The 284,350-nt window shown below is 36.9% G+C and overlaps 5 protein-coding genes across 5 annotated transcripts; 2 read left to right on the top strand and 3 right to left on the bottom strand.

The window, feature by feature from the left end:
* Positions 1-21,922: 21,922 nt before the first annotated feature.
* On the bottom strand, positions 21,923-25,118 carry sst1.2 (somatostatin 1, tandem duplicate 2). Its single transcript, XM_056474008.1, has 2 exons — positions 24,896-25,118; positions 21,923-22,263 (listed from the first exon to the last, which is right to left on the bottom strand). The coding sequence occupies exons 1-2, from the start codon at positions 25,043-25,045 to the stop codon at positions 22,054-22,056; spliced, it is 360 nt and encodes a 119-aa protein (XP_056329983.1). The 5' UTR covers positions 25,046-25,118; the 3' UTR covers positions 21,923-22,053.
* Positions 25,119-34,640: 9,522 nt separating this feature from the next.
* Positions 34,641-83,836, bottom strand: col4a3 (collagen, type IV, alpha 3). The gene is made up of 52 exons (XM_056474099.1): positions 83,795-83,836; positions 68,562-68,618; positions 59,536-59,625; positions 57,487-57,531; positions 57,349-57,393; positions 57,185-57,247; positions 57,025-57,078; positions 54,368-54,394; positions 54,198-54,272; positions 54,052-54,114; positions 53,933-53,968; positions 53,816-53,863; positions 53,665-53,739; positions 53,482-53,526; positions 53,335-53,397; positions 52,529-52,573; positions 52,349-52,402; positions 51,961-52,002; positions 51,771-51,852; positions 51,652-51,687; positions 51,398-51,562; positions 51,193-51,282; positions 50,720-50,815; positions 50,088-50,158; positions 49,725-49,913; positions 49,424-49,592; positions 49,079-49,171; positions 48,892-48,996; positions 48,623-48,717; positions 48,324-48,474; positions 47,759-47,872; positions 47,431-47,598; positions 46,210-46,299; positions 45,974-46,108; positions 45,737-45,835; positions 45,579-45,668; positions 45,325-45,464; positions 45,075-45,201; positions 44,580-44,660; positions 44,347-44,448; positions 42,139-42,186; positions 41,860-42,045; positions 41,520-41,650; positions 41,147-41,219; positions 40,022-40,093; positions 39,791-39,916; positions 39,607-39,705; positions 38,205-38,411; positions 37,938-38,115; positions 37,676-37,790; positions 34,959-35,131; positions 34,641-34,837 (listed from the first exon to the last, which is right to left on the bottom strand). The coding sequence occupies exons 1-52, from the start codon at positions 83,834-83,836 to the stop codon at positions 34,747-34,749; spliced, it is 4,956 nt and encodes a 1,651-aa protein (XP_056330074.1). The 3' UTR covers positions 34,641-34,746.
* Positions 83,837-90,157: 6,321 nt separating this feature from the next.
* On the top strand, positions 90,158-176,056 carry col4a4 (collagen, type IV, alpha 4). Its single transcript, XM_056474100.1, has 46 exons — positions 90,158-90,163; positions 111,682-111,753; positions 133,042-133,176; positions 133,261-133,305; positions 135,248-135,364; positions 135,494-135,562; positions 135,766-135,801; positions 135,942-136,004; positions 136,749-136,784; positions 137,556-137,597; positions 137,678-137,758; positions 138,204-138,248; positions 140,312-140,374; positions 141,352-141,396; positions 141,802-141,855; positions 141,942-142,002; positions 143,803-143,907; positions 144,127-144,219; positions 145,993-146,055; positions 146,330-146,419; positions 149,526-149,686; positions 149,785-149,857; positions 150,688-150,794; positions 151,915-152,098; positions 154,054-154,122; positions 155,360-155,467; positions 156,285-156,503; positions 156,704-156,865; positions 156,933-157,100; positions 160,941-161,084; positions 161,383-161,490; positions 161,582-161,763; positions 161,986-162,049; positions 163,978-164,052; positions 164,160-164,267; positions 166,060-166,167; positions 166,267-166,338; positions 166,438-166,566; positions 167,088-167,195; positions 167,736-167,891; positions 169,520-169,627; positions 169,708-169,845; positions 170,833-170,949; positions 172,105-172,293; positions 174,751-175,034; positions 175,682-176,056. Exons 1-46 carry the CDS (start codon positions 90,158-90,160, stop codon positions 175,946-175,948), a joined length of 4,929 nt encoding a protein of 1,642 aa, XP_056330075.1. The 3' UTR covers positions 175,949-176,056.
* Positions 176,057-180,946: 4,890 nt separating this feature from the next.
* rhbdd1 (rhomboid domain containing 1) lies at positions 180,947-196,697 on the bottom strand. The gene is made up of 8 exons (XM_056473627.1): positions 196,526-196,697; positions 194,376-194,528; positions 191,658-191,937; positions 189,206-189,338; positions 189,010-189,098; positions 187,128-187,181; positions 184,619-184,813; positions 180,947-181,439 (listed from the first exon to the last, which is right to left on the bottom strand). The coding sequence occupies exons 2-8, from the start codon at positions 194,526-194,528 to the stop codon at positions 181,339-181,341; spliced, it is 1,005 nt and encodes a 334-aa protein (XP_056329602.1). The 5' UTR covers positions 196,526-196,697; the 3' UTR covers positions 180,947-181,338.
* Positions 196,698-199,631: 2,934 nt separating this feature from the next.
* On the top strand, positions 199,632-242,280 carry irs1 (insulin receptor substrate 1). Its single transcript, XM_056473047.1, has 2 exons — positions 199,632-203,541; positions 237,958-242,280. Exons 1-2 carry the CDS (start codon positions 200,250-200,252, stop codon positions 237,960-237,962), a joined length of 3,297 nt encoding a protein of 1,098 aa, XP_056329022.1. The 5' UTR covers positions 199,632-200,249; the 3' UTR covers positions 237,963-242,280.
* Positions 242,281-284,350: the final 42,070 nt, after the last annotated feature.

Genomic DNA, 284,350 nt, shown 5'->3' on the forward strand with positions numbered 1-284,350 from the left:
TGGAGTTGACCACAGCAATGGGGTTTGAGTCTGGCGAAAAACAGTTCCAGAAAGCGAGTAAAAGAAAAGGCAAATAATAAAATAAGCAAGTAAATAACAGAGTGAGAATGTGGTAAGATCTGAAAAGGTGGAAAAATCAGGCGGCTTTTCTTTTTCTGGATTGCTTTTGAAAACACTATTGGTTGGGTTTAGGGAAGCAGTGGGGCGATTGGTCAGTCAGTCAAACAGTCGACAGTGGCCTCAGGTGGATTTACATGAGAAGAGCAGGTGCGAATGACACTCTCGAGAGAAATTTGAGATCTGAAAATGCGTACACAGTGGCCTCTTGTAGATTTACGTGAGAACAACAGGTGTGATCGGCACTCGTGAGAGAAATTTGAAAACTGAAAAATCCATCGGCCTCTGGTGAATTCGCGAAAACAAAAACTGTAAAAAAAAAAAAATTGCGCTTTCTTGAAAAATGTATACAGGGGTACGCATCCATAATAAGCCTGGGTTGAAAAATTTATGAAAATTTCCTAATTTTCAGTCATCATTTACACTCATTACCCTCTACCCTTTACTCTTTACCCTTATGTCATTACAAACTAATAATAAATGTGTTAATTTTCAGATGAAATTCAAATCACATCACACACATAATTTCTTTCCCTCTAATGAAAGTTACTCAACTTTAAGATGTTAAAAAAGACGTAAAATTAAAGACATCAAAAATGTAGTCCTTATAAATCAATCCAAGTCTTCTGGAAACACTTGGATTGAGCTGATATTTCACACAAACACAAAAATGCGTCGATATTCTGTCCTGGATTAACTCTAAATTGAAAATCTCAGAATCATTGCAGGAAAGATTTTTCAAATGATTTTTAAGCAAAGGTTTAAGTTACAAAATTGTTTACTCACACTAGGCTATTCAAACCATGGCATAATTGACCCCCATATCCTGGTTCATTTGACAAATGTAAATACAAGTGTGAATTCAATCAGCCAACCCTGGCCCGGTTAAAAGGGGTGGGCCAGAGCGTGGTTTGGTTGGGCTCGGCATGTAGTGTAAGTGCAAAGCGTGTCAGAGTGCAAAACTGAAGATGCAACATCATGCAACAGTCTTTAAGGGACTGATTTTTATATGGATTTATTTTTACTCATTCCTACTTTTTTCAATGAACACACACTGTCATAGTTTTAGGAGTTCACACTTAGCTGCTGATTGATTATAAGTGTGTTTGGCCTGAGCTCATAAGATCCTCGAGTCGGGGGCTCCCTCACTTGAGAATTCCCCTGCTGTTTGAAGCTAGTGTGCAATTAGGGATTGTTATTAAACTATAACTACTTACTAGGAACATATCTATAGTGAAGGTTTGGATTAGTCAATTAGCTTAAGTTGTATGTTTTTGGATGGTGGGAGGAAACTGGGGAACCCGGGGGAAAACAACATGAGCACAGGGAGAACATGTGAACTCCACACAGAAATGTCTATTAATTCTATTGGATTCTTCAAAATGAAGATGACTATGGTATGGAAGTTAGGTTATTTATAGTAACTTAGGAATCGTCTGATTGGTGAATCATAAATTTAATTATGCGGAACCAGCCATGAGAAATCAGAAGCACGTGATCCTCTCAAAATTAGTTTAAAAATAAACTTCAAACCCCTCGCTGCAATTTTGCTGCCAACTACAGCAAACCTAATACCTGCAGCACTATGATCTTTATGAAAATTTACAAGTTGTACTCACTGAGAGCCACATGGGCAGAGCTGAGCTCCATCAAGGGGGAGTGTGAGACAAGTGATGTCACTTGGGGTTAGGGGTGGGGTAGATGTACGCATTAAAACAGCTTATAGGAGGAGGAGCTGGAGCTCAAGCTCCCCCTTATTAGAGGTGAGCTCCACCCAAGTGGCTCTGCAGGAAGCACCTTCTCAAAATGTAGGGCCGGTGTGTTCAGCAAAATAATTGGCCATGTGTCGCTGCATTCCAAATTGACTCAAAATAATACAAAACAATAAAACTAATGCAATCACCATTGTATTGAGCGAGAGCAATTCTTTTAAACTGAACAGTCACATTATCGATGACGTAAGCGTGCTCAGGGCTTGAAAGGTAAAAAAGTGATGTTTGATAAACAAATTTCGGGAGGAGCACGCGCAGAAGTTTCAGTATCAAATACGTCATTGACAATTATTCTATTATCCAATCAGTTCTTGACCAAACCCCTATATATACCAAAGCTGTCTTACCTGCAGCATCTTACGACTTTAGCATCCAAACTTCGACGCAGAATGTCTGAGATTAATCTCTTCGCAGAGGACGACGCCTTCCTTGCCGAGGCTCCTCTGAGATCTCCCGCCGGTACCCAAAGCTCCGTAGCCCCGCAGAGCGCATCAGCTCAGCCCGCGGCTCCACCTCGAGGCCGCCGTTCAGCCAGAATCACGGCTGTCCGATCAAGACGGGGCTCACCATCTCCATCTCCCAGAAGGCAATCCTCTCCAGCCTCATCATTTGCCTCAGCCATGTCCTCCGTCCCAGCCACAGGGATAAACACCGTCTCCGACCTCCGCCAAGCATTGGCCAGCGCAGGCGTCACCGTTCCGCGCCGAACCACCAAGGCGGACCTCCTGGCTATGTATAACGCCTTGCAATCCGGAGCACCACTTCCTTCCATCACTCCACCTTCCAAAGCCACGAAAAAATCCGGCCAGGTCCAAAAGTCTCCATACCAGCGTCCGGATCGAAACCAGTCTTCCAGACCCGGACGCAGCAGCAGGCCGTCAGCGAGTCTGGGGAGAGCCCAAGGTCCAGAGGACGTAGGATCTCAATCCCCGGAAGTGGGACTCCACGCCGGCTCTGGACTCGTTCCTTCGAGCCGCCAGTATAGCGTGAGCTTGCCTCCGCTAGCGGCACCAGAAGCTCATCCTCAAATATATCCTTGGCCCGCAGCCCCCCCTTCAAACTCAAGCGCAGGGTCGCTACAGGAAGCACAGGCCCAAATTCACATCCTGCCTCCCCATTCCTCCCAAGCTCCCGCGAGCAGTGCGAGCGCGAGGCCGCCTCAGCTCCCAGCTCAAAACCCAGCTCCTCTAATTCCTCCTCTTCTTCCCCAGGTTTTCTCAGGCCCCGACGCAAGTTCCAGCGCGAGGCCACCTCCGCTGATGTCACTAACGTCGGCAGCCCCTCCTCTCTTCTCTTTTCCTCCCACTGGTGATCCTAGGGCCAGCAGCAGCGCGAGCATGCCTCCGCAAGCGGCCCTAGCTTACAACTTTCCTTCAGGCCCCGACGCAAGTTCCAGCGTGAGGCCGCCTCCGCTGATGTCACTAACGTCGGCAGCCCCTCCTCTCTTCTCTTTTCCTCCCACCGGTGATCCTAGGGTCAGCAGCGCGAGCATGCCTCCGCAAGCGGCCCTAGCTTACAACTTTCCTCCAGGCCCCGACGCAAGTTCCAGCGTGAGGCCGCCTCCGCTGACGTCACTAACGTCGGAAGCCCCTCCCCTTTTCTCTTTCCCTCCCACCGGTGATCCTAGGGCCAGCAGTAGCGCGAGCATGCCTCCGCAAGCGGCTCTAGCCTCCAACATCCCACAGCCACTTCTTCACACTAAGTCTTTTTCTCTGTCCACAGCCACGCCTCTACCTGTTCCACCCAACGCCCTCGCCCTGGATCCTCCACCCGTCTCCAACACCATCAGGAGCCAAATCCTGTCAGGTTCGGATGTTGATCTTTTTTCTCTCCTCTCACCCATTTCACCCACATCGGCAGACCGCCAGATAGATTGCGGCCAATTTTCAGTAACCTTAAAAAACACAGCTAACATTCAGTCACGCATCTTATCATTCGCAGAATTCACAATAGCATTTTCAAGATATACAGACGTCATTTGTTCTGTCTATCCCCACAGGAGGCGTGAGCTCAATGATTATCTCGCGATAGTCGCTGAGCTCGCGCTCTCATACGGAGGCTCTCATTTCTATACATACCACCGCCTTTTCTCCGCTAAATGCGCCATTCGCATTTCACAATGGAACCAGACCCCATTCTGGGGAGCCATAGACACAGATCTCCATAATAAAGTCTTTCTCGGTTGCCGCAGTATATCTTGCGCGGTCTGTCGATCCACCACCCACCACACAGAATCATGCCCATTCATAAACCCCATCCCTCCTCCCCTCCCCGACCCAGCCCAGCCCAGATCTACCAGTTACGTCCCTTCAAACCCAAATATTCCGCCCCTTTTTTCTGATCACAGCTCTTCTGTCCCAGCCTCCGCCAGCCCGTGCACCGGCTTCAATAGCGGCAGGTGCTGGAGACAGAAATGTCGTTTTTTGCATGTTTGCAATTTCTGCGGCGGCGCTCACGCCCGCACAGTATGTCCAGTGAGAAAATCTGTAAATAAAAATACCAGAAAGTACCTATCGACTCCTGTGACTGTTTCTCGCCTAAAATCGGAACTGCTCAAACATCCCGATCCCAAATTCACCGAATTTCTATTAACGGGTCTGTCTTCAGGTTTTCATCCAGGTGTCATTAGCCTACCCACCCGTAGTTTTATTTGTCCAAATCTTCAGTCCGCTCTCGCCGAACCCGACGTCGTCGACCGTCTAATCAAAAAAGAAGTAGACGAAAATTTCATGATGGGTCCTTTCTCCGCACCTCCTTTCAGAGTTTATCGCGTCAGTCCTATTGGCATCGCCACTAGGAAATTCTCCGATAAAAAACGCTTAATAATCGACCTCTCCTCCCCGCATAACTCTCCGTTTCCTAGTATCAACAGTCTCATCCCTCTGGAAGAGTACTCAATGATTTATCATGACATCGACCAAGCTATTTCATTAATTAAAATCGCGGGTCGCGGCGCATGGATGGCTAAAGTCGACATAACGTCCGCCTTTAAAGTCATGCCCATCCACCCTGACTTTTGGCACCTTTTCGGCATTCTTTGGCGAAAAAATTATTATTTTTCCGTCCGCCTAACCTTTGGTTGCAGAAGTAGTCCAAAGATTTTCGATACGCTGTCGGAAGCAATCTGCTGGATCCTTTCCAATAACTACGAAATCCCGCATCTAATACATCTACTAGATGATTTCCTAATCATCTCACCACCAGACGCTATACCAGCCGCGCACCTTTTGACAGTTCAGAAGGTTTTCGCTGAACTCGGGATTCCCCTCGCCGAGGAAAAAACCGCCGGTCCAAGCACTTCAATCGAATTCTTGGGCATCAAATTAGACTCCAATAAATTCCAAGCGTCCCTACCAAAGGAAAAAATTGATCGAACGATCCTGGTAGCTTCCTCCCTATTAGACAGTCCCCTCTGTTCTAAGCGTGAGCTATTATCAATTCTCGGCCATTTGAATTTCGCAATGCGCATAATTCCCCAAGGCCGCTCGTTTATTTCTCATCTCTTATTTCTCGCGTCCTCAGCTCACGGTCTAGAGGATATTATATCCATCGATGACAATAGCCTAAACGAACTCCGTCTATGGATTTTATTCCTCAAACAATGGAACGGTCTCTCCTTCTTTTACAGCGACCTAATATCCTCCCCAGCAGACATTAATTTATTCACCGACGCCGCCCCGTCAATCGGATTCGGAGGCTACTATCAAGGACGCTGGTTCGCGTCCACTTGGCCGCCCCAGCTATTAGACCTGCCGCAACCACTAAAATCATCGGCGCTATTCGAGCTCTACCCACTAGTCGTCGCTGCATCCCTATGGGGTAAAGAATGGTCCTCTTCCCGCATCATAATTCACTGTGACAATGAAGCAACCGTTCACTGTATAAATAAAGGCCGTTCAAATTCGCTAGCACTAATTCCCCTACTAAGACGCCTAACTTGGATCTCAGCATGTGACCAGTTTATTTTAACTGCAAATCACATTTCTGGGTCCAAAAATCAAATTGCTGACTCTCTCTCTCGTTTTGCCTTTCAGAAATTCAGACATTTGGCACCAGAGGCGGATCAGTTTCCAATCCAAGTCCCTCCTTATTCAGAGCTGATATTCCCATAGATCATCCTTTAAAAAACCTGCTTGGAGCCTCTCTCGACTTTATCCTTCAGGCAGTGGCTCCTAGAACCCTGCAGTCATATTTAACAGCATGGAAAAGCTTTAAAACATTCCATGCATGTTATAACATACTGTTTCCTGATTTTTCTCTACTTTCCATTTCATCTTACATATCCTACCTCACAATTATCAAAAAACTCCAGATCAATTCCATTAAAGGCTATTTGAGTGGAATTCAATTTTTCCACAAACTAATTTACGGCTCCCCTGCACCTCACATAGCTAATTCGCAAACAACTCTTCTCTTGAAAGGCATACAGAGAACCCACCCCACACGTCATGACACCCGACAACCCATAACACTGAAAACACTCACTAAATGCATATCCACTCTTCGCAAAGGATACGAATCAATCCACACAGCACGTACTCTCGACGCCATGTTTATTTTAGCCTTCTTCGGATTTTTAAGGTGTTCAGAACTCACCATTACATCAGGGTTCAACCCAAACATTCATCCCACCATATCCGATCTAGTAACGCTGGATAACGAAACCATTTCTTTCCTCATTAAACAAAGCAAAACTGATCAAGCAAAAAGAGGCCATTACATTTACATTTTCAACCTTCAATCACCTATCCATCCATACCAAACACTGCTAGCATTTTCACATATCAGGAGATCACAAGCCACTTCCCTTTCAGACCCCCTTTTTACAGACGATAGCAATCGCCCAGTCACTCGTTTCTGGTTCCAGAAGCATCTTAAATGCGTCCTAATTAAGTCGGGCTTTCCAGCTGACAATTTCTCCAGCCATTCCTTCAGAATAGGCGCAGCCACCACTGCAGCACAAAGTGGTCTATCAGAGCAGCAGATCCAAACACTCGGACGCTGGTCCTCACAGGCCTTTAAGTGCTACATTCGAGCCGACCGCTCTCACATTAGAAAAGCCCATCAAACCCTTATTCAAAACACATTCCTTCATTGACACGACACTTTCTTCGAAATACACTTTGCATAATATATTTTAATAACGCTAATACAGCATCTGCATAACCGTTCCAACAGGAGATGCACACCTCATTATTATGCACCACTGCAAGCGCGGTGACCGCTCCTACGGGAGACGTACACCTTTTTATGCACCACCGCAAGTGCGGTGACAGCTCCCACGGGAGACGTACATCTTATGCACCACTGCAAGTGCAGTGACCGCTCCCTCGGGAGACACACACCTCATTATTATGCACCACTGCTAGTACAGTGACCGCTCCTACGGGAGACGTACACCTTTATATATTATGCACCACTGTATGTGCAGTGACCGCTCCCATGGGAGACGTACACCTCATTATGCACCACTGCAAGCGCAGTGACCGCTCCTACGGGAGACGTACACCTTTATAAATTATGCACCACTGCAAGTGCAGTGACCGCTCCCATGGGAGACGTACACCTCATTATGCACCACTGCAAGCGCAGTGACCGCTCCTACGGGAGACGTACACTTTATAATTACGCACCACTGCAAGTGCAGTGACAGCTCCCACGGGAGACGTACACCTCATTATCATGCACCACTGCTAGTGCAGTGACCGCTCCTACGGGAGACGTACACCTTTACAAAATTTTGCACCACTGCAAGTGCAGTGACCGCTCCCATGGGAGACGTACACCTCATTATGCACCACTGCAAGCGCCGTGACCGCTCCTACGGGAGACGTACACCTTATAATTATGCACCACTGCAAGCGCAGTGACAGCTCCCATGGGAGACGTACACCTTATCATGCACCACTGCAAGCGCAGTGACAGCTCCTTCGGGAGACGTACACCTTAATTATGCACCACTGCAAGTGCAGTGACAGCTCCCATGGAAGAAGTACACCTTACCACCACTGCCAGCGCAGTGACCGCTCCTATGGGAGACGCCCGTCTCTCGTGGGAGCGACGACTCCTGCTGGAGACACTTAACGCATCACCATCAATACAGTTACTGCCTCCTCCCGAGACACACACCTTGCAAAGCACAACCATCAGCTTAACAGCACCCCTCCAAATTTTAAAGATCAGCTAATTTTGGGGGGCTCACCCACTTGTCTGGCTGCTGTCCTGTAACAAAATAAGCAATTTTTGGGGAGCGTTCTGGGGCCGGGCTAGATACTTCGCTCGAATCCCTATTCCTCTTTGTTTCCTGATAAGAGGAATGACTCGAGTTTAGGTGTCTTCCCCGAGCTCAGAGCCCTCTCCCCGGACAGCACGCCAAATACGCTTTATTCTGAAACTGTTGCAAGTGTGAACTCGTGAAGTGATGTTTGATAAACAAATTTCGGGAGGAGCACGCGCAGAAGTTTCAGTATCAAATACGTCATTGACAATTATTCTATTATCCAATCAGTTCTTGACCAAACCCCTATATATACCAAAGCTGTCTTACCTGCAGCATCTTACGACTTTAGCATCCCTCCACCACCCCGTCACCTCACCTCTTAAGCATTACTATCCCGGGGGGAGCGTTCTGGGGCCGGGCTAGATACTTCGCTCGAATCCCTATTCCTCTTTGTTTCCTGATAAGAGGAATGACTCGAGTTTAGGTGTCTTCCCCGAGCTCAGAGCCCTCTCCCCGGACAGCACGCCAAATACGCTTTATTCTGAAACTGTTGCAAGTGTGAACTCGTGAAATGCAGTGTGAGTGGAGCCATTGTAGGGGGCGGGACAATTGCCTAGTGTGAGTACACCTGAAAAATATAGACAAATCCAGGGATTCCTCTCTCAAACACTCAAAGACTAAATATCAAGACCACAACAGATACAGCGAGTCAGATTCACGTCTTGATACCTTCACATCTTGGCCTCAATGCAACCACCTGCTGACCTAACAGACTGTGTGTTAATGTGTCCGTCAGACACAACTGACCTTTATGGAAATGAGAGATGTGGTACACTTCAAACTGTCAGGTGCTCTCCCACGCACACTCACGGGACAGCATGATGAGATTCGCCACAGAATATTTTAATATGAATATACTGCAGTCATCAAGTCTGCTTCAAGTATCTGTGATTTAATCAGCTTGATCTGTTGGTGTGAAGATGATGATAAAAAAAACAGACATTATTATATTAACCAAGGTCCTGACACTCTGTGGTCATTAAATATCCTAGGATGTCCTTCACAAAAAGAGTGGGGGTTTAACCCTGGCATCCTGGGTTTTTTTCTTGGATGTTGAATGCATGTAGACTTGTATGCAACTCTTTATATATAATAATGGGGCCAAATGAAATGCTCTCCTCTTTAGAAGAAAGAAATGTAGAACTTTTGAAATGAAATGCTCTCCTCTGAGTAATAACACATAAAATATTATGCACAGCAGCATTAAATATAAAAATTGTATCTACAATGTGTACCTCTTTTCCAATTAGTATGCAGTATAGTGTATACTCTATGTACTCCCCTAGGATGATTGTGTTTATTAAAAAATTATCATATAATTATGAAGATCAATGTGTGAAAAAAACAGCAGTTGTCATAATTTGACATCATGAACTCATTACTAGACAACAAGCAGTGGAAAAGTATCAGAAAAAGACATCTGTCAAATAAAAATCTGTGCAAACACACTAATTAGCACTTGGAGAAAATAAATTACATTAGATTAACTTCTCTCTCTCTCATAACAGATAGATAGATAGATAGATAGATAGATAGATAGATAGATAGATAGATAGATAGATAGATAGATAGATAGATAGATAGATAGATAGATAGATAGATAGATAGATAGATAGATAGATAGATAGATAGATAGATAGATAGATAGATAGATGGATGGATTTTAGAAGTTATCATATGGTGATAGCAGCACTTATAAGGCCAAATAATCCTACTGACCCTCAGCGACCCATTTTTTTCTACAAACATTAACATCACAACACAATAAAGTAATCCTCCGCTGTGTTTTAATGATAGAGGAAAACAAATTAGAGCTGAAGCGGCCGACTGTACGGTCTGGCTCCAGTTTATCCTACAGTAATTTTCTATATGAGTCACAGAAGAGGTAGAACTAGCCCTGTGATCACTTTGAGCGAGTTTAAATGGGGATTTGGAGGCAGAAGTGGACAGATTTGTGCTGGCTCATTTCTCTAATGTTCTTTCCCTGCTGATGGTGCAGGGTGCTGGTAATGAAGTTAATTTAACGTTGGCGTAAAATGACTGGGAGGCTGTGTTTTCCACTGCCTTACACTTAGAGAAGATACAGCGTCTCATTAGAACTTTGCTGTGGCAGAAAACTTTCACATAGGACCCAGCACCGAAGGTTTCTTCTGGAATGAAGATACAACATATACAAAGCATGCATACCTGTCAACCCTCGCATTTTTCGCCAGGATTTTCTCATATTTTACCATTCTATCCCGCTATCATCCCGTTTCCAGCATAGGATCATTCTGAAAATGTAGCCCTACAGTATATACATTTCTGGAGATCGCGAATTATGCAGCCAAAGATATATATTGCTGCATTTCGTCTTTTAAATGAATGCTACGGGGCGATATGAGTTTCTTTTCGTGCTAGCAGCTGACTGCTTACCTCCATATGGATGGCTTTTCCACTGTTACCAGTTTGTCCAGTAGCTCGCCATGTACGTTGGCGGATTTGAGACACGGAGAGGAGTTGACCACGACAACGAGGTTCAAGTCCAGCGAAGAATGGTTCCAGAAAGCAGGTAATACAAAAACCAAAGCCAAAAAATAAAATAAATGCATGAATAACAGGGTGAGAATGTGGTAAAAGTCAGACAAGGGCTTTTCTTTTTTTCAAACTGTCGGTTGGGTTTAGGGGGTGGGCGGATCAAGTGGGTGGGCGGGTCAAACGGTGCTTTTGAAAACACTATTGGTTGAGTTTAGGGAAGGCGGTGGGTGGGTTAGTTGATCGGTCAGTCAGTCAGTCAGTCAGTCAGTCAGTTAGTCAGTCGACAGCGGCCTCTGGTGGATCCGGTGGCACTCGCGAGAGAAATTTGAGATCTCCAAAAGCATACACAGTGGGCTCTGGTGGATTCGTGAAAAAAAAAAAAAAAACGTAGCACCTGGTACATATTTGCCGCTCTCCAGAAATGTGCATATTGGAGCATTTACAAAATGAGCCTGGGTTGCCAGTTTAAGTATTTTCTGTATTTCTCCCATATTTTTGATCTTTCTATGAAAAGTGAAATTAGCATCAAGAGCAGAGCGAATTAATCAAGGGAATTACCCTCTATTTTTATATCCCAATGTTGACAGGTATGAACATGTCCCACTGTTTCCTGCTCTGCTATTAGCTGTCTCACTTTCATGAATCTTTGCCGTCAAGAGTGAGAATGTGAGATTGAAGCTTGTTTTTGGATGTGATGACCTAAAAGCACCACGTCTCTAGAAATAACGACAAGTAATATCTTTGAGTTTTTAACCCTTGTGTTATCCTAGAATTCTGTAAACACCATTCCCCCTTTGGGTCAAAAATGACCTGCCTTCACTAAACCTCTAAAATAAAAAAGATTAATTATATTTCAATCCTCAAATTTGTTTTGCATGAAAAAACATCCTCATCTTCATTACAAACTCTGAAAATGTCTAGGTTTGATGAGCAGTGTGGAGTTTCAATAGACTCAGTAGACTCTTAAACACTCTTTTTGACTAAAATAAAGGGTATATTTTCTAATGCTAAAAGTATCTGAAAAAAAGAACTGGAAACAATTTGTGGAAAAAAAATTAATAAAATGATTTTGTCCAAATAATTGATGATTTAAGGTAAAAAGAAAATGTCGCTGACTTAAGCTATATTTCTAATTGGCAAAGTTCATTTGGTCATTCATTTTCCTTTGGCTTAGTTCCTTTATTCATCAGGGGTCGCCACAGTGGAATGAACCACCAACTTATCCAGCATATGTTTTACACAGTGGATGCCCTTCCAGCTGCAACACACTGTAACATCCATACACACTGATTCACACACTCATACACTATGGCCAATTTAGTTTATTCTATCACCTATACTGCATGTCTTTGGACTGGAGCACCCAGAGGAAACCCACGCGAACACGGGAAGAACATGCAAACTCCACACAGAAATGCCAGCTGACCCAGCCGGGACCTGAACCAGCAACCTTTTGCTGTGCTTACCACTGAGCCACTGTTCTGCCTCCTACATTTCCAATTTGCAAAATATAATTTGGAATATCACAGTAAGAAGGTTGCTGGTTCGAGCCCCGGCTGGGTCAGTTGGCATTTCTGTGTGGATTTTACATGTTCTCTTCGTGTTCGCATGGGTTTCCTACGGGTGCTCCGGTTTCCTCAAAAGTCCAAAGACATGTGATACAGATGAATTGGGTAAGCTAAAATTGACCGTAGTGTATGAGTGTGTGTGTAAATGAGTGTGTATGGATGTTTCCCAGTGATGGGTTGCAGCTGGAAGGGCATCCGCTGCGTAAAACATGTGCTGAATAGGTTGGCGATTCATTCCGCTGTGGCGACCCCAGATTAATAAAGGGACTAAACCGAAGGGGAAATGAATGAATGAATGAATTTGGAATATTTTTACAGCATAATGGCTACTTTTTTTACTCATACTTTCAGAAGTATTGGGAAAAGATACTTTTACTCTACTTGAACTACATTTTTTTACCATGTAATGTTACCATTTCTATGATTTTCAGTACTATGTCCCCCACTATAGTGTTTCTCAGTCTCATTATTACCTCTGATAAAAGATCTCTGATAAAGCCACTGTCTGTCATCAGTTCAGCATCAGAGTCTATGAAAACATACACAGCTCGCGCACACATGCAAGAAAGATCTTTATAGGTGGCCTAGCAGTAGGGAGAATGTAAAATGGAGTTTAATGGGATGAATGGTAGGGAGTGTTTAAGGCCTTAAAGGCTAATGGACCAGCTCAGTGTGCGTAGACGACATGCTGGTCCTGTCAAAGCACACATAAACAGTCGAGCGCGCACACACCACTGCATTTCAGAAGCCACACTGTGTCTCTCTGAAATGGATGAGTGATTGTGATTTGTGTTGTTTGAATAATTCTTTGAAGATTGCTTGCGTCTTTCACCAACTAATGATTCAGCGAAGAAGACCGTGTCTACATGTATATTCACACTCACTTGCATGCACACACACTTGTACACTTGCTATTTTTATGGGGAATTCTCATAAATATGATGATTTTTATGCTGTTCAGACATGATATTCTATGTCCCAACTCTACCCCTAAACCCAACTCAAACCTCACAGGAAATAATATGTATTTTTACTTTTTTTGTGACTTATGAGCTGTTTTCGTCATGGGGACCAAAAATGTTCCCAAAAAATTGGTCCTTACAACATAAAGTATACAAGATACACACAAATGCACACACACATTTATTAATTTTCCTTCAACTTAGTCCCTTATTTATCAGGGGTCGCCACAGCGGAATGAGCCACCAACTATTTCGGCATATGTTTTACGCAGCGGATGATCTTTCAGCCACAACCAAGCACTGGAAAACATCCATACACTCTCACATTCGCACATACACTACGGTCAATTTAGTTCATCCAATTCTCCTATAGCACGTCTTTGGACTCTGGGGGAATCCGGAGCACCCAGAGGAAACCCACGTCAACACGGGCAGAACATGCGAACTCCATACAGAAAGCCAATTGATCCAGCCAGGACTCGAACCAATGACCTTCGTGTTGTGAGGCGACAGTGCTAACCACTGAGCCACCATGCTGCCACACACACATTTAACCTCATTAAACTCATTTTTATCTATGCAAGGGCAAATAATAAACATATATTTTGAAAAACTATTGTTGTTTTTAAGAATAAAAATAATATTTCTTTAATAAAAAATAAAAAATGTTAGTAACAATTAAAATTAATAATTTAATTATTATGTTGATATTAATTGATAATTATTTATATAAAGTTACAATTACTAAAGATTAACACTTATTTATAATAAATGGCAGAAAATATGCCTGCATTCTGTTTTTATATCATGTTATATGGCAGCAGTGGTTTAAAGAAATGTTACAGAAACTATATTATAAATTGCTTTATTGTAATTCATAATATTACTACTGCTGCAGCTACACTAGTTATTATTAATAGGTATTCACATTCATTATTAGAAATTGTTATTATTATTATTAATCATTTACGTGTTACTTATATTATTATGTTGGTTTTATTATTAACATTATTATTGTTGATGTTTATTGATTTACTTTGTCTACAATAAAAAAATGACTACAGACAATAACAGTTGATTTATCTAACTCTAGGTGTAATGAGTCGGAGTATAAAAGAGGTGCGTATCCAAATGCAGTTTAATAGGAGAAATGTCAAGCAGGCAACGGTCTAAACACAGACAGTCAGAAGCATGCAGAAAATCAATACTGAGCACAGGAATGGTCAAGATAGGGATGGCTGACTTGAAACCGACATTTCGAAAGAATGTCGAGATTCCAAGGCACAAGTGTTTCGAAACACTGCACCGAAGAATGATCTGAAACAGGTCACGTGACAAAGGTGATTTGAAACACCAGGTCACGTGACTAAAGCGATTCAAAGCAATGATCATTTCAGAAGTGTTTCAAGACCTGGCAAATCTGCGTTTGACTGACAGGGTCGGAATTAAAAAAAAAACTGTGCAGTGTGCAGACCAATGTTTAAACAAAACACTTTACAAGAACAGAGCATTTAAAAACTAACATCTATAGCTGCATCACCCTGGATTCGAACCCATTACCTCTGCATGTCAGGAACACTTACCTACCTACTAAATTACTTGAAACTTCAACTCTACAATGTGGGGTATGATACCTCAGTTTGCCTAACTGCTTCTTTGCTGAAGCTGTTCCAGAGCAATACATAAAAAAACGACAACTAGGTGTCACTGTAGAGACGGGTTTCGAAGTTTCGACACATTTGCTTCGACTGTTTCAGTGTTTCATGAAGCTTTGTTTTGCCCACCACTGGGTCAAGACAGGCAGCAAAACAACAATATAGTAAAACAAATAAGGGTCCAAAAAAAAAACATGAAAGGCAAGACAAGGAAAAACACTAGGAAATGCTCACTTACAGTTACCAAGACTCAGCAACAATGTGTGTCTACTGTGTTTATAGTCCATTTGATTAGTTCTGAACAACTTCAGCTGTGTGCAGGGGTGTAGTGTGCATTTTAAAAGTAGGGGGATATGAAATAAAAAAAATGTATGTTCATATAATTATTAATCACCTGTTTCTTAATGGTCTGTCTCTAAAAGTAAGGGGGAAGTATCCCCCCACAACCCCCCACCCCTATCGCTACACCCCTGGCTGTGTGTGTTTGTAATCAGGGGGAATCTGCAGCAGGTGTGTGAGTAAAGCGCATGATGGGATCTGTAGTTCATTAAAGTGGCAGATTTGTAGTTCTCCAGCGATCAGAAGCCAGTATTCTCTCAAAGCCAATAATATTTCATTTTTATTTTTTACTAATAGTACCCTCAGTAGCAGTTTTGGCAGCATCACAATATTTGCAAATATTTGTGGCAAGCATAAACCGAATAGAATATGTTTTTATATGAAATAGCAGTTGGTTAGAGGCGTTGGTTGTAAGAAGCAATAATCAGCTGACATGATGATGACTCACCTTATTGAATGCAGCGCGACTGATTGTTTTGATTGACAGCTGCAGAAACAGTATCCGGTGTATCTCCATCTGACCAGACTGAAAATACAGAATAGTTAAGTAGCATAATACCATATATAAGCTGCACTGTTGTGATTTGGAATGACTTTGGCAGTGAGCCTGTTTCTGTTCACTTTATTTTTACATGCTGAAGGGTCGTGATTGACAGCACTGAGTCTTTTGTTTGGAGAGCACGACACGTCACTGGCTTTGCTAGAGCTGTGTGGACAGTGGAGATACACTTAATTCATGCTTCAGGCCTATTGTTTTCATTATAAGACAGGAATTGTGGTATTTTTCTGTTTTGTTTCAGCTGGATGAGGGAATTATGAGGGAATAACATGGAAATCTTTGTTAGGGTGTATGTGTGCGTGAGAGATACTATTGCTAATCTTTCCTTCCTGTCCAGTAGAAAATACTATCACTCTTTTACAGCTCTGAAGAAAATTTCTAAGTATATATATATACATATATACATATATATATATATATATATATATATATATATATATATATATATATATATATATATATATATATATATATATATATAATGTTGTTTTGTTTTCTGCAATATACAATTGAAGTCAAAAAAAGGCTTTAATTATTTTTTATTAAGTGTTTCTTAACTGATTTTTTTTATTACATTTTAAAGCATAATAGTTATAATAATTAGTTTCTGATAACTAATTTATTTTGTCTTCACCATGATGACAGTATGTTATACTTTTCTGTTTACTTTTCAAAATACTAATATTCAACTTAAAGTACAAAATTGGATATGTAAAGAATAGTCAATAGGCTATCAAAATAGTAAACACAAACTCAAGTCCACTAGATTTCAAATAATTAAGTATGCTCAAGTAGCTTTCATCTTGATCAGTTTATTACAAGCCACATATACTTAAGCCCAATCCCTACCCCTTCCCCTTGGCCCTTGAAACCGAGTGTGAAGGGGAAAAGCTTCAAAATTTACCCCTAAGAAATGGGACACAACTACAACACCTGCACACACCATTATATGCTCATTAAGAGCTCTTGCTTCATATGAGATCAGACGATCGCGACTGCTGTAGTTATTCCAGTTGAGTTATTTTTGGTATTTATCTTCAGAAAATCACTGAAGGCAACAATATCATGTTATCATTACGATATAATGTGGCAATAAGATCGTAACTATACTGTGCATTACAGTTGCCATATTAATCTATGTAAACACAAGAAAACAACATTAACATTATAGCAGACTGTAAAAAGGCCTTTCCCAGCCTCTAGACTTTTCTGACAGGGTATTCGAGTGTCAGAGAATCAGAATATTGTGAGACTGCTAAACAGGAGTTAGATAGATAAGGACTATAGATAGAGAAATTTAGCGGGTTTTATTTAAGTGTTTTTTTTTTAAAGCATGAGGGTTAAACACTAACACCATTATGAATGTATTAAACATATGCTTGTTTGTTGTAAAAATTGGTAATAATGACAAAAAAATTGTAATTTGTGAATATCCTTACTTCCGTTGTGACTGGTGTATTCTAGGAAATTTTCTTGCCCCTTGGTTTCGAGAGTGGTCCTGAAAAATCTTCATTCAAATGAGTGTCTAGCCCTTCCCCTTAGCCCTACGCCTTCACGCTAAAGAGAATTGGGAAACCTCTACCCCTTCACGTGAATGTGCAAAACAAGGGGTAGGGGTAAAGGGGAAGGACTTAGGGGTAGAATTGGGATTGGGCCTTAGACTTTCTGTTCTAATTTTAAGTAGACTATATTTCTGATAAGCATAGATATTTACATTAGACGTTACTTACCCTGTTATTGACTATTAGAAAGAATGCGTCAATAGAGCCGCCATTTTAGTACAGGGTAGCGCTCCTTTGAAATTAATGTGGGACCAAGGTGCAGTGGGGGACTTAGCCAGAGATATATACACATATATCTATGATCGGGAGTTTTCCCGGTGGTCAGTAATATTTTTTTAAATTACGAAAATTATAATTTTACATCACTTTTCTACATTGATGGATAGTTGATTGCACGGGCATTGCTGACAGAGCATGTGTTGTAAGTTGTGAGTGTATGTAAATGTATGATCCTCCCTCCCTGTTTGATTTGATCTAATCCATGTCATGAAACACACCCCCTCCCTATCCTGCTTTCACTTCTAATTCTAACGGAGGGAGCGATTCGTTTGTGAAATGAATCCCTGTTATGAACGACTCATTCACTTAGTCGATAATAATACACATTTCTAGCACCATAGCATCTTGTTGTCATATTTCTTTTTCATTGTTGAGGGGAGAGATTTCATTGTTTTCAATTTTGGTAATATCGTGACTTACCAACAGACAACATTACCACAACGTTGTGTGCTGGTAATTCCATTATCATCCCAATACCAAACGTAACAAAATAACTAAGAACGTCCCAGACAGGTACTCTATTAGTATTAACTTGCTAATTCCATGATTTACTGTCAACGTATCTACATCATCTTTAGCCTGTAATTTACTGTAAAGTCTCAATCAGATACGCGGCCGGATGGAAATGCGATGTGCACATCAATATAGCAGCATTTTTTTATGACACTGTATAACAATAATTAATATTTTTACAGTACTTTGACGGTTAGGGTGGGGGTAGGCTTTAAAAAACAATTTATTGGGTAATTTAATAGATAGCATAAATAATACTCAGTACAACTATTATTTTGACATTACTGTGACGGTTGGGTTTAGGATTGGGGTGGGGGTAGACATTAATAAAATACAATAAATAGGAAATGTAATAATTATTATAAATAAATATCGTTAACTTCCGGCCGCAACCATATCCGATCTAAAAAAAAAACAGTAATTTAGTTACCAGTACATGCAGCCAGTGTGGTGTGTTTTAATGAAAAACCTGCGTTTAGTAGTACCCTGGTCTCCACATGCCCTAACAGATATAACATTGCATTTATTTTTTATGAAGATTTTTAGTGTCATTTGATGTTTAATGTATTTATTAAACAATGAATTGGCTGCATGAAAAGATTTAGTTTAGTTTAAAGAATGTGTAGTAGCAATGCACTTCTATAAATGTCTTAGTGAATGTAAATATAGAAAATTATACACATACTCGTCGCCATGTTTGTCATAAACTCTTGTACTTTTAGTTGAACACTAAACGCTAAACACACACACGCACACACGCTTGACCAAAATGTGTGCTCGGTAAACACAGCAGCAGAGAGCTGTTCATAATGCCTGACGAAGTCTGTTCTCGGGCTTGCTAATCAAACTAGTCCAGATGTGTCGAAATATTTGCGGTGCTTTCAGGACCATAATTAAATAACAATTACAACTGACTAACAGCTTTTTCCGCGCTGTCTGCGCGTTCGTGCGCGAGCCTCGAGGGACGAAGCTCGAGTCATGGAGCAGTGTCTGTTTTCACAGCCAATAACACGTTAATGAAGAACACATCAAACCTGGAGCCTGGAGAGGAAAATGAAGCGTGAGTTATTCGTTCTCTTCATAGATGTTCCGTCAGTCATGCGTGCTGGTCTGAAGATCTAAAGAAGGACACGTGGCTTTTAATGGCGGGAAGGTGAATGAGGGAGAGAGAATGGTGTGTCTCTTCTCATTTTTCTCTCTCATTCTTAATCATACTGGGGTGTCGTGACTCTCAGCATGTTAAACAGAACGGAATGGTCCTTAATGGCTGTTAATTAATACTAATCACCATTGTGACATCACATAAACAAACAAAGACACACACACACACACGCGCACCCACACACACACCCACACACACAAATCCTTAAAGGTTAAGGGATACACTATTTCAGTATACATGTTTTATTATTATTATTATATTTTTGTATAAATGGTTCTTTTTCGTAAAATCTAATTTTTTCATTAAGGTTCAGTGAAAAACAAACCCAAATTAATTAATTATTTAAAGGAAATCCTGACCTTTTAAGTCTATTAGCACTGTTCACAGCAAAATTATGAACAGAAACGTGCCATAAAATACAATTTTCTCTTCTCTGAGGTAAATATACCTCGTGTTTACTAAGGTATTGTGTTAGTTTGTCAAATGTCAATTTTGATTCTGACTAGGCCTACTGGTCTAGAGAGAATGGAATCAATGGAAAAACTGATTATTTTGAGAGTTTTCTGAGCATTTTTTAAACTTATTTTTCGTTAGTGTTAATTTATCAAACAGCAAGTGTTTTTTCTTGGTGAGTTGTGGTGAATTGTAATGCTGAAAGCAATGTTAATTTCATCAATAAAAATAAGGGCTAACAATGTTTGTTGACAATAATTTTTTTCCAAAACCCAAACAAAACAAAGACGGGATGACATGGATATGATTGGATACTAACGGTTACTACATCAGCATGCTATATCACTGACGAAAAAGATGAGACTATAATGTAGTCAAAAAGATAAAACATTAATTTGTGTAGCATATAAACTGTTGTATTTTGCTGTTTATTCATTAAATGAGCATATCAGAGCATGTGCATTCTTAATTTTCAGTCACAATAATTGTGCCGCAAACCTGTCAAGTTTGTGTTTGTTTTAAATAGGAATGGGCGACATTGCAAAAAAATATATATATCACAATATCATGTTTCATATCATTCGGTATTGATAATTATTGATTATTTTTTAACAATGCATTTAGGAATATTCAGATTTTTTGTTTATTTAACAACTTTATTTTAATTTACCAACCTTACTAAGGCAAATAGTTTTAATGTGTCAAAACAAAAATATTTAAACAAAATATCTCATCTCCTTATAATAAAATAAAATAAACGTAAGTGTTAAAGAAACTCTTAAACTTGATAAAAAATGTTACAAAGTATGTGCAATAGTAAAGGTAGATCGAATACAGTAAAAATGATACAGTAAACCTCAAACTCTGTAAACAAAACAAATTATGATAATCAAATCTGAGCTTTCAAGTAAAAGAACTAACCGTCATTATTCCAGGCATCCCAACCTGGGAAAAGTAATTTCCGGGTGGGACATCGATGATTTGCAGGAGTTGGACTGGGGCGCAACATATTCAAAGAGTGTGGGGGGGGGGGTGCGAGATGTATTTGAAGAGGGATGGGGGGGGGGGTGATGGGATTGCTCACTTCATATCTGAAGAGCAGAGAGGGATGCATTGGGGAGGGGTGCACAACGTACTTGAGGACCCGGGTGGGGGGGCACGCGATTTCCGGGAGATTATCATTCATTTGAAGGCATCCGGGAGTCCCTATGCATATGCAGGAGACTCCCGGAAGAGACTCACAGAGTCATGTGATGTCTGTTATTCAAATGCATACTGCAACATTACAAATTATGAAGTTGGATGACTACATTACCCCCTATGCTAAAAAATTTCAGATGGGGTGCTAGTGGCTGGGATGCACAAGAAAAGAAACCAAAAAGCCACTATGGCGACATCCTTACATCCTTATTTATTTACAATGTCCTCACTTCTACTATACGGCATTTTCACGTGTGTTGTTATTCAGACCTTAAGTGGCAAGAGCGCACATTTGGTTTCCTTCACAGTTTTTAATGTGCTTTGCACTCACGCTCCCATGCTGTCTCTCGTAACTAGTTGACCATCAACCATTTTTTCAGAGGATGACAAACGGACAAATCACAGCTGCAGCTCTGATGCAAGTTTATGGAGAAAAGTAGAAAGCATTGCAGTGTTTGGATGTGCTGTGTTTGTCTGAGATAATAATCTATCATTATTAATGAAATGTGTATATTTCATACAAAGTGAGAAGCAGATTGGTTAGTTCTACTTACATGAATCGTGGTGCACTCACGGCATTCGGAAAAGGTCAGATGTTTTTCAAGTAGGTGTAGCTGGAAAATGCAAGCGCGTCATGTGTGCATGTTGTGCAAGTCGCACTTCTTCATTGGACATAGCAAACTTACACCCTAAGCTTATTGTCATTCCTTCCAAGGCGCACACTCAGCAGCCACATTTTAATAAAACTATAGCCTTCATATCTTTTTTTTATCGTTATTGACAATGGAGTTTGTTCAATAAATAAAGATACCGATTTTAATCGCCCAGCCCTAGTTTAAACATTTTTTGTCCTTATTTTTTGTTGACAAAAATGTATTTGACGTTGAACTATCCTTTTAAGACTAATATTCGCTGCACATTTGCAGTACAAAGAAACAATATCATACTAAATACATAATTCAAATCATCCACCACAAAAAGCTCTTTTATTTTTATTCTTTATTTGTGTTTTATTAACTTACAATCAATCGGTTGACTGATAGAACCAATAAGCTTGTGATTTGATCACAGTGATTATGATAGCAACAGATTTGAGATGATGTTAACTGGCAACTTTAGCAGGAGGTGAAGCCTTTCCAGTAGAAGTTTTTGCATCCTGCTTTACGTTCCCGGGCGGGAATGTGGTTTGAACTCTCTGCGGAACGCTCTAGTTCCACGCGCAGATCCTCGTTTTCATCTGTTGTTGACAGGTCACTCTCACGCATCTGCATTTCGGGCATGGAAAGCAGGGAAAGGAGCTCTTCGACGTCTTTCTTTGTCCATTCCTGAGAGAACAAACAACATTTCAGTTCAGTTTCCACCTCACCTTCCTTTTTATTTGTAGAACAAACACCATCTAGTAAAGCTAATGGTGTGCATTCATTAAGATTAACGTATACATGAGGTATAACCGAGGCTAAAAGAGTAAAAGCTATTTTGCATTTATTGGGGGACGTGTTTTGATTAGAACTAAATGTGTCCCATTAACTCAGAGGTTCTGTATAGTAAAAGATAATGGATTTACTTGTCGTAAGTCGTAAATGAGAAAAACAGGTTCATTTAGCATTGTGTTTTTGTGAGTGAGGGGAAAGGAGAAGGACTGGAATTAATGATGTTTTCCTATAGAATTAGATAGGAATTGTAGTAATTTCTAATTTAAGCATCTATTAAAAGTAGATTGATCTGGAGTAATGAGTACAACAACATTAAACTGAAATATTAACTTTAGCCCTGCACTAGTTCTGCTGTTTTTTTAACCCAAAATTGGGGGTGGGGGGGTGGGGGGGGTTGAACATATCCAAACCATTTGGAATTTTTTTCAAATTAGGTTGAGATTGTGGGTTATAACACATGCAATCTGATTTAAATGTGTAGATTTCTAACAATTTTTGAGGCAAATAGCCATATAGTAACTTAAATTACATTCATTAAAACATATTTATATTTTAAGTCATAAGTTCAAAAGTCTTGTAATAACTCCCAGTAACACTCCAGAGTTTATTAAGGATTGCCATATAAAGGGCTTTAAAAAATGGTTTGCTACATCACGAAAGAATTGTTTTTTCCATCCAATGCAAGTCAATGTGGTCAAGTGTTGTTTTGGACACTACTGTCTTTCATCATTTGGACAAAGACAGTTAAAATCTATAGTCTATAAAATAGATCAAATCTGCAGCTAAAAATTCAGTACAAGTTTAGAACATGAGGACGAGTGAACAATAATAATGTATGTAATTAATGTAAGCTATGCAGAACAAACCAAAAAAATTTGGCTAAATAGATTTTTGAATAGTAGTTTCAGATAATGAAATTCAATTATTGGTAAGTTGAATGTAACTGCTAAGGGAAGTTCTGGAGCTCTCAACCACTAAATAAGGTGCATGGACAAAATGCAAATATAGTAGAAAATTGTAATTTCCACCAAAACTTACCAACATTTAATGAAATAAAATAAATTCCAACACATTTCCACAAAAGCACATCCATCGTAAGTTGAATATATAAAGATTGTGATAGCAGATAAATGAAAACTGCTACTGATTTGAATAAATACTCTCTTAATGCGTCCACAAGAGGCTTTTCAGAGCAGTTTCATAAAAGACTCAGGTTAAGATTCATAAAGAACATGCTTTAGTGTTTTTGCAATTTTGTACATTTTAAATTAAAAATCCTAAAATTCTAAAGAGTCTGACGGTTCAGTGAAAAAAAAACATCTCTTAAAAATAAATGTACTATTGGTTCTGTTTCCACTATAAAATAGAACAAATAGAACAGTAAATAATACTTAAAATAAACATGCCTTAGTGTTTTTTGTAGAAAAAATAAAGATCCTAAAATTCTAAATAATCTGATGGTTCATTGAAGAAACAAACATTACTTCCTAAACATAAATGATCTATTGGTTCTATTTCCATTGTAAAACCTTTTGCGGAAAGGAAATTTTCCATGAAATTTGAGCAAATAGAACAAATGAACAGTGAATAATGCTTAAAATAAACATGATTTAGTGTTTTAAGATAGACATCCTAAACTTCTAAAGATTCTAACAGTTTAGTGAAGAAACAAACATTACCTCTTAAAAATAAATGTTCAATTGGTTCTATTTTCACTATAAAACCTTTTGTGCAAAGGAAATCTTCCATGAAAGTTGAGTAAATAGAACAAATAGAACAGTGAAAAATGCTTAAAATAAACATACTTTAGTGTTTTTTGTAGAAAAAATAATAAAGATCCAAAATTTTTTAAAGATTTTAACGGTTCAGTGAAAAAAACAAACATTACCTCTTAAAAATAAATGATCTATTGGTTGTTTCCATTATCAAACCTTTTGGAAAGTTAAGGAAATAAAACAATAGAACGGTGAATAATGCTTAAAATAAACTTGCTTTAGTGTTTTTTTTTTAATAGAAATAATAATAAAGATCCTAAAATTTTTAAGATTTTAATGGTTCAGTGAATAAAAACAACATTACCTCTTAAAAATAAATGTTCTGTTGGTTCTTTTCCATTGTAAAACCTTTTTTGGAAAGGAAATCTTCCATGAAAGTTAAGGAAATAGAACAAATGAACAGTAAATAATGGTTTAAATAAACATGCTTCAGTGTTTTTTTTTTTTTTTTTTAGAAAAAAATAAAATAAAATCCTAAAATTCAAATAAATTCTAACGGTTCAATCAAAAAAAAAAAAACATTACCTCTTCAAAATAAATGTTCTATTGGTTCTATTGCCATTGTAAACCTTTTGTGGAACGGAAGTCTTCCATGAAAGTTAAGGAAATAGAACAACAGAACATTTTCCAATAGAATCTGAATTCAAATTTTTCCTTGGGATGCCAAAACATGACTTCTATTTTACTTTAACAAACCCCTCCCTTTTTATAGGCCCCAGATTTGGTGTTAATCTGTGTTTGAGACTCACCTGTGCCTGTCCAATAGCTCTCGCTCTCTGCAAAAGTCTGTGATGGCGGAAGTCCATCTCCGGTTCTAGCTGGGAGTTCGCACTGCGACCACATAGCACAAGAGACAGACCCAACAGGGCCAAATAACACTGCAGTTCACACAGCCTCATCTCAAAGCTCTGTTGTCCACTTAAGGAGTGTCTCTTTCGAAGCTGTGGTTCTGGTTCTGGACCCTCGACAAGTCCCAGGGGCTCTTTTTAAACTCTCCCTCCACTCGTATGGTTGACTGACAGCTGCCCAGGTTGCTGGGTGATGCTGGATTGTGATGTCATAAAGCATAGATACTTCTGCTCCCACACTAATGGGAGACGCTCTCATTAAGATAAGGCAAATGAACGAATTGCGAGTCGACAATGGGAGCTACAATAAAAGCATTAGAGTGAATGGCTTCGGGTTTGTTCAGCTAATCTAAAACAAATACAACAGAGAAATGCATGCGCGCCTCTCTCTCTCCGTCTCTCGCTCTGAAGAACACATGCCACGGCAGAAGTGAAGGATGAAAGCTTTTATAAACTTAATTGATTCTGAATGAAGAGTTTAATGTGTCTTTTCTAGAAGTGTTGACACAAGAAGGATGTACGTTTGTGCTGCTGGAGACGTTTCTATTGAAAAGATAAAGGAATTAATTGAACAATTAGTGAATTCTGAATTAAGTTTCAAAGCATTGATGAAAGATACAGCCACAGGTGTTTTGGACTACATGAAACAAGGCCCAAATGTAATAGAACTTTATTGTAGAAAATATTTTATTGTACTAAGATAAACATCAGTTTTTGTTCACACAGCTCTACCTAGCCAGGATAAAATTCCAGTTATATATATATATATATATATATATATATATATATATATATATATATATATATATATATATATATATATATATATACACATATATATTAGGGTTGGGACGATAGAGGATGCCATCGTCCATGGCTGATAGACAACACGATGCTGAGCCGGCATCGCCGATCCTCCGCCCCGCCCAAATCGCAAACCCGCTCACGAAAAATATACACTCAGGCCCCATTTACACTAATAGGTCTTAGTTTTAAAATGGCATTTTAGAACGAAAATGATCCGCATCAACGCTGTGTTTTATCTAGCATTTCTGAAAAGCCCTCCGTCGGCTGAAATTGCACATCACGTGACCACACACACACAGCCACACATGCTGTTATGCACTCCTCTGAGCTCCAGAGAGCAGTGCACGTCGGACAGGTCATCAAGAATGTACTGGATCGCGTCTCACTATAGTTGTTATACATGATATTTAAAGAGCCCATATTATGGGTTTTTGAAAATGCTCTTCCATGTAGTGTGTCACACAGCTCTTAGTGAAGTGAAATATCCAGCTAAGGCTTAAATCTGTAAGTGTACAGTGTTTAAAACTATTGATTCATCCATAAAAGAGTCGACTCATAGTGCTTCAAACGAGTCGTCTTGATAACGAGTCATTAGGTGTTTCGTGATGACGCGGCTACGAAACACAAGTAGTTGTGCGCGCAAACCCGGGAGATTTGAAACCTGCGGCCCCGCCCACTTACAGAAAAAAAGTCACACACACACACACAGACAGACACCGGTCGAATGAAGTCACGCTGTGCAGATGGATATTATTGACAGTTCACCCAAAGATGAAACCATAGCAGTGAGTGTCTCCTCATAGAATGTTAATGTGTGTGTGTGTGTGTGTGTGTCTTCTCTGAAGAGGAGAAAACGAAAGGGACCTGTTTGTAAAGTGAGGACCGGGGGGGGGGCGTCGCGGAATCGAAGACAGGGGGGGGGGGGGGTAATTGCGGATATAACCGAGGACGCGGGTGGTGAGGGAGGTGTCGCCGCCGCGCCTTCTCTATTCTGGACGCGCTGGCCCTGTGTGTGTGCGTGTGTGTGTGTGTGTGTGAAGAGCAGACTGTGACGGGCTAGGAGATCTCCTCGCCAGTTCTTGGACTTTTTGCTCAATAAAATAGTTAGTCGTCAGTATTGTCTAGTCCATCGTCTGTATTTACATTCACCCACTGGCAGCCGAAATGCACTACGAAGCGTGTGTGCACTGTGACTACTTTTATAATAGTGATTAGCAGCTGGGCATTTCACTCTGTCTCGCGCTGAAGCCTTGCAGTGTCATCGACCAATAAGCAGCAGGCTGTCATCGGTCCAATCAGCGCAGATTAGCTTCGCGCTGAGGAGGGGTTTGGGAACAAATGAATCGCTGAACGATTCATATGGGAGTCGCTGGAATAATTAGGTAAAAATAAATTAGAATATAAGACCATGAAAGTGTTTTTTGACCTTGCATGCATATTAGACTGTTGTTGGAGACCCTTACAACCTAAATATGACCCTATTTCATGTATAATATGGGCTCTTTAATTAATCTTGTCTCTATCTAATGACTCTTCGGTCTTTTGAATCTATCAGGTAACGTGCCACAGCGTCTGTACACTGCTTCAGTCTTTCACTTTCATACTTGTTCTTAGTAATTTTAGTGAACAAATAATTAATTTGTTGTGAATGAATTAATTATTCATAAAAAATTAACTCACCGCTGCCTACGATATTATTGCCATAGCCCATCGCAATGTTTCAATTTAGACATCGTTCCATGTTGGTCAACATCGCCCAACCCTAATATATATATATATATATACACACACACACACATTAACTGATGTCACCTATTCAAGTTTTAGGAATAACAAATAATAACTTGACTTCTAGTTGGTCATTTGGTATTTTTTACATTTGGTCATTAAAAGTGGCTTATATGCGAGGCAAAGGCCTCTACAATACGCTTATTACACCAAAATAAAATATGATCATGCCTTCATTACTAATTATTTAATTAGGACAGTAAGGTCTGACTTTGCTTAGACAAAAGTCTTGTCACTTAACAGAAATAATGTACAGTGTAGAATATAAAGTCATGGTGCAGTGGAATAAGAATTGATGTTGTGTTTGACTCCCATGAGCTTGGAGGACTGCATCCATACATCTCTGCAATGACTCAAATCACTTATTAATAAAGTCATCTGGAATGGCAAAGAAAGCGTTCTTGCAGGACTCCCAGAGTTCATCAAGATTCTTTGTATTAATCTTCAATGCCTCCTCCTTCATCTTTCCCCAGACATGCTCAATAATTTCCATGTCTGGTGACTGGGCTGGCCAATCCTGGAGCACATTGACCTTCGTTGCTTTCAGGAACTTTGATGTGGAGGCTGAATTATTAGAAGGAGCGCTATCCTGCTGAAGAATTTGCCCTCTCCTGTGGTTTGTAATATAATGGGCAGCACAAAATGTCTTGATACCTCAGGCTGTTGATGTTGCCATCCACTCTGCAGATCTCTCGCAGGCCCCTATACTGAATGTAACCCCAGACCATGATTTTTCCTTCACCAAACGTGACTGATTTCGTGAGAATCTTTGGTCCATGTGGGTTCCAGGAGGTCTTCTGCAGTATTTGTGATGATTAGGATGCAGTTTAACAGATGATACATCTACCTTCTGCAACTTTTTCAAATGATCAACTAGAAGTCAAGTTATTATTTGTTGCTCTTACAACTAGGATTGACAACAAGACTTTTGTCAGGTAGTATATATATATATATATATATATATATATATATATATATATATATATATATATATATATGTATGGGTCAGCAAAGAAAATTTGTTATAATATTTATAAGTTCCTTTTTCTTTTGAACACTAAAAACTATGTATTTAAAAAAAAATGCTGGCTGATGGTACCAACTGACCTCCATAGTAATGGAAAAGAAAATAACTATTGAAGTCAGTGGGTAAACCAGCATTCTTCTAAATAACTTCCTTCATGTTCAACAGAAGAAAGAAACTCAAAAAGGTTTTGATTCAAACCACTTATTGTTCAAACTACTTATTTATAATGAGCTGAATCAAAACAATTCAAGGATGTTTTGGGGGTAACTTAATTGTTTTATGTTCAATCAACTTAAATGTGTAAAAACAATTACGTTAACTTAATTTGTGTTGGGACACCATGAAGAAATTGCATGGAACCTTGCATTTTTTACAGTGAGAGAAGGATGAATAAATGATGATAGATTTCCCTTTAAATGTAGCTTTTTCTATTAGTTTGATGAATGTTAGGTTATATTTCAGTTTGAGTTTAAAATCATTTCATTAAAAGATCATCGTACTACAAATAATGGGTCTATTTTAATATTTATAGACACCTTTCTAAGCCAAACTCAAAACTGCAAAGTGAAAAGTGACAAAATACATTTGCATTATGGTTTTAAAAGAGACTCTGTCCTGACATCTTGTGGTCAGAGTAGTTTTGACTTAGAAATAGCTAAGAAATCTGAAGTAATAGGCTAGAGGCCGAGCTAGTGTGTTTCCCATACTAATAAACTTCCGGTGACCTGTTATGATGAGTTTTTTCCATTTTATACGGTTCCTTTTACAGCATCGATGTTGCAATGTAATTCAAATACAATCAGTTGAATAGACTTTGGCATTCATTTAGTTGCTCAAGTGTAAAACGAGACAAAAAGCCGTTTGCTCGCATGCGCCCGTCAGAATATGCAGCCTATAGCGCAGAAGCTTCATTGAATATACTGGGGTAAAATAAATGCTTATATTATAAAGACATGGCGGGAAAAATGTAATTTAATGCAGTGCCCACTTTATATCGGATATCACTCAGCCAGTGGAGATCGCTGATTTTTAAAGAAAACAGATCTTAAACGCGCCTTTTTTGCATTGGCATACACTTCACCTGAAACGATTAACACAGGTTACTGGCAAATTAAAAGTCCTATTAGCGTGCTTCAGTATATACCCTATTACATACACAAAATGTACATATCTATAGGTAAAAGATGAGACGTCCCATTTCGGCGTCCACACAGGGGTGGATTTTGGGGCCCTAAGCAATTCCAGCCATAGGGCCCAAGTCCTGAAATGCCACCTTTCTACTTTTATTAAATGTTTATTCATATTGCTGTTTTTTTTTACCACTCAATCCTCTTTTCAACATTTTAAATTAACGCAATCTCTACATTTTAAATAGGTTTTCTTAAAATGAATTTACAATGTGTGTATGGATGTTTCCCAGAGATGGGTTGACCCCGAAATTAATAAAGGGACTAAGCCGAAAAGAAAATAAATGAATGAATGAATGAATTGACAACTAAAAATAAAAAAAAATATATATATATGTATATTTTTTAGAAATTTGACTGCTGGACTGCTCCATGTTGGATATTTTATTTTGTAATATTACTAGCACATAACATTACATTATTATAATAATATTATATTTGATTGTATAGTAAATAATATTTAATTGCATTAAAATTGTATTTGTTTAACTCTCATCATACAAAACATTGTAGAAAACGATGTTATAAATAGTTTTTAGGTATAATTTATACTTCTAGATATTTATTGTTGTTATTTATTTATCTTACTATACAGATTTCCTGGGGCCCTAAGCGGCCGCTTACCTCGCTTATTGGTTAAATCTGCCCCTGCGTCCACATCAAACCACATTTAAAGGAGTTATTTTACAGTATATACACTGAAGTCACATTAAATGCAAGTAAAGTGAATGCTTAAAATAATATTTGCAACAATTCAATATCAAATATTGGTGACATATCGTTCTATCTTCCTTCTAACAGATGTATGTTGCACTTATTACAATATATAATATATTAATGGAGCATACTAAGTATTCTTACAAAGTAAATGATCAAAAATCATAAAAAACCCAGTGCTTTGAAAGACATTGGCAAAGTAATTAGTATTTTAAGTTATGCTTAAACCACACTGAACTGAACTAAACTGAAGTTCAACTCTGAAAACTGCACTGACGCAGTTTTAATTTACTATAATCTTCTATGTTAAGCTGCCTTGACGCAATCTACATTGTAAAAGTGTTATATAAATAAACATGAATTGAAGTGTATTATTGCAGCTGGAACAGCATCATCCGCATTAAACATATGCCAGAGTAATTGGAGGTTCAATGCGCTGTGGTGACCCCTGATAAATCAGGAACTAAGCCAAAGGATAGTTAAGCTTATGAGACAGAATATTTAGTAATTCACATACAATACATTTAATTTAAAAGATTATTTATTCAATTAGTGCAATATTACTACACATCCAAACACAATATTCATTTTTTAAAGACTAGTGGATTGTTTAATGTGGCAATTAAAATCAGTATGAAGAGAAATTGAGATGTTATTGTGATCTTAAAATATACTTGCGTTTCTATATTCAATATATACACATTTGTTCTATTTTTTTGACACAAGAGCATTGCAGCATTTTCCGTTATACAGTTTTCAAGTTATTGAACACTGCACTCAAAAGAGACCAGTGACTTCTAAACCAATCATGTTTGCAATCATGTTTAAGTTTCCCAAAACACATTATTTGAGATTCACATTACCACATGAATCACACTTCCAGCCAATTCTGCTTTCGATCATTAGGTATAATAAAAAACAGACGAAATATACACCTGACTGAGTGCAACAGATCTGCAACAAAGCAGATTATACAATGAAAACTTTTCTGAGGAAGCGTTGTCAAGACTGCACTCATACTTTCTCAATGGATTCAAGCTTTTAAGTGTAATAATTCATTACAGTTCCTCCTTTAATTGAATATGAGTCATCTGGAAATCTCCTTAATGAAAAACTATGATAAGTGTCTCGTGAATTCACAGAATGACTACATATATACACACACTTTGTCCCTCTCAGTGTTTCTTTTGCTTTTCATTCATCTATTAAATAGCACCATTAACTCTGAGTCATTCGGAGTTAAATATGAACATCTTTAAAGGGATAGTTCACTCAAAACATTTGATTTGGGGTTCATTTACTCACACTCAAGCCATTCAGTTTTGCCCCATCACAGCTGCCTGTTTAGAGCCTTTCCCTTTCATAGCTCCAGTTCCAGGGTTTTGCCCTATCACAGCTGCCCTTTTCAGAGTCTTTAACCCATCATTGCTGCTGTTACACGGTTTTGCCCCATCACAGCTGGCCTTTTCAGAGTCTTGTCCATCATTGCTGCTGTTACAGGGTTTTGCCCCATCACAGCTGCCCTTTTCAGAGTCTTGCTCCATCATTGCTGCTATAACAGGGTTTTGCCCCATCATTGCTGCTGCTTCAGGCTTTTACCCCATCACAGCTGCCTGTTCAGAGCCTTGCCTCATCATAGCTCTTGTTCCAGGCTTTGCCCCATCACAGTTGCCTGTTCAGAGCCTTGACCCATCATTTCTGCTGTTTGGGGGGTTTTCCACGTCACAACTGCCTGTTCAGAGCCTTGCCCCATCATAACTCCTGTTCCAGGGTTTTGCCCATCACAGCTGCCTGTTCAAAGCCTTGCCCCATCATTGCAGTTTTTCCCCATCATGGCTGCGGTTCCAGAATTTTGCCCCATCACACCTGACTTTTTAGAGACTTGCCCCATCACTGCTGCTGTTTTGTTTTTTTTCTCTTTACAGCTGCCTGTTCAGAGCCTTGCCACATCATAGCTCCTGTTCCAGGGTTTTGCCACATTAAAGCTACCTGTTCAGAGCCTTGCCCCATCATTGCTGCTGTTCCAGGGCTTTGCCTCATCACAGCTGCCTGTTTAGAACCTTGCCCCATCATTGCGTTTTTTTCTCCATCATGGCTGCAGTTCCAGAATTTTGCCCCATCGCACCTGACTTTTTAGAGCCTTGTCCAATCATTGCTGCTGTTCCAAGGTTTTGCCATCACCGCTGCCTGTCCAGAGCCTTGCCCTATCATTGCTGCTGTTCCAGGGTTTTGCCTTGTAACAGCTCCCCATTTAAAGCCATGCCCTATCATTGCTGCTCTTCTAAGGTTTTGCCCCATCGCAACCCCCCGTTCAGATCCTTGCCCCATCATTGCTGCTGTTCCATGGTTTTGCCCCATCACAGCTGTATGTTCAGAGTCCTGCCCCATCATTGCTGCTGTTCCAGAGATTTGCTCATCACAGCTGCTGTTCCAGGGTTTTCTCCATCACAGCTCCCTGTTCAGGGCCTTGCCCCACCATTGCTGCTGTTCCAGGGTTTTCAAAATCACAGCTGCCTGTTCAGAGCTCTGTCCAATCATTGCTACGGTTCCAGGGTTTTGCCCCATCACAGCTGCCTGTTCAGAGCCTCACCCAGCCATGACTGCCTGATCAAAGTCTCATCTTCTCACGGCTTCTTATTTAAAGGCTTTCCCAATCACAACTGCTTTTTCAGAGACGTGGCCAGTCATGGTTGTTTGTTTAGAGCCTCGTCCCATCAGAGCCACTATCCTAGGGTTTTGCCCATTACACCTGCTGTTCCAGAATCTTGCCCTGTCATGTCTACTCCACTCAGAACAAAAGACTCACATCACCACACAGGTTTCCGAGATTGGCAGCCAGTGCGAGGTCTCTAGACCTGTGGCCCCTACACATGCTTGCCAAGGAATTACCAAATTGCTTTGTGTTTGGCCTGTACAATGCTCCAAGCATTCTCAGTCCATAACTCCAATTCAGAACCCGCTCAGACTTTGCTGCAGTGCCTGCTCCACGACTTTACTCCAGAGCCTACGTCACACTCTGCTGTGGAGCTTGCTATGTTTCAGAATTCTGCTCCACTATCAATTTGGAGTTTTCAAGGAGTTTCAATTCATGCAGTCTGCATAAAAACCAGCCTCAAAGTCTTCAAAGTTCCAGTAGATGTTGACTTAAAAATCTTCTAGGATGTTTTACTGAAGGAAGAAAGTCACCTATATCTTGGATGGCCTGAGGGTGGGTAAATTAACAACAAATGTAATTTTTGGGGATACACCATTCCTTTAAATCTAAGCACCACAAACTATTTCAAATAAGCTTTGTACAAAAAGTGTGTATAGTGAAAATATACATACTGATTCTTTCATTGAATAAAGTTCCAGTTGCAAAGTGTATCCAAGTCAATGTACAGTATTTGTATAATAGAGCAAAATGTAAATCATAGTCCAAATTCTAAGCATGCCTTGCTTACAATGAAAACCATCTAAAAAAATCCACAATACTTATAAAATACCTTTGGGAATTTCTCAAAGGATGTTTGTAAAATAATTTGGGAACATCGAACACCTGCAATTAAGGTATGCTATTTTGTATTTTATTAAATTAGTAACACATTAAACTTATATGTGTTTGTAAAGTGTTAGTCAGCAAGACAATAATGTGTTGTTAACAATAATGACCAATGAACCATAATAACTAAACTAAAAGTTAACTATATTGTGTCTATCCATTTTAAATACTGAATTATATATACACAGTTCATGCTCAATATGAGCAATCTGAGTTCAATTAACATTCACTGAGCCTGTTTCTCAATGCAGGTTTGAATTGTGAATTTTTGCAATGGTTTAAAATTGCAATTTCCTCACAAGCAAAAGTCTTTCATAATCGAATACAAATTAAAAGGTTACACTGAAAAGCATGGAAAATATTTAAAAAGGCTAAACTGAAGTCACCCCAAATCCTGATTTGACCTTTCAGTTTTAAGGTTAAGAGAAATACACATTTATAAGTGCTGGACAGGATGCGGAAGATCAAGACACGGCTGAAAAATCCTTACTGGAGATTAATAAACACTGAACTGGTACTTTGGATTCAGGATAAAGTCAATCCAAAACCAAAAAAAAAGAAACGTTGATTGACAGTAATCCATCTTTTTGTGTCTGGGTCAGAAACTCCTTTGTTGATGCGTTGACCTCAAGGATCTGACTTTAGTCATGGAAAACTGACAAATAGAAGTTCATAGTTCAAGTCTTTAAGCAAGGTCACCTTGAGGCTGTTGCTTCATACAGACCTGGCAGCGGCTGATGATTTCTTTCTGTTTTGCTGTCTGGCGGTTTGGCATACTGAGGAATTACAATAAAAAAGTTCAGGAGGTTGTTTACTTAAAATATGCTCAGTATTAATAAAATCTAAAAGAATTATCCAGATCTACTATTTTAACACAAACTGTCAAAAGTCTTGTACCTGAACATATTGCTGTGGTCGAGTGAAGCAAGCCAGTAGCTGTAGGAATCAGGATAGAAGTTGCAGGTGCCGCGACCATGACACTCTATGAATGGAATTTTCCGGAATTGTTCTAGACAGGATCCAGGAGAGACCAACGGTTGCCCGGAACCTTCTGCGCCAACTCCTGTTTGCTAAGGATATCAATCAGATCAAGTAAAGTTTTATTATCTTAATTTACGAGAAAAATGTAAAGCTGCATTACACTTTTATTGTTTTAATGCGTGAGAATATATACACACAACTGCTAAATCAATTCAAAAATGGTAGTAATGTGCAATATTATTGTCATTTAATATATCTTTTCTATTTTAACATTGTTATAATGTACTTTATACACACTCATACCAATTTGCAGTTTTTAGGATTCTTTGTAAATGGAACATTTATTATAAATAGATTTTTGGGGGATAATGTAAAATATTTAATTCTATTATAATTCTAAATTCTAAATTGCTAATTTCCCTAAAAATTGACTTGACTCCAGGGGCAATGCTAGACGCAATTTACTCAGGCACTTGCCCCAGTAAAATTCGCCAGTGCCCCAGTAAGTGCTTTGAGATATGATTTACTTCATATGCAAAGTGTGTTTATTAAGAGTGGTTCTCCTGGAATAAAGACGTTATAACGCTGGTGAAAGCAATGTAGTAAATTAAAAAACAAACTGATGCATCTCTGCATGTGTGCAGAAAACAATACCCGCGTGCCTCACACACCGCTCCAGCTGGACCCTGACGCGCTGCTTTTCTCCCGGTGCGAGTCCCGGTTGTTAACATGGACGGCAAAAAATGTACTTGCTGCTTAATCATTGAGCTTTGCAAGTCGACAAAACTAAAGTCTTAATAATGTGATGGTGATCTTTCTAAGCATGCCTCCTGATAGATTTTTTTGTATAAAGTAAAAAGGAGGAATGACGAGTCAGGGAGGGAAGACCTAATAAACCTAATTCTCTGCCATGTGTCAAGTCTAAGACAACAGATAATCCTAAAAAAACATCTTTTTTTGTATTCTATTAAATTGTCTATAGAATTTCATTCAAATGAAATTATTATTCATGCAAAAGATTTCATAAATGATCTTAGCATATCACTCCAGTTGTGTCTTTACGTTGTTTTCCAGTTACATTTAGGATTAATTTCTGTTATTTATTTAGAATAATTGTCTAATAACAATAATACTTTTAATTATAATAAATAATATATAAAAATATATCTTTTTTGTATATATATATATATATATATATATATATATATATATATATATATATATATATATATATATATATATATATACATATATATATATATGTGTGTGTGTGTGTGTGTGTATATATATATCTATATATATATATATATAGAGAGAGAGAGAGGGGGGGGGGGGGATGGGGGATATGGCATGCCCCAGTAGAGCTTTATGTCTAGCAACACTACTGCTTGACCCAAACATATTTTAGTGTAATATAGCAAAATAAAATGCAAACATGTATTCACAAATAGCAGACTTAAACATTTTACATTCATTTATTGTTCAATGTAGTGGAATGTCAGCCGATTTATGTATTGTTTGAGCAATGTGAGTTTTGGGTTGTTTAAATTCACTTCCACAATGTATTATATATTTTTGATATTTTAACATGACAATTTCTTCCAATCAGCCTAGTGCCAAAAATTGACATAAACAAAGTGATTGAAAATGAACAAAGATTAACATTTCTTGGATTTTAATACTGAAAAATATTTAAGCTAAATCAAATTAACTGTCAAATTAACAAAGTTATTTCAGCTTACAATTGAAACTGAAACTGATTTAAAAGGGACATTTTAAACAAAATAAGAAACATGGTAACCCTTTTCCTGTAAATAAAAGTATTGAACATGTCATGTTTTTTTCCTGGGAATAATATTTCTAAAGCAGCTGTTGACATAATTGAACCAGATTTAGGTAAAAATCCAAACAATACAAACATAAAAAATATATAATAAAATTAAAGTGAAAGGAGAAAGTACTGAAATACTGAATGTATTTAATACTTTATATAAAAGGCATTTCTGGTGATGGCAGCTTAAAGACGCCTCTCATATGGAGAATGAAGACACATGCATTGCTCAGGTGTGAGTTTTTCAAAGACTTCAACAAAGTGTAAAAATCTTGATAGTTCTGTGGGTCTCGTCTATCAAATCTGATCTTTCATTTGTATTTTATATTGGATTTAAGTTAGGTGATTGGCTGGGCCATTCTACAGCTTGATTTTCTTTCTCTGAGAGCATTAAAGAGTTTCCTTGGCTGTGTTTTGGATCATTGTCATGCTGAAATGTCCACACTGGTTTCATCTCCATCATACTTTTTTCCCTGTGTCGTTTCATTTTATTAAATGTAACTTAATTTGTAAACTAATAAAATGTTAGTTTTCTGTGCATATATGGATTTCTTTGGTTGGTACCAACATCCGGTGAAACTTTCAAGTCAACAGCATCTTCAGAAATATATTTTCTGAGAAAAATGATGACATGTTCAATGCTTATTCCCCCCACTGTATTTGTATACACATATTTCTAAATACTAAGTGTTTGCCAGGTTTAAACATACAATAGAATAAAGATGACCTCCAAGCTAACAACCATGTTGATCTCACACAATGTCTGTCCTGTCATACTTAGTAAATAATGTGTTCCTCTTACCATTACAAAGGAGTAACCTTCCCATAGTGAAAGCCATCCAACAGGGCATTGTGGGATGTTAATGGTCTGACTGTGAATTGCTATAACATTAGCTGTTGCCTCACATACTGAACACCTTTGAGGAAAAGAAAGAGAAAGAGTTAGAGTTTTTTTTCATGTTATTATTATCTCATCTATTTCATGTCATACAATTTTATATAAAACTAAAATCAAACCAAAGAACAGGCCAAGAGGAAAGAGGAAATATATGATCTGTGTTTACCTGCTGATGTACCATTTCAATATTTCACCAGACATCATTTGCTGGTCAGGTAACATTGGTGTGTCTGTTGACAGCCAATAGGAGTAGTCATTTCGAGAGGCGTAGCGACAAGTTTCATCACGGTTACACACCATAAAAGGCATGGTGTTGAACATCGGCAAACAGCTTCCCAGAGTTCCTACAACCACACAAGGAAACACTTATAATTGTTGCTTCTGTGTCTATATGCATGAAATGTTATATAAATGTTGTGTGTGCATTTCGTGCCTAGGTCTTGTCCATGTCCGCGGTTATTGCCGTTGATGAAGAGAAGCGAATATCCAGTGTATAAACGTTTTGACCCCGCAGGACATTCTGGTATAACTGTTGTCTGACTATGTCTGGTGAAAAGGAATCCGTCTCTTTTTCTCAGTTGTGGACCTTTTGCACCTGGTGCGCCCTTGGCACCCACTTCACCTGTCAAACCGCGAGCACCTTAGGAGGCAAAACAACATTAGTACATGAAAATGACAAACAATTCATTGGGAATTTTGGACAAATGTCAAAATGTTGAACTAAGCAGACATTAATGTGCGGGAGAATATTATCTGAAGGTTGGTGTTGGTAAGATTGTAAATGCATATTTTTATTCAGTTAAAATGTATTGGTTACACTTTATTTTGATGGTCCGTTTGTTGATTTTAAGTTACAATGCATCTACATGCTAACTAATTCTCATTAGATTATAAGTAGACTGTTAGGCTGGGGTAAGGCTTGGGGTTAGTGTAAGTTGACATGTACTTATGTACTATGTTCTCATAGTCAGTTAAATGTCTGTTGAAGGAGCAGTATCAACAGATAGTAAGCAAACAGTCTACTAATACTCAAAATGACCATCAAGATAAAGTGTGTACCAATGTATTAAACTGATTTAAAGTGACAGTAAGAACATCTTTTAAATGTTCTATTTATCAAAGGATTACATTTAATGATGATAATAATAATGTCAAATGATCATGTTAGATTGATTTCTGTGATGCTGCTAACAATTAAACTTCATTATCACAGAATAAACTGCAATTCAGAATTTATTAAAACAGAAATGGGTTATTTTAAAATTATAACCCACATATAAAATGGGTTATTTTAAAATTATAATCAGGTTTCAAAATATATAGTTTTTATTCAACTTTTTTATTGAATAAATGCAGCTTTTGTGATTGTAAAAGAAATAATAAAGAATCTTATTAATCCACATTTCTGTGGTAATATACAATTAGTAATTATTAAAATAGAAAGCTCTTTTAAAGCATTCACACTGGCATTTTAGCTCTCTGTAGTTTTGGTCTGAATCAAAAAAAAAAACATGTAGTCCTTTGCCTAGGATTACTGCTGTGATAGAGATAAAACAAAACATCTTTTATAACCTGACAGAACATCTAAAACAATGCTGTGCCAGGCTGAATGCGTGTATGTTTGATTGTCATACCTGCCAATACCTGCTCCTGTTTTTCCTGGGAGTCTCCCATGTTTCAGACCCATCTCCCGCCACCCTCCCGTTTTGTTATTTCTACTGGTAAATTACCCATAATTTCACCGCTCCGCCCCTCCCCCGGCACCAGGAATTCCTTTGTCATGCACACAAATGAAAATCTGCTGCGAGGAGACATATTTACAAACAAAATCCTACCTTTACGTCCTTTTTCTCCACTGTCTCCCTGCAGCCCGAGCACCCCCTTAGATCCATCAGGTCCGTTTGCACCTATATCTCCTTTTTGACCTTTTGTTCCTAAAAGATCAAAATTATGCAAATGCACAATAATTTCATAAAACATTAAATTCAAACATTGAGAGGTGTGCTTGTGATGCTGTACCTTTTGGACCTCGCAACCCTTTATCTCCATTATCCCCTGGTTCTCCTTTCTGTCCGGTATTTCCATGAATTCCACGATCTCCAGGTGTAGAAAAGATCTCAACTGTGGAATCACAGCCTTTCAGCCCTAAATAATCACAAAGATTAAAAATGTTCATATTTTGACAGCACAAATTGGCAAGGTTTTTTTTTTAAATGTATGATTGTATGATGCCAGTATATGAACAATCACCTTTAGTTCCAGGAGGTCCTTTACAACCTTTTAATCCAGCAGGTCCAACTGGACCACAGTGTCCTTTTTGTCCTATAAAACAATTATAGAAAAACTAACGATAAATGAATATATATCTATCAGTCTAAACATTTAATAATTCAAGATTCCATTTAGGGTTGGGTCGATAGACGATGCCATCGTCCATTGCAGATGGCCGGTAGACATCACGATGCTGAGGCAGCATCGCAATACTCCACCCCGCCCTCGTCGCAGCAGCAACCCGCTCTCGAAAAGTACAGACGGCCCCATTTACACTAATACATCTTAGTTTTAAAATGCCATTTTAGAACAAAAACGATCAACATCTACACTGGCGTTTCATCTAGCATGTCTGAAAAGCTCTCCTTCCACACTATATCGCTGAAAACGCACATCACGTGACCACACACACAGAAACACACACACTCTGTCATGTGCTGCAGCAACAGTGTATGTGCGAGTTCGAGCTCCAGCAGTCAGCGGGTGCTTTGAGCACAAAACCCCAGAGAGCAGTGCACGTTGAACAGTTTATCAAGGCTGGATGGCGTCTCACTATAGTCGTTAAACGTGATATTTAATTAATCTTGTCTCTATCTAACGACTCTTTGGTCTTTTAAATCTTTCAGGTAACGTGTCACAATGTCTGTACACTGCTTCAGTCTTTCGCTTTCACACTTGTACTTAGATACTGATACTGTTGGTTGTGCACTTTTTTACCAACCACGTTTGTCGACGCCATTATAACAAAACAGATCACTCTGCCTATTCATGCCTACTCAGAGTCCCGCAGAAAAAGTGACTGACAGGTGGTAATTTGTGTGTAACTTATTTTTATTGATTTATTATTTGGTTATGAGAAAAACAAAGACCATGCGGTCAGGTAGTTGAAATGGTATAGCTACAAATAATGAATTAATTATGAATTAATTAATTATTCATACACAATTAATTAATTATTCATAAGTAAGTAATTCACCGCCACCTACGATGACGATTCCATCGTCCATAGCGATGTTTCACATTAGACAGCGTACAATGCCAAATTAGTCAACATCGCCCAACCCTAATTCCATTATATTTTTAATAAATGCATAGATTTCTTACCATCTGGCCCAACTCTACCCAAAGGCCCTATATTTCCTTTTGGACCCCTTAAACCACAGTCTCCATCTTTACCCTGAAAACATTACAGCTCATCACGACTGGATCAATCAAGCAAACTAAATATTTCAATTAAACTCAGAAAACAATGATGAAGTAGAATCAAATTGAAATATTAAAGGAGAATGCCTCATTTTTTATGACTAAAACTAAAATTGAAACGATAACAAAATTAAAAAAAAAAGATTTTTTAAATACTGTAATAGTACAATAATAAAATAACACTGATTCACATTTTCAGAACTTAATCAAAACTATAAGTAATTTTGGAGTTTAAAATTTCACCTTAGTTCTGTAAACTTTTGTGTCCACTTACTGGTTCACCTGGAGTTCCCCGGTCACCAGCACAACCAGGTGGTCCCACACGTCCTTGGGGCCCGACACAGCCTTTATCTCCCTTAAGGCCTGGACCTGGGTCACCAGGAGGCCCACATGGTCCTTGGAGGCCTGTATTTACAAATAAACACATAAAATATATCTGTTACTAAGTAGAACAGATTACCAAGCACACTATTTAGCAAAATTCTACATAAACTAATAGTAAACCACTTTTTTGGGACTACACAATTGATAGCAAGTTTAATACGGTAAGGGATTTTTAGGTATTAGCAATAGTTACTATCAAGCATCACTGACAATCAAAGATAATTAATCACCTGGTGGACCAGGAAACCCATTAGGTCCTCGTTCTCCTTTTGGACCACTAATACAGACACCAGGTGGTCCAGAACACCCACGTTGCCCTTTTTCTCCAGGTTTGCCTGGAGAACCAATATCTCCAGATGGGCCACAGGGTCCTGGTGCTCCACATGGCCCTGGTGGTCCACAGGTGCCTTTAATGCCTGAAATTAGGCAAATAAGGATTCTATAAGCATGGGTACATGTTTAGGATCATTATGTGTTAAAATTTGTGGGCTTTCTAAGCATGGACATACCTTTCTCACCCTTGATGCCAGGTAGGCCAGAATCCCCAGTCATAATACCTAAAACAACAAAATCAATATTGTTCAATTATAATACTGCTACGTGTTAAAGGGTCACGAAACACCAAAAACACATTTGTTTGAGCTGTTGACAGTCATATATGTGTCCCATGCTGCTAAAAACACTATTAGGACACATATATTTCACAAAAAAAGTAAAAATTTGTTGTTTTTGCGTTACTTCGAGCAAATTCATTCTTCCGGCTGTAAAAATTTTTTTGAAGCTACGTCACAACGATTAGATACTTGTGTGTATTCCAGCGTGGAGAGTGGACATCTGTACCTGCGAGTGCATCGTGACGTCTCTGAGCGTGCAGCATTAATTCATGAGAAAGACTTGGTTCAAACCAATTAGCGCGCTCTATTGTGTATGCGGTGAAACTTCATTAATATGCATGATAGCTTCGAAGACAGTTTTTACCTTTTACAGTGTTCAGACGGAAGAGAGACACCCCGTTGTGTTGCCAAAATAAGTGGAAGAAGAATTGTTTGGAGACACAGGTCATCAGTTTTGCGTTTTTAAATGTGCTGCAACGAAGGTTTTGTTTTCATTTTCAATTCAATTCAATTCACCTTTATTTGTATAGCGCTTTTACAATCTAGATTGTGTCAAAGTAGCTTCACATAAAAGATCATAGTAAATAGAAACAGTGTCAGTTCAATTTTCAGAGTTTAAGTTCAGTTCAGTTTAGCTCAGTTCATTATGGTTTAATAGTCACTACTGAGAGTCCAAACACTGAAGAGCAATCCATCGCAGCCAATGCGCAGCTCTACAGATCCCGAACCATGCCAGCTAGTGGCGACAGCGGCAAGAAAAAAAAAACTTCATCAATTGGAGAATGTGATGAAAAAAAAAACCTAGAGAAAAACCAGACTCAGTTGGGCACGATCATTTCCCCGCTATGAGAGCACAGCTGGACTCACGTGTGGATTACAGTGCTCGTGACACGCCACAGAAATACATTTGTAAGGATAATTTTTTACCTGAGAGCTTTTCGCATCTGAAAATGGTGAAATCCCGATTTGCCGCTCGTCTGCTTTTAAAATTGACACAGCTCCAGTCTGTCTCTACAGATTTTGTAAGTAAGCGATCAGTGGGCTTTGCTTGTTTTTCTTTGTTTTATCGTCAGCAGTACTCTTTCAGTTTTTAAAGACATACTTTAGTCAAAATGATTTAGTTACTAAGTTTACAGTACGTTAAAATCACTACAATATTATGGACAGTGCCGGAGCAAGCTGAACTGCCGCTCTAGGAAAAGGACGATCACGCCACCCTCAACCGAAAGTGAAAACGAAAGTGACCCGTTAAGGAAGTGAGGACTGGGCTGGGGGGGGCGGCAATGGTGAGAGGTCGCGGATGAAATTGAAGAACTGGAGGGGGGGTCGCGGATGAAATTGAAGAACCGAGGGGATGGTAGGGGGGTGTCGCGGAGGGGGGGGGGGGGGATATAACTGGGGACGCGGGTAGTGAGGGAGGTGTCGCGGACGTCGCCCTTTCTATTCTGACTCCCTAGGCGCAGATATAATTGCTGAGGACGCGGGTGGTGAGGGAGGTGTCGCCGATGTACGCGCCAGCCCTGATTATGGACTGAAAGATCCACTGTAAATGCTGCTCTCCAAGTGTAAACATGTAAACACTGCAATCAAACTATTACTGTCGTGTAGATTTTTCACCGCATTTTGTGACACGATACTCTTTACACACATGGCTTTCTGATGCTACCTACCGAGTGCATCTAAGTTACCGAGAAATTCTGAGGTTTTTTTCTCTTATATGACGTGCGGTATCAAACATTCCATTAAATGTCACGGGGGCAAGCATAAAATGTTCCTGCATGAAAGTAAAAGTGCCAAACTGCAGTTAAATGAATTATTTGGCTATACTAATTCGATTACTGATGTCCATGTAAACACAGTCACTGTTTTTCTCCTCTGCCTCTGTGTGTTTGTTTTGCCTCTGTGAAAATCAGCACGTGCCCTAACGGAAACTCCCATTTTTATCCAAAACCTTCCCTCTTTCCCTCCCCGACACTACCCCCTAAACAGAGCTAGACACACCCACTTTCCTGAATTTTTCCAAACTAGAGGTATGAAAACATCCTGCTGAAACAGGGATTTCGTGGCTCTTTAAAATTTTTGTGTTTGTGTGCAGTGTCTTACACCCTCTGTCTCCTTTTTCTCCAGCTGACCCTGGAATGCCATCTCTGCCCTGTTCTCCCCGAGGTCCTGGAGGTCCAGGGTCTCCCGGCGAGCCAGGAACACCTTAAAGAACACAGACAACTACTGAACCAAACAATTTGTGTGAATTCTTAATGTTTTACAAAATACACATATATGGTGTTTGTTTGTATGTATAGGTTCCATTTTACATTTAAAAAATCATGGGATCATACCTGGTGGACCACAGGGCCCTTCACATCCAGGTGGACCTGGAAACCCATCAAAACCCTCATCACCAGGTTCTCCTGGGGGTCCTGATAAAATACATACCAATATCCATAACAAAATACATAACAGAATGTTGTTATTTAAGAGAGTTTTAATAGTGTACTATACAAAAAGTTACTTAGAGCATTACTGAGAGGATTGTGCTCTTATGAAGAAAAAAGTTCAAAACAGACTCGAGGGAGAACGACATATGTATGCTGACTGAGATGCTGCTGATGTTAACCCAGATTGGTATGACTTGAACCTGAACATGTTATTGGATAGACATTGAGATGACGCCACTGCAAGTATGTCTGATTTGACAGAGTAGTTTTTGTTTCATCAGCTTGAGATCAGTTCAATGAAATCCACAAATTGAAAGATCTCCAGATGAGTATTTAAGAAGCAACTGGAGAACCTTCAAGTTCACTTAAAAGTTTTATGTTTTATAAATGTAATACCTGGATCTCCTGTTACTCCAGTTTCTCCTCTTTCCCCAGGAACTCCAGAGAAACCTGGGAGCCCATTTATTCCACATATACCTTTGTCACCTTTCTTCCCTATACCTCCAGGACACCCTTGTTCACCCTTACGGAATAAAGAAATAAATCAAGATAGTGCGCAGTGGGTTAGTGTGTTACCGTTGAAGGTAAATAAGACATTCGGTTTTAGACAGGAACTAGAATTTTGCCAAAAGTTTGAAAATGATACCTTCTCACCAAGTAGTCCTGGAATCTCAGGCCCAGGGGGGCTAGGATCACCTTTGATCCCCTTTGGTCCATTTGGTCCTGGAACACCAGGAATTCCAGGCTCCCCATGAAAACCAGGTGAACCTTTAATGCCTTTCACTCCTGCAAGATAAAATGATTAACACATTTTAACAAGTGAAATGATTTGTGGAAATGACTTATGAAGCATCAAGGTGTTGAATCAACTTTTACAATAATGGATGTGCATGAACTTGCCCGGAAAGCCCATAACTCCTTGATCACCAAAGTTTCCATTAATACCCTGATTTCCAGGGAACCCCTTTAGGCCAGGGTCACCAGGAGGGCCTGAAAAAGAGAATGTTTATACTATGTTCTAATGCGGATAGCAAGGTTTTGAAATTCAGCCTCTATACCTGGTGGACCAGAACTTCCTGGAACTCCATTCTTCCCACATTCCCCACAAATGCCCGGAAGTCCTATTTCCCCTTTATTGCCAGGCAGACCAAGGAGACCTAAAACACAGAGGTTGTCATAAAGCTTGAAAGTCTCCCAAGTTCCATCAAAAGAACTGATATTGCAGACAAACTGAATGCAGCCACATAAAAGCATATTGAACTGGTATGTTTAAATTTAACTGTTGAATGAGTCACCTGGTAAGCCAGGGGGACCAAGTTCTCCTGGAGACGTAACATTTGATGATTGTCCCTTTGGGCCACGGGGCCCAGGGTCTCCTGGCTCCCCAGGCTTCCCTTCATCACCTGGCACGCCATTCTTACCCATTAAACCTGATAAGAGATTGAGACATCAATTAATATTTTCATAAAAAAGAAAAAAAAGTACCTTAAATGAAAATCACTGCTGTGTTTGTATATGTGTATATTTGAACCTTTAGGTCCCCGGAGCCCTGGTGGTCCAGGATTTCCATCTACTCCAGGTGGGCCAGTCATTCCAGGACTGCCCTGATCTCCCCGTATACCTGAACAAAACAAAGCAGATAGACCAAAGGGCATACTAAGCCTCTTAGGAAAAACAGCTTAAATGGTTATTAAAACTCTAAACTATGTTGTTTGAGATTCCACAGAAGCGTTTGTATAGTATTGTATTGTTTTTGTGCATCCCTGTTTCCTTCCTTTCTTGGCTTCATATCCTCATGTCTTAGCTCCATCCCTTCAGGACTCCAGGGAAGAACGCAAGGAAAAGTTATGAGGACAGAGGAATTTAATCAAGTGAAATTATATATCCTGGCATCCTTTGGCGTTACTTCACAGCATCATTGGTAAATAAATACTGTATGTTCTGTCGATTTGTCCTACCTTGTCAGATTGACCTACCACCCGTTCAAAAAGTAGGTAGAAACATGCTACCCATCAGATTGAGCAACCAGTGTAAATTTTGGTGTGGAGTGGTGTGGTATGAGGCTTATATCATCCTCAACCCACTCAAATCCTGAACACAAATCTCAGAACCATTCGAATTGTCGGTAGCATAATCTGATGGGTAGTATAAAATGTCAGAACATGTACACCACTGATTTCTCTTGCAGGTCAGGATTGAATAATAGAGATAACTGTTTATAATGTAATGGTTTTACCATTTTTAATAAACACCATTTTTCTGTATTTGTTTTTATTACAATTGTATTATAATGTATTATTCCATTAACTGCTTTTTATTTGTGCTGAAAATGATCTTACATGAAAATTAAGATAACTGTGCAAACATAAACCGCATTTACAATAACTTTATGCTTAATAGTCACATTAATGTGTGTTTGAATGTTCTGCTATAGTTAGCCATTATTAGTGCTAATGTAAATTTACATTGTGCATCACGTTTAGTCAATAAAACACCTCCACAAAGAATCCACCTGTTTACTCAAACAAAACTCCTCAAGAAGCCTCCACTTTCCTTAATCCTCACCTCCTCATGGTGCAATTAGATGTAATTGTAATAAGTCATCAATTACTGGTGTCTTTAGCCATGTCAAAAACAACTTACACAAAAGGTTTCATGACCCATTAAAATGTTTCTACACAATGGAAAATATCATCTTGGCATTAATTATTTGATAAGCGTAAAAGTTCCAAAAATGATAGATGTTGAGTACCTGGAAATCCTGGGGAACCATCCCGACCCTGGAAACCTTTTGGTCCCCGAAAACCAACTGCACCAACTGGTCCAAAGATCCCTGGTATTCCAACCACACCCGTTACACCAGGTATGCCCAATCCAGGTAGTCCAGTTTCACCTTGTGGCCCTTTCAAACCTGGCAAACCTAAAGACAATATCCAGTGTATGCCACAGTGGCCTTTATTGAGGGGATTCGTCCTACTATGCATGATGTCCTGCTGCTATGGTATCTTCATTACATTTTACCATCAATTTATTTCATTTAAAATTTTTACCAAGTATCTAAAAATGTCAAATTTACATACCAGGGGGTCCATCTGCTCCTCTGATCCCCGAGAGACCTTCATCCCCTTTGGCCCCTGATATACAGCATCCTGGAACACCAGCCACTCCAGGAAAACCATCAAAACCCTGCAGACCTGGATGGACAGATTTTATGTAAAAGATGGACAGATATTTAGGTATAAAATCATCTTTATTTAAAGGTATAAAATCATCTTTATTTCTATAACACATTTTTAAAAAGTAGATTGTGTCAAAAATGTTTAACATTGATAAAGTTCTAGTACATTAAAACTGCTTCATTTCAGTTTAATTCAGTTTAGTCCAGTGGACTGCAAATGTCACTGCTGAAATCCAAAACGCTGAAGAACAACTCCACCAATGCACAGCTCTACAAGACCCAGCTAAGCAAGCTAGAGACTTACAGTGGTGAGGAACAAACTTAGTAAATTGACTGAAGAAGGGGGAAAAAACTTGCAATGACTGTATGCATACTTTGGTGTGTATGTATAGTTGTGTATATTTGCATATTCCTGAGGGAAGGATTATGCTTGAGTAATAAAGTGCATTAACAAAGATTCCACCAACCAAATTGTCCAGGTGGTCCATCCTGTCCTTTTTGACCTCGACATCCAGAAAATCCAGGGGGACCAGAGATTCCTGGTGGACCAAGGCACCCTTCATCTCCTGGCAGACCTTCTCTACCCTTGGGCCCTGGGCAGCCAAATGCTATTTCACCCTGAGGGATGGGTTTTAATAAATTCAATTTCATTAAACTGGGTTCATTGTATAATTTGAATGCTGAAAGATGGAAACTTTGATACACATATTGCTACAAAGCTCTGCCATTATTTAATGTAACCAACGATGGGTGTCACCACACTGACCTTTGGGCCAGGCATTCCTGGTGGCCCTGGAGGTCCAGGACGGCCTATACTTCCATAACCAGGTGAACCTTGCCTCCCTTTCACACCCTTATCACCTACAACAATTAAAAGAAATTGAAATCAGACTGAGGTGTCATCATATGACATCATTTAATAAGAATTATTTACAAATTTAAATAAAGTGTAAAACCAAATAATTAAATTAGTAGAATTAGTTGTTTCATTTGTTGGTTATTTACTTATTGCACTTGCATGCGTTTCTTAACCACCTTTTGGACCAGTAAGTCCAGTATCTCCTGGTGTTGAGAGTCCTTTCTGTCCTTTAAACCCACACAATCCTGGGAATCCTTGAACCCCAGCACAACCTTCATTACCTAATACACACATTAAAACCATTATACATTTTCCTCCTAGTCTGCTTGTACATCTTAAAAGTCTTTTATCCTCACTGTTTACCTGGAGGTCCTGGTAGACCAGGTGAACCAGGCAGTCCAGGCTCGCCTGGGTCTCCAAGTATTGTTTGTACTGGTCCTGGAGATCCTTTTTCACCTGCAGGATGCAAATGTAATATTTGAGTCTATTTCTGATTCATGTCACTAGTAGTTACATGTTAGCGTTTTGCTGAATTTGCAAGGCTTTTGTCATATTTGGCACAAACACCATTTTATTAGCATTTCCATTCATCATATGTAGGATTTAACAATTTATCGCCTAGCTATAGTATTAGGCTACACTGTTTCTATGTATAGTAAACTACAGAAAAACATCCTATATTTTAACATACACTGCATTAATTCATACCTGGATCTCCAAGATTTCCTTGCCGGCCCACCACACCCGAATTTCCTTTTTCTCCAGGTGCCCCTGGTGACCCAATCCCCATTGACCCTTGACTGCCCATTGGACCTGTGCTACCTTGTTCCCCACCAACACCTGGATATCCTTGATCGCCTTTAGAAGCTAAAGCATTCTAAAAAACAAATTAGTTTCAAGTCAGTTTCAAGTTCACTTAAAATACAAATATGTTACTTTAATGCTGAATATACAAATTTAGACAGGTGATATTTCAGTTATCTCAAAGGATATGGTTCCAAGTTCTTACTGGCTTTCCTTTTTCTCCCGGTGGCCCTTTGAAGCCAGGGATGCCTGGTAAACCATCTTGTCCACTTAACCCCAATAGTCCTACTGCACCAGTGTCTCCTTTAAAGCCCTTTTCCCCAATCTCATATTTCATCCCCATTTCTCCCTTGGGGCCTGAAGGCCCTGGAAAACCTGTAAGACCTGAGAAACCCTGTGAAAACATTTGAATTCTTCAGTCATAATAAATCATCATCATAATAAATCAATCAGAAATCAACACATTCAACTATCATTGTGAACAATATTAAAATATCAACTGAACAATCTGGACAAATGATTGCTTTTATTGAGGATGATCACAGTGTCAGTATGTAGATAAACTGACCGGAGGACCAGCTGGACCAAGTGAACCTTTCAAGCCTCTGGATCCTTTATTACCTTGAACTCCTACAGCACCTGGAGAAATTATTTATTAATGTTAATAAATCTGATGCCTCAAAGCCAAGCCTCAAAAATTTAAATTAAAAATTATCAATTAGATGGGAACTGAAAGTGTGGAAATGTTATTATTAAATAACAAAAATGATCAATAAATATATACAGTACAAACTTATGCAATAAATTACTAACTTTGGCTGATAACATTATTGCCATAATACTGATCCTGATTTGTTTGAATTTTTCAAATGTTAAATCCACTTTCAGTTAGATTTCAAAATAGAGACATGTGATATTAAGATGAGTATTAAAGGTAATTAGATTAAATGGAAGACAAATGGTGGATGCAAGGATATTGCAAGGCATTTTTCTAGGGTGTTCTTTACGTTTCTGGCCAACTTGATGATTACTGTACTTGGTTTAACAAGTTTGGAACTGGACCAACTTCACTGGGTTCTGAACTGGACTAATGGATACATTATTAATATATTTCTAATTTTCCAGTGATTTATAAATGTGCTCCACCTAAACTGAAAAGGTTGCTATGAATTGCTCTGGCCAACTTAATGATGACTTTACCTGGTTTGCCGGGTTCGCCTGAATCCCCAGGTGGTCCTGGAGGTCCAGGATCAGCAGCAGAAGCAGCACATAGCCTGCACAGATCTCCTTGCTCTCCTTAAATGTGTTAAAATGACAAATAATAGAATTTTGTAATTAGCAAGATGTATTCAAAAATCTTCTACATAGTAGGTGTGTGCCTTTGGGTAAGTTCAACAACCTCCAGAAAGCTTTAAATTGTGTTCTGATTGGGCGTTTTTTCACCGGGGTTTTACACTCACTTGGTCTGTGTGAGTATCAAAAAACAATGGTGTTTGAGGTTCACAGTATGGCCATTTCCATATACTGATCCCTTATTGTTTGACTATGGCTAAGTATACACAGATTTTCTTAATAGGGTATCTTTAAATAAATAAAGCTTAACTTGAGTTTAATTTTACAACTAAACCAGGAATATTCATTTTAACAAACTCTGTTAGAAAGCTGAATCTCACCTTGTTTCCCAGGATCCCCACGCAGACCCTCAGGGCCTATTAGGCCTTTGTCACCCTTGAGTCCTTTAAGTCCCAAGCGGCTTATGACATCTGGGGATGTGGAAAAGGTGCACAAACAGACATGCCACTGAGACATGCATATACCAAAATTTGCTGCAACAAGCTTTGTTAATAAAATATTTTGAATAGTCCTGGATAGTCCTACTTGAAGGTCCTGGAGTTCCAGGATCACCAGGGGGTCCTTGTTCCCCTCGTTGGCCATCACGTCCTTTGGGTCCTCTAATGTCAGGTGCAGGCTCTCCTTTATCCCCTTTCAAACCTTTAAACCCTGGTAGACCTGGTTCTCCATTAGGTCCTTGTATGGGGGTCCCTAACATATTTTAACATAAAAGGAAGTTAACATTTGTTTGTACGTGTGGGAAACAATCTGCATAATTACAGATATTGCACATAATTTACCTGGAAGTCCTTGATATCCAGGAAAACCATTAAAACCTTTTATAAAAAGAGCATTTTTGTTAAATTCTTTGACTCAGTTTTGTTTGTGCATGAATGTTAGTAATTGATTTGTTACTAACCTTCACTGCCTCGTAAACCAAGAAGTCCTGGTGGCCCAGGATCCCCTTTTTGGCCTTTGATCTCTGTATTTATTACAATGAACTAAAATACAGATCAAATGTTAGCAACACAAAAATGTTCATTCCTCATTATGATTTAAGTGAAATTAAACATCAGGAGATGCACTTTCATAACTGAATGTAACGCTACCTCTCCAGGGGTGCCAGGGGGGCCGAGGTTACCCTTCTGACCCTAGAAATACACACAAAGAAACAGATGAATACATCAAATATGGGCCAGATTTACTAAGAGCTTGCTCCAGCACAAACTGTGTGAAACAGCACTGTTGTTATTGACACATGCACAGGGGTAGTGCTAAAAAAATCCATTGACACTGCTATTTTTGCACCTGACCTTATTCAATAAGCATTTGAAGGAGTTTTCTGGTCAGAAGCAAATTTTATGGGAGGTTTTTTAAATTAAGCATGCATCTGTGATTTACTAATGTTTGACTAATGTATTTACTAATGTTTGTTAAAATGTCCAACTTTTTTTCACAGCTTCCCAACTAAAGTGACACAGCAGCCTAAATAGATACCTTTTCTCCTTCTATGCCTGTATCTCCAGGATATCCTTTATCTCCCTTCCCTCCCTGAAAGAATAAAATAGGAAAGTCAGTCTACAAATTACTCTCATCTATCATATCATAATACATATATAGGTTACTTTAAAACATTCTGGCATTCACACTAAAAATCCTAGTTGAAAAAGTACATACCTTAGAGCCCAACTCTCCTTGCAGACCCTCTTTTCCAGGTTTACCCTGAAAATCATTAAAAATGAACAACATTTGATAAAAAAAAACAAAAAAACTATATAATTCAAATAATAACTGAAATGTATGGCTATTAAGTTTTATTCTTAAATGAATGGATGAATATCCCTTGCAAACATTATATTATCTCTCCCTATATTGTTTGTCATTAATAAAATATGACATACAGTTAAAGTCAGAATTAGCCCCCCTGTTTAATTTTTTCCCAATTTCTGTTTAACGGAGAGAATATTTTTTCAACACATTTCTAAACATAATAGTTTAATAACTCATCTCTAATAACTGATTTATTTTATCTTTGCCATGATGACAGTACATAATATTTGACTAGATATTTTTCAAGACACTTCTATACAGCTTAAAGTGACATTTAAAGGCTTAACTAGATTTATTAGGTTAACTAGGCAGGTTAGGGTAATTAGGCAAGTTATTGTATAACGATGGTTTGTTCTGGAGACTATCAAAAAAAAAAAAAAGCTTAAAGGGGCTAATAATTTTGTCCTTAAAATGGTGTTTAAGAAATTAAAAACTGCTTTTATTCTAGCTGAAATAAAACAAATAAGACTTTCTCCAGAAGAAAAAATATTATCAGACATACTGTGAAAATTTCCTTGCTCTTAAACATCATTTGGGAAAAATTTTAAAAAGAAAATAATAATAATAATTCTGACCTCATATACATATAAAATTTATAAAATACTAATAAAGTATAACTGTAGGAAAAGTAAAAAATCTCTTATTATATTTACCAGACCCCCAGGGTCTCCTCTTTCCCCCTTCTCCCCCTTAGGACCGGGACGACCACGTAGACCCTACAAAAGACAGAAGAGGGCCATTGTAAATAATTGTGTTTGATTTATTTTTATTTAATGAGTGAGTGTCAAACAAATACTCACAGTTAGTCCGGGGTTCCCTCTGTCTCCAGAATCCCCAGTGTCACCCTGAAACCAAAATTATATTAAATAATCATTTATTCATTTAGATTACAGCATCCGACAGAACAAACTGAAATCAATCAATAAATAAGAAGATAAATAAAGATAACAATATATGTCTTTTAAAAAAAACAGTTATGTTACCTTAGGCTCCTTTGGACCTGATGCAAATAACTTTATGCCTTTTTGTCCAGGTATACCAGGGGGTCCCATCTCCCCCTATAAAAGAGTTACACAAACAAATTTAAAGACATAGAAATATAAAATAAAAATAAAGTATTAAAAAAAGATCAACCTTTTGACCTCTGGGTCCAGGTATTCCCATGCTTCGACCTTCTTTACCCTGCAGGTAACAAAAAAGTTAGATTGACGCACATACATACTAATACTGGCCTATCAAATCAAAACTAACCTTCTCTCCTGGAAATCCAGAAATGCCTTGTGGTCCCTAAATGCATTATTAGTTGCATCAGTATCACAATAATGTAAAAACAATGTTCATCTTGATAAACAATAAAATGAGCAACTTACAGGGTTACCTTTAGGCCCCTCTGGTCCAATATGTCCTTGAACACCTGGCAACCCAGGTGGACCCTGTAGAATTATACAGAATACAACTAAATAAATGATATAAGTCATGCATAAAAAAAATGCATTCACGTTTATAATTCTCTTACTGGATCTCCATCTTTGCCTTGATGACCCGTAAGTCCCATCATTTGTTCAGCAGCGGCGATAAAAATGGTCTCCCCCTAAAACAGCAGTAATCAATGGTTGCCCTACAATTATCATTTATGCACTTTCAATTTGAAAACTTTTTTAAAAGCGCTAATAGAATAAAACATACCTTAAGTCCTTGGATTCCTGGCCGTCCCTGTATAAAATAACAACAAAAGTTTGTGGTTAGAAATAGTTGAAAGTTAAAAAACAGTTAAAAAATATCCTGTTATGGTTTTTAAGGCTTAAGAACAATATATGGAAAGTGACAAAGTCACTCCAAAACAGATTTATTCTCTATATCAGTGTTTTCTACTGGGAACATTAATCCCCTGATATCCCAAATTGACATAAATCCTACCCAAGGCATGACCTAAAGAGACAAGGCCTGATCGAGTTAATTTGCAGTATGTTTTCTTTCTGTTCAAGAGACACTGTTTCTTAGGTCTAATACACAGGTGTCAAAGTCAGTTCCTGGAGGCCCTGAGCTCGGCACAGTTTAGTTCCAACCCTAATCAAACACACCTGATCAAACTAATTGAGTGTTTCAGGCTTGTTTGAAACCTACAGGTAAGTGTGTTGAAGCAGGGTTGAAACTAAACTTTGCAGGGCTGCGGCCCTCCAGGAGCTGGCTTTGACACCTGTGGTCTAATACAAGGGGTGTCCGAACTCGATCCTCGAGGGCCGGTGTTCTGCATAGCTCCAACTTCCTTCAACACACCTCCCTGAAAGTTTCCAGTATACCTAGAAAAAGATTGATTAGCTGGTTCAGATGTGTTTAATTGGGGTTGGAAGTAAAATATGCAGGACAGCAGCGCTTCAGGACCAAGTTTGAGAACCCCTGGTCTAATATGATGATGCTCGTTTTATTAAGTTGCCCAAATGTTTAGGTTGATAGACATTATGAGAGGTTTTTGTTTGCGTGAGCCTATATGACAGTTGGTCCTAAAGAGTACTTAGTTTAATACACATGCAACACACTATCTGTATTTTGGTTAGAAAGCTGTATATCAGGAGTTAAAACTGACAAGACTTTGAAACACATGCCGATGTTTTGTTTGTTATTGCTGGAGTAACCGAGGCAAAGGCTGTAAAGGCTCTGCGTTGTTCTGGAAAAGGTGGGGAGCAGCAGTAAATTTGCAGTTAAAGAGAAACATGAAAATAGTCAAAATGTACCATATAAAGAGTTCAGATGCAAAAACCTCTAAATGCCGTCTGAAATTTCCCTAAAAAATGAACATTTATCTCAGCCTCCTTTGTTTATGTTGAGATATTTAGAGAGATAAGGAAGATATTTTGTTGAGATAAGGACTTACTCTTTGCCATAAAAGTGATTTTACTGAACATACACACAAGAGCCTGATAAAAATGCTCATTTTAGAGCAAAAAGTCAGACGGCATTTAAAATGATCAGGGATCGCCAAAGCGGAATGATCCACCAATTACTCTGGCATATGTTTTATGGACTTCCAGCCTAACATATAATTTTTTTTAAATATTTTTAATTTATTTGCATTTTTGACTATATTAGGATAGGATGGCTTTAAACAGGAAGTGAAGTTGGTGAAAGAACAGGGGGATGGGATCAGGAAAGAGGCATGAGCCAGGACTCGAATCACGGCATACTCCTTACAAGGCTATTAATAGCGACAAAAGATAACACTGCAAAATATGTGTTTCTTACTTAAATTGTTTGTCTGGTTTCTAGTCCAAATATCAAAAGTTTTTAAATCAGGAAGCATTTTCTAGACAAGCAAAAAATATTGTCTTGTTTTTTAGAAATAATATGCCAAACTTAAGTGAGTTTTTCCTTAAAACAAGCAAAATAATCTGCCAATGGGGTAATAAAAATAATCTTGTTTTTCCTGTTGACATAACATCATTTTTCTATCCTTATTGTCAGATTGTTCTGCTTATTTAAAAAAAAAAAATCTCACTTAAATTTGCATTACTTCTTAAAGACACATTATTTCTTTAAACAATACAATATGTTTTGACTCTCTAAAAAATGCTTCTTGTCATGATCACCAGCAATCCAGGCTTGCCGATCGCTGTTAAACATTCACTTTCACCCGGACTACAATCCTGTCACCATATGTACTACAACTCCCATCATGCACCTCACACACATCTGTTCCGGTTCTCCTTTGATTATACACACACAACTGGGAGCTGCTCAAGGACTGATTACTTAGACTATATAGACTGCTCACTTTGTCACAGACATTGCTGAGTCTTGTTGGTTTATACCCTGTAACTTAATGAAGTGCTTTCCTTGTTTAGTCTCTCCATGTTTTACCCCTGTCTTGTTCCCTTGTTTACGTTGTCTGCCGCCTGTATCGACCTTTTGTCTGTGACCTGATTACACTTCTGGATTGTCCTCAAGCTTCTGTTTGTTCCCATTGACCATTGCCTGTCCGACTACTCTGAATAAAGCTGCATGTGGATCCTCTCTCTTTTGTCACCTGATTTCCCTGTGGTTACATTTCTTGATTTAAGAATTTTTAGATGTCTGAACTAGAAACAAGACAAAGAAATCTAAGAAAAGCATTTTTTTGCATTGAACGTACCTAAAAAATATTGAAATTTGCAATTTAATAACTGTATGGCAAATAAAAAAAAGTGTAAAATTTGTTTATGCCACATTATTTAATCATTTGTTTGTCAATTTCATAGATTTAAATTGATCATTGGTAAGTATTGTATCAGTGTATATTCCTTCTGACCTTGTATATTTATCATCTGAATTGACTTTCAATTTCATTCACACTCATATTCCGAACTCACCTGGCTGCCAGGACGCCCCATTGGCCCAATTAAACCTGGAGGACCAGGCTCACCCTAGAAGAAAAGCAATGTCATTCTGAGATCTTTAGTATAATATAGTAATACATATACACTGATGTTTACTGACATAATTACTGATTCTCCATGCATTCTGCATTACCTTTGTTCCATTGCATCCTGGGAGACCAGGAGGCCCCCTTGGTCCCTGAATCCCAGGAAGCCCCTGAAAGAGAAAAACACGATGTTCACAAGAGTTTCTGTCAAACCACATATCATCAAGTTATGGTGTTCAAGGTATCAATAAAAAAGTACTGAAAAAAATACCGGTAGTCCTGGAGGGCCAAAGAATCCAGGAGTCCCTGTAATTCCCTTATTAAACGAGAACAAGAAAGAGATTGGCTTGTGTTCAGTTATACTTCAAGTGTCACTGGAAATATATGAACACACTCACACACACCGTACCCTAGAACCTTTACGTCCCGGGATGCCTGGTATACCCATAAAACCCTGTGCGGTAAAACAAAATGACATAGTTATGTATCAACATAGATTAATCCATCCTCTAATGAGAAATCTGTTAAATGTCACAAATAATATAAACTAGTGCATATATTATGTACTGTATATTGACACGAACACACACTCATTTTATTAGGTATACCTGTCCAACTGCTTGCTAATGCAAATTTCTAATTGGGCAATCACATTGCAGCATCTCAATAACATTTAGGCATGTAGACATGGTCAAGACGATCTACTGCAGTTTAAACCAAGCATCAGAATGAGGAAGAAAGGTGAATTAAGTGACTTTGAGTGTAGCATGGTTGTTGGTGCCATATTTCTAGTATTTCTGCTGATCTACATTTTCATGCACAACCATCTCTAGTGTTTACAGAGAATAGTCCAAAAAAGAGAAAAGGTCAGAGACGTCAGAGGAGAATGGCCAGACTGGTTCAAGCTGATAGAAAGGCAACAGTAACTCAAATAACCACTTGTTACAACCAAGGTCTACAGAAGAGCATCTCTGAATGCACAACACGTCCAACCTTGAGGCAGATTGGCTACAGCAGCAGAAGACCACACCAGGTGCCACTCCTAACAGCTAAGAACAGGAAACTGAGGCTTCAATTCACACAGGCTCACCAAAATTGGACAATAGAAGAATGGAAAAACGTTGCTTGATCTGATGAGTCTCGATTTCTGCTGCCACATTCGCATGGTAGGGTCAGAATTTGGCATCAACAACATGAAATCATGGATCCATCATGCCTTGTATCAATGGTTCAGGCTGGTGGTGCTGGTGTAATGGTGTGGGGCATATTTTCTTAGCACACTCTGGGCCCATTAGTATCAATTGAACATCGTGTCAATGCCACAGCCTACCTGAGTATTGTTGCTGACCATGACCTTATGATATGACCACAGTGTACCCATCTTCTGATAGCTACTTCCAGCAGGATAATGCGCCATGTCATAAAGCATGAATCATCTCAGACTGGTTTCTTGAACATGACAATGAGTTCACTGTACTCAAATGGCCTCCACATTCACCAGATCTCAATCCAATAGAGCACCTTTGGGATATGGTGAAACGATAGATTCGCATCATGGATGTGCAGCCGACAAATCTGCAGCAACTGTGTGATGCAATGTCAATATGGACCAAAATCTCTGAGGACTATTTCCAGTACCTTGTTGAATTTATGCTATGAACGATTAATGCAGTTCTGATGGCAAAAGTGGGTCCAACCCGGTACTAGTAAGGTGTACCTAATAAAGTGGCTGGTGAGTGTATATACTCAATGTAAAAATATGTCAAGACAATTGAATTCATGAAGCAAATTTTACAATGGACTGCCTAACTCAAGAATATGGCAATAAAAATGTGGTAAAGATCCTCATTTAGGAGTTTAAGTAACATAAAATTGTGCCATAAACTATTTTTTAAAAAATTATATAAGGGATTATATAGAAATAGCAACAAAACCTCATTGCAATTGATAACTTTTGAATAGTTAAATAGGTTTTAAATGGTTTTAATGTTTTTTATTGATGTAATAATGGCTAATTTGTTTAAGGGCGTAGTCACACTATGTACAGTTGCCTTGAACTGGGCCGAAGCACGCTTGTCCCCCCTCCCGTCTCCCGTGACGGCCCGCACTCACATCAGAGCACTCACACTTCTCAAACGATCCGGGAAACGGGCCTAGGCATGGTTCGGATAGCATAGTGTGAGTATGTGTACCTAAATGTGTACATTCGCTTTCATATACTCATACTAATCCACCAATGAGGGAAAGGTTTGGGGGACATGCCTCCATTTAAAAATCATACCTTTTTTTGTACAAATTATAATGAATTAGCCACCTTTCCACTAATACATAAAATACTTATCTTATGAGATCAGGTTGGAAATAGAGGACTCTACTAAGAATATATGTGAGAATTCCTTATATATTATATAATTCTGATTAATTCTTAGGCTCGTAACGCAGCCATGTGCAAACGTACCTTCAGGCCAGGAAATCCAGGAGGGCCTTCCTTTCCTTGATGCCCCTGAACTCCAACATCACCAACCAAACCAGGAGAACCCTTCTCACCCTGAGACAAAAACAGATAAATAAAGTGCAGCTTTTTCAGCATGAGCCATTCAGAAGACTGCTAATAAGAACACACCATTAGGAGATCAGATGTCATCAGAAAATGTTACTATTTTGGTGACAGAATGTGTATGACTGGAATCATATAAAGACATAGCGTATGGGTAAAAACAAGCAAGAAAGAAACCTGGTAAACATATGTCAATTATATGAGTAAGCACATCATCTAAAACAGTGTTTCTCAACCACGTTCCAGGAGGACCACCAGCATTGCATGTCTTGAATGTCTCCTTTGTCAGTCACACCCATTACAGGTCTTTCAGTCTCTAATGAGCTGAAGATCTCAATCCGGTGTGTTTGGTTAAGGAGACATGGAAAATGTGCAGAGCTGGTGGTGCTCCAGGAACGTGGTTGAGAAACACTGATCTAAAACATACACAAGTTTAGTTTATACACATTAAGGTCTGCCCCGCTCACATCAAGAAAGTTGATGATAACTACAACTAAAATAGCATCTAAACGCATTACATTATATTATTCTGTTTATTACAAGTCTGTCATCTGGATTCAGATCAGTTGTCGATGATTTTAAAAGTGATTCTATAATATTGTTCCTCTTTTGCAGTTTGATGCAAAGTGCAGAATAAAATGTCAGAATAACATTTGAAGCACACTTTGAAGTCCACTAACAGCTAAAATGGAATGCAACACACCTAATATCGCTGGGTTACAGACAATTGATTTGTGTTAGGACAATATGAAGGAATTAAGTTAAATTATTAGTTTTTACAAATTTAAGTTGATTGAACATAAAACAATTATGTTGTTAAAAAAACTGAAAAATTTGTTGTTTCAGCCCATTTTAAATCACATTTAAATGTCATTTTATTTGAGTGTTGCAAACTGGTATTGTCTTATTATATTATTTTTATATTTATGTATCGCAATACCATTAATACCATCTTACGATACTATACCAGCTGAAGTGTCATGAAACCAAATAGTATTGCGATACTGTACTTCATTACTCAAATTATAAATAAAATTGTTAGACATACTATATTTTACATGCTATAATGCTTTAATTTAATTCAGAATTCCCTTATTTTCATGTCACTTCACCTAAAATGTATTCATTCTTTTTGTTTATTTTGTAGATAACTGTCCAACAAAAAATACATTAAAATAAAGATACAAATTATACCAAATGAAAATTGTTACATTTTTCCAATTACATGAGGTGGTCAAAAATAGTTTCAGTGTTTCCTGTTGCACAGGCAACAATCCAAAGTAATTCAAAATTTCAATTGTTGTGGTTGTTGTAGCTACTACATCATATTGACTGCAACAAACCGATTTAGGTGACCGTTTGAAACGTCAGAAAACATCAGAAAACCTGCAACCTTAAATGGCTCCACAGACTATTAAAATAAAATGGTGTATTGTTGCAAAAACGTGACTTTTCCACATGCAACATTATGTATTGTAGATAGACCGTTAATGACGATACTACTGTTTACAAACTACAGTGGCACCACCAGTATTGTGGAGTGATAGTATCGCGATACTACCATAGTACCGGTAAACCATGCAACCCTAACTCCTAGTCATTTCCACTGAAAAAAATTATTAATTGGATTTACTACATTTTTTAAAATGATAAAAATAAGCCCATATAAATTGATTGCATCCAGTTACCTTTCAGTAACATATTACTTTGATTGTCCCTATTGCACATTTTGTTGACTAAATTTGCATTGCAACTACATGCCAATTACTTCTCATTTGAGTATTAGTAGACTGTCTGCTTAACATCTGCTGGTACTGCTCCTTCAACAGACATTTAACTGACTATAAGAAACTTTTCAAGTACATGTCAACTTACACTAACCATAACCCAACAGTCTACTTATGATCTAATGAGAATTAGCTGGCATGTAGATGCAATTTAACTTAAATTCAACAAAATGCATGAAAGGGATTATTAAAATAAAGTGATACAAAAAATGATTAAATCCAATGAATAATTTTTTTCAGTGTATAGGTAAATGAATCAAAAGTTCCAAAACAATTGCAGAAAACAGCACACTTCTACAATGCAGAATAAAGCAAATACATTAGGATTAAAAAAATATGCAGCGCTCTTAGCCATTTAAAAATAAAAGAATGACTGTCCTGCTTTGATAAGAGAGAAGTACTGAGTTTTTTTATGTTATTTCAAAGTTAACTGGGTCAACTTGCAGGATGAATTCTGATGCAAATAGAACAAGATTCTTTGAAACATCCATCAACATCACACAAAAACACTTTTAGAAAGGAAAAAAAAACCTTTATCTAATCCCATGTAAAATCCATTATACAGACTAGCTTTTATTAGGATGAATATACCATGACAGGTATGCCAAACACATGTCTATATAGAGAAGCAGAACACAGATTCTTTCACAGGTTGACACATACAGAGGAGCAGAAGCGTGACTTATATTGCTGATAAGTGTTCTGTAGCTTTGGCCATCAATAGTGTAGCACAGTTTATCTGATACAGACACCTGGGTGGCCAATGCATCTGTCACCTCACATAGAAACAGCCACGAGGCCACCCACCACCACAAAACATCATTATAAAAATAATCTCTTTCTTTTGAACCTGGCGACCTAAGCTTCAGAATTACAGATGCGATGACAACCATGTTTTGTGACAAGAAAATAAAACAAAAATGTAGATGCGAATTATTCATTATTTTAAAATGGTGGTACTTCTGGATTAAAGAGATAGTTCACGCAAAAATGAAAGCAAGTCATCATTTATTCTCCCTGGGATTGTTGGTATTTTGTCATGCCCTTATTGTTGTTTTTTCATTACCACAAATGTAGAATTTTAAATAATGTCTTACACTCATTAATATTAGGGTAGTAAACAGTGAATTATCATACCTTGGACTTGAAATATTTAGAATTCTGAAATATTTTACAAGAGATCTTGTGAATCTGTATGCTGTTTGGTAGAAACAAACAAAAACTGAATGTGTTATAACAAAAGAGCGTATCCGACCGGCTGACCGAATGTGATGTATTCCAGTGTTGTCCAAGCAGGTCCGTGCGGGCAAGATGAAGGAATAGAAGTAGGCGTATTTTGTTATTTTTTGAATCAGAAAAAAAGTCTATATTAAAAAAACATTTCTATTTATAAATCTATGAGTCTATAAGTCTATGAGTTTCTAGTATTCATTCATTCATTCATTCATTCATTCATTCAATCATTCATTCATTGATTCATTCATTCATCTATAGTGAATAGACGGAGAATAAAGGCTATTTTTGCACTTTATTTCAGACACCACGAGAATCAGCTCCTTTCCCATGCTGCACGACAACACTGAAAATTCTGTGTGATTGCCACAAGGGGGCGTATTCCGACAGTCGTGTCCAAATGTCGTGTGCAGTGGAAAGGCGGCTTTAGTCAGGAAAAAACCACACATACAAACAAGTTTATTGGACATTCTACCAGAAGAGTACATTATCTGTCCCTGAAATAAAGACATAAATACAGTGAATCGTCCCAAAAATGTCTAAAATGGACTGATGGTTGATTTCTGTGACTTGTTCTGTAAAGGAATATTCCTTTCCTTTCATTCCATTCATTTGGTTCTCAGATTTTTTTTTTCTTTATTAAAAACACTTTACAAATGTACAAACCCTGTTATTGTCCATGTTCTCAGCCCTATACATTTATTTCACGCGGCCACCATTTTAAAACATGAAAACGAGGCTGCGGTGGGAAGAAACCTGAAAGTATAATGCACTGTAAACATTGCAGCAACATGCTGTGGACTACACACCTCCAGCTGTTGCTGCGATTTCAAAATGCAGATATGGTGTAAACATCACTTTAATATCATTCAGTTCAGTTTAGTTTAAACAATTAAAAGCAAATTGGACATCAAACAAAATCACAATCTCTTTAAGAGTGTCCTCCTAGGCTTCAGTTCGTGGCACCAAGTAAACACTGTGGGGACACTTTCCTGCTTCAGCCTTTGTAACCCAGTGAGCTTTAAAACACTGCAGACCTATATAGCACATCCTCGTGTTGTCTGTAATACTGTTGTCCCGGTTCTGAAATTTTAAAAATGTCAATTTCCCGCTAACATTTAAGTGCCACTGAGCGCGTTCTTAAACAGCGCTGATTGCCATAGCGTTCACCAGTGCTCAACAGAATTGACTGTGACTGGGTGTTAAGGTCATCAGTCTACTGCTCTTTAACTAGTGCAAACACAAATACACGAACACTAGCGCATTTTAAGCTGCAAAGTGGTTTGTACTCTGTAAACATCGGTTAAGAGCAATGAACTGATGACCTTCACAGCCAATTACAGTCAAGTCTGTTGAGCACTGGTGATTACAATAGCAAACCAGTGGTGTTGCATTCAACAGCGCTTAAATGTTAGCGGTTTATTTCAGTACCAAAATTCAATTTCATGACAGGTCTAATGTAGTAAAAGAATCAGTTTATTAACTTGAGTTTGATAAATGGCATCTAAACCGTGTGTTCGGGAAAGAAAACATTAGCTAACTATTGCCATTTCCCTTAATTTAGCTGAAAATGGGGTCTGAAATACCTTGTTATTTTCACTTTCCATTCAGAACGGACCTTCGGGTCACTCAGAAGGCGGTGAAATTATAAATTTGTGTCGCTTTCTCTTCGCTGATAAGATATACAGCCAGGTACACAACATTCCTGTGTGACTCAGGCAATACTTCCATCTTTCTTAACACCGCAGGCTCGATTTCGCTTTTTGAATGGCGGCCACGGGAAATCTATCTATTGAACCTACAGCTTTAATAGTTTTGTAATGCTAAAAACTGTTATTTAGGGAAAAAATAAATAGCAAGTTTAAGTTGTTATCATTCACATCAATTGATTAAAAAGATAAACTTATATATAAAATCTACAAATTAATACTACAAATATGTAATACAAATAAATGTACAGTTGTCCCCATGTTTCTGTCAGTCCTGTCACATTAGCATTAAATTTAACATAAAATGCGTGCAATACACCTTTAAGGCTATGACTCGGAAGTGACATTATTTGATGGATGAGAAGCTGACAGTGATCAAGGATGCGTTCTATCATTGAATTGTATGATTTTATGATTGTTTTTGTGTGATTTTTTGTGCACGAAAAGATAAAGGTCAAGCCCTGTCACATATACAACTCAGGCTCCTTCTGAAAATGTACCCTCTATATACAGTTCTGGAGACTGCCAAATACATCCCATGAGGTACACTTTTTTGCAGTATTTGTTTCCACCAAATTTCTCTCGCGAGTGCCATTCACGCCTGCTGTTCTCACGTAAACCCACCATAGGCCGCTGTTGAATGACTGTTTGACTGACTGAATGACTGACAGATCGACTGACCCACCCTCCTCCTTCCCTAAACGCAACTAATTTTATTGATTGACCTGCCCACCCACTTCCATGAACCCAACCAACAATTTTCAAAGCTATCCAGCAAAAGAAAAGCCCTCGCCTGATTTTTACCACGTTTTTAGATTTTACCACATTCTCACCCTGTTATTTACTTGTTTATTTAATGTTTTGGATTCTGCTTTTACTTGCTTTCTGGAACCGTTCTTCACCAGACTCGGACCTCGTCGTCGTGGTCAACTCCTCTCTGCATCTCAAGACCGCCGACGTACATGGTGAGCTGACAGGACAAACTGGTTACAGCGGGAAAGCTGTCCACACAAAGGTAAGCGGTCAGCTGGTAAGTGTGAAAAGGAATGGCGTCATACCGCCATAGCGGTATCGTTTTAAAAATGAAATGCAGCCATACGTACCTCTGGCTACATAATTCGCGGTCTCCAGAAACGTACATTTGGCTATGTTTTTAGAATGAGCCTATGTTGTTTTTATAAGTAAAAAAGTATGTTTCTGGTAGAATGTCCCCTATCAAGATGAATATAAATGCCTAGAAACATCCCCACCAAAAACCCATTAATGCAATTTCTTGACTAAGATTAAGCTCCAAACTGGTTCTGTATATCGTTGGAAAGTACTAACATTTCTAAATACATATTTGACAGCTTTTTATCATTTTTTTGTTATGTAAGAAGAGTAATAGATTGAAAAAGATTTGAAAGCTTAAAATTTCTGAGCCAGCCAAGACTCGAACCAGCGACTTTCTTGCTATGAGGTAACAGTGCTTCCTACCGAGCCACTGTACTGCCTGCTCCCTCAGTCAGAAAACACACACAGATTCACCATTTTGAAAAATATAGATCAATAAAACATCCCCACCAAAAACGTATTAATGTAGTTTCTTGACTAAGATTATTCTCCAAACTGGTTCTATATATCGTATAAGACTTCTGAATACATACATTAACCAGTTTTTTATGTTATGTAAGAAGAGTAATAGATTAAAACATGTGCTGTCACCATACAAACTGTGGAACCATTTACAGTAAATCATCATATTGTAGTCTAAACATAAATCAATCATGAAAACTATATATCATTTGAAGGATTCAAATTTCTAGTTTCCATATCTGGTGACTGATTTTGATAGATATTACTGAGTTATTTATCAGTTTGCAACAAGGATACTCATCAGAGTTGTAAAGCATTACTTTGCTACAGCAATTTACATGTTAATTTTTGTTTAATACTTTTAGATATTTATAGAGGCTAAATTCTAATCAAATACCACCAAACTTTCCATACTACTTTAGAATTGTATGTCTACTTTACAAATATATATAAAAAATATATGGTTCATATTCCTCAAAACATAGGGGTGCCCTTGTATGTCATCTGGTGGTGATGTTTGGTACTGCGGCCAACTTACTGAAAGCTCATTTTTTGAGACCTCAAACTTGTTCAGATATTTAGTTCTGATTTTCTGTAAATTTTAGGCTAAAATGGGTTTTGAAATGCATATTTTATGTAAAATAATGAAATATATGTTTGTTGTTTTATTATTTTCATAAACAAAGGCACAATCAGCTACATGTAATGTAATGTTTTTTTTTATTATTTAATGCCATGTCAGCAACCGAGGCTTTTTTAAAGAAATATTGGCAAGAACATTTCAATAATAAATATGCAATTAAAATCAAGGGTCTTCTTTAAAGTAAGACCAAGATGGAATCTACGCACCAAAGCATTCAAGATTGGCAATCATTTAAGTTCAACATGTCAATTTCATGTCTATACACAGTTAAGGGGTTAACAGTGCTGCAGCTGTGATGTCACAACAGATATATTGACCTTAGAGAAACTGGGTTGTATTTTGTGCTGCATCTCTATTAACCTTGATTCTCAAAACTTGTGAGAGCTTTTTCTTCTCTTTCAGAGTCTCCTGAACACACATGTTTGTGTAAATGTTCATTGTGTTCATTTTGTTTGAATATACAAACCATGCTGTATGAAACCATTCTTTGATACTTTTCCATCTTTAATTGTAAAGTTTAAAGGCACAGATTGTCATTTTTCGCCATTAGAGGACATGTATTCACAACAAACAAAGGTGATGACGCTGTGACTAAGTGTGCAATGATGACATGAGTGTTGTGGCCTTCAGTACATCCTACTGGACTCATGTAGAACTCATTTATGGATGAGCTAAAGTATTCAAACCCTATTATCATTATAGTACAAAGCAGAATAAGGCTAAATGAGTGCGATGAGGGGACAACGCAGCACAAAGCTTTTATTATGTCACAGTCCTTGCTTCTGGAACATCTGCTCATGATCATGTGAAGAAGAAGCAGAACTGTTTGATCAATTTAAATACATTTATGTATATTTTTAGGCTATTTAATGTTGCTATGTGCAGTCTAATTAAACACTGCATCTTTGGCGTTTCCCTGTTTTCTATATAACCAAACCTCAAATCGAAGGTATTTGACATCATTAGTATGGCAAGACAGGACATGGCCCTTGTCAAACCCTTGTTAAAATAGTTAATTTCTTTAAATCATATAGGATAATGTAAGCAGATACTGTATACAAGTAAGTAAGCAATATATAATAAGACTTCCCAGAGATGGGTTGCGGCTCGAAGGGCATCCGCTACGTAAAACATGTGCTGGATAAGTTGGCGGTTCATTCCGCTGTGGCGACCCCGGATTTATAAAGGGACTAAGCCAAAAAGAAAATGAATGAATGAATATAAATAAGACTATTCTAGTGTTTTAAAGGCTATTTTATTTAAAATAATCTTACATAATGTGCCTTTGGTGCTCATCCCTATTAAAAACCATCATATGGAAAGCAGGAATATATTTTGCCAATCATTTGTGGTTCAAAAAGAAAGGGTCATTAGAACAACACCACAGTGAGATAATGACTGGACTTTCATTTTTGGGTGAACTAACCCTTTTAATGTATATGTCATTTCACTGTAGTTCTGGATCTAGAAATGTTGAGTCAGATTTAATCTCATGTTAAATATTTATGAGCACCAAGACTCCATTTACCTACTTAAAGAGATATTTGGCCTCTAAATTAAAAATTATTGGCTTATTCATCCAAACAATTTTGGTTCCCATTGTTCCCAATAAGATCAGAATCTTTTTAGTTACAGTACCAACATTCACCAAATATCTTCTCTTTTTATTCAACAGATCAATAAAAATGCATACATGTTTAAAGTGACATGGTGACAAAATTCTATTTGGAGCTCAAATATACCTTTGACAACCTTCCAACCTTATTGGCAAGCAGTTAAGCTCTAAGACCAGAAGGGGGCAGCATTTACGCTTCATATAATCTGAAAATCCCTTTGAGTTGAATTTGAGGAACACTAGATATCTACTGTTGTTTTGAACACACTGGATGAAAGTGATCTAGGATTTGGGACAATATGACACAGCAAAAATGTGTGTGGATATGTCTGTCTGTGTGTATGTTTATATGTGTTGGCATGTACCTTTTGTCCTTTGATTCCTTGGCAATCACACCCTGATTTCCCACTGCAATCACAACCCTAAGAGATAGAAAAACCAGAAAAACAACAGTATGACTGCATGAATACATTTACAGATACAATAGCAACAAAGAAAATAAAAAATAAAACTGTCAATTAAAAGTTGTAGGTATTTATGGTTTTATAGCATCTGCTCATTAGGATTTCTGAGTTAATTGACTATAGGCAGGAGATGTGCCCTTGCAGATACCTGTAATTTGAATGAAAATGATCTTCAGAAGAAATGCATAAACCCGTGGCTTAAGGGAATGATAGGAGTTTCACTGGCTGTCTGCATGAGCATGCATTGTTAAGGATGAACTCCACAATTAAAAAAAATATATGACAGGGACAAGTATGGATTCAGTGAGCTCACATCTCATAGTTTGCACGAGTATTCATAAAGAAAGTGTAGATAATGCCTTTCAAATCTTAAATTATGCCTTTAATTCTGAATTTTTGCAAGATTGAATGTCTTCAATGCACATTAGTAGTCACAATGTTGAAAAAAAGTCAATAATAAATAATTTTACTTTAAAATAACTAATGTTTGACTAATGGTGGCTTGAGAAAGCCAAAATACTGTTATACTATATAAACTTCTTCTTTTTCTTCTTCTTCTTCTTCTTCTTCTTCTTCTTCCTCTGAGACTATTTTCTATATGCATCTCCTCCTAGAGCATTTACACTACAACCACCAAACTAACACCAAACCACCAAACTATACTGAATTAAGTTGCTATATCTTTTCCAACTAATCCGACTTACACTTTTCCCAAAACTGTTCCGGAAATTTCAGAAAACTCCCATTGACTTAACATTGGACCAAACTTTGTGACCTCATAACTTTGCACTCGACTGTCATACAGACTTAAGGTTGAGTTCACAACTCAGGGCTTCTGGAATAGCCAAAATAGCTAAGTCCACTAAAGGAGGTCGAGCCTTCTCATTTATGGCCCCAAAACTCTGGAACAGCCTTCCCGATAATGTCTGACGCTCAGAAACATTCTCTATTTGTTTTTGCTACACTGGAAGTTAGTGATTTCTTTCACTTGAGTTTGAGTAAATAGTGAGTAAATTAAAATTTTTTGGGGTGAACTATACCTTAATTAGGTATAAGCTCAAAATTTTTATGTTTTAAGCTTTATGGACAAATTGCTATGTGGTTGTTATGGCATTATTCATACGTTTATTCATTCATTAATTTTCTTTCGGCTTAGTCCCCTGAACCGGCAACTTATCCAGCATATGTTTTAACGCAGCGGATACCCTTTCAGCTGCAACCCAACACTGGGAAACACCCATACACACTCATACACTACGGACAATTTAGTATTATTCCCAATTCACCTACAGTATACCGCTTGTCTTTGGACTTGTGGAGGAAACCGGAGCACCCAGAGGAAACCCACATGATCACGGGGAGAACATGCAAACTCCACGCAGAAATGCCAACTGACTAGGCCGAGGCTTGAACCAGCGACTTTCTTGCTGTGAGGCGACAGCATTATCCACTGCGCCACCATGCCTGTTATGGCATTATGTATGGGTGAAATACTATGGGTGGCTACTATAAGGTTATTAGGTAGTTACTAGGATATTCTGTGTTGTTACTAGGTCTAGGATGTTTCTGTGCGGTTGCTAGGGTACTCAAAGTGGTTAATAGGGTGTTTATATGTGCTTGCTTGGCAGTTACTAGGGTCTTTTGTGTGGATGCTTGTTAGTTGTTAAGTTATTCTGGGTGTTTGCTAGGAGGTTGCTAAAGTGTGATTGCGTAGTTGCTATAGGGTTTTCAGTGAGGTTTCTAGAGTGCTGCTCTGGTGTATAGTTGTTAGGGTGTGTGGTTACTATTGTCTTCTGTGTGGTTACTAGGTTGGTCTGGGTTATTGCATGAAGGTAATTATGTAGTTCCTAGAGTGTTCAGTATGGTTGCTAGCTAGGGTACGTTGGGTGTTTGCAAAGTTATACTTCACAGTTGCTGATGTGTTGCTCCACAGTTTATAGCATGTATTATGATGGCAGCATGTTTCAGATAGATGGACTCTTCATAATTTTGCTGACAAAATAATTTTATAAAGCAAAATATTCTGTACAAATATGGTGGAAATAGAAATAGACAAACTAATCTAGCAAATTAGTCTTTTAGACGTCTTCAGGACCAGAAGTGTACATGTTGATGTAAACATTCAATTATTTTCCTTCAGCTTAGTCTCTTATTAATCAGGGGTCGCCGCAGTGGAATGAACCGCCAACTATTCCAGCATATGTTTTACGCAGCGGATGCCCTTCCAGCTGCAACTCAGTAATGGGAAACACCCATACACCCTTACATTCACACACAATCATACACTAGGGCCAATTTAGTTTATTCAATTCACCTATTGCGCATGTGGGACTGTCAGGGAAACCGGAACATGCAAACTCCACACAGAAATGCCAACTGGCCCAGCCAGGACTCAAACTAGCGACCTTCTTGCTGTGAGGCAGCAGTTCTAACAACTGAACCACCGTGCCACCCATTTGATGTAAACATCCAAAGTCAAAACATCTGCTTTGATATCAAAGTTCAGATACACAGGGTTGACCTGTCTTCCTTACGTATCCTTAAACTGTCGAAGACAAAATATGTCTCCTGATCATCTCCAATCAGCAAGAGACATCGTAATTTGGGACAGCCCTTGTTTCTCACGGTAACCAAATCTGTCTGTCTGCCATTGTGTGCATCGTCTATGTGTGGTTCTGATGAATAAGAGAGTCTGTATACGAGAAATACGATCAAACGTTTTGTGATAGTCAATCTGTACACACTGGTTGTTTGGGTTTTACTATGCATGTAACCCCCACTACAATATGTAAATGCTCGTGCCAGAAGTAAGAATGTGTTGTAAACAGGAATGTGGTGGCTTTAAAGAACCAAGTAATGTTTGACAATTGGGAATCCATTTCAGCTCATTTGTGCAATTATATGTGATTTATTTGTATGTTGTGTGTACAAGCGCATGTATAGGCCCGTATGAATGATGAGAGAGTGTGCGTGTGCGCATGTTCCTCTTATCAACCATTATGGATTTGATGTGGGACTGAACCTGATGCCACTGCACAGATACCATGATAACACAGCAGAATCAGATACAGACCTGCATTTGCTTGGAGAAATAGGAAAAGATGGAGAGATGAAGATGAAGTTGGAAAGAAGAAAAAGTTGAAGAAGAGGAATAAATTGACTTTATTTTCATTTCTAATGCTATTTCTAATGATCCAGTGACATCTTTAACAATTTCTGACTGATTGCAACTCCATTTAAAGCCATCACTCCAGTCATAAACTTTCTATTATCACTTATTTTTGAACAAGCATAGCATCTTTTTTAAACTTAAAGAAAGAGAGAAAGAATAAACAGTAGAAGAGGATATTAAAGTGTAGGATAGTAAAGTGTTACTAACAGAATGATGTATTGACAATTTCAAATTCAGTTTTTAATCGAATGCAACCCAGTCTTGAACATAATTACTCCACATGATTCTTAAAGGGAGAGTTCACCTAATTCACACAACCCCATGTAGTTTCAAATCAATTTTGAGGATCTTTTTTTCTGTTGAGGAAAATACGATATTTTGAAGAAATAAATTGGTAGCCATTGTCATCCCTACACTATAAAAAATAGCTGTAATTTTGTGATTTATGTTTTGTTGTTGTTGTTTTTCTGTGCATTTATGTATTTTGAATTGCATTATGGAACCTTGATCTTTCTTCTAACAACTTTTAAATCTAAAAAAATTGGAAAAAATTACTTTTATAAACATTTTTAATAGTTTAAAGTGATATATTGTCTGCTTGGTGTAGTATATTATGGTACAAAAACCTAGTAATAAGTTGCCAGTACATATTTCTGTTATTTTACACACTTATTTCTCTATATATATAATTTCTTATCCATTATATTATTTCAAACTACTAAAATGTCAATAAAAGCCACTTTGTTCAACGGTAGAGTTGAATTTATAACATCAAAAGTCCACAGAGCAGAGATCAACATCCCAAAATCCAATTGACAACCGTAAATAAATGAAAAACACAAAATAAGGAAATTATTATTTTTATATTTTCAGAATTATTTTCACAGTGAATTATTTTACAACATTATCCTATGAAGTTCTTTCTTTAAAGTATATTCTTTTGTGTTCAGCAGAACATGCACTCTCAGAAAAAAGGTACACGGTGGTACAAATAATGTTCCTTAAAGATCAGTTTTGTACCTTTGTAAAAGTTGTACCTTAAAAGACCTCTTATGATACTGTTCTGTATCTTTTATGGTCCAATTGAAATGAAGGTACACAATTGTTGTCATAAAAAATGTACATAAGTGTTGGACAACTCCTTGTTAATTACAATATCTGTGAAAATAAATATTACTGGAAAGTCAAAGTAATTTATGAATAATTTCCATATTAAAACATGAATCATCGTTTGTGCAATTTACAAGTTCTATAATGCAAAACAACTGGTAAAACAAAATCATACGTATTGTAATCTAAACATTTAGGCATTTTTAATAAACATTTGGTAAACATTTCCTGATGAATACATTTTCATTATTAATATCTGCACCTTTTGGGGTTTGCTTTCCACACCTGAGCTGGCATATGCATAGGCAAGTCCTGCATATGCAAAGTGTTCATGCAGACATTTTAGTATTGTAAATTTAATCAAACATTGTGCATATCTCGTTACAATGCTTTTGCATATTTCTATTTCTATTTTAAAATTTAGTTAATTAAATGAACTTTTAAGTTAACAAAGATATTATGGGAAAATTGGAGAAAAAATGTTTTACAGTATATCGTAGATGGGAGAATGTATTTCTGTAAAAAGTGTCATTTTTAGCAAAAAACAGATCTTTTGATTTATGTTCAAGTATTTTTTTATTCTTTATTGTAAATGGAAAATATGCATTTACACAAAAGAAACTTTAAAAAAAAACATTATTTAAAAATGTATTTGATGTTTTATATTTACTGAAAATAAATCGACCAATTTTAGATAGAGCAACATGCCTTTAAATATTTCTTGAAGGAACTCATTTGACACTGAGTACAAAGTGTTTTGTCACTGTAGTGGTGCCTTCATGAATCAGATTTGCACCTTTGAGAAGGTGCAATGTTGTATCTGCAGGTTTTAAAAACCAAAGGTACATTTTGGTTTTCCATGGTCCAAATCATGTCCTTAATGGTACAAACTGCAATGGTAGAAATTTTTTTCTTTGTCTTAAGGTACAACTCTGTTCCATAAAAAGTTACTGCACCACTGACAACGGTTTGTACCTTCTTTGGTACAACATTGTACCATTTTTTCTGAGAGTGTAGAAACTCAGATGGATTTGAAACCACTTGAGTAAATGGTGAGTACATTTTCATTATTGGGTGAACTATACCTTTAAGAAGAACAAACACAGCCCTGTACCATGCTTGTTCATTCATTCATTCATTCATTCATTTTCTTTTCAACTTAGTCCCTTTATTAATCAGGGGTCGCAACAGCAGAATGAACCACCAACTTATCCAGCATATGTTTTACGCAGTGGATGCCCTTCCAGCTGCAACCCATAACTGGGAAACATCCATGTGCACTCATTCACACTACAGACAATTTAGCTTTCAATTACTGCCAATTGCCAATTACTCTGGCTAATATGTTTTACATATTGGATGTCCATCCAGCCACAAGTGATGGTTTTATTAACTTTTAAATTAGTGCATGTGTATGTGCACCTTGTTTTCAACGTCTAATAAAACATTTGATACATTTTCATAAGTTATTTGCTTTGATAATGGTTTGCTTTTCTAAGGAGCCCATTTTTACGGACTCTTACTTACTGAAGGAGTCTATTTCAGATTGAAATCGCTGTTGGAAATGTTTAATCTTGACCAGGGGTGCCCAAACTTTTTCTTATAAAGGGCCAAAAACTATACTTGATTGAGGCTAGTGGGCCGAAGCTAAATATAGTTGTCATGGGTAATTTCCTGATTTATATAATAATATTTAAAAATAACTAGAAAACTATGCATATATTAATACATACAGCACATGTTTTTCACATTTAATAATGAACTTAATACAGTAAAAAAAAAAAAAGTTGATTTATAACAGAATGGAGTTACACTTGACACATAGTCCTCTATCCGAGTGACATTATTTACATTTTTAAAAATCAGGTTCATTTACAACATTTAATTGAAACATTTCATTTCATTTGCTTTTTTTGTAGCTCAGCAATAAAACAAACAAACAAAAAAAGATTACATTAAACTTTGGGCTCTACTTTGGGCATCTCTGATCTAGACTCATTGAAGACTTACTGTATGATCCACTCTATAGCATTCCCACAAAACCATTTTCTCTGACAACACATTGAAACCTTGCATACATTGTTGATCATTTATGCTGATTATAAGGATTAAATAGTTTTTATCTATTTACCTCTGGACAATGTTCTCAGATTCTGGTGAACCATTTCAACAATTCATAAACAGAACTACTTTTTGTAGCTCTGTGATACAATTAAGTTTTTTTACTGCTTTTATCATTATACTTTTATATATTGTTTATATTATAAGAAACTAAAGCTGTTTTTAACCTTGATGATAATACAAAATGTTAATTGAGCAGCAGATGATCGTACTAGATTGATTTCTATTATAACCTGACACTGAAGTGTAATGATGATTAAAAAAATCAACAATTTTGCCACAGAGATAAATTACAAAAATGAAAATTCTGTTATTTTTTAAATGTAATTATATTTCACAATATAACTATTGGGTAACACGGTGGCTCAGTGGTTAGCACTGTCGCCTCAGAGCAAGAAGATCGCTGGTTCGAGTTCCGGCTGGGCCAGTTGGCATTTCTACATGTTCTCCCTGTTTTTGCGTGGATTTCCTCCGGGTGCTCCGGCTTCCTGCTCAGTCCAAAAACATGTGCTATAGGTGAATTGAAAAAGCTAAACTGGCCCTAGTACATGTGTGTGCATGTGAGAATGTATGGGTGTTTCCCAATACTGGGTTGCAGATTGAAGGGCATCCGCTGTGTAAAACATATGCTAGATAAGTTGTCGGTTCATATTACTGTGGCAACCCCTGATTAATAAAGGGACTAAGCCAAAGGAAAAATTGATGAATGAATGAATGAATGAATGAATATTAACATTGTCCAATATCAAACAAAAAGTGCTCAGGGGTGGCTTAAATAATCAGTCCAAGGCACTTGAAAAATATGAAAATAATTATTTAAAAGCCTTTATTCACATTATTAGCCATGTGAATAAAGGCTTTTTAATATTTTTTTCCACATTTTTCTAGAGCCTTGGCCTGTTTTTTTTGCTGAAAATTACTATTGTTTTTGGATTTTGAAAGCACAAGAGACTTCAGTTAAAATACATAAACTCTTATTTATTCCAAATAAATCTCAACAGTTTCATGGTACTCTTTGAAGCACCTTTAAAATACCATAGAATATGAATATTGCAATCATTCAGCATGATATATTACACCATGCATAACCATCTGATATCATTGTCTCATGGTGTCGCCATAATACTTTACTATAAGGGATTATGCATAACAGTGCTTAAAAAATACCATAGTACAACGTCTAAAAATACAGTATTTCTTAGTGAAATCTAAACCTAACCTACATCTAAACAGCAGTTGTTGGCTCTCTATATTTATAACTGCAAGCTCGTCCGACTTATCTTGCAGGTAAGATATGACATGACACCGACATTAATACACACAGAGACACGTGTAGAAATATGTTCCCTACTGAGAGATCTAAAGATGATTGAGAACAGCCCTGAGTCCTGATGCACATGTGCTGGGGGCTTTAAAAGACTTCAAAGAGCCCTGCACATTGACTTTATTTGTTCATGCTTGCAGATGCACTGCCTCTATGCAGGTGTACTCAGGTCCAGTCACGCTCTGACAGGTAAACACAGAGCACATCCACCAACATATTCAAAATACTTCTACAAAACGGATCGCATTAAAAAGCCATTCATCAATCATTTGTAAAATCATTTTGTGTTTAAAAATAAAAAGAAAGTGAGACGGGGCGGTGCGGTGGAGTTTGAACGTGAAGCCAGCCAACGTTTCTGTGCGGAGTTTACACATTCTCTCTGTGTTCACGTGAGTTTCCCCCAGGTTCCCTGGTTTCCTCCCACCATCCAAAAACATGCAACTTAAGTTAATTGACTAATCTAAATTGGCACCATAGACATGCTCCTAGAAAGTAGTTATCTCTTAAGAGCAGTTCATTAGCTACTACAGCAGGGGAGTTCTACCTGAGCTCAAGCTCCCCTCTCGCCTTGCAAATGGGAGGGAGCCCCAGGCTCGAGGATCTTATGAGCTCAGGGCTCTCTCCCAGGACAGTATGCCAAACAAGCTTTATAATCAATCATCAGCTAAGTGTGAACTCTTGAATAGTCCAAAAACATGCAGTATAGCCAAACTGGATAAACTAAATTGGCTGTAATGTTTGAATTAGAGAGTGTGTGTGTGTGTGTTTTCAAAAACTATAGGATACATAAGACGTGTCACTCGCATAGTTTTGAATGGGAAAAAAGTGTAACAGTCAATATGGCGAATGAAGCACCACCATCCTATGTAAATGTAATGTGCATTATTTTAGGTCATTTATTGTGTATGGCCATACACCCAAAGCGCTTCACAGTCATTGGGGGGGGGGGGGTCTCTCCACAGCACCACTAGTATGCAGCATCCACTTGGGTGATGCGACGGCAAACACAGGACAACGGCGCTAGTGTTCTCACCACACACCAGCTATTGGTGGAGTCGAGAGACAGTGATAGCGCCAATTCGGTAGATGGGGATGATTGGGATGATTTGGACACCGGGATTACACCCCTACTCTTTACGAGAAGTGCCATGGGATTTTTAATGACCACAGAGAGTCATCTGAAAGACGACGCTCACTGACAGTATAGTGTCCCCTTCAATATACTAGGGCAGGGATATTCAATTGGTGGCCCGCGGGTCTAAATTGGCCCGTAGGGAACTGTGTTCCAGCACTCCAAATAGTGTGACTTGGCAAACAGTGTTGGAGAATTTGATGTTCCCCATTCAGACAGAATGCCTGAGCATACTGCCCGAGAGGTGTTTCAAAGATGGCCACCGAGTGAAACGACTTGCCTTAAAGGGACTTTGGTGTTTTCCAGCACTGAGGGTTCTACTCTCAGGGCTGGGTTGTGGATGGAAGGGCATCCACGGTGTAAAAACAATTGCCAGAGTAATTGCCAGTTCATTCTGCTGTGGCGACCTCTGATAAAGCAGGGAATATTCAGAAGAAATGTTAGTTATTGAGTGATTAAGTGAGCAAGAAGCAAGATGCGAATAGGGGAGATGAGAGGTTTATTGGGTTTATTGGGTGTCCTATGATGATGCCCAGAGACTCGGAGTGGGGGTACTGTCTTTGTATTGTTTGGTAGAGTGATTATGACCCAACCAATTCAACCAAGGAGGAAAGAGAGGGTTATAAGGATTGCTGGTGGGAAGCAAGGAAATGGATGAACAGTGCTAGAGGGCTGATCTGCCTTAAATATGTTTAGGAAGTAGATGATTGAACCGTCGACACAGTAAATACTCAAACACCCCCAAACTTGAAAAGGAGATTTGCCTTAAAGGGACTTTGGTGTTTCCCAGCACTGAGGGTTCTACTCTCAGGGCTGTGTTGTGGACGGAAGGGCATCCACTATGTAAAAACAATTGCCAGAGTAATTGCCAGTTCATTCTGCTGTGGCGACCCCTGATAAAGCAGGGAATATACAGAAGAAAAGTTAGTGAGTGAGTGAGTGAGTGAGTGAGTGAGTGAGTGAGTGAGTGAGTGAGTGAGTGAGTGAGTGAGTGAGTGAGAAGCAAGATGTAAATAGGGGAGATGAGACCAGGGCCATGTACACAATGCATTGCCAATTTACTTAAACTTTGGAGATATTAGTAATTTACAATTCACCAGCATGGCCCATGCCACCCTTAGGCTTTATTGTAGGGATAAAAAGGGATGGAGGAATATGGATAGTAAGGGAACAGTGGGATGAAGTGGAATGGAAGTAAGAGGATAATGAACGAGTAGGAAGGTTTATTGGGTGTCCTGTGATGATGCCCAGGGACTCAGAGGGGATATCGTCTCTGTAATGTTTTGGTAGAGTGATTACGACCCAACCAATTCAAACAAGGAGGGAAGAGAGAGTTATAAGGATTGTTGGTGGGGAATCGAGGAAATAAAGGGAGGGACGGAGGGTTGATCTACCTTAAATAAGTTTAGAGAGTAGGTAAGGCTCCTGAACTTTTGTTAACAAGTCAACTTCATAGGTGAAAACCACATTCTACAACCAAATTAACTCATTCAGATATGGCAAATGCATTTTACAAACATTCTACTAATTTGCAATTTTAAATCTATCAGTTACAAGTTAAAGTTCTATCACTCTATTAAAGCACACGAAATGGTATACATTTGTTGCCAGATACTGCCACAAAGGAAACAGCAAATCAGAACACCCAGCGATGTAAACAGGTCATCAAACTAAATATCCCACCTGCACCTGCCTACTTTAACTTCATCAGATGGATCACTTTTTGAGCCAAACCCAAAACAACAAATCCAAATACACAACATAAACATTTTAAAAAATCTGACCATTCTATCAATGGTAGTTTAAATTATGTTTATGATAATGAGAAACAGGGATTTTTTCTTAGCATTTTTACAGATGCCAACAATCCCTATTCACAGGGACTAGAACAGGTACATTATGCAAGATAGGCTATAGTAGGTGGTGATGCCATTATTATTTTGTCTATATAAACTGAATATTCTAAAATAAAACTCCAACTAATGCATATCCAATAAGGATCTGCACAAATTATTGTGTCCACATCTTTCCATTGTTATTTTCTCCAGCACACATCTTCAGTAAATCCAGACAGTGTTTTTTTTTTTTACACAAAAATGTTAATAAGTCAGGCACTATATGACAACAAAAGAATAGCTGTGCTTGAAAGCTCTAAAATGCTGCCTTCAGATGCAGCATTCCAATGCAGGAAGGACACATACAAATCCAAAATCTGCCTCCTTTCCAGAGGTCTTCATATCCAAAACGCGCATAAAAATAGGTGGATGGAAACATAGCTATTGAAGTCTACCATTTGTGAACAACAGCATCTTCCCAACATCCATTGCAAAAACACACACCACAAGCGCTCTGACTTCCTGCAGTTTGGAATGGCTGAGCTCAGTCAGGCCTTCGGATTGGTCAAACACGCAGAAAGATAAACGTGGCGGGGTCCGAAATGCATCTGTAAATCCCCCGGTGAGCGACGATGGGTCCTAGTGGCTTTATATGAATAGAGAGACTCTGAATCAACAGGCGAGCTGGACAATGGGCTGAATCCAGGGACTAAAAACACACAGGTCACAGTCGGGATATAGGATTAAGTTTTAGCAGTGGAGAAGAGAAGAGAAGTGGTCTTCCTCTGCTCTTCTCTCTCTCTCCTTCATGATATGTTCTCCCTCAGGGCTAATGCTGAGGTTATTGACTTCATAACATTCTTGGCATTTCCAAGTTTATTCGTGCATTTCCACCCAGCCACAAAAACCATCTCGGACTTTACTTTGAACACAAACATGCTGTTCTCTGTTGCTAGCATGAGCCGTGTTTTTACAAACTCACTCCTGCGAGACAAGGTAATTGACACAACATGGAAATCTGAAATCATGTGGCCCAACTCTCTAAGCAAAACAAATAGCGCATATATAACAGACTTAAATGAATACTCCACTTTTTTTGTGAAAAATAAGCTCCCCTAGAGTTAAGCAGTTCACCATTTAGTTGGCAGGAGCATTTTTAGCTTAGCTTGGCATAGATCATTGAATCAGATTACACTATAAGCATCTCGCTTAAATATTCGCTCAAATCATTACCTATTTAAAGCTTGAATCTTATGTTGTTATGTTGTGTACAAATCATACCTGTCAACCCTACCGTTTTTCCGGGATTCTCCAGTATTTTACAGTTCTATCTTGTTATCATCCCGTAAAGGTATTTTCCTGTTTTTCTCTCATATTTTCAGTTTTTCTATGAATGGTGGCAATAATGAGCCAATCCTCCCTAAACCCATACCAGCAAACCATAAGGGGATGTCCCTTGTTCTTAAATGCAAATCTGTTCTGTACTTTCATTTTATTTCGGCATGAAAATACTGAAATAAATCTAAAAAGGCTGGATTCCCTTCCTTTTCATTACAGGTGCTGTTGCCTCTCCTATGCAATCCTCAAAACAGTCATGTAGCGGTGCGTGACTGTCAGTTGACACACTCCATTGTGATAAATAGACGCTGTTTCCGAAACGTATTCTGTACATGCGATTTGAAGCGTAGCGAAAGTCTGGGTTTTGGGTGTGTGTTTGAACAGACATAGACACATATTTAATAATAAGCATAGGCAGGGGATATGTCTTATTTTCACATACCAATGTTGGTACAAAGACATTTGTACTATTTCTTATATGGCTAGGAACTATACTTTCATTCTAGCGAAGCCGTTGGTGGCATCATACCGCCCCATATCATTCATTTTAAGGGCGCAATGCAGCCAGACATACCTCTGGCTACATAATTTGTGATCTCCAGAAATGTAGACAGGGGTACATATCCACAATGAGCATGTGTTGCAAAATCATTGCACCTGCTGTAGCCATGGTACAGCAGCAAAGTTCAGTGATTATTACACTAGAATGAGTTCCTAGCCTAATCAGCCTAGAAAATAGCAACTTGTCATTTTCTGTTTGTCCTATTGCCCATTGGCCTATTAACCTTTGGTCTTTTTTGAGCGAGATGCAAATACTCTAATCCTATTCAATGATTTATGATATAAGCTAAGCTAAATGTGCTCACGCCAGACACCGATATTGGTTGAATAGTTTAAAAAATGTGAAAACTCAAATGTTTAACACTAGGGGAGTTGTAAAATAAGCCTATTTTTCAAAATGGAGTGCTCCTTTTTCCAAAGCCTTGCATTTTCCCTAAATAAATGTAGCACTCATTCAAAGTTTAAATGTGGTCTTTGCTAGTGCTAATGTTTGTGTGTTTGTCTGAGATGGAAAGAAAGGTAGAGGGCATGAGAGAGACGAAAGTGAGACCTGGATGAAGGGTCTCCAACAACAAGACACAGCCTGCAAAAACAGATGTCTGAATCTGATAACAAATCTGATAATTCACTTAGAGTCTTACTGACCCCACACTCATCCCAATACACACAAACATAAACAAGAAATCTGACAAACATCACAGCACAACAACATCAGCCATGTATTGTAGTGGGCATGCTGTAGGATGCTCAAGACAAAAAAGAAAACAAGCAAAACAAGCTTATTTCAGACTGTACAAAAAAGCTAAGGGAACTTGGGAAATGTGTGAACCCTATAAAAAGATAAATATCAACAATTAAAATAAGCTTACAAGAACAAAATACTAAAATATCCCTATTGTATTTATACATTTAGTTTTATTTATTTTTGGTATGGTTAATATTAGCTTTACATAACCTTTACTGCACATATAGTTTATTGTACACTATATATGTATATTATTTCAATATATTTGTTTAGCATAGTTCTATCATTTACTCTTTAATGTAGACTATTTTTTTCTTATTTATAATCCATGTATTCCTGTACCTTGATTAGTATGTGTATTTTCTTTTCATGCTCACAGTGGTATGCTGATTGTTCGTCTACATTATTTTTTGTGACCATACAAATTGAAAGCAACAATAAAATGTTGATCTAAAAGTATAATACACCTATTTAAAATCAATCAATGATTTAGAAAACCAGTGTTGTTAATATTTATATTTTTGTTATAATTTTAATGTTTTGTTTATTTATTTAGCAAAAATAAAGGGGAAAAAAGACTAATGCCAGTATGACGGCATCTGGTACAAGGATGACAACACTGATACTATTGCCTATACTGGCTGCACTACAATGCTGCCTACAATAAACGGATACGGAGGTAAACTGGAAAACAGTCCTAAAACATGAAGACATTGAAAAAATACTATTACACAAGGCACTATTACTTTTTTTCCTGAACATTTGTTGTATAACAGAATGATACATTTGGTGCATATCATTTACAATAATAATCATTAGATTATTTACAACAGAAATCAAACAAAAATTAAAGAGATATCAATAGGTCATCTGATCTGAGGACAGATATATAATAGAGAAGTTATATAGAGAGTGAAGAGGGCAAAATAATATGATAATAGCAAATTAGAGACTTAATAGATTATTCATATTAAAAGTCGTGCAAATTGAATATGTTTTGAGGGTTTTCTTGTTAAGTGAATCTGGAATTGTAAGTAATTTTTAATCTCTTGTATAAATGCTATAAATACTGGCTTGCAATTTGAAAATGTACATTTATGAATGTAGAATCTGCATTAAAAAAAGAGTAAGGTTTAATACAAAGCAGATGTTAAAATTTGTATCATAAAAACCAAAAATTATTATTTTTGGAGGTACAGAAAAGTTTTGTGAAGAAATATTTAAGATAAATTAACATCTTGCCAAAACAAGGCACTATGACTCGGTTTGATCCAAGACTGGAGCTTTGACGTCACAAATTACTCCCTATTGGAGTTATAAAGAGCCAGTAAAAAAACTATTGAATCTTAATAATCTCAAGGGAATTTCAATAACACTTCAGTTAGTGGACACATATTAATTAATAACTAGGAGTTTTCTCATCAATAGGAGCATTATTATAATTAATAACAGCCTGCCCTGTTGCTATGGTTACTGTTTGAGGTAAAGGGAAATGCTATCGTCATTATAATCAATTCTGACCACATTTCTTTTTAGAAAAGGCTAGGCTGTTTACTGTCATGTATTATATGAGAATATTCTCACACATAATTTGCAAGAATATGTTTTGATATGTATTTTTGCACTGATACAGTATGTCTAAATGAGTTCAAAGAGCAAATTAAAAAAATAGCAGCTTGAGTTATGAAAGAACTTTAGCCTTCCCTTATTCTTTAAAGTTAACCATATATCCAAATATTAATACTGTTACAGAGAATTTAACTTTTTTTGAAGACGCAATTCTTTAATAAACTCACCCCTTTACTTTGCGTCGGTGTCAAAAGTCCCAGCAGCATCATTCCGACAAGTGTCACGCGCAATATTACCCAAGAATCCATTGTTTTTCTCGGGTAACCGAACCCGTGCGCAATTGCAGTCCGAAACTATCTCAGAATCACGCGTAATTCAGGCGTCCTGAATGGAAAACCAAGCTCTCCAAATCCACCTTCAATAGCACCTGCAGCGCTGCAACCATGTCAAATATAAAACTTAAACTTATGCTAAAGAAACGGACGCCTTTTGAACGGTCAGTGAATCCATGAGAGGTTACAACAAGGGAAGTGAGTTGGACGTCCTACTGTTTGTAGTTGCGATAGGTAAAGCCTCGTCCATCATCTTGACGTCATGGTAAACGCGGAGCCGCTGCAGCGGGCACCAGTGTTCAGTGGTTACCGTTCCATGTATAACTGTGTGTCATGTGTTCAGCCTTACTGTTAAAGTTCGGCGTACTGCTAAAGTTCTCTATATTGTAAATATACCCTATATTACGTTTTAATGTAAAGCCGCAGCGGCGCAGGAAACTACGGGAGCAGGTGAGGATTTTTAATGTTTTGGTTTGCTTGCTGTATTTATATAAAGGTCTTGCTCTTGTGAATGTCGCTTACGTGTTGCCCATGGGTGGACTTTGGGTTTATTACGAGTCAGAAATACTTAAAAAATAGTCATAGTCGGATAATAGCTACTCAGATTAATTTGTAACAGACGAAACAACCCCTTCCTGGTGTGACAGAAGTTGTTGGTGTGTCTCTGAGGGATAATATAAACGATTTATTCGATGAGAAAGCAAAGTGTGATGTTTATAAACTGATTTGGGATGTTGGTAATGGGTGTAAAAATATAAATAAATATCATGGCTGATGGAATGTTGTATTTTCATGTACTTCTGTTGCTACAATTATTGTACAAAATGTGACAGTGAAGAATACACCTATGTTTTATGCATTTTTATAGTTATTTCCTTACTTATTTGCTATTATGCATCATGTATGTTTCTTGTACGTTAATTATTTTACATTTAAATGTTTAAAATGAAATATTAGTGAGTGATACTGAATAGGATAATGCTTATTAAGAACATGTGCATTTGACTAGCATTATAAATTCAGCTAAAATGTTCATGTTTACATTTTAGTGTTTCATCCATTTGGTAGGATTTGTATTTGGCTGGCAATAATTTTCGAAACAAATGAAGTCTTAGCTTACAAATACAATAAATGTGTGTTAGTTATAATAACATTCTTTATCAAACCGGGTCTGAAAGTGATTCGACTAGTTCTATGTGTTAGTCGTGCTACTGATGTTTGGTAAATTAATTTATAAACGGTTAATCCTTCCTAATAAAAAAAGAGTTTTAATGTTATAGCAAGGCCTGAATATCTATCTTCTGAGTTGATGTGGCCATTCTTCGTGTCAGTGAGTTCGCTTTAAAATCTTTCACAGTCTTGACTTGTGTGTCATGGTCATGGAAAAGAAGCCATCTGGAAAGATCAAATTTGTTCCATTGTATTGATTCAGCCTGTCTCATTCTTTCTTTCTCACCCCCACTTCTCACATCACCCCTTCTGCCATATTGTCAGCCATTGGCAATGTTATTTATACATATGAATACATTTAAATATCTATCCAAGTTGTCAATTCCAGCATTCATCTATTGTTTATCATACCCTCACAGTGATTTACCCATCCATTCATTATTTTTGTCCCTCAGGTGGGTGAGTTGTCCGCCAGGACGTCCGGAGTCATAGCTGACCACACCGTTTAGAGGCAGTGGAGAAATATCAACAGGTATCACATGCCCTGAGTGGCAGCTGAGATGACACGCCCCCACCGAATCCCCTCGACCAACCTCCTTTTCTGGTAATCTCTTCATTTAATACAATAATCTCTGCAATATTCCTCTGATCATCCTGTCTTAAACATTATTCTCAGTATCCATATGTACCAACATCCATTATGCTATTTTGGGAGATGCTCACATTGCAAACACATCATTCAGAATTGAAACTTCTGGTTTTATTGACTGTTCAATATTCAATAATTCAATATATCATGATAATGTACATGTACAATAATAATATCATGGACACTTCAAAATACAGTAAATATTTATTTATTATTTGAACTTTTAAAGGGGACCTATTATGTAAAAATCACTTTTATAAGAGGTTTAAACACAGTTGTTTGACAACAGTGTATAAATATGGCCAGCCTCTAATAGTAAAAATAAATTATTTCTGTTTATAATCACACTTGAGTCTAGAGAAATGCTTGACATTCTCCCTTTGTACATGTCATCAGAGAGGGAAAGCCCCGCCCATTGGTGACAATCTCTCCCTCATTAGCATAAACACCACTGAGTGAGAAGCAGCCTTATCTGCTGAATATAATGTCAGCGACTAAGAGGTTTATAAATGTTGAGTTTTAGGATGCACAAAGGAAGAGCAGAGTCTCCATAGACTGCCTTCTTCTGACACACTTTTTTTTGACATTTTCAGTTTTTCATAGAAATAACGTAATAAGACCTGTTTTGATTCTGCTACTATGCTGATGAATAAGCCTTTGTAGCTCCACCCTCTTTTGAAAATAGGGCTGGGAGCACAATCTCATTTAAATTTAAAGCGACAGTCACCAAAGCGGCACAATTTGGCAAGATGTCCTCGCTGCAATCTGTAACCACAATGACGTACTTGACATTGTACCGCTCACTAAGTTAATGCCCATGCTACTGTGATGGTTGGGTTTAGGGTAGGGGGAGGTGTAGGTGATTGTCCATTACGTAGTGGACCTGGTCCAGTACATGATCAAGGTGCAGGCTGCAGCGAGGATTGTTTCCAATTTAGACCAAAGCCTAATAATGAGCAGTTTCAAAGTGTTTTAAAACATTAGTTGTGTGGTATTTTGAGCTCAAACTCTAGGGACATCAGAGACTTATTTTTTCATCTTGTAAAAATTGGCATAATAGGTCCCCTTTAAGAATATTTACATTGTATTTGCAGTGGTGTTCATAACAGCGCCAAATGTTTGTAGACTTAATCGGTCAGCTTAATTGTTCCAACATTATTATTTTCGCATGTTAATCTACTACATGCTGAAATATTGATTGAAAATTGTGTGACTATTTATAGGCATGTTGTATATTAACACAGTGGGCTGCCTAAACTAAACTCCATTATAAAAACTACAAAAGCTCTTATTAATCTTAGATGATGTTAATTTTGTAGGTAATGCGTACCTTGGATCTAAGAGTCAAACAAAAACAAATTAGTTCAAGAATCTTGGTAAGATCTGACTCCAGAGTCAGAGTTTCAATAGTCACGTCAAAGCAGTAACTAAATCTGCATACTGTCATCTCAAAAACATTGCAAGAATTAAATGCTTTGTTTCCAGTGAGGACTTAGAGAAACTTGTTCATGCTTTTATCACCAGCAGAGTGGATTACTGTAATTGACTCCTCACTGACCTTCCCAAAAAGTCAGTCAGCCAGTTGCAGCTCATCCAGAATGCTGTGGGCAGGATTCTGACCAGAATCAGAAAATCAGAGCACATCACACCATAGACTGTAAAATATATGGACGTAGTATCCGTGACGTCACCCATAGGTTACTGAACACTGCAAAAGAAGCTACAAGTAGGCACGGCCAACTGTCGCCATTTTGTTCGCGTGTCATCGCACCCACGGCGGGATACCAAACAAGGGAAAAGAGGCGGAGAGTGAGCGGAGCTACCGACACCTGCTGGCATTTTGCTTGGACCTGGCTTAGACAGACTTTACTTTGGGAGAACGCTTAATACTTTATTACCTGCGACTCGTTTGTGTTCTGACCACATGTGCTTGGCTGTACACTATATCAGTAAAGTGTTTAGACTTAAACACCATTGTAATACATTTAGCCACTAAACATTGTTCTTATGACGTTTTTCTACAGGTGGAAATGCGGATTACTTCCAAATACTTCAAATATAGTCTGTGTTAGTAAATACAAGGATATTGATGAAATCCAGGCATAAAACTGTATGACAACACTTCAGATTACTGTTCTAGAGCCTACAGCTAATCAATCTGTCAGATTCTGGAGTGCTTTACAGGTCTAAAGAACATTATAAATGATAAATAATCTTAAATAAGACTAATGCATTTGTAGAGATGGTATGTTAAGTATATAATTTCACTCACCTGGGAAATGGAGGCCCTGTGAATGGTTTGTGAGCACAATTAAGTGCACACAGCATGCCATATCATCTGATAATTGTAAGAAATATTTCCAAAAAGGAACTGACTGTGTAAAGGCACATAAAACAACACAAAAATTCAATGTATATGCCGAGTTCAGCAGCTAATCTGCCGGAGTCAGCTGAGGTGAAATGTCGGCGACCAGTGAGACCTAGCTGTCACTCAAGTGGCCACTCCCTTAACTATGCAAACTTAATATAACCTAATATAAAGGAAACGGATGAGTTATAAAATAATTCACACCCTCACAGTTGTCATGAATGGTAATATTAGCTATATGAACCAAAATTGTTCTTTGTACCAGGCTGTAAACACCCTTTTTTCTGTTGTAAAGTTGGCCATTCTAACAGTGGGCTCAATTGAAATTTGCTCCATATGGAGCCAGGACGAGCGGAATTTCGATGAATTGCAGTTTCAGTTACTTCTGTATTGGCTTCCTGAGGGAGAGGGGGAGGTTGCCGCTTGCATCAAACCTGTCCTCAGGTCTTTACACTGGCTCCCAGTTACATTCAAAATAGATTTTAAAGTATAATTACTTGTCTATAAATCACTAAATGACCTCAATACATTACAGATATGCTCACTGAAAACAAACCTAACAGATCACTCAGATCTTTAGGATCGTATAAACTAGAAATTCCGGGGTGAATCGGCCTTCAGCTACTGCGCCCCCTACTGCTGGAATCAGCTTTCACAAATGATCAGATGTGCTCCAACATTAGGCACGTTCAAATCCAGACTTAAAACACATCTGTTTAGCTGTGCCTTTACTGAATGAGCACTGTGCTACGTCCAACAGATCACACTATTATGTCTTTCTTTTTATTTTTCATTCTTTATAACCTGTTTTAACACATTTTAATCTGTTTTTATCCGTTTTTTTTATTATTTGTTTTTATTTTCTTATACTTGTTTCTTTTATTCTTGTTTATGTAAAGCACTTTGAATTGTCACTGTGTATGAAATGTGCTTTTGCCTTGCCTAATGAACCACCTAATTTTGTGCATTTACCAAATCCTAAATATGTCTTCCTTATTTTTCCAGCAGGAGGCTTTTATTGGCACTTATGATGGTACACACAACTTTGGGGGTGAGTTGGCTTTTTTGTCAAAGTTTTGTATAAGTGGGTTCTCAATAGCAATCTGATATATTTCTGTGATATAGGGTATTGTGTTAACATGGTCAAGGAATAGCTTGTCTTCCCCCCTCCCCCCTCCAAAAAAATATTATGTCATCATAAACTTACCCATATGATCTTCCAAACTTATAAGACCTTTTTATCTCTAAGGATGCTTGAAAGAACTATTATTTCACACACTGAAAGTCAATATAGTCACCAGAACAGTTAGGTTGCAATCATTCTTCAAAATATTATTTTTATTATGAGTGTTTTTAATTTGAGGTAAATCTCCTTTTTAAAGATCCTGACACAACAGTAAGCCAGGGGCCAATGCTAAGCTATCAATGAAAATAGATCTGTTTTGGTGTTGGCCAATTGTTGAATTGGCATACATGTATATCTGCATCACTGCCAGTTGAGAGAGATTGTAAGAAGTCTGATTGGCTATTCAGTTTACTGAACAAATTAAGTGTCGAGAATGCAAATGCAAGTGCTGCTTTGTTTAATTGTAGCCCAGTTTAGTTACAGCAAAGTTCAGCCAATTTCCATGTGCAGGAAATAGAGAGCAGTGAACACCATGTACTGTAGAGAATCATCTTGATCTAAACACCTTCTTGGAGCTCACTTCTAATGAGCTGGGTAGAAAAATAAGCAGTGTGGGGGATAGTGAGGACTAGGAATGAGAACTGCTGCATTGTACCAGGAGTGTCCAAACTCTGTCCTGGAAGACAGCTGGAGGGCAGCCTTTAACACCAATTAAACATATCTGAGGCAGCTAATTAAGGTCTTATTAGTTCAGGTCAGTGTGTTTAGGCAAGTTGGAGCTAAACTGTGCAAGATAGTATCCCTCTTGGACAAATATTTTACACCCCTGGTTGAGAATGCCATTCAACTTGCATTAAGAAACAACGAAAAACATCTTGAGAGTTCAAAAGGAATCATTAATGTCACAATTAATGTTTTGTGTGACCACATTTTTAGCTTGGTGAGATGGAGGTATTGATGAAGTGCAGTGTTTCAGTGCTGTGTTTAGGTTTAAACTAAACTCTTAACTAGAAAGGACATATTTAAGCTTTTTTTGACTCGTATTTTGATTTCAATCTCACTGTGCTCTCTTTGAAGCTAAATGTCACATGATCTGAAAGGGTTATGATGGCATAAGGGATGTAGAACTATGAAAGGTTACCGTCTTTCATCACTAGCCAGCCGCACAAGACAAAAAGTGGGTTTGAAGGTGAATAGTAGTTGTATTTCTGATTGAAAGGTGTTTTCTGAGAGTGATTAGTAAATAGGTGTGAATTGTTGGTTATTAATAATTGTGCACGTTGGTTTGGCTCCATTCAGTCATCATCTGAGTGGCTGAACTTGTCTGGCAGAGTGCAAAGGCACAGAAGGATACAGAACATTACTTATGAGGGCAGATTGCCATCATATTCACTAGAACTGAACAGATGAGGAATGGAGAGGCAGAATGAGAGATAGGCATAATCGCTGAGATGTTAAGAAAAACATCGTCTACATCGATGCCCATCCTTGCTTTGACGTAAGAAGAGAGGAATGCAGACATATTTCTAATGTAAACAATCCAACTAAACGGTCGGTCTGCTCAGAAAATCCTGTCATCATTTATTCACCTACCAACACGTAATACTATCCTCCAATGAACACAAAAAGATATGCTTGAATTAATTTTTTCCCCTGTGTACTAGAAAGGCATCTTAAAATTGAGCATTACAAACTGAGCCAAATGTATACATAAATCTGATATATGGCCATAAATGAACACACACACATATATATAAAATTATAGCCAATATATTTGAACGTATATGTACATATTTGTAATTCCAGTGGTTAAAAAAATATGTAAATGGCCATTTTTGATATATCTTCAGATGTATGTTGAAAATATGACACATATTTAATAAATGTGAAATCCTTATATATCATATATGTAATTTGCACATATTTGCAAATATCATCTTCTGTATTGCAATGGTCTATATGGAAGAATTTTATGTATTACTTGTTTTTTTATTAAAACAATGTGTGAATAACATGAAAGCAAACTTAAAGGAAATCTCTTCTGACTTCTGTGGTTGTATAATGGGACTTTCACACCTTAACTATTGGTGGAACTTCCTGCTTTTTGGCATGGTCGCATTGTAGGAACTCAAATCACTTTTATTGTCACATCATCAGCAGCACGTGTGCTTTGATGAGTGAAAAGCTTGGGTGCTGGTAAAAGAATACACACAAATGCTCGATCTTGCAGATTCGCACTCTATAACATCAGAAAGGTCCAACCCTTCCTATCGGAACATACAGCTCAACTCATTGTTCAAGCTCTTGTTCTCTCCAAACTGGATTATTGCAACTCTCTACTAGCCGGGCTTCCAGCTAATTCTATCAAACCTCTTCAGCTGCTTCAGAACGCTGCAGCACGAGTGGTCTTTGATGAACCCAAAAGAGCACATGTCACTCCGCTACTCACCCGTTTGTACTGGCTGCCAGTTGCTGCTCGCATCAAATTCAAAGCTCTGATGTTTGCTTACAAAGCGACCTCTGGCTTTGCTCCTTCGTATCTGCTCTCACTTCTGCAGATATATGTGCCCTCCAGAAACTTGCGTTCTGTGAATGAACGCCGCCTCGTGGTTCCATCCCGAAGAGGGAAGAAATCACTTTCCCGAACTCTCGCATTCAATCTGCCCAGTTGATGGAATGAACTCCCTAACTGCATCAGAACAGCAGAGTCACTTGCTGTCTTCAAGAAACGACTAAAAACTCAACTATTTAGTCTCCACTTTCCTTCCTAATCTTAACTGCCTCTCTGGCTATACCACTAACTGTACTCTCTCCAAAAAAAAAAAAAACTTTACTAATGCTCTGCTTCTTAGACTTTACACACCTGAAACTTGTCTATAGCACTTGTTCACTGCTGCTCTTATAGATGTGTAAATTGCTTCCTTGTCCTCATTTGTAAGTCGCTTTGGATAAAAGCGTCTGCTAAATGACTAAATGTAAATGTAATGTAAATGTAAATAGACAAGTACACAGTCAAAAAGATGTGCACTTAGTTTGACCGTTGGTGGATGATTATTGTAGGCAGTATTGGAACTGGGGCAGTGCTTAATTTGTAAATGAATAATGGAACAAAACCAGGAAATAAAAGTTACCGTGACCGACGTCCACCAAGCAATTTTACTTTTCTCGGAACATGACATCATTAAATAGTGATAGCGAAAAAAAAGAGCATCACATTTCTGAACTATCTTTTATTATTTTGTGCCATCTGTAACATCAGTCATAGATAATAAAAACATGTAGCTACAAGCATAAATCGTATAAACAATCACTATTCAGTTCATTTCACTATTATGTGCCAAGTGAAAAACAAATAAATGATTCACTTAGTCTAATCTTCAAGAAGAGCTCACAGTTAGCTCTTTAGTCATGTTTTCTGGCTGACTTGAGATCGCTTTGCTTCTGTCTCCCGCTATCCTGATCCATTTGCGCAGTTTCATCTTCTCAAGATCTCTTTTGATCAGGCTCATTATCAGATTTACTCATGGTTTTAAAAAGTGAAAATATGCTTGACCGCCTCTTTGCCATTTTGAAAATACAAATATTATTTAGGTTGGCCACTATGCCATTATTTATTTTCGCTGCTCACTGCGCGCAAAACAGCAATCACCAACCAATGCCAGTGATTGTAAACAGGAGAAACACACACACGCATAGGTATTCACCGCCCACAAGTTAATGCCGGATCCATTAAAATGAATACGAAACATGAATATCAGACATTTTCTGGAACAGGATCCGGCTCAAATTAAGCACTGAACTGGGGTTTATTTAGTTATAGGAGTGCTATTTTTTAGATTAGATTAGATTCAACTTTATTGTCATTACACATGTACAAGTACAAGGCAACGAAATGCAGTTTCGGTCTAACCAGCAGTGCAATAGCAGCAAGTGCAGGATACAGGTATAAGTTATAAAGTGCAGTTATAGAAAAACTATGGTGATATTTACAGATGGATGTACTATCAACATTATATACAGGTTGTATTAGCTATGAACAGATTTACAATAAATGAATATATGTACAGGATGCTATTAATAATCAGGAGTGCAAATAGATAAACAATTACAAATGTCCATGTGCAGTGGGTATGTCCAGTTCAAATAAGTAAATCAGTGCAATGAATATGTGCAAACTTTAAATGTGCAAATGTTAAATAGTGCAGTGATTGTGAGGAGTATAAGTTAGAGGAGTGTGGGGGTGTATTGGGGGGGGGGGGGGGGGGGGGGGGCAAAAGAGTCAGTGAGGGGCAGAGTTCAGGAGGGAGACAGCTCTGGGGAAAAAGCTGTTCCTCAGTCTGCTGGTTTTTGTCCGGGGGAGCCTGAAGCGCCTGCCGGAAGGCAGGAGAGAAAACAGTCTGTGAGCAGGGTGAGAAGTGTCCTTAAGAATACTGCGTGCTCAGCGCAGACAGTGTTTCTTCTGGATGTCCTCTATGGCTGGCAGTGTAGTCCCTGTGATGCGTTGGGCAGTTTTCACCACCCGCTGCAGTGCCTTACGCTCAGCAACAGAGCAGCTTCCATACCAGACTGTGACGCAGTTGGTCAGGATGCTTTCTATTGTGCATCGGTAGAAGTTCACCAAGACGGCTGATGAAAGCTGGTTCTTCTTAAGTTGCCTCAAGAAGAATAGGCGCTGGTGAGCCTTCTTGACCAGGCTGGAGGTGTTGGTGGTCCAGGAAAGGTCCTTAGAGATGTGGGTCCCCAGGAACTTGAAGGATGAGACAGGCTCAACGGCCATCCCATTAATGTGGATGGGATCATGTGAGCCTGTTCGTCCCTTCCTGAAGTCCACAATGAGCTCCTTGGTCTTGCTGGTGTTAAGGAGCAGATTATTGTCGGTGCACCAAGTGGCCAGATGCTGTATCTCCTCCCTGTAGGCAGTCTCATCATTATTGCTGATTAGACCAATCACTGTGGTGTCATCTGCAAATTTGATGATGGTGTTGGATCTGTTCACAGGCCTACAGTCGATGGTAAAAAGGGAGTAGAGGAATGGGCTCAGCACGCAGCCCTGTGGTACACCAGTGTTGAGTGTGACGGTGGTGGAGCAGATGTGGCCTGATCTAACATTCTGAGGTCTGTTAGTCAGAAAGTCCATAACCCAGTTGCAGAGAGACGTGTTGATATCCAGGTCTCTAAGTTTGATCAGTAACTTAGAGGGTATGACAGTGTTGAATGCTGAGCTGAACTCAACAAACAGCATTCGTGCATAAGTGTTTTTATTGTCCAGGTGTGTGAGGACAGAGTGCCGTGCTATGGAGACGGCATCTTCTGTGCTCCTGTTGCCACGGTAGGCAAACTGATGTGGGTCCAGTGTGGATGGCAGAGAGTCTTTCAGATGTGCCAGGACCAACCGCTCGAAGCACTTCATGATGATGGGTGTGAGTGCTACAGGGCGGTAGTCATTCAGGCATGTTGGGCTGGAGTGTTTGGGCACTGGCACAATAGAGGTGGTTTTGAAGCATGTTGGCACAGTTGCTAGGTTAAGTGACAGGTTGAAAATGTCTGTGAATACCCCAGTGAGCTGTTCTGCACATGCTTTGAGGACGCGCCCAGGAATACCGTCTGGTCCAGCAGCCTTACGCACATTGATCCAACTCAGTGCAGTGTAGACTTCTGAGGAGGTGAGTGTTATAGGTGAGTGGTCGGTTGAGGTAGTGTTCCTGGTGTAGGGTTCTGTATTGTCTCTTTCAAAGCGGACATAAAAGTAATTTAGCTCGTTCAGGAAGGAGACATTTGTGGCTGTGGGGGTGGACTGGCTGGGTTTGTAGTTGTAGTTTGTAGCTGATGGCCTGGATGCCCTGCCACATGCGCCGAGGATCAGAGTTGGAAAAGTGCTCCTCTAGCTTTAGCTTGTAGCAGTGCTTGGCCTTTTTGATGCCCCTCTTCAGATTAGCCCTGGAAGTGCTGTAGGCCTGTGCATCCCCTGATCTGAATGCAGTGTTGCGTGCCTTCAGCAGGAGGCGCACCTCCTTGTTCATCCATGGCTTTTGATTTGGGTATGTGGTGATCTGTTTCTGGGTTGTAACACTGTCTATGGTGGTGTTGATATATTCCAGAACAGAGGAAGTGTAACTGTCAATGTCTGTGTGAGAGCCACATGTGGCCTGGGAAGCAAACATACTCCAGTCTGTGTGTTCAAACCTGTCCTGGAGTGTGGAGTCCACCCCCGCTGGCCACACTTTGATGGTCCTTACTGATGGCTTCACACGGTTGACGATAGGTGAGTACTTGGGTGTGAGAAACAAACAAAGGTGATCTGATTGACCCAAGTGGGGGAGGAGGGTCACAGCATATGCTTCAACCATGTTTGTGTAAACTTGGTCTAAAGTTTTGTTTCCCCTTGTGTGGCAGAAAATGTTTTGATGGAATTTGGGGAGCACTGTCTTTAAGTTTGAGTGATTAAAATCCCCCGCAACAATAAAAGCAGCCTCCGGGTGAGCAGTCTGTTGTTTGCTGATGGCTGCATGAAGTTTATTCATAGCGAGCTTGGCATCAGCGTCGGGAGAAATATAAGCAGCAGTTATTATGGTGGAGGTGAACTCCCGTGGCAGATAAAACGGTCTACATTTAACCATTAGAAATTCCAGGTTAACAGAGCAATGTCTCCCAACGACGACAGAGTTTGTGCACCAAGCTTTGTTAATATAAATGCATAATCCTCCGCCTCTGGTCTTACCGGAGTCATCCGCCGTTCTGTCTGCTCGGAATGTTTGATACTCCGTTAGCGATATAGCATTGTCTGGTATCCCGCTGTTTAGCCATGTTTCTGTGAAAATCATGACATTACAGTTCCATAATCTTTTGCTGTGGTTGATGCGCAGTCGAATCTCATCCATTTTGTTCACCAGTGACCGTACATTGGCGAGAAAGATGCTGGGTAAAGAGAGCCGGTGTGGTGTTAGCTTTAGCTTAGCTCTTAGCCCGCCGCGCTTCCCCCGTCTTTGTTTACGTTCTCTGCGCCGCCTCCGAGCACTTCCGCCCGGCCGGGTAGGTCTCTCAGGCCAGGGTGTTCTGGCGATCTCAGGGATGAGTCGAAGATTGTTAATAAAACTGTCCGGAATGCACAATCCAATATCCAAGATGTCCTGTCGGGTGTACGATGTAAAGGCACTGCTGTTCTGCATGAACAGACCCGAAATGAGCAGGAATAATACTGCGAAATTGCAGAAACTGGAGAGACGCTGAGCCTCGCGAACCGAACGCGCCACCATCTTGTCTCGATGAATATTTGTGGGAATTAAATGAGCTAATTAGCTTAATTTTATGCAAAAGCCAAAGAAGGTTGTGATTTCATTCATTATAAATGAAACTAATGTGTATAATTTTCATCATAATGTGAAAAGAAGTATTCTGTGCTGTGATGTCAATAACTGTGTAATTTTATTTGCCTCATCTGTCAGCATGATGTTGGTGAATCAGAGCTTGTGCAAACATATCTCTTTGATCTGAGGCTTTCTTAACTGCTGTTTTCTCAATGCTTGTATTTGTTGTATGTTAACTTTTAAAAGAGTACAGCACTTATTTACGAATAGATATTTGTTAACAGTATATCACTGCAGAGATGTTTCCAAATTCTTTTGACTACTATGCAAAGAAATAAAAACTTGAATCATTCTCTGATACCTACATGTGATTAAAGGGATAGTTCACCCAGAATTCTGTTATCATTTGGTCAAAATTATATATTCAAAAAGGCGGCAACACCAAAGCTCCAAAAATGCAAATTTATTCAATTAAAAAGGCTGACACAAATCGTGTAACGTTTTGAGCACACCGCTCAGCATCAGACAGACTGTCAGAGCCGTGTGCTCGAAGCGCTACACCTTTTATTGCCTTTTTGAATATATAATTAGCATTTTTTGCGTCTTGGCTGAGCACCCAATTAAATGTGATGTGCGTGCTTTTGTACATTTTATCATTTGGTCAAAATACATCTCAGTTTCTTCTGTTGATCACAAAGGAGGTATTTTGAAGAATGTTGGAAACCAGTAGCCATTGACTTCTATAGTATGTGTTCTACCTGTAGAAGTCAATGGATATTTGTTTCCATCATTCTTTAAAATATCTCATTTTTTGTTTAACAGAAAAAGAGACCCATAAAAGTTTGGTACAACTTGAGGTGAATTAAGTAAACTGACCAAATGATCATATTTGAATGAACTAAAGTTGTTGGCTAAAGTACACTTAGTGACCACCAGTGTATTTAGTAACAAGGATTTCAAGTCAAATTTAGACCAGAATCACTCAAATTTCAAACCAGATTTGTGAACCTCATGATAGATTCCCTGAAGTGCCTCAAAAGAGCTATTACTTTTTCAGACATCGCTTTCAGGCTTTTCAGTGAATAACAACTTACATTTTTGTGAGTCTTTTCTCATTTAAACTAATGTATAAAATGTATTCAAAGACATGAAATGTAGAGTAGTCAGCTTGAATTTTACTGAAATGAAGCTGACATGATATTGTTATAGAAAGAAACTTATACAGGTTTAGATCGACAAGAGGGTTAATAAATGATGAGAGGTTTTTGTTTAAGGAACACAGAAAAAGTGAGAGTGGTATATTGATGGCATGCTGTGGCTCCTGCACAGATATAAATTGTTTTGCCTCTGGCGTTGTGTCTGATTCTGTGTGAAGGGGGTCAGAGGTAAGGTTGTAAACCTGAAAGAAAAATGACCAGGTGTCACAAAGCAGGTCCTGTCTCAAACATGCACAATTAAGAGGAAAAATGTATCAGGCTCACATACCCACACATACACATGTACATATTCTGTCGATTATTCAGATGAATGACATGTGTAAATTATCTGTCGTATGGCATGAGGGAACAGCTTCCAGTCTTATGATTTACAGTACCGGTTTGGTGCATGTTTATGATTCACATGATCATTGAAACCTTTTGATTTAAAGCCTTGAAATACTTGAAAATAGTGTGTCAAAGCAAATATAACTTGCTTGACAGATTTTGATTGGCTTACTGTTTCGTAAATCCATTTGTGTTATTGTTATGGGAAGCAGACGGACAAGGAAGGTGAGTGAATTATTAACAATGTTTATTTTCAACACATGAGCACATAAGGAGAACGGAGGAGAAGTGAGTGTAGTCCGGTTGTGCGGATGATCCTTGGTGGCAGGCTGGATGACTGATACTGAGGGAGACCGAATGCACACACCAGAGGGCTTGCGGGGAAGACAGACTGATGACAAACACAAGGCAGACAGGACACCGGGAACACTGGACAAACTAGGAGAGACAGAGAGCAGATAAGTACAATATACTGAGATTTGAAATGCTAGTGATTACCAGGAGGTGTTCACTCAGAGTCCGCTTCGTAGGAACGAGACCGGACAATGAGTGAAGTGAGGTGTGTGCTTATATAGTGAATGGGAGTGATTGGGTGCAGCTGTGCGTGGTTAATACTCAGGTGATGGTGATCTTTGCGTGATGCTGGTGGAAGAGCCTGGCCAATCCGTGACATTACCCCCCTCCCCAGGGCCCGCTCCTGAGGGCCTATACCTCCGACGCCGTGGTGGTCTACCACGTCCACGAGGTGCTGGAAACTCGGGGTGATTGGAGTGGAACTCTTCCATAAGTGCAGGATCTAATATATCTGATCTGGGGACCCAAGATCTCTCCTCCGGACCGTATCCCTCCCAGTCGACAAGATATTCCAGCTGACCACCACGACGTCGGGACCGTAGAAGGTCCTTGATCTTGTAGATGGATCCGACTTCCGACATCAGTGGGGGAGGAGGTTCCTCTTCATGGCCAGGCTCTGTGGAGGGAATCAAAGGGTCGTGAAAGGGTTTGAGGAGTGAAACGTGGAATGTGGGGTGGATCCTATATTGTGGTGGTAACTGTAATTTAAACGTGACGGGGTTGACCTGCTCCAGGATGGTGAAGGGACCAACAAATCTGGGACTAAGTTTTCGGGAGGGCAGTCGCAAGCGGATGTCTCTGGTGGAGAGCCAAACTTTCTGCCCCGGCGCATAGCTTGGACCTGGGATCCTCCTCTTGTCGGAGACCTCCTTGGCTCTGCGAACTGCCCTCTGGAGATGGTGATGAGCATCGTCCCAGACCCTCTCGCTCTCCCGGAACCAGTAATCCACTGCGGGGACATCAGAAGGTTCGCCATCCCAGGGAAATAGTGGAGGTTGGAAGCCCAGAATACACTGGAATGGCGTAAGTCTGGTGGTAGGTTGCCGCAGGGAATTCTGGGCGTATTCCGCCCAGCCCAGAAACTGGCTCCAGGAGTTTTGATGACCGTGACAGAATGTTCTGAGGAACCGCCCCACTTCTTGGATCTTCCTCTCTGTCTGGCCGTTGGTCTGTGGATGATAGCCAGACGAGAGGCTGACGGTCACACCTAGGAGTCTGAAGAAGGCTTTCCATAGTCTGGAGATGAACTGGGGTCCTCGGTCCGAGACTATGTCTTCAGGTAACCCAAAGCATCGGAAGACATGGTTGAATAGGGTTTCGGCGGTTTCTAGGGCTGTGGGCAGACCCTTCAAGGGAATCAGACGGCAGAATTTGGAAAAACGGTCGACAATGACTAAAATGCAGGTATTACCTTCAGATGATGGTAGATCTGTCATGAAGTCAACTCCTAGGTGTGACCAGGGGCGGTTTGGGATGGGCAAGGGATGGAGTTTACCTGCAGGTAGATGGCGAGGACTCTTTGACATAGCGCACTCTCTACAGCCTTGAACGTATCTCCTCACATCCCTCGCCATGTGCGGCCACCAAAAGCGTTGGGATAGCAACGAGAGGGTGTTGTTGGTCCCGGGATGCCCTGTGCCCAAAGATGTATGGGTGGAATGAATCAGATCTACCCGTTGGTTTTCAGGAATGAAGCGACGATTGGGGGGACAGCCCGGCGGAGTCCTGGATTCGGGAGTGGCGATGACTGTAGGAGCGGACCAGGTGATTGGACAGACCGTGATCTGTTCTGGGAGGATTCTGGCTGGGGTCTCCATGATTTCCGGCTGATCATATATACGGGAAAGTGCGTCCGCTCGGATGTTCTTTGACCCAGGTCGGTAAGATATGGAGAATTGGAATCGGGAGAAGAACAGGGACCATCGGGCCTGACGAGGACAGAGTCTTTTGGCTTCCTTGAGGTACTGGAGATTCTTATGGTCTGTAATCACCTGGAAAGGATGTTTGGCTCCCTCCAGCCAGTGTCGCCATTCTTCCAGGGCAAGCTTGATAGCCAATAGCTCTCGGTTTCCGATGTCATAGTTTCTCTCCGCCGGGCTGAGCTTCCTCGAGAAATAGGCGCATGGATGGAGTAATGATGGTGTACCTTGATGTTGAGACAGGATGGCTCCCACTCCAGTTGTCGAGGCATCTACCTCGACCACGAACGGGATTTCAGGATCGGGGTGAGTCAGGAGTGGAGCTTGAGTGAAGGATTGTTTGAGGGTTTGGAAGGCTGCATCGGCTTCGGGAGGCCAGGAGAGTTTCTTGGGGTGGTTTTTGAGTAGGTTGGTCAGCGGAGCGGTAATGAGACTGTAGTTGTGGATGAATCGTCTATAGAAATTGGCAAATCCTAGAAATCGCTGGAGTTCTTTAATGGTTGTTGGTTTTGGCCAGGAGACAACGGCAGTCACCTTCCCCTCGTCCATGCGAACCCCTTTCTGATCAATAATGTACCCCAAGAACTGAACAGACGGTAGGTGGAAGGAGCATTTTTCAGCCTTGAGGTACAATTGATGGTCTCTGAGGGTTTGTAGGACCTCCGCAACGTGGTGGCGGTGTTCGGCCTCACTCCGGGAGTAAATCAGGATGTCATCAATATAGACTATGACAGAGATATGGAGGAACTCCCGGAGGACTTCGTGAATGAAGTTCTGGAATACGGAGGGGGCGTTGACCAGACCATAGGGCATGACCAGGTATTCGTAGTGTCCTGTAGGGGTCACAAACGCCGTCTTCCACTCGTCCCCCTCACGTATTCTGACCAGATTGTAGGCGCTGCGGAGGTCCAACTTCGTGAAAATCTTGGCGGATCGTAGTTGTTCCAGGGCCGCAGGGACGAGAGGAAGGGGATACCGGAACTTAATTGTTCCTTGATTCAGAACTCGGTAATCGATGCAAGGACGCAGCCCTCCATCCTTCTTGGCCACAAAGAAAAAGCTTGAGGCAGCGGGTGACGTGGACTGGCGGATATACCCCTGACTCAGTGCTTCCTGAATATACTCCTCCATGGCCTTATTTTCTGGAAGGGACAACGGGTAGATCCTACCTTTGGGCATAGGAGCGTCTGGCAGCAGGTCTATGGCGCAGTCCCATGGCCGATGTGGAGGTAGCTGGGAAGCTCTCTTGGGGCAAAAAACGTCTTCAAATGCGGAGTAGATCTTCGGGATTTGAATGGATCGTTTATTTACTGGGCTTTCGACAGACGTGACATAGATGGTAAGTGGTTTCTGAAGTTGAACAGGTAGGTCGGGAAAACATCTGGTTTTGCAGTCTTCACCCCATTTCTTTATTTCTCCTGTGCCCCAAGAGAGGATGGGATCGTGCTTCACCAGCCACGGGCGCCCTAAAATGATGTCCATGGATGCACCCTCCAGAACCAGAAATTGGATCTCCTCCTTGTGGAGCAATCCCACTTGGAGATAGATAGGCTCACATTTGCGATGGATACGTGCCTGGGAATGAATTGCGTTGGTTATGGGTTGGATCTGGTAGACGTGCGTCGAGGCTTCGGTGTTAAGATGGAGCTGGCGACAGAGGGCGTACGAGATGATGAATGCTATTTTGGACCGATCTGTGGGATATAACTCAGGTTGCATGGTGAATATGAGAGAACATTGCAAAAGAAATCCATTGCACTCCTCCGCCCCGCCAGAGTAGGGCGCTGGTCGAGCCATGGGACTGGATGAGTGGGTGGACGGTGAAGAAGTGCTCGGTGCTGGTGGTGCTTCGGGAAGTGGAGTAGATGACAATAACACTCTCTTCAGTGAGTCCACCAACTCTTGAATGGGATCGTGAGTGCTCATGCTGTTGATTGTAGTGGTCCGGTCTTCTGTTATGGGAAGCAGACGGACAAGGAAGGTGAGTGAATTATTAACAATGTTTATTTTCAACACATGAGCACATAAGGAGAACGGAGGAGAAGTGAGTGTAGTCCGGTTGTGCGGATGATCCTTGGTGGCAGGCTGGATGACTGATACTGAGGGAGACCGAATGCACACACCAGAGGGCTTGCGGGGAAGACAGACTGATGACAAACACAAGGCAGACAGGACACCGGGAACACTGGACAAACTAGGAGAGACAGAGAGCAGATAAGTACAATATACTGAGATTTGAAATGCTAGTGATTACCAGGAGGTGTTCACTCAGAGTCCGCTTCGTAGGAACGAGACCGGACAATGAGTGAAGTGAGGTGTGTGCTTATATAGTGAATGGGAGTGATTGGGTGCAGCTGTGCGTGGTTAATACTCAGGTGATGGTGATCTTTGCGTGATGCTGGTGGAAGAGCCTGGCCAATCCGTGACAGTTATATCCTACTTTTTTGTTTTATTAATTTCACAACAAGGGACTGTGGACATTAATCAACATTCCTCAAAAACGTAACCCAAATGAGCCCAAATACTACTTTCTTTTGGTAGTGCCAGATGTTAAAGGCCAATATCAAAGGTTTTCAAACTTTTTTCACCAAGTACCACCTCAAAAAAAAAATACCAAGTACCGCCTCAAAAAAATACTTTCCAGGAACCACCATAATGACCAGTATTAAAATACAGTAGCACACAGCGCTAAATCAGAGAGTATTTGGTCCCTCTTTAAATAAGGGCAAACAGGTTGGTAATAGGTAAAGCTGCTGTTTGTGGAGTTGCTTAATGATCCTCTGCTGAGATTTTGCTGCTGAGATTAAACCACGGTGAAGTACCACATTGTCGCAAGTTTAATGACATACAAAACGGAACGCCTCAATAAATCCGATCTGACTGTTTGCATAATAGTCGCTTTGTCACATATCCAATTTATATCTGATTTATTTCCACATATGAAGGAGGCCTGAAACCGATCTCTGAATATCTGAATGCATGCATTGTTTTCATGTTTACACGATCATAGAACAGATTCGATCTGTGTCACATATGAGCAAAAAATCGGAATTGGGTCACATTTAACTGGCAGTGTAAAAGGGGCCTTAAAAAGGCTTTGTGTGTAAGAAGTCCTTAAACCATTCCTGTCAACATTGAGATATAAAAATCTGGGATACGCCCTCAACAACCGTTACAAGGAGGAGATCAGCTTCAAATGATAGAAAACATAACATACATTCGAAAATTGAAAATGAAATAAAAGGTTTAGTATATGAAAATAAATTTACTGATCACATCGGTTTTATCGTATGTGTCAAAGGGTTAAAAGTGTGTTCATTTATTTACTTTAAAGGAGCTGTATGTAAGTTTTTGACTCTTCTAAAGCATAATAATACCATAATATGTTTACAGATATTTAAGAAACATGCCAAGCGAACATTATTGTTTATCTGAAAAACAATGCTGAAGTCAAATATCCTCTTTGAAAATGTGCGTTACGTGCCGAAAACCGTTAAACGTTAACCTTCTTTAACATTATTAAATGTACATGCTGAATTGCTCATATGTGTTTAGTTCTAAAGTTCAATCTCAAAAGGTTTATTTTATTGTCAACGTCTGAGGTGAACTGTCTGCTGCTGCTTTCAGTATAGTATGGCAATAATTGTACATAATGGGATCCAAACTCACATTATTAGCCTTTAACACTGAATAAAGCACATGAGGTGTACCTGAGGTGATCCTTGTCAGTTTTCTGTTGTTAAGCTGCAAGAAGCTGTTTCTAATATATCAATTTGAGGTGATGGTTAAGACAAAAACTCCTTTTAAAATGGAAAATACTCCTATCGGGTGTCGTTGCTTTTATATTGAACACGGTTTAAATCACTTGCTCCTGTCCTCAATCTGGCAACCTGCGCTTGCATTTGTTTTGATTCAGGAGTACAATACCTAGTTCAGCCACTGGGTGTCAAACTTACATACTGCACCTTTAATTATTCAGCGATTCCTCCGCGTACCACAGTTTGAGAACCACAGGCCTATACCAATAATAACACAAATTCAAACTATAACCAAAACTCAAATAGACAACAAAAAACAACCAACAATAGCGAAAAAACCTTGAGCCAGAAGGGGAGAAGCTAAACCATGCATGAGCTTATAAACCACACAATCATTTTAAACTTGATGATGTTTTCCCTCTGGATGATGAAAACTAAATTGTTATTTATTAAAAATCTTCTATGCTTTTTTATGATTCATTATTATGTTGTAGACTAGTAATGCATTGACAAACTGAGTCACAATCTTTTGATTCAGCCAAATTCTTAGGCTAACATTACCCATTTAAGAGTTCTAGTTACAGAGTTAAAAAAAAGTTATCTGTTGCACTCTTTCTGATTGGTTGTCTGGTCAACATCCTGTCGGAGGTGTGAAGTGAAGCGGGCGTACAGGTAGGGGACGAGCAGATGGATGTGGGAAAGATACAGAACGAGCAAGATTTTAACACATCCCAATGACTCAATTCACAAGACCTTGTAAACCTTCAAACTGCTGGCAGAGGGTCTGGACTCCATAACATAGGTCAAGCAAGGACCACCTAAGACGCTATCTGAGTGACTTGTAAAGCAACCAGTCATAGTTTGTTATGTTCAGGGTTATGTTTAAAGGCATGTTAATGGACAGTTAATGTCTCTACAATAAAAGAATGGCATGCGTGTTTTATTTTACACTAATTTATGAGATTTGTATTTCTGAGTTGAGTGATACCCTTACATACATTGCATGTTATCGATGACATTGTGAGGATTTATACTTGTGAATTTTGTCTGTGTTGTTCTGCAATAACACTTCCAAAACACTAGCGGGCAGTGGAATTTCTGCAAGACATGCATGTGATGTCACTGTAGAAGTAGCTCAAACTCATTCAAAGATCTTTTCAGTTGGTAACCTGCTACCATTCAACAACTTTAATCATTACAAAAAATTAACAAAACAAAAGTATTCATGACTACTGGAAAAGACATCTTAAGCTAGTGCTGACAATTAATGATGGGTGCATGTGTAGTAGTGGTGTCCCATTTCTTCAGGGAATATTTTCATCCCTACCCCATCACACTTTGTTTCAAGGGTCAAGGGGATGGCGTACAGTAGGCGTATGGATATAGGAAAGGGTTTAAAATGGAATTGGAATTGGGCCTAAGTGCCTCAAGCTAAATTTTTGACATCTTTTGCACATTTCTTTTTATTATCAATGTTGAATACAGTTGGAGAGCTTAATGTGCAGTTCAGTGCTAAACAATGTAAAGATCGGTCTCTTGTTTGGACATTTTAATAAATCTGAACTGAAAGCCCACACCACACAGCCTCTCACTAGCAGAAAAAATAAAATGCCTGACCTTTGCAGAGGAGCATGTTGCGTGGACAGAGAACTGCTCCAAAGTTCAGGACAATACCCCGGCCTCACAGCAATCTTGGTAAAGCAGTCCCCTGAAGTTAAAAACATTTAAATAATGGAACCTGATTAAAATGTCTTTAAAATCAATGACAACAAAGTTCTGGCTAAGAAACTCCTTCAGCAAACTGTGGAAGAGACAGTAAATGAGTGGATAAAACAAGAAAAAGCAGAGCAGAGATAGTGATGTCCTGAGAGACTAGTGATGTGCTGTGAGTTATCATTGCTTTTCTCATATTTTGATCATTGATCAGTTTCTTTTCCACTCAAAGGTGTAACTCAATCTCTTATAACTTAAGATTGTGCTTGTGATGGGATAGTGTGTGCATTACAGGCAGTATAGGGGAAAAACAGGGAGCAAGACGGGAGAAGTGAGGGAATAGGGCAAGCGTGTCTCGCGGTCATGCAGAAACCATCATACCCTAAGCTCTCTAATCTTGCACTTCTGACTTGAAGCGTGCAGTTACGCTCATCAGCCAGTCAGCATGGACCATCTCAAATCATGAGTTGATGTCATCGCCCATCACTTAAAACCATTAACTCTTGTGTAGGTCACAACCCACTGAGAACAGCTGCTGAACATGTCTTTCGAGCAATGTATATGTTACCATCTAAATGTTTTGGGTTTCAAAATTGCACCAGTTTCCTATATAAGATAAAAAATGATCATAATCATCATAGTAATATGCTAATTGTTTTAGGGGGTGGAGTGTGGGCATTTTCTTAAATATTGTACGTTAGATCATAAATGTCTTTGAAACAGTTTGATGAATCAATATTTATATACAATAGTCAACATTTAAAGTGGACCCAGTCTCATCTTAGGACAATCTTGAAAAAAAATTGTATTGAAAAAATGCACCCAATCTTGGGTTTTTCTTATTTGACCCAATGTTGGCTTACAACGACCCAGATTTTTTCAGAGTGTTCAATTTCCTCTCTCTCCTTTATATTTATATTGTTAGTGTGAGGATTTAGGCTCAGTGTAAGAATATAATTTAATTGCTGATTAATTAAATCCCAATGTTGGGTCAAATCCAACAGCTGGATTAAGAAGTGTCATTTACATGTTTTTTAAAAAAATAAAATGACCCAATGTTGGGTTTGTGCTTATTTGACCCAATGTTCGGTTAAAACAACCCAGATTTTTTTCAGTGTGTACAATTTCTTCCCTTAGTCCGATGATTTTGGCTCAGCATAGAAATATAATTATCTTCAAAAATGTTGGGTTGTTATATCCCAGTGTTGGGTCAAATATGGACAAACCCAGTAGCTGGGTTAAGAAGTATAATTTAAATAGTATTAAAAAAAATTGACTCAATGTTGGGCTTGTCCATGTATGACCCAATGTTGGGTTATAACAGACTTTTTCAGAGTGTATAACCTCTTCCCTCTCCTTTATATTTATATTGTTAGTGCAATAATTTTGGCTCAGTGTAAGAATATAATTATCTTGAAAAAAGCTGGGTTGTTGTATTCCAATGTTGGGCCAAATGTGGACAAAACCAATTGGACAAAAAAGTGTCATTTAAACTGTATTGGAAAAATTAACCCAATGTTGGATTTGTCTGTGTTTGACCCAACGTTGGGTTACACCAACCCAGATTTGTTTTAGAGTGTACAATTTCTTCCCTCTGCTTTATATTCATATATTTATACATAGTGCGTTGATTTTGCCTCAGTGTAAGAATATAGTTATCTTGTAAAATGTACTTTATCATTGAAGGAGTTTGTGGCATGCATACTCATTGCTTACACTTCAGACTTCTGTTCGTCATGTACTCCCAATGGAAAGGCACCCTAGAACAAATATTTTAACCATGACTTGAAGGGATAGTTCATCCAAAAACCCAAATTTACTCACTATTTACTCACCCTCAAGTTTTTCACGAGTTTCTTTCTTCTGTTGAACACACAGAAAGACATTCTGAAGAAAGCTGAAAACCTGCAACCATTGACTTCCATTGTAGAAAAAAAAAAACAAATAATATGAAAGTGTTGTGAGGCAGCACAGTGGCGCAGTGGGCAGCACAATCACCTCACAGCAAGAAGGTTGCTGGTTTGAGCCCCGGCTGGGTCAATTGTTTCTGTGTGGAGTTTGCATGTTCTCCCCATGTTCGTGTGGGTTTTCTCTGTGGCTCCGGTTTCCCCCACAAGTCCAGAGACATGCGCTGTAGGTGAATTGGGTAAGCTAAAATTGTCCGTGGTGTATGTCAGTGAGTGGGTGTGTATGGATGTTTCCCAGTGATGGGTTGCAGCTGGAAGGGCATTCGCTGAGTAAAACATATGCTGGATAAGTTGGTGATTCCTTCCGCTGTGGCAACCCCAGATTAATAAAGGAACTAAGCCAAAAAGAAAATGAATGAAACTTACAGAAAGGCCGTCAAACCTGATTCCTTCAGAATGCATCTTAAAATCTGAAAACACAATTTCTATATTTAAAAAATGTGTAATCCCACAGAAGTTAATGGTTACAGGTTTCCAACATTTTTCAAAATATCTTCTTTTGTGTTCAACAAAAAAAAAGTACATTTAAAAAATTAAAGGGTGACTAAATGATGACAATTAAAATTTTTGGGGTGAGCTATCCCTTTAAGGTTAAGGGATTCATCTGTACAGGTATGCTTGGAAAGTATTATCCAGAGGAAAAGTGAATGTTATAGAAAGTGATTATTGTCTCTGTGCAGCGTGTGCTCATTTTAGACGTGCGTCTGTGCTTATAGACACAGTTCACGTGTACGCGATAAGTGTGCGTTGGTGAATGGCATCTGATTGTGAGCAGAGTTTATCACTCTTTCTCTTCCTCTCCATACGTGCCTGACTACCTCTAAAAAGACATAACATGTCCCAAACTTCCTCTGTCCCTCTTGAACTCAATGTGCTCACATATTTCTTGTCTTTTGTCTCCCTCACTCTGGTTCTCTCTTCTCTCATTATCTGTGTTTACATTCCTCATGTTGTGTTTGTTCGCTCACGTGCATGTCTGTGGATCTCCTCTTGTCTGTGGGCCTCAATATCAGTCTGGCACACACTGGGCAGGAGTAGCCCTTGGCTGACAGGAATCACATAATGATAATAATCTAAAACATGCCAGTCTGTCTTGTACGGTACGTGTTGTCCAAAAATCAAGTACTCTTGATCTTGGCCTGTTGCCACAATAAATGTACAGTACTACTTTGCATTACAGGAAACTACTGATTATATGATCATTGTTAGTTAAATGTTCTTGCCAAGTAGGGGATACCTAGCAATTTGATCATTAACATTTTTAACAAGTTACACTACCGGTCAAAAGTTTGGGGTCAGTAGGATTTTTAAATGTTTTAAAATAAGTTTATACTGCTCACCAAGGCTGCATTTATTTAATACAAAAATACAATAAAAATAGTAAAATTGTGAAAAGTTATTGGAAGAGTTCAAAAGTAGTTTATAATTTATTCCAGTGATTTTAATAATGAATTTTCAGCTTCATTACTCCAGTCTTCAGAATCACATGATCCTTCAGAAACCACTCTTATAAAAATGTTTATTGTTATTATTATTATTAATATTATTGTTAATAATGTTAACTTACTAAATTAGGGTAAATTTAATAAATGCCGCCTGGATGAACAGAATAATTTTCTTTTAAAAAGAAAACATGAAAAAAAAACTGACCCCAAACTTTTGACGAGTAGCGTATATACCATTTTTGTCATGTTTTTTGAAAATTATTGAGAAAATATTTTTTTTCATCTAGGCGGTATTTAGTAAAATAAAAAATTAAATTGTTAAATATTTATTAAAATTTTATATAACTGCTTTTTTATTGTATGTAGTTTCAAATGAAATTGTTACTCCAGTCATTACTGCTTTTAGTATTGCGATTAATAATAATAATATTAATAATAATAACAATAATAATTAATATTGGAGTTATTTCTGAAGGATCACGTGACTCTGAAGATTGGCTTAAAACTCATTTAGCTGAAAATTCTTCTTTAAAATCACTGGAATAAATGAATAAATTAAATTATAAACTATTTTGAAGAGTTATTTTATAGTGCAGCAACTTTTCACAATTTTACTGTGTGTACTGGATTTTTGATGAAATAAATGCAGCCTTGGTGAGCAGGAGAAGCTTATTTTAAAACATTTAAAAATCCTACTGACACCAAACATTTGACAGGTAGTGTAGTAATCAAAGTTAAGTTAAGCTTGATATGGTCAATGGTTTTTTTTTTTCATGTTTTTTATAGATTATATTTAAATGAAAAATGTATGCATTTGATAAAATAGATTTCAAGTTTAATGGATTTAACAAATTAGATTTCCAGTTAAATGCTTTTGATAAAATAGATTTCCAGTTTAATGCATTTGATCAATTAGATTTCCATGTTTAATGGTTTTATGGTTTATGCTTTCAAGTTTTTTTTCATATATTTTTTTATAAATTATTAATGTTTATATATAGTTGAAGTCAAAATTATTAGGTCCCCTGTTAAGTTCTGTTTTACGATGAGATATTATGGAGGACAATTCTAAACATGGTTTTAAGAACTAATTTCTAATAAATTATTTATTTTATCTTTGCCATAATGACTGGATATTTGACTGGATATTTTTCAAGACACTTCAAAACAGCCTAAAGTGACATTTAAATGCCTAACTAGGTTAATTAGGTTAACTAGGCAGGTTAGGGTAATTAAGCAAGTTATTGTATATCAATGGTTTGTTCTGTATACTATCAAAAAAAATATAGCTCAAAGGGGCTAATAATTTTGACAATATATATATATATATATATATATATATATATATATATATATATATATATATATATATATATATATATATATATATATATATATAATAATTTTACCAGCAGTGTGTCAAATCCGGCATTCTATACAACGTCTAAGAAAAGTAAAGAATTCTTAAAAATGGAACGTCAAAGTATGAAATGATTGCTACTTTATACATTGCCTAGGCTTTCAATCTCAGTTCTGCTGTCATTGTTTTTCCGTTAAGAACTTCATAGGCTTTATTTCATATTCCTTCCACTTTAAAATACGTAATGATCAATACAGGCTTTTTTTGTTCTCTTCTGACACTTTGCCTAAATGATACCTGTTATTCTATATAGGAAATGTATAGAATGCCAAGGAAAAGTGTGCAAAATCTTTACATAAAACTGATATTTCATACTTTACCTAAAACCATCAGGCATTCTATACATTTCCTAGGCATCCTATACCGGGATTTTACACGTTGGTAAAATATTTTTATATAAATTCATGCATTTGATCAATTAGATTTCCAGTTATGATAATAATGATTATTAAATAATCATCAAATAAGGAAATTATATATTATGATTTTTATTTATTTAGTTTATTTATTTTGTGATGAAATGGTTTAAAATGAGAACATGTAATAAATTTCATTTACAAACAGGACATATAAATTAGCATGAAATAACTATGCTAAGGTAATCATGAAATAAAATAATTTTAGATAATATTTTGCCATTTCACATTGTAAACATATCTTTAGCATATACAAGTACACCCCTCACAAATCTCTGTTTTAAATGATTGTTTTCTATAGGATGCTGTACAATATTATATTTGTGCATGTACTTTAGTTTAGTCTGAAGCCAAATATGGAGCAAATCTAACTAAATAACTTCTAACAATAACAATAGCTGTCCAAAAAATAACTTGTATTAATATGTTGGGGGGAAATATTAAATACAATTTTAAAAAGAGAAAAAAATTAAAAGAAACAAAAAAACATCAAATTCAATTTTTTTTTTGCAATATTTCTCTTGTAAAATGTATTATCTTTCTATTTCTAAAGATGTTTAGAGACTAATATATTATTTTAATAAATATGTCCGTTTTATAAATCTGATTTGTACAAATCTGTGTTTTAGGGGGACAAGACAGAAGAGTGTGGAGGTCGAGACTGCAGCGTCTGCCAGTGTTTCCCCCCGAAAGGAGAGCAGGTACGTCGATTACAGCATTTACACTGTTGGCATCATGAAATCATAGTTTGAGATCATTCATGACAACACAGGGTTCAAGTGTCTGTTGATTTACTGTCCTATAAGGCCCTAATGTACAGTACTTTTGGAAAAAAATTATTATGCACTTTCTCCACCACGGTTCATGCTATTTTTTAAAATGTACTTGCCTCACTCTCTCACTCACTTGCTATCCTCTGGCTTAGTCCCTGTATAAAGGGTTGCCACAGCGGAATGAAGCGCCAATTACTCTGGAATATGTTTTATGCAGCATTTGCCACAAGCCAGCACTGGGAAGTACTCATATCAAAATATTGTATAATTATATAAATGATTATATCCTCAAACAAATTTTACTTTTTCAAATATTTACCAAATGATGTTTAATAAAGCAAGGAATTTTTCACAGTATTTCCTATAACATCTTTTTCTTCTGGAGAAAGTCTTAATTCTTTTACGGTGTTTTCACACGTACTTATTTAGTTCGGCTGAATCGCACTAGAGTTCGTTTTCTCTCTTGGTGCGGTTCGTTTGGGCAGATGTGAATGTAGCAATCAAGTGCGCAACAAAAGCGAACCAAAAAAGCTTTCAAATGAACCCTGCAGCAGTTCGTTTGTGGTGAGAACATGATTCAAACTAAAACAGAACCAACCGCAAAAAGTACTGAGCCTTTTTGCACTAATCCAGCTGCCGTAGTCAGATGAGCTGTCCCATCTTATGGGGTGTGGAGGAAAAATATTTGTTGACCGCACTTTACCATCAATTTTAAACACAGAGAGGGAGAGAAAAACATTACCTGATGGATCATTGGTAATATTTCCGGAAGATGACCATGTCGTAGTTTAGCTAAGTTAATTCACGCCTCCTCCTGAACTTGCAATGCGCCTTTGCCATTTGCAATGCATTAAAACATTGTTTTCCAGCCACAGCTGGAAACTTCATTGAAGAAAACTTCATTCTCGAAATGAATAGTTTGTCTAAAGTAATGTATACAAACTATATAATATACTATGACCAGGGATACAATCAGCCAGTGCAGTCGTCCCTCCATAGTAAAAAGCGACATTTTGTGTCTGCCGGTTTGTTTACTTGCGAGAGTTCCATTGGCATTTTCCAAGTGGCATTTTCCCGCTTGTTAATTCTTTTTTTTTTTTTATTGTAATATCATTTTAATATGTATTTTACATGTATATGTAGTTTACATCTTTTTTATATAATATTTTTATTGTTTTGAGCATAAGAAAATAAACAATAACATAAACAGACCAAAAACACAACAAAAAGATGGAAAAAAGGGTACAAAGGTCGTTTCAAAATACACAAATAGACGGACACAACATAATATAATATCATCCAGAAAGCATGAGAGAATTAAATAGAATTAAATAAAAAAAGTATAATAATTAACAGAGAAATGTGTTGGATTCACAACTCGACTTATGCCAAACCAATCCAACCTATATAGAGTTACAAGTCAGCATTACTGATATTAAACCGCACGTTAATTCTTACCAATCAAAAAGCAGTTTAGAAAATATGTTCAATAACATCTGGCCAATGAGTGATGTGAATTTTGTCACATGACTGCATTTTGGTTCTTTTCAACTGGTTCGGACCAAAGCAATCAATGTGGTGAGAAAAGGACCTAAAAACGGCAAAAAAATGCTACAATGAATCACTTGTTGCCCTGGACCAAATGACCCGAAACACAGATGTGAAAGCATCCTTAATTGGGCAAGAATAAAATCAGTTTTTATTAAAAAAAACAAAAACATTTTAGGTCAATATTATTAACCTTCTTAGGCAATTTTATTTAGTTGATAGTCTACAGAACAAACAATCATTATACAATGATTTGCCTATACCCTAACTCATCTAATTAACTCAATTAACCTAGTTAAGTCTTTAAATGTCACTTTAAGCTGAAAAGTAGTATCTTGAAAAATACCGAGTAAAATATTATGTACTGTCATCATGGCAAAGATAAAATAAATCAGTTATTAGAAATGAGTTATTAAAACTATTATGTTTAGAAATGTGTTGAAAAAGTCTTCTCTCCGTTAAAGAGAAATTGGTGTTAATATATATACAGGGGGGCTAATAATTAAGGAGGGCTCATAATTCTGACTTCGACTGCATTTATACTGTATATGAGTGGGAGTAGCTCTGAGGCTCCGCCTTCTTGATATGAATAAGCATGACTTTATGTGCCGAATTGCATATCTTGTTCAAACATAAGTATTGCTTTGCTCAGATATTTTTGAACTGCTCTGTTCTTATTGATGATTTTAGATTGTGTGTTTTTATAATTTAAGACTGAAATATGCAATACATATTTATATATTCTTTTAAATGCAGTGTGAACTGCACTGTGATGTTTGTAATTGCTGCTCATGTGTTTAAAACTTTTTACCTCTAAATAAAGAACGAAGTATGAAATGAGTGTATCGGGACTTTTACAGACTAGGTTTTCAGACATAGGAAGTGTTAGTCTGAACGGCGAGGCGAGAAGTCTCCCACTGTTACGGGATCGATTTAATCTCATTAACTAGGCCTCACTCTAATCCTATTTATTCTGTTGTCGCACAACATTTAGTACATGTTCACTCAAACACACACTGGCACACTGACCTAGTTTCATGCCAGTAGCACATGCCTGTTCACGTCTGCACCTGAATAGCTGCAACCAGGTGTTGGCATAATGCAGCTCTTGGCTTGTTCTTTCAAGAGGTAAAACAAAAAAAAAGATGTAATATGTTAATGAGTATTTCAGAGGCATGAATGCTTGACTTCGATTAAGAGCAGTTTTACAGAGGAATGCTACAGGGCGTTTACTGTGTGTTGGTGTTGGTGTGTGTGTGTGTGTGTGTGTGTGTGTGTGTGTGTGTGTGTGTGTGTGTGTGTGTGTGTGTGTGTGTGTGTGTGTGTGTGTGTGTGTGTGTGTGTGTGTGTGTGTGCGCGCGTGTGCGTGTGTGTGTGTGTGTGTGTGTGTGTGTGTGTGTGTGTGTGTGTGTGTGTGTGTGTGTATCAGGTGTGCAGTCAGGTTTTCAGCAACATTATTATGCTGTCAGGTTCATATATTGTCACCCCATCAGGTATCCTGCTCCCCCTCTGTACAAAAATAACTCTGACGACCGACAACATGCTACAGATTTTGATTGGCTGAGGTGTTTTATATTGAATATGTTTTAAATAATTTTAGTTTCATTCTTGATTGTTCTCTATTTTTTTTATGTTTTTGAAATGCCTTGGCTAAATGGCTAAATGTATCTGTGTATCAAAACTACAATAAAACTGTAATATTACTATATAGCATATTGTAGCAGTTACACTACCTGACAAAAGTCCTTTTTGTCAGTCCCAGTTGTAAGAGCAACAAATAATAGTTTGACTTCTAGTTGATCATTTGGGCCGCAAAGTCCATGCTTAAGGTAGAAGGTAGATTTTCCAATGAAAATCTGTTGAACTGCATCCCAATTATCACAAGTACTGCAGAAGACCTACTGGAACCCACATGGACCCAAAATTCTCATAGAAATCAGTCAAGTTTGGTGAAGAAAAAAATCATGGTTTGTGGTAAAATTTGGTATGGGGCATGCAAGAGAGCTGCAGAGTGGATGGCAACGTCAATAGCCTGAGGTATCAAGACATTTGTGCTGCCCATTATAATTACAAACCACAGGAGAGGGCAAATTCTTCAGCAGGATAGCGCTCCTCATACTTCAGCATCCGCATCAAAGTTCCTGAAAGCAAAGAAGGTCGAGGTGCTCCAGGATTGGCCAGCCCAGTCACCAGACTTGAACATTATTGAGCATGTCTGGGGTAAGATAAAGGAGGAAGCATTGAAGATGAATCCAAAGAATCTTGATGAACTCTGGGAGTCCTGCAAGAACGCTTTCTTTGCCATTCCAGATGACTTTATTAACAAGTTATGTGAGTCATTGCAGATATATATGGATGCAGTCCTCCAAGCTCAGTTTTCCACTGCACCATGACTTTATATTCTATACTGTACATTATTTCTGCTAAAGCAAAGTCAGACCATACTGTCCTATTTAAATAATTAAAAGGCCTTTGCTTTTCATATAAGCCACTTTTGATACCAAATAATCAACTTGTAGTCAAGTCTTTATTTGCTATTCCTAAAACTTGGATAGGCGACAAGTCTTTTGTCAAATAGTGTGTAAGTTATGTAAACTGAACTGTAAAAACTAGACTAAAGCAGTTTTCAATTTACTACAATTTCTTCTATGTTAAGCTGCATTGACACAATCTACATTGTAAAAGCACTATAGAAATAAAGATGAATTGAATTGAATAATATAACAGGTTAAAATTTAATCTAAAAAAATTCCAATCTAATGTAGAGTTTCTATTTACAGCATTAAAATAAGAGCGTGAATCAGCCCTGCTTTGTATTAACAGCTCAGGTTGATGATGCAATGGTGAGGGAGAGATTTTCTCAGTCTTTGGAACTCTTTGTAACAATTAAGCTTTTTATAAGGACCAAAATCAGTTGAATTTGTTCCATAAGGGATTAAGTTCTGAAGGCTATACTGTAGCTAAAGTGGCCGGTGAGTGTAGCATGTGATACAGATTTTTCTCAGAAAACATATTTCTAAAGGTGCCGTTGACTTGAAATGTTTTCCGAATGTTGGTAACCAAAGAAATCCATATATACAAAGAAACAAACCTAATTAGTTTATAAATGAAGCTATGTAAAAAAAAAAAAAAAAAACATTATGCAAGGAAAAAGTATTGAACACATGAAGAAAGGGAGGTTTAGAAAGGCAGTTAAAGCCCAGACAGCAGCTGAAATCCCTCAGTGGTTATTCAGCAACCCTCTGCCCTTCGTCATTGTAAATTAATATTAGCTGCTTCAGTCCAACATCTACATTAGCAGGATGATGAAGATGAAACCAGTGTGGACATTTCAGCAAGACAATGATCCAAAACACAGCCAGGGAAAGTCTCTAATGCTTTCAGAGAAAGAAAATCAAGCTGCAGAATGACCCAGCCAATCATCTGAGTGGAATCCAATATAAAATACAAAACAAAGATCAGATCTGATAGACGAGACCCACAGAACCATCAAGCGTTTCACACTCTGTTGAAGTCTGTAAAAACCTCAACTGAGTAATGCATGTGACTTCATTCTCCATATGAGAGGCGTCTTAAAGCTGCCATCACCAAAGAAAAAAAAGCCTTTTATATAAAGTATTAAATTTGTAGTTCAGTATTTCTCCTTGTGTCATTGTTATTACACAAAACAAATTTTTCAAACAAATTTTTTGTTTGTTTTATTTTTATGTTTATATTGTTTGGGTTTTTACCAAAATCTGGGTCAATTCCATGTCAACAGCTCCTTTAGAAATATTATTCCCAGGAAAAAACATGACGTGTTCAATGCTTATTTTCCCTTCTGTAGTTGAAGGAAATGTTCACAATATTTTCTATCTATTTTTTATTTATTATTAGAGAATTTTTCTTTTAGTTTAGTTAAGGATTTTTATCTTTATTGACAGGACAGTGGAGATGAACAGACAGGAAAGTGTGGGGAGCAGAGATCTTGAGCCGGGAATTGAACTTGGGTCACCGCAAGCACTTTGGTGCTATGTGTCGACGCACTAACCACTAGATTATTGGTGCCAACAGTTTTAAACATTATTAACATAAATTTTAGGTCGATATTATTATCTCTCTTAAGATTTTTTTTTTTTGATTGGCTACAGAGCAAACCACTGTTGTTCAATGACTTGCCTAATAAGCCTACACTATAAAAAGTTTCATGACAAATAGTCAACAAAACAAATATTTTTATGTTACTTAATCATGTTTCAACTGCATTTTATTAAGTTTACAACTCCTAACTTAATATTTTAGTCAGTTTGACTGATGTAAGTTGAAATGACTAGAAAATTTAATTTGATTCATCTAAAAAAGTTGACAAGAATATTTTTAGAGCGTAATTAATTAGTTAAGCCTTAACTGGCACTTTAAGCTGAATATTATTATCTTTCAAAGTAACTACCAGTGTAAAGTAACAAATTACAAATACTCAAACTACTGTAATTGAGTAGTTTTTCTCAGGAATTGTAATTTACTAAGTAGTTTTAAAAATCTGTACTTTTGCTTTCCCTTGAGTACATTTTTAGTGCAGTATCAGTACTTTTACTCCACTATTTTCCTTCAAACTGCAGTCGCTACTTAAGTTTTTATTGACTGTGGGGATTGGCGAAAAATCAGTCCTGTGATTCTCACACATAGAAAGTAAATCGCATCATACTGAACAAGCTTAAGACATGAGGCGCCTTTATGATTGCAGTAAACCATTTGGAAGCATTAAAAGTGTCCATAAAGATAACTAAATGCACTACAGAATGTTACGTTTTCTCACACATTCAAAAATTGCATGTAAATGCATCAGCTGTTCACAGTGTAATACGCACTACTCACAACTCTTGAGTACTTTTAAAGGGGCTTTTACTCATACTTTGAGTAATCTTTACAGCATAGAAAGTTAACCGTATCACATTGAACAAGCTCAAGACATGAGGTGTTTTAGAAATGCAGCAAACCATCCGGAAGCATTAAAAGTGTCCAAGAAGATGTGTAGATAACTAAATGCACTACAGAATGTTACGTTTACAGACACACAAGCAAAAATGACATGTAAACGCATCAGGCGTTCAAGTGTAATATGCACTACTCACTACTCTTGAGTACTTTTAAAGGGGCTTCTACTCAGACTTTGAGTAACTTTACAACAGATATTTTAACTCTACTTGCACAGTTTTGGCCAAGTTATGGTACTTTTACTTGAGTATGAATTTTCAGTACTCTTTCCCCCACTGGTAATTACTAAAATATTTTGTACTTTAATCATGACAAAGACAAAAGGAATGAATTAGCCTATAAAACCATTATGTTTAATAAATATGATGACAAAATCTCTCTGTTAAACAACGCTTGGAAAATATTTGAGAAAAAACAATTCAATTTGACTGGAAGAAAACTGTACGTAATGCATTTGTATGACAGAAACAGAAGTAAAACGATTAGACAGGTATGTATGGATCCATGGATTTGTGTGTCTGTGTGGCACAGAGAGAGTGAATGTGTCCTCGCAGCAGGTTCTTAAAACAAAATAATAATAGTCTTTAGCGCAAGAATGACAAATTTATGACAGCCTCGTAAAGCCCGGCGGCCCAATTACGCTTAGGAACGCAGTTACAAGAGTGTGCACAGCTGCTCACAAAGACACACACACTACCACATGAAATCTGTCAATGGTCAATGCTGAAAATATTTGACATTTTTGGCTTTTTTAAAGGAGATCATACTCTGTTGAGAAGTATTTGAGCAGTCTGTGCTCGTGCACACAATACATAGTCACCGGCCACTTTATTAGGTACACCTTACTAGTAAAGGGTTGGACCCCCTTTTGCCTTTGTTGCCTTAATCCTTTATGGCATAGATTCAACAAGGAATTATTCCTCCGAGATTTTGGTCACGTTTACATGATAGCATCACGCAGTTGCTGCAGATTTGTCGGCTGCACATCCATGATGTGAATCTCCAGCTCCACCACATCCCAAAGGTGCTCTATTGGATTGAGATCTGGTGACTGTGGAGGCCATTTGAGTACAGTGAACTCATTGTCATGTTCAAGAAACCAGTCTGAGATGATTCGCACTTTATAGCATGGCACGTTATCCTGCTGGAAGTAGCCATCAGAAGATGGGTACACTGTGGTTATAAAGGGATGGATATGGTCAGCAATGCTCAATAGAAACTAATGAGCCCAAAGTGTGCCAAGAATAGATATTTTCTCTCTACCTAATAAATGTTAAATTAATTGTCTCTCTACCTAATAAAGTGGCCAGTGAGTGGATATGCATCACTTATTTTTATTAATGGTGAGATGGTGAACACTTCCATGTTGCAATCAAAGTGCAGTCACTGGAGGACTGACGCTATCCCATAAATTCCTGGATTGGGGTGGAATGAGGAGTAAATTGATGAAAATCCAAGTCATCTCTAATGACAACACTTTTTCTAAACATGATTGTTTTAATGACTAATTTCTAGTAACTGATTTATTTTATCTTTGTCATGATGTCAGTACATAATATTTTACTAGATATTTTCAAGATACTAGTATTCAGTTTAAAGTGCAATTTAAAGGCTTAACTAGGTTAATTGGGTTAATTAGCCAAGTTAGGTTAATTAGGCAAATCATTGTTTAATGATGTTTTTTTTCTGTAGACTATCAAATATGATAATATTGACCTTAAATTTTTTAATTTTTTAAACAATTCACAGGAGGGCAAACAATTGTACTTCTTACAATTGTTGTATTTATGTAGGTATGTAGTTAGTTAGTTTTCAATAAAAATTTGGTTTATTGATTAATTTATTTAATGTATTTATTTTTACTCTTTACATTTTAGTAGGGTCACCCAATATCTTATTTAAAGAATAACACCATGTCCTAACAGCACACAATGCAACAAGACTCCAGCGGCAAGCAATTTGTGTGTCTGAAGCAGACATGACACGACAGAATCATTTAAATACCAGAGACATTCAGAAGCGCAGAACAGTGGGTTAGAGTTAGTAAATTTAACCCTTTTAAAAAACTTAAATCAATAAATTTAAACCTCATTAACATTATTAAAAGTATGTTGAGTGACTGCTGGTTTGTACCGAATCAAAGTTCTAACATTCATGTTTAAAGTTATGTTTGCTAGTTATTATATTTTCAAAATCTGCTGTAAATAATCTGCTGGTGCTTCAGCATGGCGGTAAATGTCAATTGATACTCACCCTGGTTACATTTAACACTGAATAAAGGACATACAGTAATAAAGAAATAGAAAGAAGCAGAAATAAAAGCTGTTTCTAAAATAGACATTTAATGCTAGAGAAAATGTGGAAATGTAATGAAAATGTAATCATTTTCACATCTTTTATGATTGTAATATTATGCACACCTATTGGCATGATCTGAATGAAGAGATGAATGCAATAATGGAATTGACTCTAGAAGGTAACATTAAAACCTGGGAATTAGTTCTTCAAAAATGCCAAAAAATTATACATGTATGTTTAATACACTGCTAACTATGAGTAAAAGGCCATTACAAATAAATGGCTCAAGGAACCCAGCAGACACACAACGTCATAAGATGTTAATGTTAGGTTAGATTTAGGTCGCCATCATCTAAGGACTTTTTTGCTGCTCTATAATGACATGAAATGGTGTTGATATTTGGTTGTTTTTGAGTTGTGTTGGAAAGTGAGCCAAATCCAACATCGAGCCAACATCTTAAACCTCAAATACTGACATTTATTTGTCAGATCAGGCAACCAAAATCTAATGTCTGATAGATGTTGTATTGGTAACGTCCCCACATGGTAAATCTGTAACATCATTATGTGTTGATATTTGGTTGATTTTATGTTGCTTTGGAAAGTGACCAAAATGCAAACTCTGTTGGATGTTGGACATTGATGTCAGCATGACACTGGGCTCTGACATCAACCCGATTTTTAATTCCAAACAAAATGCAACATCCCATGACATTGTGGTACAACGTCAGTCTGACGTCATGTTGACGTCCTGTGTCTGCTGGGAAGATGTCTGTAAATTGCATGATATTTTTAATAGAGGTGTGCGATATGGAAGTACTGACTCTTTCCTGAAGACAAAAATCCTATAAAATTTATTCATACTGGGGAAAGTGGTTGAGAAGAAATGTAATGATTTATTTTAATTGTGGTGCTTTTACTTATACGTATGTATCTGGAATCCAGATTACTGTGTGTTATCTTCAAGATCTGCCTTAAGTAATCTGCCAGTGCTTCAGTGTGGCAGTAGATATCACAGAATGGTATGATAGGTTCAGATCAAACATAAATATTTCTGAATGTAAATTAGATCGTGTCAGGTGGTCTTGGTACTTATATTTTTATGTCTTTTTGTTTTTATGTTGTCATTTGAAAGTCTGATTAGTCTGACATGTCGCCATCATGGTTGGATTGGACAAAAACCCCTTTTAGAATATACATTTTATTGCGCGTCACATCATGTGTTAGGACACGGTGTGAGCCACAGGTGTCAAACTCATTACCTGGAGGGCCACAGGTCTCCACGGTTTAGCTTTAACCCTAATTTAACACACTTGATCAAACTAATTGAGTCCTTCAGGCTTATTTGAAACCTGCAGGTAAGTGTGTTGAAGCAGGGTTGCAGGTAATAGAGATCTAGATGGGATACAGCTGACGATACTCACATCAATATAGCATAATTTTTGTGACATTGTACAACAATAATTAATATTATTATATCACTTTAATGGTTGGGTTTAGGGTAGACATTAATAAATTGCAATTAATGGGTAATTTAATAAATAAAAGTAATAATTTGTGTTGACTTCGGCCGCAGCGGTATCCCTTCTAGCAACAACCCCTTGTGGAAAGGATAGACGGAAAGATCCTTTTTTTCTTCAGCAATTTGCTGTAAATAAACACTAACATGTATTGCTAACAAGTTAAAAATGCAATGATTATAGTGCATATTCAGCAAAATGCTCTGTCTTAGATTTGTTTTAAATATGACTATTTTTTTATTGTATTCTTAATATATTAGTGAGCAAAGAGGCATTTCAGAAAAAAACATACTGACCTCAACCTTTTGCCCATGGCATGTTGCTTGGCTTGACATACTATTTTTTTTTTAAAGTATGCATCATGTCGTGTTCCAGACTGACCCATGAGTCTTAAGTGGTAACCAGTAATCTGCCTTAAGGAATAAGCCTAAAACAAGAGAGCCAAATTGCCTGTGTGTGCCCTTTGTTGCATTACTTTGTCTCTTAGGTCTTAGTTCTTTTGTTCCAAAGGTCTATAAGGTCTATTGCCACAGGTTCACATGCCTCAGGCCACATGTCTACTAGTCTAGTCTTAGACCTTTGAACTATTCATGCAAAACTGTGTGTATGTGTGTGTGTGTGTCAGACACTTTCTCTGGCTCGCATAATCACAGAGTCCGTAGGCTTTGAGATGCTAACCACTAATACTTTCTCTAATGAAAGACGTCAAGTGTGTGTGTGTGTGTACACACTTTCATGCTTCTATGGGTTTGCAGTGTTTTTTGTGTAAATAATTGTGCCCATCATGACGCCTATCTTTGTCTTTCAGAGTTCAGTACTGGGACACAGCTAGTAGAGTGTGTTTGAATGGATGGTTTACCAAAAAACATTTACTTTATGTTTTGAATTGCATTATGGGATCTTGAACTTTCTTCCAATAGTAGCATAGTAGTCATTGTAGTAGTCATTGTAGTAGTAGTAGTCATAGTTGTCTTAGTAGCTGTAGTTGTCATTGTAGTAGTAGCTGTCATCGTAGTTGTCGTCGTGGTCATAGTAGTAGTAGTAATCGTTGTCGCTGTAGTAGTCATTGTCACCGTTGTAGCAGTCGTCATTGTAATAGTTGAAGTAGTTGTAGTAGTAAAAGCTGTAGTAGTCATAGTAGTCATCATCATTGTTGTAGTAGTAGTAATAGTAGCCAGCGTAGTAGTAGTAGTAGTAGTAGTAGTCACTGTAGTAATGGTAGTAGTTGAAGCAATAATAGTAGTTGTAGTTGTCATAGAAGTCATCATAGTAGTAGTAGTAGTTGTAGTAGTCATAGTACTAGTAGTTGTTGAAGTAGTCATTGTAGTAGTCATAGTTGTCTTAGTAGTTGTTGTTGTTGTCGTTGTAGTAGTAGTTGTCGTCGTAGTCGTCATCATAGTCATTGTAGTCATAGTAGTAGTAATCTTTGTCGCCGTAGTAGTCATTGTCGCCATAGTAGTAGTCATCATCGTAATAGTTGAAGTAGTTGTAGTAGAAAAAGTTGTAGTAGTCATAGTAGTTGTCATCATTGTTGTTGTAGTAGTAGTAATAGTAGCCAGCGTAGTATTAGTAGTCGCTGAAGTAATAGTAGTAGTTGTAGCAATAGTTGTAGTCATCATAGTAGTATAAGTCATAGTAGTCATACTAGTAGAAGTCGTCATAGTAGTCATCGTAGTTGTCGTAGTAGTCATTGTCAGTAGTAGTGGTAGTAGTAGTCGCCATAGTAGTAGTCGTCATTGTAGTCATAATTGTAGTAATAGTAGTCGTAGTAGTGGTCATTTCGCCATAGTAATCGTTGTTGCTGTAGTAGTAGTCTTAGTTTTCATAGTAGTTGTAGTAGTAATAGTAGTCATTGACGTAGTCAAAGTAGTAGTCGTTGTAATAGTGGTAGTAGTAGTCATGGTCGTACAGTAGTTGTTGTCGCCATAGTAGTCGTTGTCGCTGTAGTAGTCATCGTAATAGTAGTAGTTGTAATAGTAGAAGTCGTCATAGAAGTAGTAGTAGTCATAGTAGTCATCGTAGTAGGTGTAGTTGTCGTAGTCATTGTAGTAGTAGTAGTAGTTGTTGTTGCTGTGTGTAGGTCCAGTAATTTCACTCTTATGGTAATGTATAAGTTCTTTTAACTGTCTTTAAAGTGAAATAATTAAACATATAGAAAGTCGAGAAAGATGCTCATTTTAGAACAACATTTCAGACGGCATTAAAGGGTTTTGCATCTGAACTGTTTATTATTATTATTATATTACAGGATTTTTATTTTAAAAGAAATATTGTATTGCTGAAGAATATAAGCAACACAACTATTTTAGAGATTGATTTTTGTGCCTTCCGGTTTGTAGTTCTAGACTCTGAACAGCTCTATTGATCTTTGAATGAGTTTCACATGTGAACCCTTGTCTGTTTGGTTCAGGAGTTGTGTGTGTGATGGTGTGGACAGCTGTATTCTGCTGTGCAAGCCCTAATCGTAAAGCAGAGGTGTGCGGATGTGTGTGTGTTGCTGGGGGAATCCACTGGGTCTTTAGTGATTATCACAGTCAGTGCTTTCCCTGAAAAACTGTGAACACCCTCAACACACACTGATCTGCTTCTGTCACAACCACTGAGTGCATGCTGTTCAGCACACACACACACACACACACACACTCGCATCACAAGGTCAAGTATAAGTACATATATTTCTTTTTGGAATTATTTTGTTCGACATTTAACACTTTTTTTTTTTACTGAGAACTGTAGGTACAGTATGTAGCAACTTCAGGTGACGAATATACTGTTATCTAATAAAGAATATTAGAGCAAAAATAAAGAAATACTTATTTAGCCTTTCGCTCATAGCTCACTTAGTTTTTGGACTGATTTCTGTAAACTTTTATACATACAGGATAGGCATGGGACGATAATCGTTTTCAAGGTTTGAAAAGGTCAAGATTTTAAAACCGTCAACATTTTCTGCAATACTGTTTTTTAGGACAACAGTATCTCCAGCAGAAAAGATATCCAAAGATGCCGTTTTAAATTGTAAAAAAATCTGTTTTTGAAACAAATAAAGACAACAGAAGTCAATAATTAATTTAGCCTGATATGTTTACTCTACCAAAATATTTTAAATGTTTCTCAAAATAAAATATATTGTGTGCAAAAGGGAAAAAAGTTTTTGTTTTTAACCCAGAAATATAAAAAGAATCTATTTTATAGCAGTAATCATAATACCGTGAAACCGTGATGTTTTTATCCAAGGTTATCATACCGTCAGATAACCTTCCAACTTACACCCGCCCATGCCTAAAAGAGTACCACTTGATGAACCTGGAAAAAAGTTTTTTCAGTAGTTTGTTTAAAACATTTGGAGTTTGTCTAATACATTTGTAATAGAGTTGCATGCCTTATTGAGCCAAATACACAAACTTTATTCAATTATCTCATTTATTATTTAACTTCTCAAAAACTCAAGTTTTCAGTGTTTTAGGGATAAACATTTGATTCTGACTTGTACTTTAACCTGTAATTGGCAATTTCAACAGACATGTGACAACCAATTTTTGACTTAAAATGGTAAATATTTTACCTAAAATGGTAAATTTTGGCGAACAGTGACAAGTTTTCAGTCGTGAACCTACGAATGACTGACCATAAAAGATTACGCTTATTGTTTAACTTCCATGTGCAAATAGACATATGTTGAAATCCACACTATGGGCCCTATCATACACCCGGCGCAATGTGGCACAAGGCGCGACGCAATTGTTGTTTGCTAGTTTCAGTCAATTTGACGTTTTGTGCCACGCTGTTTAAATAGCAAATGCATTTGAACTCATATGTGCGCCCATAGGCATTCTGGTCTAAAAAAGGAGGCGTGTAGATGCACATTGTGGCGCGTTGCTATTTTGAGAAACTTTAATAGACTGTTCTATAGACCAGAACAAAGCCGGTCTCAAGTCCAGCGCACCTTTCATGTGTCTGTGTTTGCCACGTCTAGATTGTCATTTAGTCTGATATTATGACAACTTCTTCTTCTTATAGTCGGATCATGTTCATACAGTCTGACAAGCTACAATCTTAAAGGGGTGGTCCACTACGATACCATATTTTAAACTTTAGTTGGTGTGTAATGTAGCTGTGTGAACATAAACAACATCTCTGAATGTAATATGTTTAAAGTTTAATGCAAAGAGAGACATTAGGCTTTTACAGAGTTAGCTTAGCGAAGCCTACGGCAAAGGAAGTTTGGGGATTACAAAAAAAAACATCTGGGTTAATGATGTAATAAACCCTTCAGGTACATGCATACACCCCACACAGTGAAGGGGCGTGGCCAGAGGCGCTGTAATGTTATAACAGAGACGCTTCTTGGTGATGTGGAGCTGATCCGCAAATCACAGAACTTTATGTTAGCGGACCAATCAGAGCCTCTTGAGAGCGGGTCTTCAGAGGAACTAGGAAATATGACAGTCCTTTTCATGTTAGCTGTATATAATCAAAGTAAGATATATGAAAAAATAACGTGATTTTCTACAAATAAAACACAAGCACACATTGCTTTGCACCCTATAAACACAATCAAGAATTAAAAATACACTCTGGACCACCCCTTTAAAGGATTTTAAAAATCACAAAGTGTGAGCTGGACTTTAGATATGCAAATTATTAGACTTTGACCTCACAATGGGGAAATAAACCGATTTAATAATAAAGTTAAAGTAAACTTGCATTGCCAGGTTATTGGTTTGCTTGTCAATCAGTATTTTTGTTGGTTATCAGCATGTTCTATAAATGGTTTTCCTTTGTGTTAAAACATTATTACAATCAAAATTAATCCCATGGAATAAAGTTATTCATGTCAAGCCTGTAGTTGGCAATGCCACTAATGTAATAAAAGACTAGACACATGCACATATGCAGTCATACAGTCTGTCAATGTTGTTTTGGTTAGCAATGCACAAATACATATACACATGTACAAGTTTTCACTGTTTTCATATAGATATCAGTGCTTTCTGCAGGTTTAAAATATACTTGGGGTGGTATCCGGATTGAAACACACCTTTTACCCACGGAACATTGTTACCTGTGACAAAAAAATGTGAATTTAACAATATTTTCATCTATTATACACAGTTTTTTCTATGGGTGAAAGGTTTTATTTTAAAGACTGTTGAAATAAAAAAAGAAATCCACTATTTGTTTACTTTTATTCTATTCAGGAGCCATGTGCACCCTCTGACAAGTCAAATCTGCTGCTGCCATTTTGTGCAGTATTTCCAAAGCATGTTAGATATGTATAAAATATGTAATATATCAACATTGTCAAATTAAGAAATATTTACAGCAAAAGATAAATAAATGACATAAAGGAAGAGAAACATCTATGGAATAAAAGTCTCTGAAAAGTATAATAATTACAAGAATAAAAATGTAGATTATTAAAATAAGGCAAATGAGTTAATTAACCATTTCTAACGATGTACATATATTTAGTTTAGATGTAATTTCGTCCTCTCTGAGTAAATAGAAAAGTTTATCTGAGTTGTTTAGATCAAACGATTATTTATATAATGTTTCTCTCAGTCTTTCGGCTGTGCTCATGCTGTCAGCTACGAAGCCAAGCAAAAGTAAATCAGGCTTAAAATAAAATTGATAACAGCTTAGAAAGTGAAACCAAAAGCTGAATTTTGGACATTTTTGGAGATTTAGAAACCCTGGACGGATGCATTTTTAAGTCCCAAAAAGGCGCATCTCTGTGGCTCTCTGAGAGTGTTGACAGTTTTCGCACACACAACGAGACATAGGAAACGTGTAGGGCGAGAGGACATTTTCCACTAGTTAAGCGATCATGGATGTTTGGCTATTGGGCGGATACAAAAAAGTGTAAAAGGCTGATAATAATAAAAAAACAAATGTCACCAAGTGAAGTTTCATAAAATAATTTCAAGAGGAGCATGTGATATGATTAAGCACGACTGGCCGCTCATCTGTAATCAGTAATAATTCAATCAAAGTGATCCTAGTTTACTATAAATGGATAATTTTCTCCCTACTGCTCTATCTTCGTTTTGGAAGAATACCCCCTTCCACCCCATCTCCTCCTTTTCCTCCCTTTTCTAAAGGGGGAGCTCTTAAGACCTACCTGATCTCGGATCTCCTGAAATGCGTATTGACCGGACGGGAGCCCTGGGCTCAAATATCTCCGAGCTCAGGGTTCTCTCCCGGGACAGCATGCCAAACCTGCTATTAATGCTAAGCATATCTAAGTGGAAACTCTTGAAATATACTTGGGCGGCTGTTAATATACCTGGGTGGCCCACTCAAGTAAAATCTATGTGTGGAAAGCACTGTATATATTTCAAGAACCTGTGCTTCGAAACCCATTTTCAAGTTTGCATTTTCCAGCCCACCAAAACACTTTTTTATCTATATGAATGGCCAAAATGAAGGGAAAAAAGGTTTTGATGACATTCTTGTTTTGTAAACATACCAAGAGAATGGAGCCTTTTATGCTGTGTCAGCTGAAGATGACCAGAGGAAGAGACAGAGGGAAGATTATTCCTGGTATTTTAATTAAAAGTGCTCTAAAACTGAAACTGTCACAAACCAGCTGTGGGAAGAACCTGCAATTAACACAATCCTTTCCTCCCATCCAGGGAGGATGAACACCATGAAGTGTGCTTGAAGAGAGAGAGAGTGTGTGTGTGCGCGTGTGTGTGTTTTAAGTCACATTTTTGGCATATTTTTCACTGTACATTTTTAAGGATTTTTGGTTTGTGTATATATAAACACTGCTAAATCCCAGTGATCCACCACTGTTCCCGTCTGTCTGTCTGTGTGTGTGTGTGTGTGTGTGTGTGTGTGTGTGTGTGCTTGTGTGTGTGTATGTGTGTGTGTGTGCGTGTGCTTGTGTGTGCTCTCAGTTCCCGTCGGTGTGTGTTGTTTCAGTCAGAGCTCTTTTGGATAACCAGTCATTCATGAAATTCACTAATTCATTCTCACGCAATAGTCATCACTATTTATTTATGTAGAGCAAGCTTTTGTCAGCATCATTTTTTTTGTGAGGATTGTTTTATAAGTCTGATGTAATGCACTGAGCAGTCAAAGCTAAATTTCCAAAAAAGCCCATTTCTGTTTACGGAGAGAAGATTTTTCAACACATTTCTAAACATAATAATTTTAATAACTCATTTCTAATAACTGATTTATTTTATCTTTGCCATGATGACAGTAAATAATATTTGACTAGATATTTTTCAAGACACTTCTATACAGATTAAAGTGACATTTAAATGCTTAACTAGGTTAATTAGGTAAACTAGGTACGTGAGTGTTATTAAGTTATTGAATAACAATGGTTTGTTCTGTAGACTATTGAAAAAAAAAATTGCTTAAGGGGGCTAAAAATAAAGACCTTAAACATAACTCTGTTAAACATAATTTGGGAAATATTTAAAAAAGAAAAGAAAAATCACAGGAGGGCAAAAATTTTGACTTCCCTTGTATGTAATTTCTCTCTCTCTCTCTCTTTCTCTCTGCAATGTGGCTGTATGTTGGCACTAGTGGGAGGCGTGTGTTGGCACGAGGCTGCAGGTGCTCCACCAGTGATGATATTCAGCCACATCGCCATGCTACGAGTGTGATATTGCGTTTATACAACAGTTCAGCATCACAATATATCAGCATTGTGTATATAAAAAAGGAAATCAAACACGGATAGTCTAAAAACCCTTTTGAAAAAAACTACTACTTTCCTCCTCCATTTGTTCACATCTGCAGCTGACGTCAGAACAGCAGAAACCGTTACTAATTCACCAACATCACTTTAGAGCTAGTGTTTGAATGATTCTCTAGTGTAATGTCTAAAGTGATGACAAATCAGGTGATTTTGCTCACGTATTAAGATTATAAGGCTGAACTGCATGAATCAGTCTACAGAGATATCTCCCTACAGTAATACAGTCTATTACAGTCGCCAATGCGCTTTTTCTCAGAAATTATAAATATTTTAAAATAGGAACTATCCCTATAAATAAACTGCATAGTTACAATCTAAACAACTACATTCTCGACTAAAAAAAGCCTCAAAAGCACATTATGTTGTCCAACAGCGGGAATATTTGTCAAACTGTAGAGTGTCTCCTGCTTGTTGCTGTATGTGGGTGGAGTAATACACAATGATGAAGGGTGAAGAGGCTGGACAAGTGCTGTTACTGGCAAAATATCGCACGGCTATCTAACTGTTGTATAAATATACATATATAGGGGTGTATTGGTACAGTGAAGTCACAGTTCGGTATGTACCTTGGTTTTGTGGTCCCGTTTCGATACAAGTATGGTACAACAGGAATAATACAAACCCCAGTGCTTGCTTTTTCTGTTTATTTTGACCAGGCAGAAGTGTTTAGTCACATCAGCCACAGAACTGAATTGCTTGAAAAATAAAGCATTATAATTAGGAGACTGCATATTAAACTTTCAAAGGTGGAGCCCAACCCTCTCCTAAAACAACAGAAAAACAGTAATTGTGCATAAGACTCAGTAAGCTTCAAAACTGAAATCTCTTTTAATGAAGATGCTAGCTCTACTATGTCTATCCATAATAATAGTGCAGTTCATTCTTGTGTGTGTAGAGATAGACACTCACGTGTGCACGAGATGAGATGCAATGGTATATTTCCATAGTTTTTCTTTGTAAACCTAGTTGACAGATGTGCGTGACTTGCGTCCTATGAGCACCGCTTTTTTAGACGGCATGTCAAGATAAAAGACTTTTAACTTTTACCCGCAACAGCACTAGTTAATGTCAATTCCAGAGCAGTGGATCAATCAGATGAACAATGAGGTGGCACTAGCATTGCAAGCTTCTATATAGGAAGTTAGCATGACAACATGGCTGAACTGCTGAGCACTGAATCTCGCGTTTTCAAAATCAAGGACGCTTTCATTGTGAATGGCTGCTCAGTTGTTGCACAGATGTGTTTTTTTTCTGGACCGACTATATTTGCCATGGGAAAACATGAACCAAACTGTCAGCCACGTACCGTTACCATTACACCCCTAATATATAAATATATACATATACAAAGAGAAAGAGAGTCACTATTAACAATCTACATAATTTAATCACACTTTGACTGTGACACTCAAGCTGGATCCAAGGATTTACTGCAATATCACAGCCCAATTGCAGTCAAAACAATGCAAGAACACTTATTAATTGCAATTAAACAATCTAAAGGCACTTAACATCACTGATCAATCTCATTTAAATAATGTGAGAGCAGTTAATGTCACTAACCAATCACAATCATATGATAGTCATAAATAAGCAGCATCTTGTGACACACAGCAGATCTTTGAATGGAGCACTGTATATTGCTGATCTTTTGGCACATCCTTGTGGTAAGTATGTAAAAATACACATTGTTCAAATATTTGGGGTTGGTAAAAAAAAATTTAATCATCTTATGCTCATCAAGGTTGCATTTGTTTTATTAAAAATAAAGTAAAACTGAGACATTGTAAATTAAAATTATTAATATTTGAAAAAAAATCAGCTCTGCATGACATTTTTAAATTAATAAAAATGGAAACCTTCCATTTTCATTAATTTAAAATTGTCATGCAGAGCTGATTTTTCAGCATTACATCAGTGTTTAGTGTCATGTGATTGTTCACAAATTATTCTAATATGCTTGTTTGCTGCTTAGTAAACATGTCTCAACTCATAAATATCAGTGTTCAATAAACTATTGTGCTGCTTCATTTTTAAACATCTATCATGGAATCTTGGTAATACTTTATTTTTAGTATTAATTGACTGTCTGCTTAATATCTGTTGATACTGCTCCTTTAACAGACATTTAACTGCCTATAAGAAACTTTGCAAGTCGATGTCAACTTACACTAACCCTAACCCCAACCTAACAGTCTACAAATAATCTAATGACAATTAGTTGGCAGGTAGATGCAATGTAACTTAATTCAACAAACGGACCATCAAAATAAAGTGTGACTTGAATGTTTATTATTTATAATATTTCTGTGTAAACCACAATGTATTTTTGTCATGATTATTTGATAAATAGAAAGTATAAACAGTATTTATTTACATTTGAAATCTTTCATAATCCTTTGTAAATGTTAAAACTGCTTAGTTAATTGTTGATAATTTTTTTAATGTATTGCTGTAATAAAAGACACATTTTTCTGTAGGCCAAATTTGCTTGAGCTTGTAAGTAAAGAATAATTAGTGCAATAATGCATGCTTGAAGAGGTGATTCACTTATGTTGTAAAGTTTTTCTTGTATTGTTTTCTGATCATTCACTTTAAAATGCTAAATCAAATATGGACAAACCCAACTGTTGGGTTAAATATCTCATTTCTTGTTTTTGCATCCTCGTTTACTTTCTTGAGTCTGCAAATGTGGAGAAAAATGTATTCACAAATGAAAATATTCTTGATCACACAAGCATCGCTTTAAAGTATCATCAGCGGCATTCAAGTGATCCGCCCCTATCTTGTTGAAGAGTTGTTATTTAAGATATTAAAATATATATAATAAAAAGCAACACACCCTGGAAGCTTCCTCATTCCACTTATCCTCACAGTGCAATTAGAGAATTGAAATGTCCTTCATTATAGCTACCATTGAGCCGTTCCTGGGTCAAGGGGTCAAATCAAGGGCTGGAGGACGGAGGTGTGACAAAATGAGGAAGCATTTTTTTGGTATTGAGAATCACCATAAGATCATTTTAGAACAAGTAACAGAGGCTTCAGACATTTATTTCTTTACATTGTTTTGTTTCCTTTGCTATTGTAGGCTGTAAGGACATTTGAGATAACTGATAGGTATTACATATTAAATCTTCTCCCTCTCTTGTTTTGTAGGGGAATCCTGGTATGTTGGGTCGCCAGGGCCCCCAGGGGCCCCAAGGTTTTCCTGGCCCCCCTGGACTTCGTGGTGATAAGGGAGAACGTGGAATAATAGGGTTTCCTGGGGTTTCTGGTCCAAAGGGAGAACTGGTACACAGATACGCAAGCATACACACATGATTCTTGTACAACTTAAAACAAGAAACTTCATTCTATTGCACTGTTTTGTAACAGGGTGCTCGAGGAGTTGAAGGCCATGCTGGATTAGATGGAGTGCCTGTAAGTGACAACCTGCAGTATTAACAGAAATCATATTTTGTGTTATAATTGATAATTGAATTGCAGCAAACAATTTATATTTGCTAAAAGAATTCATAAACTGTATTTATAAAATCTTATACTTTTATTTCAGTGTAATATGTGGAATAAAAAAATTATATTATATTATATTATATTATATTATATTATATTATATTATATTATATTATATTATATTATATTATATTATATTATATTATTTTATTTTCTTGTATGCTTTACAAAGTCATACTCAAATTGCTTTCAAATACCACTTGAGCGTAAAATAATCATGAATACATTTTGGAAAGTTTAAGCAGCACACAAGCACTCTTCTTCATGAGCATTTTAGTATACAGTCAAAAAACTAGGCTTAAGGGCCACCTGCTGTTCAAAAGTAACCTAGATCTCTATCTGCTGTTAAAAACTAGCCTAGAACACCATCTGAAGCACTTATCTGCTTTAAGTTTTAAACTATACTAGAGCACCATCTACTGTTAGAAACTAGCCCTGAGCTCTACCTGCTGTTAAAAACTACCCTTGAGCACCATCTGCTGTCAAAAACTAGACTAGTGCACCATCTGTTGTTAAAGACTAGCCTAAATCTAAAGGGCTATCTGTCTTTAAAAAAATAAACACCCCAGATCATCATCTGCTATAAAAAACTAGCATAGAGCACCATCTGCTGTTAGAAACCCACCTATATCATGATCTGCTGTTAAAAACTAGTTCAAAGTGCCACATGCTGTTAAAAACTAGCCTAGAGCACTATCTGCTGTTAAACACTAGCATAGATCATCGTCTGCTGTTAAAAACTAGGCTGGAGTGCCATCTGCTTTTAAAAACGTACCTAGAGCGCCATCTGCTGTTAAAAACTAGCCTAGAGCGCCATCTGCTGTTTAAAACTAGCCTAGAGCGCCATCTGCTGTTTAAAACTAGCCTAGAGCGCCATCTGCTGTTTAAAACTAGCCTAGAGCGCCATCTGCTGTTTAAAACTAGCCTAGAGCACCATCTGCTTTTAAAACTACCCTAGAGCGCCATCTGCTGTTTAAAACTAGCCTAGAGCACCATCTGCTTTTAAAAACTAGCTTAGAGCGCCATCTGCTTTTAATAACTAGCATAGATCATCATCTGCTGTTAAAAACTAGCCTAGAGCGCCATCTGCTGTTAAAAAACTGCACTAGCGCACCCTCTACTGTTAGAAACGAGCCTAGATCATCATCTGATGTTAAGAACTAGCCTAATACATCATCTGCTGTTAAAATAATAGCCATAGAGAACCATCCAGTGTTAAAAACTAACCTAGTACATTATCTGCTGTTAAATAAAATAGCCCTAGAGCACCATCAGGTGTTAAAAACTAGCCTAGAGCACTGTCTACTGTTAAAAAATTGCATAAAGTGCCATCTACACTTAAAAACCAGCCTAGATCATCATCTGCTGTTAAAAACTAGCCTAATACATCATCTGCTGTTAAAATAATAGCCATAGAGAACCATCCAGTGTTAAAAACTAGCCTAGTACATTATCTGCTGTTAAATAAAATAGCCCTAGAGCACCATCTGGTGTTAAAAACTAGCCTATGAGCACTGTCTACTGTTAAAAAACTGCACTAGAGCACCATCTACAGTACTATTGGAAACCAGCCTAGATCATGATCTACTGTTAAAAACTAGCATAGAGCACCATCTGCTGTTAAAAATAGCCTAAATTGCCATCCGCTATCACAAAACGTTCAGAATTGATTTAAGAGAGTCAATTCTCTTATCTCTATTATTACGATAATTGATACTGAATTGATTACTTGAACAAATAATACAATCACCACAATAATACAATATTATATTGTATAATGTTTCTTTTTTGTGATTTACTTGCATATCTTTGCATGAACTTATACCAAATGATGTCGGTCATCTTGCAGGGTCATCCTGGGCCTGGTGGTCTTCCTGGGCTTCCTGGAAAGGATGGCTGTAATGGAACCAAAGGGGAATGTGGGCTGAATGGTGAGGTGGGACATCCCGGCCTTCCAGGACCTGTGGTACGACTCCATGTCAAACATCTCCTTAAATCAATGTGAACTGGTCTTAACATTCACTTTTTCTAATCAGTAATAAAAATCAATCCGCTATCATCATGTTCTTCTTTTTCTCTTGCATGTGTGTTTCAGGGACTGCCTGGGTTAAAAGGGGCCAAAGGAGACCCCTTTTATAGGACGATTTATCTACCTGGAAAACCTGTACGTTTTATGCTATTAATTTGTTATGTGTTTTAGTGCTGAATATATATTCCATGCAGATAAGAGAGAAAATGTAAGTTTTTGCTGATGTTTATGAAAGCCAACATGTTAGATTTCTTACACAGTGCATGAAATAAAATGATTTACTACGGTAAAATTATCTTTTTAAACTCAATCTGTAAACGTGTTACCCTTGTTTACAGGGTGCCGAAGGACCACCAGGAATAGTTGGACCACAAGTATGTACTAAGTGCAAAAGAGCTGTACTTATATCAGCCGTGTTACTTTGGTGTAATGTAGAGTAGTTGTGTTATATTCCAGTATTATTTATTAGTTAGGTTTGTTTTGTTTGTGTGTCTGTGTTTGTATGTGCATAAAGGGACTTCAAGGGATTCCTGGCCCAAAAGGTCCTCCAGGATGGGTGGGATCTGATGGCCCTAAAGTAAGAAAAAAAATTCTTATTGAATACTTTTGACAAAGCATTTTTTGGATGCATAAAAATATTGGTGTTTTTTTTTTTTTTTGCTTTTGCTTTTCATTAAATTAACAATTTGTTTTTCTATTTGTCATAATTTCTGAAAGGATGCAAAAAGTAACATTTTGTATTTTAAAAATATGATTTTTATAGTGTTTTAGTGTTTTATAGTGTTTTATAGTATTTTTATAGTGTTTAAAAATGTTATATTTTAGTATGTAGTCATACATAGAGTTCAGATTTCTCTTTTAAATAAATACTTTATATAGGATGCTATACAATAAGATACTTATAAGCCATTTTGGGAAAAAAACTTAATAAAAGAAATTAATAGACACCAATATATATGTTAGGGCAAATATTAAATAGAAATTTTAATAAAGAGGAAAAATCAAGATAACCATAAAATATATAAAATGTAGTTGAATATGCACATTTTATGCAATAGATTTTAATTTAAATGTATTGTCTTTTTATTCCTAAAGATATTAGGGGACCAAACTCCTATTTTCATGGCTATATCTGTAGTAAACTGTAGTACTGTGATTAAAAACTATAATAACTGTAATAAAATGCACCAAAATATATTGTCTGTATATGAAAAAATATGTAAATGGATAAAAATATTTGTTTTTTAACGGAGGTGCACTTACTGCGTGTGTGTGTGTGTTTATTTATTTGTTTATTCTTTCTCTCTTTCCTTTTTTCTAGGGTGAACCAGGTGTTAAAGGTCCAAGAGGGCCACCGGTGAGATCTACATGTACATGCCATGTCCCGTTTGTGCTTTTTAAAGCATGTAGTATAAGTCTGATATCTCTCCAATATCTGTTTGTAAAGTATAAGCTCAAAATGTGCACTGTTTTCATGTATATCTTTAAATATGAGTTATGTCACTGAATGTAAACATCTGGGGCTGGAACCACATGTGTATCAGTATATTAGAGTTGTGAAACTGTGTCTTTTGGACACTACATTAAACACAACCCATGTAGGCCTCACACACTTTGTGAATTCTGGATATTATGACATGTATGATCCTAAAAGAAAACTAAATAATATCACAATCAAGGCATTTGAGCGGGTTCAATACCTTTTCAAAAGGTAAATGTTTGTTCCTTACAGGTTCCTAAAGGTACATAATAATACCTAAAAAGTACAAATGTATACCTCATATTACCTTAAAGGTACAAAAGTGAAGCTTAAATTTACAAAAGGGTATCCTAAAGGTACTAATGTCCACCTGTCCGGTGCAAAAGTGTACCTTTTGAAAGGGTACCGCAACAGTGACTGACTTGTAATGACAAAAAATGCCTTTGCATGACTTTGAGCTATGTGTAAATCCTTTTTGTATTTAAATAGCAACATTAAAAGATTTACGTGTAAAAAAAAAAAAAAAAAAAAAGTATAATTGGACCCCTTTAATATCCTCTTTGCCCTTCATGCTTCTTCTCTGACCACCCTTTGAAAGTAATGTAAAGCTGTTTATATTATGATAGTTTTTTTCTTCTTTCCACTTAGGGAGACCCGGGAAGATCACTGGCAGGACCAAAAGGAGATGAGGTGAATATAACGCACAACAGCAGTGGCTTTACCTCTTGCATAAATGTTTGTTTATCGACAGGATCGGAATTCTCTTACAGGGCGATCAGGGTATACAGGGCGATCCAGGCCCATTTGAATATGTAGAGCCCAACCCAGAAGACTACATAAAAGGAGAAAAGGTAAAACTCCCACATGTGAAATGAGTTTGTAGTTTGTAGCATGTGACTGCATGCGTACTTTTATTTCTGAGAGTGGGATAAAACAATAATACATTAAAACAATTTTAAAACAAAAAATTCAACTTCTTATCTCAATCCTGACTTTTATTTCTTTTTTAATTGTGCCTTGTCTACTTGTAGTTCTCTTTTACAGTATAAACAGTTTTTTTTTATTATATTATATTATTAATTTATTTAATTTTATAAATATATATATATATTATATATATAAATATATATCTTTTATTTATTTTTATTTTTTCTCAGTTTTGAGTTGCCAGAAGTTCACTCCTAAATATGAATTTCAATAATATTGAGTTGTGAAGAAAAACAATCTGAATTGTGAGATGAAAAGATTCAATAACCCGTTTTATCCATATATTTATTCATACACTTTTTATTTTAGGGGGAACAGGGACCAAGGGGGTATATTGGAATACCTGGCCAGGAAGTAAGTATTGCTGTATTTATTTTGAACTAATGATATTCTGAACTAATACTGCAAGATATACTGTATTTAAAATCATCTCCTATACAATCACTTACTAAACAATAATGCATTACTTCACTAATTTTGTATAATGAGTGAAATTTATTGGAAAGGTCTGCACTTTTACATACTTTGTGCTTGCTGTTTAAAATAATTTGAAACTTGGCAAACCACCAGATCCTGTAGTATTGGAAATATTTTTCTGGATCTCATGTAATTAAAACCATTATGTCATTGATGGTAGCATGCACAACCCTTAATTAAACAGTTAGATATACAGTTGAAATCAAAATTATTAAACCCCCTTTGAATTTTTTTTCTTTTTTAAATTTTTCCCAAGTGATGTTTAACAAGAGCAAGGAAATTTTCACAGTATGTCTGATAATAGTTTTTCTTCTGGAGAAAGTCTTATTTGTTTGATTTATGCTAGAATAAAAGCAGTTTTTCATTTAAAAAAAAAAAAAACATTTCAAACTTCTCATTTTAAAGATCAAACTTATTAGCCCCTTTAAGCTATAATTTTTTTCGATAGTCTTATTATCCTAACCTGCCTAAATGTCACTTTAAGCTGTATAGAAGTGTCTTGAAAAATATTTTGTCAAATATTATTTACTGTCATCATGACAAAGATAAAATAAATCAGTCATTAAAATTAGTTACTAAAACTATTATGTTTAGAAATGTTGAAAAAAATCTGTTCTCTGTTAAACAGAAATTAAGGAAAAATAAATTGGGTTTAATAATTCTGACTTTAACTGTATAGGAAATAACACTTTATTATAAGTCTGTCTGGAACACTTGATTCTGATTGGTCAGCGACATTTAAAGGTAAGTTATTCTGAGATAACACCACATCTCTTTGGTGCCACCTAGTGTATGCTCTGTTCATTTATTTGTTTTGTTTTTTATTATTTTCTTTAATTAAATAATTAGTATTCATCTATTAACCTATTTCAGCTCCGAACAATGTTTTTTATTTTTATGTTTTGTGGCAAGTACCCATGTAAAAATACATCCAGATGTCAGCGATGTGGGCTAGGGAAAGGAGCGAGAACTCCAGTGCGAGAAAATGATTGGTTTATTAATAAAAAAATAAAACGAAAACCAACAAAAAACACCCAGAGGGGGGAAACATAACTAAAAGAGAAAAAACAGACTTGACTGGGCTGGCAGGGAAGTTCAGGACAAGATATGGCAGGAACATGAAGTATGACGTATAAGGAACTAGCACAGGACAGCAGACATGAGAAGACTATAAGCAGAACACATTAACAAACAAACAGGTGAACAGAATAAACTAATAATGGGTTAACCAGGAGGGTGGGAATAGACAATAGACATGAGAGCACATGACACGAAGAAACAACACAGACAGAACGCAAGACACTGGTACACGATAAATAAAACACTTACCATGCACTCACACACGCGGCATGCATGTTATGATTCCAGCGCCAACCGAAACTGAAACCAACTAGACTGGAGTGCTGAGAACGAAAACACCATGCCGCAAACAAAACAACAAACACACCAGGATGAGAGCGCACGCCCGAACCTCACGGCCCGATTGCGGCCAGGATGGTGCTCATACAAAGACGAAGACAGACAAAGACAGAAAATCAGTGCTCGGCTCAAGAAAACTCGAGCAGAGCACAACATACAAGACATGACAGGCCTAGTGTCTAGACTCTGCCACCAAAACAAGTATTAACAAGACCGAATCACTTGGTTGTATTTTGCCGAATAAAGCCAATTAGTCTTATACAACAGCACTTTGTGTTGGGCTGCCGATCATCCTGTCAGGCTTTTTTCAGTGATAACAATTTTAACTCAGCATTATAGAGCTCCTTTAGCCACTGAACCTGTGTTTACACTAATTTTTGCAGTGCATTGTGGGATTGAATTAGTCTACAAAATGATGCCCCTCAAATAGTGTTCTTTCCAAGGGTATAGGGATGACACATTTGTAATGTCAGTTGTGTGTTAAAGTTATTAATGTGTCATTGCATTTATGTGTTTTTCAGGGTCCTGAAGGGGCTTCAGCAGAAAAAGGAGAGAAAGGCGTGATTGGGTTGCCTGGAGTCAGAGTAAGACGATTCGTTAATTGACATTAACATATGAGTACATATATTTCTAAACACTACAATCAGCTGATCCAAAACAAGCACTGACCAAATCAACTGTCCTAACACTCAAACCAACTGAGAAGACAAAAAACATCTAATGTCAATAATCTCATAATACTTTAAACAAATAATTATAGCATTCCCAACTTACCAATCAAAACATTTCAACAAATCATAATGCTGGGTTCACACCAAAAGGGAAATTGAGTATTGGCTAGAGTAGTTTACATACAAAGTCAATGCAAACATGCAAATATTGAGGCATTTCTGCACAAGTGCAAACAATTCTACTTGAGTGGAATGTTTTTGTGAGGTGAAACACATCAGGTGAGTAATCTAGAGTGAGTAACTAACCTAGCATAACACCTTGCATACAGAGTCTTTACATGGGATCGTCAAATGAACCAAATTTCGTACATTCAGATTGCTCAAGTATGAGTTCAATGGGATACAAAGGCAGAAGGCCTTAGGCAAAGGCAGGCCTTAAACTCTCAGCTTGCACATTCATTCATTCATTCATTTTCTTTTCGGCTTAGTCCTTTCATCAATCCAGGGTCGCCACAGCGGAATGAACCGCCAACTTATCCAGCACATGTTTTACTCAGCGGATGCCCTTCCAGCTGCAACCCATCTCTGGGAAACATCCATACACACTCATTCACACTTACACATTACGGAGAAATTTAGCCTACCCAATTCACCTGTACTGCATGTATTTGGACTCTGAGGGAAACCGGAGCACCCGGAGGAAACCCACACGAACGCAGGGAGAACATGCGAACTCCACACAGAAACGCAGAAGCTCGAACCAGCGACCTTCTTGTAGTGAGGCGACAGCACTACTTATTGCACCACTGCATCACTCAGCTTGGACATTTTAGTGATATATTTTGTAATAGATTTATTTATGTTATCATAATTCTTTTTAACAATCATAGGGTCCACCTGGATATCCAGGCCAAACGGGGCGTCAAGGACCTAAGGTACACCTATAAATAATGTATAACTATTATTATTAAAGGAAAAGTTCAGTCAAATATGAAAATTACCTTATCTTTTACTCTCCCTCATGTGGTGTTATACCTTTATGATTTTCTTTTTTCTGTTGAACACAAAAGAAGATATTTTGAAAAATGCTGGTTAATGGTACACATAGACCTCCACACTAGGGAAATAAATTGCAATGAAAGTCAATGGGTGCCAGCTGCCAGCATTTTTTAAACTATCTTAGGTTTAAAAATAGGTTTTGAACAAGTCAAGGGTATTTGTGGGTGAACTATCGCTTTAATAATTATTGATTGTATTTAAAGCAGGTTTATTCTAAGTAATTAAATGTTTAATTACACTTTTTGTGCAACTTCTGATGTATGTTTTTTTTTTATATACAGGCTGAACGTGGTGTGAATGGTCTCCCTGGTCTCTATGGCACCAAAGGGCTGATGGTCTGACTTAATAAAAATGCTGTAGTAAGAGATATCTAAACCTGTGTTGTTCTGTCTCTTACGCTTTTGTTGTGAATGTGTGACAGGGCATCCCAGGTGACCCTGGACCTAAAGGAAAACCGGTTGAATCTAAAAAATATGTGATAGGTAATACAGTACAACAAGTACACAACTACATTGTAAACATGTTAAGATGAACACAGACTTGCCTAGGGTGTCCCTAGTTTGCTGTTATTATAGTTTCTTAAATTGTTTTGTAGGTCACCTACTGTATACAGGTTTACAGTACATCGGTACATACATTCATTCATTCATTCATTCATTTTACTTCGGCTTAGTCTCTATTTCAGAGGTCGCCAGCAACTATTCCAGCATATGTTTTACATAGTGGATGTCCTTCTAGCTGCAACCCATACACATTCATTCACTCACACGCAAACTCATACACTACCGACAATGTAGTTTATTAAATTAATCTATAGCGCATGTCTTTGAACTGTGGGGGAAACCCATGCGAACACGGACAGTACATCCATCTAAAGTCAAACTCATACTCATAAGGATGCACAATATATTGGCTGCTATATCAGTCATAGTAGTTTAAAAGTATCATTATTGGCATGATAATAAAATTATGAGCCAGAAAAATTTAAAATATTAAATTATGGATGATTATTTCCACTGGTTGTGAGATTTTAGATGTGTGCGCACTGTAGAAAGGTTTTACTAAAGAAAAGACAAAAATAACATCAGATTAAAAACAAAAAATGCAAATGAGGCTTGCAGTTTCTTTGTTTTCTGCAAACACAATTTTAAAATCAAATCAGTTGTCTACTTAATGTATTTGCATTTTGTTTTTGTAATCAAGCATAAAAAACTGCATATATTAAGAGACTCAGTGGCTTTTTTCAGTTGTTCATGACAATTTGCATTTGTATAATGTTGTTATTATTAGCAGTATTATTAAATAAATGCATATTTATATTTGTTTTAATAAAAACAAGCTTAGATTTGTCCACCTGTTGGGTTTTTGAGACGTATGGATCACCATATGGGGCATAAGAATAGGACGTGTGTTTGGATATAACTTTGACCACACTTCGTTATAATTGTTCATTTATTTGTTTGCTGGAAATTAGAACTGAATTTAGAAAGAGTTTTGAAACAAATCTTTGCGCTTAACAAAGCAAATGAAATATGTAGGCTGTTGGATTTCTCACAACGCCGTTGGAGTTTCCTTTCCCACGAAAGTAAAGGGGTAAAGTAAAAAGTAAACCAAAGAGAAAATAAAGAGGCCGAATGGAGGAGGCTTGTTCTTTATCCTCACGCTTGAGATGGTCTAACTGGTTTCTCGCTAGTGAAGCATTCAGTTTTTCCACTCACAAAATCCGCCATGTAAATAGCAAACACCCCATAGTGACGCAACTGACTCTTAAAGGGAATGGGAGATGAGGCTGATTGGTTTAGTGCACATTATGCTCAAAACACACCCATAACTCATTAAGAGAACAAGCACAACCCTGTTAGACCATGCACCAGGGCACAAGCCTTATTTTACTGCCCTAAAGATTTTTAATTTGTGCCTATATTGTTAAAATAGAGCCCAGTGTCTGAAATGGTTAGTTCAAGCATCCAGTCTATTTACCCCCCTTATTTTTTGAGAGCCTGCTCTACTCTGATTGGTCATGTGTTTCAGTGTTTGGTTACTGGTGTAAGTAGCTGTAGGTTGAACTGTTGATTGGTTACTGCTAATAGTTTCTGGTGGAAGCCATATGCCTATTAGCACATTTGAAATTCAGCTCTTACGTTCACAAAAGCAGTTCACAATTATGGGTAAAATCTATATTATATTATATAGATATCTATATTTATATTATATAGATAGATATATTATACTTACATGGAATGTATAATTAATTCTGTGTTTTTTTTAAATGTTTGATCTAGGACCACCTGGAGATCCTGGACCACCTGGAAATCCTGGAGCACCTGGTGACAGAGGGCTGATGGGTATACCTGGACCCCCTGGTGATCGAGGACTATCTATAGCAGGTCTAAACTACCTTAAAATACTGTAAATCAAAAATATCCTTATAGATTCAATTATTATGACAGACTACAGAATTAAATAAATAAATTGTGAATTTTAAAGTGTAATTGTTTTGTCTCTCTTAGATTGTACAGTTTATGCCAGACCTAAAATTCACTGCTTGCTGTCTACTATATAACTTGTGTGTGAAGCTAAACATTCAGAATCTTGACATTCTTTAGGTGCAATGGGTGACACTGGTTTAATGGGTCTCAGTGGACTCAAAGGACAAAAAGGTGACCCTGGAAAAATATATGGGTCACTTATGAGCTACGGTAATATATATGGATATATGTTTTTATCTCCATGATTTAAACTAAACAAAACTACATTTTATTAGATGATTTAAAAGAAGCATGGCATGTGTGTGGCTAAAATGTTTGTTAAAAGTTGTAATTCCGTTTTTATTATCATTTGTAGCTTCAATAAATTGCTTTTGTATTTTATTTGGTATTAATGATGGTAAGAAACATAGACGGTGTAAGTAGCTGTAGGTTGAACTGTGGTTTTGTCCTTAACATGACACATTGTGTACATAATGTGAAATAGTTTTTAAAAGCCTAAAGCCTTAAGAGATTAATATTTGTGCTGAAGATTTATGAAATATTCAAAAATGAAAATATACATTATTATTTGTCTTTTATTTTTTAAAGCTAATTTAGTAGGGGAGCAGAAGATTTTGCCGTACTATGACTCTCCAAATGGCCCTCCTGGTAAGTGGATACTACATAAGACTCACATAAAATATACACATGTGTTAACATTCAAACCTTGGGGTCAGTGAGATTAATACTTTACATATTAAAAAAAAAGTTTCATGAAATATCACTGGAATTGTAACCCTTGTGATTTAGCTTTCCAAAATCTAAATAATAAAATAATTTCCGGTAATTTTTAACTTAAATTTCTTGTAATTTTTTTATTTCTCAAATGAACAGTTTGTCATAGTTTGTCCATCATATTTATACACACATCATCCAAATACATTATTATGCACTGGATCACTGAGTTTGTGGGAGAACAAAAAAAAAATCACATAAACATGCATTTGATGATTTCTGCCACTAGAGGGGCCTGTAGAACTCAACAGAGCTTCAGGACAGAACAAATCCACTGAAATACCGAAAAATACACGATTCAAACTTCAGTTTGCAAAGTTAGACTCAAGTAAAAATCAAGCATTATTTGCATATATATATATATATATATATATATATATATATATATATATATATATATATATATATATATATATATATATATATATACACACACATTAAAACATACAGATTTTATAGACAAATAACAAAAATGCTACATTTTCCATTCATTTGTATGTTGGTCAAATTGGTTGCTGCTCAAGGACCTTATTATTATTATTTTTTAATTATTATTATTACTATTATATTATTATTGTTATCATTATATTATTATTATTATTATTATTATTATTATTATTATTATTATTATTATATTGATATTACAATTACTATTATTATTATTACTATTATTTTATTGTTATATTATTTTATTATTATATTGTTATTATTGTTGTTATTACTATTATTGTTATTATTATTATTATTATTATTATTATTGGTATTATTATTATTATTATTATTATTATTATTATTATTATTATTGGTATTATCATTATTATTACTATTATTATATTGTTATATTATTTTATTATTATTATATTATTTTTATTGTTATGATTATTACTATTTTTATTATTATTATTATTATTATTATTGCTATTATTATTATATCATTTTATTATTATTTTATCAGTGTTAAAAACAGTTTCATATTTTTGTGGAAACCAAGACACCTTTTTTTTCATGACTGACCCTCTCAGTGTTTAAATATTCATTTAATATTCATTTAGTTTGTGTGTGCGTGCGTGTGTGCGTGTGTGCGTGCATGTGTGTGTGTGTGTAAAATCTTACTGCCTGTAGTTTTCCCATACTTCTTATTTTAATGTCACAAAAGAAAGATTATGATTTTCTAAATAGTTTTGTATCATATCATTGCTTGCCTTTTAGGGGAACCTGGAAAACGGGGTTTTCCTGGACCTAAAGGACAAAAAGGAAATTCTGGTGCTCCTGGTGAGTTCATATTTTCTTTAATAGCATGTCATATTTCTTTTTATTTTTTGCCTGCTTGCATGTTGTGTTTATGTGCATGTTCATCCTGTCAGGCTGTCAACATTTGTCTCTTTTATCTGTCATGTGTTTGGAGTGAATAGTTTGCAGTGAGCACAACATGAGTCACATTTACTGTACAATCACATCGTAATAATATATTATGTTACACTATTGGTACATATAAGTTCAAAATCCAACTAGTGTATAGTGCTTAAAGTGTCTGTCTGTGATAAAGGTTATTACTGCCTTCCTGGTGAACGTGGAGATCTTGGACGAAAAGGAGAGAGAGGGATTGTCGGATATAAAGGTGTCCAGGGAAGAAAAGGTGAGGTTTGATACCTAGATATATGTTTTTATAATTTATATATCAAAAAAAAATTTACATAAAAAGGTAATGAAAAAAAGTGTTATGTAAATTTGTTTCAAAAAGATTTGGGTCAGTGAGATTGTTTTTAGGGAAATGACATTTTTATTCAGTGAAGATGTGTTATTTTGATTAAAAGTCGTTGTATTTATTTATATATTTATTTATCATTCATTCATTCATTTTCTTTTCGGCTTAGTCCCTTTATTAATCTGTGGTCGCCACAGTGGAATGAACCGCCAACTTATCGAGCACATGTTTTACGCAGCGGATGCTCTTCTAGCCGCAACCCATCCCTGGGAAACATCCATACACACTCACTCACACTCATACACTACGGACAATTTACCTTACCCAATTCACCTGTACCACATGTCTTTTGACTGTGGGGGAAACCTGCACCCGGAGGAAACCCACGCGAATGCAGGTAGAACATTCAAACTCCACACAATAACGCCAACTGACCCAGCCGAGGCTTGAACCAGCAACCTTCTTGCTGTAAGGTGACAGCACTACCTACTGCGCCACTGCGTCGCCCTTATTTATAATTGTATATAAATTCTGAAACATATTTAACTGTACCTACCTGAATTGGCTCTATCACTGTCTCTCTACTCCACCAAAAGCTGGTGTGTGGTGAGTATACTGGAACTGTTGTCCTGTGGCTGCCATCTGGCGGTGGTGTGGAGAGACACCCCTCATGAATGTAAAGCTCTTTGAGTGTATGGCCATCCATGATGAATGCGCTATATAAATACACATTACTTACTTACTTGTAAGTTGTAAGAAAATAGCAGAATGTTATTGATTCACTTTATTTTTGATATATAAATGCAGCTTGAAGGAACGTAATAAAATATTATTGAAAACAATCAAAAAACTATTTTAAATGGTAGTGTAAACCAGTCAAAAGAGTTTTTTTTTAAATAGTACTGATTTTATTTATTGATATTTTGTTATGTCATTTCATATTAGTAACTCATTTTACATCATGACTTGAGTGTACACTATTGCAGTGTTTCCCAACCCTGTTCCTGGAGGCACACTAACAGTACATATTTTCGGTGTTTCTCTTATCTGACCCATTAACTTCAGGTTTTGGAGCCTCTTCTAATGTTCTGATGAGTTGATTCAGGTGTGTTTGATTAGGGAGAGGTTAAAAATGTGGACTGTTGGTGTGCCTTCAGGAACAGGGTTGAGAAACACTGCACTATTGTAGTGAGTTCACTTTGCTCTTTATTTCTACAATATCTGATTTATCTCATTAATAAGTTCATCTGGAATATGTGCATATTGTATTACACATGGAGAAATGTTATGAGGAGCTTATTTGTAGGGTTTTGTAGAAGCACTATCAAATTGTTATAAATTGATTGTACAGGGAGAGCAAAACTGTATGAATAATACACTGAAAAAATCTAAGAGAAAATACTAGTTCTGTTTTTCTGCACTGTAGAAAGAGATTCATTACTTTATACGTTATAAAACGTGAGCAAGCCTGTTGCCTTAAAACCAACAAGTTGACTTTTCTTTTAAATAAGTGAGAAAACCCATTGTAACTCGGAATTAAGTTGACATAACTTAATTTTTATAATTATGCAGAGTTCATTTACGTAATAATTTGAAAGTAATGGGTTTACTCACTGTTTTCAAGTAAAGTAACTAATCGCAAAGTGACTAAAAATGTAAACAGGTTTACTCACTTTTCAGAGTAAAGTCAACTAATCACTTATTTTACAGTGTGCATCAGAATAGCATGCCTAATTCAGTGTTATGTACTGTTTTTTAAATAGTTTTAAACATTTGCTTGCATTTTCTGAGTGAAACTTGCTTCACTCTTCGCTTTACTTTGCTCGTTCAAACTACTTATTTAAAATGAAACTACACAATTCTTGAGATTTCATTGGGACAACTTAATTTTTTTATGTTCAATCCACATAAATTTGTTAAAAGTGTTAAGTTAACTTAATTTGTGTTGGGACAACATGAATGAATTTTGTGGAGCCCAGCATTTTTTACAGTGTTGCTGCTACAATAGAGTGGAGGAATTATGACGTCAATTTGTATGCAAAAACCCTTAAGCGAGTTAGCGTTTTAGCAGTTCCGTTTCCCTCGTCCCAAAGTCAATGGGTATTTTAAATGGGATTTCAGTTAAATCACTTAAATAAGGTGTGTGGCTAACACAAACTCAAGATACTTTCACGTTTTATTCTACGACATAAAACACATCAGTTACATCACACTCTTGAGTTTTAAAATTGGTTAAACTTCTTTAAATAGACTTTTGCTATCAAGTTGCTAAATGGGACTACAGGCAGTGTCGAGACATTATACGCCATCGAGCTGAACTGGGGTGCGTTTCCCAAACAATGACATAACTCGTGATTGTACAATCATAGTACGATGCATTGTTTGGGAAATACTGATGTAGTGACAGGTGTTTCCCAAAACTGTAGTTTCTCTGTCGCAGATCCACGTTTGGACAAAGTGTGTAAGTGTAATAAACTGTGTTTGAACACAGAGCTTATTATTTGGAATCTTCGAAAAGCCTATGGGAAAATACTATAGGGATTTTATCGAGGGAAACAGTTTTATGCCTTTTTTTAAGTTTCAATGTATTTATGGTGAAGCATTTTCCACTAGGTGGTGCAGTTTTAGCATCCGCCAGCAGGAGAAAAAAGGACCTGCTTTCAAGCTGAAGGGGTGAGTCCCTATTTGACCAATAAGAAGTCCCGACGTACACGAGTGAAGCTTTTATCCACTGTTCCTTTTTTATACATTAGTAATTTACAAAAACAGCTAAAATAGGCAACAAACAAAAATTCCAAAGAAAATTTTATAAAAAAAAAAAAAATAAATAAACTGTTTTATGCTAGCATCCGATTAGCCTACAAGGTGACGTCATAGTTCCTCCACTCTATTTCTTTCATTATATAAATATGAGCATCTTGAGTGTAGCTGTCCATGGTGCTGATTATTTTTGCATTGATTTGTGTGTCCATTAGAGGGCAGCAAAGCGTATTTTTTAACCAATATAAACATACCTGCTTATATCACATTCTCTCAGGTCCTGATGGAGGATGTGCATGTGATCCTCCTGGGGATCTGCCTGGTGATCCTGGCCCTCCAGGCCCTCCGGGTGACCCCGGTGATCCTGGGCAGAAAGGTTTCAGAGGTCCCCTTGGTGAAATTGGGCTTAGTGGAGACAATGGTGTGAATGGGATAACTGTATGTACACCTGCTCGAGATTCATGTGAAAATGTGTTTGTGCTTGTGTTTGCATTTGTAAAGATTTCCTGTTTTGTGTGTCTGTTGTGGATTTTTAGGGTTCCAGAGGCTTAACGGGTCCCAGAGGTGTGAAAGGAAAGAAAGGAGAGGTCATGACGTTAAGCAGAAAAGGTGAAGTGTTTAAACATTTTAAGACTAACCACAAATTGTGTAAAACCAATGGTGATTTATGTTATAATACAGCATAAACAGGGTTTGAATTACAGCTGGGTTTGATTAATTTAACTAATTAACTCTTGATCCCCATGAAGGGCATCAAAACAAGATGTGTGTGTGTTTGGGGTCTGCTCTTTATTCATTCACTCATTCATTTTCTTTTCGGCTTAATCTGGGATCGCCACAGAGGAATGAACCCATCAACATTCATACACACTCATTGACACACATACACTACGGACAATTTAGCCTACCCAATTCACCTATAGTGTACGTCTTTGGACAAAGTACCCAGAGGAAACCCGTGCCAACACGGGGAGAACATGCAAACTCCACACAGAAACGCCAACTGACCCAGCCGAGCCTCGAACCAGCAACCTTCTTGCAGTGAGGCATGCTACCCACTGCGCCACCATGCTGCCCTGCAAATTATAAAACTGTAGAATGTCTTAATCCATAGGTCTTTAACTCGATTCCTAGAGGGCCGCAGCTCTGCACTGTTCTGCTTCAACCTTAATCAAACACAGCCAATCCAACTAATCAAAGTGTTCAAGACTGCTAGAGACTATTAAGCAGGTGTGAGTTGGAGGTGGTTGTAGCTAAACTATGCAGAGCTGCGGCCCTCCAGGAATTGAGTTTGAGACTTTATATCTTTATATCTTTATATCTTTATATCTCTGGTTGTTGATCAAATCCTGATCAAATTATTTAGCGAATCCCTCATCTTTTTTTTACATGAAAATTCATCAGAACTTTATCAGAATATTTTTTCAATTTTGTTAAAGGGGAGAAAGGTGATCTGGGACCTGTTGGACAACATGGAAAACAAGGATATACTGGGAAAACGGGGGTTGATGGGATAGATGGCGACCCTGGAGATCCTGGACCTTTAGTAAGCCATGAGTTTAAAAGAGTTTATGTGTACATTAGTGCTGTCAAAAGATTAATCACAAAATAAAAGCTTGTATTTACATAATATTCTGTAAATAGAAACAGTGTATATAGAAATCCTGTATATAGAAATGTTTATATTTGAGAAAATGTTTATTTAAATGTATAAATAAAATTGTTATAACTATATTTATAACTTATTTATTCTTTTTTTTTCTTTTCGGCTTAGTCCCTTTATTACTTATGGGATCGTCCCTTATCCAGCATATGTTTTACAGAGCTGATGCCCTTCCAGCTGCAACCCATCACTGGGAAACATCCATACACACACAAACACGACGGACAATTTAGCTTACCCAATTCACCTAGAGCGCATGTCTTTGAACTGTGGGGGAAACCGGAGTACCCGGAGGAAACCCACGGGAACACGGGGAGAACATGCAATCTCCACACAGGAATGCCAACTGACCCCGCCAAGGCTCGAACCAGCGACCTTCTTGCTGTGAGGCGATCGTGCTACCCACTGCGCCACCGTATTATTTTATCTGTCTTAAATGGAATTGATTTTTGGATGATTGTGATTACCCCTCTTGCTTGAGAACTAAATGATGCTGCAAATATTTGACCTGGCACAATATGTATACACAGTGAATAGACACACATTATGTAAATGTAACTTTTATTTTGGTTGAGATTAATTGTTTGGCAGCACTAAAATAAGCACTAATAATATATATATATATATATATATATATATATATATATATATATATATATATATATATATATATATATATATATATATATATATATATATATATATACATACCTGAGACTAAGGACTGATACTGAAGATTCAACTTTGCCATCACAGAAATGAATACCAGTTTAAGATATATGTACTAAAATGACTGTAAAGTTAAGCGATAGGTCATTACTGCATCTTTTCTTTCTATTAATTTAGCTGTAAGGTATAATGTTCGTTTGTTACAGTTGTAGTTAACATTTGACAAGACAAGAATGGGTGTGGTCAATAGTTTTAGGGCAACTTTGATGAAAAGTCTGGATCCACTTTAAATATGTTCAAACGGATTTATTATGTATATATTTTTTCCTTCCAGGGAGATGATCTCTTTGGTCCACCAGGTGACAGAGGGTGTCAGGGCACTGTTGGTGTGAAAGGCATCAGGGGTCAGACTGGACCTCCTGGTGGATGTATTATGGGGTCAATCGGGCGACGGGGACAACAAGGAGACCCCGGACCTCAAGGCATGGCAGGATTCCCTGGCCCTAAAGGGCTTCAAGGTGAAAGTCACAGTGCTGAGACTGGTTCATATTCTACTAATATAAGCCTCAAAATGCTAAAGCTGTACTGGCCTTATTCTACAATGCGAAAGTGCGCTCATTTTTGCGATCGTTTTAGAACTTCCAATTCAGTCGCCTATGGGAGAAATAACTCAGAATAATAAACGGTCAAACTACTTGCTCTACAAACAAGTGTGTTCATGACTATACAGACAAAGCAGAATAATATAATAATAAAATATCAGTTTGCAACATCAAGCATCATAACAAGCTGTTTTAAACATCTAAAAATCAATGGTAGTGAATGAGAGCTGAAGTCTTGAGCCAAATAGATTTAAATGGCAATGCCTGCTCATACATCAAAAAAAGGGTCAGTATAGTTAATATAAATATCAGTACAGAAGATTTTAAATGTTTCTGTTCTGTGAGAATTTTTCACAAAGGAATTACTTCTTTAATTTAAAAAGAGTGCATTACATTAATCAAAAGTGATATTTATTAAAAGTGAGAATTATAACGTTACGAAGGTTTCGGCCACACTTTTTTTAAGACATAGTTCTCATTAACAGCCTTTTAGCTGAATAAACCCCTAATTTGGTGCTTATTAATAGTTAGTAGTTAGGTTTAGGATTAGGAATGTAGAATAAGATCTTTATGTACTTTAAAAGTACAAATAGCCAGTATCATAATAATAGGCAGAGAATAAGCCACAATTAATAAGCCAGCAGCTAGCTCTCTGCAACTCTCACATGGTTGCCCCCTGAAGCTAAGCAGGGCTGCCCAGTCAGTACCTAGATGGAAGACCACATAGGAAAGCTCGGTTGCTGCCAGAAGTGGTGTTAGTGAGACCAGCAGGGGGTGCTCAACTTGGGGTCTGTGTTGGTCCTAATGCCCCAGTATAGTGAAGGGGACTCTATACTGCTCAGTGAATTCCGTTTTACAGATTAGATTTTAAACTGAGGTCCTGTCTCTCATTAAAAATCCCAGGATGTCCTTCAGAAAGAGTAGGGGTTTAACCCCGGTGTCCTGGCCAAATTTGCCCACTGGCCTCTGTCCATCATGGCCTCTTATCCATCCCGATAGCTGGTGTATGGTGTGTTCGGTCTGGCGCAATATGGCTGCCGTCACGTCATCCAGGTGGATGTTTCTCTCTGGGGGTGGATGAGGAGATTCCCCCCAATGTGTAAAGCACATTTGAGTGTATATTATATATATATATATATATATATATATATATATATATATATATATATATATATATATATATATATATATATATATATATATATATATATATACAATTATTATAGATATAAAATAAATTATTAATTTAATAGTGAGAATTGAAACTCAAATAAGTGTGACCAAAATTTTCTATTTCAAACAAATGCTGTTGTTTTGAACTTTCCATACATTAAGGAATCCTAAAGAAATGTTGGATTGGTTTGCATAAAATTATTAAGAAGCAAAACTGCTTTCAGTATCAATTTCAGCATTCTTAAGCTCCAAATCAGCATCTGCAATACATATTCAGTTATTACAGCCTAAAAGTTATTGTAATAATATTTGATCATTTTACTGTTTTTACTATAATTTAATCAAATAAATATATCCATGTAGATCACAGGTGCCAAATCCAGTTCCTGGAGAGCCGAAGCTCTGCACAGTTTAGCGTTAACTCTAATTAAACACACCAGATAAAACTAACTCAGTCCTTCAGGCTTATTTGAAACCTACAGGTGTTGAAGCAGGGTTGAAACTAAACTATGCAGAACTGCGGCCCTCTAGGAACTGGAATTGACACCTGTGATGTAGAACATCAGAGATTTTTTTTCAAAAGCACTAAAATTATACAGACCACAAACCAAATAGCGCTTTTGATGGACAATGATTATGTATTGTAATTGTGTTATGTATATTGTATTGCGTATTGTAATTTGTAATATTCTTGGTAGGTGAAACTCTGCCCTGTGGACCTGGCATACCTGGACCCCGTGGTTGCAAAGGAATGCCTGGTGGTATAGGTAAAACGTGTAAAATTATTTACTAAATAAAGAAATGTAAGTGTCGAATTACCCCTGCAGCTTTATATTTTTGTTACATATTTGTTATAAGTCTTTAATCTGACATTTTATATGCAATCAGTGTCTTATTAGTGAAATATTTTTGATTAGTGTACTGTTGTAGTTGACTAGTTAATGATGACTCAATGGCCAGGCACACACAGTAGCTAAATGTGGTTGTCAGTTCACTTCTTATTGCGTAATGTTGTGAATTTCTCAGTCTGGGTCACGGCACCAAAACTGTAGTGAATTTCTCAGTCTGGCTCACAGCACCAAAACTGTTGTGAAATTCTAAGATGAGCAAAAAAAAACAGGGAGAACTTTCGGGTATCTTCAAAGCAGCATCCTTTATTAAGAAGAACTCAGCGTCGCTGTAGCGTCATCGAAAGAACTCTCCACTGGCACAGCAGACACTCAGTTTAAATACAGTTTTACAGACATTAATACATGTAGGTGGGGACAGTCTAAATCAAAGCATGCAAATGAAGTGTTGTTGTCGGCAGGGTAAATTGCCTTTCCAAGCACAAACTCATCAGCATACAAGTACCCATTCACGATACATTTTAGCATTAAAACCAGTTAAGTTGACCAGCTTGAGAATAGTTACAGCTGTGCTGTGAAACTGACAATTTGCATTACTTTGGAGACAGTCAGGGCTCAGGAAACCAAGACATTTTAAGGTCTGTCACACTCTAAAAACAACTTTTCAGTTATATATATAGATTGTATAAATGTGTATTCCCACAGTAAGTTCACTTTTTATTGTGTATTTAACTTTCAAAATAGTGTGGGTAGTGGTAACCACATTTACACTATATCCACACAGTGTGTACAGTGCTAAGCTGAACACATAGGTGTTAGTGATGTATTTTAATTAATTTTTTCCACTGTATGCATGCATTATTAAGCATTAAGTAAGAAATAGAGGTACTAATCTTCACTCATACATGTTGCCAATGCCAGATTTAGTTTGAAAAGTTAAAAAAACGTAACTAGCAAAAATAAATAAATGTAAAACGATATTATTGCCACCTGCATATGTCTGTTTTAATGTTATTAAAATGAATCATAATAGAATTTGATGTACATTTGATGGTGCTTTATGTGTTAAACTAATGAAGTGAATTGCGGTTTAATTGTTAATTTTGCAGTGCTCATGATTGTGATCGGATCATCTAAACCCATTATTATTTTCTAGGTGACAAAGGTAAGCTTGGAAATCCAGGATGCATTGGACAAAACGGAACAAGGGGACCCAAGGGAGAAATAGGAGAACCTGGGGATTGTGGAGTCACTGGACAAAGAGGTAAGAGATTCAATCAAATGAGTTTTCTCAAGAAAAAAAATAAGAGCTATAGGATATATATATATATATATATATATATATATATATATATATATATATATATACTCACCGGCCACTTTATTAGGTATACCTGTCCAATGCTCGCTAACACATTTCTAATCAGCCAATCAGATTGTAGCAACTCAATGCATTTAGGCATGTAGTCATGATCAAGAGGATCATGGTCTGATGAGTCTCGATTTCTGTTGCAACATTTGGAATTGCCACGAAAAATTAAGGCAGTTCTGAAGGCAAAAGGGTTCCCTAATAAAGTGGCCAGTGAGTGTATACTCTATATGTAGCCTTTAAGTTGACTTGAAGGAGTGTTAATAAGGCTGTCATGAAACCTTTGTAATCATGAGGTTTTGAGATACTTATGACAACTTATTACATACTTATAACATATGCTGGATAAGTTGGCAGTTCATTCCACTGTGGTGACCCCAGATTAATAAAGGAACTAAGCCGAAAAGAAAATGAATGAATGAATGAATAAATATTTCATCATATATTTTTCATAAATTGCCTCTTTCCTGTTTTCCTCTTCCTCATCTTATGAACACCCCTTCATGTGAACTGTTACCAGACTTACTTTAAAAGAGAAATGCCATAGGAAATGCTGAGAAAAACATCCTTGCTCTGTTTGAAAAGAATTCAAATTTCACAGGAGAGCGAAACCATTTTGTCCTCAACTGTATATCTACGTCATATTTACACTAGAGTTAATCCAATTGATTAGAACTCTTTGAATCCAATATCCCTTCTATCTCGTCTGTAGGTCCAGATGGATATTTAGGAGATCTAGGTGAACCTGGCCCCTGCGGCATCAGTATTAATGGCTCACCTGGAATACCTGGCAGTCGTGGACCCGCAGGTCTGAAGGGCTCTTGTGGAGATCGTATGTTCGGGGCTCCAGGGCCGCTGGGGCCCTCTGGGGTTCAGGGATGTCAGGGCCCTAAAGGTGTCCCAGGACCTCCAGGACCTATTGGATTGCAAGGTACCACAAGACAAGTGACCTTTATTCACATTTCACATGTTGTACTCTTCCGTTGGTGTCTGTGTAGTCAAATTAAGAATATATATATTTTTAATATTTTTGCGTTTTGGCGGTTTTTGGACAGCTTTTGGGGTGGAAAAAGTCAGCTATATTTGAAAACACTGCTAATAATATCATATATATTGTTTTAATCCCTGCAGGTATGTCTGGTGTTCCAGGTTATCCTGGTAGAAAAGGGGAAAGGGGGAAGGATGGTGCACCAGGACCACCTGGATGCCCAGGCAAAAGTCCAGAGCAGTGCGATAAAGGAGATGAGGGTCTGCCTGGCAAGAAAGGAGAACAGGGCTTAATTGGACATAGAGGTGAGTAGAGACCACTCCATCAAGATACATTTGTTAAAACTGTTTGATAACAACTTTTCTTTGTTAGGCTGCCCTGGAGAGAAGGGGTCGCTTGGGGAGCTGGGATGTCCAGGCATTGGAGCCAAAGGAGCCCGGGGAAAACCTGGTACCCCTGGACCTCAAGGATGCATAGGCCTTCAGGGACCCGCAGGAATCAACGGGGAGTGTGGAAATCAAGGATATCCTGGACTAAAGGGTAAAGAGTCTTTCCAAGGAGGCTTAATGTGATTTAGGACATTTTTTTAATGTGTAAATGTAAATGTTGTGTGAATTTATTTTAACAAATATCCTTAATTGCCATTTGCAACAATACGTTTGGCTTGGATTGAGTGCTTTGATTGGATTGGACATCTAATATAGATATATGGATTGGAATATGGGCTGAATACCCAATTTAGATAGATATGGCCATCAAGGCTAGTTTTATATACACTTTACATTTAAACTGCTAAGAGATTTTGTCTTGTTTCTAGGCCAAATATCTAAACATTCTTAAATCAAAAAGCATTTACTAGAAAATATTGTTTAATGATAATAAGTCAAAATAAAGTTAGATTTGCCTTACAGTTTTTCTCAGTGCACTATTTACATTTGCACAACAGGTAATGCATTTCTCAAAACAATTAGTCATTTGTTCACATCAGAGTAGCAGTTTCTCATTCCTTCCAACAAATTGCAAATGCTTTTGGACATGCATCAATTACATCTCTTCTGTTTTATAACATTTTCATTTGCTTATGTCATGTCAGTCGCAGATTCGCACTCTATAACATCATAACATCAGAAAGGTCCGACCCTTCCTATCTGAACATGCAGCTCAACTCATTGTTCAAGCTCCAAACTGGATTATTGCAACTCTCCACTAGCCGGGCTTCCAGCTAACTCTATCAAATCTCTTCAGCTGCTTCAGAACGCAGCAGCACGAGTGGTCTTTGATGAACCTAAAAGAGCACATGTCACTCCGCTACTCACCCGTTTGCACTGGCTGCCAGTTGCTGCTCGCATCAAATTCAAAGCTCTGATGTTTGCTTACAAAGCGACCTCTGGCTTTGCCCCTTCTTATCTGCTCTCACTTCTGCAGATATATGTGCCCTCCAGAAACTTGCGTTCTGTGAATGAACGTCGCCTCATGGTTTAATCTCTAAGAGGAAAGAAATCACTTTCCCGAACTCTCGCATTCAATCTGCCCAGTTGGTGGAAGAACTCCCTAACTGCATCAGAATGGAAGAGTCACTTGCTGTCTTCAAGAAACGACTAAAAACTCAACTATTTAGTCTCCACTTTCCTTCCTAATCTGCAATTGGCTCTCTGGCTATACCACTAACTGTGCTCTCTCTCTCTCAAAAAAAACAAAACATTACTAATGCTTTGCTTCTTAGACTTCTTAGACTTTAGATGTGTAAATTGCTTCCTTGTCCTCAGTTGTAAGTCGCTTTGGATAAAAGCGTCGGCTAAATGTAAATGTAAATGTAATAGTCATTCCATAGAAAACTATTAGTCCTCATTTCATTACTTGAGTCATTACATACAAAAATGCTTATTTTATTAAAAAAATGTAAATCTTTTTTTTTCACTCAGATGTTTTCAGACAGTGGTTTGCATCACATGATAGGATGCTGGTGGAATATCTCCCTTCCTACTCTCCATTCCTAAATCCAATAGAGAAATTTTTTCTCTTCCTGGAGGTGGAAGGTATATGACTAGCATCCACATAGCCAAATGGCCCTGCTAGTGGCCTTGGTTGCAGCATGTGATGACATCACAGCAGAGTCCTGCAAAAGGTGGATTCGCCTATGACAGGAGAAACTTTCCTTGCTGCATTGCAAGAGCTGGTATTCGCTGTGATGTAGATGAAACTATGTGGCCAGACAGAGGAACGTCTGGATGTGCATGAATGATTTACAGACCTATGTATGTTGTAGGTTCAGTTCCAATATGTACTGCAGTATTGTTTACAGTTGTGCACAGCTCTACCCAAAGGAAGTGTATGTTTGGTGTAAATAAGGGTGCATTTATTGTTTTGCACAATGCTGTTAATAAATTAGAATTGCAAAGAGCATCTGCAGTAAAAATGTGAAACATACAGATTCAGTGTCTTGTACTCAGATACCTCACTAAATACAGTGATGTCTAACTTTACTGTAGTTTTCAAATGGCTGGGCAAATAGTATATAGTGCTGTCTTGAGCATTTTCAGGAAGTGTCACCAAAATCTGATATGTTGTAAACTGTAAACTGTTAAAATGAAAACACGACAAAGCCATTTGACTATCTTGTTCATAAGCAATGGTGTCAGGACTTTTCATCTTGATGACACTGACACTTTTATTGACATCAATACTTGCTTTGAGGAATGAGCTTTCCATTTTGAGCAAGTGACACGCTTTTGCAGGTTATCAACTAGGTTTTGCAGTTAGTACTAATTGTTTTGAAAAATGCATTAACTGTTGTGCAGATGCAAATAGTGTTGTGAGAAATGCACTAAAGCGAAAAACTGTAGTACAAAGGCAAAAAACCGTAAAACAAGCTAAATATTTGGCCTGTGGGTTAAGTAAAATAATGTTGTTTTCAGTTTGAAATAAGACTATTTTACTTGCTCCACCCACAGATAATTCCATATATTTAATGTTGACATATTATTCTGAAAGCAAAACAATAATTTTTACCCAGTTAAGAGGGATGTGCGTGCTTTTGTACAGTTTTTCATTATTGTAAACATTGGACCCACCAGTATTATTAGGTGAGGTTAATATCAAATTAAACAAATGAATAAATGACTATAAATAATGATAGGGTTGTTAGACTCTTGCACTTTTTCGTGTTGTCAAAATGCTTGTGTTTATATAGACTTATTGGTGTGTGTGTGTTTGTGTGTTTGTGTGTGTGTGTGTGTGTGTGTGTGTGTGTGTGTGTGTGTGTGTGTGTGTGTGTGTGTGTGTGTGTGTGTGTGTGTGTGTGTGCATATGTGCACCGTTGTGTGCAATGTTTGTATGTTTAGAACCACCTCCTATGATAGTAGGGGTCCTGAGTAACTGGAATTATTATTTTTGGGGTCACGGACTGAAAAGTTTGGAAACCCCTGTTCTAGAAAAGACTTTTTGATTTATGAATATTTACATTTTTGGACTAGAAACAAGACAAAAACTGAAAGAAAAATAAAAAGCTTTTTTGCATTGTCAAAGTTTGGGGTTGAAGGTGTTTTGAAAGTAATATTGCTCTTAATTTTATTAAAACTATATTGTAACTATTTTAATACTTGAGATATTATTATTGTGTTTTTAATACATTTTCAAATCTCAAAATTATTTATTTGCTGGAAAAGCAGACTTTTTTGTATTATTATTCAAATCTTACGTCGCTCGTTCCTTCAGAAAACATTTTAATATGTAGTTTTGGTGCTTTGGTGCTAAATTATTATTATTATTATTATTATTATTATTATTATTATTATTATTATTATTATTATTATTATTATTATTATTATTAGAAGTAGTAGTAGTAGTAGTAGTAGTAGTAGTAGTAGTAGTATTACTTAAGGTTGAAAACCAGTGTGCTGCTGTTTTTTTTTTTTTGTGCAAACAGGGATGATTATTTTGATTAATCTAATATTTTGTAACACTACTGTCACTGTTGACCACACTGTCCCCTCTGCTTTATATTTTACATGTTTTTCCAGATCTCCAATAAATTATTAATGTGATATATCATAAATCATGAAATTAGGAAAACATACCTAAAGCACAGCACTGCATGTTTGCTTTTCCCTACTATTACAGCAAAATACCAAAATCAAAACAAAAGATTCACTAAGAAAGGAGAGAAAGTTTGAAAAGAGCTCTTGGCATAGATATTCTTGTTATATCAACTCGCATTAAAACATCAAGTGTGTTGTTTTCCTGACATGGAAAATTTACAGCTCATTCAAACTGATGCATTAGAATTATTTGTAATTCAACCTAAAACAGCATATTTACATATATATATTTGGAGCTCATAGTGATTCTCAGCTGTCTTGTGTCTTTTGAAACTCTGCCCAGGTTTGCCTGGACCTTGTGGACAAAACGGCTGTCCTGGAAACATCGGGCAGACGGGCTATGTAGGACCTCCTGGACCGAAAGGCTTAAAGGGTCTCAATGGATGTTCAGGCTTCCCTGGGTTTAATGGAACCAAGGGACAGAAAGGTAATTTAAAACTTTAAAATATGAAGATGTAAGATTTGTTTCATGCTGGGGAAAAAAATTGACCAATTATGCAACATCTAAACATCTGATCTGATTTAAGTTAAAATTCTGATGTAATGTATCACTGCCTACATGTACATAGTTTGTATTTCTAGTCCATTTGTTTAGTTATCTGATACTGTTATTTTTATTTATTTATTTTACATTTTAAGGTCAGTATTATTAGCGCCCATAAGCTATATTCTTTTCAATTTGTCCACAGAACAAGCTAATATACCTTCTGTTCTTTTTTTTTCAGGATGTGTTGGGCCTCCAGGCTTTCCAGGAGACTTGTTTTATCACCCTGTGAAAGGAGAAATAGGGCCACCTGGACCCCATGGTGAGAATGGCTTCTGTGGAGAAAGAGGTAACCCTGATATACTCAAATCCTGTCATATTGTTTATCAAGTTTCATCAAAACCACCAGGGTCATGTAGTTTCCTTCTCTTAACTCTCAGGTGATAAAGGGGATCCAGGTCCACCGGGAACACCAGGGTATCCAGGTCTGAACGGACCTCCAGGTTTTGAAAGGGGCTGTCGTGGACCACCAGGTGCTCGTGGGGTGCCTGGTGAGCCTGGTGTACGTGGACCACGTGGGCCAAAGGGAATTGTGGGATTCCCAGGGGAAAATGGTGATAATGTAAGTGATTGGTCTTATGTTTTTATATGAATTATATATGAAAATTTATTTGGTGGCTTAGTAGTTAGCACCGTCAAATCAAGGACCTGTTTGTAATGACAGCACTTGCAACCTTAGTTGGCTGATGATGGATTTTGGAAATGCACCCCAGAATATTTTTTTTTTTTTGTAGATGAATATATAGATTGTATTCACAAACAGTGCCTCTAACTTTTTTTGTAGGGGGATCCTGGATTGAGCGGCATGCCAGGAACTCCTGGTTATCGTGGATATGATGGTCCTAAAGGTAAAATGCATGTTATAATAATATAGATATACATATAAATAAAATATATATACATTATAAACCAACGCAACCCGAGGTTTTTTGTTCGTTTGTTTTTTACACTTACCTGGGCAATATTTATTTAAATTACAACAGTATTGTGAGAACTATTAAAATTGAAAACTAATGCAATTTTAATATCTTGTAAAATAGATTCCTATAATTCATTCATTTTCCTTCGACTTGGTCCCTTTTTTCATCAGGGGTCATCACAGTGGAATGAACCGCCGATTCCCATAATGAGAAAGCTTAATTTTTAGTATCTTTATGCCACTCTTCAGTATCACATGATGCTTTACAAATCAATCTGTTCTGCTGATTGGGTGCTTAAGAAACAATAATCAGGATCAGTGTTTATTATAATAAGCATACAGTATGATGGTTTTATATACAGGAACTCTTCTGAGAAAAGTAAAAGTGTACTGTCAGTTTGATTAATTGCAGAATAATGATTTTAATTATTCTGATACAAATACTTTAAAGGTCATATTTTGGTTTTGGGGGTCTCCAACAACAAGCTGATGTGCATGCAAGGTCAAAAAACACTTTCATTGTCTTAAAATATGCATTTATTTTTACTTAATTATCCCAACGACTCCCAAATGATTTGTTCAGCGATTCATTTGTTCCCAAACCCATTCTTAGCGCGAAGCTAATCTGCGCTGATTGGACTGATGACCCAGTCTGTGGTGATTGTTCGACTGCGTTCAGTGCAAGACAGAGAGAAATGCCCAGCACGCCTATTTAGTAGCAGCCAGAGAGTATGTGAAAGCCCAATGCAGTAATGCAATAAAGCAATACATATAAACACCAGTATATTACTCTATTCTTAACGCCAACCCCAAGTAATAACAATGACACACGTTCAGTATTAATCCACACAGTGGCAAAAGTTGAACTATTTTGAAAATTAACTGCGGCGTGTGTGAGGAACAGCTGATGGTGGGATTGCGAGTTTACAAACGCATTTAAATTGGAAGGAAGAACCACTTGTCACATTTTTAACTTAGTTTTTGGACGTGATATGTGAACAGCCCAGAAAAGATTAAACCTGAGAGATACAGTACAAGCACTGATCCATGATAGATAAGTGATGACAAGCCGCGCAGAGCGATTACAACTTATAACACACAATTAAACATTTTGCAAATTACAGAAAACGAGGCAACTATTCTAATTACACGTACATGTTATGATCTGGAGGAAGAAGAAACTGGTCTATATAAACATTAACAGTTACTGACAAAGTCCCTGTCAAAGTCTGACGATGTCTCATACGTACAGTAATAGTCTCTGCTGCTCCTTCCTTTAATAGCAAATGGCTGATGAATCCCATGTTGCAGCGTAGGTTATTGTATCAAAAAAATGACAGGAACAAACAGCACTAGGTTGGCTATACTGAGGTGTTGTTGTGAAAATTAACTTTAACCCTTTATTCATCACAGCCGAATCAGTCAGTGATTGTCATTTTCGCGTCATGATTAGTCCCCTGATCCCCCGTGCTCCGCTAGTGTCTGAAGGGAAAGCGCGTTCACATTTTACCAGATCTGGAACTACATATTTGGTTTTTGTACCGTGTCGACGCGTTCAAGTAAAAGATTTGAACCCAACTCGATTCACTTACTCGACTCTGAGTCGACTATTTCTTTAAAGAATCAATAGTTTTAAACACGCTGCACTTTCAGATTTAAACCTCTGCTGGATCATTATCATTCACCTAGTGTGCAGGTCATTTTCAAAAACCCATTATAGAGGCTCTTTAATTAAACTATCGACCCTTACCAATACAAGTCGATCAAACTATCATTTTATATTGAGTTTGTACACTTATACTGTATTTTATTATATGTAAGATTTATTAGAGAATGTCTTTATGCTGTCTTGTATAGGCGACAGTGGTGAATCTATTTGTACGCCTGGGCGAACAGGTGAGAGAGGGCCATGTGGAGACAGTGGTGTACCAGGTAGGACCTTCTTAGCCTTTATTTGATATTATTTACCCTGTTGTTCTGGTACTTTAATACAAGAAAAAAAACGGATCTACAGAAACATTCTCTGTTTTACACAATAGGTCCCTGTGGTGACAGAGGAGACAATGGTGACATTGGTTCAGCAGGTCGAGATGGAAACTGTGGCCCCCCTGGGCCGCCCGGGATCAATGGTCATAGTGGACCTCCAGGTAAAATACCAATTATGAATTTTAAAAAAAGATAATATATTTATATATATTCCTTTCCAGGTCAGTTTTAGCCCTGGGAAATGTGAGCTTATAAACAGTGCTTTTTTTAAACAAACTAAAACTATATCATTAAAGGGGTGGTCCGGAGTGTATTTTTAAGGCTTGATTGTGTTTGTAGGGTGCAAAGCAATGTGTGCATATGCTTTATTTGTAAAATAGCACGTTATTTTTTCATATATCTTACGTAAATTATATACTGCAACTCAGCTAACATGAAAACGACTGTAATATTTACTAGTTCCTCCGAAAGGCCCGCCCCTAATTGGTCAGCTCCACATCACCAGCAAGAAGGTCCCTACTGGCCCATATCTATCAGCTGATAACCACTGATAACGCTCATTCAATCGAGTGAAAACATTTGAATCGGCTTTGATTTATGTGCAATATATACATTTTTGACTGTTTTAACTGTATAAATAAGATCTAAAAAATGTATTTACATAATAAGTAGCTTTTTTAGATTACAGAACCATAAACACAATAATAGTACTGTATTGTTTATGGCTATAAAACACAGGCTGCATCTAATGTGCTAGCTATTCATGTTGGATATGGTCTGAGGATAAAATAGATATAACTCAACTATAGCGCACAAACACACACACACAGGGCCCTATCATACACCCGGCGCAAGGAGCGGCGCAATTGTTGTTTGCTAGTTTCAGCTCGGCGCAAGAGTCGTTTTGACGTTTTGTGCCACGCTGTTTAAATGGCAGATGCATTTGCGCTCATATGTGTGCCCATAGGAGTTCTGATCTAAAAAAGGATGCGTGTTGAGGCGCATTGCTGGCACGTTGCTATTTTGATAAACTTAAATAGACTGTTCAATAGACCAGATCAAATCAAGTCTATAGTCCAGCGCAGAGCGCGTTAGTTGTGTGCCTCGCTTACACATTGCTTAATACACACAGGATATACAACAATACGCAAATATCTTTACAAATGAAAAAGAATTAAAGGATTAAAATATTACAAAACATATTATTTTCTAGCCTACATAAATATAAAAACGATACTTTCATGCCTTCTTCATCAAAAAGGGCTTTTTCAGTTTATTCATAACAATTTGCTTTTGTATAATGTTATCATTATTATTAGCAGTGTTATTTATTATATGCATATTTATATTTGTTTTTATTAAAAACAAGCTTAGATTTGCCCAGCTGTCAGGTTTTAGACCATATGGGGCAGTTTTTTGAACACACTTCATTATTATTGTTCATTAATTAGAACTGAATTTAGAAATAATTTTGAAACAAATCTGCGCTTAACAAACGAAGTTAATTATGCATAGGCTAATGGATGTCTGTGCGTACAAGAAGTTTCCCTATCCACAAGAGTGAAAGTGAAAGTAAACAATGAGGAGGCTCATCTCTCATTCTCGTGCTGTAGATGCTCTGTTTAACTGTTTTCTGTCTAGTGAAGCATTCAGTTTTTACACTTACAAAGTAGCAAATGCACCATGGCGCGATGCAACTGACTCTTGAAGGGAATGGGAGATCAGACTCTAATTGGTTTATTCTCAAAACACATCTATAACTCGGCGCAAAGCGGATTTTTCCGTCCTTAAAATAGCAAAAGTGGATTCAGACATGCCTTTAATGCGTTTGCGCCCTGCGCTTTGCACTTCGGCATGGATCGTCAAAATACAGCCCACAGACTTAAATCCACGTCTATTCACCTTACTATTGCTACAATCCAGTTCTACAATGGTGTCCATTGTACCTTTTAGGAGTGGTTGGGCCCCCAGGTTCTTGTGGTAGACATGGTCTAGAAGGACCTCCGGGGCCTCCAGGTCCACCGGGCAGTAATGGAAATGAAGGATGCACTGGCCTTCGAGGTTTGAAAACTCACACCATAAAAATATATTTTAAAAATATTCCTACATCAATTTTAAAACTAGAACAATCATCGTCATTTATGAATTTATTATTTGAAGGACCTCCGGGGCCCCCAGGGCTTCATGGGCTGGACGGTCTAAAGGGCGTCAAGGGTGAGATTGGATCTCGAGGTGAGAGAATTAGCAATCTTATGTGCTGTCAAAAGTTAATTTAGTGATTACCTGCTTGAAACCATGTCTCATTCACTTTCTGTTTGGTTGTCCTTCAAGGGCTGGGTTCCACAGGTGAAAGAGGTGATCAAGGACCAGAGGGAGACAAAGGTGATCAAGGGGACCCGGGGTCACGAGGCCCTTCACAAACAGGTGTTCGAGGTCCGAAAGGACAGCGGGGACTGCAAGGTATGCAGATCATAATCTGATTTAGCATATTGTTTGCTGTAGGACATGATTAAAAGGGAGAGTAAAGACATGTTGCAAGGATTTCTATATCCCTTATATATATACATATATATTCCGTAAAATTAAATATATATATATATATATATATATATATATATATATATATATATATATATATATATATATATATATATATATATACGATAGATATATATATATATACGATAGATAGACAGACAGACAGACAGAAAGACAGATAGATAGATAGATAGATAGATAGATAGATAGATAGATAGATAGATAGATAGATAGATAGATAGATAGATAGATAGATAGATAGATAGATAGATAGATAGATAGATAGATAGATAGATAGATAGATAGATAGATAGATAGATAGATAGATAGATAGATAGATAGATAGATAGATAGATAAATAGATAGATGTAATAACACTGTAAATGGCATTAGAGAGCACTGACACACAGTTTTCTACTTATTTACTCTCTCTTTTTTTGTAGGAGATCCTGGTCCAATGGGTCCTCCAGGCATTGTGGGTGAAGAATGTAAGGTTCCAATGTCTGGACTTTGTGGAGAACGGGGCTTCCCTGGGCTGGATGGACCTCCAGGTCTGTGTAAACAGTTAATATAAGTGTTTTAAGCCTTTAAATGTCACTTTAAGCTGTATAGAAGAAGATAAAAGAAATCAGTTATTAAAACTATTATGTTTAGAAATGTGTTGAAGAAATTTTTTGTCTCTGTTAAATTGGAAGAAATTGGAGGAAAAAATAATCAGGGGGGCTAATAATTCTGACTTCAACTGTAAGTATATATATATATATATATATATATATATATATATATATATATATATATATATATATATATATATATATATATATATATATATATATATATATATACATATACATATATACCCATTTAAATTTATATATATATATATACATATATACCCATTTAAACATTTGTACACATTTCATTTTAATCAGAGTTACCGATAACCTACTTAACATAATTTAGGACTTTTCAAATTTTTTAAATGTGTGTTTTTTTCTTAGGTAGGATTTTAGAGATCAGGCTAATAGCAGTTCCACATATTCAGCTTTTTCTTTTATTTTTTATGTGCAATTTCTGTTTTGCTGTTTTAGGGCCCATGGGGTTAATGGGAGAGCCAGGCAATGTATTCACAGTGTGTGGTGAATGTGGTGATCCAGGTGGTCCTGGGTCACTGGGGTTTAAAGGAGAGAAAGGATGCCGTGGGTCTGGTGGCACCCCGGGGTGTCAAGGCCCGCAAGGCCCAAAAGGTAAAATTAACAGCTTTCACTGAATGGGTAACTAACTAATTTTCAGCCTGCTTTGGAGTGTTACAGTTTTAGAATGTTGATACCCAGTAGTCATTGACACACTGCAAAAAGTGCTATTCTTACTTATATTTTTGACTTGTTTCTATTCAAAATATCTAAATATCCTTAAATGAAGAATCAGTGGCGGATCTAGTTTGAATGGCACCCTGGGTGAACGCCCCCATATTCACCCCCCTCATCCCCCCTCAAAAACAAAAAGACACTATGTGGTTGGAACACATATAATTGACTCAAACAAACTATTTAGATAGACAAACTAAAATTATACTAATATTTCACTACATCTGAACCTATCTTGCCTTTTTGCTGCAAAGTCATCAATTATATCGTCATCTAGTTCATTAAAGTAACCCAAACCCAGGGCGTTGATAGACATAAAGCTCACCTCTCCTATACCACAAATAAATTTAAGGGGGAAATAATTTATTTATATTTATTATTGAAAAAAGGTTATTATTATTAACTGGTAAACAATTTAAAGACACAACTGGAGTGATATGCTAAATATTTCACATGAATATTAATTATGACAATTATATAGAATATGGAAAAAATGTTTTATGGAATTATCTGGTGTCTAAGACCCAACACATGGCCAAGAATTAAAGTTATTAAGTCTTACCTTCCTAAAATAAGATCATTATCATATTATATAAACTTTAGTTTTGTCGACTTACAAAATTCACTGTGTGCCGACACCTCTGCATAAAACGTTGTTACTCCAGTTTCATAGCACATAAGCGGGAGTGTATTTTTTCATCGTGCATGTAAACAACTGGGATTCACACCGGAAGCAGGAGAAGTGTATGTGAGGCACACGGGAATGCATCCTGCGTGCATGCGTCAGTTTGTTTTCACCAGCGTTGTTTTGGTTGCACATAGAGAATCGCAAACTTGCGCTTGTGAAAGACGCAAAATTTAATTGGCCCCTAACATTTTTGTTCTGGGATTAACACTCTAAATGAATACACCTGCATAAAGTAAATCGTATCTCAAAGCTTTTACTGGAGCAGGGTTTTTTTTTTTTTGCAATGTCTCTCCGTGCCGCCCCCAGCAAGATGCCGCCCTGGGCCCCCATATTGCCCATGCCTAAATCCACCACTGTCAAGTAGCATTTTCTAGACAAACAAAAAAATATTGTCTTGCTTTAAGAAATAATATGCCAAAATTAATTGAGCTTTTACGTTTGACATTAGATTATTTTGCTTACCCCATTGGCAATTGTATTTAGCTTATTTTAATGAAAAACTCTATTAATTTTGACATATTATTTCTTAAAACAAGACAAGATGTTTTGCTTGTCTAGAAAATGCTTCTTGATTTACGAATCGTTTGACATTTGGACTAAAAACAAGACAAAACTATTTAAGTAAGGACAGCATTTTTTCAGTGCATCCATAGTTAAAATACTATGGAAGTCAAAGGCTGCTAGTTTCCAACAAATATATCTTAATTTGTGTTTAATTTAAGAAAAAAGCTCAAAAAGGTTTACGACAATTGGAGGATGAGTAAATGGAAATGTTTTACTAGACTTTTGTCATTCTGCTTGTTCTATTATTATTGCACAGGTGAAAAAGGGTTATGTGGACTTATGGGCATCCCGGGACTCCCTGGCCCTATGGGTGACTGTGGGCCCCTGGGTCCCAGTGGTGCAAAAGGAGATAAAGGGGACACAGGTTTGTAAAGCTTTCAGATCAGGTTGATTACTTTATACATGAGTATTTAATTAAACCCTCATTTCTTTTTCTGTTTGTAGGTCCAAACGGAGACCCTGGCAATGTCATAAAACCCACTACTTGTCCTCCTCCTCAGGGCCCTCCTGGTGATCCAGGTCCACCAGGACCTATCGGTGAAATGGGCAGAAATGGAGCTAATGGCAGTGGGGGTCCAAAAGGTATTCTCAAAATCTCAGCATTTATTTTAAGCAGAGTTCATAATAATTATGATACGTCTCCCATTCTTGTTGTCATTATTAATATATTTGATGAAGTATTAGATGAAACGTGTGTATACTGGGGGAATTGTCTATTTAATTATCTATTTAATATTTACAAACAATAGTTCGTATTTTTATGTGTGTGAACTTTTATATGTATAGTATTTAAAAAGATAACAAAATGACACAAAACACACCTTAATTACTAAAATTTACTTTAGGGGACTGATATTAATATGTAATTTAAAATGTTATTAATTAGTATTATCATTCATATATTTGTTGAAATATTAGATGAAAAGTCTAAATTGGATGAACTGTCTAATTATGTGTTGAATATTTACAACAGTGGTTAATATCTGTATGTGTGTGTGTGTGTACATACATGTAAATAAATGTCTATATATAGTATTTTAAAAGTTAAAAAGAGCACAACAAAACTACTAAAACTAACTTTAGGGGACTAGTATAAATAAATAACTTAAAATATTCATAATTAGAATCATCACACTAACAAGACACTGATGTTTAGATAAAAATAATGTGTTACAAAAAAAAAAATTAAAATAGACCAAAGAAATTAAACTGGTATATTTTAATTCATCTTAAACTGAAATAAGCTATATATAATTGCAAAAAGGGCCGAATCACTAAAGTATACAAATAAAAACAAATTTAAAAAATTGAAATAAATAGCATTCGATTAATAATGTATAATTAGCTAGTAAAAAGTTGAAATATGTCAATGAGGGTGAGTAAATGATCAGAATAGTTAGTGTTTGAATGAACACTTGCTTTTAAATATCTTTCTAATCACAATCACATAAACTAATATTCACTTGGAGAGCAAGATAGTCTTAAGCCAAAGCATGAGTCAGCCATTACTGTATTTTTATTCTTCTTCTTATTATTATTTGTTTGCTGATATCCGCATTATTTCCTCAGGTGAGAGGGGAGAAAGGGGAATCATTGGGATTTTTGGACAAACCGGGCCCTCAGGAGAAGACGGACCTCTTGGAAACCCTGGAGATCAAGGTGAAAGAGGACCAGCTGGCTTGAAGGGTGAGTTTGTTTAAAAGCTTAAAACATTGAATGAGTTAATATGGCCCAATATAACACCTGCTATGTTTCCATTCAAAGACTTGAATTAGACTTATGTTGAAAAAGCTGGAATATCTTATAAAACATATGAGAATTAACCACTGTTTTCATCCAATACCTCAAAGTAAACAAAATCATCACTTTCTGATAAACTGGTGCTAAATTTGATGCAGTCGGACAGTGGTTTCCAAAGTGGGGATCAGGACCTCCCGGGTTGGGCACTTGGTGATTTCCAAAAATCTAATTAATTTTTTTAAACCATTAGAATTACCATATTTTATCCATAATCTACTGAAGATAAAAACAGTAGTTTACATATTACATATTACAAATTAAAGACACAGCAGTAACCTCAGATGCAGCATATTGATTTTATGGCACCAGGTTAAACTTTCTGGCACATTTACAGCACTCACATACATCAACAAATAATAGACTTGGGCCTATTGGTGTTTGTGCGTCATTGCATGCAAGGTTTCTATATTTATAACCACCTCAGAGGATACTGGGGTCGCAAGTCACTGGCATTGTTATTTTGGAGGTCGCAGGCTAAAAAGTTTGGGAACCCCTGCAGAAGGAGAAGCCACTGTGTTTGTTTATCTGTATTATAATTATATTATGATTAAATGACCAAACCCCTTTTAAGACAAAAGGATTTTAGAATGACCAAAGCAATATTTCAGATGTTTTACAATGTGGTCGGTCCACTGGTTGGTCCATTAATATCATCCCATTGTGCATGTTTTTGTTATCACATGATCTGTTAAAACAAAATCAAATAATTTTTTTGATGCGCATGCTGGAAGTTATTCTGTAAATGTGTTTGAATTTTAGTTTATGCGCAATTATTCCTATTGGATAGAACATTTATCCTTACTCTGTTTTTTATGCACATTTTTAAAATTCATGCACATCTTGGCATTTTCATTAAGCATTTTTGTTATGATATTACTAAATGCACATATAAATAATTGGATGGAAACATAGATACTGTTTTACCCTTTTCTTCTTGCCATCCAATCATTCAATCACTGCATTCGCTTTCATTTGCTTAGCATTTATCCCGAGCAACTCAATTTGACACTTTTTTGCATCCTCTTATATTTTCTGTCCCAGGACCTCCGGGACCAGATGGTGATCCGGGTCCTCCTGGAAGAAATGAGACACTTTCTACAGGCTTTCTTCTGGTGATGCACAGCCAGTCTCGGTATGTGCCGACTTGTCCTGCAGGCCTCACAGAGTTGTGGAATGGCTACAGTCTGCTTTACCTGGAGGGTCAGGAGAGAGCACACACACAAGATCTGGGTATGTGGCTAATGCACATATTCACGTTTAAAAGTGACTATGATTACTAGGTCTAGGTTTCCGTAAGAACTGTATGATGTAAGAACAAATGCTATTTGATACAATTATATTTTATATGCTATTTTTATGTTAACACTTGTAGTTCTGCTCTTGTGCTCCATTTGGTCCAGACAAAAAAAAAAGAATTGAATTTGATTAGTCCTGGTTCTGTCTTGGAGTTTAAGCTGTTTTTTAAAGTGAATTTCATTCTAAATTCATTTATTAATGATTTTAAATTTATATTAGCAAAACAATTATTCCTATTCCTTAATTTGACAATGCAGGCTTTTACAAAAATCCCCAAAAATGTACATCATTTGCAATAATTATCAGGATTGTTTGTTTACAATATATACATGTGTATAATCTTTAACACAATGTTTTTAAGGGGGGAAAAAAATAAATCTGCTATTTAAAGGGTCACGAAAGGGCAAAACAGGTTTTTGAGATGTTGACAGTCATATATGTGTCCCACGCTGCTAAAAACACTATTAGGACACATATATTTCACTGAAAAGTGAAAATTGGTTGTTTTTGCGTTATTTTGAGCAAATTCGTTCTTCCGGTTTGAAACGAATTTTTGAAGCTGCTTCACGGGGATTAGATACTTGTGTGTATTCCAGCGTTCAGACTGGATGTCTGTACCTGCAAGTACATTGTGACGTCTCTGAGTGTGCAACATTAATTCATGAGAAAGACTTGGTTCAAACCAATCAGTGCGCTCTATTGTGAATGAGGTGCAACTTCTTTTTTTTTTATTTTTAAAGATTTATTTTTGGCCTTTTTGTCTTTATTGGATAGGTTAGTATTTAGACAGTGAAGTTGGAGAGAAACTAGGGTAGGAAAATGTCTTTAAGCCGGGATTCGAACTTGGGACGCACTGACGTGCTACTGCACCATATGTCGACGCGCTAACCACAAGGCCATTGCGCCTATGAGAGGCAACTTCTTTAATATGCATGATAGCTTCGAAGACTGTTTTTACCTGTCAAAGTGTTCAGACGGCGGAGAGACGCCACGTTGTGTTGCCTAAATAAGTGGAAGAACAAGAATTTGAAGACATGGGTCGTCAGTGTTGTGTTTATTAATGTGCTGCAGTGAAGGTTTTGTTTTCATTTTCCCGCTATGAGACGTTTGGAATACAATGCACGCAACAGAAATATGTTTGTAAGAAACATTTTTTACCCGAGAGCTTTTCACATCTGGAAATGATGAAGTTCGGATTTGCCACTCGTCTCCTTTTAAAAAAGACACAATCCCAGTTTGTGTTGATTGTCCTGTTGCTATAGATTTGGTAAGTGTGTGATCAGTGCTCTGTGTTTGTTCATTCAGATGGCAAAGTTAGTTCGTATCGTCAGCAGTACTCTTTCAGTTTTTAATGACACACCTTAGTCAAAATGATTGTTACTAAGTTTACAGTATGTTAACATTACTGCAATATTATAGTACAGTATTATAGACTGAAAGATCCGCAGTAAATGCTGCTTACCGAATGTAAACATGTAAACACCTTAATCAAACTATTACCATCGTGTAGGATTTTCGCTGCATTTTGTGACAGGATAGTCTATACACACATAGCTTTCTGACACTACCCACCGAGTGCATCTAAGTTACCGAGAAATGTGGAGGGTTTTTTTTCTCCCACTCACGTGCAGTATCAAACATTTCATTAAAACTACACTCTCCAGCAGTTCATCCTTGCATCCAATATCTCGTTTGTCATGGGGGGCATGCATGAAATGTTCCTGAATGAACGTAAAAGTGCCAAACTGCAGTTAAAGTCCACATTAATAATTTGGCAAATATTTCGATTACTGGTGTCCATGTAAACAGTCACTGTCTTTCTCCCATGCGTCTGTGTGTGTGTTTTGCCTCTGAAAATCAGTGGGTGCCCAAACGGCAACTCCCATTTTTATGCAAAACCTTCCCTCTTTTCCTCCCCCGACACTCCCTCCTAAACAGAGCTAGACACACCCACTTTCCTGACTTTTTCCAAACTACAGGTGTGAAAAAACCCTGCTGAGACGGGGGTTTCGTAGCCCTTTAAACAAAGATTGAAGCTTAATTTATTTATTTAACCTATTTTTTTAAATGCTACATTCAATGTCAGGGAGCTTTACCTAAATTCATGCTTATAATTTATAAATAAGTTTAGATTTTAAACAAAAGTTTTTATTTTATAATGAATTTTCCCAAGGCATTCAATTGTTTGGGGTTTTTTATAAATCAATCCTAACTCAAGCGAACACGGGCAATTTTTTTCTTAAATAAACAACCCAAGATTAGTACAAAACAAGTATTTAATGCAGCAAATAAGATGCAGGGCATATTATAAGCCAAAACACAACAAGACATGTTCAAACTGTTTTGTGTGTGTGTGCGTGTGCATATGCGTGTGTGCGTGTGTTTTACCAGGCCAGGCAGGTTCATGTTTGCCAGTGTTCAGCACGATGCCGTTCTCCTGTTGTAATATGGACACTTGTGATTACGCCAGCCGCAATGACAAATCCTATTGGCTGTCTACAAATGCCCCGATTCCCAATAAGCCTCTGAAAGGGCAGGATATTGAGGAACACATCAGCAGATGTGTGGTGTGTGAAGCTCCAACACCAACTATTGCAATACACAGTCAAGACCGTCTTGACCCAGTGTGTCCACCCAAATGGAGGAGCCTCTGGACCGGATTTTCATTCATGATGGTAAAGAAAGAAAAGCTTAGCTCTGTTTAAAATCAATCAATCAATCAACATCTATCTATTTATCTGTCTATATTTATCTATCTATTGATTTGTCTGTATATCTGTCTGTCTGTCTATTGTAAGGTAAGTCTATCTATCTATCTATCTATCTATCTATCTATCTATCTATCTATCTATCTATCTATCTATCTATCTATCTATCTATCTATCTATCTATCTATCTATCTATCTATCTATCTATCTATCTATCTATCTATCTATCTATCTATCTATCTATCTATCTATCTATCTATCTATCTATCTATCTATCTATCTATCTATCATCAATATCAATACTAATACAAAAGATAATGTCAATCAATCAGTATTTAGTTTCTTTAGCGGCCAATTTGGCAGTTTGATTATAATTGATATGATTTTGATTCTATTCAAGTATTATAATTAAGTCAACAGAAGGACCACCACTCCAAACGTGGAAGCATATGGTCAGATTTTAATTGAATTTTACCAAAACAAACACATTTCTTAATGGATTAACTTGTCTGGATTCATTGTTCACCCTAAGAATAACAGTGTGAGCTAGCAAAATTAGCAATTTTGTGAATTTTGTTATCAAGCAGACTTTAAATCACCTGTCTGTGTTCCAGTATACGGGGTCAGGGGACGAGGGCGGTGGACAGTCTCTGACATCAACAGGAAGCTGTTTGCAAGACTTCCGCAGTCAGCCGTTTGTGGAGTGCCAAGGTCCCCGTGGCACATGCAGTTATTTCGCCAGCATCTACAGTTTCTGGATGACTATAGACATGGAGCACAATGACTCCAGTCCTCACGGTCCTGTGATCACAGAGGAAAGGCAGCAGCGTGACAGCACCAGCAGATGCAGCATCTGCATGATGAATGACCCCAACCAATGATACAAGCCACTGGTATTTTCTAAACTGCACTGAGAATGCACATAAACACATCACTTGTTGTTTGAGTGATTGAGATGCTTTTTGGTCACTTTGTTTTAGGAGAGGACAAGAATGAACATTATTTGTGACCATTGAACTACAGAGCTGTGAACTTTTTACTTCACTGGATTTGTTCTAACATAACGTCTAGGCATTTTTTGCTTCTTGTCTTTGATTTCATTTTGGTGCTAGCAAAGCCAATATCGTTTGCACAAATTCTTCTAAAAAGATGTTCGTTTTCTCCCTGGTTGTTATGTGTTTGTGCAGATCAAAGCATCTCATTGGAGATGTGGAATATTGTAATGCTAGTTTTTGTCTACAGAGCCATTTTTAACCAAAACAAAGCATGAATACTGAATCATGTCGATATACTTCTTTAGAGAGCAACATTCGTGTTTCGGAAGTGAAAACTCCATTCATTTTCTCCATAAGGAAAGTCTGATCTTTTAGAACTTGTGTGTTGTACATACAGTTGAAGTCAGAATTATTAGCCCCCCTGAATTATTAGCCCCCCTGTTTATTTTTCCCCCAGTTTCTGTTTAACGGAGAGAAGATTTTTTCAACACATTTCTAAACATATTAGTTTTAATAACTCATTTCTAATAACTTATTTCTAATAATTGCCATGATGACAGTAAATAATATTTTACTAGATATTTTTCAAGACATTTCTATACAGCTTAAAGTGACATTTAAATGCTTAATGAGGTTAATTAGGTTAACTACACGTTAGGGTAATTAGGCAAGTTATTGTATAACGATGGTTTATTCTGTTGACTATCGGAAAAAAATTGCTTAAAGGAGCTAATACTTTTGTCCCTAAAATGGCTTTTAAAAAATTTAAAACTGCTTTAATTCTAGCCGAAATTAAACAAATAAGACTTTCTCCAGAAGAAAAAATATTAATATAATATAATATATTCAACAGAAGATAAAAACACAAACTGGTTTTTAACAAGAGAAGAGTAAGTAAATAAAAAATTACATTTTTAGGTGAACTATCCCTTTAATTTAACTTTTTTTGAGACCTATTGTTTATTGTAAGAATTATTGCAGAAAACTACATTTCCCATGATGCCCCACAGAAAAAATGTAATTAATCAAAGAATCATATATGCATATTTTGCAATTGTTTTAAAATATTTAGTTTTTGTAGATACAACCAACAACTGAATAGTTTTACATTTCTGTTGGTTCAAATTTGATTGTGTCATTGGCAATGCGTCAGGAGATTACAATTCTTTCTCTTACTAAAGCAATACTGATTTTAACAGACAAGTCAAACTTTCTAATGTTGTGATTCTCCTCATTGGTTGGTTTTCACATTCACATCATATATGAAAGACTGTTTTAACCTATGAGAAAAATGAATGGGAAAAATACTAAAATCTAAAAGAAAAGTTTTCTTCATTTCAAGTGTTTCAATTTTAATTCTTTAGTTTAAATCAAGTATTTTAAATGCAGTAAAGTTCACCTAATTATGAACATTCTGCCATCATTTACTCATTTTCCTTCTACACAATACTGAAGAATGTTTTTTTTTTTTTTTTTTTTGCTTGTTAATAGCTGACTCAATATATTTTAGAATAGTTATTTTTGTGTTCAACAAAAGAGAGAAATTCATAAAAGTTAGAACCACGCTGTGCAAGTAAATTTACATTTTTGGGTGAACTATCCCTTTAAGGTACCGACATGCCGTCACTGTGATAAGAATCCACGAAATTGGGAAGTTAGCATAAAGGTAAAAAGACTTTCCACGCATATTTCACGAACGCTTCAAATAAGATTTCAAATTAAGACGACGCCATTTTGCCCTACATTTTCGAACAGACATACTTTAAAGAAACTGTCACTAGCATTTTGCTAACATGACCACACCTTTAGCTGTATGTTTTTAACTTACTTAAGGAACGGAAGAAAACCACTACCTGTTTGCTTGCAAAGTGTTCAAAAAGATTTTAAGCCGTATGCTATCCGTTTATGCATTAGCCTAGCTAATCTACAAGTTGAGCTACATGAATTAGCAAACCATAATTAGCCAACAAGCTTAGCAAATGAAAACAAATATATCAAAAGATTCTACACAACGAACCTATAAAATTATTTATATTTCTTAAAGCATTGTCTCTAAAGGAAATATGAGATGAGGCTCGCATTAACGGGTCAGTATTTGTCAATGTTTGGAGGATATTCAAGACCTCAGTGAGTAGTTAAATGTTAAAACGACCCATTTCTTTTCATTGTACTCTATACATACACAATTTCTATAACACTTCAACAAGCCGGTACTGTTTCATATAGTTAAAACTAATGGCTTCACAATTATTGGAGACTTGAAAATTGTAAAACAAAAAAAATTACTTTGATAATATATTTCCTTTTCTGTCTAAACTAACTCGAGCCATTAAATTTAAACTAACACCCTCGGTATTGTCCACCTAAGGGGTCCTAAGCATTATTGTAACTTTATTTTTTGTTGTTCTGCATGATATATTCTTCTGTATGTACATATATTGCAACTTGCTTTATATTTTTATTAAAGTATTTATTTAGATAGTTTTTTGGTGCTATACCCCTTGGATGGAAATGAACAACTTAAAAAGTAATGGAAAAAAATCTGTTCCCTTTTTAAAAATGATTTTTCTATGTCTGGTTTTAATGTTGCTGCCATATTGCTGAAAGAAATGCTATTGGCTGTGTTTGGGGACATGTTCATATCTTAAGTACTGTACTGCTGCTTGGATGTACACATTAGGATGCCGCAAATTGTTAAAACACTTTCCCAAGGCATTCAGTTGTCTTGTGCAGTGTCACATGCATTTTATTTTTACATTTAACAACCAGGTTCATCTTCTACTGTGTATTAAATGTGTAATAAATTTTGAAATTTGTAATAACATGCAATACTAACTCACCCTACTGAAACACCTAACACATCTGAATTGATGTTTCTTATGTCTGATCATATATGCTTGTTGACACTGTTCATGAGTAATAATCAAGGTACTTTGCTGCTGTACCATGGCCGCAGCAGGCACAATGATATTACGCAGCACCAGAAAATAGTCCCTATTCAGGTAACTAGGTACAGTGCTGTGTAATGTCATTATGCATGATTATTCCCGTGATTATTACGCCAGAATGAGAGTAGTTACTTTTTATTTTCTGTCAGTCTTAATACACAATGTAACAACAGAAGAGTCGAGCTTTAAACAGAAAGATTTTTTAAACTTTTTGAATTTTTGGGACAAGATGCTAATGGTCTAATCCGATTCAATGATCTATGCTAAGGTAAAGGTGCCACTCTTTGTTTTTATTATTATTATTTTTATTATTTTGGTGAAAATAAATCAAAATCCCATCTGAAGTAATATGGTGTAAACTATATTTAGGGGAAAAACATTGTGTAATTTAATTTGTTTTTAAGTTTATATTTAGACTCATGTCTGACAAGCGATTCCACACTCTGAAGGGCACCTCAAAGTGAAAACAGTCATGGTGTCGTTCCAAACTGAAGTGCTCAAAACTGGCCACATCTAAGGCCCCTTCAGTATGGATACAACTGATGGATATTTTTGGCAGGGAAGTTGATCAGTGTTACACACTGCATTCCAATTAGAAGGGCTCATCTATATGCCCTACTCCCTTCAAAATCTGTTCTATTTTGTCACTGCAGAACAAACCCTTCAAAGTGATTAGGGCACAGGGATGAGCCCTTCTGAAAGCAAAGCAGTGTAGTTTACAGGGAAATGGTGGGTTTTATAACTTGTAATGCAGCCTGCCACAATCAAAATGATTTTCTTCACATTTCAGGAGTGATGATGGGAGAAACAAAAATTGCAAGATGTCCTCGCTGCAGTCTCTAGCATGATGACGTACTGGACCAGGCCTAATACGTAGGGGACATTGTAACGGCCATAAAGGTAACGCCCTTGCTACTGTCACGGTTGTGTTTAGTGTTGCGGAAGGTGCAGACGTTAATAACTGACGGTTGGGGTAGGAGTATATGTTAATAACACACAATTTAATAATTCAGCAAGGTGGCACGGTAGCTCAGTCGCTGGTTCAAGTCATGGCTGGACCAGTTGGCATTTCTGTGTGAAGTTTGCCTGTTTTCCCTGTGTTGGCGTGGGTTTCCTCTGGGCGCTATGGGTGAATTGGAAGAACTAAATTGGTCGTAGTGTATGAATGTGAGAGTGTATGGGTGTTTCCCAGTACTGGGTTGTGGCTGGAAGGGCATCTGCTGCGTAAAAAATAAATAGTTGGCGGTTCATTCCGCAGTGGCGACCCCTGATAAATAGGGGACTATACTAAAGGAAAATGAATGATTGCTTCTAGCAACAACCACTCGCGCGCACCTCCACTATGTATTGGACCTGGTCCAGTATGTCATCGAGCTGCAGGCTGCAGTGAGGATACTCAAATATTTCGACATTTGCTTTGCGATATCATTTACGGTTTCAAAACATTTAAAACAGCACATCTAGGGACACCTAGTTTCAAAACTGTGTAAATGCAACAAAATGTCAGGCAAAACAAGCATTATAATTTGCCTTTAATGAAAATATAGTGAATTTTAATTGAAATTATAATCTATAAATGCACTTAGATTATCATCTAAGGTAATTATTATCTCTGCTAAACTGGCCAACAATAGACTATTTACTATTTTGAACTATTATCCCTATCATTTTACAAATGTGTCACTAAAATGTCTTAAACTTGTAAAAATCTGGATCTGGCAAAAATTATGAAACCTGTTCAGGGTGTTCAGAATAAAGCTGCGTGATTCATGTGGACTATGGTATTCCTCAAATTGCCCAAAATTGACATAACGAAGCTCCATATTCTGAAATCACATGACCTTGCCAATTTGATACACTCTGATCCACTGATTTGAAACAAAAGATCCCAAAAGGTTGCAGCACACTTGCTTGGAACCAATGGAAAACCTTCTACTTGTCAGAAACAAAATAGTTGATGTTTTTATTCATTCATTACAAAAATATACATCTATTTACAATGAAACAAAGCATATGTTACATAGTACAACGTGTTGTTTGCAAATAACCAAGCTAGAAATTATTTTTTAAAGAATTATTGTAAAACTTAGTCACACGGCCACTTTCTTATAACTATGTGATAGATGAACACTTCGTTAATGTGCAGATTTTACCTTTAATACATGCATTTGGAGTAAAAATAGAAAATTTTTAAAAACTACCTCCCACTTATAACAGCGGATTCAGTGATGATGTCATTAAATCACTTCAATGTCACATCCAAACAGCAGTGGAGTAATCCTCTTCGTATCTCTGGTTGTTTAGTGCTGTATTTCATGTAAACAGTGCTCAGCGGTCAAATCTCTGGATTCGTCTCCAGCGGATCTCTTCAGGCGGTGGGTTAGAGGGGATGTGGGGGCCATGTGATGATCTAGCTTGTGTATGACCACCTAAAACACACATGAAAATGTCATCTTACACCTCTTAACTGCTGCAACTACAATAAATCAGTATATAAAAGTAGGGATGTTAAAGTATGACAATTTCATACAGTATCATGATTATTAGTGACCAAAATGATCACATTTATTATTATTATTATTGTTAAAAATGACATAAAAATGTGCAAAAAAATGTCACACACTCTTATTCCACCATGTTTGGTATGTGAAAATAAACGACAACTAAAATTGCCAGCTTTATGCAATTTTGTGACAAAAATGGATCCCTGCATTTTGGATTTGTTAACTTGTGTTTGTATTATTAAATGTATTATTGCAAACAATTTTTTGTTTAATAGACGTCTAACAGACATCTAAATGTGGACAGCTTGGCTAAAACAAGGCTAAACTTGGGCTGTCTGTGAAAATCTAATAAAATCTAAGAATAGCCCAAAACTAGACCAGTTGTCAAATAGACAGATTAGACAGACTTTTTATGTGTAGTCATTTATTTCTGTTTATTTGATGACTAGTCTAGTTTTGGTCTATTAGATTTTCACTAACAGCCCAGATTTAGCCTTGTTTTAGCCAAGACGACTATGTTTAGACGTGTATTAGACACATTTAAAAAAAAAAAAAAAAATGCTTGCTGGGTTATTAAGCCTCCATTTGGAATACTACTTCGCGAGGAATAATATTTGGATTGTTTGTCATAATATTGCATAAAGCTGCTTTATTTAATTCTAAAAGGTTGTGCGATTTGCTATTTTTCTACCTGATATTGCGATTTTATTTTGTGAAATCAAGCTTCAGCTCAGTATTCTTAATAGTGTGCAGCACATGCTTTAAATGAAATAAATACAAGATATTTTAACTGTATGTACAGTTGAAGTCAGAATTATTAGCCCCCCTGTTCATTTTTTCCCCCCAATTTCTGTTTAACTGAGATTTTTCAACACATTTCTAAACATAATAGTTTTCATAACTCATTTCTAATAACTGATTTATTTTATCTTTGCCATGATGACAGTAAATAATATTTGACTAGATATTTTTCAAGACACTTCTATACAGCTTAAAGTGACATTTAAAGGCTGAACTAGGTTAATTAGGCTAACTAGGCAGGTTAGAGTCATTAGGCAAGTTATTTTATAATGATGGTTTGTTCTGTTGACTAATCGAAAAAAATTGACTTAAAAGGGCTAATTTTGACCTTAAAATGGTTCTTAAAAAATTAAAAGCTTCTTTTATTACTAGACGAAATAAAACAAATAAGACTTCCTCCAGCAGAAAAAATATTATCAGACATACTGTTCTTTTTTAAATATTTTTAATTTCTGAAATTGCTTAAATATTTATATTAATTTCTTTGCTCTGTTAAACATTTGGAAAATATAAAAAAAAAAAAAAAAAAAAAATCAGTAACAGTAAAAAAAAAAAAAAAAAACAGTAACAGCACTTGTCCAGCCCCTTCACCCTTGTGTATTACTCCACCTACATACAGCAACAAGCAGGGGACACTCTACAGTTTGACAAATATTACTGCTGTTGGACAACATAATGTACTTTTGAGGCTTTTCTAGTCGTGAATGTAGTTGTTTAGATTGCAACTATGCAGTTTACTTATTAGGATAGTGCCTAATTTAAATATTTATAATTTCAGAAAATTTCTTTGCTCTGAAAATATTTTAAAAAAATCAAAAAGAAAAAAAAAAAAAATCAAAGGGGGGCTTATAATTCTGACTTCAACTATATATATATATATTATATATATATATATATATATATATATATATATATATATATATATATATATATATATATATATATATATATATAAAAAAAACACTCTACAGTTTGACAAGTAATCCTGCTGTTAGGCAACATAATGTACTTTTGGCTTTTTTAGTCGAGAATGTAGTTGTTTAGATTGAAACTATGCAGTTTATTTATAAGGATAGTGCCTAATTTAAATATTTATAATTTCTGAGAGACACCGCGTCGGCAGCCATTAGCCTGGCATTGAGTAGACCAAAGATGGTTGATGTTGTCCATCCACAAGAGGGCGACGTAGACCACATAATAAGCCCTTACAGGAAAGGAAAAGCCGAGCGTAATTTTAAACTACAGCTGATCAAATCATTAGAAAACTGGTAAGTGGCTTTTTAAGTCGATCTCTCTCTCTCTCTTTTGTATTTTGTAGTGCTGTATTTATACCATAATAATTGTAGTGTGTTGAGTATGAGATAGGACTCAACTTAAAGTCTTAAAACCAGAGATGGCCATCTGTTTCAAATGCTTCTCCTGTTTTCGCTACTGCAGACTAGTTCAGTAAACAGAAAGAAAAAAGAAATGCCCGCACGTATTCAGCAGTTTTTCCTTATCTTGTGAAAGCTAATCATATGCAGTCAGAGCTGGAAAAATATTTGATTCGTTCATCTCTCGAGTCGTTTGAGTCGTTCGTTCACCATGTGAAAGAAATAAGCCAACCATATGTAGTCAAATCTGGAAAAAGATTTGATCCGTTCATTACCCGAGTCCTCAGGTTTGAGTCATTCATCTCTTTACATGCTGTCACATGATGAGTGAACTCAAGAACCCGAAGACTTGAAGTAATCATGGGTCATTTTGGCTCAGACTGTGTGGATTGGTAAAGCTTGTATGGGGCGGTCTGTGTCATGTGAACAAATGACTCCAACTTAACCTGTCAGAAGAGGAGAGCTGAGCTAGTCATAGACAAAAGACCCAGGTCAACCATGAATGATTATTTTCTCTGTTATAGCATTGTAGTTATGACTTTGTTTTGCGATCAATGTTTGGGCTAGTTGTTTTTGGTAAATTGAACTAAATTATTCAAATACAAAATGCTTCGGTTTTTAGTTAGTAAAATGATCCGAACTTCGCTTCACTAAAGTAATAAAGAACTGAAATTCATACATGGTAATCAGCATTTGGTTTTCAGCCCTGGTAGACCAATCACAACAGACTGACCCATCTGACCAATCAGAGCAGAGCAAGCTTTTTGAAAGTAAGAGGTTTAGATATGCTCTATGCTTGAATTAACCTTTAGGACACTGTGAGCTGACACTGGAATGTATATATTAAGAAAATTATTATTCTTTTTTCAAAACTGGGATCAATTTAAATCTATTGTAGGACAGTCTAAAACATATATTTTTTTAAAGCACCTCTGTCGTTTAGGCTGGCTTTGAGAGCGGCTTCATACTGCTGTTCTTCTGACATTCCTGCTGAGTAAGGATGCTGGGGTGGCGCAGTGGGAGTGTGCGCAGAATTTGTGTTGAACTGCTGTCTATAGGGGGCGCCATAGTTCTGCTGTCCATAATTTGTGTTAGGAGGATACGGCATGCCATATCCACTGTATCCTGAAAACACACACATAAAAATGCTGGATGATGAGCACATTAGAATGACGCTACAATGTTATAATAAGCAGTCCGTAAAGGTGCTGTATGTAAGTTTTTGACTAAATCATAAAAATAAATAATCCCCCGCTTTCACAAACAGGGTTTAGGGCTAGTCAAGATTAAATTGTTTGTTCGAGCTGTCTCAACTCAAATAACCTGCAGTGAGATGTCTTAAAATAAATCAATGTCATTTTTTTTCTCCAGGTGCACACCAGTAATATATTTTTCTAAGGCCATTTTTATAAATTTGGCTTAAATAGCCTAATTTAACTAAGGCTTAGTCCTGGCTTTATCTTAGCCCTGTTTGTGAAACTGGGCCAATATGTTATAAGATATTAAAGAAAAATATTCACATAGCATGTTATCTGTAAAACATTGCTAATGTGATTTTTTTTCTCCTTTGCAAATGTGGGATTGTGTCAGAATGTCTGTATTTATTTTGGTGTGTGTAACTCTGCCCACTGCCAGTTTACCCAGTTATATTTCGGCACTCCAGGTTGCCTTGGTAGAAAATGCAACTAATTTAATTTCAGTCATTAAGGCTCAATGTACTTTATGTGGGGGCAGCCAAAACTGTGACCTCTGGAGGACAGTAAATCCCAAAAATAAGGGGTGGTTTTTATTTTGCAAATATTACATTAGTTTATCATCTTAAAGTGTAAGGATCAATCTTCAGGAATGCTCATAATCTGTTGGTGTCGTCAATCTGGCAACCTGTGTGTGTCTTGAGTTGGAGGTGAGGCAGTGTAAAAAAAAACAACAGCTATCCAATACAGTGGTCCCTCATTTATCGCAGAGGTTGTTCTAAAAATAACACGCAATAGGCAAAATCCGTGAAGTAGTCAGCTTTAGTCTTTACAATTATTATAGCTGTTTTAAGGCTGTAAAACCCCTCACTACACTCTTTATACACTTTTCGCAGACAGGCATTATTATTTTCACACTTTTCTCTCTTGTTTAAACACTCTCAAAGTTCAAATATTCAAAGTAAGTCCAGTATTATAGAATGAAACCAAAGATCAACGCCTGTTGTCAGGTGCAAACATTCATCACTGTCAGCAAAAGGTTCATAAAGCCTTTTAGCTTCTGTGCGGATAATGTTGGCATCCAGCATAATGTTCTTTTTTCTGCAGTCACTGATCCACAAAGCGAAAGCAGACTCTGGATGCGGATGCGCCACACACATTACAGTTGGAAGTAACACACACCAGACGTGCATATTCGCATATTATTTAAAATTTAATTATTCAGATAGTGCTCTTGCAGCGCCAGTGTGCGTACCCTGATATAAACCTATGTTTGCATGGCGTTGCGTAGCGCAGTGCATCCGGTGTGCGAACCTCTTTACGAAGGTCTTACTGCGGACAGTTACAACCCTCTTTGCATCCTTGGAACTCACACTGCTAACGATCAAAATTTATGTTAATTTGGCAAGCTGAAAACATTCCGTACTGTATATGTGACACGGAGGTAGATTGATTGACAATAGTCTACAGCCAATCAGGACGCAGGACACAATGCGCTGTCAAAAATAAAATAAAAAAGCATATCAAATTGCACAAAAAAAATCTGCGAAACTGCGCGGCCGCGAAAGGTGAACCTTGTAGCATGGGACCACTGTATTTTGAATTTGGATTCAATTCCTATTTCCACCACTAGGTGTATGGAGGACGAAACCTGCAAAAACAATAAATAAATAAATGCACAAATATATAAATAAGTAAATAAATCCATACATTCCTGCATAAATAAAACAAAAAAAATATGCAAATAAATAAATATTTACAAAAAAAAAAAAAAAAAAAATCACCAATTCCTGCATGAATAACTATCTAAATAGTTAATAATGCGGGCAGATCAACTTTTAGTTTCTCATTTTCTTATTCTCCCAACATTCGTGTAATTTATTTATTTACTTATCTGCCTGCACTAGTAATTATTTGTATATTTTTAAGTAGTTATTTGTGGATTTACATAGGCTATATATTTACTTATTTATTGTTTTATTTATGCAGGAATTTGTGGATTTATTAATTAATTTATTTGCGTATTTATTTATTTACTTATTTATTGTTTTTGCAAGTTAAGTCCTCCATATAGGTGTCAATCCTACTGCACCTTTAAAGGAACAATTCAACTAAAAACGAAGGGAAATATTTGAAATACAATTGAAATTTCCCAGGAGAGCTAATAATTCTGTATTAAACTGTACCTATAAAACATCAAGTGCAAAATAATGATTTGATGTGATTCGTGATCTGTAACCATTTACCTGATGAATTGTAGTATGTCTGCCTTCCATAATGCCCATTAGATGTGACAAAGCCTGTAACAAAACAGTCATGGTTGTTTAGGTGGCTCGATGTTTTTATTCCTGTATTAAGTGGCCTTATACAGTACCATTAAAAAGTTTGGTACTTATAAGTCTCTTATGCTCACCAAAAGCTGCATATATTTACTTAAAAATACAGTAATCGATAATTATTCATTTTCTTTTCGGCTTAGTCCCTTTAATAATCAGAGGTCACCACAGCGGAATGAACCGCCAACTTATCTAGCATATGTTTTACGCAACAGATGCCCTACCAGCCGCAACCCAGCACTGGGAAACACCCATACACTAATGCTTTCACACACATACATTCATTCATTGTCTTACGATTTTCCGAGTCTGGGTTGCGGGGGCAGCAGTCTCAGGAGAGAACCCCAGACTTCTCTCTCCCCAGAAACTTCCTCCAGCTCCTCCAAGGGGATCCTGAGGCGTTCCCAGGCCAGCCGAGAGACATGGTCCCTCCAGTGTGTCCTGGGTCTTCCCCGAGGTCTCCTCTAGGTGGGACATGCCTAGAACCCCTCCCTAGGTAGGCGTCCAGGAGGCATCCGAAACAGATGCCCGAGCCACCTCAGCTGACTTCTCTCGATGTGGAGGAGCAGCGGCTCTACTCCGAGCTCCTCCCGGGTGACAGAGCTCCTCATCCTATCTATAAGGGTACCCTGCGAAGGAAACTCATTTCGGCCGCTTGTATCCGAGATCTTGTCCTTTCCGTCATGACCCAGAACTCATGACCATATGTGAGAGTAGGAACATAGATTGACCGGTAAATCGAGAGCTTTGCCTTTCTGCTCAGCTCCATCTTTACCACAACTGACCGGTACATTGACCACATTACTGCTGCCGCTGCATCGATCCAACTGTCAATCTCATGTTCCATCCTTCCCTCACTCGTGAACAAAACCCCAAGATACTTGAACTTCTCCACCTGGGGTAAGGACTTTCTTCCTACCTGGAGATGGCAAGCCACCTTTTTCTGGTGGAGCACCATGGCCTCGGACTTGGAGGTGTCTCTCATTGATAATATTGTTAAGCATAATACTAGAAGGGCTTCATGGTGGCGCAGTGGGTAGCATGATCACCTCACAGCAAGAAGGTCGCTAGTTCGAGCCTCGGCTGGGTCAGTTGGCATTTATGTGTGGAGTAAGTAGGCTAAATTGTCCGTAGTGTATGTGTGTGTGTGTGTGAATAGGTGTGTATGTGTTTCCCAGTGTTGGGTTGCAGCAGGAAGGGCATCCGCTGCATAAAACAAATTCTAGATAAGTTGGCGGTTCATTCTGCTGTGGCGACCCTAGATTAATAAAGGGACTAAGCCGAAAAGAAAATGAATGAATAAATAATACTAGAAATTAAAATAGCAGGTTTATATTTTAAAAAAATTTTAAAGCATCATTACTCAAGTTTTTAGGATCACATGATGTTTCCGAAATAATTGTAATATGATGATGATTGATCCTCAAGACACATTTCGCATTGTCAGTGTTGATTTAAGTATATTGAACTGATAGTTCACCCAAAAATGAAAGTTCTGGCAATTTTGTTTGTGTTTCTTCTGTTGAACACAAAGGAAGATATTGTAAAGAATGTTGAAGGGAAAAAACAGCCACTGACTGCTGTAGTATTTTCTGCAGTAGTATTTTTTTATTCCTACTATGCATGTAGATGGTTGTTTTTTCAAACATTCTTCAGAATATCTTGTTTTGTGTTCACCAGAAGAAAGAAATTTATTAAAGTTGAGAAGAACCACTTGAGTATGAGTAAATGGTGAGGAAATATACATTTTTGTGTGAACTATCCCTTTAAAACATCTAAATATTGTGTGTACCTGCACAGACTTCCATGAGTTTCTTTAGTGGTCCAGTCGTGTAGAGCAGTCCGACTAGGATCCCCGACAAATGTCCGACAAATGATGTCCTGCAAAAGTGAAAGGGTACACTAGGTTTACAATGGATCAAATCTTTTTCCAGTCCGTATCACAACAGTATTCCTGCTTTACTCTGGTCTCTAAGCATCATGCTTACCCAGGGTTCATGATATGAATGAGAACGAGCTCCACCCAGCAGGCGTAGCGATTGGCTATAGGCAAACCCATGATATTTGTGGCTCCGCCTGGATGATAATGATTATTCACCACCTTCAGCCCAAACAGAACACCTGGAAATGCACACAAACAACTTCAGTGACATCTAAAAAAAATGCTCCATTTTTATTCTTTATACCCACTGCATAAGATTACAGTAAAAGATACATGTTGGGAAGTAAGAATTTGTATTGTTTTTAAAATAAATGTAAATCAGCAAGAACACATTCAATTAATGTAATGAACCATGTATTTTATAACAAATGCAATAAATATTTTTGGCTTTAAACTACATGCTGTACAGTCAATTATTATCAAATTGACCTCAGTTAATGTAAAATATACAGAGTGCCTATAGTATATATAGTTATATTATCTGCCACTTTATACTATTATATGAAATCCTTCAATTAACAATTATAACACATGGTGTATACTGTGGATTAGGGCTGCACGATATTGGAAAAATCTGACATTGCTATAATTTGTTTTATATATACACTCACCGGCCACTTTAATAGGTACACCTGTCCAACTGCTCGTTAACACAAATTTCTAACTTTTATCACATGGCAGCAACTCAATGCATTCAGGCATGTAGACATGGTCAAGGCTGAGCATCTGAATGGGGAAGAAAGGTGATTTAAGTGACTTTGAATGTGGCATGGTTGTTGGTGCCAGACGGGCATTTGAGTATTTCAGAAACTGCTGATCTGCTGGGATTTTCACATCTCTAGGGATTACAGAGAATGGTCAGAAAAGAGAAAATGTCCAGTGAGCGGCAGTTCTGTGGGTGTAAATGCCTTGTTGATACCGGAGGTCAGAGTAGAATGGCCAGACTGGTTCCAGCTCATGGAAAGGCAACAGTAACTCAAATAACCATGCGTTACAACAGAGGTATGCAGAAGAGCATCTCTGAATGCACAACACATCAAACCTTGAGGCAGATGAGCTACAGCAGCAGAAGACCACACCGGTTGCCACTTCTGTCAGCTAAGATCAGGAAACTGAGGCTACAATTCGCACAGACTCTCCAAAATTGGACAATAGAAGATTGGAAAAACGTTGCCTGGTCTGATGAGTCTCGATTTCTGCTGCCACATTCGGATGGTAGGGTCAGAATTTGGCATCAACAACATGAAAGCATAGATCCATCCTGCCTTGTATCAACGGTTCAGGCTGGTGCTGGTGGTGTAATAATGTGGGGCAGTTCTGAAGGCAAATGTGGTCCAACCCGGTATTAGTAAGGTGTGCCTGATAAAGTGGCCGGTTTTGTGTATATTGCGATATGAATATAATTACACTCGATGATTTGAATAGCTCTGTGTGGAGAGATTTCATTCATTTAGATTGAGTCTTTTTCTCTGCATAACTTATAATAAATTGCAAGCAAAAATAAATAAAGAGTACTTTACGTCTTAACAGTATTTAGGTCCAAAGATTTGAACAATCAAACATAAAATAACATGGTCATCATTGTATAAATATTTTAAAAGATATACATTTAATAATGTCTATATAATTTAATCTTTATGCAAGTATTTTTTCTTTTAAGAAATAATCTAATCCTGCGATCAGTGTTGCCAATTTAGCGACTTTTCAGACTCCCCTTGTGAGAATTTTTTTTTAAAGCCACTAGCGACAAATCTAGCGACTTTTTTTTTGTGTTACTGGAGATTTTTATAGACTGTCATTTGTCCATACTGTGCCGTCCCTACTCTTCTCAACGAGCTGCGGGTGATGCAGTCGGCCCCTGCTCCACCTCACAGCACTGACAGTCAGTCCTCGTACAGTAGTCTCTCCCACCTGCAGCCTGAGAGCAGATCACTCCTCTGCATACTGATGGCACATGATTTAGCACCGGCAGTGTGAAGGTGTACAATCAAACCGATCTGCTTCTCCTTTATTTTAACAGTTTAATTTGACCGTTTATGCTTTACTTGTTCACAATCACAGATATTTTAGTGACAGTTTCGGGAGTTTATTACGTCTGAGAGATTACTGCAAATTCACTACACATCTATATTGATATACTGTATTCAAACAGCGATACATTTTGTTAAATTGACATGCTTACATAAAGCGTAGTGCAAATATAAATACCCCTTTATTAAACATAGGCTGTTAAACAATCAGAAACAGTAGAACGTGATGATGTCAGTAATATGCAAATTGACGCATGACGTAATCTAGCAACTTTTCGGGCAGAGCTTAGCGCCTTTTCATTGAAAATAGTTGCCAACAGTGCCTGCGATATGACTATTGCAGACACACACGTTGTGATATATCGATGCTCAAATGATATACTGTTCAGCCCTAATGTGGATGGAGATTGTTTATCAGAAATGAAAAAACAAGAACAGTGCAAGTCATGTGTAATCGAGTACACACACCTGAGAAGCCCACAGCGCACTGTAGACTATACGAGGAGTCTTCTGTCATATGTGTCAGTCCTGTTTCCAGCAGCAGGTACACAAATCCGGTGAGCAGAGAGAAGACGGACAGCAGATAGGCAAACCACGGGCCTCCCAGTTTCTTCTCCAACCTGATGCCTTTCCAAAGCAGCGAAGCCATGTTGAAGTAAAGGTGCATGTCGTCAACATGGTGAAACGGTGACAGCAGCAGACGGCTCCAGTCTCTGTACCAGTACGCCTCTCGAACACTCAAACACGTCTGCACACACAAAACAGATATTATATCACTATTCAATATTTTAGGAAATCAAATAAAAGTGGTACCAAAATTTTTAAATAACCATGTACCATGTGTTTACTGTTGATGTGTGTTGACATTATGGAGTGGTTATATTTACAGTAGCCTACGTCAAGATCTGGGGTCCGTTCTTCGTATCTCATTTAAATTATCTAGATCATTTAGCAGATTCTGGATCTTTTATTCTTGATAACTGATATCTGGCTAATTATTTAAGATATCTGGGTTCTTCAAACAAGTTTGTGAGTCAGATTAAAATATCTGGATGAACTGATTTGAGATCACTGTGTGTGCTTGTGCTTGTTGTGAAGGACAGACCTATCCATCATTGAAATCATACTCAGCAATAAAATGACTGGCCAACGACACAGCAGCGTAATGACATCATCTGATTTACATTTATTTATCCATGAGATAAAATTCATAGTAAACGGTTTGTTAAATATGATTCGCAATGACTTTCCACATTTGTTACCTGCAGACACTTTCATGTGTCAAGAGTATTTAGCAATGTATTTATTTTTACTTTTAGCGTGGATTTTCCTTAGGATAGTTTCTTAATTCTATGGCATAAAGAATAACTGCTGTTTAAATTGATGTATCTTTGATATCGGAAATATATGATATCTGCAACTTTTGCAAAACATCAAATCACTAGCAATAGCTGTAAAATGTATGCTTGACTCCCCCTGAATATTGCATGTGTCTATTATCATACAGAAATTGTACTAAAGCTTGGTTGGTACCTTTTAAAAGTACACAATTGTATCTTAAACAGTTTATATTGGTATCTTTAATAATTAGCCTATAGGCCTACATAGTCACTAATAAACGTTCTCTTTGAATTCTTTTTCATACCTTTATGAGTGTATGTTACATAATTTTATTTAAATTTAAATTTTTTTTATTCTTTTATATTTTTTTACTGTTTTGCTATTTTCCCAAAGTTACTACAGTGTAGGGTTGGGCCGATCGACAATGCCATCATCCATCGCCGATGGCCGATAGACAGCGCGATGCTGAGCCGGCATCGCGATCCTTCACCCCGCCCCATCGCAAATCCACTTTCAATACAAAAAAAATACACACTCAGGCCCCGTTAACTAATACGTCTTAGTTTAAAAACTGCATTTTAGAACGAAAATGATCCACGTCCACTCTGACGTTTCACCTAGCATTTCTGAACAGCCCTCCTGTCCACATTACCGCTGAAAACGCACATCACGTGACCACACACAGACACACTCACTGTCATGTGCTCGAGACAGCGGGTCCAGGCAGTCAGCGGGTAAGTACACTGCTTTAATTTTTTGCTCTCACGCTTGTACTTAGTCATTTTAGTGAAAAACTCAGATACTGTTGGTTGTGCACCTTTTTTACCAACCAAGTCTGTCGACGCCATTATAACGAAACAGATCACTCTGCCTATTCATGCCAGAGTCTCGCGGAAAAAGTGACTGACAGGTGGTAATTTGTGTGTAACTTATCTTTATTTATTTATGATTTGGTTATGGGTAAAACTAAGACCATGTGGATCAGTTAGTTGAAACGGTAGGCTACAAATTTGCTATAAATTAATTAATTATACATAAATAAACATCGTCCATCGCGATGTTTCACATTAGACATCGTACAATGCCAAATTGGTCGACATCGCCCAACCCTAATTCAGTGTATATATAATCTATAGGTTACTAATGTAAGAAAATATCAGCAGTTGGTACATACATGATCATGTTTATATGAAATAAGTGTATATTAATGAAGCCTGTTCCCAAGCAGGTTTGAGCTTCCAGACCTGTTGCTATTACAACAACTCTCGGATGAATTTGGGAGAATTAACTATCCTGGATGATGTAAAATCGTCAATAGCCAAATCGAGCTAATGGAGTAATCCAAGTACAAAGAACGGACCCCTGGTATGTTACAGATTTGTGTGGCCATAGTGGCGATACTTGTATGAAAACAAAGGCATGAATTGCATTGTAAATTTCCTACTGAATAGTGTGTTCTGCCTATTTATGCTGTATAAAGCACAGAAGAAGAAAAACATGCGGCTGTTAGGTTGCAATATTTCAATAAACTGAATTTAAATAATAGATGGTAAAAGATAAAGTGTTAATTAAGATATTTGCCTTATATTTCACTTATCTGATTGGAAATAATAAGGACAAACATGATTTCTGTGAAGATTCTTTCCCTGGAAATCCACTTTTGACTTTTTGCAGTCTATAGTACTCTAAATATTTACTAATCCAGTCAGGCTGATTAGTGCAGAACAAAACATGACAATAATCAGCAAAATATGCACGTTTAGTTCAGTGGCATGGTTTACATTCTGTGCCTCCAACATGGCCGACTGATTACCTGTCATGAATGCGCTCTTTAATAACATGTACCTCGAGGAGGGGTTTTAAAGGAAACAGGAACAAATAGACATTGAGGCCCAGCGTCGCAAGAGTGACGGGTGGAATGTTGTCTATTCCCAGCTGGAAAACTTGAGAGGCCAGGAGGAAAAGGCCGAGGTTGGTTCCCCTTTGTCTGTTACGCATCTGAAACGCATACAGTGGAGTATTAGCACACGCAAATGCATCTTCATACACTCAGTACTAGAGCACTGTATATTCTTGAAATAATGTTCATAATTGTTTTTTAATCATATTAGGAATAAAAACTTAGTTATATGCACATCTTTCCATAAATCTTATAAAACTATTAAGCATTATTGCTGTGTAACTAGACAATTTTGTGTGGTATTTCTATTTGATTGATTGGATAAAGGCACCCTAGAAGATATCATAGAGGTGAAGTTGTTTTTTTATTCACACATTCGTTCAGTGACAACTTGTGACATGCTCCCAATATCGTTTACAATGCTACTTTGAATATTCAGTCTGAACCACATGCAAGTAAGACTTTAAAACAACATTAGCACTATTTATTTGACCGTAAACAATGTTTTACTTTGAGTCATTGGCTGCTAATATGATTTCTCTATTTAGAATTTGCAAAAGAAACTTGTCTGAAAATATATTAGTAAGGAGATAGTCAGAATGTGTGAATATAAAACCAACTTTACCTTAATAATAATAATAATTTATTCTTATATAGCGCCTTTAAAACTTAATTCTCAAAGCGCTTTACACAAAAAAGATACAGATATAAAAAAGTCAAATTGAATCATTCAAGATAAAACATTCACAATTGCTAAACCATTCAAATATCTAGAAACATAAACCAAGAATGCACACCTCAGGAATAAGAGAGTAAAGTAGTGAGTTTTCAAGGATGATTTAAACTATTTAAAAGATTCAGCGTGTTTAATGTCATAGGGGAGAGAGTTCCAGAGCCTCGGAGCCAGAGATGCGAAGGCCCGGTCACCTGTAGAGTGCAGACGAGTGGAGGGGACAGTTAAAAGACCAGAGTCAGAGGAACAGATGTCACGTGAAGGGGAGTACCATTTTAAATGTTCAGGCAGATTAAAAAAAATGTTCTGGCAGATAGTGTGGAGTCAAACCATGCAGGGCCTTGTATGTAAACATGAGGATTCTAAAACCAATACGGAATCTGGTAGCCAATGGAGAGATTCCAAAACAGGAGTAATGTGTTCTCTGATTTTAGTCCCTGTCAGAATTCTGGCTGCTGAGTTTTGAACATGTTGTAGTCTAATAATGGTTATTTTGGAAACGCTAGCTAGTAAAGTATTGAAGTAGTCTAAGCGGGGAAAAAATGAAAGTATAAATCAGTTTTTCTGTCACAGAAAAGGACAGCATGGGGCGGATTTGTGAAATGTTTTTGAGATGAAAAAATAAGTCTTTACAGTGGTCAGCACGTGGGGGGCAAATGTCGGATTTTTGTCAAATATTACCCCCTCGAAGCAAAGACACACAACAAAACTTTTGTTTTAACTTAAGCTTTAATGTTATTATTTTGCCTACATTCAAAATAATCAGAGTTGGGCCGTTTCAGGTTATTAAAGCATATTTATTATTTTTCACTTACAATCATGATCTAGTCATGGTTAGAAGCGCACAGACATTTACCTATAAAATGTACTTTAAATTTAAGTTTCATCCTCTTATTCTTTAATCACTTAGATATTATTATTTTATCTTTATTTCCCCTTTAACAAACTTCGATTAAATCCCTTCATCCTGCATGAACCATACATAATAAACTGTAATACTGTATACAGTATAGAATATAAGGCACTTTTACAGTCTTTAAAAGTACAGCATTTTGTAGTATTAAGTACAGAGAACTGATACTGTAGTATACTTTATTTTTACCACAGTAAACTGTGGTGTAGAATAACGTTACTCAGTAACGTTAGTTGTAGAAAACTTAAGAGTATTGTATTACTCCGAGAGCAATGAATTATCACAACAGATCATCAACTTATTTTTTCATGTGGGTTATCTTTATTAAACTATTTCCCAGACAATATTCTGGCTAATATTAAACATTTAATCTACATACATTGGACCATTATAGTACGTTAGTGTAAATGTACAAGGCTACAAAGACAAAACTAGTGTGCGTAACTCACCGTAATATCTGAATGTCTGATTCTGTTTTGGAAGCTCGGGGAGTTTGCTGAACTTTCCTACGTTGCGGTATAAATGTGCCGTGAACGATCCCCGAGCCACTAATATTAGCGATCAACCGTAGGACACGTCAGATTCAACTTTCGTTTCACCCATATTTCGTCAGGCTGTAAACACGGAAGTGATGCAACGAGGGCTTCTGGTCGCGTGATCTCATCGCTCCGAAGGTTTGTAGTTTTTTTTTTCTAGAAGTGACTCGAACCGACTGACCTGTAATGTGATGCGCTAAAACTAAAGCATGAGAAACTGTTAAAAAAGTATGTAAACCCTAAAATTACCCCTTGGTTTTTACAATTTTATCTCATCTTCAGTTCACGACTCTACAGTTTGGCTAAATTACACACATTTATTTATTATTATTAAACACAGTTTTGGTCCTCTTTTCAAAAGTTAAATCAAGCCCAGCAATATACTTCTTGGGATGTCTGAATTTATTTTCTGTTAAGGATGACAGCAAACGGCAGTCAACAGGGCAGCAAAGTAGGTCTAAACGATGACTTTATGCAAGTGTAGTTTAGTTTTGTCAGTAAAAGTTCAATTGTCAATGCCAATGGCTTACAGGGGGTGGCAGCATTGCTCAATGAATGCAGAAACGAGAACAGCTCAATCTAAATAAAAACATCACTATTTTTCCCTCTGTATATAGCATAATGTGCACAATACCCTTTAGAAAATTATTAAACAATAAATAATATAGGCTATTAGGCTATCTAGTAATGAAAATGCACTACTTTAAGTTTTACGTTTAACGTTTGTTTCACGAAATTTAAGTTTGTTTACTGAATTCATTCATTTCCTTTTCGGCTTAGTTCCTTTATTAATCATGGGTCACCACAGTGGAATGAACAGACAACTTACCCAGCATATGTTTTTATGCAGCGGATGCCCTTCCAGCTGCAACTCAGTACTGGGAAACACAGGGAGAACATGCAAACTCCACAAAGAAATGCCAACTGACCTAGCCGGGGCTCGAACCAGTGATATTCTTGCTGTGAGGCGATCATGCTATGCACTACATCACCATGACACCTTGTTTACTGAATGCAAATACTTATTAATAAACTCCAAATGGCCCTAATTTATTTAAAATCGAAATGTATTTATAAAGCACTTTTTTTAAGAAACAGGTGTTCATCAAAGTGGTGTAAAGCCATGAGTTAGATACAAAATCACAAGAATATAGAAAAGAAAAAACATTTTGAGATAAAATTAGAAAATAATAATAAATTAAATAATAAAATTTTATAAAATAAGAGAACAGCTCTTACTGTGTTAAATGCCAGAGATTCAGATTTCCAGTTATGAGAAATGAGAACTATTGGTTTTCTATGGAATGACTATTCAGCATTCACAAGTTTAGTTAATTGAGTCTGACATGACATAAGCAAATGATAATTTTATAAAACAGCAGAGAGTTGTATGAAAGCAATTGATGTCCAAAAGCATTTGCAATTTGTTGGAAGGAATGAGAAACTGCTACTATGGTGTGCACAAATGACTATTTATTTTGAGAAATGCATTAACTGTTGTGCAAATGTAAATAATGTTGTGAGAAATGCACCAAACCCACTGAGAAAAACTGTAATGTCTTGTACTCAGATACCTCACTAAATACAGTGATGTCTAACTTTACCGTAGTTTTCAAAGGGCTGTGCAAATAGTATATAGTGCTGTCTTGAGCATTTTCAGGAAGTGTCACCAAAATCTGACTTTTTTCCATTGGAAAAAATATACAGAATAAACTGTCAAAATGAAAATATGACAAAGCCATTTGACTATCTTGTTCATAAGCAATGGTGTCAGGACTTTTCATTTTGATGACACTTTCATTGACATCAATACTTGCTTTGAGGAATGAGCTCGCCATATTGAGCAAGTGACACGCTTTTGCAGGTTATCAACTAGGTTTTGCAGTTTGTACTACTTGTTTTGAGAAATGCATTAACTGTTGTGCAAATGTAAAGAGTGTTGTGAGAAATGCACCAAAGCCACTGAGAAAAACTGTAAATTTGCATTGAGATCTTGCACTTGGATGGATGGATGGATGGAAGGATGGAAGGAAGGACTAATGGAATAAAAAGCAGCCCATGGACAGAAAAATGAATGGATAGATAGATAGATAGATAGATAGATAGATGGATGGATGGATGGATGGATGGATGGATGGATGGATGGATGGATGGATGGATGGATGGATGGATGGATGGATGGATGGATGGATGGATGGATGGAATAAAAAGCAGCCCATGGACAGAAAAATGAATGGATGGATGATAGATAGATAGATAGATAGATAGATAGATAGATAGATAGATAGATAGATAGATAGATAGATAGATGGATAGATGGATGGATGGATGGATGGATGGATGGATGGATGGATGGATGGATGGATGGATGGATGGATGGATGGATGGATGGATGGTCATTTAAGTTCTATCTTACATAATCCAGGCAGAAAATGCTATTCTCAGCCAACTTGAAACAAACTATAGACTTCCAATTGTGTTACACTGTACATGCTACACACATTATAAAGCCATAATTAATCACCACAGTACCATAAAAAGCGTCCACTTCAAAGCACCTCAGCAATGCAATTACACAACAAGTACATATTGTTCATTTGTCACTATATTTATGCATGTAAATAGACAGTAACATGACCGCTATAAAGTATGACTTCCAATTTTACAATTATGTGGTTATAAATATCTGCAGCGCATAGTTACATAGTGTCTTTTCAACGCCGCCTCTAAATAAAACTTCATAGTGGTGTTTAGCTGGTGAATGAATCGAATCGTTCTCTTGCGTGTCTATCCCAAATGATTCGCTTTTATTGAATCAATCAGTGCAAATGAATCTTTTGAGAGCAGCTAATTCAAAAGATTCGAGTCACTGGATTGAATCAAAATCCCCACTGTTACATTTGATTCAGATGTCTCTCAGGATGATTGACATTTGATCCGGCCAATCAGCGAGTTCAGCTCCACAATAGGCGGGATTATCGTAACAAGCTAGGCTGCAACCCCCCAGTCTCAACTCCATACAAACACACACGAGCGGTGGCTTGTTTTGGTCTGGTACGGCTTCGCAAAATAAGAAAACTCAGTGACTTTTGGAGGAACTTATGCAGCGGTTCAAACGGACTCGGCACGTCTCCGTTGTTAAATAGCGGTGAGATGCAAACTCCGCGCTGGTGCTTTGTTTAATTGCACTTTAGGGATTTTTGCAGACAGCGCTTTGATCTCCGGGGTAAACGGGGTCGTGCGCTGCTGACTGCGCTTGTTTTGATAATGCATTCGGATCTCTGGACTGAAAAGGACGCTGTTTTGTAATTTTCACCGTTTTGTATGTTTATACATCACGAACTTGGTGCTTTCCGGTACCTGCAATATTCTTTGAAGATGTCAGATGGATTATTTAAAGTTAGTTGTAACAATGTAATGCTGCTGACGAAAACCCAAGTGTGCTACGGTATCGATGAACTGTTATAACCGAAGCTCTAGTCGGAGCGCACACAAGTGACTTGTTTTAGTGCTATTTTTCACTATTTTTACTCAATGGAAACGTTTTTGTCTCGGCGTTCACGCTTGCTGAAGATTACACGCGTAACGCTTTGACTTCCAATCCTGCAATTTTTTTCTGTAAATATTTTTTCATACCATGGCAAGCCCGACTACGGAGCAAGGATGTTTTTCAGACGTGAAAAAGGTGGGTTATTTAAGGAAACCCAAAAGCATGCACAAAAGGTTTTTTGTACTGAGGGCGGCGAGCGCCTCCGGACCGTCCCGACTGGAGTACTATGAAAACGAGAAGAAGTGGAGACACAAGTCTGGAGCGCCGAAAAGATCCATTCCGCTGGAGAGCTGCTTTAACATCAACAAAAGAGCGGATTCAAAAAACAAACATCTCGTCGCGCTTTATACCAAGGATGAGTACTTTGCTATCGCTGCTGACAGCGAGATAGAGCAAGAGTCATGGTTCCAAGCCCTAGTTGATCTTCATAACAGAGGTAAGGTCCACGAAACTGCCCCGGGCCGTGGAGTTGGCGAGGATAATTACGGCGAAGCCACGCCGGGACCTGCCTTTAAAGAGGTTTGGCAAGTTATATTGAAACCAAAGGGTCTGGGTCACACAAAGAACTTAATTGGAGTTTACAGATTATGCCTCACCAATAAGACTATCAGCTTTGTGAAACTCAATTCGGATGCAGCAGCAGTGGTCCTGCAGCTGATGAACATTAGGAGATGCGGTCACTCTGAAAATTTCTTTTTCATTGAAGTCGGCAGATCCGCTGTGACAGGCCCAGGGGAGTTTTGGATGCAAGTGGATGACTCCGTTGTGGCTCAGAACATGCATGAAACTATATTAGAAGCCATGAAAGCCATGAGTGAGGAGTTCAGACCCCGCAGCAAAAGCCAGTCATCTTCTAACTGCTCAAACCCCATCTCAGTGCCTGTCAGGCGGCATCATCACAATAATCCTCCCCCTAGCCAAGTTGGCTTAGGCAGGCGCTCTCGGGCGGAGAGTGTGACGGCCACTTCTCCTGTTAGGCCTGGCAAACACAGCCATTCATTCAGAGTTAGAGCATCTAGTGATGGAGAGGGCACCATGTCCAGGCCGGCATCTGTAGACGGGAGTCCAAGCAGCCCGAGCAATGCCCGACCTCAATCGCAGCGGTACAGGGGTGGATCCAGACTTCACCCGCCACTCAATCACAGCAGATCAATACCCACGCCCACCTCACGGTGCTCCCCCTCAGCCATCAGCCCCGTCAGCCTGTCTTCCAGCAGCACCAGCGGGCATGGCTCCACATCTGACTGCCTCTTTCCACGCCGCTCTAGTGCCTCCATATCTGGATCACCCAGCGATGGCGGATTCATCTCCTCAGATGAATATGGATCCAGCCCCTGTGACTTTCGAAGCTCGTTTCGTAGTGTGACTCCAGACTCACTTGGCCACACGCCACCTGCCAGGGAGGAGGAGATAAATAACTACATCTGCATGGCAAAACCCGGTTCACTTCCTGGTGCCGGGAGCCAGTCACGGAGCCAATCCAGAGGAACGCCGTCAAGACTAGAGGAGCCTGAGTTGGAAAAATGTTTTCGAAAAAGAACTCATTCTTCCGGTGCTTCACCGCCAACTCCATGCCATCAAAAAACTCCCTCACAATCGCCTGCTGCATCTTTAGAGGAATACACTGTGATGATGCCTACATACCCACGAAGCCGCTCTGCATCATCGTCATCATCAACATATAGGCACTCATTCATGCCAACACATTCATACCCAGAGGAAGGTATAGATGCGTCACAAGCAAAAGACGAAAGGGGGCCAGATCACAAGGATGACGGCTATATGCCCATGCTGCCAGGCGTTGCGCCTGCAACCCCTGCCGCCAAAAGCAATGACTACATGCCCATGAGTCCAAAAAGTGTGTCTGCACCACAGCAAATTATCAACCCCAGGCAACACGCACATGTCGACTCCAATGGCTACATGATGATGTCACCAAGTGGCAGCTGCTCTCCAGATGGCACAACAAACTATGGCAAGATTTGGACGAATGGCATCAACCCTAAGCTCTCCGTGGAGAGTATGGAAGGTAAAGTGTCATCATGTGGAGATTACATAAACATGTCTCCAGCTAGTTGCTCAACAAGTACGCCTCCAGACTGCTTTTTTAACCCTGTGGAAGATCCTCCTAGGCCGATGTATGCTTACTTCTCTTTGCCTCGCTCATTCAAACATGCCAACAGAAAGCAGGATCAAAGCCCACTTCGAGTGTCACTGGGCTCGAGTCGATTAGCATATGGTGACTCCTCTTCATCTTCAGCAAGCAGTGACAGCTTGGGTGGTCAAAGCAATTCGCAGCAGTCTGCTGTCAAACCCAAAAGGTCAGAGGGCAATGGTAGGCTGACACGTCCAACGCGGCTGTCACTGGACGCCAGCAAAGCAAGTACTCTTCCACGCACACGTGAGAGCCCCTTCCCTCCTGAGCCTAAAAGTCCTGGGGAGTATGTCAACATTGAGTTCAACGACAAGGCATTTTCAGCGAGCTTAGCTTCACTGTTTCCACCTGTTTATTCAGTAAGTGATGCTGAGGCCCCGTCAGATCTTTCATCATCCGAGTACATGAACATGCAGCTGGGATCCCAGGCCAGACGGCTGTGCCCAGAATTGCAGACTTCCACTTCCAGTTCAGATTATGCCATAATCACACCGTCAAACTCTGTATCCTCCCCTCCACTGCCATGTGAGAGCATATGTGAGCGTGACTACATCAGCATGCAGTTAGCATCCTGCGCTAGCTTTCCCAACACACAATTGATGCTAATGACCGAGGCCCTGCCAGATGCAGATGCCCCTCCTTGTTCTGTATCACCCAATCATGGCGTGACGACATTAAGTGGCGCTCCTGGGAGACCGGCTCTGATTAGCCCTTTGTCAGGTCTGAGTGCATTCACACGGGTTAACTCCACTTCCGGCCGGAACCAGGGCGCTAAAGTAATACGTGCTGACCCACAGGGTCGACGGCGGCACAGTTCAGAGACTTTTGCATCTACAACAACCAGTCAGTCAGTCGACACATCAAGCACCTGTCAATCAGGTGACGTAAAGCGCCACAGTTCCGCCTCCTTCGAGAATGTGTGGTTAAGGCCTGATCAGGCCTCTGCTGCTTCTACCACTCCTTCTGCATCAACAGTAACCAACGGACGAAGGGAAACTACTTCAGGCCAAATTCCCACATTAACAAACCATGACCAGAACGGCCTGAACTACATTGATCTGGATCTAATGCAGAATGGAGAGCAACATGTTCCTGATTGGAATGCTTTCCAGTCTCGGACGGTGGAGCTGGGAGCTGTTGAAGGTATAGAAGAGCTCAGTGCCTATGCCAGTATAAACTTCCAGAAATCAGATGAGACCAGAGGGAATCTCGCACACAGAGAAGGTAAGAACATGCACTTGCTATGAACCATGGTTATCAAAGCCGCATATGAGAGTACTGTGTTCTTGAGTATTGTGTTACCATGCCTGTCTACATTTTGTTTTCTTTTTAATGAAGACAATGTAGGAGATAGGGAGAAACAAAAAATAATAAAAAGAACCTGTACCTGTATTGAGGAAAGGGGGGATTGGTTGTTGGTGCTGAGGTTGAGATGTGTATCTTTATAAACGTCGGAGATTAACAGTAGTATTAACATACTAGCACATCTAACAGGTAATATGCATATCGTGGTATTATTTATAACACATCCCCCATTTCTCTGTGTACTTGAGTCTTTAGTGGAAAATCCCTTTTTGAAATCTTAGTAGAGAGCTGAAGGGGGTTTAGATTCCCTCCCACTGATGACTGGGCCTCTTCAGGCTGATAAATGGACATATTTGTGAATGGAGGCAGAAAGGGTTAGCATGTCTACACTTGTTCCTGATGCGACAAAAGGGGGAAAAACAGCACATATATGCATTTGTGAGTCACTAAGCAGATTATAGGTTGTCTTGTTTCCTGAATGGAAGTTTACTTAGTGTGTGATTCAACTCTTCAGAGATGTCTTTGATATTAATCAAGCGCTGTGAGAGCTGCCACTACTGTGCATTCTCCACTTTGCCCAAGGGTTTGTGTGTCATGCCTGGCTGACTCTGTATCATCGTTGTTTGAGTTTATTTACTTGCCCTTCAGCGAGTGTAGGGTTTTCCACCCTTTTGGCCTTCCTTTACATTTTTCTCTCTTTTTTTCCCCCAGATGTGTTATTTTTTCCCTTTAGATGATTGGATATCAAGCATTTGCAGAGCAGTGTGTGTTTTCTATGATGTACTTAAGCCTTGTGTGCTGTTGGGGATGTTTTCATTCACTTTAGGGTGATTTTGACTCTTAATTTGGCCACAACTTTCTCTCTGTTTCAGCAAACGGAGTGATTTTAGGTGACAAATCTTATTTTGACACATTTTAAGAAAATGCTATGACAATTTTCAAATTCAACTTCACACTCTGGCAAATTTACTACCCCTTTATTATTTTCATGGCTGTTTTTGTCCCATTGACTTCTATTGTAATGAATATACAAGTGTATTTATGCACACACACTATAATCTACGGCATAGAACTCCATATAAAAGACAAACCTTTTTTGCACAGGCCTATCTAAAGGGTTAATGGTCCCAACTGATGATGAACAGTAAATTTTACACATTTTACCTCATCCCAACAGGGAAAACCACCAACAATCAAGAATGCATGATCATATGCTGTCATGTCTGCAAATAAAAAATGTTATTGTAATGGAAGTCAATGGGGCAAAAACAGTCACCAACATAATGAAAGGGTAGTACATTTGAATAGTATACAATAGTTATTGATTAACTTGATGTGCTATTGATGACAGTGCTGTCATACAGGACTAGCATTAGTAGTACTTTTCTTTTCAATCTTGTTTCAAATAAGAGTCGAGTTCAGGATGGAATCAGTGAATCATTTGACTGTTTTGGTTTAGGAGTATTAATGTTATGATAATGATTTGTTCAATCTTTAAGTGTCATTGTGCAGTTAATAAGTGTTAGCATAGATGTATTCAGAATTGTACGATGTACTTCAGGTGCAGTGGGTCATCTGTCAAGATGCTATCCGTTAGCATAATATCTTTAACACTGTCCCTCCCCTGCCATCCAAAGCCACACCTCCTTAAATCGCAAACGTGCACCTTAAAGATGACCGTAGACAAACCACTAAATCGCCAGTTAAACACTTTACAGTACTTTATAATACTACAATTCTGAATGAAAAACTGTATTATATCTAGCATATTTTCAGTTGTGTAGCAAGCAAAACTTATCATAATGTGCAATATTTCATGCATGCAAGGATCGCTGGTCTCACTCTTTCACGCAATTTGTCCTAAAGCAACTACTGTATGCTTAGTGGTTAGCCGGCACTGTGCAGGAATTACACTTATTACTAAGCCATACGTGCATATTTCAGACCGAATATTCGAAGTAGCATGGTAAACAATATAAGGAGCGTATCATAGGCTGTCATTGTTCAAAAATTAACCAACGTGAATTAAAAACCAACTTCTCAGTAATGCAGGCTAGGAGGAATAGCGCTATTTACTTGGGTTTTGTTGTTAAACTAAAAATCTACATTAAAGGCCCATTATGAAATTAAAAATAGTCACATCAATCTATTGCCGGAAGATTTCATTGGCTGAACAACACTTCTGTGCGTATAGTTCATTCATAATACAACAAAATCTACATTAGCTTTGCGTGACTAAAATAGTTTTAAATTATATAACATTACCTGTCTAAAAGAAATACTTCAGCCATGGTGTCATCCATCCTCCAGCGTGCAAAAGTAACTCCATTCATTTAATAAAGTTTTGATTCGGCATTTGTTTTTACTGCTGTCACTCTCTTGTGTGCACGTGCAAACAGTGAAGGGGGTGCACAGATGTACAAATCTACATTTCGTCACCTTGGAATTATAAGGTTCTATTTGCATTCTGAATGATTTTGAGATATTGAGTTTTTGCATTCCATAGCAAACAGTATGTTGTTTTTTAAATAAAAAGTCTTAAAATGTAAACAACTTATAAAAAAAAGATCCGTAATGTAAATAAGGTGTAAAGTAATAAGAATATGTCAATAACTCCATTTTGACAAAGTCAGATAGAACCTTATAATTCTAAGATGACGATTTGTTGACAGACAGTTTGGGCTACTTTTTTTTACTATTATTGGAATTTTCGGGCCAACAAATTTTAATTAGATGAACATTTTTTTTAGTCTTATGTTATGCCTTACCGGGAATATAAAAATGCATATAAATACATTTAGATCATTTACTTTAATCATTACTATTGGAATGTGAAGAGACTTTCAACCAGCACAACAAAAATGTTTCAAAAGTCAATCACCCACTGCACCTTTAAGCTAATGTGTTTTTTGTTGTTGTGTAATATCATTACAAATATGTAATGTTTTGTATTCTGGAAATTTAAGCGTGTAAAAAAAATCATTATTACTGTTTTTGATTGGTCATTGATCAGAATTTTTTTTTTGATTAATATTTAGTTTTTGTGCAGTGTAATTAAAAAAATTCCATAAATAATTTCTCATTTACATACAAAACACACTCTGAACGCAAGAGTTCTGCACAATGGTTAAAACTATTTGTATGCATTGAATTATTGCATAGATGTTATTATTCATGTTACTTTAAAAAAAAAGGTGCTAAAGTAGGTAAATCAGTAGTATTGAACGTTTAGATTAATTAATTACTAAAAACAAAAAAACTTACCCTCGGATTGCTGACTCTAGCCAATAAAACAACTTTGCTGCTCTTTCACTGGTAAATATATTTCTGTAGAATTAATGATATTTAACAAAAATCTTCATCTTCATAAAATAGTTAAAAAAGCAAAGTAATTTAATAAATTAATCATACAAATGATTCTTTTGCTTCCACGTTGGCTGCTGGCGTTGTTCATTGGTCAGTGTTGTGAAATGTGTAACAAATGTGAGAGCGGGAGGATTAGAATATAGAACGAAATCTGAGAGGTATGCCGACTTGTACAGTGAAACTGTAATAAAGTGCTGAGGTAAATTTGCTGAACACATTTGTGTCTCTCATTTTGTATTTGTAAATGACATTTTACAAATACATAACTATTAATCTGCAACTTCCAATTCAAAACACAGGCGTTTTGATTATTGTCTGTGTACAAATCAAGAGATTAAGCTTTTCACTTCAGAGCCTAAATTTTAACCTACACATACAAATATTATTATCACAAGTTCTCACGTTTAGATTTGAAAGCTCTCTAGGTTTGCTACTGATTTACCATCATACAAAAACAACGACAAAGAGCAAATCAAGCGATCAGAAAAATTTTGATTCACATAAATATAAAAACTGAGTCATTCCAAACTTCCAAATCTTTTTGTTTGTATTGGTCATACTCATGGTGGGGACTATTTTTTTTCTCCAGAGTATCTTCTTATGTGTTTTGTGAAGAAAGGTATGATGGTTTTAAACAACAGTGACAAGCAAGCGTTTCATTTCTGTCATTTTATGTATTTATTTTTGAGTGATTTCCAATTTGTTTTGATGGGGAAGAACTTATACCCAAATGCTTACTTCACTTGGACTGGTCACTTCGTGTGTGTTTTTTTTTTAAGTTTTTTTTTTTTAGCTTGGCTTGAGCTATTTAGGGGGTGAGAGAGAGCACAGGGGCTTCAGTGTTGCGTAACCAATTTTTTTTGACTCTGGGAAGCCCTGTGTGTGTCTGTTTGTGTGTATGTGTGCGCCTTAGTAAACCCTCCCTGTGTTTCTCTACAGATGCAAGCTGTGATCATTTAAACAAAACTACAACAAATACATCACATCATCTGCAAATAACACACGCTCAGTCTAAATATATCTACGTCAATTGATGCTGTTTTTGGTGCGCAGGTTTATATTTGGTGCATTTATTACAGAGTTTTGCCAGGATGTCTGTCTAGAGTCCCAGTTCCTAATTTCATCTGCCGCCTCTGGCACATGTTCTGCCCATGCCATGCTCCTGTGTGGCTTTACGCCAATGCCACCCATTGCTATGGTAACGCTGTTGCTGCAGCTTTTTTCTCCATGTCACAGTGGATTAAGGGGCCACAGGCTGAGACGCCGGGGGCTTCCGAAAGCCGCATGGCGATTGGGTAGCGCTGGGGTGGGGCGGGTTGACTGAGTTCTTCAGTGGGTTTGGTCAGAGTGAGACGATGGGAAGCCCTACCCACCTCAGGCCACCGTGATGGGGTCACCCTGCAGAGTGGCTTCTTGTCCCCTTTTCCCTCTCGCTCCGTTCCAACCACATTTTCCTTTTTGTTGTCTTTCCCTCGCTTTCTTGCATCCTTTAAGAGACGTGAAGTGCCAAGTGTTGTGCTGTTGGGCGGAGCTCTGGGAGCAGATCAGAGGGGAGTCATGGGTATTCAGTGTAGAATTCAAGCATCTGCTCAGGATGAGGTCAGAGAGTTTGATATTAGATGAATTGAGGAGTGTTGATGGCTTTTGCTTTCATTAGAGTTTTAAGAGCTTTTTTTAACTTATTTTTTCTTGGACTCAAATAAACTTTATTAATTGCATAGTTTTTTTGCATCGATACTAAACTTGCGTTTCCTTGTTTAAAAATGAGTGGCTGATTTATGGACATCTCATGCTCAATGCACAATATTTAACTATATTTGAACTGCATTTTACTGTAGGACAGTTATGCGGTATGTTACTGTATTTTAAAGTTGCATTGTGAAAATTACTGTATATTTTACAGTAAAGGTATAAATATAGTTCTGTAAAATACATATACAGCAAGATAAGTGGTGCTGTAAATGTAAATACAATATTTTTGCTGTAATTGATTTGAAGTAAGTTAATGGCAAACTGCTGCCAGTAAGTTACTGTAGATTCTATAGGAAACTGTTAACATTGTGCTAATGCCTGATCAATTGAAGTAATTAATACAATAAAATATAGGGTGACGCTGTTTATTAAGGTTTACTTTGTTGACATTAGTTAACAGCAGCATTTATCATGACAAAATTCTACAGTATTTATTTAACTTTGTGTTAATCTCTGCATTTATATATATATATATATATATATATATACAAATACATGCATACATACATACATGTTGTACAAGCGATGCACACGCGACGCGTTCGCATTTTCCAGGCGCACTTAGTTGAAAAACAACTGAACTGTTCAGAATGTCGCAAGTGCACTGCGAATCATGTGCGTTGAACAAGTCTGCTTCACACTTTGTATAGAATATACACATTTTAGTTATAACAGTAGACTAATTCTCTCAGAAAAACACAGCGCACTAAAACACTGCAGTGCTTTTTCATTTTCTCCATAGCACGAGTGCAAAGCGTATTGGCTTTTCACGTGCAAGTTTTGGGATGCGTCATCCCCACTTCACGTCAGAATAACAACACATGCGAAAATAAGTGCCATATAGCAGCAGTGAGGAGATTGTAAATTAAAAAAGGATGGAAGAATGTCGCCAGAGTGGCTTTTTGGTTTCTTTTCTTGTGCATCCCAGCCAATAGAACCCCATCTGAAAGATTTTTTTAGCAAAGGGGGTAATGTAGTCATTCAACTTCACAATTTGTAATGTTGCAGTGTGTATTTGAATAATGATGGCTGCTTCCTATACTTGAAAGCTCAGATTTGATTATCATAATTTGTTTTGTTTACAGAGTTTGAGATTGACTGTATCATTATTATTCACACCTTAAAGTTTGCTTTAATTGTTCAGCATTTACACTTTACCATTACACACACTTTGTAACATTTTATTCATCAAGTTTAAGAGTCTCTTCAGCTCTTATGTTTGTTTAATTATGAGATATATATTAAATATTTTGGTTTAAATATTTTTGTTTTTGACTATTAAAACTATTTGCCGTAGTAATGTTGGTGAATTAAAACTAAGTGGTTAAATAAAATCCTAATATTCCTAAATGTATTGTTAAAAGATATTCAATAATAATCGATACAGAATGATATGAAACATGATATTGTGATATTTTTTTGTTTGCTGTATTGCCCGGTCCTAACCTCAAAGTATAAGCATTTGTAGTGCTTCATATTGTTAAAAGTGCAATTAATATAAATTCCAGAGAATATTGAACATTCTTGAAGCAAAGTCTACAACTGCTGCGAGAGCAAAGATGGATCAGGCAGGAAGCAGGTTCATAAAAATGGCTAAACTAGAGATCACTGTCAAGGTCGTCAGTAGTGGGATGAGGTTGGCAGGTCTAGTGCTCTGCTCTTTGATGAGATCCTTGGAATGCGTGTGAACGGGGAAATGAGAGGTGTGTGTGTGTGTGAGTAGCTTCAGGGTTGGAATGTAACAGCAGCTTTTGTGCCTGTTTTACAGAGCCGCTTGTTAAAGTAGACACAGGCAGAGATATGAAGGGATGGAGAGGAAGTAAAGAGAGGTAGGAAGGGGCACACAGCAGGAGGAAGAGAGCGAAATAAGGAGGGTTTAGGAGATTAAACGATCAAGACCGTGTTTAAGGGGAACCAGAAATTCTCCAATCAGTGTTTCATGTAGAACAACCTTGGCGTCTATATCCATACAGCACATAGGATTTGCTTTTCCTTTGAAGTGTTTGAGGGAAGCAAGTAAAATGTTTGCTTAATAGGGATCGACTGTATTCCTTTTGGCCCTATAAGAACATTTTAGAGTAAGTGCTTTCATGTGTATTAAGACATATTGTGCTTTTATTGCACCAAGGTCAAAATTTAGCAGGTTCTGAGAACATGCATACAGAAATGGCAAATATGCCATGTGAAATGCGCAGATTCCTCTGTAGTATTTGAAATATTTTGATCTAGTTATGTTTATTGTAATGAAGTACTGCAGTCAGGCATTTAAAAAAACCTAGAAGACTGATTTGCTGGAGGTCTTTGAAGATGTTCTGGGAATTAGCAATTCACGAGTACAATAAAGTCCTTTGTAAACATAACTTGACGATACTTTGATGTTTTTTTTACTACATACCCAGGAGTTTACATCAATCAGATCACAGAAATAAACATAACTGCTTCATAATTCACATTTTCAGTATGGGTATGTGTAATTTACACTTTAGAGAGTATCTCTGAGTTACTTTTACCTCAGCTTATTTTATTTATGAATTAAAAAAAAACCTCATTAAAAAAGCTCAGTTGAAAGTTTTAAGGGAAGCAGTGGTTAATTAGATGTCTGGGATTTTGTGTCAAAGCCTCAGCAGTTGCAACATTCATAGCTATTACAAAGCAACAGCAAATGTAAAGGTTGTAGTTCTGTATCTGAAGCAGTGTTAAGTAAGTTGCTTTAAAAAGATAATTATTTACTAATTACATCATTAAAATTGTATTTATAAAGCCTCAGCAGTTGTAACATTTATAGACCATTTTGAGGGATGTAAACAAAAAAATGGTCATGTATTTCCTGTTTTATATTTTTTATTTCTATATGTTATTATAGCGGTTTTAACATTTAAGTTATGATTGAAATGCCTCTTGTAACCGTTATGAAATAGTTTGATGGCAAGCAGGGAATGTTAATGGGCCAATGACATGACCACATTGAAATGGTCTATAGCTATTACATAGCAACAGCAAATATAAATGTAGTTCTGGATCTGAAGCAGTGTTTATTAAGTTACCTCAAAAAAGTAAATAATTTCTAATTACATCATTAAAATTGTATTTAAAACACATCTTTATTTACTGTTCATGAAAAGTAACTCAGTTGTTCAATAAGTTATTAACATACTTGACTCAACACAACTTAAAATATGGCGCATAAATGCACTACATATCACAGCATTACATACGAAATAGTAATGAAACTCGACGATGGCTTAAATCAGAGTCAAACAGGACATTTGTGCCAATTCACGAGTACAGTACAGTCCTTTTGTAAACATAACTTGATGATACTTTGATGTTTTTTTACTACATACTCAGGACTTTTCATCAATCAGATCACAGAAATAAACATAACTGCTTCATAATTCACATTTTCAGTATGGGTATGTGTAATTTACACTTTAGAGTATCTTCGAGTTACTTTTACCTCAGCTTATTTTATTTATGAATCTAAAAAAACCTTATTATAAAAGCTCAGTTGAAAGTTTTGAGGGAAGCAGTGGTTAATTAGGTTTCTGGGATTTTGTGTCAAGGTCTCAGCAGCATTTAAAGCTATTACATAGCAACAGCAAATGTAAATGTAGTTCTGTATCTGAAGTAGTGTTAAGTAAGTTACTGTTTCTGAATAGTAACTCAGTTGCTCAATAAGTTATTAACATACTTTATTAAACAACTTCAAATACGACATAAATGCACTACATATAAATCTCAACGTTACATAGACAATCAAAATAAAACTCAACGACGACTTAAATCAAAGTCAAACAGGACATTCGTGTCAATTCACGAGTACAGTAGAGTCCTTTTTAAACATAACTTGATGATCCTTTGATGTTTTTTTACTACATGCTCAGGACTTTTCATCAATCAGATCACAGAAATAAACAGAACTGCTTCAAATTCACATTTTCAGTATGGTTAAATCACTGTTCAGAGAATATCTCCGGTTTACTTTTACCTCAGCTTATTTTATTTATGAATCTAAAAAACCTTATTATAATAGCCCAATTGAAAGTTTTGAGGGAAGCAGTGGTAAATTAAATTTCCAGAATTTTTGTGTCAGCGTCAGCAGTTGTAACATTCATAGCTATTACATAGCAACAGCAAATGTAAATGTTGTAATTCTGAATCTGAAGCAGTGTTGAGTAAGTTGCTTCAAAAAAGTAATTAATCACTAATTACATCATTAAAATTGTATTTAAAATACATGTTTAATCACTGTCTGGAAAGTAACTCCGTTGCTCAATAAGTTATTAACATACTTCACTCAACACAACTTAAAATATGACACAAATGCACTATATCTATATCTCAACATTACATAGACAATAGAAATGAAACTGAACGACGACTTAAATCGAAGCCAAACAGGACATTTTTGCTTTATTAAAGAATTTACGCTTTAAAAATAATAAACATATGTATCAAAACACAGAGCATTTCAAAGCAATGACACGTAATTTCTGACTCTTTCTGTTTATTGTTTCTCAAGCAAATTTAGTCTATAAACGAGTTACTCTGCTTCTCTTAATTGATTGATCCAGGACTGTTCAATGGATATACAATATTTAAACAAGTACATTATAAGGAACTATAATAAAATTACCTGAAAATGAATGGTAATCTCTTACCTTTTCTGCCGAAAAGTAATCTAATTACGATAACTAGTTACTTTGTTACTATTTACACCCAACACTGATCTGAATATGCTGTAACAGTAACCATTGATCACAATTGGAATGTATTACAAAATAAAAATTCTCAATGTGCCTGAAATCACTGACTTGCCTCACATATGTAGTACGTGAGCATCCTTAATAGTATGTGAGGCAAGTAGTAGGCACAAATTCATAATCGAAAACCAGATTCATATTCGAAAACCAGTATTCGTATATTTGTTAAAATGCCAATCACGGCTACTGCCTCTTCAGAAACTTGCTCAGCACCAGAACAGCTTTTCTATTTTTCCTTCCACTTTCATTCATTGGAAAATAAACATTTAAAACCCAGCGACTCGAACCAGCGACCTCCTTGCTGTTAGGCGACAGTACTAACCACCAAGCCACCGTGCCACCACATTTGCATTCATTGGGTTAATAATATGATACTTGCATTACTTCAATTGATGTCTTTTTTGGGAGTTTGACAGTATCTCTTCTCAACCCTATAGGCATGTGCAGGTATCACATTTTCATGCTGCGATTAATTGATTGAGCTTTTATCACGGTATACAGTATTGTCACGATATTGTAATTTTACTAGAGAAACAAGTAAAAAAACACAAAAAACTTCAGTTTCGTCAACTTAGTAACTTTAATAACTTTTTAATTAACTAAAGGTACTTCAAACATTTAAATACAAATAAATATAAATAAAACAATAGACAAAATATAAGTATACTTGAGCAATTATATCAAAGTGAATGTGCAAAGGGAAACCGTCTTCGATCAGCAATCCCTCTGCATTTTTTTGGAACCCAAAATATTTCCAAACCTCTGACTTTTTTTTTGAAGGGGGATAAATTGTCGACAGCGTTCCTCCTTCAGCCATGCTTCTTCTTCGTGTGAGGATTAGAGAGCGGTGGCAGCAGCGGCGCGCGCTGTGTGCACACAGTGCTTCTACATGCGGGGATTGTTTACATCAGAGTGCGCATCAGTTCTGCGCAGCATATATGCAGTGTTTCTTCAAGCGGTTGATGGAAAATAAGCTGAAGGGGGATAAATTGTCGGCAGCGTTCCTCCTTCTGCCATGCTTCTTCTTCGTGTGAGGATTATAGTGCGGTGGCAGCGGCGGCGCGCGCTGTGTGCACACAGTGCTTCTACATGTGGGGATTGTTTACATCAGAGTGCGCATCAGTTCTGCGCAGCATATATGCAGTGTTTCTTCAAGTGGTTGATGGAAAATAAGCTAAGGCGCGTTCTTAGAATATAAATTCGGATCTATTATTTTTCACGGTATTTTGAAGTGCCCGCGATAACAATATCATGCATATTCATTACCGTGATTTATCGCATTAGCGAATACCAGCACAAGCCTACACCCCTATTGACTTTAATCATGAAGAAAAGTGCTTAATGGACAGTGTTTACAGTTTATCCAACGTTCATCAGAAGAAAGTTGAACAGGTTTTTTTGTAATGGAAAACAATGACAGTGCTATTTTTTACTGAACTACTCATTTAAATGAGTAGCCCTGATGTAAACGGAGAACAAATGTCAACTGATAAAGAAACAAAATATCTAATGTTATAAGCTCAAATATGAGCCCTATCCTTGTGACTGTGTTATCACTCACCTCCTTTATATCATTAATATCAAATCGGATGTGCTTATTGTATCGTTTCCACATCAGAGCTCTGCTTTCAGCTTCATCCCCCAAAGATAGAGCCGCATGAACTCCCACAACCCCTTTTGTTCTTCAAAGTCATTCTAAGCTTGTCTGAAATTTCACACAGAGTACTCGAGCTGTTAATATGTTGCTGACTATTTAGGGTGAGGGTCGGATTGGAAGGATGTGGTGAGCTTGGCCAGGTATCAGAGTGTTCCAGCTCCCACCATGAGACTTGGCATCAGAGGGTGGACGTGAGCCATGGGGTTTGTAAGGGAATGATCCGTGCGCTATTTTACCACCGCTTGACAGGCTTTTGAACTGACTGTACAGCCAGACTGATAGATGAATGAAGGCAGAGTGTTTTGCATTGTCAGGCACTGGTGCGGGTCCTACAGTGCAGCCACAATCTGGAATGGCATGGTCTCTTGGATGGGTCATAGAGGTCTGTTTTTTCTAAAGAGATCACAATGTCTGGATGGAGCAGCGAGGTGATAGTTGAACCTTTCTATCTATAGATGTAATACAGAAGGCTTTGTTCCTTGACAGCACTAGATGTGCCTGCTTTTCAAATACTGTGACGATGTGTTGACAGGATGTCAAGTGTAGATTTTATTGCTGAAATTTAAAAGTATAACACTGTGTCCTAATAACATGCGAAGCAAAAAGTTTTCCAAAACGTGCAGTCGACATGGTGTATATTAGTTTGTTCATTAAATGATTTTATTAAATTATTTATCTAGGTTTTTTGTTTGTTTGTGCAATCCTGCAAGTCTTTTATCTAAACACTTTTATTTGGGTGAGAATGCTTGCATTTTGAGTGCAATTTGCTCATTTAAGGGAAGCTGTTTGGTCCTTAAATTTGTTAACAGGAAATGGTTACTAAGCACTTTGTAGCAACGATTAAAGGTGCAGTATTTAAGTTTATCCCCCAGTGGTTGAACTGGGTATTGCACTCCTGGTTTAAAATGCGCAGGTTATCAGATTGACAACAGGAACGTGCCTGACTATGGAGCCTAAAGGCTGATTTAAGTCGTGTTCCAAATAAAAGCAACGGCACGCGATAGAAGAAATATTTTCCATACTAAAAGGAGTTTTTGTCCTAACCAACAACTGAAACTTATACTTTAGCTTATATTTCTTGCAGCTGAGCAACAGAAAACTGACAATGTTCACCTCAGGTACACCTCATGTGCGTTATTCATGCTAACAATGTGAGTTTGAATGCCATTTTACAGCACATTTATTGATTTATAGTAAGGTTAGTACTCCGTCATAGCCATAAATGTAATGGTGCTAAATTTCTTTCGGTTTTGGACCTCGCTTTCCACTTTTTCGGTTTCAGCCATACATTTTAATTTGGTTTAATATGAATTTATTATTAATATTTACAAATGCTTGTTTAATGTTGTTTCTAGCATATTCTGTTTTTGCAGTTATATCGACTACTGCCATTTTGGTATCATAACGTCATTCTCTTGCATTCATATTGATTGGTTCTGTTGAGCAAAACTGCTGAGTGCTTGTTTGTACTTGGATCCATCTTTTAGTCATGTGTGTTTGAGAGTTCTGTTCTTCCACTCCGCCCAGCTCCGTTGGTCTGGACGAGTTCCTCATGGCCCAGTTGGATCCGTCAGCTTCATGTCCTCAGTTCACCCCAGCCACACACACTCCTTCTCTCCCTCTTTTTATTTCTCTCTCTCTCTCTCTCTCTCTCTCTCTCTCTCTCTCTCTCTCTGTCTCTCTCTTTCTCTCTGGTCAGGGTTGGGGCAAGGCCAATGCAAGAACAGAGAGTTCATAAAGATATGACAGGAAAAGACGTCAGTGTTTGTAAGTGCTTGTTTTAGGTGATGTGCGATATTTACGACTCCAAAATCCTTCTTTACGATGTTATATTTGCTTTTAGAGGATGGCGGTAAATCTTTTCTCCTCTCAGTTCTCTCCCCACAACAACACGGTTGACGCCATCCAAATGAAGCTGCGGCGAACTCACTGACTGACATTTGTTTTTGTTTGTGTTTGCGTTTCTGGCGGTAAATACGACTCTGGCGTGAAGCCGGAAGCTGTTTCTGGGACGTGTTTCACAAGAAACGCGCACTGTTTTTGAGAGAGAAGTGCGTACTGATGGATTTGGGTTTGTTGTGAAGTCTTTCTGTCTGTTTGTGTGTCTGTGTATGCCCTTGTCACTGAGGTCAGAGCGTCAGTGGAAAGTTTCTCAAGTGAGTCCGCTCAGGCATGCCTGCGCCTCAAGCGGGCTGCCTTTTTTCTTCTTTCTCTCTTTTTTTCACCCCTTTTTTCTGTGTAACACAGTTTTAGCATTGTGTGCTCCAGCTCTTTGTTTTCAGACGCCTTTTGTTTAAGGGCACATCACGTGCAAGCGTGTAAGTGAGTCATGCTGCTCTTGCTTATCAGGGACACAGAGTTTTCAAATGAAAGGTCATGGATTGAGTGTCGACTCTTGTCAGGTGGAGTTCTTGCTTTTATTCCAACTTGCTCCCTTTTTTCGCTCTCCCTCCTTGTTTTGTAGTATGCCATGATGAGACGCTTTTGTATGTTTCTCTTCAAAAAATTGACTTTAAAACAAAAACAAAAAAAATGATAATCTGTTATCAGTTGCTTGGACTCAAGGTCTTATATTTTGTTTATTATAGTACTTTCCAAAAATGTCGTGGTATTCCTTGTCTTTCAATTCGGTATTACACATTTATGTTACTTTTTTGCATATACATTTACAAATATTGTGAGATTGGTCTCTGAATAAAGGCACCAAGGCTGTATTTGATCATAAATATATTGAGATCAGTAATATATTGTGAAATTCTGTTTACAATTTTTAGAGTGGTTTGTTGCCTGACAGCAAGAAGGTCGCTGTGTGTAATTTGCATGATCTCCCTGTGTGGGTTTCCCCCACAGTCCAAAGACATGTGCTACAGGTGAATTGGATAAACTAAATTGTCTATAGTGTATAAGTGTGTGTGAATGAGTGTAGGGGTGTTTTTAGGTACTAGGTTGGGATACAAAACTGCTGGAATAGTTGGTGGTTCATTTCGCTGTGGTGACCTCTGAAATGGAGACTAAGCCAGGGAAAATAAATAAATAAATGAATGAATGAATTTTTAAAGTTTTGATCAATTTAATGCATTCTTTCTCTGTAGCATTATTATATTATATATCTTTTATCTTTCACCAATCATGTTCACAAACCGCATTCATATGCCGTTTTTCAAACTATTTGTAAACTATGAGTTTGATGTTAGTAAATACTATAGCAGGGTTCAACGCTAAGGATTTCTGCTCTGATTCGGTTCAGATTTTTACTTGCCCTGCCAACATTTTCACTGGCCCCACCAAAAAAAAGGAAAAGTTAATAACTATTTCTTAGCCACACGTTTTAAATATTGTGTCAAAAATGTTTTTGAATCTAGAATTTAAATATTTTTAAAATGTTAATAAATGTATTATGAGCAAATCGTCGTGCTGTACCCACATAAATGTCTGCTTCTAAGACATTCTTTTAGCCTCAAAATTTGATGTTGCCGTACTTTGCTGTACTGGTTTGTACCAGGTTACAAGAAAACGACATGCTCACAACATCCAATCAGAAAAGAGGAACCGAAAAGCAATATGGTGTTTTCGACATCACAGAGATGGTAGCATTTACAGGCTTAAAAATACAAACTGTTTCTCGATTCTAAGACTGTATTCATATGCAGTTGCTAAATAGTTGCAGGCAAATTGAACTTTGTGACAAGGCAGCACAGATTGAGCCAGTAACAATCTTGTCTCCTGTCCCGAGCGCCTCGCACGCTGGCCCCAGGCCATCAGGCAGTCCTTATTGTTGAGCCTTGTGTAGCATTAACTTATTATGCAGGCCCTCCAAGATTTAGCAGGTATATTTTTTTTGTGGCGTAAAATGACTGGTTTTGTTGCAGCTTTTGTGAAAAACACACATACACAAACCTTTTTTTTATCTGAAGAACTACTGGACTCTTATAAACCTGGAGGGGCTGATTATGGTTTTACCAGCCTGATCTCATGAGGAAACGTAACTATTTTAAGTCTTGTTGGTTTAGTGGCGAATTCACACGAATGAAAATGTGCGATTTTTATTTTTATTTATTTATTTAATTTATTTTTTAAAAGATTTGTGGCATCCAACCCCACCGCTAATCCCAACCGTCATTGGGGGATGAGCAAATCATACTAAATTGTATGAATGAGATCGTATGAATTAGCCACTAAATGAAAACGTTACAAATTGCCATGAAATTGTGTTGGGTTTCCTTATAATATGGCGATCGTTTTACCAAAATTACTATTTGTAAAAGGTTTAAAAGTGGTTGTAGACAGTTGTGAAACTATATACACACTACTAATTTGATATTTACATCTAGTAATGAATAATAATGCTTTTATAACCGTAAAACAACAATAATTATGTATAACTCATATATAATAGTAATAATAATCATCTTAATAATCAACGTTTTCTTCCTTTCAAAAAAGGTTTAGTAGCAGGTTCCATGGTAAAATGATTAATTCGTTCATTCTTTTCGGTTTAGTCCCTTTATTAATCTGGGGTCGCCATAGCGGAATGAACCACCAACTTATCCAGCATATGTTTTACGCAGCGGATGCCCTTCCATCTGCAACCAATCACTGGAAAACATCCATTCACAATCATTCACACACACGCACCGCAGTCAATTTTAGCATACCCAATTCACCTATACCGCATGTCTTTGGACTTGTGGGGGAAACCGGAGCACCCAGAAGAAACCCACATCAACACGGGGAGAACATGCAAACTCCATACAGAAATGCCAACTGACTCAGCCGAGGCTCAAACCAGGTACCTTCTTGCTGTGAGGCGTCCGTGCTACCCACTGCGCCATTGCGTCGCCTGGTAAAGTGATGGTAATGGTATTTCATTTTGATGTACAAATTACCTTAACAACTAAAAATATATAATTACTATATTCAACTAGACATGGGCCGGTATAAGATTGTGACGGTATGATAACCTTGGATAAAAATATCACGGTTTCACCGTACTGTGATTATTGCTCTAAAATGTATTCTTTTTAAATGTTTGGGTAAAAAAACACACTTTTCCCCCCTTTGAAAGCAATATATTTTATTTTTTGAAAGATGTAAAATATTTTGGACTAGTAAACATGTCAGGCTAAATAATTAAAATGAATCATTGACTTCTGCTGTCTAGCATCATTATTCTATTGGCATCTTTGGAAAATACTCTGTTGTCCTTAAAAAAAAAAAAAAAAAAGCTAAATAAAAAAACATCTCACACATACCTTGGGAACGGCAATGGAGATATTTAGGGCTTTTGGCTGTGACTTTTCCAAATCGCAGTATACCTTGAAAACGGTTATCGTCCCATGCCTATATTCAACTAGCCCTCTTTATATGATGCTCCAAGAAGCAAGCACTAAAGTATTTTCCTGTTTTTGTGGACATGATATCATATCAATACAATGTTTTTTTTTTTTTTATCATTATTATCTTGAACAGCATGCCCCCCAAAACGTTGTATTTCTGTGAAGGTCATACGTCATATCTTAGAAAGACTTTGTCAATGTAACCATGTTGAAAGTGTGACCGAACATAAGAGAGCCTTTGTGAGTGGTGTGAAGTGGATCTCAATAAAGCGTCCTCTGATAAGTTCTTTGAAGATCCGCTGTTTCTCACGTCCATGAGATGTGAGGAGACGACAAACAGCAGTGACACTTTTCGCATCGCGTCGAATCAAAAGTGCCCGGTGGCCGACGGCCATCTTGGGCCAAGAGAAAATCTGCTTTGAGTCTCGCAGTTTACAGCTTCTAGGATGAGTGCAGCAGCAAGGGGAGGGGAACCCGAATATGTGTGTGTGTGTGTGAGTGTGTCTCAACTTGCTGAAGTAGGCAAAACATCTGGTGTGTGTGTGGGAGATGGAAGTTTTTCCTTTGCTAAAGGGAATGGTATTTGGCACACGCTGTCTCTTCCACATCACACACACAGAGCTGATACAGCCGCTTTGTTTTTCTCTGGCCCCCAAAACGGGTCGCACCATTGTGTTTGCTTGTCACAAACACCAACATGTAATCCTTGTTCTGTTTCGGGATGTTTTCAACTTTCATTCCCTCATTTTAATGATTATTTTTTTCCTCCAATAGTCAAACGGCAGCTGAATTCTGCGTTGGTGTGTTAGTTCGGTGTGTGTTGTGGAAACCTCTGATGTGGCTGCGTGAAGTTCTTCAATTGTGAGGTAGTCGGGAAGTTCCTAGTCATGGTTTTGTGTAGAGATGTGGGCCGTGACTAATTTTATTAACCTTTAAATGGAGACTTTGTAACCAACTAAGTCTAACAAAATAAAAATGTAGATCATGATGTCATTGAAGACCAGAGATGTCATTGTTGAAGAGAGAAGGGATAATTTCAGTTTTAAAGATTAATGCCGTACGCACAAACAAAAGAAATGAAATGCGTACAGATAAATAGTTGAAAATACATTTAAATAATTTTTACAGGGGGGTCCACAGGGGTTTTGAAAGTTGACAAATCAATTTAGAGAAAATTTAGGCTCTTAAAGTCTTAAATGCTATTTTACAAGGTATTAAATGTTGTATCAGTATGCTAAAGTTTGCCTGAATTTTATCCTTTAAATATATTGGGTTGCTGTGTAATTTATGAAATCAATCAAATCCTAGTAGATGAAATCCAAGAGCTCTCTTGTCCTCCATAGACAACAACAGTACAAGGATATAAGGAGCAAAAAACACTGTCAACTTTCCACTTGACTTCAGTGGTTCAATTGTAATCAAGCTCCAATAACACTTTTGCACATCACAAAAAAAAAAAAGAAAAACAAATCAGCCAATGTCTTTCTTTTGAATTAGATCATGGTACGCATTTACTACAGTCAATATAATGTCATATTACCTTTTGTAAACATGTACCAGACCTGACACTGAAGAGATTTGAAGGGAAATAGAAATGTAGCGCTTTAAAGCATGGGTTTTTTGATAAATTTGCATGTTAGTTAACTACTGATGTAGTGCAGGACCAGTAAGAACAAACTCATTAGTCTATTATAAACAAAGTTCTTCAAATATAAGCAAACCTAAATTTTAAATGCCAGTTTGACATGATTTTTTTTTTTTTTACATTTTTTTGCTGTTTAAAATATTTCTGTACGAGTATATTCAATATGCCATAATCGGTAACACTTTAGTTTAAGCACCAATTCTCACTATTCATCTTTATTTCTGTAGTGCTTTTACTATGTAGATTGTGTCCAAGCAGCTTAACGTAGAAGTTCTAGTAAATTGAAACCGTATCAGACCAGTTTTCAGAGTTGAAGTTCAGTTCAGTGTAGTTTAAATGTCACTGATAAAAGCCAAAACACTGAAGAGCAAATCCATTGATGCGCAGCTCCACAAGTCTCAAACCAAGCAAGCCAGTGGCGACAGTGGCAAGGAAGAAAACTTCACCAATTGGGCAAAACCATTTCTCATCTGGCCAAAGTTCTTGTGCAGAGCTGCAGTCTAGGCGGTGGAGGAGGCTGGAGATCACTGGACATCCACAAATAACTAGTGACTTATTACAGGCCTATTATTAAGATATTGGCTGTTTATTAGTACTTATAAAGTATGATCTTATTCTATTTCTCTAATCCGACCAAATACCTAAACCCAACTACTACCTTACTGACCTTTTAATAAGCAGCAAATTAGTGCTTTGAGCTAAATGTTGTAATCAATGGTTTGTTAATAGTGAGAATTCTGTAGAAAGAAAAACATTAGTATGCACACATCTAAGAAAATCTTTAAGGCGGGTGCTCAATCGAGCCAAGCGCAATAGAAAAAGTAAAAAGTATCAGCACACTGCCACTTTAGCTCTCAAAAGACAATTTAATTCAATTCGATTGTACATACAGCAGGAAAAATTTGTATTGAACATGTCATGTTTTTTCCTAGGAATAATATTTGTACAGGAGCTGTTGACATGGAATTGAGCCAGATTTTGACAAAAAAATCAAACAAAACAAGAAAATCTGAAAAAAATGAGCCGTAATAAGAATGACACAAGGAGAAAGTACTGAATGACTGAAATGTATTCAAAACTTTATATACATGTTTTTTTTTTCGTGATGGCAGCTTAAAGACGTCTCTCATATGGAGAATGAAGTCAAGATTTTTTATTTATTTATTTTTCCACTGACTTCAGCAGTGTAAAAATCTTGACGTTTCTGTGGGTCTCGCTTGTCAAATCTGATCTTTATTTTGCATTTTATATTGGATTCAACTCAGGTGATTGGCTGGGCCATTCTACAGCTTGATTTTCTTTCTCTGAAAGCATTTGAGAGTTTCCTTGGCTGTGTTTCAGATCATTATCAGGTTGAAATGTCCACACTGGTTTCATCTTTATCATCCTGCTTATGTAGATGTTGGACTGAAGCAGCTAATATTAATTTACAATGACGAAGGGCAGAGGGTTGCTGAATAACTACTGAGGGATTTCAGCTGCTGTCTGAGCTTTTACTGCCTTTCTACACCTCCCTTTCTACATGTGTTCAATACTTTTTCCCTGCGTCATTTCATTTTATTATGCATATCTTTGTTTGTAAACTAATTAGATTGGATTTCTTTGGTTGTTATCAACATCTGGGGAAAATTTCAAGTCAATGGCACTTTTTAGAAATATGTTTTCTGAGAAAAATTGTGACGTGTTCTATACTTATTTTCCCTGCTGTAAATAATCCAATAAACGATGAGCTAAAATGGCAATATGGTGATTCTTTTAAAGATATGGTGAGAATTGTACCTTTAAAATACAGTATGACCCCATTTTTTAACCACTACAACTACTACCAGACTAATTATTTATAAACAATAAATTAAGAGTTGTTTAAAGTCATAGTTTCTAATAGTGAATAAGCGAATCACTTATTCAGCAAATAAAATCATGAAATATTTGTGTTCGTTTGTTTGATTGATTGTTTTAAGCTTCAGAAATGTCAAAAACCAACTTGAACATGTCCTTTCTAAAAATATGAAGCAAAACAAAAGTGTGTAACAGCTAACGTTTCCAATATCCACTAGCAACACCTGTATCACTTAGTGGACTTATGTAAAGTTGTGTGTCTTGTATGAGTGTAAGTTAGTCAGAGTTTTGTGATTGTGTTAAGTAAAAGAGCACCTCACTTCAGAAGTCTGAGTTTGAATTCATCAAGAGCTGTGTTTGTGTGTTGGCAATAAATGCTGAATGTTCTCTCTCAGCGAACACGACCTGTGTGTTGACGTCAGTCATGCCGAATCACAGCGCACACATCTGTAACCATATCCCTCACAGCGCGTGGATCTGTGTGTGTGTGGAAGTTTGAGTGGGCTAAAAATGTCCCCACTCTCCCAGGTCCTGGCACAGCATGCCTGTGTATGTATGTGTGTGTGTGTGTGAGAGTTATATGGCTGAATGACGTTAGTTCATTGAGCTGATGGTAGATTGAGCACCACCCCTCACTCACAACCTTATAAGGCTCTCTGCAGAGTAAAGCTCCAAATCCCACCTCTGCAGACGCTGTATGAGTGTGCAGATAACTGTACTGTATGGAGTGTGACGTTACCGTACACCCATAATGCTGGCTAATGTTACGTGTGCTTATTTTAACACATACATGTGATGCATGTCATGTGTTTGCTTATGGAGAAGGGTAAAAGAGGCATGTGGGAAAGTCATGCTGTTGGTATTACAATCAGTATTTATTTATTTGTTTATTTATTTATTTTTTAGAGCTGTTTATGTAATCTGTCTTTGAGTCTGTGTATTCCCACAGGGTATATTCCCACAGCCAGGGTAAAGCTTGACTTATAATGGGATGCTGAGGGTGAGATGTGTTTTAGTGGGCCAGTTTGGCCGGATTATGTGAGATTTGGTGTAGATTTACCAGTTTGGAAACAGTCCGCAGGAGACACACACTTGTCCAGGGGTTGATGTCTAAAGGCTGATTTATACTTCTGCATCAAGCGCACGCCTATGTCCGGTGCAGCCTTCGCATGACCTCGCCATAGCTGACGATGATGCTCACCTCTGAAAAAATGTGACCACACGTTGCGCTCGGTCAGCCGCGAGCCTGATGAGGCGAGTGTTTACAAGTGTCCCACACAAGAGTCCCTTGAAGGAGCAATTATACAGTTATTAAAATATAATAACGCATGGCCTCTAAGGACTTCCATACTTTCGGGACTTTCATCTAAATATTTGCACTCATCATTTCGGAACCAATCTAAAAGCAGTTTAGGAAATGCATTCAATGAAACATCTGGCCAGTAAAGGCTGATTTATACTTCTGCGTCAAGCACACGCATATGCACGCATATGCTCTGGTGCAACCTGCACGTGGTCGCATAGCCCTCGCCATGGCTGACGCAGACACTGATGCGCACCTCTCAAAAAATGTAACTACACATCACAACGATGGATCCAGAAGTATCGCTTTAACAGCCAAGAGGAGAGGAAAAGTTCCCTCACAAACAGGCCAGCGGGTCAAATGTCCAAAGTGTGTGTGTGTGTGAGAGAGAGAGAGGCAGAGATGGATTTTTACAGCATTTCTCCTTAGTAGTGAAATGTGCTGTGCCTTCTTCAGTGTCAATGAAAGACTTTCCAGCAAGCTCACCAGTTGAATTGTGCATAATTATCTACCTTTTTAGTAGTAGGAGCGTTTTATTTAGTCGTCCTCGCCTGCTTCACCATAGTATTCTCCCGCAACATCGCACATAATAATAAATGACGACAGTACGTAATAACCGGTTATGATCTATTACTGAACTGATCTCCAATTGTCCCCATCTGCATCGCGGCGCACCAAAGAAACAATTAATTTTGACACCCCTAAAGAAGACCTATTGGAACCTGCATGGATCTAAGAGTCTCATAGAAATCAGTCAAGTTTGGTAAAGGAAAATCATGGCTTGGGGTTACATTTAGTATGGGGGTGTGCGAGAGATCTGCAGAGTGGATGGCAACATCAACAGCCTGAGGTATCAAGACATTTTGTGCTGCCCATTATATTACAAACCACAAGAGAGGGCAATTTCTTCAGCAGGATAGCGCTCCTTCTTATACTTAAGCCTCCACATCAAAGTTCCTGAAAGCAAAGAAGGTCAAAGGGCTCCCGTATTGGCCAGCCCAGTCACCAAACATGAACATTATTGAGCATGTCTGGGATATAATGGAGGCATTAAGGATGAATCCAAAGAATCTTGATGAACTCTGGGAGTCCTGCAAAAGCGCTTTCTTTGCCATTCCAGATGACTTATTAATAAGTTATTTGAGTCATGACAGAGATGTATGGATGCAGTCCTCCAAGCTCATGGGAGTCATACACAATATCAATTCTTTTTCCACTCCACTATGACTTTATATTCTATACTACACATTATTTTTGTTACGTGACAGGACTTTTGTCTAAGCAAAGCCAGATCTTGCTGTCTAAACAAAATAATTAAAAATCAAGGCATGATTATATTTTATTTTGGTAAAATAAGCGTAATCTAGAGGCCTTTGCCTTTCATATTAGCCACTTCTCATACCAAATGATCAACTAAAAGTCAAGTTATTATTTGTTGTTCCTAAATCTTGGATAGGTGACGAGACTTTTGTCAGGTAGTGTATAATATATAATAAAATGTGTATAACAAAATAATTAAAAGATAAAAATAAAACAATGTTTAAGTTGCAAACTTTACAGTTTCTTGTGAACAAAAAGTCTGAATTAGCTAAAAAATCTTATGATCACAGGCCATAAAAAATACATCTAAATAAAAGCCTTTCACACTGTTGTATTAGTTAGAGACTTTTTTTAATGACTCCACAAATAAAGTGTGTTCTGAACTGTGGTTTCAGGTTAGTTAAAATCCCAATTTGACATTACAGATGCTGCGCTGTAACTATTGCAGATTCACACACTGCGATTTCAATGCTGAAACGATATACTGTGCAGCCCTATCATAAATCCACAAACAGAGTTCTGGAAGCTGAAGTCAGGGATTGCAGAATGCCACCAGCAGCTCCTCCTCCTCATTCCGGGATGCTGTGACTTCTGGGAGTGGCATTTATTTTTTTTTTTTTTTTAGTGGCACTCCCTCTACTTTTTTTTTTTTTTTTCCCACGGTATGTGTTTGCACAGTCCGGCAGCTTATAATTTCAACCTCTGCAATTTTCTCCATCTCTCTGGTTTTCTAAGTAAAGAGGAAAGAGGCCCTAAAAATGGCCGCACTATAAAAGCGCTTGACGTCGGGGTTGCTGGTGAGATGTGAGGGGGCTTTCATGTTCTCAGCGCTGCGCTATTAGACCCGCGGCTCTCTGCTCCACTGCTGCACAGCGCTGTATTTATAGCTGAGGTTTGTCTCAGCCGCTGCCTCTTCAGCTCTGAACTCAGGCCTGCTCCTTCCCGTAGATTTCAGCTGGGGCCCTGATCTTAACCATGAGCTTCATGCTCAACTGAGGCCCTCTTCTCCTCAGCTCATGTGTCATATATATAAGTTAAGGAGACACACCTGCCAATTTTTGAGGTTTTGGGCTTTTGTTTTTTATAAACAGATTTGTTTTTTCTGTTTAATGTAAAAAAAAGCCTTCAAAATACAGTTTCTTGTGGCACTTTTTAAATTTGGGTCTTTACATTTTGAATTAGGGCTGCACAATATATCGTTTCAGCATCGATATCGCTATGTGATCATCTGCAATAGTCACATCGCAAGTATATGCAATGTGAAGTCTGGATTATAATTGATCATTTTACAAGTGTTTTATGAGGCCTGGGATTGTGTGAGGGTTTTAGGCCTAAGAAAATGTTCTGATTGTAACGATGAACAATTATGAATATTTCTATTCAATTGTTTATAAAACGAAGACTATGCAGTATTTTTTAACATTTAATTATTCAATTGCTGTATATCTGAATACGTTTCGACTCTTCGGAAAACAATAAAACGCTGTTTATTTAATTAGCATATTTTTCTTTATTGAATTTATCTGTGCTTATAGATTGTTTATTTTAGGCAAGGCAAGTTTATTTATATAGCACATTTCATACACGGTGGTAATTCAAAGTGCTTTACAGAAACAGCTATAAAAGAGACAAGTATAAGAAAATAAAAACAAATAACAAAAGTGATGGAAAAACAGATTAAAATGTGTTAAAACAGGTTTTAAAATAATGAAAAAGAAAAGAAAGACATAATAGTGTGATCTGTCGGACGTAGCACAGTGCTCATTCTGTAAAAGCACAGCTAAACAGATGTGTTGTCAGTCTTGATTTGAACGTGCCTAATGTTGTATATTTTATGCACTTCTATACAGAATCATCCCAATCAATCTAAATTGATCAATTCTTTTCAAATAGTTATTCAACTCATCCAGTGAAATTGAATTCATATTGCAATATATATCGCAGAATAAAAAAAATTGCTTTGTGTAATTTTTTTCAGTATCGTGCAGCCCTAATTTAAATAACAATACATATTTCACATTACATGTGTCATGGATGCATCTAAGGAGACACTGCAAGCAAAAATACTTTAGTGAATTTTGTCACTGTTTTGGAGCACACTAGCTTACAGATACATTAAAATCTAACAATACTAATACCAACATCTAAAAACAACAACTTTATTTTAATTTCATGCGACATATTATAAACAAAGCCTTTTACTAAAGTTTTAAAACCAAAAAAAATGTTTGCAACAAGAAACAAAAAAATCACCTGCAGTGTTTTTCCTTTCTAAGTGAGTACTAAGTATTTGATAACTAATGGAGGAAACATTATAGGATTAATTTTTAGAGGCTGAGTGATGAATTGAATCCGTGTTTATTTCAGTGTAAACAGCAAATCAGTCATTCCGTGTTGTAATGGCCAGTGCTCTTTCATGAATGACATCATGACCGCTACGACAGCTTCAGGTAAAAGGTCTGCAGGAACAAAATCAGACCAGTCTAAATAAACAAATAAGCTCACTCCGATCAAGGCGAGGTTGTGTATTCCAGGGCAGAGCTGTATCACAATAATGTCAGCGGGGATGGAAAGAGGGTAGTGGTTTTGTACATGAATATGCACAAGCGTCAGAATTGACCTTATTTACTTTGTGGAATGATGAAAAAATTCTGTCATCATTTAGGCGAGCCTTTAAGTGGTTGTAAGTGTGTGTGTGTGTGTGTGTTGGAATGGAAAAGATCATTGTTTTCCATGCAGTTACAAAAACCGACTAGATGCAAAAGCACAATCAAAGTGTTGTCGAAACACTCTTTACAATGTGTGTGCATAATGAATAAATATTGGATAAGTAGTTGGATCTGTTAAATGAATTGGTTCATAAAAACTCCTAAAAAAGTACAAATTGTAAATCCGTAATTACGGATGTCCTTAGAGGCCCTGCATTATTATATTTTTCTTGTTTTCTCATGATCATGGCTTAATTTTCTCATGATCTCGACATATCAAAAGTTGTTTTCTCGTTATCATGACTTCATTATCTCAACATATCAAAAGTTGTTTTCTCCTTATTATGACTTAATTTTTTCATGATCTCGACATATCAAAAGTTGTTTTCTCGTTATCACGACAATTTTCTCGTGATCTCGACATATCAAAAGTTGTTTTCTCGTTATCACGACAATTTTCTTGTGATCTCGACATATCAAAAGTTGTTTTCTCGTTATCACGACAATTTTCTCGTGATCTCGACATATCAAAAGTTGTTTTCTCGTTATCACGACAATTTTCTCGTGATCTCGACATATCAAAAGTTGTTTTCTCATTATCACGACAATTTTCTCGTGATCTTGACATATCAAAAGTTGTTTTCTCATTATCACGACAATTTTCTCGTGATCTCGACATATCAAAAGTTGTTTTCTCGTTATTATGACTTTTCTCATGATTTCGACATATCAAAAGTTGTTTTCTTATAACAACTTCATTTTCTCATGATCTCTGCATCAAAAGTTGTTCTCGTTATAATGTCTTAATTTTCTCGTGATCTCAATATCAAAAGTTTTCTCATTCTCATGACTTAATTTTCTTGTGATCTCGACATATCAAAAGTAGTTCTTGTTATCACAACTTAATTTTTTGTGATCTCGACATATCAAAAGTAGTTTTCTTGTGATCACAACTTAATTTTCTTGTGATCTCAACATATCAAAAGTAGTTCTTGTTATCACAACTTAATTTGTGATCTCGACATATCAAAAGTAGTTTTCTTGTGATCACAACTTAATTTTCTTGTGATCTCAACATATCAAAAGTAGTTCTTGTTATCACAACTTAATTTTCTCGTGATCTTGATATAACAAGTTTTCTTGTTATAACAACTTAATTTTGTTTTTTCGTTATAACGACCTAATTTTCTCGATCTCGACAGAACGAAAATTGTTTTTCGTTTTCAAAACTTAATTTTCTTGTGATCTCGACATATAAAAGTTGTTTTCTCGTTATCATGACTTAATTTTCTCATGATCTCGACATATCAAAAGTTGTTCTTGTTATCACAACTTCATTTTCTCATGATCTCGACATAACAAAAGTTGTTTTTCTCATTATCACAACATTTTTCTTGTGATCTCGACATAACAAAAGCTGTTTACTCATTATCTGTTAGTAATTCTAAAGTTATGTTGCATGTTCTTTCAATAACAAAGCAAACAGCAAAACTCACTATCTCATCCTTGTTAAGAACGGTTTTTATTATTTATTTATTTAGAACGTTAATACAGCATTAGTGATGTAAAAGCATGCAGATTTACTGAATGAAACATAGAAAATATGTATCTCCCAAAACACACTTGGTTTCCATCAGTTTTTGCTCCATTACGTCACTGCAATTTGCTTGAGGTATATTAAATACATGACGTCTTAATGCGTCGTCAATTTTTTTCAGAAGTGCTGGTAAACACAGGTGTGCACTCTAATGCTGTCTGCCTACCTTCTGATCTTTTAATCACAGCCAGTGAGAGTGTTATATAATAGAAACAGCTTGTAGTTGTTTGTGTGCGTCTGAGTGGATTAGGTGTGTGATTGAGCAGGGCAGGAGTCAGGAACGCCACTTTCGGATGAGGCTCACATACGCTAGTGGATAAATGGATAAAAGAGAGAAACAGATAGAAGCGGACTGTGTGTGTACCACCTCTCTCTCTCTCTAATTCAAATGAGCTTTATTGGCATGACTTGTCAAGTACCGCACTGCAGTTTATGTAAAACAATGAATGAAATAGAATAGTGATTAAATAGTACATATGTACATGCATAAACACCCAGTGCTTCCCACAGGTTTGAAATATACTTGCGGTGGTAGCCAGAGCTAAACACACCATTTACCCACAGCACATAAATAGTCAACTATATGCAACAAACAAAACATAATCAGATTTTTAACAATATTTTTATTCATTAACTGTTATAAACTGCTTATTTTCAATGGATTAAAGCTAAAAAAGACTGTTAAATAAAAAATAAATCCACTATTTCTCTTACTTTTATGCTATTCCAGCCCACTGAAATCTGCTTCGCTCTATCTCGCATTCAAGTTCAGGTTGCTTAATTGGCATGACATTTTAGCAGTATTGTCAAAGCATTTTAGATGTGTAAAATATGTAATATATTGACATCATCAATTTAATAAAATTTACATCAAATGAGAAATAAATGACAAAAATAGGAATAAAAACGGACAATATCTCAAATCATTATAATAATTACAAGAATAAAGCGTATAGATTATTTAAATAAGGCAAATGCGTTGACTAACCATTTCTAAAGCTGTACAAATATTTTACAGCCTATTTGAATTTCGTCCTTTAATTTCATCCTCTCCAAATATTTAGTCAAGTTTTTCGGAGTCATTTGGATTAAAGAATTAATTATTTAATGGTTCTCACGCTCTGACGACTGTGCGCATACAATTTAATCGCTTTAGAAAGCGGGAAGCAAAAGCCAAATCCTAGACATTTTAGTAGATGTAGAAACCCTGGCCGAATGCAAAAAGTGAGACTGTTTGTGGGAGAGTTGACAGATCTCGCGTAGTACAAAACGAGTAAACGAGAAGAATTTCCACTACATAATTGATCACAGATGTTTGGTTTTATTGGGCAGATACAAAAAAGTGTAAAGGGTAGGGATGTTCCGATAAGGTTTTTTGCCCTCGAGTCTGAGTAATTTGATTTTGAGTATCTACCGAAACCCGATCCGATACTTCTATGATACATAAAGAAGAGTGAAGAAACAGATCCAAGATGTTTCTTATTTTTATTTGATTCACCTTATTTTAACATTCAACAACTCTGTTAATAAACAGAGCACTTCTGTGAGGTAGCTTGAACAATAAAGTAATAACATCAGTTCGTGACTGGACTTTAGTGCAACAGTAAATACAAAAAAATCTGATATAAAAACAAATAGCACCTCAACTTAAAATACCCAGCAGAAAATCCCAAATTTACACATCTCACAGTTAGCTATGGCAACGTTGTCATCCTCAACTGTATAATACCTTCAAACTGCAGACATACTCATGCTTTCTGCTTCAAGCTGCTTCCATGTTCTACTTTGCCGACATTTAACCAATAGCGTCTCTGCAACAAAGTGCTGTCATGCCGCACTCATTGCTGTTCTGTGAGAAGTCAAGAAAGAGGTCTAATGTTGGTGCCAATGGCATAGTGGAAAAGTGCACCGACACATGCACTCCGTTGTTCGCGGCAATCCAGGTTCGATTCCCGCCTCGAGGTCCTATGCCAATCCTTCCCCTCTCTCTGCTCCCCACACTTTCCTGCCAATTCTCTCTACTGTCCTGTCCAAACGAAAGTGAAAACCCCTAAAAAAATTATATAAAAAAAAAAAGAAAGACGTCTAACTCTGTGCCACATAACTATAGATGTGTTATGTATATTTATTCAAGTCCTGATCGGGAGGTAACATCCGATTCTTATAGAGTCGGAAACCGCGTGATCGGACCTGATTTCTGACCATGTGATCAGATCTGGAAATCCCTAGTAAAATGATGATGATGATAATAATACAAAAAAAGTGTCGTTAAAATATACCTGGGCGGCCCGCCCAAGTAAGGTCTATGTGTGGAAAGCACTGAACACCCTTAGAAAATTAATTAAATAATGTTTATTAAGTCTTATGTGATGTTTGGGATGTTTTCATCAACTCTGGGGTGATTTTTTTTTGAGTCTTACTTTGGCCACTATTTTATTCTGTGTTTTAGCAAATAGAATGATTTTTGATGACAGATTTTATTTTGACACACATTTTGTGAAAACGCTTTAAAAAATGTCAACAATACACTACACTTTACTACCCTTTCATATTATAATGACTTTTTTTACATTATATAATCATGATTCTTGATTGCTGGTAGCTTTCCCTGTTGGTAAGATGAAAATCTTGCAATTTGTACTGTTGATATTCAGTTGCAGTGCAAAAAAGCTTTGTTTATGGCTTAAAATTATAAGGTTATGGAGTATTGTGTGTGTGTGCGTGTGTGCGTGCATGAGTGTGTGAGAGAGATCTTTGCACACTTGCCTTGATATGTTTGAGAAAATAAAAAATAAGCAAGTAAGCTCTCAGAACATAGTAAACATAGTAAGTGCATTTATACACACACTATAATTTGTTTAATCCTTAGAACTCCATGTAAAAGTCGCAAACTTTTTGCACAGGCCTATCTAAAGTGTTAATGCTGCCAACTGATGATGGACAGTAAAAATTGAAAGTTGTACCTCTTCCCAACAGAGAAAACCAGCAATAATTAAGAATGCATGATTATATGGTGTCATGGCTTCGCAATTAAAAAATGTCATTATAATGGAAGTCAATGGAGCAAAAACAGCCATCAACATATTGAAAGCGTAGTACATTTGAACAGTACACAAGGGTTACATTTATTAGACTATTAAGATTATTAAAAAGATAAAGAAAAAATAATATATTAACATAACAAAAATTGGATGAGGCTCACATATGCTTGTAAATGGATAAAAGAGAAACAGATAAAGAACGGATTGTGTGCACCACGTCTCTCTCTGCCGAGCGATGATGTCATAAAGCTTTTGGCTCCTCTCTGGCTGTTCAAATCTGTGTTGAGCATTTCCAGGGAAACGGTGATGCTTGTTTATCAACCGTTGTCAAGGTCAGTTACTCCTCAGGCCGAAGGAATGATGCAAGAAAGAGTGGTGTTTTCAAATCAAGGAAGAAAGGGGAGGATTTGTTTGTTTTCGTGTACAAGGCGGCGAATGTATTCCACCAAAAAAAAAAAAAAAAGCAGATTAGTGATGTGTTTCTACTCTAAATAGTGCTTTTGGTTTTGTCTTGTCTGTGGTTGGTAAATTCCTTCTTCAGAGATCAGTCCTTCACATTGTATTACATATTAAGTAATTGGTGAGATCAGTGGAATATTTGGACGCATGATACATTCTAGAAAATACACCCTGACACTTCAAATCATTTTTAAAATACATTTTTAAGACAAGATTTGACATTTTTTCCCACTCTCTTAAAAGCAGATTTTATTGGACTGTCCTACTTTTAATGACTACACTTTTTTATAAAGTAAACTCTCTTAAAGAGATATTCAGCCAACTTTTTTTTCCACATTTGTCACATGTTGTCTAATTTAGCTTGTGTTTATTTGTTTGTGGGTTTTATTGTATTTATTGATAACGTATTGTTTCTTGGCATAAAAACAGTCTTTGTTGCTGACATATTGGACATTCAAGACAGACTCATGATTTTTGCTTAAAGGTGAAGACTCCATTTAGTGTTTGTACAGCAGTTTTCCTCTTACTGTAAAACAGGTTTTATTAGACTGTCCCGCTTTTAATGACTGCAGAAGGTTTTTTATGAACTAAACTCTTTTAAAGAGATGTTCAGCTAAGGTTTTTCACATTTCATATCATATATTAATGTTAAAAATGTCATCTAATTTAGCTTGTTTATTTGTTAGTGGGTTTTTTGTATTTTTTTGTAATGAATTGTTTCTTGGCTAAAAAATAGCCCTTGTTGCTGACATTTAATAAAAATGTTCCAATATGATATGATACAATACAATATGATACGGTACGATATGATGTATGATATGGTACTATGAGCTATGTATATTTTATGAAATGATGCAATATGATACAATAAATGATATATTTTGATACGATACGATATATGATTTTATATATGATACAATACGATATGATGAGATATGATATATAAGATACAAAATATATGATATATGATATGATACTGAGATATGATGTATATTATATGACATGATACAATACATATGATGTATGATATGATACGATACAATATACGATTTGATGTATATGATAGGATACAATATGATGTGATGATATATGATATGATATGATATGATACGATACGATGAGATGTATATTATATGATATGATACAATACATATGATGTATGATAAGATATGATACTTGATACGATACGGTATATGAATTGATTTATATGATATGATATGATATGATACAATACGATGAGATGAGATGATATATATAATATATGATACAAAATGATACAATACATATGATATATGATGATACAATATATGATTTGATTTATATGATGCGCTATGACATATGATATGATACAATACGATGAGCTGAGATATGATGTATATTATTTGATATGATACAATATGATACAATACATATGATGTATGATATGATGCATGATATGATACGATACGATATTTGATTTGATTTATATGATATGATTCGATTTGATGAGATATGATATATGATATGATACAATACGATGAGATGAGATATGCATATTATATGATATGATACAATATGATACAACACATATGATGTATGATATGATGCATGATATGATACGATACGATATATGATTTGATTTATATGATATGATGAGATGATATATGATACGATGAGATATGATGTATATTATATGATATGATACAATATGAGACAATACATAATATGATAAGATACGATACGGTATGATACAGTATGTCTCCACTGGCTTGCTTGGTTTGGCACTTGTGGAGCTGCACATCGATGTATTTGCTCTTCAGTGTTTGGAATTTCAGCAGTGAGAATTAAACCACACTGAACTAAACTGAACTTCATCTCTGAAAACTGGACTGACAGTTTTAATTTACTAGATCTTCTATCTTAAGCTACTTTGACACAATTTACATTGTAAAAGCGCTATATAAAATAAAGATAAATATAATACATGATATGATACATGATACCATACTATACTATATCATATTTGATATATATGATGTGATAAGATATGAGATATGATATGATATATATGATATGATACATATGATATAAGATACTATACATTATATTATATATGATACGATATATGATATGCTATTATATGATACAATACATGATATGATACAATTCAACACGATATACTATTTGATGCGATATATGTTATGATGCGATATGATACAAGAATTTAAAAAAGCTTTAACAGGTATGTTTACACATACGGTAAAGTTGTTTTCGCAACAGAAGCTCCCACAGTGCAACAGAATGACAGTGGTAGAACAAAAAAGTAAATGGAGAATACACAGTGTTGGGCAGTACCATCGCTACAAGTAGTGACGCTACTAGCTTAACTGCATTTCTTAGTAGCGTAGCGGTAGCGTCGCTACTTTCTTAATCCAATATCTTTTCAGTAGCGAAGCTATCTTATTAGTCAAGTAGTGCAGTAGCGTCCACAAAGCTACATTTACCAATCGCGGATCAATAAGTAACAGCACCGACATTCACAGAGCTGTGAGGCCGGTGTCTAGCTGATGAAAGTAAATCCATATGATGGCGAGCATGATGATTTCTTCTTCCTGTTTTACGGTGGTTGACAACAAACTTTTTGATGCGTTACTGCCACCTCTGGTCAGTGACGTTGCCAACCAAATTAGGCTAACACGAGAAACTTGCTTGATGGAAAGATGACTGAGGGAAAAGACTTATTTCTGAAGTAGGATTTTTCTTGACCTCGAGAAGTACATGTTAAGATGCAATAACTTAATTTCTGATGCTGTGCTCAAAAAATACTTTAGTAATTTATAGTAAGTACTTCTATAAATTACTGCATTGTGTAGTGTAATTTATTAATGACAAGTTGTGTGTGTATGTGTGTGTGAGTGTGTGTATATATATATATATATATATATATATATATATATATATATATATATATATATATATATATATATATATATATATATATATATATATATATATATACACACAATATGCATAATGCTTATGTCAAAATATTTCTCTTTACTATTAATTACTATAGTATTTTAAATGTGTAACACCTGCTTTTATTGGATTTTTTTGCTTTAGCTGTTATATACTGTAATCTGTAATTTGTTTCTGTTTAGTACAGCATATTATTTACTGTAAATAATTGAACTCAATTATGCCTCATATGTTTAATTGACAGTTTTATTGACCTCTAAGATATGATTGACTTGGATTTAAGTTGCTTCGATTTTAAAAATAAAAGTTGCAAAAATAGCTTTAATGAAGCTAATAGCTTAGCTCACTACATTTTTCAAGTAGCTTGCGCAACACTGAGAATAAAAATATACAAATTGATGAAATGTATGTACATGTATTTACAATATGGTATCTACAGCTATATTATTTGCCAATTGAAACACAAACGAAGTATGTTGTTAAGTAATTAAGTGTATGTGTGTGTGCGTAAATAGTGCTTATTGATATATGATATGATATATGACATGACCGCGACTTAACTAACCTAATTTCTCCTTTATTTTCCACCAGAATGAAGAGTAAAAATCCGCCGCTGCTTCAAGATTCAACGCTCAAAATCTCCCCCCGATTCACTGCAAGCCGGACCTCAGAAAACTGGACCTTGATAAACTCACTAACCTCATTTTTTCCAGGACGCTACCAAAACCATATGGACAAAACAGACCTCAAAACATCACATATCCGGACCTCACAAAATGCTGGATTTCACCAACCATAAATCTCTCTCAGCTGGATTTTCACTGTGTTCTACACCTACTCAGATATTTACTGTTACAGACTCGGTACAAATCCATTTCTACTATGGTAAAATGCACAGGTACAAGGCAGTATAATAGCAATAGTCTTTCAAACAATGGTGCATTAATATTTATGTAATTGATGGTACTTTTTTTTAAGTACCCAACGTACGACAGATGTTTTGGGTACAGGGATGCTCTACGAAGCAGCCATATTGTGTCGGGTTTTTGTCGATTGTACCTGTTTTCTTTCAGTACTGCCAGATTACACTTACAGCTCAGTTTCTGCACCCAGTACGAATGACCTCAAACACCCAGACTTGACCTCAGGACTTTATGAAAGCGTTTACACACATACACACACACACACACACACACGCACACACACACACACACACACACACATACATACACATACATACATACACACTGTGTTTCAGCACTGTGAGCCGTTACTGACCTCATGCTGCCAAACACACACTGTGATGTCTGTCAAACCTTTATTTTTTATACTTGGTCATGTTACATCCCGCTAAATTGTAATAATAAGCCGGAGTGGAGTTTATACGGACCCTCAGAGGGCCTTTTTATTTTGTTTAGTTATTTTTTATTTTTATTTAAATGTTTTATTTAAGTCTCAGTTCAAAAACACAAAACATTTTGGTACTATTACATTTTTTCTTTCATTCTTTATATTTTAAATTTTGGTTTTTCATTTGTAAACACTTTTTAATTTTCAAATTTTATTTTAAATTCTGTTTTTCATAATTAGAGATCATTATTTCGGTACTATTCAACTTTTTAAAATGAATTTTATTAATTAATTTAATAATTTGTAAAGAATTTTCTTTATTTTATTATTAAACGTTTATATTTTCATGCAAAGTCTGCCATATAATTGTAATAGATCTCGAAAAGAGTGTGTACTGACTTCCAAACAAAACATTTTCACTTTTTTCCCCTCTGAAATGTTCATTTAGTTTTACTAATTTACAAAAATTAGTATATATGTATTAGGCATGGGGTAGGGCTTTGCGATTAATCGAAATCAAATCATTATATGAAACATTGCAATTAACTAATCTAAACTAAAGAGGCTGTGATATGAAATATATATGTATTATATAATTTCTCCCACCCAAAGAAAATGCGTGACTGCCGTCTGTGTGTGTGACATTCTTACTAGCCAATTGAGTGAGCACACTTTTGTTCTGGCCAATTAGAATTGCCTGACCAAACTATGCAAAAAGCTCACAATAAAACAAGCAGGAAAGCGCGGACAAGTGGGATAATGGCGTCTGTCGCTTCAGAAGCATTATTAGACAAATTCATATCAAAGAAAAACAGCATGTCGGTAATATGGGAATGTTTTGGTGTCAAAGTCACAGACATCGAACAAAAAAAGCACCTAAAAAAGCACCACAGGAGGCCAACAGTCAACTAAAAGTATTGCTAATGACGCTCAATCTAGTAGCCAGCAACAGCAAAGTACAGTTTCCGAGTTGTTTGCAGCTGTTACACCATATGAAAACACAGCACAAAGGCACCAGGAGATAACTAATGCCATAACTCACTGCTGTTTGCTCTAGAGAAAAATGAGTGTTTAATTTCGGAAAATTTATAAACAAATGTTATCAGTAAGAAGCTACGATACAGAATATTGAGCTGAAGCTTGACTACAAAATTAAATCGCAAATAAAATTTAAATCGCAATATCTGTTAAAAAAAATTGCAATTAGATATTTTCCCCAAATCGCTCAGTCCTAGGCATGGCCCAGTATAAGTTTCTGACGGTATAATAGCCTTGAATAAAAATATCACAGTTTCATGGTATTGTGATTACTGCTCTAAAATGTATTATTTTAAAATGTCTGGGTTAAAAAACAACCATATTTTCTTCCATTGAACACAGTATATTTTATTTTAGGAAACATTTATAATATTTTGAAACCGTAAACATGTCAGGCTAAATAATTGAAATATATGATAGACATCTGCTGTCTTCATTAGATTCAATAACACAGATTTCTTTACAACACAAATAAAAAAACCCTTACATATACCTGAAGAACGGTATAACAAAATTTGAGTGGTTTTAAAACCTTCACTTGACCTTGAAACCGGACCTTGAAACTTTGACCGGTGATCGTCCCATGTCTAATATGTATATTAAGTATATATAATATATATGTTGGCTTCATCATTAAACTCCATCTAAAGTTAAAATTAACTCCTATTGCAACAAACTTAATTCTATATATATATTTATTTAATTCTAACCCAAAACCCAAAACGTTAAGGTAACTCAAACCATTTAAGTTCAAAAACTAATCCTCATGAGTACTGTGAACTTAATCCATTTGAGTAAACGAAGCAATTTGAGCACAGTAAAACCCAATAAATAAAGAGAAGTCAAACCAACTGAGTACTGTAAAACCCAATAAGTTAAGGTAACTCAAACCGTTTAAGTTAAAAAAACGAAACTACATGAGTACTGTGAACTTACTCCATTTAAGTTGAAGTAATGAGGTATTTAATTGCTTAATTGACATAAATCATAAACTTCTGCTGTCTTCATTAGTTTCAAAAACACAGATTTATTTACAACACAAATGAAAAACCCTTACGTATACCTTAAGTATGGTATAACAAAATTTGAGTGGTTTTAAAACCTTGACTTGATCTTGAAACCAGTTATCGTCCCATGCCTAATATGTATATTAAGTAAATATAATATATATGTTAGCTTCATCATTTAAAATGAACACAATCATATCTCACAGTCCTGCTTACAACAGATTGAATTTTTCGTTATTATCCAATTTGGCAACTATCATTACAGTAGAGATTTTGTTGATAAGAGGCGGACTATTTTTTTAGCGATTATTACTATTGCGCTAACTTCTCAAGCGCATAAGAGGCCTTATAGCCCTGGTTGGGCTAAAAATAAAGCTCAAGCAGCTACATTTATTGATGTGTAAATCCCATGACTGAACTAATGTTTTTGATCACAGTGTATCACCAATAGTTGGTCAAACCGAACAAAAGCTTGCATAGTTCCATATAATAAATGAACATCTGAAAGCAAGTGGATTTTCACAGGCAGCAGTTCTGTTTTTTTTCTGCTGTTAAGCCTTGGAAGCCAGTCAAAGGTGCTCGCAACCTTTATTTAGGCTGTTTAATTTCCTCTCGGTTGTTACTTTGATTTCATACGGTTTATTTTCTGCTTAAAATAACTTGCTGTGGCGATGATGGTACGGTCCCAGCAACAGGTGTACAATGTCTGTCATGTTTGCTGCTGAAATGAAACAAACAATGAACAATCTGTAAATTATTGAATATATAGAAATGTTGTTCTTGGTTCTCTTTTAAGAGTATTTAACATTTCACGGTTGGTGTTTCATTATCCTTTTTGTTTTGCCTTTAGATTATCGACACGTATTTTTAAAATGTGTCAACTCTTTTTAAACAGATTTTGTGGGGAATATTTTCTTTTATAGCAGAAAAACCATGTATAATCCAATATTTCGGAGAGAATGGTACGTTTCCTTAATTATTTTTCAATACAAAAATTCTTATTAATGTAAACCTGCACATCAGGGACGTCCCTTCTCAAATGGAATCGCTTTTGGAAAGCTGTTACAGTTTTTTAGAGCTCTGATTGGCTGACACAGTGGTGCTCCCGTAACCTGATAGGCTGCTCTAAAGGTTGCCTGTCATATGATAGGTCGCAGTTGTGGATTTAGCACCCTGCGGTTGTGTTGTGATACAGGGTGTGGGGCATCACTCCTGCAACATCTCCTTTGTAAATAATGTATTGTACAAAAGAAAACCCGTGATTGGTTGATATTGGACTGCGTGGTGCTTGAAGCAAGCAGATTGACTGGTTGTCTCGAATGAATCGAAATGTGTAAACAATATGAGTGTATGTACAGATGAGTGGATGTATGCACATGTAAACAAATATGTCTGTTTTAATGAATGAATGAAATGATCAGCAGTAAGGAGAGGGCTTCCTCGCCACCCCTATTTTAATAGAATGGTGTCTTCTGGATCCTTGACGTGTAATAAAGTAGAAGCGCTTATCTTTTCTGAACTTCTCATTCCCTGTGTTCTTTTATTAGCTTTGTTTAATGCTCACAACACAAGAGCCTATACGAAGCTGAATGTCACATGAACAGACAGGAGAAGATGGTAGTAAAGTATGTTTTATTTCAAGAGTTCACACTTAGCTGATAATCAATAAAGCATATTTGGCATGCTATCCCGGGAGAGAGCCCTGAGCTCGTAATATCCTCGAGCCCGGGGCTCCCTCCCGTTAGAAGGGCGAGAGCGGAGTTCGAGCTCAGGTAGGTCTCGAGGACTCCCCTGCTTGTCGCCGCGTGAGAAGTGTAAACTAGTGTAGTTTTCGGTGATAATTTAGTTTAGTCGATTGGCTATAGTTTGTTTTTGAACGGTGGGAGGAAACCGGGGGACCCGGGGGAAACCCACGCGAACACGGGGAGAACATGTAAACTCCACACAGAAACACCAACCAGCCCGATAGGAGGATGGACCAGCGGTGTTCTTGCTGTGAGGCAACAGTGCTAGCTACTGGGCCACCGTGTGGCCCTATCGGAAAAAGAGGGTCCTAGTAGGGGTGGAAGGGTGGGAAGCTTCAAGACGAAGATAGCTGGAGTAAAAAACTCTGGTTATTTATAATGCTTCCGTAATCATCTAATGGGTCAGATTACAGAGCTAATGAGGAGCCACCCATGTTGATCATAAGCATGTGATCCTCTCGAATTCTTATTGGCCTATTCCTTATGGCAGGGATGTCAAAACTCGGTCCTGGAGGGCCAGTCTCCTGCAGATTTTAGCTCCAACTTGCCTCAACACACCTGCACGGATGTTTCTAGAAAGCCTAATAAGTGCTTGATTAGCTAGCCCAGGTGTGTCTGATTGGGGTTGGAACTAAACTTTGCAGGACACCGGCCCTCCAGGACCGAGCGTGGACATGCCTGCCTTATGGAAACACAGTTTTACTACAAATTCCATGGTTAATATGTGGTTCCCTGGCCTCTGGTAACCACAAATGAACTATGGTTTTGCAATTCTAACCACACTGTGAAACCAAAACGTTAAGGTAACTCAAACCATTTAAGTTCAAAAACTAATCCTGAGTACTGTGAACTTAATCCATTTGAGTAAATGAAGCTATTTGAGCACAGTAAAACCCAATAAATGAAGAGAACTCAAACCATTTGAGGAAAATGATTTCTACAAACCATTTGAGTTAAAAAACGAATCTATATGAGTACTGTGAACTTACTCCATTTAAGTTGAAGTAATAAGGTATTTAATTAACGCATTACCTTCAACACTGAGTTCAAAACTCTTTTTAAATGAGTAGCATTAACTTTTGAGTTAACTAAACTCATTACATTTGATAAAGTTGATTGTTGGGTTTTACACTGCAGTTTAACCATGGTATTTGTAATAAAACTGTGTTGAGTATTACAGTAAGGATATTACTGGTGATCAGTGTTGGGGACAACGCATTACAAGTAACACGAGTTATGTAATGATATTACTTTTCTAAGTAACAAGTAAAGTTACACATCACTTTAAAAAAATAATATATATATATATATATATATATATATATATATATATATATATATATATATATAATATTTAAGTTACGTTTTTGAAAATTTATTAATTAGCTTTTAAAAAATAAATTGCTGAAATAAAATCACAATGAATCACGCGGTCATTGAGAAAATGTGTTCATTATTTTGAATGCATTGAAGAAAAGGAAAAGGGGATTGTCTAAATGGACAGTGATTTTGCTTAAGTCATAGTACAAAACTAGCAAACGCATTGCTTTAAATTTTCAATAATCTGTAAAAATGCCATGTATAGGTCTTGGGTCAGGAAGTTCTCAGATAAAATTATCCTAAAATCTTATTTTTTTAAATGTGTTTTTAAGGTAAATGAAGGTTAAACCGTGCGTTGTTAATTGCAGAATTCCTCAATTAAAAAAAGAAAAAAGGAAAAAAAAAACAGTTCTGAAAGAGACCAAGCCTCAGCCAGGTAATAAAAAGTAACGCAAAAGTATCTCAGGAGTAACATAACACATTACTTACTATTAAAAGAAACTAAGTAACCTTACTAAGTAGTTACTTTTTTGGAGAATAACTTAATATTGTTATGCATTACTTTTTTCAAGAGTAACTTTCCCCAACACTGATAGTGATAATATTTTCCTAAAGAATTTTTTAATCATTTATTATGTAATGATCATATTAAAATAATTGATAATATAGACTTTTATATAATAAATGCAAACAGTTAGATTTTAAAACGCTTTGAAAACCTTTTTGGATATTCTATGATCTCCAGGTTCACCTTTGGGCTGCTCCAGCCAATAGCATCAAAGCACCTACTGGGGAGGCGGGTATAAAGATAGCAAGGCCACATTTGAATGGACAAATTTGGGTAAACAACCTATGCATGATGCAAAACCAAATGTTTGGCACATTAACGTTAAATATAATAAATAAACGTTATTTATCGCGCCTCACTGCCATACGGATATTGCATGTAATATCACGATAACGATAGTTTGTCGATATGTGCACCTCTAGATTCAGGTATGTTACATAATTGATAAATAATAGTGAGGGATAAGCAGATGTATGTGAGGAAATATAATATAAGGGGAAAATACTGTTTTGTATATTAGATAGTGCTGTAAATTAACTGTTGGGGCTGCGAGATTAAGTGTAAGTTAACGTTAGTCGACTTTAATGTGCATTTAGTTAGTGAAGCCAGTTTTCAGCACGTGTTTTCAAATGGAGGAGTAATTTATTACACACAGCCACAAGGTATTTATTCGGACGATAATGACATCGAGTTCTGTGATGTTAGTTCTGTAAAGACAGCAGCCGTTTACGTTAGCTTCTCAATTAAGTATGGCTATGTGTAGTAAATGCTAATGTTGGACGTCAAAATGTCCCATATAATGCCGTGTTTTTACTCCAAACTCACTTCGTAACGTCAGTCGAATGTGTCAAATAAATCCTTCTGTAAAATGATTCTAGTCACGCTAATTCAGTGAAAACATTTAAAGGGATAGTTCACCCAAAAATGAATATGTAGCCTACTTATATTTACCCATCTAGTTTTTCCAAACCTTTCCCAGTACTGGGTTGCAGCTGGGAGGGTTTACGCTGTGTAAAACGTATGCTAGATATTTTGGCGGTTCATTCCACTGTGGCAACCGCTGATGAATAAAGGGACTAAGTCGAAAGACAATGAATGAATGAATGAATGATCACACAACCGTGTTTAGATGTGTTGAGATGAATAATAATAAATGAATAAATAAATGAAGCTAAAGTTAGCTTTGCCATCACAAAATGTAATGATTTTGCACAATAGTACTGTTTTTATTGCATTTCAAATGAGTAAATGTACGTTAATCTTCTGACTAGGGCTGCACAATATTGGAAAAATATGACATTACGATATTTTGTATTTCTGCAATATATTGCTATGTGAATACAGCTTTATTTGGAAAAAATTCTTCATTTTAGATTGATTAGGGTGATTTTGTAGGGGAGTGAATCTCAAATAATATATAACAAATACCTTACAGGCATGGATACATCCGATATAGCAAAGATAAACATGAATTATAGATTTTCTGAATAGAATTGAAATGAAAATGTAATCACCCTTCACTTGTTTTAAACATTTATTTATCATATATTTATTAAAATATCTTCTTTTTTAAACAAGCGAAGGGTGAAACAAACTATAAACTCGTAAACAACGGTGCACATGCTTAATTTGTCTGACTATTACAATAGACAGATCTATCGTTGAATTAGGATTGTGTGTGTTCTAGTGTGGCTGGACTGTTGAATTGAGCCATTAGCATCTGTTTTATAGTGCTGCGTGTTTTTTTTTTTTTTTACCTGTATGTCTGTCCTCTAGTTGTACTTTATTGTCCTGGCTTTTATTTCCATAGAGTCAGGTACTAAACAGGAGAGTCTGGAATTACAGCATGTAGACTGGACTCTAGAGGCCTCGACATATGGAAAGTCTTTCAGAATGTGGAGAAGGAAAGAATGACATGAGTTGTACCTCATCAATGGAGTTCACACAGACATTCCTTCAGCGGGAGCTCAGAGACGACCAGCAGCAAACAAAAGATCCCCTTACCCTGTGTGTGTGTGTGTATGGGGTCAATGGCGTGGGATGTGAGACAACCCAGGTAGATTCAAATTTGTTGGATTTTCTGTTTTTCCCAGATTCCATTTTATTCATTACAGTACAATTACATTTCAATTCACAATTACAATTACACAGTTTTACAACTAACACAATTGCATTTGAAGCCCTCTGTTACTTTATTACTTTAAGAAGTAGACTCTAAAGTACATTAATTCATTCAGTCATTCATTTATTTTCCTTTGGCTTAGTCCCTTATTTATCAGGGGTCGCCACAGCAGAATTGCTCCAACTATTCCAGCATATGTTTCACGTAGCGGATGCCCTTTCAGCTACAACCCAGTACTGAAAAACACCCATACATACTCATTTTCACACACACACACACACAAACACTACGGCTAATTTAATTCATGCAATTCACCTATATCGTGTATCTTTGGACTGTGGGGGACCCAGAGGAATCCCACACGAACACAGGGAGAACATGCAAACTCCACACAGAAATGCCAACTGGTCCAGCTGAGACTCAAACCTTCTTGCTGTGAGGTGACAGTGCTAACCACTGAGCCTCCGTGCTGCTTTATTCTACAGTACAGTAATATTTTATAGTAATTTCCATTCCAGTCATTTAATCTGTCTGTCATAGGTCCTTTAGGTTAAACCAAAATATTATGTTTGAAGGGTTACCGTCAAGTCACTTGAGTTCTGTGCTTATTTAATTTATATGACAATATGGTTTTATGAAATAAATTGTACAATGTATACCACGTAAACATGAAATGTTGTTCCATTTCAAACCTTGTCAGTATCAGTAAACTTTTCTGTACTCCCTTTTTATTGGTTAAAATGTTGTGCTTGAAAAGACTAATGAATTGCAATGTGAAAATTCATACAATTTAATATTTTGCTAATACATTTTACATTCATACATTTTTACAACTAATACAGTTTCATTTTAAGAGCTCTATCATATATATATATATATATACACAGTCGAAGTCAGAATTATTAGCCCACCTGAATTATTAGCCCCCTTCCCCTGTTTATTTTGTCCCCCAATTTCTGTTTAACACTGAGAGAAGATTTTTTTCAACATTTTTTGTAATGCTTTCAGAGAAAGAAAATCAAGCTGTAGAATGGCTCAGCCAATCACCTGACTTGAATCCAATAGAAAATACAAAATAAAGATCAGTTTGAATAGTTTGGATTATTTATTCTGGGCTTTATACATATGTCAACATATAAATCTCTAATTATATTGCCCAGTCATTCATTTTCTTGTCGGCTTAGTCCCTTTATTAATCCGGGGTCGCCACAGCGGAATAAACTGCCAACTTATCCAGCACCTTTTTAGGCAGCGGATGCCCTTCAGGCCGCAACCCATCTCTGGGAAATTTAAATTAATATTTATTTTTTAAATTAATATGTGCAAACCTATAGGATGTAATACAATATAAAGATATGTGTGTATGTACATTACATTAATCAGTATCAAAGCCAAAACTGCGGCTAATTAACAAAAATAACAACATCATGATGCAAAAACTTGTACAGCCAAAATAATATGTTAGGGAAAATTTGTAATAAAAAAGGTATAATGAGGAAACTTGAAAAGAATCATAAAAGTGTAGAATTAAATTAAAAGTGTGTAGTTTGTAATGTTTTTTTTTTTTTGATGTTTGTTTTTTTTTCTTTTGCACTACTTAATTTGAACCTTTCTAAATATAGTAGGGGATCACGCTCTTATTTTAATGAGTATGACTGTTTATTAAATGCTCTAAAATATATTGTATATATTCTCTTAGAAATGTATAAAAAAAAAAAACTTTAAAGGGGTGTCCTCATATGCTAATTGTTTAAAATTAAAACATGGAGGTAAAACTGTTATTTCTTCTTTAAGTTCTACTAAAAGAGTTTGATGTAATTTAGTGTACAGAAATACTTTTAATTGATCAAATATTTGGTTAATTCTGTTATATACAGGTTTCTACATACAGTACCTAAAATCTTGTTGCGATTTTGGCTTTGATTGTATTTAGTATTACTGAGATTGGAACATGCTGCCTGCCAAAAGGTCTTGCTTGAGAAGGCAGTGTCCTTACTTTCTCCATCCCAGATTGGGAGTGCTCTCATTGGGGACAGTGTCCTCAGATACCCCTCTTTAATTCAATTAGCTCCAGTAAACCATTCTTCTCTGCCATTATCTGTTTCAGATTAGTGCTGCAAAGGTTCAAATCTATTAAATCAACCGTGAATAGAAGCGGATCTGATACACTTTAGACTGATTGATCGCTGATTTGAAATCACAATGATCTGGTTTATGTGAGGATAATCAAATAAAAACAAATTCTTCACCTTTCATTCACCTAATTCTGTTTCAGTACAAGCAAGAAATAAATAAATAAATAAATACTAATACCAAAGTCCCTTTAAGGGAAGCCATTTCACTCGATAGCCATCTTTGAAATGCTTCTGGGGCAGTAAGCTCAGGCATTCTGTCTGAATGGGGAAACAGCAAATTCTCCAAAACTGTTAGCCAAGCGTATGATTACATTGCATATTTTGAATCACCAATAAAATTAAACATTAGCTGTCTCTTAAGTTTAGTTTCTAAATGTTCGAATCAAACAAAATCTGCATTTTTTTTTCAGGTTGCCCAAGCTAATGTGCATACGCACTTGAAAGGAACGAGATCACGACACCAACCTTATTTATGGCCGTGTTACACATTATTATCCTCCGGATAATGCCTCGTCTGATCGCGCTGTTCTTCTGAGGGAATTCACAACTGTCCGAATGTCCTCCAGAAATGACAGCGACTCTTTATTTTCACGTTTGGGAGTTTGAGTAGTTGCTGTCACGTGATGTGCGTTTGAAAGGACGGACTGTACCTTGCGTTTGTTTTAGAGTTAATATTTATTTGCTATGGCATTTACCGTGGTTGTTTATCAGTTACTATGCAGTTGCTAGGGTAATCAGATTGTTTTTGGTGAGTTTCTTTTCAGTAAATATGGAGTTTACAGTGGTTGTTCATCTAGTTGCTAGAGCGAGCAGCGTGTTTTTTTAGCAAGTTGCTTTGCAGTTGCTTGGGTGTTTATAAAGGTTTTAGTGAGTTTCTCTGCAGGTTGTCCATATTAATTTGTAATACATTACCAATTACTAAAGTGGTCGGTTTGATATTTTACAGGTTGATGGGGTGATTAGATTGTTTTTAGTAGAAGTGTGAACCTACACTGATCTCGTGGTTCCATTCGGTTACATTTATCATGATGTCGATTGAGTTCAATTTGATATCTAGGTGCATTACAGTGCACTGACGATGCTTTCCATACACAATTTTACATTTTGCTTCACAGCATAAGAATTCTATTAAAATGTATAAATTTATTTATATATTATTTGTAATACAATGCGACCCCAGATTAATAAATGGACTAAGCTGAAAAGAAAATGAATGAATAAATGTAATACAATTGTGTCCTTTTAATACAAACAGTCAGATATATGCACTATAAGTACAGGGTATAAGATATATGCACTATAACGTACAGGCACAAAACAACATGAGCATTTATAGCAAATAAACAAATGTAAATATCCCGCTCACTTTGTGAGCATTGTCGAGCAAGTTCTTGCACCCCTCTGGTCACGCGGTCAACAGAAAGGGCTGTGATTGGCTCTAATGCTCTGGCGCTGTTCACCGATTAGTAGCACTGATAAACGGCAGTGGCGATCACAGCTGAGAAAACTCGCTATGCAGACACATGCTGGTGTCTGTATCCAGAAGTATCGCTGTAACGGCTAAGAGGAGAGGAAACGTTACCTCATGACAGCAGGTCAAATGTCCACTGTGTGAGTGAGAGACACACAGAGAAGCACTTTCATTTTCTCAATAGCAGTGAAATTGGGGATTCTGCTGTAACTTCAGTGTCAGTGAAAGACTGTCCAGCAACACACACGCAGTGAATTGTGCAGAGTTTCTCCGTTTTTTAAGTAGTTCGAGTGTTTTAATTACTCGCGATCGTCTCCCTTGCCATAGTAATCTACCGCAATAGAGTGTATATGAGATAAATGACGTCAATACGTATTAACCGGTTATAATCTATTACTGAACCGATACTGAGTTGTCCGCGTCTGCATCGCGGTAAACCAGAGAAACAATTAATTTTGTCACTTCTAGTTTTTAGTGAGTTGCTATGCAGTTGTTAGGTTGTGCAGAGTAGTTTGAAATATGTTATCATTTATTAAGATGGTCGGTTTGGTATTTTGTAGGTAGCAGGGGAGATTAGATTGGTGAGTTGCTATGCAGTTGTTAGGTGCTCCAGAGTAGTTTGTAATTCGTTACTATCGTGGTCGGTTTGGTAGGTTACATTTTGTAGTGGACTTGCTATAGCGTTTTCATTCTGGTCTCTAGATTTTGCTCTCGTCTGGCTTTAGATCAAGTCACAAAAATCACAGGTCTAATCAGTATAGTTAAAATTACACCTATCCTCAAAAAACCATACAATCTGAGGTAAAACAAATCATGTCTAAAGCTCAAATTGAGCAGGACAGGTTATGGCCCAAAAAACTGATTTAAAAGTTCAACTGACAAAGGACAATGAACAATACTGAAACAATGAACCCGACATGCAGTAACAAAGAAAGCTTTTAAAGTCTTTAAATCCCCCTCCTCCTCACGGACACACACACACCTGGTTTATAAAGTGTTTATGTGTAACCAGGTAGCTGACTGACAGGAATGCCAGAGATGTAGTCATGGTCTCTCATTAGGCAGAGTGAATGACAGAGGTCCAATACCAGAACATGCAGACACACAATGGCTTTTTTAAAGCATATGTTTCCAGCGTTGTCTTTATTGTAGGGTGGTGCAATCAGACCTGTGTGCTTTGCTGTGATAAAGTTTTCTCTCTCCATCACAATCATGCAGACTTGTGGAAGAATCCACATTCGCAGCGGGTTTTCAAGCACTCCGAGAGCAGAGGGTCCCAGCTGTTAAACCAAACACAGTCAAAATCATCTTTCTGTTTAGCTTTATACTATCCAACAGATAAACACAAAGCACTCGTATCAGATATCAACTGTGTAAGTTTACACTGTCTGACAGGGAGACTTAGAGTGTGTTTTCCTGTGCATCAATATTATTTTAGTATCTGTATACTATTATAGTAGTTATTAATATTTTGAAACAGCTTTTACTTTTAGTTTAAGATTTTTTTTATTACTTTTAACTTCATTGGTAATAGTTTAAGTTCACAAAATTTAAAGATTGTCATGAATTAATCACATTTTATTGCTTAGGATGCAAAATATTATTAAATTTAAAGTATTAAATTGAGAAGAATGAACTGAAACAGTAGTCTATATTTAAAAGTCAACATTTAAAGGGGACCTATTATGCCCCTTTTTACAAAATTTAAAATAAGTCTCTGATGTTCCATGAGTGTGTGTGTGAAGTTTCAGCTCAAAATACCACGCAAATAATGTTTTATAACTCTTTGAAACTGCCCCTTTTAGACTTCAACCAAAATTTAGCTGTTTTGCTAATTGTTGCTTTAAATTTAAATGAGATTGTGCTCTTCTCAAAAGAGGGGAGAGCTATGAATGCCTATGCATGAGCAGAGTTGCAGATTCAAAAACAATATTAACATCCAATGCTTATGAGGGAGAGATCATCACTAATGGGCGGGGCTTTCCCTCCCTGATGACACGTACAAAGGGAAAATGTCAATCAGGGTGTTTCTACAGATTTTAATGTAGTGTGATTATATATAAAAAAAACCCAAACATTTTTACCATCAGAAGCTGGCTATATTCACACTGTTGCCACACAACTACACAACTTTAAATCTCTTATAAAAGTGATTTTTGAATAATAGGTCCTCTTTAAATTACCTAATTTGTTGACATGATGCTGGTAAAATGCATAGCTTATGCAAAAATATCCATATCACTATAATCAGACACTTTAATTAAATGCTGTTTTCTCACTTCTGTCATGTTTGTAATGTTTGTTACAGAGAGGAAAGAGTGCAGCACATATTTTCATCCAAACGTCACTCTCTATATGGACCGCATCTGGAGTTTCGTCATCAGTACGCTGCAAAGGTATTTCTGTTTTTTTTTTTTTGCTTCTAACAAAAGTATGAAAAAACACTTTGCAGAGAGCATTGAATTATGTTCAGTCTCTTGTAGGTTACATGTGTATAAGTAGTTAGTATTACTGCAATTCACCTAATTGCCACTGGTGTCGCTAATAGTAGCGCTAGAAGTAAATTAGTTGAAAATCACGAATGATCAACGTTTTATTAAGTAAAGAATTGGAACAACAATATTACACTGTGACTAACTACATAATAAAATGTACATTATCCATGTTGAAAGGAGGTTTTCAATTAAGTATCCATGACTGCGATATGCAAAGTTTTTATTTCTGCCACATTGTTGCTGAATAACAGCTGCCATAACAGTGATCACCTCAGGTACTCATTATGTGCTTTATTCTGTTAAAAGAACACACCAGTTCCTTTGGAAATTTTTACAAGTCACCTAGAGTTAAACAGTTGAATATTTCACAATTTTTTTAAATTCATTCAGCTGATCTTCAGATCTGACAGTAATACTTACCTTTGCTTAGCTTAGCATAAATTGTTGAATCAGAGTAGACCATTAGCATCTTGCTCAAAAAAAGTTTTGAGAATTTTCTTATTTAAAGCTTTACATTTCTGTAGTTATATTTGTGTACTAAAACTTGCTAGTTTTTAGGCTGATATGGCTTGGAACTATAATCTATTCTGGCATAATACTCAAGGAGCTTTTCTGGCATACCATGGCTGCAGGAGAAGAAATTATATTACTTTTTTATCTAGCTAGGTAGTTGGGGACTATTTTCAGGTGTCTTTTAATATCATTGCACCTTCTGCAGCTATGGTATGGCATAAAAAAAATATAAATAAAATAAAAAAAAATTTTTTGAGCGAGATGCTAATGGTCTATTTTAAAGTGTTTCTTTAAATATTACCACTTTTTCATCACATTTGTTGTCATTCTGGGAGCGCCAGCAAATAAACTAACATGAATATTAAACTGTGATTCAGTGCAAACCAACAACGATAGTCATAGTATGTATTTTTAATAATGTTAATAAGGTTTAATGTTTATTAATTAGATTATTATCCTGTCTATATCCTGTATAACCCTGAATATATCTGGTATTTAAGGGTGCTTTCACACTTGGTCCGAATGTCTTCTCCGTACCTAAGTTCGATTGGCCCCCCCTCGGCTGGTTTTTGTTCACACCATCTTATTTCCTTCTGAACCCCGGTATGCTTGTGTCATTAAGCTGCTGTGTGCACAGGTGATGGGTGACTAGGGACTAGGACTTCGTTACCCCTTCGAACAAAGATTTTTCAAGACCACACTCGAAACCAAGGGGTAAGAAAATTTACCAAAATACATCTGCACCCGGAAGTAAGGAGATCCGCAAGTTAGTATTTTTTTGTCATTATTACGAATTTTTACAATAAACAAGCATATGTTTTAATATATTCTGACCACGTTCGTGTTTTACAGTCATGCTTTAAAAAAAGCTGCTAAAATAAAAACCTCTAAATTTTGCGATCTATAATCCCTAATAATAACTCCTGTACAGCAGTCCCACAACATTCTGACACTTGAATACCCTGTCAGAAAATTCTAGTGGCTGGGAATGACCTTTTTACAGTGTCTGCTATAATGTTAATGTTGTTTTAGGTGTGTTTACATAGATGAATATGGCCACGGTGTAAATGCACAGTATAGTTATGATCTTATTGCCACATTATATTGTTATGATAACATGATATATGCCTTCAGTGATTTCCTGAAGATAAATACCAAAAAATAACACAACTGGAATAACTACAGCAGTCGCCATCATCTGAATCCATATAAAGCAAGAGATCACGATGACATATGATGACGTGTGCTGTAGTGCTGTCCCAATTCTTAGGGGTAAATTCTGAAGCCCTTCCCCTTCACACTCATTTTTAAGGGCCAAGGGGTAGGGGTACAAGAATATAATTGGGATTGGGCCTAAATGTTTTTGTCGTATCATGCCTGGTGTGGTAAAAAAAAATGACTTGTCTCTACAATCGTTTGGCTTCTCGTGTTGTTAGAAAATGGTTTTAGGAATTGATTCTCTAGATTCAGTCCATTCATACTGAAACCAGGAATTGGATTTTGTTGCAAAAATGTTAAATTCAAACAGCCACAGCTAATAACAGGGATTTCCAAATCCAATGTAATCCCTTTAATGAAACAAAAACCACAAGTAGGAAATAGGAGAGGTTAGGAAGTGAAAACAAGTAACAAAAAAATGCAAAAAAGACCATGGTTTTTCAAGGCACCACCTGTATTTTCCACCTACCGTTGAACCTATGTTTGGGAGGTCCAGTATTATCCTCAGTCAGGACATAAAAATGAAGAATAAGAGTCAAAACTGATTACAAACGTAGTAGCTAAGTAGCAAAAGACCTAATAATGAAAAATAGGGTTTGAATTTGATTAAAAAATAGATAAAATCAGACCGTGGTTGAGCGATGCATTTGGAAGCAGAAAACAAAGAGTAGACGTGTGTAAGAAACCACGAGGGGGTGTGTGCATATGTACATGTACGTGTGTGTGTGTGTTCAGTATGTGAGGGGTTGATGTATAAAGGGGCCCCACGGCAGTCTGGGGGATAATACTCAGCAGATGTGTCCTTATCTGACTCTGAGAGGGGTAGAGCTGAACTCAGACGGAGGGGAGAACAGCAAAAGAGCAGCTCATATGCATGTGTGACCAACTGACCATTTCAGACTACACTTAAAGGGATAGTTCACCTAAAAATGAAAATTTGGTCATCTTTTATTCACCTTTCACTTGTCACAAACCTAATTGTCTGTCTTCTGTTGAACACAAAGTAATATGTTTTGTAGAAAGTAACCATTTACTATTTAAAGATGTGAACTAAACTTCCGTAAAACTGGAATATTGCATAAAACATTTGTGAATAAAGCACCATTTCTATTTAATGACTAAAAACTAAATGTAGGCGTTTAAAAAGTCTTAAATTCACTGAAAGATTGCCTTGTAGCTCTTAAATCATTTTAAACAGGTTCTAATTTTTCTTTATGTAAAGCTACCCAATTGATCCAACACACATCCAATCACCAACAATACATCTCAATAAAACGTTTAGCAAAGCTCGATTTATAACTAATATTATCAGAGTCTGTTGTGCATACATGTAGTTTATTAAAGTTTTAAAGAGTTTTTTTTTTAAGTTGAATAAAAAATTGCATGTATACAACTAGGGTCTGCTTGATTCGACACATTATTTAAAACATGTGACTTAATATGTACTTAGTATTTGATGGGGCAAGTAAATAATTTTTTTTTCTGCTGGGCCATTAGGAAAATCCTTAGCATTTAGCCCTATATAAGTCTAAACTTTTATTCTTGATGGCCTTGAAAAGGTCTTTGAATGTTTTAAATTTGACTTGGTGAAACCTGCAGAAACCCCGCAAAGAGATCTACATTGTCACTTCCTATTTGTGGTCGGGATTTTCTTTTTATATAATAAATTTTGTGCACCTCAGAAGACAAAATGCAATGAATGCGCAGTGGCTTTTAGAGGCATATTTGGGATTGCAGCTGCTCAAGACAGGTCTGGAAAGTTGGCTACGGCATTTTAGAATGACCAAAACAACATTTAAGATGTTTTACAATGAATTTCAATCCATTGGTTTGTCTATTAACGCTGTTCCATCATGCACCAAAAATTATGTGCATGCTAGAATTTAATCAGTAAATGTTTCCAAATGTGCTTTTTTTTTCTTATTGGATAAAAAGTTTATTTTATTCAGTTGTGTGCATAAGTTTTATACACTTTTTTAAAATGCGTTGCGTTTCCATTAAGCATTTTTTATGCAATATTCCATAAAAATTAGTGGATAGAAACATAGATAATGGATAAAATATCTTCTATTGCAGGCCTGTAGCCAGCTAGTGAAAAGTGGTTCTTTTTTTCTCAAAAAGTGGACCTTTTTGCAGTTATTCGACTCATTTTCTATTGCATTTTAGTGAGATTTAAGCAGATTTTTTGCTGGATTAGCTTGTCGGATGGTCACACTTTTTGATGTACCAAAACATTCTCTAAACATTTAGAATAAAGAAATATGAAGAGGCTACTTATTTTTACACTACTTTATGATATATATTTCTAGGGGAAAAAATAGTAATCTGTTAAAGTTTTACATTTAAAACTGTAGCCTATTGTCATTTATTGGGCAAATAATAAACTGGCCAGGACATTCAACTTTTCTCAGTCTCAGAATTTGGCCATTTGAATAATAAAAAAATAAATAAACATAATATTACTTATAATGTAGAGCTTCACGATTTTTCTAGCTTCTCTTGTAAAAAAGTACATTTGAAAATTCATGGATGGCAACAATAGCCTAATAAGTATTTATATGGGCCACATTTGGTGCTTCACAAATTCTTATTGGCCATTTTTTCTTTCAAGAATAAGATCCAAGATTTAGAATAAAAGTTATGAAATGTTTTCTCTATAACAAATGTTGGAATATCTAATCAATTCCATGCGTGTTCAATAAAAAAGGTCAGGAGAGGTTTTTCTTCAATGTAAAAAATTGAAGTAATTTATTATATACAAATGAATAATTCACTTCACTGAATTCTGGTATCATCAATGCATTGCAAAAGTTACTTTCAGGAGGTACGTAACAACTTTCATTTCCTGATTCACGCTTTTATGGGCAGTTGATATTAACAGGTGGAGTTTAGTGAAATTCGTCACTTGTCAATCATTCTTCAGTCCTCCATTGGCCACACCCATACATATACTTCTTTTTTTTAATAAATTCTCTGCACAACATTTAAAGCATAAGACTTTCTCGACTGCACATATTCTGTGTTCAGTTTTAACACATTTCTGCTGACAGGAAGTTTAGCTGCAGAACTGAAGTTAATTTTAGACAATCAGGCCTTTGCATTTCTATCAGTTCCATCTACTTCTGCAAAAAATGCTTCATTAGTATGCAAAGCATATCACACTCAACAGTAGAAGTTAAGTTAATATATCACCTTTAAGCAATACAAATACAATTGTTTAATGAAAATAAAAAATATACTTTGACGTTACTTCTATCAGATTCCGCTTGGTCTTTTTTGATGGGTTATTTTAATAACTTAGGATGGCATAACAGTCACAATAAAACAAATAAGCTCATGTATGGGACAAATACTGGAACTTTGTCAGTGGGTCTTTCGAACCAACCAGACCCCCCTGGCTACGGGCCTGTATTGTGTTGAACTGAAGAAAGAAACTAATTTTGGTTTGTAACCACTTGATGAACATTCATTTTCGGGTGAACTATCCATTTATCATAACACTACATTGCAAACGGCCAGACTGACATTCCAAGAAATTCCCAATGTGATAAGTGGTGATTAAACGTGAAGGGACGGGAAATGCAGTTCCAGTAAATCGGTGGGTCACCTCAGAGGCTCGACACCATATGCACCATTAATTCAGCCATGTATCTGGCCTCTTAAAACACTTTTCAATCCTGAAGGCACAACAAGCGGTCCGACAAAGTCTGTTGTGCAGCTTCTTTGACTGCCAAGTCCTACGTTCTAGCTTTTTTAGGGTAAAAATTATCAAAGCCCAGCAAGTCGGATGCTTTTATCAGAGGCCAAGAGGAGATGACAAGGCTCTTAAGGTGGTAGGCCACCCTTTCATTAACAGTAAGGCCGAAACCACTGATAAACAGTCATTAAGCTTTGAGCTAGCAGCCCGATCTCTGCGCTGACAGCTTGCAATCGGTTTGTAGCCACATGAAACTTTGGAATAATCAGACATATTTAAAGGCTAGTTTTAAAGCACACTTCAATAGCAGGAACAAAAAACAATTTTGGTTGGAAGGCGATCCGCACTGTCAAGCGTTTTAAATCATTTTGATGCATTCAGTTGAAACAGCTGCACACACGCCAATAATTTGGCTGCCGCTTTTCTCTGAATGGATGTTAGATGTGGTTTTGGAAAAGGGGAGGGTGGGTCACAAAGTTCCTTTCGCTTGGTGTTGTTTTCCTTCAACCCGTACGTGATCTTTGACTCAGGCTCCCTTTTCTGTGTGTGTTTGCCTCTAAATATAGTCAGGATCCTAATCAGACGCGTTTTGGTTACAAATTGTCCAAAAATACTGCGGCGGTCATGTGGTACTCATCTGAAGCAGGACGCGGGACGTTTCGGGGGTAATTCAGTTTCAGTGTGTGTGACTCAGATTAGGTAAAGGGATATGCTCGACAGAATGCAGGCATTCAGCTCCAGTCGTAAACACAGGATTAGTGCGTAGTCTGAAGGGGTGATATGTATCGCATTGAGGACAGGGTTTGGGAAGACGCTTATTTGGTTGAGACGGGATGTTCTTTGACCTCAGAGGGTCAGCAAAACTGAAAGATCCAGCTTAATCCAAGGTATCCTGTGGAAAGACTCATCTCCCATCCTTTATTACCTTTTAGCCAATTTATTTTATTATGAGTGAAAAGCTCAACATTAAAAACCGCAACCGCAAACATTAAAAAAAAACTTAATAGTACAGAAATACATGTAGTACATTTAGGCAGCAAGAGATATTACAATGCTTTGTTTTTTGCATATTTATTGTCTTTTGGCTAAAAACTTTATATTTTAGTCAATAAATAAATGTAAATATGTACATTACCTCTGCTTTATTGGCACTACTGTTATATTTTAAATTTGTAAGTATTGATGCTGTTTTTTATTATTATTTTGACTTCACCGTTTAAAGAAATGGGGTGACGCGGTGGCACAGTGGGTAGTGCTCTCGCCTCACAGCAAGAAGGTTGCTGGTTCTAGCCTAGGCTGGGTCAGTTGATCGTGGGTTTCCTCCGGGTGCTCCGGTTTCCCCCACAAGATTGTCCATAGTGAATGTGTGTGAATAAGTGTGTATGGATGTTTCCCAGTGATGGGTTGCAGCTGGAAGGGCATCCGCTGCATAAAACATATTCCGCTGTGGCGACCCCTGATTAATAAAGGGACTAAGCGGAAAAGAAAATGAATGAATGAATGAATGAATGAATGAATGAATGAATGTTTATTGAAATGGCAGCACAGTAGCTCAGTGGGTAGCACTGTTGCCTCACAGCAAGAAGTTTGCTTTTCTGTGTGGAGTTTGCATGTTCAAGTGAAAGCTCCAACCATATTTAAAGGGCACCATTATTACCACTTTTTCAAGATTAAAGAGTCTTTTGTGTCTCCAGAATGTGTCAGAAAGTTTCAGCTCAAAACACCCATCAGATTATTTATTATATCGTTCAGAGCATTAGAATTTTCTGCTCTGGACACAACGTAGCTGTTTTTGTGGCCTGTGCCTTTAATGCTAGTTCTCCCCGACCACCTTTCCTACATACCTGTCAGAGTGTGCCTCAATCTCCGACTCGGCTGCGTCAGATAAACAGCACAGTGACAGACATGAAGGAAGCCGATTTCATGTAACTTTTGTGATAAATACTACAGTAAGAACTTTACCAATGATTATGTGAAGTATTTGTTGTGGAATTGCAACAATGAGTCACACACAATGTCGTTACAAAGTTCATGCGCACACACACACACACAGACACACACACACACACACACACACACACACACACATACACACACACACACAGTGGACGCAAAATGTAACAGGATACACGTTAATATCCACTGCTGTATGGATATGTTATGTTAACGCACAAAATATTCCTGATTTAACATCCACAAAGCGGGATTGAAGCATCTTCTTTTATAATTGTACTGACATGCGGCTGTAGTGATAAAGATGGTAAAATCGCTGTAATTCATTACCAACATGCACTGTTTTAAAATTGTAAAACTCATTCTTGATCACATCTGATGAAGATTAATCCCAGTTGCTTTGTGCACATCCTGTCTTTTTATTTTTTGGGGGGTTGTCACCTTTAATGGATAGGACAGTAGAGAGTATTGACAGGAAAGCATGGGGAGCAGAGAGAGAGAAAGGGTTGGCAAAGGACCACGAGGCGGGAATCGAACTTGGGTCGCGGTGAGCACTGCAGTGCATGTGTTGACGCACTAATCACTACACCACTGGTGCCGACATGTTCTGTTTTGTTGATATGATTATACGCGTTAATACGCAGCTGTAAATCAATTCGGTGGGTGGGGAAACCGCACTGCTACGTCAAGTTGCGGTCGGCCTAAAAATGGGAGAGATTTGAATCCTATTTTAACATCAGGAAATTTTAAAAGAGACTTAATGTTTTTACATCACTCCAATATGACACACTATACTTACACACAGTTCTGTCCAAACAGCTTACAAAAGATGATTTTCATCATAGTTGCCCTTTAAACAAATATAATTTGTAAAACAATTATAATATATAAATTCAAAATGCAGACAGAGCCCAGTCATGAACATGTAGTAATTTAATCTTATAGCATCTTCAAAGTTTGGTTTATCTCGAAGATGTTGTCACAAAAACAAGCTACTATTGTAGAATGTACTTCTCAAAGTATTAGTGATACGAATAATAATCATTTTTTTGTTCTTAATTATTAGAATATAATAGAAAATGTCAAATTATTAGATTAGTTGGCGGTACGGTGGCTCAGTGGTTAGCACTGTCGCCTCAGAGCAAGACGGTCGCTGGTTTGAGTCCCAGCTGGCCCAGTTGGCATTCCTGTGTGGAGTTTGTATCTTCTTCCTGCGTTCGCGTGGGTTTCCTCCGGGTGCTCCAGTTTCCCTCACAGTCCATAGCAAAGACATGCGGTATAGGAGAATTGAACATACTAAATTGGCCGCAGTGCATGAGTGTGTGTGTGATTGTGTATGGATGTTTTCCAGTACTGGGTTGGGGCTGGATGGACATCTGCTGCGTAAAACATATGCTAGAATAGTTGTTGGTTCATTCCACTGTGGCGACCTCTGAAATAGACGAAGCCGAAGGAAAATGAATGAATAAGAATAGTTATTAGTATTTAGAATAATTATAAAATAAAATGTTGTTATTAATCCTATATATATATATATATATATATATATATATATATATATATACACATTTTTTTTTTTTTTAGTTTTTAAAGCATGTCTAATTGAAAAAAAAAAAATATATATATATATATATATATATATATATATATATATATATATATATTCATTCATTTTCCTTCAGCTTCGTCTCTATTTCAGAGGTCGCCACAGTGGAATGAACCAACAACTATTCTTTCAATTTTTTTCAATTGGACATGCTTTAAAAACTAAAATTAAACGACAAAAAAAATCAGGAAAATTAAAACGAACATGAATTTGCATAGACTATTTAAGGTTTACAATATAAATCCAATTAAAACCACTTGTTAGGTGAACAATGTAAGACTCTCATATCATAAATCTACTAAAAGACAGAAAATATGACCTTACAAACTATTGTATTTGCATAGAAATGCAAAGCAGACTCCATTTTGGGCGAGCAATTTTTCTATTTATATTTTGCGCATACACAGCACATTTGAACGTGTGTACAATATGCATGTTTAATACTGCAGAAATACAGTACATGCTATTAGTATTTTATTTCTTCACCAAGAGGTCCTCTATCAGCCACTTATTTTAAATTTACAGCTAGTCTGATATGTCTGTTCTGCGTTTATCTCCTAGATGGCTGCGGGTCATTAAAGAACAGTTGTAATGCAGTTAATACCCGAGGCCCTTCTGTCCTAACAGGACTTCCTCTCTGAGCCGTGTAATGTCAAAGGATGCCTCCGCGGTTGTGAACTATTGAGATTTACCGGGCACACAGGGTGCCGAGTCAGTTTAGGCCACGCGCACAATAAATCATCTGTGTGAATGTGTTTGTGCTGCAGTGGAAATGCCAGCGCAGTCCTCGACGGTAACGGCTCCATTTACTGGAGCATAGTCAGTTAAGATTATGAGGATACGGTACACGCTGTTTCAAATGCTTTTAGGAAAGAGATCTTTTTGTAACACCCTATCAACGTTGGAAACAAGTGGCAGAATGCAATGCCTTAAAATCCAATTATCCACTATTCTCTAACACCCCATGGTGCTTTAAGCAAATTATAGGGGTAACCTGCTTTAAACTGTCAATGTCCGGTGACTGCAAATACATGCATAACCTTGTGTACTATTTAAATGTACCACCCTTTTGTTAAGTTGGTGACTGTTTTTGCCCCATTGACTTTTCCTTATAATGACTTTTTTTGATTGCATAGCCATGACACCATATAATAATGCATTCTTAATTTTTGTGGTTTTCCGTTTTGAAGAGGTAAAATCTTTAATGTTCATCATCAGTTGGGAGCATTAACCCTTTAGATAAGCTTGAGCAGAAAAGTTTCTGGCTTTTATATGAATTTCTTTGGAATAAAACAGCAGATTATAGTGTGTGGACATAAATAGACATGGACATATCAAGATAAGTGCTCGAGATAAGAGACAAAGGTGTCTCGCACACACACATTGTACTCCATATAAAAGGCTTTTTTAAACTAATCTTTTTTTTTTTGTACTGCTGCTGAAGATTAACAGTAGATTAAAATTAAAATTATACCTTTTGCCAACAGTGAAAACCACCAACAATCAAGAGTGCATGATTATATAGTGCCATGGCTTTGTAATACAATTTTTTATTATATTATAATTCCATTATAATAACATTATTATGTTATTATAATGGAAGTCAGTGGGGCAAAAACAACCTCTAACAGAATGAAAAGGTAGTAGATTTGCCCAGAGTGTAAAGTTTTTACAATTTTTAAAGCATTTTCCCAAAATATGTGTCAAAACAAGATTTGTTACCAAAAATCATTCCATTTGCTGAAACACAGAGAATGTTGTAGCTAAAGTAAGACTTATAATCACCCCAGAGTGGATGAAAACATCCCCAACAGCACATAAGGGTTAATGGATGCAACAGAACTGCAAAAGAAATAATTAGTCATAACATTATTCCTCACTCCTCAACCATCAAAAATCGTAGAAGTTAACAAATTTAATGATATCCACAAAACCTTTTAGACGTGTGGATGCACTTTTATTTGTTTACTAATTTACAGCTATGGGAAGAATATTGGGAGAAAATTCTCAATTTCTCTGTATTACTATTTATAGTTATGTGTTACAATTTATAAAAAAATAATTTTGGTTTTATTCTGTAAACCACTAATACAGGGATGTCAAAGTTAAATATTATAGAGCCCCCCCCCCCCCCCCCCCCCCCAAATATATACAAATATTTTTTATTACATGCAACTTTCATTTTTAAGTTAACCAATTTTTGATAGGTTTAATATTTTTGATATTTTTGAATTTTGTAGTTCTGATTATTAAAGTGGCTTATATGGTTTCGATGGTTACCAATGATATCCACAAAAGCTAAAATGAGTGAGTCTTTTAGAAGTATGGATGGATTTTTATTCATTTACTAATCTACAGCTATGGAAAAAATATTAGAAGACCATTTAAAAATGTATATATTAATTTATTTTATTAGTTTTTTTTATGTTAATATGCTTGTTAAGTGTGACATCTTGTGAAGTGGCTTCTGCGTCCAAGTGCTATATCAAACTGTTTGGGGAGGCTCAACAAATGGTAATAATAAATGTTTTCAAAAATCACAATTGCAATATATATATATATTTATTTATCAATGCCTAATATCAGATGGCCAGACAATGATTAATTATTTATAAATTGTTACCATATTGGTGTCTGTGATGCAGCAAGTCCAGGGACTGATTTTATATAAAATTCATTTTAATGTGTGATATGACAAAAAAAGTGGTCATAAATATTTTCTGAAATCGATTGAGTGCTTTTTAGTTTGTTTGTTTTTTTTTGCAAATTTAGGTAGCTCAAAGATTGTGAAGTTTATTTATAAATTAATTTCGAGAAGATCACATGCTTATAATTATGATTGACCACGCCTGGTCCCGCATTAGCTAATGCATGATTCACCAGTCAGATGATTCCTAACTCACTATAAATAACCAAAGTTTCTTACCTCAGTTATCTTAGTCTTGAAGAATCCCCCTTCCACCCCTACTCCTCCTCTCTTTTTCTTGATAGGGTGGCACGGTGGCCCAGTGGTTAGCACTGTTTCCTCACAGCAAAAATGTCACTTTTTCAAGTCCTTACCAGGCCAGTTGACATTTCTGTTTGGAGTTTGCATGTTCTCCTCATGCTCCACAGTTCAAAGACATGTGACATAGGTGAACTGACCAAACCAAATTGGCACCATAGATTTTTTTTTAAATAATTATATTTTATTTAGATTTTCAAGGGCAGCACGGTGGCACTGTGGGTAGCACAATCACCTCACAGCAAGAAAGTCTCTGGTTCAAGCCCCGGCTAGGTCATTTGGCATTTCTCTATGGAGTTTGCATGTTCTCCCCATGTTTCTGTGGGTTGCCTCTAGGTGGTCCGGTTTCCCCCACAGTCCAACGACATGCGGTATAGGTGAATTGGCCGTAGTGTATCTGAGTGTGTGCAAGAGTGTATGGGTGTTTCCCGGTGTTGGATTGCGGCTGAAACGGCATTCGCTGGATAAGTTAGTGGTTCATTCCGCTGTGGTGACTTCTGATTAATAAAGGGACTAAGCCGAAAAGTAAATGAATGAATGAATGAATGAATGAACACTTGGCCCTGTCCCGGACAAATCCCATACAATGAGTCAATGAACAAAACAACAATAACAACATAGTTTAGCTATGGTGACAACAGAAAACAAAATGAAGAAATAAATAAAAGCAATAAATAAACTAAATAAATTCTCTAAAGAATTCACAGAGGTTGAGAGGCTGGTTTGTTCATCCAAATATTCAAGAAATAAACCCCAGACACTAAAGAATATAGCAATCCCTAATTTGCCATTAACCATAAATACTCAGGGGAGTTTTCGAGACCTACCTGAGCTCAAACTCCCCTCTTGCCCTGCAAATGGTTTATAATCCAAATCCAATTAGAAACACTTGTTTGGTAACCAAATTATGTCTCTAATATAATAATATATTATATATATATATATATCTATTTATAACTTTACAAACTGTATTGTACATAAAGCATATAGAAATGTGCATATATGATTTAATAATGTTACTGAAATAATAATGTTACTGAAATTAATGTAAAAACTGATATTTTTAAAAACATATTTACACGCATTTAAATTAAGGTAACTCAATAATCTGCAGATTTCTGTGGGCACAGATTTTGTGTGCGATGACTAGTACTGCAACAGGTATTTTTGTGCAGATATTCACTTTTAAATTCTGACAATTAATCACAGTCACAGTCAGAAGCCGCTGAATCTCCTTTAATTACTTTGAGTCCAATAAAACACAGTCAGCTTACTGAAAGTGAGGGGAAAAAGGGCCACAATCTGTGTGTTTTCAGCTCTTTGATGTATTTGCCAGTTATGTAAGCAGGATAATGACATCACATTGAATCATACTGTAAGCTAGTTTTGTTTATATTATAATAAACACACACACACAAGCAGTCACTGTTTCTCATTATAAAACCACAAGTGAGCATGTTGTCACCTTTCTTGTTGTGATGCAGTAGAGCCGCATTATAAGTCATTGACCTGTGCCCTATGTTGTCATCAGGATGCTTGTTTATTTGTTGAGCAATGTGTTTTCAGTAAAGTCTCAATCAAATGCGATTAGATTTTTAGATGTTACATTTGCCTGCCTGACTGCTGGGTTTTAGATCAACATATTTAATGGTGTGGAAAGAATATTTAGACGTTCTTTTTTTATTTTATAAAGTTATGGAAGTTTTTTTTTTTTATTTATCTACCTGTGAATTATAAATTGGCTAAATTTATTAACAATATATGACCCTGGACCATAAAACCTGTCTTATGTTGCAGAGGTATATTTGTAGGCATAGCTAAAAGTACATTATATAGGGCAAAAATTATAGATCTTTTAATTTTTATGACAAAAATCATCAATAGTAAAGATCATGTTCCATGTAAGTATTTTAGCGTAAATATATCAAAACTCAGTTTTTGATTTGTAATGTCAATTGCTAAATGCTTAATTTATACAACTTTAAGGGGAATTTTCTCAATATCTATATTTTTTTTTAGCCCTCAGATTTTGGATATTCAAATAATTGCATCACGGCCAAATATTATCCTGTCATTACAAACTTTACATAGATGGTAATTAATTTTTTCAACTTTTAGTTGATGTATAAATCTCAATTTAAAAAAATTACATTCATGACTGTGGTCTAGGCTCACTTTTTTATTCCATGTCACATTTTGCTTTCAGTTTGAAGTGTCCTTCTTTGGTCCCACTTTATATTAAGTAGACTTACATAATATGTACTTCTGAAGTTAATCATTTGTTACAATGTGCTTACTTATTGTGTAAATCCATGTTTTTACATTGCACTTATGATTAAGTACATTAATGTAATTATATCTGTAATTTATTAATTTATTTCTGTACATACACCTTTAATTACATTGTTGAACATTCCTTACACCTCAACCCACCCTTAAATTTACCCATTCCCATATATATATATATATATATATATATATATATATATATATATATATATATATATATATATATAATTCCAGGGCCGTTTATATCGAAGTCGATATTTAGTCACACCATGTTGGTGTTTCGTAACATCTAGCTTTTACGAGGTGGGTCATTAGCCCATTTCTCAGCGCACAATATGGAGGACCAGGACATACTGACAATTTAGCTTACCCAATTCACCTATAGCACATGTCTTTAAACTTGTGGGCGAAACCGGAGCACCCGGAGGAAACCCATGCAAACACGGGGAGAACATGCAAACTCCACACATAAATGCGTACTATCTCAGCCAGGGCTCGAACCAGCAACCAACTTGCTGAGAGGCGACATTGCTACCCACTGCGCCACCGTGCCCATATATTTATATGTGCAATATGACACGAGGAGCAGTGCAATGTGGCTGTACATCGGCACTGGTGGGAGGTGTGTAAATATTACTGCTGTTAGACAACATAATTTACTTTTGAGGCTTTTTAGTCGAGAATGTAGTTGTTTAGATTGCAACTATGCAGTTTATCTATAAAGATAATTCCTATTTTAAAATATTTATAATTTCAGTGCATCGGCCGCCATCAGCCTGTCCGAGCAGACCAAAGAAAATGATGGTTCACGTTCAGCCACAAGTTGGTGACAAAGACCACATAATAAGTGCTTAGGAATGAAAAACAGCATTTTATCAGCGTGAATTTCTAACCACAGCTAATCAAATCATTTTAAAACGGGTGAGTGACATTCTAAGTTGATCCCTCTCTTTTGTATTTTGTAGTGCTGTATTTATACCAAAAAAACTGGTAGTATTTGCTTTGCTTTGGCTTTTCGGGGTTAATTATTGTAATCTCCCGATTGCAGCAGAGAAATGCTGGGAAATTTCTGGAGACTGATGACATTTCATGCCGTTCATAATCTTAAAATGTGAGCAAAAATTACCTGTTTTGTCATCACTTTAGACATTATGCTAGAGAATCATTCAAATACTAGCTCTAAAGTGACATGTGTGAACTGGCAGCAGTTTCTGCTGTTCTGACGTCAGCTGCAGATGTGAATGAATGGCGGAAGAAAGTAGTTCCTTGTACACAAGGGTTTTTGAGACTCTCCGTGTTTGATTTTCTTTTTTATATACACGATTATGCCGTCAAACTGTTGTATAAATGCAATATCACACGAGTAGCAGTGCAATATGGGTGTATATTGACACTGGTGGGGGGCACTAAGGTACTTGGCCTGTGGCCTCGAGCCAACGCACGCCTCCCACCAGTGCCGATATACAGCCATATCACACTGCTGCTCGTGTGACATTGCTCATATACAGTGTTTCCTCTAGGATTTTTTCCAGCTGTGGCAGCAGGCCTTTTACACAGATATACCAACTACCTATGGTGTTATTTCAATGACAAATGTCGTGAGCGCAGTATTACATGTCAAGATCACATTCATGTAATACGAGCATGCGAATCTCTTTGCTTGCCGACTTCCTCTGTTCGTGCACAAAACTTCTTGCACACCCTTAAATATTACTACGCTGCTCAAGAGCAGATTTTCTTGTGAGCTCAAATAAACGCTGCTGAAGTGTGATTTAGTGCGTTTATGTAACAAGTATGTCTCCAACATTTATTAGATTTGCTAGGAATATTTATGAATGTCTCCAATAAGTAAAAAAATATATGTAAAAAAATATATAGTAAAAAAATGGCTAAAATCCTCTATTTAAATTCCTGTTTAATAATGTAATTAGTACACTGTATAAAGCAATTAGTTGACTTGACTTCAAAAAATGAGTAAGCTTTTAGTTGCCTTTAGTCAAAAAATATGAGTAAACTCAGTTAAGTAAATGTACTATGTGCATAAATATAAAAAAGTTAAGTCAACTTAACATTTCCCAGCCATAATGGATTTACTAGGTAAATTTATTATTAAATTAGCTAGTTAATTTGTACTGCGTATAAGCTCACATAGCAAATTGTCATAAATATATACACTCGGACCCTTAGCATGCGTCAATAGCACTGCCACATTTGTACAGTGCTCCCAGGACAAATGTCTTTCAACCATTCTAGTCAAGACTAAAGCTAATCTGAAGATGTTGCGTACGGGTGTAGTACCAAGGAAAGCACAAAGACATTACATTTCATTAGTAAGATTTCGTTTTTTACGTTTTTGTATGTTATGAATTATTGTGCTAAACAAGTATTGATAATACGGTCTCTTACTGCACTGAGCAAAAGGAAAAGTAGTACCAACTCACACTAAATTATGCTAGTTTGGTTGAATGAAGTCAGCAAAGAATGTAAACGAAATATGACAAGACGCTGATGCCAGAAACTTGTATTATTGTCGGCTAAGTGAACGAGATGTTCATAACGGAGATAACAAGCAAATCGCTCTCTCCGTCAGAATGAGAAGTGAAAGTAGGCGAGAGGGGGTGTGTTTCAGGACACGGATTAGATCAAATTTAACAGGGAGGGAGGATAATACATTTCCATGCACACAAACACACACTCTTTAGTTATGGAACATTATAATATTCATAATTTAAAATAAATATTTGCACACTGACCACTGGGAAAACTCCCGATCATAGATATATGTGTATATATCTCTGGCTCATGATGGCCAGTCCTACGCTGCACCTTGGTCACACAATCATTTCAAAGGAGCGCTACCCTGTACTAAAATGGCTGCTCTATTGACGCATTCCTTCGAATAGACAACAAGAGCGTAGGCGACATCTAATGTAAATATCTATGGCAAATTGTTATAACGCAACCCTAATTCATTCAGTATCTTCTCGTATCTTGCTCTGTTTTGTGTATTAATTATTTTCTTGCGTAGTCAGTAAGTGATATCACAGCGGGTGCATGTGAAGGATGTGTGTATCACAGCATGCTCTTATTCTTGGCACTATGGCTGCTGTATATCATTAGCTAAATATTACTTTAACATTGAGTTCACAGATGGACACACACACACACACACACACACACACACACACACACACACACACACACACACACACAGGGTGACATTTGGACTATGTTACACTCCCTTTGACATTTCATGGACTATATGCATGCGCGTCCAAATAAACAGGTTGCGTGTGTGTTGTTGTGTAAGAGCTCTGAGGCGTGGTTTGCTCTACTGACCTTTGCGTTCAGTGGGTCAAGATGTTAGAAAGTGCGGACAAACACACGAACAAACACATACAGCAGTGGAGTGTGTGTTGTTGAGGGAGAGTGTAAAGGCTTTGATCAGATCACAAGCTACATTCCACACCTCAATATGTGCGTGCGTGCGTGTGTGTGTATGTGTGTGAGAGAGAGAGAGACAGTGTGTGTGACAGTGCATGTGTGAAATTGTTTCGATGTGTGTGAGCATGTGAATGTGTGGGTATGTGAGAGATTGTGTGTATGTTTGAGCATATTTTGGTGTGAAAGTGTGTGTGTGCGTGTGCGTGTGTGTGTGCGTGTGTGTGTGTGTGCATGTGTGCGTGTGCGTGTGTGTGTGTGTGTGTGTGTGTGTGTGTGTGTGCGTGTGTGTGTGTGAGAGAGAGAGAGAGATAGAGTGCACGTGTGTTAAATTGTGTGCAAGACAGAAAAGAGTGTATGTGTGAGATTGTGTAGAGTGTGTGCGTGTGTGTGTTTGAGTGCATGTGCGATATTGTGTGCATGTCTGCGTGTGTGTGTGTGTGTGTGTGTGTGTGTGTGTGTGTGTGTGTGTGTGTGTTTGTGAGTGTGCGAGAGAGAGAGAATATATGTGTTTGTAAGAGAGGCACATGGTGTATGTGTGTGTGCATGTCAGTGGGTGTGTGAGTGCGTGTGAGAAAGTGTTTGTAAGTGTGTGAGCGAGAGAGAAAGAATATATGTGTGAAGGAGAGAAAGAGGGTGTATGTGTGTGTGCATGTTGGTGGGTGTGTGAGAGTGCGTGTGTGAGAGAGTGTGTGCGCATGCCGGTGGGTGTGTGAGAGAGAGAGTGTGAGAAAGTGTGTTTGAGAGTGTGTGTAAGAGTGTGCGCTGGTTTGTGTGGTTTATGAGGACTATTTGTATATTGTCATGGGTATGATTACACCTATGGAGAGTCTTCATAAACCACTAAAAGCAGCATGACTGTGTGTGTGAGAGTGAGTGTGTCTGTGTGTGGGTGTGTTTGATTGACAGCTGTGGTCAAACAGCATGAGGGTAATTTGAGTCACTGATGTGTAAGCCAGGCCAGCAGATAGCTTTACCTTCAGGAGATCATTGGTGTATAAATAGTTGTAATGCTGCCCCCCTTTATATATTTTTTTATATTTCCCAAATGATGTTTTAACAGAGCAAGGAAATTTTCACAGCATGTCTGATAATATTTTTTCTTCTGGAGAAAGTCTTATTTGTTTTATTTTTGGCTTGAATAAAAGCAGTTTTTAATTTTTTAAAAACCATTTTAAGGTCAAAATTATTAGCCCCTTTAAGCAAATTTTTTCCCGATAGTCTACAGAACAAACCATCGTTATACAATAACTTGCCTAATTACCCTAACCTGCCTAGTTTACCTAATTAAACTAGTTAAGCCTTTAAATGTCACTTTAAGGCAGGGGTGTCCAAACGGCCCACAATCCGTTGTGTGGCGGCCCGCGAGGCTTTTTATAAATATCAATAGAATCTGGCCCGCTAAACAAAAAGGATTATTATTCAATAAATAACCACCGGGTGTTGTTATGACATGCCTTCAATTAGGCAGCAGTTCCTGTTATGACGTAAAACGAACGAACGAACAAACTGAAGGAAACATAATTGATAATCACGTTTTGGCGAGCCATGGCACAACCAAGAAAAATTGAAATCAACAGTGAGTGCAGGAAATTTCAGTCACATGGGGGCGAAGAATATTTCTTCACAGAGGTCAGCGGAAAATGTTTCTGTTTAATTTGCCAGGAATCAGTTGCAGTAATGAAGGAATATAATATTAAAAGACATTATGAAACAAAACATCAGGCCTTTAGCAAAAACTAAAACATTTAGCGGCTGCGCTATCAGCTCAACAACAGCAGTTTTTTCGTGCTAATAAAGTGCAAGAAAATTCTACGCTGGCTAGTTATGAGGTAGCTCAGCTAATCGCACAGCACAGGAAACCCTTCACTGAAGGAGAATTTATAAAGGAGTGTCTGATGAGTGTTGCAACTGTAATTTGCCCAGAGAAGATTCAAGATTTTAAAAACGGAAGTCTTTCTAGAAACACAGTTGGACGACGAAATAAAATAATTTAATATATATATATTTTGTTTTCAAAAGTTGAGTGAACAAGAAAAAGCGAAAGGAAATGAGGATTATGGATTATAAGGATTACTTTTTTGTTGTTGTACTGACTTAAATTTTTAGTGCGATAACAGCGGGCTGTAAAAGAAAACTTCAGAATCAATGCATGAATTTATTTTATTTTATTTGGATATTAAATACATGTAAAAAATATTTAAATGTCTGACTGAAAAGTGATTTTATAGACGGTTTACATTATGTATGGATCAAAGGAAATATATTTCCAGCTTTTGTAAACCTTGTTTTGCCTTCAGATCACTTAAAATATGTTTTAAAATCACTTTGAAAAAAAGTCATTAATTTTATAACTGCTTAATAACGCTAGCGGTTAGGGTTGCTAGGTAACACTCGGTTCGGCCTGTGTGGACTTCGAAGGACTCACCTTTAAAGTCTGCATCCTTCAGAGGATTTCTTCTGAGAGTTTTCTGTAAGTGGAGGATAATCAAAAAAAAAAAAAACAGAAACATTCTTTCCAAGTTCACCATTGTATAAATTGCTGGTTTGTCTTCACATGTATGTGAGACTTACAGTAATCTCACATCAAGCCTAATGCTCATTAGGCTATTAAATCTCAAGAAATTCCCCTCATGCAGTACATCGCTATACAGCAATTCACAATTCAATGTCTGACAGATAAGAAGGCATTATGAGAACAAGAAAGAACAGGGAAACATTTAATGGAGCCCTCGGGGAAAGGAGGAGCTGCTGCAAAGAATAGAGCAAACAACAATGTTGCCAGAGTAATGCACTCCACCTGAAAAAGGCTGAATGATTTATGGCCATTTGTAAATATATTTGAGGGCTTTTCTTTTGTGTCCTTCACAGTATCGTTGATGTATTCTGAAATGTTTCAGTGCCATTTTCTTGTTCATAACACACAAACATATCTGCTGAAACTACTTGTAGCTTTAAAAAAATGCTTACAATTAAAACAATAAACTTTTTTTTGTAGAAAGACTAGTAAAATAAAGTAGTGAAGAAAGTAGTAAACATGCTCCAACAATCTTTATTTAACATTTTTATTTTATTTTATTGAGATAAAATCAATCAAAATAATGATCAACAGTATGTTAAAGATGGTACAAAAATGTGAAACTACACAGTGTGTGTAAATACTGTGTCAAACTGTGTCATAAACTGAATTTGAATTTCTTTTGATTGATCATAAGTGCATAATTAATTGGTTTTACAATTGGAATGTATTTCTTGTGCATATTTACCATATGTTTTCTACAATCAATCAGCAAAACTATTGAATGCAATTTTGTGGATTTACACAATTTATTTTGTCTAGTAATTGATTCTTAATATTTTCGATTCAGGGAGAAATATATAAAATCTTTTACTTTTCTCTAACAATAACGATGATGATGATGATGATGATGATGATGAATAATAATAATAATAATTATTATTATTATTATTATTATTACAATAATAAGTATTATTATAATGCATTTATAATAATTAAATCAATACATTAATTAATGTATTACTATTATTGTATAATATTAATGTTATTACAGTAATACAACTGCTATTAATAATAATAATAATACTTATTATTATTATTATCATAACAATAATATTTATAATCTTATTATTAATAATAATAATAATAATAATAATTATTATTATTATTTATTTATTTATTATTATTATTGTTATTGTTGTTATTATTAGCACAATAATATTTATAATATAAATAATAATTATTAATGTTATTAATAATAACAACAATAATAATAATAATAATAATTATTATTATTATTGTTATTTATTTATTATTATTATTATTATCACAATGATATTTATACTATTAATAATAATAATTATTATTATTTATTTATTTATTATTATTATTATTATTGCTAATATTATCATCACAATCATATTTATAATATTAATAATTATGATATATAATAATTATAATATTAATTATTAATGTTGTTGTTATCATTATTATTATTATTTGTTATCATTTTCTTTATAATTATTGTTATTATAGTATTTTAGAACAATACTAATATACTGTCAAAGTAGACTTCATATTTAAACAGTCTTTTTGCAATTTAAATTCACAGACAAAAACCCATAACTTTTGATTTATGCATCCACATTTTACAGAATCCTGTGACATTCATCTTTGCACATCTCATTCTGTTTTCCTGAATGTCTTCGGGCAGAAATGATAGACTCCAAACATAAATCTTTAGAACTTTCGACTGAATTCTGCAGATGTTTCAACTTTGTAGGGAAGTAAAAGCTTTACTCAAAACTACTTGAAAAGGAAACACTAAAAATACTTTTTTTCTCCAACTGTAAGTGTTTGTGCACTGTGAAGCCACAATATCGATGTGTGCTGATGTGTGCCCAATTCATTCCCATTTAAAATTTAAACAAAAGTTTTTATTTTTTATAAAAGTAGAGTTCATTATTTTTATTACTTTGATGTACATTCTACCACACATGGTAATACATTTCAGTCACAATTGCTTCAAGTTAAACTGTTTTTGTGAAGATTGGATACAGTGAATTAGTATATCTGATTTATACACTATAAAATAATATCTGTTAATTAACAGTTTGCATATTTAGTCATTCGCAAGTGTTTTCTGTTTATTTGCGGTTGTGAATTGCACTATGGGACCTTGATCTCTGCTCTGTCCACTTTTGATGATGAAAATTCAACTCTACAGTTTAACAAAGTGACATTTATTGACATTTTAGTAGTTTGAAATAATACAATGTATAATAAATAATATATAGAGAAATAAGTAATATAAAAGAAAATTTACTGTTTATTACAAGGTTGCTGTACTGTAATATACAACACCAACCCATTTAAAAGTCCCTTTCACACAGTGATACCGATAAATATCTAGAAAATTTCCGGAATGATTTTACCGGTAAGTTCATAAAAGAGCTGTTCACATAGGCAAGGGACTAGGCAGTGCATTCCAATATACTGGTAAATTCTAATATCATTAACCAGAATTAACTTCTTAATGGCTGCACTTGTACTTGTAAACATAATAGGGGTCAGGCTTTTGTTGAGGGTTTCACTTTGTTCCAGAGATGTCCAAAGGCAGAAGCTCTAATGGCAAATTACACATTTGACTACGTTACAAAATACGTGTATAGATAAGTATTGTGAATAACTTAGATGAAAACCTATGAAGGAACACTTTCGCATGTTGAGATGTACTTTTGTCTTTGTGCTGTAGCACTAACCAGAGCACTCCTTCATGTACACGAGCACCCTGCAGTTGAACACAGGGCTTGCAGGTAAACACACAGTGGTTTGTCATTTATCGATAATTGGCATTAATAATGAACAGAAATTTTATCTGACTAACATCTAGCAACTAAATGTGTCTAAAGGTTTTTATTTTCATAAACAGCACAGACCTGAATGTGTCTGAATGTTTTGATAGGCTGGAGTAGACATTTCACGTCAGCATGAACTAAACGTGAACACACTTTCTCCACCAATTTTCCTTTTGCGTTCGCACAGAGCAGCGTTCTAGCAAATTACCGGTAATGTTACAACTTCTTTTTCTGGAAAATTGTCGGAACAAATTTACCTGTATTTTCTAAAAGACCCTATGTGTCCCAAATTGCATACTTATGGACTACTCTACACCATTTTGTAGTATAAATAGCATAATGGCCCGTTTACACTGAGTGGTACGGTACGGTTCGATTTGATATGACGCTTTTATGACCGTTTCCACTGTCAAAAGGCATACCGAACCAAACCGTACCGTACCACTTTTTCAGCACCCTTTCGAAAGGGACCAAACACGAGAAGGGGTACCAAAAGGCAGAGCTAGACGCAGCTAACGCAGCTGAACGCTATTGGTTTACAGAGATTTGTCATTCGCTTACGCAACAACCCATGTTTGAAATACACAGTGAGAGATTACAGCAAAATGAAATATACAAATAATAACGAGCCATTGTCGACCCAGGCTCAAACATCAATTCATCAATTCATCGTCTTGATGAACAGCCACAAAGCCATGGAGTACAGCAGAATCTACCCTGTGCCTCGTAGTTTTTAATGAGGCAGTCTGAAGTGCAAGTGGTTTCGCTTTCTTCCTTGCGTTCGCCGCGCATCTATATCTGAAATAACAAACTTCTTGAGCTGATGATAATAACGTGCGCTTGATTATGGACGTGCTTTTGAAACCCGATCCTGTCAGACACTGAAAAACACGAGAGTAAAGCGCGAAAAAGCAAAGGAGAAGCCGGAAAAAAGGAGCACAGTATTTTTCAGCAAACATGAACAAAATGCCATGTAAAACTATTATCTTCACCTTTTGGACTAATATGAACTGGGAAAGATAGAATTACTGTCTAACAAAGGCTACATGTGCTGCTGAACATTAGACACAGATGAGAGGTTTTCACTGACTGTAGGCTATATTTTGTGTTGTTTTTTAATCTAAATAAGGACGAAATGTCTGCTCTGTGTAGTTCTTCTGTAGTTGGTAACATATCGGTGACTGTAAGGGGCTGTATGTGTTTAAATATGCTTATTTATTTATTTAATATAACTACAGACGTTACAGTAGGCTGTTTCGCACTGTCATTGATCTGCAGTTATAATCAACTCATGTTCATAGAAAAGTTAGTAATAAACATTTATACACAAGTATTTATGTGTGTAAAGCATCTGTTTTGTGAGTAGTGCTTCTCATATGATATGTGAGCGACCTGTATAGCTTTATTGTAGACATTTCCTCGAGCGAGAATGATAACGAACTTTCTGAACTTCATGAACTTTCTGTCATACACCACGTGGAAACGCAGTGGAAACGCAAGCCTGATAAAGGTGACCCGTACCGACCCGAACCATACCGTACTGTACCAGTCAGTGGAAACGAGCCATAAGTAATGCTTTCACACTGAAAACTCAAAAATTATAAGTGCACATCAATTACTCGGATGATGCACTTATTTAACCGGTAATATGAAGTGTGTAATGTTGGACACTACATGCACTCAACGACCGTAGCTTTGCGCATGTAGCAGAAGGGGTGGAGCTTTCAGATTGGATTGTGAAAGTCAAATTCTCCTATTAAAGAGATTATTCCGCCTCCCAATGGTGAATGCGGTTATACTCATGGCAGGTATTATTTGGTAGTTTGGTCATATAGTTCAGTAATTTGGCGACCGTCAAACGTCATCAGGGAAGCGGCTTGAATTTCCTCTTAGTAAAAAAAAACATTAGTGTTTCATTTGGGATGACACTACATTCATATACTGTGCTGTTGAGTGTGTAAGTGCATAAGTACATAGTGCATAGTGTATAGTGTGCATTTTGGGACGGAGCTCCTGTTCACACATAACCTCTTTTGTGTGAAAGGGGCTAAAATATCACTTCAAACTTTGAAAAATGTTAATAAAAGTCACTTTTTGCAACTTTTCAAGGTCAAACGTTGTTGGAAGGAATATCAAGCTCCCATAATGCAATTTACAAACATAAATAAACAGCAAAAAATAAAAACATGACTCACAAAATACAGAAAACTGCTAACTTACAGCTATTTTTACACTATAGCTCATACACAAATCGGCAAATTCCATGTGCTTCCACTGATTCCATCAATTTTATGAATATATTCTGCAGAAATCATAGACTCAAGCATTGACAACCAAATATAAATCTCCAGAACGTTCTTCATCATAATCCTGCAGATGTTTAAACTTCATAGGGAAGTGAAGGTATATTGAAAACCACTTGAAAAGGAAACACTAAATATGCCTTCTTTCTCCAGCTGTAATATGCACTGTAAATGCAATATCAGTGTGCTGTATGTGTGTCCTTCGGGATGGTGGGATGATTTCCAGGACGACCGCCAGGCATGTGTTACCCCTGGCCGGCGCACTTCAGTAACGTACACACACACACACACACACACACACACACACACACATAGACGGCTGGTCTAAAGCGCGGCCCCAGCAGGGACAGCAGGTCTCAACATTCCTCTCCGGTTTCCCAGACAACCTCCATTGCCAACAACACAGTCCGGCTCTTTAACCCTTTAACACATTCCTGGTGGAGACACTTCCTCCAGCACGTACACACACACATACACAAACACAAACACACAAACACTACTAGACTGTCAGATTCCAATAAATGGACTAATACATGGAGCATTGCTGCAAGCCATCAAGGGAAATGACTGGAAACACAATGATTTCACTGTGGCTTTACTCAAGCAGTACTCAAGCAATTCCAGAAATGTTGTCTATAAACACTGTCGTTTGGTGTTATGACTTATTAGCAGAGTATATTTCTGCATTTAAGCCTTTTTAATATGTTTAAAGTCTATTTTATTGCTAAATAAGAGGTAAAACATTAATTACTTGATTACGTAAAGAATTGTAGCAACTTTCTATAAAGGAGACCTATCATGCCCCTTTTTTAGAAGATGTAATGGAATTCTCTAATGTCCCTAGAGTGTGTATGCGAAGTTTCAGCTAAAAAAAAACCCATAAGCAGTGTTTTATAACTCTTTGAAACCACCTTTTTAGACTTTGATCCAAATTGTGCCATTTTGCCGCTTTGAATTCAAATGAGATTGTTCTCCCAGCCCTCTTTTCAAAAGAAGGTGGAGCTATAAAGGACTACATATCACCATAGATTCAAAACGCTAATGGTGGACGGTTGCTTCTCATTCAGGGCTGTCTATGCTAATGAGGAATCGTCACTAATGGGGGGGGGGGGGCTTTTTCTCTCTGATGACAGGTACAAAGGGAGAATGTCAACCAATATGTTTCGGCAGTTATTATGACATGTGATTATAAAACTGATTAATGTTTACCATTAGAAGCTGGTTATATTCACACACTGTTGCCAAACGACAGTGTTTAAACACGTTACAAAAGTAATTTTTGCATAATAGGTCCCCTTTAAAATGTAATTTTTAAATATGCAAATGATGCATTGTTTTTTAAAATATGTGCTAATTTAAATAGTTCTCCCACAAAGGTCTGAACAAAATTAATAATGCTGGTTTAGTTGGAGAATGGTTGAAAAATTGTTCCAAATCCTTGTTTATTTATTTAGGTACACATTACAGTAGATTTTTTATGTTTAAACAAAAAAGCAGCATATGTTCATTTATGTAAATAAATAAATAAATAAAAATAATAATAGTAATGATAATAATTTAATTTGTATCATATGCATTTTATATCTAAATACAAATAAAAAATATCAAATTTATGCATGCATGTGTGTATTTGTATGTATACAGTTGAAGTCAGAATTATTAGCCCCCCTTTAATTTTTTAAAAAATATTTCCCAAATTATGTTTAACGGAGCAGGTAATTTTCAGAAAGTCTTTTTTTATTATTATTATTTTATTAGTTTTACATTTTTTTTTAAAAACATTTTAAGGTCAAAATTATTAGCCCCTTCAAGCGTATTTCTTTTTCGATGGTCTACAGAACAAACCATCGTTATACAATAATTTGCCTAATTACCCTAACCTGCCTAGTTAACCTAATTAACCTAGTTAAGCCTTTAAATGTCACTTTAAGCTGTATAGAAGTGTCTTGAAAAATATCTAGTCAAATATTATTTACTGTCATCATGGCAAACATGAAATAAATCAGTTATTAGAAATTAGTTATTAAAACTATTAGTTTAGAAATGTGTTGAGAAAAATCTTCTCTACGTTAAACAGAAACTGGGGGAAAAAATAAACAGGGAGGCTATTAATTCTGACTTCAACTGTACACACTTATAAGTATTAATTATATATATAAAATATCTATAAAGAGAGAAATTTAGAAATAATATAAAGAATCAGTATCATTATAAAGGATCAAAATCGTAATAAACACAATTAAACATGTTTGCAGTAATCCAAAATATCTAATAAAAATGTTCAATTTAAAAAAAGAAAAGCAAGAGTTTGACTGCTGCTAATTAAATGAAACTGTGCATTAAGTGATTTTCTTCCTCAGTGGGAGCATGGGAAAAGAATGTGTGTCTGGAAGTGTGTGTGTGTGGATGTGTGAGCTTCCTCTGCATTTTCACATGGTGCTTCAAATAGAAACAGCAATCAAAGACCTGCCGTAGCCTGTCACCTTTGACCTTTGAACCCTGACCCTCAATCTGACACTCATGTTGATGTGTTTTTCTTCAAAGTGCTCACACATACATACATATGCATACTCAAACTCACTAAACCAGCTGTGATTTATAGACTCTTACAGATTAATAGATGAAAACACAAACATGAGTGCCAAATAATTAGCGTGAGAAATGTCAACTCAATTAGTTTTGTCAAAACATTGAAAACTAGTGCACATTTCACAGTGAGGTACAATATTTATAATGATACATATTTTCAAATGTCTATTAAGTAGTTAGTAGACCTAGGGCTGCACGATCCTGGCTAAAATGCGAATCACGATTTATTTAGCTTAAAATCAAGATTAAGATTTTGTCACGATTCTGTAGATGTAAAATAAAGGCCAATGCTACATTTTGTATAGACTTAGAATGGTGGACTTGAACAGATTTTAAATTTGTTCTGTTTGTTAATTCACAGTAAAGTTATGACATCAGAATTCAACTATTCATAATTCTGAAATTTAATTATTATGTTTGAGACATATGCTTATCGTTTGTCATTATGAACATTATTAGACCACTTTTTTCACTGGTAAAATGAGACATTTGTCATTATCAGATTCCCTCTTGCATTATGTTCAACATTATATTGACTAGAGTGGTTATACTGACACAGTAAACATTTATTTTCATGCACAACACTTTGTGTTTGCTATGGAAGAAAAAACATATCAAATGCTTGTCGTAATCATAACTTTAAAATGCAATAGAATCATTTAAATTATGTGCGCGCCGGTTTCATTTTCACGTCTGACTGTGGCTCATGGCTGCCGTCACTTTGGGGGGGAAAAAAAAAAGACACTAAACATCTATTGGCAGACTGTTTACTTAAAATTAATTTCTTAGTTCTTGTGATTAGCAGACTTACGATGACGTCAGATTGATGTTGTACCATAATGTCATTTGGAAATGAAAATCGACTTGACGTCGACGTCCATAGTCCAACCTAAAATCAACGGTATAAAATTGTATAATGATGTTACAGCTTTACGCTGTGTGGATGTTACCACTATGACAACTTTCAGCTGTTGGACCGCGACGCTTTCGATGAACGGTGAACGGGTGATGAAGTGGCGCAGTAGGTAGTGCTGTCACCTCACAGCAAGAAGGTTGCTGGTTCGAGCCTCTGCTGGGTCAGTTGGTGTTTCTGTGTGGAGTTTGCATGTTCTCCCTGTGTTCGCGTGGGTTTCCTCCGGGTGCTCCGATTCTCCCACAGTCCAAAGACTTGTGGTACAGGTGAATTGGGTAGACTAAATGGTCCGTAGTGTATGTGTGTGTGAATAAGTGTGTATGTGATTCCCATACACTTGCTGTGTATATAGCCCATTGCGCATAAACACTCCCCTTTCAACAAGCCAAGTAGGTAAAATGCATTTGTACATGACATGCAAGAAAAAAAAAAAAAAAAAATATATATATATATATATATATATATATATATATATAAATTGTTGGCAAGATTAAATTATTTAGAAAATTGTGAGAACAAATTAATAATAATAATTGTAATAATGCCCATAAGCATTAAGCACAACCATACTTTGTGCCTCAGTTTACTTTTTTACTTTTTTGGGATGGGGGGGGGGGGAATTTACAGTTGAAGTCAAAATTATTAGCTCTCCTTTGATTTTTTTTTTTTTTAATTAATTAATTAATTAATTTTTTCATGATTTTTATTATTATTATTATTATTTTATTATTATTTATTTATTTATTTTATTAATTTATTTATTTTTTCAAATATTTCCCAAATTATGTTTAACAGACCAAGGAATTTTTCACAGTATGTCTGATTATATTTTTTTCATTTGGAGAAAGTCCTATTTGTTTTATTTCTGCTAGAATAAAGGTTTTTTTTTCTGCAGTTTTTAAAAAAAATTACAAACATTTGAAGGTCAATATTATTAGCCCTTTTAAGCAATATTATTTTCCGTCTTCAGAAAAACCATCATTGTACAACATTACCCTAATTACCCTAATTACCATGAATTTACTGAATACCCTGAAATTACTGAATACTAGTATCTTGAACATATCTAGTAAAGTATTCTGTACTGTCATCATGTCAAAGATAAAAGAAATCAGTTATTAGAAATGAGTTATTAAAACTATTATGTTTAGAAATAAGGCTGGGTGATTTGACCTAAAATCAAAATCTCGATTAATTGAACATTTTTGCCCTTATAGTTTACTGACAGGTTTTGTACAGTAAATATGCTCACATATTACAAGTGAGAGATTTTTGAATGTAGGGTGCATCACTTGATTTTAAAATAATTATTTATTACAATCTACAATCTATGATATTTTATTGAACATCAGCGCTGAACAACTGAAATAAAACACACATTGCCTAAAACACGACTCTCCGTGCCGCCCACCTTCATCACCGCTACCAAACTGATCGATCACAAAGCTTGCGCTACGCATCGTTGTGGCGTGTAGTTACATTTTTTTGAGAGGAGCGCAGGTATGCGAAGGCTGCGGCGGACCGGATGTGTGCACTTGACAGAAGTATAATATCAGAGTAATATAATAAGTAAAAAAAACATAATTAAATAAGTATAAATCAGCCTTAACAGAGCACGGTTCTGTGACTCCACATACAGCAGGGAAAGTAATTGGAAAAAAAATACCTGGAAAAATTTGATCGATGATTGTTTCTGAATGTACATTTTGAATACTGTTCAGTTAATCGCCCAGCCCTATTTAGAAATGTGTTGTTCTATTAAACAAAAATTGGCGAAAAGAAATATACTGTTGAAGAATAATTTATGAGGTCTAATAATCCTGACTTCAACTGTATGTGTATTGTATTTGCAAATGGTATGCCGGTGTCATATTTTAATGTCAAGACAATACAAGTAAAGTAGAGTTTTTGTCAAAAATGTTACGGTTTTATTTTGGGAAATTAAATCACGAAAAACACTGTTATTGTTGAATTGCAAATCAGCAAGAGTCTCTTTCTGGTGGTAAACCAACAAGTGCTGTCCTGTTTACAGGCTGTGTGAGACATGAGCGAGTGTGTTTGTGTGTGGCCACTGAGCTTGGGATGATGTAATGCCCAGTACAGACAGAACAGCAGGACTCATTACACAGTCTGACGCCGTGTGGAGACGGGCTACAACTGACCTACATACACACACACACACGCTCTTACGTAACGGACACCACTGTGCAGCATCCATCGTGTGCGTGTGCATGTGGAAAATTAAAGAACACATGGTTTTTGTGTGTTTGTGAAGGTGTGCTGGTGTTTTCTGGTATCTGTAATTCTGAGCATGAATCACGCAGCCCTTAAGGACAAATGTTAGTTTATGGAGAGGGATTTGGGAAAAACTGAGAGCTGAGGAGAGAACGTTTGGAGAAAGAATAGATGCTTTGTGTTTAACAGTAAAGGTCAGAAGGAAAGTGGTGGGTCCTAGAGACCCCAGTGAGAATTTGAATGTAATATTGCAGTTGTTTCACTGTGAGAGCAGGGATTTATAAGAGCTGCTGGTGTGTTATGCATAAATTTTCATTTCAGAGAAAGTGTTTTCTTTAGATAAATTGTACTCCAGTCTCATAGAGAAATCTGATACATGGAATTATATGCAAATTACATACAGTAAATATATATATATACAGTTGAAGTCAGAGTTATTAGCCCCCATTTGAATTTTTTTTCTTTTTAAATATTTTCCAAATTATGTTTAACAGAGCAAGAAATTTTCACAGTATGTCTGATAATATTTTTTCTTCTGGAGAAAGTCTTATCTGTTTTATTATGGCTAGAATAAAAGCAGTTTTTAATTTTTTTAA

Source organism: Danio aesculapii, chromosome 15 (genome assembly GCF_903798145.1).
Source record: "Danio aesculapii chromosome 15, fDanAes4.1, whole genome shotgun sequence".
NCBI classification, from domain to species: Eukaryota; Metazoa; Chordata; class Actinopteri; order Cypriniformes; family Danionidae; genus Danio; species Danio aesculapii.

Bases quoted from the DNA above. Each gene is read 5' to 3' on its own strand.
- sst1.2 (XM_056474008.1), bottom strand. From the start codon at position 25,045: ATGAGGCTGTGTGAACTGCAGTGTTATTTGGCCCTGTTGGGTCTGTCT. The intron at 22,264-24,895 runs GTGAGTCTCAAA...TTGTTCTCTCAG, and splicing joins GAGCTATTGGACAGGCACAG to GAATGGACAAAGAAAGACGT.
- col4a3 (XM_056474099.1), bottom strand. From the start codon at position 83,836: ATGATGCTGCTGGGACTTTTGACACCGACGCAAAGTAAAGGG. The intron at 52,003-52,348 runs GTATCTATTTAG...GTGTATTTCTAG, and splicing joins CAGGCATAGAAGGAGAAAAG to GGTCAGAAGGGTAACCTCGG. The intron at 48,997-49,078 runs GTAAACAGTGAG...TGTGTGTATTAG, and splicing joins TGGTCTACCAGGACCTCCAG to GTAATGAAGGTTGTGCTGGG.
- col4a4 (XM_056474100.1), top strand. The intron at 137,598-137,677 runs GTGAATATAACG...ATTCTCTTACAG, and splicing joins CAGGACCAAAAGGAGATGAG to GGCGATCAGGGTATACAGGG. The intron at 142,003-143,802 runs GTAATACAGTAC...TGTTTGATCTAG, and splicing joins ATCTAAAAAATATGTGATAG to GACCACCTGGAGATCCTGGA.
- rhbdd1 (XM_056473627.1), bottom strand. From the start codon at position 194,528: ATGCGTAACAGACAAAGGGGAACCAACCTCGGCCTTTTCCTCCTGGCC. The intron at 191,938-194,375 runs GTACATGTTATT...TTGTGTGTGCAG, and splicing joins CTTTAAAACCCCTCCTCGAG to ACGTGTTTGAGTGTTCGAGA. The intron at 184,814-187,127 runs GTAAATGGTTAC...GTGTGTTTTCAG, and splicing joins GACATACTACAATTCATCAG to GATACAGTGGATATGGCATG.
- irs1 (XM_056473047.1), top strand. From the start codon at position 200,250: ATGGCAAGCCCGACTACGGAGCAAGGATGTTTTTCAGACGTGAAAAAG.